Genomic DNA, 243,793 nt, shown 5'->3' with positions numbered 1-243,793 from the left:
AAGGTGCTCCCTGGGGGAGAAGGAGGGAGGATGGGGAGAGGAAGAGGGGGAGAGAGAGAGTTCCGTCTGGGGCCTTGTTTTCATTAAGAGCTCTTTATTGCTCCCACGTTGCCACGCTGAGCCTCGTTCTCAGCCGGAGGAAACGAGGTTATGTGACAGAGATCTCCACGGCAAGGTCCTATTACAGTTACAGTCCACAGACGAGAGAGAGAGAGACGGAGAGAGAGAAAGAAAGAGAGAGCCGGGGAGAGAGGAAGGGAAATGTGGCCGGAGGCGTTTTTCCGCGCCCGCTGCAGATGATCCCAAATGGCGGGGGAGGAAACGTCTATTCCTCGGATCGCCGCTAACGGAAGCTTTCTCCCCGGCCGAGAGGGGACCGTGCGGGTAGGCCGCCTCTGGGCCTCAGTTCCCTCCGCTGTAAAATGGGGATTTAAGGCTGTGAGCCCCACGTGGAACAAGGACTCTGTCCAACTCGATGAGCTCGTATCTCTCCCGGTGCTTGGGGACAGTGCCCGGCATATAGTAAGCGCTTAACAAATACCGTAAAACAAGAAAAGAAAGTGTCAGGACACCTGGGTTCTTATCCCAGCTCCACCATTTCCCTCCCGGGTGACCCTGGTAAATAATAACGATGTTGGCATTTGAGCGCTTACTACGTGCCGAGCACTGTTCCAAGCGCCGGGGCGGACACGGGGTAATCAGGTTGTCCCACTTGAGGCTCACAGTCTTAATCCCCATTTCACAGCTGAGGTAACCGAGGCACCGAGAAGTCGAGCGACTGAGCCGAAGTCACCCAGCTGACGGGTGGCGGAGCCGGGATCGGAACCCACGACCTCTGACTCCTAAGCCCGGGCTCTTTCCACCGAGCCACGCGAATGGTAAATGGGGGTTCCTTGAAGGCACGGATTGCATCTTTTGCCTTTTTGGAAAACCCCAAGCATCCGGTACACGCAGTGTGCATTTAGTACAGCGCTCTGTACCCAGAAGGTGTCCAGTCCAGCCCCCTGAACCCAGTAGGTGCCCAGTATAACTGTCCGCGCCCGGTAGGCGTCTCGTACAGCACTCTGCACATCATAGGCACCCAGTACGCATGCAGTAGGGGGCCAGGGGTTAGGGCTGTGGGATGAATTCGGTATAACATTTAGATCCATAAGAGCTACAGAGCGTAGGCTGGCTGATGTCGGAGGAGAGCAAGGGTAGGGGTCAAATGGAGCACGGTGCTCTGCACACAGTAAGCGCGGTTGAACGAATGAAAACCATTGGCCAAATGGTTTGATCGGCTGCTTGGCGAGAAAGAGACTTGTAAGCCCCATGTGGGACAGGGACCGTGTCCTACCTGAAAAGGACACGGGGTCTAATCCGGGCTCTGCCTCTTGCCTGCTGCGCGACCTTGGGCTTCCCTGAGCCTCGGTTTCCTCATCTGTAAAATGGGGATTGGGTCTCGTGGGCCAGGGACTGTGTCCGACGGGGTCACCTTGCATCTATCCCAGTGCTCAGGACAGTGCCTGGTACGAGAAGCAGCGGGGCTCAGTGGAAAGGGCCCGGGCTTGGGAGTCAGAGGTCATGGTTCGAATCCCGCCTCCGCCACTTGCCGGCTGTGTGACTTTAGGCAGGTCACTTGACTCCTCTGTGCCTCAGTTCCCTCATCTGTAAAATGGGGATTAAAAACTGTGAGCCCCACGTGGGACAATGTGATCGCCTTGTATCCCCCCCCCCCCCAGCGCTTAGAACAGCGCTTTGCACACAGTGAGTGCTTAATAAACACCCCCATTATTATCATTATTTCATAGTAAGAGCTTAATAAACACCACAGTTATCATAACGATGATTATCGTTACTAATTACTATTACTAGCACTATTACTAAGAATCAAAATAATAGTGAAATACCATTTAATAAATGAGACCTGATATTCCCTGATGTGCTCCCGATTTGCTGTGTGACCTTTGGCACCACACCTAACCTCTCTGGACTGTGATCCACCTATCTGTGTGTGATGATTATGTATTACAGGACCAGCCTGGAGCGACACCCTCAAAGGGTTTGGACGATAACAATAATGATCATAATAATCACGGTATTTGTTAAGCGCTTACTACGTGCCGGCCACTGTACTACGCTCTGGGGTGGGTACAAGCAAATGGGGTTGGGCACAGTCCCCGTCCCACGTGGGGCTCATAGTCTCGATCCCCATTTTTCAGACGAGGTAACTGAGGTCCAGAGAATCATAATAATGGTGGTATTTGTTAAGCGCTTATTATGTGCAAAGCACTGCTCTACGCGCTGGGGGGATACAAGGTGATCCGGTTGCCCAGTGTGGGGCTCCCAGTCTTCATCCCCATTTTACAGATGAGGGAACTGAGGCCCAGAGATTTGAAGTGACTTGCCCAGAGTCACAGAGCTGACGAGCGGCGGAGTCGGGATTAGAATCCACGACCGCTGACTCCCAGGCCCGGGCTCTTGCCACACTGAGCCGCGCTGCTTCTCGTGGATTAGAGGGGATGGGGAGGGGGCAGAGGTTGAAGAGGATAGATAAGCAGTGTGGCCTAATGGATAAAGCACTGACCTGGGAGTCCAAGGGACCTGGGTTCTCATCCGGGCTCCACCACTTGTCTGCTGTGTGACCTCGGGCGAGTCACTTCACTTCTCTGGGCCTCAGTTCCCTCATCTGGAAAACGGGGATGAGGACTGTGAACCCGGTGTGGGACAGGGACTGTGTCCAACCCAATTTCCTTGTATCCCCCCCCCCCCGCAGCGCTTAGTACGGTGCCTGGCACCTAGTAAGCGCTTAACAATAACAATGATATTGGTATTTGTTCAGCGCTTGCTATGTGCCGAGCACTGCTTCAAGCGCTGGAGTAGATCCAAGGCCATCACGACCCTGTATCTCCCCCAGCGCTTAGAACAGTGCTCGGCGCATAGTGAGCGCTTAACGAATACCGACGTTATTATTATCAGGTTGCCCCAAGTAGGGCGCGCAGTCGTCGTCCCCGTTTCGCAGACGAGGGAACTGAGGCCCGGAGACGGGACAATACCGCAGTTATTATCGTTACAAAACGGGGATTGAATAGCGGTTCTCCCTCCCGCGCAGACCGAGAGCCCCGTGGGATTGCACGGGGTCGACCGCAGCGTTTAGAAGAGGGCTTGGCGCTCACCCCATCCACCGATCCCCCCGTGGGCGGGGGTGAGAAGGCTGGACGGGGCGCGGGTTAGCGCTGGTCCTGCAGGCCGAGCCGGGGGGGGGCGGGGGACCCCAAGACCCAACCTGTGCCCCCCCAACCCCCACTGACTGCCCCCTGCCCGCCTCGGAGCCCCCCTCCCCAGCGAGCGGGAGTGAGGAGACTGCGGCGAATCCACCCCAGCGCTTGGCACGGGGCCTCTGACGAAGCCCTTAACGAAGATGACCATTACGATCGTAATTCTCTCTGCGAAGCGCTTACTATGTGCCAAGCGCCGTTCTGAGAGCTGGGGTGGATGATTAATACCCCGGGTGGGCTTGCCCTCCCTCCGCCCAACAAAGACCCCTCCGCACACTTTTCTCCCCTCTCGCCCCCCCACTGTAGCCCACGCCAAAGTTACGTACAGTAGAATTTATTTGTCAGTGCGAAGGTCTTTGGCAGCAGAGAAGTCGAAGCCCATTCCCACCCCGGGTTCGTTTTTGCGGCACCTGTTAAGCGCTTACTACGTGCCGGGTACCGTACTGCTCGTCAGCCGTGTGACTGGGGGCGAGTCACGTCGCTTCTCTGGGCCTCGGTGACCTCCTCTGTAAAATGGGGATGAAGACCGGGAGCCTCACGTGGGACCGCCTGATGACCCTGTGTCTACCCCGGCGCTTGGAACGGTGCCCTGCACGTAGTCAGCGCTTAACAAATACCAACGTTACCATTATTACCGAGCACCGGGGAGGAAACGAGCCGATCAGGTTGGACACGGTCCACGCCCCACACGGGGCTCACAGTCCTCACCCCCATTTTACGGAGGAGGGAACTGAGGCCCAGAGAAATGAAGCGACTTACCCAAGGTCACCCAGCGGACGAGGGGCAGGGCCGGGATCAGAACCCAAGTCCTTCCGACTCCCGGGCCCGGGTTCTCTCCACCGGGCCACGCCGGGTCAAAGGTCAGAGGAAGGCTGGGGATCGGGATGGCCTACGGCCCGGGCCGAAACCCCAAAATCGGTCAGTCGACTGTATTTATTGAGTGCAGAGCACCGTACTAAGCGCTTGGGAGAGACGACGTCAATGAAACTCACAAGGGAAAACCGGGCGAGGCCGGAGAGAGGGACCTTCCCGGCTTTCCACGGAAACGCGCGCCGGCACCTTGGATCCGCCCGGGTCGCGTGACCCTGGCGGGCTTGGGGACCCCCCCGGGCCGGGGACCGGGGAAACACCTCCCCTCCGGACATCTGAAGTCCACAGAGACACCCCGTCCCTTCCCCCTGAGCGGTCCGGCAGTAGCCACCCTAAATTACACGCCGGAGAAGAGGAGGACCAGGCCCGGGGCGGGTTTTCACCGCCTGCCCGAACGAGGGAGGGGTCACGGGGGCCAGAACGTATTCCTCTGGCAGGTTGGGGGGTCACCCTCTGGGGATCCAATCCCGTGCGACCAAGTCGATCGGTCGACCGTATTTATTGAGCGCTGACGGTGCGCAGAGCACCGCAGCGCTTGGGAGAGGATAATGGAACAAGTGGGGGCCTGAGGACTGGTGGGTGGGTGGGGGGCCCAGACCTGGGGGTTGACAAGGGGGTTGCCGAGGCAGGAACACTGCACATTCACCGGGAAGGGGAGGTTAGGCTGTAGCCCCCTGTACTGTAAAATGATCCCAGCTCCGCCACTTGTCTGCTGGGCGACTTGAGGCAAGTCGCTTGACTTCTCTGTCCCTCGGTTACCTCTTCCGTAAAATGGGGATCGAGACTGTGAGCCCCACGTGGGACAGGGACCGTATCCACCCCAGTGCTTAGTACGGTGCCTGGCACATAGTACGCGCTTAATACCATAATTACGATTATTATGATTCCAATCCCAAACTCCCGGTCTAGCGGTCCGCGTCGATGGCACGGGTTGGGAGGGTGGGTCCAGGCAGACCCCAGTTTATTAGAGGGACCGATTCCGGGGGCCGGGGGGAGGATGGGAGAAGGAAGGCCAACGGGACAGAGCCCACCTGGGGTCCTTCCCGCCCCGGTCGGAGACCCGGAGAGGGAGAGTCCGGAAGCCCGGCCGGCCGGGATCCTGTGGGGGTGAAGGGCAGAGGGGGGCGAGAAGAGGACGTCGCTGCACGGTGACTGGTCTGAACGGAAAAAACAAACGCCAGGTGGAGCATCCACTGCCCACCCAGTCCGAACCTGAAGGTAATAATGATGATGTTGGTATCTGTTAAGCGCTTACTACGTGCAGGGCACTGTTCTAAGCGCCGGGGTAGACCCAGGGGAATCAGGTCGTCCCACGTGGGGCTCGCAGTCTTAATCCCCATTTTACAGATGAGGGAACTGAGGCCCAGAGAAGTGAAGTGACTCGCCCACAGTCACACAGCCGACAAGTGGCAGAGCCGGGATTCGAACTCACGAGCCCCGACTCCAAAGCCCGTGCTCCTTCCACTGCGCCACGCTGCTTCCGCCCGGACCCACCTGGCAGCCAGAGTCAGGGACGGAGACGGGAGAGTCAGGGGTGCGGGATGGTCCATGATGGGTCGCTGGGGGACAGTCAGGGATGACTGTGGCGTTTCTTCCGTGCTTACTGTGTGCCGAGCGCTGTACCGAGCGCTGGACTGGATCCAAGCAAATCGGGTCGGACGCAGTCCCTGTCCCACTCGGGGCTCGCAGTCTTAATCCCCATTTTACAGATGAGGTAGCTCAGGCCCAGAGAAGTGCAGCGACTTGCCCGAGGTCGCACAAGCAGACACGTGGCCGGGCCGGGATTAGAACCCGTGACTTCCTGACTCCCGGGCCCGAGCTCTATCCAGTGGGCCGCGGAGGGTCAGGGCTGTGGGACGGTCCATGCCGAGTCGGGGGCGGAGAGGGGACTCGGGGGGGGGGTGGGATGCTCCGTGCTGGGTCACCGGGGGAAAGACAGGGACGGAGAGGGGAGTCCGGGGGGGGCGGGACGGTCTGTTCCTACCCCTGAAGGCAAACGAGCAGGAGGGCGCCCAGGCCGGGGAGCCGGGCCACAGCCCTTCGCTCAGCTGACCCTCAGCTCCAAGCTCTCCCTCTTCTCTGGGGGGGACCCCCAACGACGGGACTCCGACCCCGTCGCCCAGGCCCCCGGTCGCCCACGACCAAGCCCTCCCCGGCCCGTCGCCTGGCCAAAAGGGAGCGTGGAGGGGGGCCGAGGCATCGCTTCCATCTAGGCCGACAGGCGGGGGGGGACCTTCACGGTTGCCTGTCCATGGAGACCCTGCCTGGGCTGAGGGCCGGGGTGGGGGGCCGGTAAACACACACACACACACACACACACACATACACGCGCTCTCTCTCCCCCTTCCAACTCGGGGAGCCGGGAGAATTAGGGGATCGCGTCCGCCCTCGGACGCCGCGTCTCCGCCCCCCCAACCCGGCCTTATTTCAGGCCGCCGCTCTCCTTCCGGGGGTCCTCGCCGCTCGGGAGGGAGGAGAGGGTCTGGTTGGGCTGGGGGCGGGGACCCCTCCCGCCACCGCCGCGTTTGATCTTGACGTCGGTCCGCAGCACGGAGCCCGGGGCGGCCTCCTGACCGGACCCTGGCTCGCTGGGAGACAAAGGATCTGTGAGGAGACAGGGAGAGCGAGAGCTACTGGGCCGTGCGGGACGCCGGCTTGCGGAGAGCCGCGCTACGCGCCCGCCGGGTGCGGAGTTCTGTGCTGCGGCTTACGGCCTCGTTGAAATATTCACGGGGGCCAAGAGTATGGAGAGGGAGCACCGGAAGCTCGTCCTCTAGCCGTGGGCGGGATCGTACTCGCCCAAGCGCTCGGTACAGTGCCCTGCACCCGGTAAGCGCTCGATACCATCAACCCACTGACCGCGCCGCCCGTAGTAAGTGCTCCGCACAGTCCCCCGTTTGATTTTGAAGGGGTGTGGGAGGCTGGTCCGCGGCCCCACCCTGTCCCGCCCCGCCTGGCGGGGACCCGGCCCCAGCGCTCACCGTGGACCCCGATCATGTGCTCCAGGATGAGCACCCGCTCGGCCAGGATCTTCAGGGCCTCCCGCAGCTGCTGGACACCCTCGCCCTGCGGGACAGAGCGGGGGCCGCGGGGATCTCACCTCCCTCTCCTCCTACCCTCCCGGCGGCTGGGGCCGGGGCCTGGGCCGGGGGCAATGCCCGAGGGAGGGGCTGCAGCCCCGGCCGGGGGCAGTGGCCGGGAAGGGGGTGGGAGGGTTTTGGGCAGAGTGGAAGGCCCCGGGCCCCTCTGACCTAACAGGAAGTAGGGAGAGGGAGGGACAGTCGGGCCTTCTGGTTAAAAATGGCCTGGGGCCGGAGAGAGGGTTGAGGGGTCCGGGACAGACTGTATATATTTTCATTACCCTATTTATTTCGTTAATGAGATGTACATCGCCTCGATTCTATTTAGTCGCCACTGTTTCTACGAGACGTTCTTCCCCTCGACTCTATCCGTCGCCATCGTTCTCGTCCGTCCGTCTCCCCCGATTAGACCGGGAGCCCGTCAGAGGGCAGGGAGCGTCTCTAGCTGTCGCCGACTTGTTCATTCCAAGCGCTTAGTCCAGTGCTCTGCACGTGGTAAGCGCTCAAGAAATACTATCGAATGAACGAATCCTCAGGTCCACCCACCCCTCGGTCTGCCACCAGCTCCCTAGAGCCAGCTCTCGCTCAGGCTGGCGGGGGGGGGGCGGGGACGGGGAGAGGCGGATGGGGTCCCCCATCTTCTCCATTTCCCCCGAGGGGGGAGGTTTCACCGCCTGGAGGAGGGGAGGGGGCATTCCAGGGGGTCGGGAGGGGGGGAAAATATCCCTGCGGGGGAGAGGCAGCGGACGGGACCGGCCAGAGTTTCCGCTGGCTTCTCACCTCCACTCCTTTCTCTCCTTCCTGTCCCCTGTTGCCCGGCTCCCCCTGCAAGAGAGGAGGAAGAGGAGGAGAAGGAGGAGGGGTTGGTGAGGCCGGGCTAACCGGCTAGGGTGAAAGGAAAGGCCCCCGCCCTCTAGGAGCCCCTTCCTCCTCTTTCTCTGCCTGGGGCCGCTGCCAAGCCTGAGAGAGCCCGGCTGGCGCATCGAGGACGGGGCGTGGGATGGTGACCTTTGGCCCAGACCCTCCTCCCCCCGACCCTTTCGGGTCAGGGTGGTCCCTCTCGATCCACGGAAAGCCCGAGGGACAGCGGGGTGTGGGGAAGGGGTGACAGGGCCTGACCCCTCCCACCATGGCCCCGGGGGCGAATCGGAGACTGGAGGCGCCTCTTTCCCGGGGAACTGTCAGAATGACCCGGTTTCTCCGCTGCTTCCCCCGATCGCCTTCCCCAAGCCCCCCACCCTGGGGCAGCCCCCCTGCATCAATTCCCCAAGCCCTCCTCGTATCATAGTCAGCTCTTAAAAAGCGCCATTATCATTATCACTATCCAGCATGGCTCGCGGGGGGCGAGGGGGACCCGAGTCCTCCGGCTCTCTCTCCTCCAGCTGCGGCCTACCCTCCTTACCCCCTGGAGCCGGTAGCCCTCTCCCGCGGAGTCGCCCGGCCCCTCGGAGGCGCCGGTCTGTTCGGCAAGGGGGCCGGGGGCAGTGAGCCCCCGGGTTCCTTCAGAAACGGCCCCCCGGAGGGCTCAGGCTAGAGGAGCCGGTTTGGGCACCGGCTCCTTCAGCCGCGGTCGGAGAGGCCCGGGGGAGGGTCCTGAGGTGATGTCCCAGAGCGGGAGCCCCCACGGGCCGCCTCCTCGCTTCCCTCTCCCCTCCGGGCCACCCCCGGGACGTTCCCCCTCGCCTCACCCCCCACCCGGCATGGGAGGCACCCGGTGGGGCCCCAGTCTCCTCACCTGTAAAATGGGGAGAAGAATTTCTGAGCCGAGCGGTGCGAGCGCACGGCGGGCCCGGCCCCGGGAAGGCCGGGAGAGGGGACCGGGTGCGTTCCGCGGGAGCCACCCCGGGCCGACGGGAAGCCGGCGAAGGGAAGACGGGGCGGGGAGAGGGAGGCTGGAAGCCGGGGAGGGGGAGGCGGAAGCAAAACGGGGCTTCCCCTGAAGGCGCCGGCCCCCAACACGAAGGGGGGGGCGACCAGCACGACGTCTCGATAAGCCAACCACGGTCCCGTCGGCACACCGTGCTCCCGACTGCAGAGTTGGGGGGAGGGGAGAGGGGTGGGCTACCTGGGGGCCTGGGGCTCCCGACGGCCCCGGAGATCCGAGGGGTCCCGAGGGTCCGGGCGGTCCTGTGGGGGAAAGTCACCGGGTGAGTTCTGGGGGCACCAGCCCCCCTCCCGCCCCCACCAGGGTCTCCAATGTGCGCTCTCTGGGGGAGGGGGCACGGGGCGGGCCTCGGGGAAGGGGTGACCCCAGCGCTTCTGTGGTCCCAGCTTCCACACCTGATACTTCGGGCACGTCAGTCACGCGGCCAATTGTATTTATCGAGCGCTTACCTGTGCAGAGCACTGGACTAGGCGTCTGAGACGTGCTCACCTACGAGTCCCTTCTCCTCACGCCCGCCCCTGGTAACGTGGCTCAGTGTCCGCTTCCCCCTCTGCTAAACGAGCAGCTCCCTGAAGGCAGGGCTTAGTTCTCTCCCCAGCGCTCGGCTCAGTGCTTTGCGCACCCAAGGCACCGAGTCACCGACCGAAGGGGAATCCGAATTGGAGGCCTGGAGACCCAGGTTCTAATTGTAGCGGCTCTCTGGGGGGGCCTTCAGCGAGTCACGGTGCCATTCTGGGCCTCGGTTTTCCCATCTGTACAAGGCGGGTGGGGACAGAGTCTCTCTGGGATCCCTCTTATCATTCACTGCATTTGGTAAGCACTCACAATGTGCAGAGCTCTGAAGTGAGCACGGGGCTGTCTGAGAGAAGCAAGAGGGACTGGGGTAAGAGCGACCCCGGGGGGGGATGGGGATGGCCTGCTGATTCTCCCGCCGGATCCTCACCGCTTCTCTGGGAGGGAGGAAGAGGCAGGCAGGGATCGGTCTCCCCACCCGAGGCCCAGAGAGGTGCTCTGACCTGGGTTTTAGAACCCGGATCCCCTGCCTCTGAGCCCCCTCTCAACCGGAGGGCCATCCCGGGGCCCGAGAGAGGAGGGAGGGCCCGGGCTCTGTCTTCAACGCCCCTCCGCACCCCCAGCCGCGGGACCTCCATCGGGCTCGGCAGCGGATGCCTCTCTGCAGCTCCCGCGGGGACCCCGGAGGGGGACGCGGCGAAGAGGTGGAGGGGGCGAACGGCACTCCCACCGGAGGCCGCGGGAGACGACATCACGGGGCATGGCGTCGCCAGGCGGAGGTGCGGGTTCCTTCCAAGTCGGGCCAGGGGCTTCTGGGATCGACCGCTGCCAGCGGGGCTCCCTCTCCTCCTCCCCACCCCGACCCCGGGGCCGCCTTAGGGGCTGACGCCCCGGTTCCATCTTCCTTAAGGCGGAAAGCAGCAGCGACGGCACCCCGACCCCGTCTCCCGGGGGTGCGACCCTAGGGATCCCCGCAGTCCGCTCGTCCCATTACCCGGGGGGCCGGCGGGGCCGGGGGGGCCGCGAGGCCCCGGGGCTCCGGCCAGGACGGCGTCGACGAGGGTGGAAGACAGCTGGGGGTCACCGCCTGTCGGAGAGAACAGAGTCATCGGGGACCCTCCTGCCCGGCTCGCCCAGCCCCCAGGTAGCTCCCTCTTTCGCACGCTCCCGAGCGCTCGGTACGGTGCGCTGCGTCTGAGGAGGAGGAGCGGGGTGGATTCTCGTCTGTCCGTCTCCCCCGATTAGACCGTAAGCCCGTCAAACGGCAGGGACCGTCTCTATCTGTTGCCGACTTGTTCATCCCAAGCGCTTAGTACAGTGCTCTGCACATAGTAAGCGCTCAATAAATACTATTGAATGGATGAATGAATGAATCCCCACCTCTGACTCCCTCCAACCTGGCCCTCGGCTCTCCCACCATCCTCAGAGACGGATTTAGACTTACATAACGCTATACATTTCCACTCACAACTCTAAAGCAGCAGCACGGCCTAGTCGGCAGAGCACGGGCCTGGGAGTCAGAAGGACCCGCGTCCGAAACCTGGCTCCGCCACTTGTCTGCTGGGTGACCTTGGGAAAGCCACGGAGCTTCTCTGGGTCTCAGCTACTCATCTGTAAACTGGGTACTAAAGCTAGGAGTCCTGTGTGGGACACGGACTGGGTCCCACCTGATCGGCTTGTATCTACCCCAGCGCTTAGTACGGTGCCTGGCGCAGAGTAAGCGCCTAGCAAGCGCCATTTGGAAAAAAAAAATACATCCTGGATTGCTGCCCCTCCTCCCAGGTGCCATGGGGATGGATAAAATCAAGGTAAAGTCCTTTGAGATCACCAGATAAAAAGGCCCCCATTAAAAACCACCAGAGATGTTATCCCAGTTCGGGTCCTCGGGTGGTGACCGCGAAGACCCTCTGCCTGAATCAGGGAGGTCTAGGGGCGGTGCTTTATATCTGGGGATCTCATAGCACTTCACGGGCTCTCTTTAATCCTGACCTGATATTACCATCGCCATTTCACAGAAGAGGAAGCTGAGGCCCAGAGGAGGGCAATATTGCGGTCTGAGGCCACCCAAGGTGCCAGGAGGGAAAGGGGGACACAGTGTGCGGCCGGGACTGGGAGGAGGGGGAGTGCAGATCTCTGAGGGCAGGGCCTGGGTTTCTTCTATCCACTGACTAATAATAACGGTGGTATTTGTTAAGCGCTTACTATGTGCAGGGCGCTGTTCTATGCGCTGGGGTAGATACAGGCTCACGGGCTTCATCCCCATTTTACAGATGAGGCAACTGAGGCACAGAGAAGTGAAGTGACTCGCCCACAGTCACACAGCTGACAAGTGGCAGAGCCGGGATTCGAACTCCCAAGCCCTTTCCACTGAGCCACGCTGCTTCACCGAATGCTCCCTAGAACTCGGTATACCCTGCTCTGCGTAGTAGATGCTCTGAAAACGTTACTGGTTGATCTCCAGAGCCATTTCCACAGGCTTATCCTGGGGGAGACACATCCTTGTCCAGTCATACTAATAATTATGGTACTTGTTAAGCGCTTACTACGTGCCAGGCACTGTGCTAAGCAATGGGGTAGATACAATATAATCCTGTTGGGCACAGTTCAATTCAATTCAGTCGCATGTACTGAGTGCTTACCGCATGCAGAGCACCGTACTGATTGCTTGGGAGAGTACAAATATAAACAGACACACTCCCAGCCTCGGTGAGCTTCCAGTCGAGAAGGGGAGACAGCCAATAATATAAGTTGGGCCAATAGGTATAGAATCCCCATTTTACAGGGGAGGAAACTGAGGCTCAGAGAAGTGAAGTGACTTGCCCACGGTCACAGGTGGAGCTAGGATTAGAACCCATGACCTTCTGACTCCTAGGCTCTATCTACTCCTCCGTGCTGCTTCTCATCTTACGGTAAGCAGAGCACTGGTCTCAAATCTCCCTCTCTTCCCCCTCGCTGGGAAGCAGCGTGGCCTAGCGGAAGGAGCCCGGGCTTGGGAGTCAGAGGACGTGGGTCCCAATCCTGGCTCCGCTACTTGTCTGCTGGGTGACCTTCAATAATGCTGGTATTTGTTAAGCGCTTACTACGTGCAGAGCACTGTTCTAAGCGCCGGGGTAGATACAGGGTCATCTGGTTGTCCCACGTGAGGCTCACAGTCTTCATCCCCATTTTCCAGATGGGGTCACTGAGGCCCAGAGAAGTGAAGTCACGCAGCTGACAAGCGGCGGAGCCGGGATTGGAACCCCTGACCTCTGACTCCCAAGCCCGGGCTCTTGCCACTGAGCCACGCTGCTTAGACGGTGAGCCCGTCGTTGGGCAGGGATGGTCTCTCTCTGCTGCCGAACTGTCCACTCCAAGCGCTCAGTCCAGTGCTGGGCCCACAGTAAGCGCTCAGTAAATACGACTGAATGAACTTCACTTCTCCGGGCCTCAGGGACCTCATCTGGAAAGTGGGAATTAAGACTGGGAGCCCCACGTGGGACACCCGATGACCTTGTAGCCCAGCGCGCAGAACAAAGTAAGCGCTCAAGAAATACGATTGAATGAATGAACTTCACTTCTCTGTGCCCGAGTGACCTCAAAAGCGTGGCTCATTGGAAAGAGCACGGGCTTTGGAGTCAGGGCTCATGAGTTCGAATCCCAGCTCTGCCACTTGTCAGCTGTGTGACTGTGGGCAAGTCACTTAACTTCTCTGGGCCTCAGTTCCCTCATCTGTAAAATGGGGATTAAGACTGTGAGCCCCACGTGGGACAACCTGATTCCCCTGTGTCTACCCCAGCGCTTAGAACAGTGCTCGGCACATAGTAAGCGCTTAACAAATACCAACATTATTATTATTATTATTATCTGTAAAATGGGGATGAAGCCTGGGAGCCCCAAGTGGGACAACCTGATGACCCTGCATCCCCCCCAGCGCTTAGAACAGTGCTCTGCACATAGTAAGTGCTTGACAAACGCCCTCATTATTATTATTATTCTTTTTTTCCTCCCCCTCCCACGGTCGACCCCCACCGGCTCCTGCTGCAGCTCCAACTCTGGCGGCTTGGGACCGGCCCGGTGCTGCCCTCTGCTGGCCAGAGCCGAGGTCGGCGCCCGGGCGTGTTCGCGTGCGCATGCGCCCCCTCCCCCCCCGCGCGCGCCCGGAGCCGAGCTCTGCAGCGCCCCCGCGCGGCCCCACAGGGGCGCGCCCCACCTTGTACACCCTCGTCACTCAATCCTAATTCGTTCATTCATTCGATCGTCTTTACTGGGCGCTTACTATGTGCACAGCACTGTCCTAAGCGCTTGGAATGTAGTTACTGTACTCGGAGCACTGTACTCCGCGCTTGGGAGAGGACAATACATCAATAAACGGACACTCTCTTCCCCTCTTCAAAGCCCTCCTGAGAGCTCACCTCCTCCAGGAGGCCTTCCCAGACTGAGCTTCCCTTTTTCCCTCTGCTCCCCCTCCCTTCCCCCCCCCCCAAGCCCCTTTCCCTCTGCTCCTCCCCCTCTCCTCCACAAGGTGCTCATTTGTATATATTTTTATTACCCTATTTATTTTGTCAACGAGGTGTCCATCCCCTTGATTCTATTTATTGCGATTAAGTTGTCTTGTTTTTGCCTCACTGTCTCCCCCGATTAGACCGTGAGCCCGTCATTGGGCGGGGATCGTCTCCATCTGTTGCCGAATTGCCCATTCCAAGCGCTTAGTACAGTGCTCTGCACATAGTAAGCGCTCAATAAATACTACTGAATGAATGAATGACACATTTCCTACCTACAACAAGCTAACGGTCTATAATAATAACAATAATAATGCTGGTATTTTTTAAGCGCTCACTACGTGCCCAGCACTGTTCCAAGCGCTGGGGTAATCAGGTCGTCCCGCGTGGGGCTCCCAGGCTTCCTCCCCATTTTACAGATGAGGTCACTGAGGAGCAGAGACGTCAAGTGACTTTCCAAGGTCAAGAGGGGGGTAGAATTTAAACTGTAGAATGTAAGCTTTCTGAGGACCGAGATCATACCGACCAAAGTTATTGTATTGTACTTTCCCAAGCGCTACGTACGATGTTCTGCACACAGTACGCGCTCAATAAATTTTGCTGATTGATTGATCAGGGACCACGGCCCCCAGCCGGGAGAGGGAGGTTTCCTTAGGGTCAAATCCAGGCATAGTGGATAAAGCACGGGCCTGGGAGACAGAGGGTCATGGGTTCTAGTCCCGGCGCCTCCAACTGTCTGTTGTGTGACCTGGGCAAGTCACTTCACTCCTCTGGGCCGCAGTTATCTCATCTGTAAAACGGGGATCGAGACTGTGGGCCCCGGGTGGGACGGGGATTGCTTCCAACCCGACCTGCTTGTATCCACCCCCGTGCTTAGTGAGGGGCCCGGCACATAGTAAGTGCTTAATAAATACGGCAATCAGTAATAATAATAATAATGTTGGTATTTGTTAAGCGCTTACTATGTGCCGAGCACTGTTCTAAGCGCTGGGGTAGACATAGGGGAAATCAGGTTGTCCCACGTGGGGCTCACAGTCTTCATCCCCATTTTACAGATGAGGGAACTGAGGCCCAGAGAAGTTAAGTGACTCGCCCACAGTCACACAGCCGACAAGTGGCAGAGCTGGGATTTGAACTCATGAGCCCTGACTCCAAAGCCCGTGCTCTTTCCACTGAGCCACGCTGCTTCTTCAGTATTATTATATCATTCTCCCCGGGGAGGGAGGCCAGGGGCCAGGGTCTCCTACAGCAACCCGGCCTGTCCTGAGTGTCCACAAATCCCACTGGACTGGGCGAGGTCCACCCGGCAGAGCTAAGAAGGCAGATTGTGCTTTCCAGGACCGCCCCGTGGGCCGCCTGCTCGGCGTTGTCTTGAGCGCCCGGATCCCGAACCACAATCAGTCAACCAGTCGATGGTATTTACTGAGCGCTTACTCAAGCTTACTTAAGCTGGCTGTGGGCAGGGAACGTTTCTACCGACGCGGTTAGGCCCGAGCGCTTAGTAACCATAATAATAATAATAATAATGTTGGTATTTGTTAAGCGCTTACTACGTGCAGAGCACTGTTCTAAGCGCTGGGGGAGATACAGGGGAACGAGGTCGTCCCACGTGAGGCTCCCGGTCTTCATCCCCATTTTACAGATGAGGGAACTGAGGCCCAGAGAAGTGAAGCGACTTGCCCACAGTCACACGGCTGACAAGGGGCAGAGTCAGTTCGAACCCATGACCTCTGACGCCCAAGCCCGGGCTCCTTCCACTGAGCCTCTGCACACGGCAAGCACTCGATAGAGACGACTGATCGATTGACTGGGGTATCCGGAAAGGCCGCAGAGTGGCGGGAGATGCAAGGGCTCTGGAAGACGGCTCTAGGGAGGGACGGAGGGGTATTCTGTGGGGGCGCGAAGAGACTTACTTTCGTTCTCGCCCGTGGGCTGCAGGGAGTAGAGCACCCCTTGCTGGAAGGTCAGCGGGGGGCCAGGGTGTCCCGGAGGCCCAGGGGGGCCGGGGACCCCGGTGTCTCCCGGAAGCCCTCTGGCTCCTGGTGGTCCCACCGGACCTAGAATCCAGAAAGAGGGGGGACGTTCAGCTTGCCGGACAGGAGGTCCTGGGGCGTCGTCTCCTCCCGGAAAAAGACCACCCCCCACCCAGACACACTTACCCGGCGGCCCGACGGGCCCCTTCTCCCCCACCTGACCCCGGTCGCCTTTCGGCCCCGGGGGCCCCGGGGGTCCCACCTGTCCCGGCAGTCCTGCGGGAGAGAGAAAAGGAGCAGCCACGCTGAGGCTTCTGGGATCCAACAGGGGTCGGTGGAGAGGCAGGGGACTGCCCTTCCTGGAGTTCCAAGTTCATCCTCCCCGGTCGGGATCGCTGTGGATCGTTCATTTGAGACCCGACCCCGCCTCCCACCACTGGTCTCTGGGGAAGGGGAGACCTCTCCCCTCCCCCGTCTCCTTCACCTGCGGGGGCTCCGGCCTTCCTCCCGGCGGCTCTGGGGTCCGACAGCGGGATGGCGTCAGGAGGGAAGCCCTCATTCCGGGGGGCCGTGGCCCTGGGGAGGGGCAGACCGTTCTCTGGGGTCGGGGTCCTCTCCGTCTCCTCCAGCAGAAGGATCTAAGGAGGAAGCAGGAGCGGGCGTCAGGGTTGGGAAGTTTAGCCCCAAAGACGGAGATGATTCTGGGAGTCGAGCGCCCGGGGCAGGGGGCGGGTCTGGCCGTCCACACGGTTTCTGAAGCGGCGTGGCCTAGCGGATAAGAGCCCGGGCTGGGGAGTCAGAAGGACGTGGGTTCTGGTCGCGGCTCCGTCACTTGTCTGCTGTGTGACCTTGGGTAAGTCGCTTCACTTCTCTGTGCCTCAGTTTCCTCATCTGGAAAATGGGGATGAAGACCGGGAGCCCCAAGTGGGACACGAACCGTGTCCAAACGGATGATCTCGTACCTACCCCTGGCGCTCAGTTCAGGGCCTGGCCCAGAAGAAGCTCTGAACAGACGCCACTAAAAAAACAAAAACAACCACAAAAAACAAGGTATTGCAGGCCTCGTTTAACCGATGGAGGACACGGCAACCCAGAGAGGGCAAGTAACTTTCCCATGGTCACACAGCATACCCATGTGAACTCTCCAGCAGTTTGAAAGCAGGCTCTGAACTCGCCCGAACCGGTGTTGTTTTGCGAATGTCACCTGATCGCCTTTGCTTTCCGTCTCCGGAAAGAGGCCTCGAGCACTGTCTAAGGGCCCAGTTCGGTCCGGTAGGGCTGGGACATCCGGTCATTTGGACGGGAAGTTTTGCCATGAGATTGTGGCGCTGCCAACCGGCCCGGGAGCTGCGCCGTGTGGGGGTTGCTGGCGGCCCTGCTCCCCTCCCCGCCGTCAAGATTTGACCCGGACACCGCCAACCACCGGGAGAGCCCCACCGTAACAGCATCGGGGAGAGGGGCCGGGGGGCAGTTTGAAAACCCCGGGGGTCGCGCCTGTCAGTCAGGGAGAGCGGTTGATGTAGAGCTCCCCGGGTGGGACCAGAGGGCAGGCCCAGGGTCAGACGGCCTCCCTTCACCAGGCTCAGGGTCAGACGGCCTCCCCTCAGCAGGCCCAGGGTCATTCATTCCATCGTATTTATTGAGCGCTTACTATGGGCAGGGCACTGTACTAAGCGACTGCCTCCTCTCAGTAGGCCTGGAGATTTCCCATGAAGGCAAGCTCCAGCATCAGCCCGCCGCCCTTCAACAGACCCAGAGAATCCCCATAATGTCAAGCTCAGGGGGAGGGTTCCCGGGAATCGGCGATGCTCTAACATCCCGAGCTCGGTCACTTCCCTACCTCCTCTGGAAAGGAGCAAAAATGCACGTCAGTCCCCGGGCCACCGGGCAATCGAGCACGAGTCCTGAGGGGATCACCGGGGCGGGATCGGCACCCCTCACCCGCCCCGGGGCTCCGAAACCGCCCTCTGGCAGTCTGACCCGGCGGGAAGCGCGGCCCAGGACGCTTCCAAGGGAAAGGCCCCGGCCCCCGGCCGAATCCACCTACTTAGGGCTCCTCCTCGTCCCCGTCCCGGTCTCCCCGGGCCAGGGAGGGCACTGGACTGACCTTCCCTTCCAACGTGGCCAGCCTCTCGCTCATGCTGCTCAGATGGGTGCAGTTCATGCATTCTGGAAGAGAGGAGAAACGGAGCCGACGTGAGAGACCGAGGTCACCGGCCGCCGTGTGGGCCCCGATCTCTCTTCTCAGCGCTGCGAAACGGGGTGGGAGTTGGGGGGGGTGAGCGGGGAGGAGACCCGGCCATCAATCTGCCAACCGAGGAAGTGTCCTTTCCTCACTTTCCCTAATGAGAGTCACGTGTCAGACCCTCTCTGCTTGGGGCACGCCAGCGGCCGGGGGTGGGAGTAGGGTGGGGGTGAGGTTGGACGATGGAAAGACCGTTCACTCGGGAGGTCCCGATTCTGCCTCGGAGAAAGAAAGAAAATGGATTTTTTTTTCATGGTATTTGTTAAGTGATTACTCTGTTCTAAGCGCTGCGGGAAGTACAAGTTAATTAGGTCAGAGTCCCTGTCCTGCATGGGGTTCGCAGTCCCAGTACGAGGGAGACCAGGTGTCCCCATTTTACGGTTGAGGAAACTGAGGCACAGAGAAGTTTAAGTGACACAGAGACAGAAACAGACATTTGGGAGAATGATTGATGGAGAGACAGAGAGAGACACAGTCCAAGAGAGACAGTATGAAAGAGACCGTCAGAGAGGGACAGAGACCGAGGACTGCCCGGCCCCTAAAGTCATTCTCCTCCACAAGAGTCCCAACTTGCTCCTTTCCTCAATCTTTAAATTATTCACTCATTCAATCATTCAGATTGAGCACTTACTATGAGCAAAGCACTCTACTAAGCGCTTGGGAGAGTACAATAAAACATCAGACACTTTCCCTGCCCACAGCGAGCTCCCGGTCTAGAAGGGGAGACAGACATGAATAGATGAATAGATGAATACGTAACTGAATAAATTATTTATCATGACTTTAAATGATTTATTCTGCATTACTTATTCATATTAATGTTTGTTTCTCTAGACTGTAAGGTCATTATGGGCAGGGGACGGGTCCGCTAACTCTGCTGCAGGGTGCTCTCCCACGTGCTCGGTACAGTGCTCTGCACCTTGTAAGCACTCAATAAATACCACCGATTGACTGATTGATCGACTGCTGGCCGCGGCCGGTCCCACCCGGGCCCAGGGGGCTGGAAGCCGGCCCGCTGGTCACCGTAAGCGGAGTGGACGTCTGGGTGACGGTCCCAGGCTTTATTTACTCCGTGGCTCAGGGCGAGCCAGGCCGCGAGGACACCGCGTTCCTTCCTGGCCTGTCATTAGCAGAGGCCGGGCCCTGCCCTCGCCTCAGACGCTTGGGTCCCTGCCCGGAGATGGGGGGAGAGGGCACGGAGGAAGGGGGCTGACTGAGGCAATTCAGGGTGGGCCTTCAGAGTCTCTTTGTTGATTCAGAGCTTCCTGAGTGCCCAACGCTGTGCTGACCACTGGGGAATTGTAATAATACCTGTAGTATTTGTTTAAGTGCTTACTATGTGCCAGGCACTGGGGTGGATCCTAGCAAATCGGGTGGGACACAGTCCCTGTCCCACGTGGCGCTCACAGTCTCCACCCTCGTTTTCCAGAGGAGGGAACTGAGGCCCAGAGAGGTGAAGCGACTTGCCCAAGGCCACACAGGAGACAAGTGACGGAGCTGGGATCAGAACCCATGATCTTCTTGGGAAGCAGCGTGGCTCAGGGCACGGACCTGGGAGTCAGAGGGCATGGGTTCGCATCCCAGCTCTGCCACTTGTCAGCTGCGTGACTGTCGGCAAGTCGCTTCACTTCTCTGTGCCTCAGTGACCTCATCTATAAAATGGGGATGAAGACAGTGAGCCTCACGTGGGACAACCTGTTTACTCTGAATCTACCCCGGCGCTTAGAACGGTGCTCTGCACATAGTAAGTGCTTAACGAACACCAACGTTATTATTATTATTCTCTTCTGAATCCCAAGCCCGTGCTCGGTCACGAAGGATGAGACGGGACACGGATCCCCAGCGGGTCTCACAGCTGAAGAGGGAGGGAGAGCGGGTAATCTCGCCCCTGTTTTACAGGTGAGGAAACTGAGGCCCAGAGAGGGTGAGCGACCTGCCGGGCTGGAAACAGGGTCTCCCAACCACCTGCCTTATGTCTCTTCTGCTGGGCCTTGCCAACTCCCTATCAACGGAATTTATCGAGCGCTTAAAGACTGTAAACTCCTAGAGGGCAGGGATCTGGCCTATCCTAGGTCCCAGTGCTCTGCATACAGTAAGCGCTCGGTAAATACGATGGACTGATTGACTGATAAATTCCAGACAGGGGAAGCGGTGAAGTATAAGGCTGTGGACATAAGCGCGGTGGGGCTGAGGAGGGGGTGGATATAAAAATGACTAGTGGGTCCAGACCCAAGCGCGTAGGCGACGCCAAGGGGAGGAAGAGGGCGGGAGGGGGCTGTGCGGGTGCCCCCCGGCCGAACCTCCCTCCCTCCGTCCGTCCCCCCCGGATCCGGGACGGCTGCCGTGCCCGGGTTGGTGAGGGACGACGGCGGGGCGGGGGGCGACGCTGTCTGACCACGAGGTCCAGACGCCCCTAATGCCAAGGTGGCAAAGCAGCAGGGCGGCCCTCCCTGGAGCGGCGAGCAGCCCTGCCCGCCACAAACCACACCGGGAGGCTGGGGGAGCCGCCCACGGAAGGCAGAAACCGAAGGGGAGACGGGCGTGCGTCCTTCAGCCCGCCTTCGGTGGCGGCTCCCTCAGGGCGGGGACCGCCCCCGGGTCCGCGGTGTGTGCACACCGTGGTTGGGAGAGGACAACATCTCAGACACGTTCCCTACCCACAGCGAGTTTACAGTCTAGAGGGGGAGACGGACGTTAATATAAATAAATACATCACAGATATGGACCTAAGCAGACACCCCAGAGGTTCCGCCCGCCTCCCGGAAGGCCCCGCTTCCGAGAGGGGCGTCCGAGCTTCCCGTTGCCGAGGGGTCGGGGCCTGCCCCGAGTCGGACTTCATTTCTGGGGCGATTGGCCCCGGGCTTTCCCGCTCCGCAGTGTCCGGGCCAGGCTAGGTGAGCCCTCCAAATCCCCGCTGCCCGATGACATTTGACCTCTGACCCACGCTCCCCTGTTTTCGCTTCGATTCCAAGGCCCTTCTTCTTGGAAAAAGATGAGCCAGAGAGGGAACTGGGGGTCGGGGAAGGGGGCACTCTCCCACTCCCTTCTACCTCATCCTTGAAATTGGATCTGTTGCCGAATTGTTCATTCCAAGCGCTTAGTACAGTGCTCTGCACATAGTAAGCGCTCAATAAATACTATCGAATGAATGAATCTGCCCCCTTTATTCCCCCCACCTTCAGCCCCACAGCACTTACGTCCAAACCCCTAATTTATTTCCATGTCCTTCCAGACTGTAAGTTCCCTGTGGGCAGGGGACATTCTACCAACTCTGTGGAACCGCAGTCTGCCAATCAATGGCATTTATTGAACACTTACTGTGTACAGAGCACTGTACTAAGCACGTAATAATATTTATCATTATTATTATTATTATTATATTGGTATTTGTTCAGAGCTTACCGCATACCAGGCACTGTTCTAAGCACGGGGGTAGAACAAGACAATCAGGCCGGACACGGTCCCTGTCCCTACATAGGGCTCAAGGTCTGAATCCCTATTTTTAGAGATGAGGAAACCGAGGCCCGGAGAAGTGCTTGCCCAAGGTCATCCAGAGGACAAGTGGCGGTGCCGGGATTAGACCCCAGATCCTTCTGGCTCTAGGCCCGGGCTCTATCCACTACACCACACTGCTTCTTGTCCATTCCAAGCGCTTAGTACAGTGCTCTGCACATAGTAAGCGCTCAATGAATACTATTGAATGAATGACTGAATGCTTCTCCATGCTTGGGAGTTGGCAGAGACGTTCCCCTGCCCATCAGGGACTTATCGCAGGCCCAGTCTCCCGCCATCTCCGCGTCCTCCATCCGATTTCCCTCCGGGTGGCTTCCGGCAGGGAACTCTTCTCTCGGCCCCGTGGGTCGGCGGCAGGCACCATCCGGCCTCGATCCGTGTCGTCGGTAGGCGGGTCTTCCCCCGGCCCCGGCCCCAGGAGACTGGCATTCCAGGAGGATGGCATCCCGCCTCCCCAAGGGGACACGGACGCCGCTCCGGCCCGGCCTCGCTGTACTACTTAGGTCGTCATTCCTCCCCTCCTCTCCTTCCCTCTCGGCCGCCCGAGGTTGCCCTCACACCCCTGGCCTTGGGATAATAATCAATAATAATCGGGATTTGTTTTACCGTATTTAGGCGCTTACTCTGTGCCAGGCACTTTATTAAGCCCTGGGGTCAGTCCAAGTTAACAATAATAATAATAATAATAATGTTGGCATTTAAGCGCTTGCTATGTGCAGGGCACTGTTCTAAGCGCTGGGGTAGACACAGGGTAATCGGGTTGTCCCACGTGAGACTCACAGTTAATCCCCATTTTACAGATGAGGGAAACTGAGGCCCAGAGAAGCGAAGTGCCTTGCCCTCGGTCACACAGCCGACAAGTGGCGGAGCCGGGATTCGAACCCATGAACTCTGACTCCCAAGCCCGGACTCACGTCCCACAGTCTTTATCCTCAAGTGCTTTACAAATCTTAGAACAGTGCTTGTCACAGAGTAAGTGCTTAACAAACGCCGTCATTATAATTATTATTAATACCAAAGTTATTGTTATTACTAGTCCCAGGAACATGAGAAGCAGCCTGGCCTAGGGGGGAGAGCACGGGCCTGAGAGTCAGAAGGACCTGGGTTCTAATCCCCGTTCTGCCTACGGCTTCCTGTGTGACCATGGGCAAGTCCCTTAACTTCTCTGTGCCTCAGTTCCCTCATCTGTAAAATGGGGATTAAGACCGTGAGCCCCACGTGGGACATCCTGATTCCCCTGTATCTTCCCCAGCGCTGAGAACAGGGCTCTGCACATAGTAAGCGCTTAACAAATACCAATATTAATTAACGGTGCTTGACGTGTAGTGTTAGACTGTCCTCTCCCAAGTGCTCAGTCCAGTGCTCTGCACACAGGAAGCCCTCCTCAATAAATACGGTGGAATGAATAAGTGAATGAACAGTGAGAGCTTAACAAAGACAGTGACAAGAAGGGGAAGAGCCCGAACGGGGTGGGAAGTGGCCGGCTGAGGCCACGTCCCCCCACGTGTCCCCCGAACTCACCTTCCTCGCAGCTACTGCCAGCGAAACCCGGGCAACACCTCCACTCCAGGGCCGTCACGGTGCGGTAGGAAACGCGGTACGTGGGGCGGATGAGGGTTCTGTAACTAACGACGGAAAGAGAATCGGCCTCGACAGTCACGGCACCCGCGCGACGCTCGGGAAACACCTCGGCTAATTCCGCTGGCATTCGTTAAGCGCTCACTATGTGCCCAGCACTGTTCCAAGCGCTGGGGTAATAATAATGTTGGTATTTGTTAAGCGCTTACTATGTGCCGAGCACTGTTCTAAGCCCTGGGGTAGACACAGGGGGAATCAGGTTGTCCCACGTGGGGCTCACGGTCTTCATCCCCATTTTACAGAGGAGGTGACTGAGGCCCCGAGAAGTTAAGTGACTTCTGACAAGTGGCCGAGCCGGGATTCGAACCCATGACCTCTGACGCCAAAGCCCATGCTCTTTCCACTGAGCCACGCTGCTTCGGTAGATACAAGCTCATCAGGTTGTCCCCCGTGGGGCTCACAGTCGTCGTCCCCATTTTACAGATGAGGTCACTGCGGCCCACAGAAGTGAAGTGACTCGGCCAAAGTCACCCAGCTGACAAGTGGCGGGGCCGAGATTGGAACCCACGACCTCTGACTTGCCAAGCCCAGGCTCTCGCCACCGAGCCACGCTGCTTCTCCACTTTCCACTAAGCCTCGCTGCTTTTACACTGTGAGCCGGTGGCTGGGCAGGGACTGTCTCTATCTCTTGCTAAATTGCACATTCCAAGCGTTTAGGACCGTGCTCTGCACACAGTAAGCGCTCAATAGATACGATGGAATGAATGAACGATGATCTTGTATCTACTCCAGGGCTTAGTACGGTGCCTGGCACATAGTAAGCGCCTAATAAATACCATTTTTTAAAACCAGGGGCTTGATCCAGGGCTCTGCAAGGAGTAAGTGCTCAATAAATACCACCAATTGATTGATTGAAGTGTTGCGCTAGGCACTGATATAGATCCATTCAATCTACTCATTCAGCGTGGCTCAGTGGCAAGACACCGGGCTTGGGAGTCAGAGGTCATGGGTTCAAATCCCGGCTCCGCCGCTTGTCAGCTGGGTGACTTTGGGCATCGCCTCACTTCTCTGTGCCTCAGTTCCCTCATCTGTAAAATGGGGATGAAGACTGTGAGCCCCACGTGGGACAACCTGATCACCTTGTATCCCCCCAGCGCTTAGAACAGTGCTTTGCACATAGTAAGCGCTTAACCATCATTATTATTATTCATTCATCCATCCATTCATTCAGTCACATTTATTAAGTGCTTACTGTGTGCAAAGCACTTGGGAGAGTATAATAGGCCATGATATCGAGAAGCAGCGTGGCCTAGCTGAAAGAGCCCGGGCTTGGGAGTCAGAGGCCGTGGGTTCTAATCCCAACTCTCCTGCTTGTCGGCTGTGGGACTTTGGGCCAGTCAGTTGACTTCTCTGGGCCTCAGTTCCCTCATCTGGAAAATGGGATGAAGACTGGGAGCCCCATGGGGGACCACCTGATGCCCTCGTATCTACCTCAGTGCTTAGAACAGCGCTGGGCACCTAGTAAGTGCCTAACAAATGCCATCATTATTATCCAACGCTTAGAACAGTGCTGGGCACCTAGTAAGTGCTTAAGAAATGCCATCATTGTTATCCGGCGCTTACAAATGCCATCACTATTATCCGGCATTTAGAACAGCGCTGGGCACCTGGTGAGCGCTTAACAAATGCCATTATTATTATCCAGCGCTTAGAACAGTGCTGGGCACCTGGTGAGCGCTTAACAAAGGCCATCATTATTATCCAGCGCTTAGCACAGTGCTGGTCACCTAGTGAGCGCTTAACAAACGCCATCTTTGTTATCCGGCGCTCAGAACAGTGCCGGGCACCTAGTGAGCGCTTAACAAACGCCATCTTTGTTATCCGGCGCTCAGAACAGTGCCGGGCACCTAGTGAGCGCTTAACAAACGCCATCATTATTATCCAGCGTTTAGAACAGTGCTGGGCACCTAGTAAGCGCCCAATAAATGCCATTATTATTACCCAGCGCTTAGAACAGTGCTGGGCACCTAGGGAGCACTTAACCAATGCCATCATTATTATCTGGCTTTTAGAACAGTGCTGGGCCCCTGGTGAGCGCTTAACAGATGCCATCATTATTATCTGGTGTTTAGAACAGTGCTGGGCACCTAGTGAGCACCCAACAAATGCCATCATTATTATCCAGTGTTTAGAACAGTGCTGGGCACCTAGTAAGCACCTAACAGATGTCATCATTATTATCCAGCGCTTAGAACAGTGCTGGGCCCCTGGTGAGCGCTTAACAAATGCCATCATTGTTATCCAGCACTTAGAACAGTGCTGGGCCCCTAGTGAGCGCTTAACAGCTGCCATCGTTATTATCCGGTGTTTAGAACAGTGCTGGGCCCCTAGTGAGCGCTTAACAAATGCCATCATTATTATCCGGCGCTTAGAACAGTGCTGGGCCCCTGGTGAGCGCTTAACAAATGCCATCATTATTATCCGGCGCTGAGAACAGTGCTGAGCACCTAGTAGGCGCTTAACAAATGCCATCATTATTATCCGGCGCTGAGAACTGTGCTGAGCACCTAGTAGGCGCTTAACAAACGCCATCATTGTTATCCAGCGCTTAGAACAGTGCTGGGCATGTAGTAAGCGCTTAATAAACGCCATCATTATTATGATTGTGATGATTCTCTGAGGGCTCTCAAGGGAGGCCCTGGCGCCTCTCCCTCACGAGGCCGAGGCACGTGCGCACCTCAGCGCGCGCGCGCGCGGGGGAACGGACTGCGCAGGCGCCGCGCCCCCCCCCCCCCCCCCCCCCCGGCCCTGCAGTCGAACAGGCGCGAGGCGGCCGGGGGAATCGAGTCTTCAGGCTAGAGGGGACCCTCGCAGGTCGGAACGACCCCCCCCCCCCCAAAAAGGACACTGCCCCCTGCTGGCGCGGCCCCGGCACTCGCGCTTCTCAGCAGACTCCCTCCCCGGAGCAGCTCCAACCTTCCCCCTTGGGCTCCAACTTTCTGATAAATCCCGGATGCTGGGAGCCCGTTGTGGGGTAGGGATGGTCTCTACCTGTTGCCGACTTGTTTTTTTCCAAGCGTTTAGTCCAGTGCTCTGCACATAGTAAGCGCTCAATAAATACCATTGAAGGGGGAAAGGGCGCCCCCTCGTGGGGGCAGAACATAAAACAGGCCGGCTCAGCCCCTTCGCCGCTTCCTTCATAGGATTCATAATGTTATTTATTGAGGCCCGGACTTTTCTGAACCTCGGGTGGGGGGGGACAGTGAGTTAATAATAATAATATTAATTAATAATAATAATAATAACTGCGATATTTGTTAAGCGCTTACTATGGGCCAGGCACTGCACTAAGCGCCGGGGTGGAGACAAGCAAATCGGTCCCTGTCCCATGTGGGGCTCACTTTCTCAATCCCCATTTTACAGATGAGGCGCAGAGAAGTGAAGTGACTCACCCAAGGCCACACAGCAGACAAGGGGCGGGGTGGGGATTAGAACCCACAACTTTCGGATTTAGAGGCCCGAGGTCCATCCACTAGTCCATGAGTTGGGGGAGAGGGGACTTGGGGGTCAGAGGAGTTGGGGGGAGGGTATCGATTGCAGAGGAATATGGGGAAAACGTCATAATACCATTATTATTATCATTATTATTAAGGCCTAATGTGGGCCAAGTGCTGAATTGAGCTCCTACTGTGTGCCGAGTATGGTATTGGGAGCGATTCATCCATCCATCCATTCACTCAATCATATTTATCAAGTGCTTACTGTGTGCAGAGCACTTTACAGAGTATAGTACAACTAGAGACAGTGACATTCCTTGCCCACAATGAGCTCACAATCTAGAGCGGGGAAGACAGACATCTATACAAATAAATAGAATTACGGATATATACATAAGTGCTGTTGGGGGTGGGGGGGACGGGACGGGTGAGAAGCAAAAGGAAAGTCAGGGTGACGCAGAAGGGAGTGGAAGATGAGGAAAAGTGGGGCTCAGTCTGGGAAGGCCTCTTGGAGGAGATGGGCCTTCGGTAAGGCTTTGAAGCGGGGGAGAGTCACCGTCTAACGGATTTGAGGAGGGAGGGGGTTCCCGGCCGGAGGCGGGACACGGGCGAGAGGTCGGCTGCGCGATAGGCGAGATGGAGGCACAGTCAGGACGTTATCTATGTATTCATATTAATGTCTGTCCCCCCTTCTAGACCGTAAGCTCACTGAGGGCAGGGAATATCTTTTTATTGTTATAATGTACTCTCCCAAGCCCCGAGTACAGTGCTCTGCACATAGTAAGTGCTCAATAAATGCGGCTGAATGAATGAATCATCACTATCAAATGGGATTTACTATGTGCAGAGCACTGTAGTCAGCGCTTGGGAGAGTATAATACGAGAGTTGGTAGATAATAATAATAATAATGTTGGTATTTGTTAAGCGTTTACTATGTGCAGAGCACTGGTAGATATGTTCCCTGCCTGCAACGAGCTTACAGTCTAGAGGAGGAGACAAACGTTAATATGAATAAATCATTTATCACCTAAAGATATGAACAAATGCTGTAATAATAACGATAATGATGGTCCAGAGGCAGAGGGACCCTGGGTGGGAGGGGGCCTGGGGTGGGAGGCGGCGGGAAGCAAACTCAAAAAGCCCGAGAGATCAGCGGCCTACTTTCGTGTCCGCAGCCTCCCCGGGCCGGGTGGAACGTTTCAGAAAATGCCGCGAAGGGCTCGCCGTCTGAGGCCGGAGTCTCGGGAGAAGCCCCCATGGCGACCGGACAGACCCCGGGGCCGGAGGGGACTGGAGGAGGGGACAGATGTGGCCTGGGAGTCAGAAGGTCACGACTCTGCCCCTTGTCAGCTGTGTGACGGTGGGCAAGTCACTTCACTTCTCTGTGCCTCAGTTCTCTCATCTGTAAAATGGGGATGAAGACTGCGAGCCTCACGTGGGACCACCCCATTCCCCCGTATCTACCCCAGCGCTTAGAACAGCGCTCTGCGCGTAGTAAGAGCTTAACGAATGCCGACATTATTCTTATTCTAATCCCAGCTCCGCATCTGGCAGAGACGGTCGGGGAGATCTGGGGAGGGAGGGATTGGGGTTTGGAGGGGAGGGGGCGAGCACGCTGAGAATTCAGGCAAGGGAGGAAAAAATCCCCTCCGAACATCTGGAAGCCGTTGACCGGCTGATTCCATCAAAGCTTGAGAGACGGCTGGGAGCGGAGATCTCTTGACTGGAGAGAGTTGGGGGGTGGGGGAGCAGAGAGCAAACTTAACTCCTGAGGTCCCTGATCTTAGATTGCGAGCTCCCTCCAGGGCTCCGCATCTAGTCGGCGCTTCCCGGCGGAGCGGATGGAGCCCGGGCCCGGGAGTCAGAGGTCGTGGGTTCTGATCCGGCTCCTCCACTTGCCTGCTGTGTGGCCTGAGGCAAGTCACTTCACTTCTCTGGGCCTCGGTTCCCTCATCTGTAAAATGGGGAATCGAGACCGTGAGCCCCCCGTGGGGCAGGGACTGTGGCCCACCCCATTTGCTCGTATACACTCCGGCGCTCAGTACAGGGTCTGGCGCATAGTAAGCACTTAACAAATTCCACATTTATTATTAAGAAGCCTCCCGGACCCTGGGGAAATCCTGGAGATCATCCCACCCAGGACCACTGGAGGGTAGATGGGAGAGAGGGACCCTTTATTTATTTATTTTTTTATGGTATTTGTTAAGCACTTTCTATGTGCCGGGCACTGTACTAAGCACTGGGGTAGATAGAAGCTAGTCAGGTTGGACACAATCTCTGTCCCACATGGGCTCGCAGTCTTCATCCCCATTTTAATAATAATGTTGGAATTTGTTAAGCACTTATTATGGGCAGAGCATTTACAGATCAAGGAACTGAGGCTCAGAGAAGCTGCCCGAAGCCACGCAGGAGACAAGTGGCGGAGCTGGGATTAGAATAATAATAATGTTGGCATTCGTTAAGCGCTTACTACGCTCAGAGAGCTGTTCTAAGCGCTGGGGTAGATATGGGGGAATGGGGTGGTCCCATGTGAGGCTCACAGTCTTCATCCCCATTTTACAGATGAGGGAACTGAGGCACAGAGAAGTGAAGTGACTTGCCCACAGTCACACAGCTGACAAGGGGCAGAGTCGTGACCTTCTGACTCCCAGGCCCGGGCTCTATCCGTGAGGCCAGGCAGGCGTTCTGACGGAAAGAACACGGGATGGGGGGCCCAAGACCTGGGTTCTAGGCTGGCTCTGCCATTTGCTTGCTGTGTGATCTCACTGTCCCCATCTGTAAAATGGGGATAAAAATCAATCAATCGTATTTACCGAGTGCCTACTAGGTGCAGAGCGCTGTACTGACTGCTCGGTAGAGTTCAAGCCAACAGAATTAGCCGACACTTTCCCCGCCCATAGCGAGCTTTGGGTCTAGAAGGGGTGACAGACATTAATGTGAATATAAAACCCTCGTTCTCCCTCCCTCTTCGACCGTGAAGGAGAGAGTACTGGGTCCGATCTGCTGGCCACCCCTGTCCTTAGCCCAGAGTGAGTGCTTACTAGATACCCGAGTGGGCAGGGAACGTGTCTGCCAACGCTGTTATTCTCCCCCAAGCGCTTCGCAAAGTGCTCTGCACACAGTGAGCGCTCAGTAAAAACCATCGATGGATTGATTATTAAACAATTAGAAGCAGCGTGGCTCAGTGGAAAGAGCACGGGCTTTGGAGTCAGAGGTCATGGGTTCGAATCCCAGCTCGGCCACTTGTCAGCTGTGTGACTTTGGGCAAGTCACTGAGCTTCTGGGTGCCTCAGTTACCTCATCTGTAAAATGGGAATGAAGACTGTGAGCCCCACGTGGGACAATCTGATCCCTCTGTGTCTACCCCAGCGCTTAGAACAGTGCTCGGCCCATAGTAAGCGCTTAACAAATACCAACATTATTATTATTATTATTAAACAGCTCCTCCCTCATCCAAGACATTCTCCCTGACGGGAAGGAATCCCAGAGCGCCTTGGGCCTCCTTCTTCTCTTCTTCCTCCGCCTCCTGCTCCTCTGACGTCTTGTTTCGGTAAGTCATTCATTCATTCCATTGTATTTATTGAGCGCTTACCGTGTGCAAAGCACTGTTCTGAGCGCTTGGGAGAGTCACCAGGCCCCGTGTGGCCTAACTGACCAGAGACCTCGGGTGACCGCTCCGAACTCTGAGGTGTGACCTTTCACCCCAGGGCAAGTCTGGCTGACCCAGCCCGGAGCCAGGCCGCGGGTCTTCCCAGCTGGGGAGAGGGTGACGGAACATCAAACCTACAACCCTCAAGGTCCGATTTCACGTCTCCCTTCCCTGAATGTACTGAACGCCTGCTGGGGGAAGAGCGCCGTATGGTCGCCTGCTGCGGGAAGAGCACTGTACTGGACTCTCATTGGGTGCAGAGCGCTGTACTGAGAGATTACTGCACGTACTGCCCTATAGTGAGTGTCTCCTATGAGCAGAGTGCTGTACTGGGCACCTACTAAGTGCAGAGGGCTCTTCTGGGAGCTACTTTGTGCAGAGTGTGGTAGAGAACACTGTACTGAACACCTACTGTAAGCAGAGCCCTGTTCTGGACACCTGCTATTTACAGAGCATCATACCGGGGGCAGGATTCCAGCCTTTTGAGCGTCGTAGCGGGAGTTTGGCTGAAAAGCTGAAAGTGTAAAATCCGAGGTGGAAATCCGACCGGGGGATCCCAAGCTGAGAAAGGGGGATCGGTAAAGACGGGGGGCCTTGGGAAGATCTGGGCTCATGCTGGGGGCGATTCGAGGGGCCCCGGTAGACCTGGGCTGCCTGTCCCGCTCTTGCCTCCAAGAACTGGAGCCATTTTTGGGGTCGTTTTTACACTGTCTCTGTTACGCACCGGAGCGGATACAAGGCAATCAGGTTGGGCACAGTCCCCTTCCCACACGGGGCTCGTAAGTAGGAGGAAGGAAGGTTTAATCCCCATTTTCCAGATGAGCTAACTGAAGCCCAGAGAAGTGAAGAGACTCGCCCGAGGTCACCGGGCAGAGAAGTGACAGAGCCGGGACGAGGGCCCGGGTCCTCTGATTCCCGGGCCCGGCCTCTTTCCGCTAGGCCACGCTGCTTCCCTAGATCAGGATGGCGGGAACAGAGAGAGAGGGGTAAAACGCGGGTAGACGCGGGCGAGTTGGGGGCGAGGGGTCGGGGGTTGTTACCTCACTAAATTGGCGCAGGATCCCGGCCACCTGCAGCTCTGATATACCCGCTGGTACACTGTCTCCGACCCGTTCTGCACTGGGCAGGAGACTGTCCGGGTCACTGGGAAGTGGCACCAGCGCCTGTGGGTATAATCACAATAATTCATCATAACAATAATTAATAATTATAGTATTTGTTCATTCATTCGATCGTATTTTTCATTCCGTCGCACTTCAGTCACTCAATTCAATCATATTTATCGAGCGCTCATCGCGCGCAGAGCACTGTACTAAAGGCTTGGGAGAGTATAACAATAAAGAGACACTTTCCCTGCCCACGGTGAGCTTCCAATCTAAATCCGGGGAGACAGCAGGCCCTGTACTAAGCACCGGGGGGTGGATAGAAGCGAATCGGGTTGGACGCGGTCCCTGTCCCACATGGGGCTCACGGTCTTCATCCCCATTTTACAAATGAGGTAACTGAGTCCCGAAGGAGTGAGGTGACTTGCCCGAGGCCGCACGGCAGACCGGAAGCTCCCTCTAGATGGGAAGGTCACCGTGGGCAGGGAAGGTCTTTTTATTGTTGTATCGTACTCTCCCAAGTGCTTAGCACAGCGCTCTGCACACAGTAAGGGCCCGATAAATACGATGGAATGAAAGTGGTGGAGGTGGGATTAGCCCTTGACCCTCTGACTCCCGGGTCCCTGCCCTAACCATTAGGCCATGCTGCCTCTTGGGGAGGGGACGCCGGGAACCGGCCAGTGACGGCAGCGACCCCGGCCGGGCTCCGCGGAGGAGCTGGACGACGAGCACTAGTCAGACGGCAGGAATCGTGGCCACATTCGCCCGCCGCTCCCCGGGCCCCAAGCACTGTGCCGAGCCCTGCGGTGGGTACGGGAGGATCAGATCGGACGCAGCCTCTGCCCACGGGGGCTCCGGAGGGCAGGTATCAAAGTCCCATTTGACAGATGCCTTTATTCATTCAATCGTATTTATTGAGCGCTTACTATGTGCAGAGCACGGTACTAAGCACTTCGAAGAATACAAGACAACAGTAAACAGACACGCTGCCTGACCACAGTGGGCTTACAGTCTTGGGTGGGGTCGGCAGACATCAGTACAAATCAATAAATTACAGATATGGAAGGAAGATGAGGGAACCGGGACCCAGAGAAGTCAAGTGCCTTGCCCAAGGTCACCCAGCAGGCTCGGGACGAGAACCAGGCCGCGGGAAGGGGAAAGCACGGCCCGGTCCCTCGGGCGGGCCTCGCCGAAAGGCCCCCCCCCCCCCCCCCGGTCCCCCGTCGCTCTCACCCGGATTACAAATGACCCGGAATATTGCCTGCAGATGGCGGGAATGGCCCCCGGCCAAGGCGGCGGGGAACCGGGAATCCCTCAGTCCGGCGGCAAGGCGGGCCGGCTCAGTCCGGCCCGAGACCGTGCGGGACGTGGCTGAGAGGGGCGGCCGACAGACCCTCGGCCGCTCCTGCTCCAACCCGGTCGGCACGCTTGGATTTTCGCTCTTTCAAGGGGGAGATTAGGCATCTTCTGGGTGCTAGCGTTACTTTGTGGCAAACGTTTCATTTGGGTGGGAAGTAAGGTCGTCATGCCGGAATTAACTGTGTGTTACAACCTAACGCAAAGATTGGCGGAAACCGTTACACCCGAGACTTCCGTTGGGCATCCTATAAGCCTAAAATAATAAGAATAATAACGATGGTATTTGTTAAGCGCTTACTATGTGCCAAGCACTGCTCTAAGCGCCGGAATAGATAGGAGGTTATCAGGTTGGACGGGAGCCCCGTCCCGTGTGGGGCTCCCGGGCTAAAACGGTCCTTCGCTGTGAGATTCTGGGTGATCTTTTGGGGCTAAGGCTCTCCAGGGGAAAGAAATTGGACTTTTCCATGTAACCAGAAGAACCAGTACTCCCAGTGGCCGATGCTAGGTTCATGGCTTACTAATCAATCAATCAGTGGCCACCCCATTGCAACTTGGGAAGAGCGGAGGGAGCGGGGTTCATTCAATCGCGCTTGGAAGAGTATGAAATAACAACAAAAAGACACACGCCCCGCCCACAACGAGCTTACAATCTAGAGATGAGCTCCCACGCGCCTCCACCGCCGGTCCCCGAAGGGGCCGGGAAGCCACGACCAGAGGGCCGGACGGAACCCGGCCCGGCACCGGACCCAAGCGGTCGGGGGCCCCCCTCGCCGTCTCCGCCCGGCGGGCCCACTCGGTTGGGTAAACGACTGCACCGGATTATCTCTGTGTTTTCGTAAGGATAACGGATCGTATGTTTGTCTTCCCCGGCTTCTAGGCCCCCAAAACAGTAGGACTGTTTTGCTAAGGAGATAGACTCAGCGGCATTTCCTCCTCGCATTTTTCACCGGCCCTAGAGCCATTTCCCCCAGCGCTTGCGAGGAATTTCAGTAAATCAAAGGTCGGGGGCTCAAAGCAGGGGGGAGAGAAGCCATTGTGACGCTGGACCCCGGCGGGCGGGGGTCCACTCCGAGCCGGACGGGGGACGCCTCTGGCCGGGTCCCCCAGGACCGCACGGAGATAGAAGGGGGGGGGGTCTCTGGGAGGCTGGAGACCGGGCCCTTCCCATACGAGTCCTGCATCTCGAGGAGCTTAGCATTTGTGCCCCCAAACCCCTTCTGTCTACTCGCCACCGCTTCCCCGCACGATAGAGCCCGGACCTGGGAGTCAGAAGGACCTGGGTTCCGATCCTGACTCCGCCACTTGTCTGCTGGGTGACCTGGAGCAAGTCACTTCACTTCTCTGAGCCTCAGTTCCCTCATCTATCAAATGGGGATGAAGGTTGTGAGCCCTATATGGGACAGGGACCGTGTCCTGACTATATCTTGTATCTACCCCAATGCTTAGAAGAGTGTCTGGCACATAGTAAGCACTTAAATACCATATTTATTATTATTATTACTATTATTAGTATTACAGTCCTCTGATTCCCAGGCCCAGGCTCTTTCCACTAGGCCACACTGCTTCCCTAGCTTAGGGGCCATGCTGGGAAGCAGCATGGCCTACTGGATAGAGCACCGGCCTGTGAGTCCAAAGGACCTGAGTTCTAATCCCAGCTCTGCCACTTGTCTGCAGTATGACCTTGGGCAAGTCACTTCACTTCTCTGGGCCTCGGTTTCCTCATTGGTAGACTGAAGACTAAAATGTAGACTGTGAGCCCCATGTGAGAGAGGGAGTATCTCCAATCCGATCAGCTCGTATCTACCCCAGCGCTCAGTACGGTGCCTGGCACATAGTAAGCGCTTAACAGATGCAATTTAAAGAAAGAGAAAAAGAGAGGCCGCGGGCCAGACCGCGTGGTCCCCTCCGACCCGAGGAGTCCGTCCGTGATCCGCCCCCGTGCTGCCCGCCCCGATGCCGACGCGGATGCTAATGAAGACGTGGCTGTTTCCAAGAGCCCCCCTCACCGCCTGCCGCCCCCCGCCCGGCCCATAAATCCCGGCTCCCCACGGCTCCAGTGCAATTAGCGGACTTCCTCTGGGCCGCTCTGTAATCAGAGGCAGATGCCGCCTTAGCCGGGCCATCCCGCCTTCGCTTGGCCTTTCGGCCGGCCGTCCATCCCGGGGTCCGGTCCGGTGCCCCGGCCAAAGTGCTCCGGGGGCCGGAGGGAAGGCCCGCGGCCTCGCAGGGAAACCACGCCAATGTTTCGGTGGGGCAGGGGGTGGGGAGGGGGCTGTTTCAGGAGTTTTCATTGGTTTCTGCAGGTCTGTGATTCTCTCCCTCCTACTCTCTTCCCCTTCTCCCATCTCTCTCCCTCTTCCCTGTCTCTCTCTCTTATTCCCATCTCTCACCTTCATCCCCATCTCTCTCCCTCATCCCCTGTCTCTCTCCCTCCTCGGGCAAGTCACCTCACTTCTCTGGGCCTCAGTTACCTCACCGGCAAAATGGGGCCGGAGACCGTGAGCCCCACGTGGGACAGGGACCGTGTCCAACCCGATTTGCTTGTATCCACCCCGACGCTTAGTACAGTGCCTGGCACAGAGTAAGCGCTCGACAGATACCGATACCTGTTTTCATTCACGCTTAAGACTGTGAGCCCCGTGGGGCAGGGACTGTGACCTAGCTGATGATCTTCTACCTACCCCAATGCTTAATACAGAGCTTGGCACATAGTAAGCGCCTCACACCACGATTAGTATTATTATATTATTACGAGTAGTCCCCGCTACTTAGACCTTGAGCCCCACGTGGGACAGGGATTGAATCCGACCCGATGAACTCGTATCTACCCCGGCGCTCGGTGCTCGACACATAGTAAGCGCTTAAAGACCGTAAAAAAAAAGATTAAGATGCATTCAGAGTGAACGACGGGGCCAGAGAGGTCAAAAGGCGCTTAGTGCAGTGCTCCGCACACCGTAAATGCTCAATAAATACGACCCGTTGATTGAAATGAAGGCTTAGTCGGGAAGGGCCTCCCGGAGACGAGGTTTCAGGGAGAGGAGAAGAGAGAGGGAGGGTTGGAGGGCGGGCAGGGAGAGGAGGAGAAGGAGGGAAGGAAGAGGGGCAGGGAGCGGGGAAGGGGTTGGCAGGGGCCAGGGGTGAGAAGGGACCGGGCATTGGGGTGGGCAGGAGGGAAGAAGGAGGAAGGCAGGTGGCCTAACCCTGCCCGCCACGCCCTTTTTGTCTCTAAGCCTGACCCCCGGGTGCTGCCTTCTCTGAAATGGTGGACTGCCCTGTGGCAGGGCAGGACCACACTGGGCAGGGCAGGGCAGGGCAGGACCACACTGGGCAGGGCAGGGCAGGGCAGGACTACACTAGACAGGACAGGGCAAGGCAGGGCAGGGCAGGGCAGGGCAGGACCAGATAGGGCAGGGCTAGGGCAGGGCAAGGCAGGACAGGGCAGGGCAGGGCCAAGCAGGGCAGGGTAGGGCAGCACAGGGCAGGGCAGGACCAAGCAGGGCAGGGCAGGACAGGGCAGGGCAGGGCAGGGCCAGACCAGGCAGGACAGGGCGAGGCAAGACCAGGCAGGGCAGGGCCGGGCAGGGCTAGACCTGGCCAGGACAGGACAGGGAGGGACCGGGCAGGACCGGGGCATGGGGTGAGCTATCCCCCGCCCCCCGGGGCCCCAGGACCTCCCCGCCTCGGCTTGTCCAGGCCAGACCGGGGGTGGGAGGCCATCCGAGCGGTCCCCCTAACCGTCCCCGTCCGGTCCGGAGGGGGTGGGGGTGACAAAAGCCGGGTGGCCGTGGGGACCCCGATTTAGGAAGGCGGGGCCCGGGCCGGGCGGTGTCCCCCCGGCCACCCCCCCCTCCCCCCCGGGCTACTCACTGACCGGGCTTCGGAGGGTCCCGGGCTTCGGGCGGGCGGGGGGGCCGCCGGCAAGGGGTAGAGGAAGCCGCTGGTCAGCGCCAGCCCGGACAGGCAGCAGCTCCACCGACCCCACCACCCCACCGCACGCGCACCGGGCCCCATCCCGCAGCAGGACGCCCCCGGGGCTGGGGGGGACGGACGGACGGACGGACGGACGGAGGGTCACACCCCCTCCCCCAGGCCCGGCCCTCTGCCCCCGGGCCTTGGGACCACACGGCCCGCTCGCTGCCCGCCTTCTCGGGGGGACCCGCCCGTAACCCTCCGGAGCCCGCAGAGGACGGGGCACCGGGGGGCGGGGAGGGGGGCAGAGGGGAGGGGGCACGGCAGAGGAGAGGAAGGGGTTGGGGGGAGGAGGGGACTTGGAAGAGATGGGGAGGGGGCTTGGGAGAGGAGAGGAAGGGGTTGGGGGGAGGAGGAGACTTGGAAGAGGAGGGGAGGGGGCTTGGGAGAGGAGAGGAAGGGGTTGGGGGTGGAGAGGAGAGAGCACGGGAGAGGAGGAGAGGAGGGAGCTTGGGGGAGGAGAGGAAGGGGTTTGGGAGAGGAGGGGAGGGGGCACGGGAGAGGAGGAGAGGAGGGGGCTTGGGGGAGGAGAGGAGGAGAGGAGGGAGCTCGGGGAAGGAGAGGAGGAGGGGGTTTGGGAGAGGGGAGGGGTCTGGGGAGAGGAGGAGAGGAGGGGGCTTGGGAGAGGAGGGGAGGGGGCACGAGAGAGGAGAAGAAGGGGTTTGGGGGAGGAGAGGAGAAGGCACCGGAGAAGAGGGGAGGAGGCTTGGGGGAGGAGGGGACTTGGAGGAGGAGGGAAGGGGGATCGAGGGGGGGGGGGAGGAGAGGAGGGAGCTTGGGGAGGAGGGGAGGAGGGAAGGGGACTTGGGGGAGGAGGGGAGGAGAGGGGGTTGGGGGGAGGAGAGGAGGGAGCTTGGGGAGGAGAGGAGGGGCTTGGGGAGGAGGGAAGGGGACTTGGGGGAGGAGAGGAGGGGCCAGAGGAGAGGAGGGGGCTTGGGGAAAGAGAGGAAGGGGTCGGGGGGAGGAGAGGAGGGGTCTGGGGAGAGGAGGGGAGGAAGGGTTTGTGGAAGCGGGCCAACCTCACATCCCGTGGCCTCCCGAAGTGCGACGATTCCACCGGTGATTTCTCCTTCACTCCTATTTCCTGAGCGCTTACCGGTTGCAGAGCCCCGGCCTATTCATTCCATCCTCTTTACGGAGCGCTCACTGTGTGCCGAGCACTGGACTGAGCACTCGGGAGAGGACAGCCCGGCGACAAGGGAAGCAGCGGGGCGCGGTGGAAAGACCCCGGGCTTGGGAGTCAGAGGTCGTGGGTTCTCAGCCCCGGGCCGCCGCCACATGTCAGCCGTGTGACTTTGGCAAGTCACTTGGCTTTTCTGGGCCTCGGTGTCCTCATCTGGAAAATGGGGAGTAAGGCCGTGAGCCCCACGTGGGACGACCTGATGACCTTGGATCTACCCCAGCGCTTAGAACGGCGCTTGGCACCTAGCGAGCACTTAGATACCATCACCATCATCATCAACAAACACACATCGGTGCCTACAATGAGCTTGGGGAGGGGAGGGTCCTGGACCACCCTGAACTTTCACTAGCCTCCCCCCAGGGCCTCCCCCCTCCCACCCTCACATGCTTTTCCTCATAACTCCCGATTAGACTGGGATCTGGGCAGGGACGGTCTCTATCTGTTGCCCGATTGTCCATTCCAAGCGCTCAGTACGGTGCTCTGCGCACAGTAAGCGCTCAATAAATACTATTGAATGAATGAACTCCCTAATTTTAGAGGGGAGGGGCTCCATCGGACTCCTGGCCTCCCTTCCCCACCCCGTCTCTAGGAAACCAGTCCCCCGCAGATGCTGGCGGCCCCCTGGGCTGGGCCTTCCCCGGGGGGTCGGGGGCGGAGGGAAGGGGCACACCTCCGCCACCCACCACTCTCCAGGGGAGAACTTTAACCGAGCAGCCTCCTGGGGGTCCTCTCATGCCTACGGACCCCCGACTAGCCCGGGGGGACTCCTCTCAAAGGGCCCCCCCAACCCTGTCTCCTGGAAGTCCACCAGACCCTAATAAAATAATAATCACAATGGTGTTCGTTAAGCGCTTACTTCGTGCCAGGCACCGTTCCAGGCACCGGGGTGAATACAAGCAAATTGGGTTGGATACAGTGCCCGTCCCACATGAGGCTCACAGTCTCGATCCCCGTTTTACAGATGAGGTAACGGAGGCCCAGAGAAGGGAAGTGACTTGCCCGAGGTCACACAGACGAGCGGCGGGACCGGGATTAGAACCTATGACCTTCTGACTCCCGGGCCCACTACGTCGTGCCGCTTCTTATGGTGGATTAATTCCACTGATAAAAGGTAGAGATACCTCTAGACTCTAAGCTCATGGTGGGCAGGGAATATGTCTGCTATATTGTGTCATTCTCTCCCAAGTGCTTAGTACAGTGCTCTGCACACAGTAAGGGCTCAATAAATCACTGAGAAGCAGTGTGGTTACAGCACAGGCCCGGGAGTCAGAAGGACCTGGGTTCTAATTCTGGCTCCGCCACCTGTCTGCTGTGTGACCCTGGCCAAGTCACTTAGTTTCTCTGGACCTCGGCTCCCTCATCTGGAAAATAGGTATTATTATTATTCATTCATTCAATCGTATTTATCGAGCGCTTACAGTGTGCAGAGCACTGTCCTGAGCCATTTTCCAGATGAGGTAACTGAGGCACTTCTCCGTGACTTGCCCAAGGTCACACAGCAGTTTGGACCAAGAAATCCACATGGTCCACGTGGTCCAAGTGGGCCATGTGGCCTTCCCGCGTGCCTTCTCGCTCCACCGGCACTCATCATTTTATGACCACAGACCCAGCTGGGCCCAAGCTCCAAGCAGGGTAAAGGAGCCGTCCCACCTCTGTGTCCTTGACAATTCCCCGTCTCCAAGCTCCGTGGAGCGGATTGGGTTGGGTCGGACCCCTAACCCACGGACCATTTCCCCGCTCCAAATACATCGTTCCAGACCATCCGAAGGGTTTCCCGCTGAGGAGGCGAGGCAGATATGAACTCACTTCTGCTCAAGTCTGCCTAGAGATTTATTGAATGGAGGGGTAAACGCTAGCTGATTCGAAGCCAGGGTAAATATTGACCTCGGGGTATAATAAATCCTCCCGTTAATCTAAAACAGAAGTTCTCCCCCTATAATGCCCTATAGAGCACTGCCATGCGACACCACCAGAAAAAAACTCACTAAAGAAATGGTTAGGAAATGGATGTCTGTCAAAACTATTGTTTTCCCAACCCCCTTACACACACACACACACACACAAAAAGCACATCCCCCCCAATCCTCCCACCATGACAGATGAAAATCCAAAAGAAGAAAGACTCAGTAGGAGAGCTTTTAAAGTAAGGGGGAAAACGTCAAATAGTTAAAATGCTTTTTTGTTCTAACAGAATTTGCTTCAAGCTTTCTCTCCTTCGGGCAGGACACTAAAGGGCCGGTCTTGCCTCACATAGGAGAAGCCGGCTCCTAATTTCTGTTCTTTCAGCCGTCCGCTGCTTCATCCGATCTGGAACAAATGGATAATTATTTCCCCAAAGACACCCCCCCGGCCCCCGGTACCCCCCTTACAGCACGCCGAGCCCAACTCCGTCTCAGAGCCGGGATGGTCAGTTGGAAATCCAGGAAAAGCAGGTCAGAGGGCAGCTGGCTAAAAAATCCAATTCGTTTTATTTGACCTGCTGCGTGACTTGCCCACGGTCGCACGGGAGGTGTGCGGCAGAAGCGGGATTAGAACCCAAGTCTTCTGATTCCCCCGGCCCAGGTTCTTCCCATTAGGTCGAGCTGCTTCTCTAAATACGGATCTTGTTCTACTGCTCGTTCTTCTCTTCCGCCTGAACTCTGCTCTAGCCATGTGGTCTTCCCCCTGTATAATAACGGTATTTGTTAAGCGCATATTATGTGCCGGGCACTGTGCTAAGCGCTAGGGTGGATAGGAGCAAATCAGGTTGGACACAGTCCCTGTCCCTTGTGAGACTCACGGTCTCAATCCCCATTTTACAGATGTGGTAAACGAAGCTCAGAGAAGTGAAGTGATTTGCCCAAGATCACACAGCAGACAAGTGGCGCAGCTGGGATTAGTAAACAGACACAATCCCTACCCAGTGAGCTTCCAGTCTAGAGAGGGGGAGACCGACGTGAATATAAATAAATTACACATATATCAGATATATCAAAGTCATATAACTACCAGCCTTTCCTGACACATCTGTTGTTCTGCCTCATTCAGAACAGTGGAAAAGACGCGGCAGGCCTGGGTAAGGAGAGGGGAGAGAGGGATGGCGGGTGGAAAATCACGGAGAAGAGATTGGGACCTCACCATCCTGTTTTTCACACCGGGATTCAGAAGACAGAAAAGGACAATGTCATTCCAGCGGATAAAACCTTAAAGCTATGTAGAATTATGAAGTGCTCGTTTGAAGTTGCAGAGTGTTCCAGATAAACGCCCCATCAAGAAAGAAAAAATAGTTGCGATAAAGCTGTTCCAGGGAGAAACTGATTATTTTGACATTTCATTGAGAGCGGAAAACGTCTCTACGGAAGATCCTTTTGATTCCTAAACGGTTGATGGATGGGGGGAGAATTAAAGGTTTAGGGTGATATCTCGGGGAATAAATTGAGCTGGAAAATTACACCCAGCATCGGTATCACGAAGTCATTACCGAGAAATAATCACTCACGCCCATTGAATACCTGTGTCATTTCTATCTGGCCCAGCCGAATGAACCCACTTGATAGGGAGAGAGTCGAGCCAAAGGGCAACTAGGGAATCATATAATAATAATAATAATAATTTGGTATTTGTTAAGTGCTTACTATGTGCAGAGCACTGTTCTAAGCGCTGAGGGAGATGCATGGTGATCGGGTTGTCCCACGTGAGGCTCGCAGTTAATCCCCATTTGACAGATGAGGTAACTGAGGCACAGAGAAGTTAAGTGACTTGCCCACAGTCACACAGCTGACAAATGGCAGATCCGGAATTCGAACTCATGACCTCTGACTCCCAAGCCCATGCTCTTTCCTCTGAGCCACGCGATAATAATAATCGTGGTATTTGTTAAGCGCTTACTATGTGCCGAGCACTGGTCTAGATACAAGATAAACGGGTTGGCCACGGTCCCAGTCCCACCTGGGCCTCCCAGACTTAATCCCCATTTGCAGATGAGATAGCTGAGGCCCAGAGAAATGAAGTGAAGGTCACCCTGTTTCTGCCACTAATTTGCTGTGTGCCCCTGGGGAAGTCACTTACCCTCTTAATTTTCATTTTTCTCCCCTTATTATTATAATAAACGATATCGATATATCATATAATTATTGTATAATAATATAATACCTTTATATATAATTTTCCCATGCATAATATTCATTATGTGATGCGTAATAGCTTAGACCGGTGCTTGGCACATAGCAAGCGCTTAACAAATACTGTCATTCTTATTACAATAGGTAATATAATGTAGGTATACTTCTAATGATATTAATTATTGCGGTGATGATTAATAATAATTACTTTGATATTTGTTAAGTGCTTACTACATGCCAGACACTGTACTAAGCGCTGGGGTGGATACAGGCACGGGAAGCAGCGTGGCTCAGTGGAAAGAGCCGGGCTTGGAAATCAGAGGTCATGGGTTCGAATCCCAGCTCTGCCGCTTGTCAGCTGGGTGACTGGGGGCAAGTCACTTCACTTCTGTGTGCCTCAGTGACCTCATCTGTAAAATGGGATTGAAGACTGTGAGCCTCACATGGGACAATCTGATGACCCTGTATCTACCCCAGCGCTTAGAACAGTGCTCGGCACATAGTAAGAGCTTAACAAATACCAACATTTTTACAGGCAAATCCCTGCCCCACATAGGGCTCACAGTCTCAATTCCCATTTTACAGATGAGGTAACTGAGGCCCAGAGAAGTGAAGTGACTTGTCCAAGGCCACAGAGCCGATACGTGGCGGAGCCGGGATTTTATATGTTACATGTTAAATATAATCGACCAGTCAAACAGTGGTATTTATTGAGCTCTTACTATGTACAGAGCTCTGATCTAAGCGCTTGCGAGTGTACAGTACAAGAGAAATTAGCGGACACGTTTCTCACTACTGGGTCACCTATTAGTAGATAGTTTTATTCTCCCAGTACAACTCCGACTTTACCGTCTATTTCCCCACCGCTCCTACTTTGTTAGTAACATGCTCCGCATGAACACCTGCCTTGTCTTAGGCCGTCGAGTCGTTTCCGACCCACGGCGACACCGCGGACACGTCTCTCCCAGAACGCCCCGCTCTCCATCTGCAATCGTTCCGGTAAAGGAGAGTTTTCTTGGTGAAAATCCGGAAGCGGTTGACGATCGAGTAAACCCGAGTCTCCGCCCTCGGCTCTCTCCCGTGCCGCTGCTGCCCAGCACGGGCGGGTTTTGACTCGTAGCGGATGGCCTTCGACTCGCTAGCCACCGGCCAAGCTAGGAATGGACTGGACAGGCCTTTGCTTGACTCTCCCTCCCGTAGCCGAGACTGGTCGAGGACTGGAAACTCTCCAGGTGCGACCCCGAGAGGGGATTCGAACGCTGGATTGTGTTAAATAGTTTAGCCTCAACTCTTTCTTTCGGCTTTCACCTGCTCCTCGTTTTCAAATTAAGTCCCCTTGTGCTGATGGTCTTTGTCAGAAACAATTCGATTAATTCCCCTTGCCATTTTGAAAATCCATTGACTCACCAGGCCATCTCTTTTCAATCAGCAACATGCCGAACCTCCTCCATTCCCTCTTCATCACTTACGGGTGAAAGGAGAGCTGTGATTTTTATTCTCCGTGTTTCTTCTTCTCAGGGAACCACCTGGGCCTGTACTGTAAGCAACACTAGGCCAGTGTGCTGGTGGAGATCAAACGATCAGTCAGTCAGTCGTGGCTCAGTGGAAAGAGCCTGGGCTTGGGAATCAGAGGTCATGGGTTCGATTCCCGGATCTGCCACTTGTCAGCTGGGTGACTGGGGGCAAGTCACTTAACTTCTCTGTGCCTCAGTTCCCTCATCTGTAAAATGGAGATTAACTGTGAGCCTCACGTGGGACCACCTGATTACCCTGTATCTACCCCAGCGCTTAGAACGGTGCTCGGCACATAGTAAGCGCTTAACAAATACCACCATTATTATTAACTGGATGCCTCCTGAGAGCAAAGCGCTGTAGTAAGCTCTCGGAAGTGAACAAGAGAGTCAGAAGGCCTGATTCCTGACCATCCTTGGGTCCTTTATTTCGTGATTACTCGACCAAGCCCTCATTTCCTCTTCTCCCACTTCCTTCTGGTTTGTCTTCCATTCCCCCGTCTCATCTGCTGTATGACCATGGGCAAGTCACTTCACTTCTCTGGGCCTCAATTTGCCTCACTTGGAAAATGGGGATGGAGACTGTGAGCCCCACGTGGGACGGGGACTGCGTCCGGCCCAATTTGCTCGTATCCACCCCAGCGCTTTGTACAGTGCCTAGTAAACACTTACCGTATACCACGATTATTATTATCGCTTAGAGGCGTTCAGCCTCACTCCGGTGTCAAGGCAGGAGCCGTCCAAACCAGAACCGTGGCCGGCGACATAGCGGAGAAGCAGCGGGACATAGCGGAGAGAGGACAAGCCCGGGAGATTATCGACGTCACCAGCTTCAATAAATCAATCGCTCAATCAGTGGTATTTATTGGGTGCTTACTGTGTGCGGGGCACTGTACTAAGCACTTAGGAGAGTACCACATAACAGACGCATTCCCTGCCCAAGGTGACCTAGGGTCAAGAGCGGGGAGATAGAGTCAAAAAGAAATTACGAATGTGGACGGAAGTGCTGAGGGGCCGAGGGTGGGGTGAATGAAGCGTACAAATTCAAGCGCCAGGGTGTTGCGGAAGGGAAAAGGAGGAGGGGAAAAGAGGGCTCAATGGGGGAAGGCCTCTTGGAGAAGATGGAATTCCCATAAGAAAATCCATAAAAATACGGAAGGCCTCACAAATTTGTGTGAAGCTTCACACGCATATAATAATAATAACGTTGGTATTTGTTAAGTGCTTACTATGTGCAGAGCGCTGTTCTAAGCGCTGGGGGAGATACAGGGTAATCAGTTGTCCCACGTGAGGCTCCCAGTCTTTATCCCCATTTTACGGATGAGGGAACCGAGGCACAGAGAAATTAAGTGACTTGCCCACGGTATATCTACGTAGAGTTGCCATTTGGAGTTTGCGAGAGCCCCTCGGCACATGCGTGTAGATCTGTAATTTATTTATTTATACATTTATTTAGGCTGCGAGCTCCTTGTGGGCAGGGAATGAGTCTGTTTGCTGTTGTATTGTACTCTCCCAAGAGCTCTGCCCAGGGTAAGCGCTCAATAAATACGACTGAATGAATGAATGAGAGAAACACATCTCTTCCTGAGGACGGCAAACCAAAAAATCCCATTTTCCAGGGAAAGGTATCGTCACCTACGGGGTTTTATAAGTCAGTCTCAGGCCCCGGGGGCGGAAGGAGGCTTGGAAAGCCGTCAGGACTTTCGAATAAGAAGAATTGGATTTGATTAGGAGAAATAGCCTTCCCCCAATGTAATCCATAAAAGGGACCTTAAATATATGGCATCCGTTTCTCCTCTCTGCAGGAGGTTGGATTAAGTTAATAAAAAGAAGACTCTCTTCTCCAAAACTTCTCAGGCGCTATATTTTCCAAGCCCGGTGCGGGCCATAAAACGTCAGCTAGCATTAAGAAATAAGCATGCTGTGCAGGGGGTTGAGTGGGGGTGTTGAAAAGGGAAAGGATGAAGGCCATACGACCGTCTTGGTTCGATTCCCTTCCGAATCTGTCCCGAAGAGAGAAGACGGTGGGACCAAGCTAGAAATGACCGAAGAAACACTGATCGCCCTTTACAGCTTCCAATTTTACATATTTTTAAAATCCTCTAATCGTGTCAGCGTATCCGTGCTGAATCGAAAATATACGTCGGAGCGGAACGGATGCTCTTTTTACCCGCTGGGTAAAGAGGGAATCTAAGGGTTTATTCCGTAGTCATAAAAATGGTGGATAAAAGGATGGGGAATACAGAAAGCCGGCTCCAATTAAAGACGTTAGGCCTGGGGGCTGTATTCAATCTTTTGAACGATTTATAGATGGGGTTCGAAACGCCTCAGACTCCTTTCTTTATGTTATGCGGGGTTACGACAGAACCTCGGAATTAGAGCTGAAAATGTATTCCTGGGCCATCCGGCCCCCTTTTCTGCCAATTCCACATCACCCCATCCAGCTCTGAAGAGCTATTTATCAAGTCACCTAAAGCCAGTCCTCTTCTAATTAAAATGAAAGTCGTAAAGCTAAGCATTTCCTAATGTGGGCCAATCATCCCTCATTCCCTTATCGGCTAAATCTGTGGAGCTCAAAGTGGTTTTGCCATAATTTTCCCTCCACGTCCCTGAGGCAAACCTTTGCAAGTGGAAGCGGAGAAGGATATTTGCAATAATAGGATTGAACTGAAGCAGTGGGGCCTAGTGGAAAGAGCCCGGACCTGGGAATCAGAAGGACCGGGATTCTCAACCCGGCTCTGCCACTTGTCTGCTGTGTGACCTGGGGCAAGTCGCTTCATTTCTCTGAGCTTCAGTTACCTCATCTGTAGGCCGGAGATTAAATCCTACTCCCGCTTATTTAACTTGTGAGCCACGAGTGGGATTGGGACTATGTCCAACCTGATTATCTTGTACCTACGCCGGCGCTTAGTACAAGCAGCATGGCCCAGTGGGTGGAGCACGGACCTGGGAGTCAGAAGGGCCGGGGTTCTAATCCCGGCTCCTCCATTTGTCTGCTGGGTGACCTTGGGTAAGTCACTTCGCTTCTCTGGGCCTCAGTTACCTCATCTGTAAAATGGAGATGGTGGCTGCGAGCCCCACAGGGAACAGGGACTGTGTCCAATCCGATTTGCCTGTATTCACCCCTGCGTTTAGCACAGTGCCTGGCACATAAGCGCTCAACAAATACCATAATCATTATTATTATTATTATTGTCTGCCGTGTGACCTTGGGTAAGCCACTTCATTTGTCTGGGCCTCAGTCACCTCATCTGTAAAATGAGATTGAGGCTGTGAGTTCCATGTGGGACAGGGACTGTGTCCGACCCGATTAGCTTGTATCGATCCCAGGGCTTAAAACAGTGCTTGGCACATAGTAAGTGCTTAACATTATTATTATTATTATTACAGTAATAATAATAATTCTACTAGAATGCTCTAGTAGAGCATTCCTACCTCCAAGTCCCAAGCTCACCCCTCTGGAGCCAGTTGTTCATTCAATCATATTTATTGAGCACTTACTATGTGCAGAGCACTGTACTAAGCGCTTGAGCAAGTGCAAGGCACCAGTAAACTGACCCATTCCCTGCCCTAAATAAGCTTAGAGTCTAGAGCCAGGTAGACAAGCTCCCCTAGACTCAAAGCTCATTTTGGGGGAGGGAATGCGTCTGTTATATTGTTTTTGGACTCTCCCAAGCGCTTAGTTTAGTGCTCCGCACACAGCAAGCGCTCAATAAATACTATTGAATGAATAAATACCATCGATTGATTCATTCGTTTTCACAGCTTCACTCAGAGGAGAGCAAGGGAGGCTGCGTGGCCCAGGAGAGAGAGGACTGGGTGAGAAGTTGAGGTATCTGGGTTCTGTTCCCGGCCCCGCCTGCTGTGGGTCTTGGGGTAAATCACTGAACCTCTCTGAGTCCCAACTTCCTCATCTGTAAAATAAGGTTGAGTATTTCGACTGTGAGCTCCATGAGGGACAGGGACTATGTACAACCCGATTAACTTGTGTCTACCTCAGCTCTTAGAACAGTACTTAATCCATAGTACATGCTTAACAAATATAATCATAAGAGGAATAAGAATAATGATAATAAGTTAATGCTCTCCCTTTCTCTTACCTTGAGTGAGGCAGGGAAGGTCTGAACTGGTTATGTGTGTCCACCTCAGTACTTAATGAATTTATTCATTCATTCAATCGCATTTATTGAGTGCTTACTGTGTGCAAAGCACTGTTCTAAGCACTTGGGAGGGCACAATATAACAATAAACAGACACATTCCCTACCCACAGTGAGCCTCACAGTCTAGAGAGGAAGGCAGACATTAATAGAAATAAATAAATTACAGATACGAATACCGCAACCGCAAGCCATCTATTACTAGGCTCATTTTACAGATGGGGAAACTGAGGCCCGGATGAATTCAAAGGTTCGCCGCCTAGATTTTCCCAACTGGTCTGTGGCGGAGCTGGGATTAAAATCCAGGTCTCCTTCTGAATGGCAGGCCTCTGATTTCTCCACAAGACCACATTAAGATTAACAGTAATAGTAATTTGATTCCGATGTCATATAAAAAGGAATGTAATAGTCACTGATAGGGACAACCTTCCCAGAGCCAGTTGTGCGGAGCCTGGTGAGGTAATAGAGTAGCGGTCTTTTCGGGAAACGACAGGTCTGAGCCCCAAGAGTTAATACGCCACCGAAGGAGGCCCTCTGACGTAAATGCAACAGACGATAAATTCCTCGGAATGGAACGTTTCAATAAATCCACACGTTTAATAGCAGTGAAATCAATTATGAACGGGCGGGTCGGTCTCAAGACTCGGAGAGCAGAGCAAACAAGCCATACCTTTCCATCTCTTCCGCAACGGATGTAAAGACGGCGAGTTCCGCTTTGGAAGCGTCCTCCGAAATCAAAGCGTGCGGTTGGAGAGCGAGGGTCAATCGATGGATCGATATTGAGCGCTTACTATGTCCAGGGAACTGTACTAAGCACTTGGGAACGTGCAACATAATATTCATTCAATCAATCATAGATATTGAGCACTTACTGTGTGCAGAACACTGTACAAAGCGCTTGGGAGACACATTCCCTGCTCACAATGAGTTTTCAGTCTAAAGGAGTCCTGGATCTTCTGTCCTTTGTTAGCTTAACTTCTTTGATTTTTCCCTTGCTCTACTTTCTGCTCTCTCCCCTTATTCCCCATTTTGGAGTTTGTCTGGACGAGGGGTAATCCTGGTTTTGAAAGAAGCAGCTCTCTCGGGCTCTTAGGATGGAAAGAGGTTGAGAAGGGAGAAGCAAAACTACAAACGGTAATCGTGATATTTATTAAGCACTTTCCTTGGACACAGCACTGTGGCAAATAGAAGATGATCAGAGTCCCTGTCCCACGTGAGGCTTGCAGTCGAATAAAAATAATTACGGTGTTTACTGAGTGTTGATTATGTGCTAAACCTGAGACTTTTGCAAGGTTGTGAGATTGGACACGGTTCCTGTCCCTTGGGGGTTCTCAATCAATCAATGCTATTTATTGAGCGCTTTTTAAAAAGTGATATTTGTTAAGTGCTGACTATCTGCCAGGCACTTTTCTGACTACTGGGGGAGATACAAGGTCATCAGGTCGGACACAGTCCATGCCCCAGTGGGACTCCCAGTGTTAATCCCCATTTTTCAGATGAGGTAACTGAAGCCCAGAGAAGTGACGTGACTTCTCCAGGGTCACTCAGCGGACAAGTGGCGGAGCCAAGGTTAGAACCCAGGTCCTTCTGACCCCCAGGCCCGGGCTCTGTCCACTACGCCATGCCGCTTCTCCAGGGATTGTAGGAAGATTGTTGGGCGGGTGAAGTGCATTTTGTAAATTAAAATCTGTCAATCGTGCCAAAATCTGCCTCACGTGAGCTGCTCTGGCTCAGGAAATGAAGCAAGGCTAACCGAAGTATGGTCCATCGCTTTTATGCATCGAGTGCTCCCGTGCGTCCAAGAGTGATCAGTCGCATTACAAGAAGCGAAAATTTTCACGGTTAGGAGGCCCACTGGTTTTGCATTTTCTTACCTTTCAGCTTTCCGGTTGGATTAAAATTCAGTGGAGGGTCAGAAGTAATTTGAGAAAGGCCCTGGAAGGACAACTTGATCTAGCAGGAAGAGCACAGACCCAGCGAGGGAGAATCGGGATTCTGATCCTTGTGCCTGCTCTGTGGACCTCAGGCTAGTCAGTCCTTGGCCTTAGTTTCTCCCTCTGAAAAATGGATGTAAGAATCCCTGCCACACAAGGATGTGGTGAAGACCCAAATGAGATAATCAATCAATCAATCAATAGTATTTATTGAGGGTTACGGTGTGCAGAGCACTGGACTAAGCACTAGGGAGAGCACAACACATCCGAGTTGGCAGACACGCCTCCTGCCCACCAGGAGCTTTCAGTCTAGAGAAGCAAAGTGACTTAGTGGATACAGCATAGGCCTGGGAGTGTATATATTTTTACTACCCTATTTATTTTGTTAATGAGGTGTCCATCCCCTTGATTCTATTTATCGTGATTATACTGTCTTGTTTTTGTCCGTCTGTCTCCCCCGATTAGACTGTGAGCCCGTCATTGGGCAGGGATCGTCTCTATCTGTTGCCGATTTGTCCATTCCAAGCGCTTAGTACAGTGCTCCGCACATAGTAAGCGCTCAATAGATACGATTGAAGGAATGAATGAATGGGAGTCAGAAAGACCTGGGTTCTAATCCAAGCCCCGCCACATGTCTTCTGTTTGACCTGGTGCAAGTCACTTCACTTTTCTGTGCCTCACTTACCTCATCAGCAAAAATGGGGATTAAGAGCGTGAGCCCCATGTGGGACAGGGACTGTGTCCAACCTGATTAACTTGTCTCTACCCCAGCATTTAGCACAGTGCTTGGCAGATAGTAAGCATTTAAGTACCATAATTATTATTATTATTGTTAGGAGATGGGGATGGGGGTTATTTGTTAAGCGCTTACTATGTGCCAGTCACTGTACTAAGGGCTGGGGTGGAGATAAATCACGCGAAAGCCCTTTGTGAGATAAAGGTCCCCACGCCACGTTCAGAATTTCACTCCCTCCCACCCCGTAGACGGTGCCCAAAATGTCCCACCGCTCTTTCGTAGGTATCGTCGTCCTTCTCTTTTATGTTGTTTTTATTATTTCATTTTTTAAAATGGTATTTAAGTGCTCACTCTGTGCCGGGCACTGTTCTAAAGCACTGGGGCAGGGACAGGTTTCATCTTTCTCTATGTATCTGTGGGCAGCCCCCACCCCCAAAATCCCCTTACTCTTAGATTGTGAGCCTCTTGGGAGCCAGAGACCAAGTTTAATTATCAACTGTGTCATTTTTCCCCCAGAGATTTGCACACAGTGCTATTATTATTATCATCGTGGTATCTCTTAAGTGCTTATTAGGTGTCAAGCACCGTCCTAAAAGCTGAAGGTGTTAAAAAATGCTATTATTAGGATCTTTATTTGAAATGGCATTTGTTAAACACTTACTATGTGCCAGGCACTGTTTTAAGCACCGGGGGAGATGCGAGCTAATCAGGTTGTCCCTCGTGGGGCTCACAGTCTTAATCCCCATTTCGCAGATGAGCGAACAGAGGCCCAGAGAAGTGAAGTGACTTGCCCAAGGTCACCCAGCAGACAAATGGCAGAACAGGGATCAGACCCCAGGTCCTTCTGACTCCCAGGCCCGGGGTGCGATCCACTAAGACCCTGCTTCACACAGTAAACGCATGTAAGCATATGGCCAAATGGATAAAGCCTGGGCCTGGGAGTCAGAAGGATCTGGGTTCTAATCCCGGCTCTGCCACTTGTCTGCTGGGTGACCTTGGGCAAGTCACTTCACTTCTCTGGGGCTCAGTTCCCTCATCTGGAAAATGGGGAGTAGGACTGTGAGCCCCACAGCGTGGCTCAGTGGAAAGAGCCCGGGCTTGGGAGTCAGAGGTCGTGGGTTCGAATCCTAGCTCTGCCACGTGTCAGCGGTGAGACTGTGGGCAAGTCACTTCACTTCTCTGGGCCTCAGTGACCTCATGTGTAAAATGGGGATTAAGACTGTGAGCCTCACGTGGGACAACCCGATCACCATGTATCTCCTCCAGCGCTTAGAACAGTGCTCCGCACACAGTAAGCGCTTAACAAATACCAACATTATTATTATTACTATTAACCTTATTACCTTGTATCTACCCCAGCGCTAAGAACAGTGCTTGGCACATAGTAAGCGCTTAAGAAATACCAGCATTATCATTATTACCCCAGCGCTTAATACACTGCCCGGCACATAAAAAGCGTTTAACAACTATCACAAATTATTATTACTGTTGTTAACGAAAACCACCAATGGTTATGCATGAGGGACCCTCCTGGTTCATCTTCCAAGGCAGGAAACGCCGTCAAGGGCCAGATCCAGGCTCCGAGGAATAGGATGGAGGGGGCGGAGACGCACGTTTCCATGGTAACGGGCGCCTTGCCCATCCCCGCCCCCGGTTCGCCTTGAATCTGCGGTTCTCAAACGGTCCCCTGGTTTACCTTCCCCCCCCCCCCCCACTGCCATGGAAACGGCCGCCGGCCAATCAGCGGCGAGGTTTGCCCTCGGCCGGAGCCTTGGCAACGGGCCCTAGCAACGGCCCTTAGCAACGGTGATTGACGGGCGCGTCCGGACCCCCTCCCCGGCTCCCCGGAGAGGACGATGCTGAAGGCCAAGATCCTCTTCGTAGGCCCCAGCGAGGTGGGGGCGGTCGGGGGGGGGTGGGGGGGTCCCGGGGGCGGGCGGGATTCGAACCCATGACCTCCCGATTCCCAGGGCCATGCTCTAGCCACTCCTTATTTCCAAAGTTTCAAAACCCACCAGGGAGTGGAAGCGGGAAACCCTCCCTCCCCCACCAAAGTCCATCCCCGGCTCCCCTTTATTCGGTCGTATTCACTGAGCGCTTACCGTGTGCAAAGCACCGTCCCAAGCACTTGGGAGCGAACGATTTACCAATAAACAGACCCATTCCATGCCCACAATTATAATGTTGGTATTTGTGAAGCGCTTACTATGTGCAGAGCACTGTCCTAAGCGCTGGGGGAGACACGGGGGAATCAGATTGTCCCACGTGGGGCTCACAGTCGTCATCCCCATTTGACAGATGAGGTCACTGAGGCCCAGAGAAGTGAAGTGACCTGCCCACAGTCACACAGCCGACGAGTGGCAGAGCCGGGATTCGAACCCATGACCTCTGACTCCAAAGCCCGTGCGCTTTCCACTGAGCCACGCTGCTTCTCCACCGAGCCTACAGTCTAGGGAACTCCTCACAGGCACGCTCCCCTTCCTAAATAAGTAAACGGTGGTACTTGTAAAACACTTCCTCCGTGCCAATCACTTTTCTAAATGCTGGGGAGATGCAAGGTGACCTGTGGAAAAGAGCCTGGGCTTCGGAGTCAGAAGTCATGAGTTCGACTCCCGGCTCTGCCACTTGTCAGCTGTGTGACTGTGGGCAAGTCACTTCACTTCTCTGTGCCTCAGTTCCCTCATCTGGAAAATGGGGATTAACTGTGAGCCTCACGTGGGACAACCTGATGACCCTGCATCTCCCCCAACGCTTAGAACAGTGCTCGGCACATAGTAAGCGCTTAACAAATACCAACATTATTATTATTATTAGGTTGGACACAGTCCCCGCCCCGCATAGTGAGAACAATAATTGTGGTATTCGTTAAGCTCCTGCTACGTGCCAGGCACTGTACTAAGCGCTGGGGTGGATCCAAGCAAATCGGGTTGGATACAGTCCCTGTCCCTTGTGGGGCTCCCGGTCTTCATCCCCATTTTACAGATGAGGGAACTGAGGCCCAGAGAAGTGAAGTCACTTGCCCAAGGTCACACAGCAGACATGGGGCAGAGGCGGGATTAGAACCCATATCCTCTGGGTCCCAGGCCTGTGCTCTTTCCACTAGACCATGCTCCTGCCCCCTTCCTAGCTCTCTGCCCGGGCACTTTACATCCATTCGCTTTATTATCGGGGTGCCTATTATGCGTAGAGCACTGTACTGGGCACCTTCTGTGTGCAGAGCGCTCTGGTAGATACTTGGATGCTTACAGATTTTTTTATATGGTATTTGTTAAGCACTTCCTAGCTGGTTATGGGCAGAAAACATGTCTATTGATTCTGTTTTATCATACTCTCCCAACACTTAGTTTAGTGCTCTCTACCTAGTAAGCGCTCAGTAAATACCACTGAATGATTATTTGCCAGGGAGGTTTGGGGTAGTTTGAAACCAAGGACTGAATTTAGGGCAGGAAAGCTTGTCGGCCTGTTGATTTGGTCATATATCTGTACTTTGGATTCTCGTTTTCCAAGGGCTCTTATCGTCTGCTCCCTTTTCTAAAATGGCTTTCTCGTGGCGTGTCCAACCTGATTAGCTTGGATCTACCCCAGCGCTTAGTACAGTGCCTGGCACATAATAAACCTGAACAGATTCCATAAAATATATATATATAAAAAACCAAGCACTTAGTAAATTCCATTGCTTCTACCGTTCAACACTCCTGAATTAATTGTTCCTGAATATGCCCGAATGCCCGGGTTGAAGATGCCAGGGGAAACTAGATGAAACTTGCATTCAGGAAAGTTCTCTCCAGAGCAACCCACACCCAGCTCCCCCGAAATGGGGTCTCTGTACAGGATCAATCGTTGGTTTCTATGGACCGTTCCCTGAGTGCAGAGCACTGTACTAAGCGCTTGGGAAAGGAGAACTAAAACAGAGCGGGCGGGTGCGATCCCTGCCCACAAAAAGCTTCCGGTCTTCGGGGACCCAACGAACCATGTGCCCACACATAGGCACCCGCCCTAATTCTGTGGAGGGATTCAAGGCCTGTAGTTGGAGTTTCGTGGCTGTGTCCGACTTGAACTAAACGAACATCCCCGTCTTTCCTTCCCTATTTCCTCTTCTCCCTTCTGCATCACCCTGACTCACTCCCTTTATTCATCCCCCCTCCCACCCCCGCACCACTTACGTCCAAATATGTCATTTATTTATTTCCATTCGTGTCCGTCACCCCCTACAGACCGTAAGCTTGTTGTGGGCAGGGGAAGTGTCTCCCAACTCCATCCTATTGAACTTTCACTAGTACAGTGTCTTGCATACAGTAAGCACTCAATATATATTATTGACTGATTGATGAATTTCCAAAGTGTCTAGCGGGTGTGCCCCCTTGCGTTTCCTCCCTCGGCCAGACGACGCCCGTTTCTTTCGACAGAGCGGGAAAACCATTCTGGCCAACTTTCTGACCGACTCCTCGGAAATAACGGAATACCACCCGACGCAGGGAGTCAGGTAGGGTCCGGGCGGCGGGGGGAGGTGGGATGGGGGGGAGCCCCTTCCAGATGGCGGACCCTCCCTGACGCAGCTCCCCAGGGTCGGGGCCCGCTCTGCTGTTTCACTCTGAGGACTCTCTTATCCTTTCCTAAGCCAAGTTTTGTTTGCAGGATCTTGGAGTTTGAGAATCCCCAGGTGACCAGCAATAACAAAGGCACGATGTGTGAATTCCAGCTCTGGGACTGTGGAGGAGATCGAAAGTAAGTGGGGTTTTGGTTTTCCTTCCTTGGTCTAAGCCAACTCGGTAGAGTACTGAGTATGGAGCGCTCACCTGTTGGGTGCAGAGCACTCGACTAGGGGACTACCGTGCACGGGGCCCTATGCTAGGCGTCTACTTGGTACAGAACGCCGTACTGAGCGCCTACTGAATGGAGCGGCCTATCCTGGGCATCTGCTGCCTGCAGGGCACTGTTCTGGGCACCTACTCTGTGGGTGCAGAGGACTTTGCTGGATGCCTGTAAGCATTCTGCTTGTCTCCACCCCAGCGCTTAGTTCAGTGTCTGTCACATAGTAAGCGCTTAACAAATACCATCATCGTCATCACCGTTATTATTCACTAGAGTTAAAAGACCCCATCCCCGGCCTGTTAAGATGGGTGACGACACAGTTTGTATTCGCACTGTGGAAGCAAGAGAAAGAAACGTGAATTCATTTGGTTAAGGGGAACAGAATGGAAAAGGAAATATACAAATCAGTAAAGGAGATATGTCAATCAAACAGTGGTGTTTAATGCTTATTATGTGCAGAGCATTGTACTAAGCACTTGGGAGAGTACAATACAACAGAGTTGGCAGAAACCTTCCCTGCCAATAACGACATATATATATAGAGAGAGAGAGAGAGATTCATGCATGTCCCTTATTTATTCACATATATATATGAATATATGCAGACTCCTTTAGGATGCCCTCTTTTTATCTACGTATATATGTATATATTACGTATATATATATATGAATATATATACGTAGATAAACAGAGGGCATCCTAAAGGACTCAGTTGGAGTGAAAGTGGTGGAAATGAGCAAAGGAGGGTGTCCTGAAGGAGGTGTGTTTTAAGGAGAGCTTTGAGGATGGGGAGGGACGTGGCTTGGCAGTTGGGAGGGAAGAGGGAAAACCAGGTGAAAGGAAAAATCCCAGCAGTGGGTTGGGAGCGGGATGAGTCTTGAAAGAGGTACAGAAAGAATGTGAGCTTGGAGGCGTGGAGACTGTCAGCTGGGATGGAGCAGGAGAAAAGAGCACGTAGAAGCTTGCAGAGGCAGGGATCGCTCTCTCCCAACTGTTTAGTTCAGGGCTCTGCACACAGTTGGTACTCAATAAACCAGAGCTTCTTTTATACAGGACAGCATCTAATTTAATCCAAGTATAGAGTAGATAAATACATCAGAATGGGTAGCGACACCCCCTGGGTGGGGTTTTCTACCTTGTTCTCCAGGTGATTAAACCCACTTGTTTTCAGCCACCCCTACCGAAACAAAGCTGTGTGGTGAACTGGGTTGCCCCGGTAACCCGAGGCAGGCCTGCAGCGGAGACGCTTCGGAAGAGGGAAAGGGTCAAATGCAGGACCTTGGGCCATTATGCTTCCACCGGAGCCCCCCATCCCGCCCCTCCGACTCTCCCCGTCTCCCGCAGGTTCGAGTCCTGCTGGCCGGCCCTCATGAGGGACTCTCACGGCGTGGTGATCGTCTTCAACGCGGACGTGCCCAGCCACCTGAAGGAGATCGAGATGTGGCACGCCTGCTTCGTCCAGCAGCAGATGCTGCCCGACGCCCAGTGCCTCCTCATCGCCCACCGCAAGCCCGGCTCCGGCCCCGGCCCCGGCTCCGGCGGGGATAAGGGCAACGGGACCCCGTCGCTGGGTGAGAAAGACAATAATAATAATTATTAAGCACTCCGTTAAGCACTTACTACGTCCTGAGCGCGGGGGCGGAGACGAGCAAATCGACGCGGTCCTCGTCCGACGTGGGGCTCCCAGTCCCCATCCCCATTTTACAGATGAGGGAACCGAGGCACAGAGGAGTGCGGAGACATGCCCAAGGTCACTCAGCCGACGAGCGGCAGAACTGGGATTAGAAGCTACGGCCTGGGCGAGGACACTATAACACTATAACGGACACATTCCCTGCCCACAGGCAGCTGACAGTCTAGAGGGGGAGACAGACATTAATAGAAATAAATACGTGACAGATATGGACATGAGTGCCTTGGGGTTGGAGGGGGGGGATGAATAAAGGGAGCAAGTCAGGGCGACGCAGAAGGGAGTGGGAGAAGAGGAAAGGAGGGTGCAGTCGGGGAAGGCTTCTTGGAGGAGATGGGCCTTCAATATGGCTTAAGAGGCGGGGACAGTCATTGTCAGATTTGAGGAGGGAAGGTCAGAGGCAGGAGGTGGGCCAGGGGTCGGTGGTGAAATAGACGAGATGAAGGTACAGTGAGAAGGTTGGCTGGCGTTAGAGGAGCAGAGTGTGTGGGCCGGGTTGGAGTAGGAGATCAACAAGGTGAGGTAGGAGAGGGCAAGGAAACTGAAGGCTTTAAAGCCTACGATGAGGAGTTTCTGTTGGCTGCGACTCGGAGCCGGGGGAGGTGATCTCGAAGGCGTTGGGGGCCCCCTTTCTGGCAGCCGGCCCGCGGCCCGTCCCGGTCGGAGACGCCGTCACCGGCCGCCGATTTAACCCCGGGCGGGAGTGGGAAGGCCGAGCGAGGCCCCGGGCCCGCCCTGGCCCCCGCATCCCCCGGGCACGGGGCCCGCCGACCGAGCCTCCCAGACCTCGGGCTCACACGGACCCGGCCGGACCCCCCTCGTTCCGGAGGGACGCCCGCCGGCCGTCTCCTCTGCCCTGCTTCCGGCTACATCACGAGCCACCGGGTAATTTCTTTATTTCTCTTCGTGTCTATCTCCCCCTCTAGACCGGAAGCCTGTTGAGGGCAGGGAACGTCTCCCTTAAATTGTCCCCTCCCAAGCCGCTTAGCATGGTGCTGTGCGCACAGTAAGCGCTCGGTAAATACCATTAACTGATTGACTATCTGATTAACTCACGTCCACCCCGGTACTTGGCACAAACAGTAGAGGCTGCCTTAATACCATCATTATCATTATTTACAAATTGGTCTTTTCCTCTTCCTTTTCCAAGGCAACGGAGCAGGAGGTGCCATTTTTTTTGAAAAATCATGGTTGGAAGAATGTTACCGAGCACCTCTGCTCTGGACCGTGCCCAGCGCTTAGAACAGTGCTTGGCACATTGTAAGCGCTTAACGAATACTATTATTATCATCGTCAGCAGGGGACAGGTCACTCGGTTTCTCTGGGCCTCAGTGACCTCATCTGTAAAATGGGGATTCAGAGCGTGAGTCTCACGTGGGACAACCTGATTACCCTGTATCCACCCCAGCGCTTAGGGCAGTGCTCGGCACCTAGCGCTTAATGAATACCAAAATTATTATTATTATCATTATTAGAGGGACAAGCCGTTTGGTTTAACGGGTAGAAGAACGTGGTTTTTGAAAGCACCCAGACATCGGCCCTCTAAACAAGACATCGAGGCCTATAAACCCGGAGCGTGTTTTATTTTTTCCCGTGGGGTGGAACGTCTGCTAGATCCTTTCCTCTTCCCGTGTCCCCTCGCAAGCTTCTCCGCTGAACAACCTGAAGCTCGTCCACTCGGACCTGGAGGAGGAGCCCGAAGAGATCCGCACGGAATTCACCAAGTACCTCAGGAGCGTCATCAACTCCCTGTCCGAGTGCCAGGACAAGGAAGAGCTGGCCATTATCGCCTAACCCGGAAGGGCGGCTGGTATGGCTCAGTGCTTCCTTCACTCATTCGTTCACTCATTCTATCGTATTTATGGAGCGCTCACTGTGTGCAGAGCACCGTATTAAGCGCTTGGGAGAGACACATCCCCTGCCTACAACAAGCTCCTGCCCCCGCGGCCAGTTGGTGGTCAGCGAGGGCAGCGGAGGCGCCCTCCCCCTGGCTCCACACCGCGCGGATCGCACGACGGAGACCTCCCCTTCTCCTCCACCTCCCCCCGACCCCCTTTCCCGTCTCCCGCTGGCGGAGCGGGTGACCCTGCCCTCCCCACCCCGTCTCCGGGGTCGTCCCCCCCGACCTCTCCCTTCTGCGTCGCCAGCGCCCTCGGATCGATCGGTCGGGGGGCGTTAATTGAGCGCTCGCTAATAACCGTGTATTTCTCAAGTGCTTTCTCGGTGCCAGGCGCTGTAATAATAACAGTAATAATGTCGGCATTTGTTAAGCGCTTAGTATGTGCAGAGCACTGTTCTAAGCGCTGGGGGAGACACAGCGTCATCAGGTCGTCCCACGTGGGGCTCACAGGCTTCATCCCCGTTTTACAGATGAGGTCACTGAGGCACAGAGACGTGAAGTGACTCGCCCACAGTCACACAGCTGACAAGTGGTAGAGCTGGGATTCGAACCCATGACCTCTGACTCGCAAGCCCGGGCTCTTTCCACCGAGCCACGCTGCTTCTCTAAGTGTACTAAGCACTGGACGAGAATACAAGGAAATCTGGTTGGGCATAAGCCCGGTCCCGCATTGGGCTCGCAGTTTACTCACAGTTTTACAGAAAAGCTAACTGAGGCCCAGAGAAGTGACTCGCCCAAGGTCTCACAGCGGACAAGCGGCAGAGCCGGGATCAGATCCCGTGACCGTCCGACTCCCAGGCCCGGGCTCTGTCCATGAAGCCACGCTGCTGCTCTTCCACTGTGTGCAGGACACCGTGCGAAGCACTTGAGAGAGTACAATATGACATTCGTTCGACAGTATCTGTTGAGCGCTTACCATGTGCAGAGCACTGGACTAAGCGCTTGGCAGAGTCAGTAGACGCGTTCCCCGCCCACCACGAGTTTACAGTTCAGAGGGATGTGGATCGTGTGGATCTGTGACCTTCGGGCGCTGGATATTCCCCCCACCCTCAACCCCACAGCCCTCATGTACCTGTCTTTATATTATCGAGTATAAATTATTTATGTATATTCATGTCTCTCTCCCCCGTAGACTCTAAGTTCCTTGTGCGCAGAGGACGAGTCTGCCAACTCTGTCGTCTCGTTCTCCCCCCCCGGTGCTCTTACTAAGCGCTCAATAAATACCACGGATTGATCGATTGCCCGCGAACCTAGCCCGACCCCGGGGAACGTCCGCGTAGGCCGTCGACGCCGTCCTCTCACTTGGCCATCTTCCCTCCCGGCCCAGGTGGAAAGGGAAATCGGCTGCTGGAGGAGAGGAAGAGGAGAGGAAGAAATCCCCCGACCCCCGATCCCGGGAGCCTGCCGACCTAAAAGGTGGACGCCGCCCCGTCCGGTCTCAGTTGACCGTCAGAAAACTCAAATGTCCAGTTTCCTTTCCCTTGGCGAATCTCGGAGGGAGGGATTTTTAACTGTTCTTATCCCGGGGTCCGTTCCAGCAGTTGCATCTCTGAGTTGTACGCCGTGTTGTCGCTTTGTGTTTCGGTTTGTTCTTTTTTTAAGTACACGAAAAACGGCCATTAAACGGTTCATTCAAACCCGCCGGACGCAAAAGAATGCATGTCTGTTTAGGAAGCGGCGGCTTTTAGCGGAGGAATGAACGGCAATCCCGATTTTGATTTTATCTGCAATTCCGCAGGGATTTTCCTGAATTTGGAGAGTTCTCATTTAACAGTTTAAGATGAGCGGGAGGGGTTTTGGATGGGGGGGCGGTTCAGCTTTTCCGACTTTATTTCGGGCATTGGCATGAAAGGGAATGTTGTTGAGTCTGCCTGGTGAGTTTATGAGGGTTGCCGAGTTTATCGATCAGTGGGATTTATTAAGTGAATACTGCCCAGCGCCTAGAACAGTGCTTGGCACATAGTAAGCACTTACCAAATACCATTATTATTATTATGTGCAGAGCACTGTACTGAGCACTTGGGAAACTGCAGTGGAGTCAGTAGAGACAATCCCTGTGCTCAAAGGTTTACAAATCTACTGGACTAAGCATTTGGGAGAGGACATTAGAGTAGATAGATAGTTATTATTATGACATTTGGTAAGCTGTTACTCTGGGTCAAGCACTGTTCTAAGCACTGAGTAGATTCACGTTCATCGGGATAGACCCGGTCCCTGTCCCCAGGGGGCTGACAGTCTTAGAAAGAGGGAAAGCCTATTTAATCCCCATTTTACAGTTGAGGAAACTGAGGAACAGAGGAGTGGAATGGCTTGCCCAGGGCCACGCTGCTTATGGAGATCCCCGCGGGCAATCCGAGGTTTCATACGCAGTTGGGCAACCAGCCCCGACAAGCGATTTCCACACTTGCGAGGAGGGAGCTCTGTGGTATTTCCTTATTTTCTTATTTCAGTTATGACAGGTTCAGGCGTTCTGAAAGCAAGCTCAAAAATCCCCTTTGGCCGAGCCTGGGCAGAGCAGATGGAGCGGAGGGAAATTGCAGAATCTCCACCTCTTTCCTAAGGACCCTAATGAAATCTGCTCATTTCCCGACTAACGGTGGGAGCGGGGCGCGGGCTCCTCGGTCTTTGGGTTCAAAGAGAATAATAGTAAATAACGTTGGTATCGGTTAAGCGCTTACTATGTGCAGAGCACCGTTCTAAGCGCTGGGGGAGATACAGGGTCATCAGGTCGTCCCACGTGAGGCTCACGGTGAATCCCCATTTTCCAGATGAGGTCACTGAGGCACAGAGAAGTGAAGTGACTCGCCCACAGTCACACGGCTGGCAAGTGGCAGAGCCGGCATTCGAACCCATGACCTCTGACTCCAAGAGTCAGAGGAAAGGCAGAGACACTGAGAGAGGCGAACGTATTGTGGAGAAGGTGTGCTTTAATGCACAACGAAAACCCAAAGACCGTTTGAGTTGGAGAGATCCGGGCGGGCGCCTAGGGGAGGAAAAGTTGGACGAGAGGGTGGTTCCACTCTGGCCTCGTCCCCTCTGTCTAATCCGGGCAAATCCAAGTTGGGAGCGGTCGGAGCAAGGAAGGCTTGGTCCAGCGCCCCAAAAAGAGCAAACTCCCCAGAGAAATGGTAATAATGATGATAACTGTGGTATCTGTTAAGTGCTCACTATGTGCCAAACACTGTATGAAGCGCTGGGGCAGAAACAAGATAGTCGCGTCAGGCCCAGTCCCTGCCCCACATGGGGCTCACGGTCTATGGGGGAAGGAGCACAGGTACTGAATCCCCGTTGTAGGGAGGAGGAAACGGAGGTCCAGAGAAGTCGAGGGACTTGCCCAAGGTCACCAGCAGCGGTCTGCTGGTCTACCCCCGTGTGCCAGGGGGCCGCCATTTCCGGCCCTGGCTCCTGGTGCTGCGGCGCCTCATCTACGCCGGGGAAGGGCCAGGAAAGCCTTGCGGCCTAGGGGGAAAGCGCGGCCCTGGGAGTCGGGGGACCTGGGTTCTATTCCCGACTCCGCCCCTTGCCTGCTGGGTGACCTCGGGTAAGTCATTTGACTTCTCTGGACCTCAGTTTCCTCCTCTGTAGAATGAGGATTCGGTACCTGGTCTCCCTCCCACCTTAGACCGTGAGCCCCGTGACAGACAGGGACCGTGTCCAACCTGGTGATCCTGTTTCTGTCCCACCACTTAATACGGTGTTGGGCGCATAGCGAGTGCCAAATAAATGCCACAATTACTATTAATACCATTTCTTTCTACCACCGGGTGGGCACCAAGGTACCAGCAGAGAGAGAAATGAGGTCCAGAGCCAAAGTGTTGCGGTCCAAGCCAGGCAGACATGGCACAGTGGCTAGAACCGGGGCCTGGGAGTTCCAGAGAGTCATGGGTTCTGATCTCGGCTCCACCACTTGTCCGCCGTGTGACCTCGGGCAAGTCACTTCGGTTCTCTGGGCCTCAGTCACCTCATCTGTAAAACGGGGATTGACACTGTGAGCCCCACCGGGGAGAGGGAATGTGTCCAACACCATTTACCTGTATCCACCCCAGGGCTTAGTACAGTGCCTGGCACATAGTAAGCGCTTAACAAATACCGTAGCGGTTATTATTATCATCCACCTCCCTCCGTCCACCTCCCTTCATTCACCACCACCTGATGTCAACCGGAGAGGAGTCTGCTTCCTAAACGGTGCCCCCAAAAGCCACCGAGTTCCTCTTTCCGGTTCCCAGTGAGATGAAAACAGATCCGGGCCGCTCCTCTCACAAAGGTTCATCGCATATCCGCCGGGCTTTTCGACCCACCCAATAAAGGGTCAGTCGGTTTGGGCCTTCGGGTTGACTTTCCGACAAGTCGCTCCCTTCACTGCAGCCTAAAAGAAGAAGCCGGCGGCCCGGGGCCGCTGACCGCGGGGATTTCGACGTCGTCGTAGGCCTCCTCGGGCTCGATGTAGAGGTCGGCATCCGGTTCGTCATAGCTGGAAGATCTCTTCTCGGACCTCCTGTCCCTGTTCACGGAGGAGTACGCGTCTCCTGGTTGGATCGGGCCGTCTTGGGAAACTGTGAACCGAATAAGAACATCCTCAGAGGCCCGTTTCTATCGGGTACCCGGACACCACTCTTCCGACCCAGGGGCTGCAGGTGTTTTCAGTTCATTCATTCTTTCGATCGTATTTATTGAGCACTTACTGGGTGCAGAGCGCTTGGGAGACTACAGTATAACAGTCAACAGACACATTCCCTGCCCAAAACGAGTTTACGGTCTGGGAGGGGAGACAGTGGGGCCTCAGAGAGACATGGCCTCACAGAGAAGCAGCGCGGCCTAATAATAATAATAATGATAATAATGTGGTATTCGTTAAGCGCTTACTGGGTGCCGGGTGCTGTACTGAGCGCTGGGGGAGATACAAGGTGATGGGATCGGACACGGTCCGTGACCCACATGAGGCTCACGGTCCTAATTCCCATTTTGTAGATGAGGGAACTGAGACCTAGAGAAGTGAAGTGAGTTGCCCTAGATCACACAGCAGACAAATAGGGAAGCCGGCCCTTCTGCCCAGGTCCTTCTGACTCCCGGTCCCGTGCTCTATCCGTTAGGCGACACTGCTTCTCTAGTGGACAGATCCCCGGCCTGGGAGTCGGAGGAGCCGGGTTCTCACCCCGGCCCCGCCACCTCCCCGCTGTGTGATGCGGGGCAAGTCTCTTCACTTCTCCGGCCCTCAGTTTCTCATCTCTCAAGTGGGGATTCAATCCCTCCTCTCCCTCCTACTTAGGCGGCGAGCCCCCCCCCCCCGTGGGACGGGGACTGCGCCGGTTAACTCGTATCTGCCCCAGCGCTTAGAACAGCGCTTGGCCCGAGGTCGGTTCTTAACAGATCCCCTGATTATTATCCCTGTTCTTGTTGGTGCCATAAAGACCTGGTGAGACGGGGCCGAGACGCCCCATTTTCCAGTGAAAGCCCAAGCTGGGAGGGCGTCCCGGGGGCTCCCGAGGGCAGCCGGCAGACATCCCGACTCGCCCTCTCAAGCTCTCCCAGATCACTCCCCGCACCCGGCGACTTTGGAGGAGAAAGAGATATTTGACCCCGACCCCCTTCACGTGAATCTGTGGAGAGAGGCAGCCGGGCCGAGAGGCAGAATCGAGACGACGGGCAGGTTTCGTTACGAGGGAGGAAGGATGCCGCTGCCCTGGACACCCTCACCGGGCAGGGTCGGGAGCACTGACCCTTGCAGAAGGGGAGAAACTCCCGGGAGGCGGGACCCAAGGCCTCGAACTCGAGGCTCGAAGGCCCAAGTTGAAACCCTAGCGGGTTTTGAATCTGTCCCGCATCCCGGATGAACAGGCCTCTTCTCCGTGGCCCTCGCCGCCCTCTCCCCCCAGCGCCGTCGATTCCGGCTCAACCGGATCCCCGTCGGACAGACGGAACCGACACTTCATCACGTGCTCACCGTCGGGGAACGTGTTGTCCGAAGAGAGGTTTCGGGGCGGCAGCGGGGGGACGTACTCTGGTGTTTCGTTGCGGAAATTCCTAAGAAACAAACGTCATCGGGGTTGGCTCGCGTGGGCCTCGGTTACAGTCCAGGCAGGTTAGGAGAAATTGCGGGAAGAAAAATGGCACGGTTCTGGCTCGGCCCGTCGGCCGCCGTAGCGGAAAGACGTCCCTTCCCGCTTTCTCATTCATCCGTTCGTTCGATCGTATTTACTGAGCGCTTTCCGTCTGCAGAGCACTGTGCTAAGAGCTCGGGACCGGACGAGACGACAATAAACAGACACATTCCCTGCCCACAACGAGCTCCCAGTCTAGAGGGGGAGACAGACGTTAATATAAATGCAAATAAAAAATAAACTTACAGATACCGCAGTTTGACCGACTGGAAAACCGCCGTGGCCAAAAGCGGAGCTGAGTTAGGCGACTTCTCTGCCCTGGATTTAGGCCTCTAATTGGGATTTGATAACCTCCATCTGTCAACCAGTCAATAGCGTCCAATGGCGTTTCCCCCGTCCCTTGTCTATTTTAATGTCTGTCTCCCCCAGAGAACGTAAGGTCCCTGTTATAGGCGGGGATCCCGTGTAGCAACTTGGGTCCGTGTCTGTAATTTATTTATATAAATGTCTGTCTCCCCTTCTAGACTGTAAACTTGCGGTAGGCAAGGATCACAACTTCACCGCGCTACACTAAACAGCGTGGACTGTCGGAATGCGTTCTCCCGAGTGCTCAGCGTAGTGTTCTGCACACAACAGGCTTCTCGGTCAATACCACCGATTGTATCTATCCCCCCGATTAGACCGTGAGCCCGTCACTGGGCAGGGATGGTCTCTATCTGTGGCCGAATTGTCCATTCCAAGCGCTTAGTCCAGTGCTCTGCCCATAGTAAGCGCTCAATAAATACTAATGAATGAACGAATCTACCCCGGTGCTTTGTACAAGGCTCGGCAAATAGTAAGCGCATAACAAATACCGAAGTCGTTATTTCCATGGTACAGGAGGTTGACCGAACACCAGTGCTGAGGTCGCGCAAAAGTGCCGAAGCGGCAGGTTGCATTGTACTCTCCCGAGTGCTTAGTACAGTGCTCCGCACCTAATAAGAGCTCGATAAATTTCACTGATTAATTGATTGATTCCCCCATCCATACAGGAAGCAGCGTGGCTCAGTGGAAAGAGCACGGACTTTGGAGTCAGGGCTCATGAGTTCGAATCCCAGCTCTGCCACTTGTCGGCTGTGTGACTGTGGGCGAGTCACTTAACTTCTCTGTGCCTCAGTTCCCTCATCTGTAAAATGGGGATTAAGACTGTGAGCCCCACGTGGGACAACCTGATTCCCCTATGTCTACCCCAGCGCTTCGAACAGTGCTCGGCACATAGTAAGCGCTTAACAAATACCAACATTATTATTATTAGTAGTAAGATAACCATGCATACGTCTAAGGGGTGTCAGTCAAACGTCTGCTCCTTGAAGACGGCGTTTTGTCTGACATATGCCATGGTATCGTTAGGACGATATCATTAAATCCATCAACCACAGGGGCCGAATTGAAATGCCATAAAGTTTTATCAAAAGACACCTCCTCTGGCATGCCTTATTGAAAGGTCCTTGAGGAAATCCGAACTCTCTGGATCTAAAAAGCATAAATATCATCCTGTCCCCTGAGCGAAATTAAGGACTCGTCCCTCTTTTTTTTTTCTGATGCTATTTGTTAAGCACTTGATGTGTACAGACACTGTTCCAGGCACTGGGGTAGAAACAGGTTGGACACAGTCCCTGTCCCACGGAGGGCTCACAGACTTAGTCCCCATTTTGCCGATGAGGTAACTGAGGCGCCGAGAAGTTAAGTGACTTGCCCAAGGTCACCCAGCAGACAAGTGGCGGAGCGGAGATTAGAACCCGTGACTTTCTGACTCCCTGGGCTCTATCTATTAGGCCACACCGCCTCTCTCTCACCAGATGCATCCAATTTGGGCAGGGAAAGCAGCCCCATATCAAAAAATCTCAAGGAATTTCCTCATCGCAAATCCAGTCTGGGGTCAATATCAGGGCCGGGCCATTATGAGAAGCAGCGTGGGCAAGTGGACAGAGCCCAGGCCTGGGAGGCAGAGGGCCTGGGTTCTAATCCCCGCTCCACCACTTGTCTGCCGTGTGACCTTGGACAAGTCACTTCACTTTTCTCTGCTTCAGTTTCCTCTTCTGTAAAATGGGGATTGAGTCTATGAGCCCCATGTGGGACAGCCACCTGGCCTGGCCCGGCCAGCTACTTTATTAAGAAAATTGACACTATTAGGCGCGATTGCCCTAAAATTTCCCCTGCCCCTCCTCAGCCTCTCCCCCTTCCTGTCCCCTCTTCGACTCTCCCATTTTTCCCAGCAGTATCTCTAGAGGAGATCTCCTCCTTTTCTCAAAATCCACCCCCTCCACCTGTGCATCTGACTCCATTCCTTTGCACCTTTTCAAAACACTCCCCTCCCTAACAGCCATCTTCAACTGTTCAACTGCTTCTTCCCCACTGCCTTTAGACATACCCACGTCTCCCCTTCCCTAAAAAACAACGACCCTCCCTTGACTCCACGGCTCCCTCCAGAAATCACCCCATCTCCCTCCTACCATTCCTCTCCCGACTCCTTGAGAAAGTCGTCTACACCCTCCGTCTCAAGTTCCTCTCCTCCAATTCTCTCTCTCACCCCTTCCGACGTGGCTTCCGTCCCCTTCGCTCCACAGAAACGGCCCTCTCAAAGGTCACCGATGACCTCCTTCTTACCAAATCCAACGGCCTCTATTCGAATCCTCCTCGACCTCTCAGCTGCCTTCGACCCTGTTGACCACCCCCTTCTCCTGGAAACATCATCCGACCTGGACTTCACTGACTCTGTCCTCTCCTGGTTCTCTTCTTGTCTCTCTGGCCACTCATTCTCCGTCTCCTTCGCGGGCTCCTCGTCCGCCTCCCTCCCCCTAACCGTGGGGATCCCTCAAGCTTCAGTTCTGGATCCCCTTCTATTCTCCATCCACCCACTCCCTTGGAGAACTCATTCGTTCCCCTGGCTTCAACTACCACCTCGATGCGGATGACACCCAAATCTCCCTCTCCAGCCCCGATCTCTCTCCCTCTCCGCAGTCTCGCGATTCCTCCTGCCTTCGGGACGTCTCTGCTTGGATGTGCTCCCGTCACCTCTAGCTTAACATGTCCAAAACAGAACTCCTTATCTTCTCTCCCAAACCCTCTCCTCCCCCTGACTCTCCCATCACTGTAGACGGCACCACCATCCTTCCTGGCTCGCAAGCCCACCCATAACCCTGGCGTTATCCTCGACTCCTTTCTCTCATTCAACCCACATATTCAATCCAGCACTGAATCCCATCCGCCCCGCCTTCGCAACATCGCTAAAATCTGCCCTTTCCTCTCCATCCAAACCGCTTCCATGTTAATACGATCACTTATCTTACCCCGCCTTGATTATTGTATCAGCTCCACGCTGACCTCCCAACCTCCCGTCTCTCCCCACTCCGGTCCATACTTCACTCTGCTGCCCGGATCATTTTTCTGCAGAAAGGTTCAGGCCATGTTTCCCCGCTCCTCCAGAAACTCCATCCCCCTCCACCTCAAACAAAAACTCCTCACCGTTAGGTTTAAAGCAGTACCTACCTCACCTCGCTACTCTCTTACTACGATCCAGCCCTCACACTTCGCTCCTCTAACGCTAACCTTCTCACTATTCCTCGATCTCGTCTACCTCACCCCCGACCCCTCGCCCACTTCCTACCTCTGGCCTGCGACTCCATCTCTCCTCAAATCCGAGAGTCAGTTACTCTCCCCTGCTTCAAAGCCTTATCGAAAGCCCGTCTCCTCCAAGAGGCCTTCCCAGACTAAGCCCCCCTTTCCTCTTCTCCCACTCCCTTCTGCGTCACTCTGACTTGCTGTCTTTGTTCGTCCCTCCCCTTCCAGCCCCACAGCCCTTATGTTCATATCTGTAATTTATTTATTTTATTAATGACTGTCTCCCCGTCGAGACTGTGAGCCGGTTGGGGGCAGGGAATGTGTTTATTGCTCTTTTGTACTCTCCCAGGCTGTTAGCACGGTGTTCTGCGCGCAGTAAGTGCTGAATAAATACGACTGAACGAACGAATGAATGAATGGCAGGGACTGTGTCCAACTCCGTGATCTTGTAACCACCCCAGCATTTAGTACAGTGCCTGGTACCTAGTAAGTACTTAACAGATACCACAATCACATCATTTTCGGCCCCCTCCTTGGCCCCCCTCGCCCCCGCCCAAATTAAATTGACTTTCAGACTTACTCATACATCCTTTCTTCTTTTTTCGGTTTCTGTTTCAGAGACTTGGGAATTCGCCAGCTCTCACCTATGGAAAAGAGTTCATTTGGAAGGAGAAGTAGCCAGGGCTGCAAGTCATATAGCATCTAGGAAATCTCTCGCTGTCTAATCAGCGGAGCCCAGTGGAGGGAACCTGCTGCGTGACCTCGGGCAAGTCACTTCTCTTCCCCGGGTCTCAGTTCCCTCGTCTGTAAAATGGGGGTTAAATGACTGTTGCCCCTCCTGTACTGTGAGCCCCACGTGGGGCGGGGGGATGTGTCCGGCTCGATCATCCCATAGCGACCCCAGAGCATAGTACGGTGCTTGGCGTATAGTAAGCGCTCGGCAGATACCACAGTCATTATTATTATGCTCTGGATGGTCCAAGAAGACCCCCACCCACCAAAAGGTGGAAAACTCAGAGTAGCAAAATGCCAAGATTTAACTGACGGGGGGCGGGAAGATGAGGGAATGGAAAGGGGGTGCTGGCCTGGGGGCTGGGGCTTCGAGGAGGGGTCAGAACCAGAGAGGTCCTTGGGGAGCCCAGCAGCTGGATGAAGCCCTGGGCATGCCCGGGAGGAAGGAGTCCGGGGGGCCCCCTCGATTCCATGCCCACCGTCCTGCCCAAAGGAAAGAATTTGAAGGCTTTAATTCCAGGAAACAGACCTCCCCAAAATGACGGCTCCGCAGCCCCATCTAGAACAGTGTCCAAGCCCCGCCCCCCCACCAAGGAGCCTGGTGAACCCCTTAAATTTATAGTAATTTTAATTTCCCAGAGCACGTCTACAGCAGCGCCCGCGTCATTTCTTAATAATGAGCTGGGATTAGAACCCAGGTCCTCTGACTCCCGGGCCCGGGCTTTTCCCCCCAGGCCACGCTGTTTCTCATCCTCCCACCAATCCCTCTGAGGAAGGGAAAGGCAGGCTGTACGAGCTCCATTTTTGCTGTCGAGGAAACTGAAGCTCACGAGGAGCAGCGTGGCCTAGTGGAAAGAGCACCGTCCTGGGAGTCTGAGTTCAAATCCCGGCCCTGCCAAGTGCTTGCCTTGTGAACCTTAGGCAAGTCACTTCACTTCCCTGGGCCTCAGATCCCTCCGCTGTAAAATGGGGTTAAATACCTGTCCTCCCACCTATTTAGGCAGTGAGCCCCACGGGGGACAGGGACTGTGTCCGAACCGATTAACTCGTACCTACCTCAGTGGTGAGAACAGTGTCTGCCACATAGTAAGCGCTTAACAAATACCATAAAAAACAACAACTCGGAGAGGTTGGACAACTTGTCCACAGTCATCCAGCGGCCCAGGGGTAGGGCCGGGGCTAGGACGGCCAGGCCCGTGCTCTCTTACCACCCTGTGTAAGTCGTTCCTTACCTCGTGTGAGCTGCTTCTTACAGATACAGTACATCAGCAGGCCGATGGTCAGTGAGACGAAGACGATAGCCACAGCCACGAGCAGCCAAAAATTCTCCCGCCACCAAGACATCGTAGCGAAGCCCTACGAGGGACAGGAAACAGGCAGAGTGGGTCGGCGTCCCAGAAACCCAGCGATCGCCCCCGCTCCTCTTATCTGGCTCTCGTTCCACCCACCAGAATTAGTTTTCCTGTCTGACCTCTACACGGTTAGAGTTCTCGTTCCCTCCCCCATACCAACTCGCTCTTCACACTCCCGTTGGATCCCGCTCTCTTCCTCAGGCAGAAAGGAGCGAGGCGGGACGTCCGGTCAGACCGAATCAGACCCCGGCCCCTTCCGAAAGAAGAAAGCCGAAGGAACGCTATCCTCTGGGACCAAACTGCCTACACGGATTACAGACCAGGCCCACTTTGGATCGACCATCTCCAGAAAGTAATGCTATTCGTTGAGCACCTACTGAGTTCAATCAATATCAGTTGATCAATCGAATTTATTGAGAACTTACTGTGCGCAGAGCACTGTTCTAAGCGCCTGGGAGAGTACGGTACAAGAGAATTGGTAAACACGTTCCCTGCCCACAGTGAGCTCACAGTCTAGGGGGGAGACAGACATCAGAGAGGCAGCATGGTGTAGGGCGGTGCCTACGACGAGCTTATAGGCGAGAGGGGGAGGCGGACATGAATAGAAATAAATAAATGACAGATACGTTTGGAAGCGCTGTGGGGCTGGGAGGGGGAATGAATACAAGAGAGCACGGCGATGAGGGTTTTCAGAATCATTGAATCTCAGGGTCTGCTTTTCCCCACCTGAAACCCGTCCCACTGAGATCAATCTCAAGACCTCTTGGACCCCGTAGGTCCAGGATCGACCTTCCCGGGGAAATCCGCGTTTGTTCTCTTTCTCGACGTCTTGGCTCCCCACCTCTCTATCAACCGGGCACCCGGGGGCTGCGGGGCCCGAAGTCGGGGCCTGGAAAATCGACCCAGCCAATCGCTCGATCAAAGCACTCAATCCCCTTGCCACTCCCTACATGGTTCCTCTAATGCCAAGCTCGATCGCGTCTACCCCGCCCCCGATCTCTCGCCCACGTCCCGCCCGTGGCCTGGATCTCTCTCCCTCCTCGTATCCGACAGGTGATGACTCTCCCCCACTTCAAAGCCTTCAGAGTCAGTCCGTCGTATTTACTTAGCGCTTACCGTGAGCAGCGGTAAACAAGTCGCTCAAGGAGTTCGGAGAGGAACGGGAGGAGGGAGATGGGGCGATAACTGGAGGGATCCATGGGGTCAAAGTAGGGGTTTTTTAGGATAAGGGAGACACGGTCATTTTGAAAGCAGTGGGGGAGAAGCCCCTGCAGAACGAACAGTTGAAGATGGCGGTCAGGGAGGGAAGAAGGGAGAGGGAGAGTGTTCTGATAAGGTGCGAAGTGATGGGGTCGGATGCGGAGGAGGAGGGGGTGGATTTTGAGGGAAGGCAGGAGATCTCCTCTGGAGATTCTGCTGGGAAAGATGGGAGAGTTGAAGAAGGAGCAGGACGGGGGAGGGACGTGAGAGGGGCTGGGGAGATTTTAGGGAGATCGTGCGGGGTTTCGATTTTCTCAACAAAGTAGGCGGCCGGGTCACTCAGGGTAAGGGAGGCAGGGGAGGCAGGGGGACAGGGGGGTTTGAGGAGGGAATTATACATCTGGAACAGCTGGCGAGGGCGACGGGCATGGGTGTCGATAAGGATGAAGACACAGCTTTGCCGGGGAGAGGAGAGGGCAGAGTTAAAGCACGCAAGGACAGACTTGAAGCGGACGAGGTCGGCCTGACATCTAGATTTCCGGCAGCGGCGCTCTGCGGCTCGTAAGCGAGAGAGGAGGCCGACTGTGGAGGTGATCCAGGTGGTGGGTCTGTGGTCCGAGATCGACGAAGGGCTCGGGGAGCGAGTGAGTCGAGTTCAGCGGAGAAGGTGGTGTTGAGAGCGTCGGCACGGATAGTACGGTGCTCGGCACCTAGGAAGCGCTTCCCAAATGCCCCGTCACACCCTTCTGATCCCCAAGACGCCACCGCGCACCCGGCATCTTTTCTCGAACCTCCCCTCCCCCGTCTCTCCTGCCCACCCAACGAGCTCCAGAGCTTTCCAGGTGACAACCCCACGGTTCCGCCGACCAAATCTTTCAAGCTACCGGCCGGAAATGCCCTCGCCCACGCGGAGGTACCGTTATGACTGGAAGTCCCGCCGGACTCTGACTTCTCTGTCCCAGATGCACCAAGGCAAAGCTATTTGTTAAACCACGCCACGCCTGAAGGCGGTCAGACCACGGCGTATCCTGTCTGCCAGGCGCCTTACCCAACGCACAGGCGGCGGTCCCCGGACGGAGGGGTATCTAACCCGGCTCCGACGGTCGCCGCGGGCACCGACGGGCGGCGGGGACCCGCTCCTCTCCTTACCCGTCTCCGGAAAGGGACGCAGCACGGACTGTGTCTGTCGCCTATCTCGCCGCCGACCTCTCGCCCATGTCCTGCCTCTGGCCTGGAACACCCTCCCTCTTCTTAACTGATAATCTCCCCACCTTCAAAGCTTTATCGAAGGCCCATCTCCTCCAAGAGGCCTTCCCTGACTAGACCCTCCTTTCTTCTTCTCCCGCTCCCTTCTGCGTCACCCTGACTTGCTCCCTTCATTCATCCCCCCTCCTAACCCCACAGCCCTTATGTCCATATCTGTCATTTATTTATTTCTACTAGAGCCCGCCTCTCCCTCCAGACCGTAAGCTCGTTGTGGGCAGGAAATGTGTTATATTTTTATATTGTATTCTCCCAAGTGCTTATTACAGTGCTCTGCACTCAGTAAGCACCCAGTCAATACGATTGACTGATAGACTCCCCCAGTCTCACCTCTTCTGTCTCCCGCCCAGTCAAGCCACACAAGTCCCTTTTCTTCCACTGGAGGCGGAGGCTGTGTCAGTCAATCAGGGATATTTATTGAGCGCTCACTATGTGCGGAGCACGGGACTATGATCCTGCTTCAGTGGCTAAAGCACGGGCCTGGGAGGCAGAGGACCGGGTTCAAATACCGGCCCCGCCCCATGTCTGTGGCGTGACCTTAGGCAAGTCACTTCACTACTCTGGACCTCAGTTACCTCATCTGTAAAATGGGGATTAAGAGTGTGAGCCCCATGTGGGACCGGGACTAGGTCCAACCTGATTAACTCGCATCTACCCCGGCGCTTAGAACAGTGCTTGGCACATAATAAGTGCTTAACAGGCACCATAATTATCATTATTATAATTATAATGAGAATTAGCGGACACACCCCCTGCCCGTAACGAGCTCCCAGTCTTGAGGGTGTCGACAGGGCAGAGACCCGATTGATGTGGAAGGGAAAAGGCGGCACTGAATCCCCCGGGCGTCTGAGTGGGGTGAACGATGCATCCGACTTGGGGACCCGGTGCCAGTCAACCCGCTGGGTCAGAGAAGCTATGAGGGGGAGGGAGGTTGGGCTGTGAGGGTGTGGGCCCCGGGCGGACCATCTGATCGGCCCAGAGTCCGTTGGATTGGCAGCCGCCGCTCGGGGGAACTGGTCAATGTGCGCCGCCCTCCTCATCCCGACGCCGGCGTCGGCCCTGAAGCCCCCCTCCCATCAATCGAGGGTATTTACTGAGCGCGTCCTGCATGATTCCAGACTGCACGCTCGTTACGGGCGGGGAACACGTCCGTTAATTCTGTTGTACTGTTCTCTCCCAAGCACTTAATACAGTGCTCTGCACAAAGTAAGGGCCCAGCCAAGACCACCGATCGCAGAGCACCGTACTAAACGCTTGAGGGAGTCCAGTACAACGGGTTTGGCAGACAGGTTCCCTGCCTACACCGAGCTTCCAGCGTAAGGGAGTTCAAGTTCCCATGTCCCCTGTGATGGTGGAGGGAAGGAGGAACTGCCCGGTCTAATGGTTAGAGCCCGGGCCGGGGAGTGAGAAGAATCTCATCCCAGCTCTGCCACTTGTCCGCTCCGTGACCTCGGGCAAGTCGCTTCACTTCTCTGGGCCTCAGTTCCCCCATCTTTAAAATGGAGACCGAGATGTTGAACCCCACGTGGGACAGGGACTGTGTCCAAACCAATTTGGTTGAATTCCCCTCCAGTGCTTAGTACAGTGTCTGGCATATCGTAAGCGTTTAACAAACTGTCTCTATCTGTTGCCCAACTGTCCATTCCAAGCGCTCAGTACATTGCTCTGCACATAGTAAGCGCTCGATAAATACTATTGAATGAATGAAATGCCGTTATTATTATTATTAAGGAGGGGCAGAGTCACAGGCTATTGGCTCCAGGGCAGGCTGAGAGCCGGGTCTCCCGGAACACCCCTCAAGCCACAGGGGAGCTGGTCGAAATCTCCCTTCCGCCGGGTGGGGGCCGCCGATAAACCCCTCTCCAATTCTACGGCGGGTCCCCGCCAGCCGGCCCAGAGTGCGAGATCTCGGCCTGCCAACGTTTGGGCAGGGAGACAGCGCGGCCGGGGAGAGGAGACCTGACCCCGGCAGTCAGGAGTGCTGGATCCCGGGCCCCGCTCTGCCGCTGACCTGCCCGGTGACCTTGAGCGAGTCACTTGAAACCCGCTGGGCCCAGTCCCCCACGATCTCGTGGGCAGGGAAGGTGTCTGTTTATTGTTACACTCTCAAGCATTCAGTACAGTGCTCTGCCCATAGTAAGCGCTCACTAAATACCACTGATTGATCGATCAGTCGATGACCACATACCCGCTGCTCTCCCTTCCTCAGAGACCCAGTCGATCATCTTATATCACCCCAGTGCTTAGCGTACGGTAACCTCTCGATACGATTATCATCATCAGTGGGGAGAAACTTGTGTTTTATTCATTCGTTCATTCAATAGTATTTATCGAGCGCTTACTGTGTGCAGAGCACTGTACTAAGCGCTTGGAATGGACATTTCGGCAACAGATAGAGACAATCCCTGCCCAGTGACGGGCTCACGGTTCCCCCTTCCTCCCTCCCCACCCCTTTCCTGAGAGTGACGCTTAGGAACAGAGGGTGCTGAGTTAGGATGGGGGCGGGAAGGGGTCTGGCACCTCCAGGGTCGCTCGGTACAGTGCTTTGCATGTAATAGGTGCCCGGTATAGTGCTCTGCACCCAGACAGCCCTCATTATGGGGCTCTACACAGAGTAGGAATGCAATAAAAGCTGTTGAGTTTGAAGACGCTGACGATAATAAGTAATAATAATGGTGTTCGTTACACGTTCGCCATGTGCCATGCAGTGTACTAAGCGTTGGTGTCGTTACAAGTCGAGCACAGTCCCTGTCCCACCCAGGGCTGCTCACGACTGGAACCGGATTCCCGTTTTACAGATGACCCGGAGAGGTGACTTGGCCAAGGTCACACAACGGGCAAGCGGCAGAGCCGGGATTAGAACCCAGGTCCTGTGACTCTCAGGCCCGGGCTCTTTCCATGAGGCCACTGCTTCTCCACTTATTTATTTATTCATCTCCATGAATGTTCGTCTCCCACTGTAGACTGTAAGCTCGTTGTGGGCAGGGAACGTGCCTACCAGCTCTGGCGTATAGTACTCTTCCAAGTGCTTAGTACAGTGCTCCGCACCCAGTAAGCGCTCACTACACACCATTAATCGATCGACTGATTCCTGCGGAATTTAGAGTGACAGGAAATGCGTGTCTTGCTTCTGACGGGCGCTCCCAAGCGCTTAATCAATCAGTGTGTGTGCGGAGCACCGTCCTAAGCACTCGGGAGAGCACCGTACGACAGAGTCGATAGATTGCGATCCCTGCGCTCGGAGAGCTTACGGCCTAGTGGCTCAATCAGTACGGTGCCTCGCCCTCCGAGTAGACGCTCGTCGGATGCCGCCGATGGATCGGTCGATCGACAGCCGAGGCCATCCGGATGAATTTGAACAAGTCAGGGAGTTGGCCGTGATTTCCCAGACTTCTTTCCGGTCGGTCAAAGAGGGAATCCGGAAGGAAAGCAACTAAGGTATTACACAAGCCTGTCCTCTCCCGGCCCACAGCGACCACACGACCGCCGACATCCACTCCGTATCCAAGCACTTCCCTAAAAGGCCATTTCTCGGAAGTCCTTGGGGATTTCATCTCTGGGGGACTTCCAAGAGTCTGAATTTGGGTCTGGGAGAAGAGTGACATGGATCCGGGATGGACGATCGATCAACCGATCACATCCGCTGAGCGCTTACCGTGTGCAGAGCACTGTGCCGAGTCCTTGGGAGGGAACTGGGGGACACGTTCCTGGCCCGCGTGACCTTCTGGTCTAGAGGGACGAGTTTACGGAGAATCGCTAGAGTGACGGGACTCCTCCATCACAGAGGAGTCGGTAGGTCGGCTGATCGATTATCGATGGCTAGAAAGGTAGTTGATAGATGACAGCTCATTTTATTTATATTAAGGCCGGTCTCCCCCTCTGGACTGTACGTTCGCTGTTGGCGGGGACGGCGTCTACCTACTCTGATTTATTTTAATACTAATAATGGTATCTGTTAAGCGCTTACTATGTGCCAGGCACTGTTCTAAGCGCTGCAGGGGGATACAAAATAATCGGGTCGTCCCCCGTGGGGCTCACAGTCTCACTCCCCATTTCCCAGATGAGGTCACTGCGGCCCAGAGAAGTGAAGTGACTTGCCCGAAGTCACACCGCTGACAAGTGGCCGAGCCGGGATTAGAACCCACGACCTCTGACTCCCATGCCCGGGCTCTTTCCACTGAGCCACGTTACTCTCCTAAACGCTTAGTTCAGTGTTCTGCACGCGGTAAGCGTTCAATAAATGCCACCGATTGAATAAATACCGCGGATCGACTGATCGACGGAGCAATCAGTAGATACACAGGAAGAAACACGGGGTAGAGAGATTACAGCTGGTTAGTGGGATAGATGGGAACGCCGTCCTTCCTCAAATCCGGCGGACCGTGACTCTCCCGCCCCTTCAAAGCCTTATCGAAGGCCCATCTCCTCCAGGAGGCCTTCCCTGACTAAGCCTCCCCTTCCTCTTCTCCCACTCCCTTCTGTAGCCCTGACCTCCCAGTCCCACGGCACCTATGTAAATATCTGTAATTTATTTGTATCGATATCTGTCTCCCTCTCCGCCCCCCCCCACCCCGTCTAGACTGGAAGCTCACTGTGGGCAGGGAATGTGTCTGTTTAGTGTTATACTCTCCCAAGTGCTCAGGACAGTGCTCGGCACTCAGTAAATGCTCAATAAACGCGATTGAATGGATTAACGAATCGGGAGGGCGGATGGATGGATGGACGGATGGATGGATGGTTGAACGGATGGATGGATGAGTGGGTGGGCGGTCGGAGAGCTGACACTCCGGTGGTATTGAGGTCTAAGACCTCCGTAGCACCCCGGCAACCCTGAAAACACCAGATCTGGGTGAAACTTCATGGGAACGAATCAAATCCCCCCTTTCCCTCTGCTCCTCCCCCTCTCCCGTCCCATCCCCTCAGCACCGTACTCGTCCGCTCAGCTGTATATATCTTCATTACCCTATTTATTTTGTTAAGGAGGTGTACATCACCCTGATTCTATTTATTTGCTATTCCTTTAATGAGATGTTCTTCCCCTCGATTCTATTTACTGCCCTTGTTCTCGTCCGTCCGTCTCCCCCGATTAGACCGTAAGCCCGTCGAAGGGCGGGGACCGTCTCTATCTGTTACCGATTTGTCCATTCCCAGCGCTTAGTACAGTGCTCTGCACATAGTAAGCGCTCAATAAATACTATTGAATGAATGAATGAAATCCACAGGCTGAGGACCGGGATTCAGACCGTGTCTATCACCTCTGTTGTATTGGGTTTTTTTAATGTTATTTAAGTGCCCCCTATGTATCAATCACTCCTCTAAGCGCCGAGGTAGTACACGTTAATTAGGTTGGACGCATTCCCTTTCCCCAGTGGGGCTCCCATTCTAAATAATAATAATTATGGTCTCTCTCGAGCACTTACTATATACCAGACGCTGTACTAAGCGCTGGGGTGGGTACGAGCGAATCGGGTTGGCCGCGGTCCCTGTCCCGCACGGGGCTCACGGCCTTAATCCCCATTTCCCAGATGAGGTAACCGAGGTCCGGAGAAGTGAAGCGACTTGCCCGAGGTCACACACAGCAGACAAAGTGGCAGAGCCGGGATTAGAACCCGCGACCTTCTGACTTCCAGGCCCGGGCTCTGCCCACTAGATCACGCTGCTTCGCTCCCAAGCGCTTAGTCCAGCGTTCTGCCTAAGGTAGTGCTCAGTAAATATCATTAACTGATTGATCTCCTTGGGACGGGGGCACATTCCCATATCTCTCACCCGGTACCCCCCGCCAAGCTGTTTACCCACCCTGACCCTCAATTCTTTCCTCTCTCGTCATCCATCGTATTTATGGGGCATTTATTGAGCGCAAGCTGTGTGCGGAGCACTGTACTAATCGCTCGGGAGAGCACAACACGACCATATATCGGACACATTCTGTTACTCTGTTACTATATAATTCTATTTATTACATCTCTAATTCCATCTATTTGTATCGACGCCCGTTTACTTGTTTTGATGCCTGTCTCCCCCCGTCTAGACCGTAAGCCCGGTGTGGGCAGGGATTGTCTCTCTTTATTGCTGAATTCTATTTTCCAAGCGCTTAGTACAGTCCTCTGCACACAGTAAGTGCTCAGAAAACACGACTGAGCGAAGGAATGCGCAGAGCGCTGTACTAAGCGCTGGGGAGAGCACAGGACGACAGAACTGATAGACCCGCGACGAGCTGACGGTCGCTCAGCACGGCTCAGTGGAAAGAGGCCCGGGCTTGGGAGTCAGAGGTCATGGGTTCGAATCCCGGCTCTGCCCCTTGGCAGCTGCGTGACTGAGGGCGAGTCACTTCACTTCTCTGGGCCTCAGTGACCTCGTCTGGAAAATGGGGATTAACTGTGAGCCTCACGTGGGACGACTTGATGACCCTGTATCTACCCCAGCGCTTAGAACGGTGCTCTGCACATAGTAAGCGCTTAACGAATACCAACATTATTACTGCACAGGCCATTCCCCCGCTCCCGGCCGGTCCTTCCCTCTCCTCTGCGCAAGACTCTCTCCCTGCTCCTTCCCAAAGCCCACCTCCTCCAGGGAGCACTCCCCGTCAAAGCCCCTCCGCCGTGCTCCCGCAAATCCTGGAGCTGGAGCTCTGAACAACCCTCTGATGGGGGGCTGGAGTGGGTCAAGCCCACCCCTCCCTGCTGCCCGTTCTTAGCCCCCTCTGGATCCTCGGTGGCCGGAGGCCGGCACTCAGCCTCCGAGGCTAGTTTCTGGTGTTGGGCGGGTGCTTTCCGTTAATAATAATTACTGTGGAATTTATTCAGCGCTCACTCTCTGCCGAGCACTCTTCTGAGCGCTGGGGTAGACACGAGTCCCACGTGGGGCTCGCAGTCTTTGCTTTGTGTGCAGATGAGGTCACAGAGAAGTGGAGCGGTTTGCCCAAGGTCACCCAGCAGACAAGTGGCGAAGCCGGGATTAGAACCCACGTCCTCTGACTCCCAAGCCCGGGCTCTTTCCGCTGCTTCTCCGGCTTAGGCTTTTTCGGGCGTCTATGAGAGCGGAAAGTCCTGGAGGGCAGGGGCTGGGTCTCCTCGGGTGTGGGTGGTGGCAATCGGAATCAGAAGGGCCTAGTGGAAAAAACACGGCCCTAGGGGGACGTGGGTTCTAATCCCCGGCTCCGCCACCTGGCCGGGTCGCTTCGTCTCTCGGTTCCCTCCCCCGTAAAACGGGGCTGGAGACGGCGAGCCCCACGTGGGGCGGGGGCCGTGCCCAACCCCACTGTCTTCCATCCACCCCAGCGCTTAGTCCAGTGCCCGGCGCCTAGGAAGCGCCGAACGGATGAGCAGATGCAACGGCGACTCTTCCGGCACCTAGTCAGCGCTCAACCGGTACTCCAGCTAATACTACGACGCCGACGACTATCCTCAGTGGCCGCCGGGAAAGCCAAGCGTAAGAACTCACCGGTCCAGGGTCCAGGCAGAGGGGCCGAGCGGTGAGGCGACGAGGGCAGGTGGCCCGTCGGTCCGTCCCCGGTGCCCCGGCCGGGGGAAGGATGTTCCCCCCGGGGACGGTCGGGCTCCGCCTGCTCCTGAGGGGGCGGCCGGTGGATGCTCCGAAAATGAGGCGCGACAACAACTTCCTCTTTCTGATGAACCGCACCCCGCCTCCCCGAGGGAGCCAAGCCAGGCCTGCCCGCCACCACTCCCCCCCAACGCACGCACACAAAGATAAACACTCCGCCGGGTGACGGGAGGTGCCGCCCGGAGCAGGCCCGGGCCCGGCCCCAGGTTGGAGCCGCCCGCTGGGACCCTCCCGGGGCAAAGACGTCACCTCGCCGTTGCCCACCCGTCACCCCGAGGCCCTCGGTCATCCCCGCCCACGGCCTCGGCCGCTCGGTCAGTCGTTCCTATTTATTGGGCGCCTCCTTTCCGTCATTCGGTTCACTCAGTAGCGTTTACTGGGAGCTGGCGCTCACCGGACTGAGCGCTTGAGAGAGCTCGACAATAATAGAGGAGCAGCGTGGCTCAGCGGAAAGAGCACGGGCTTGGGAGTCAGAGGTCATGGGCTCGAATCCCGGCTCCGCCGCTCGTCGGCTGGGTGACCGTGGGCGAGTCACTTCACTTTTCTGGGCCTCGGTGACCTCATCTGATAAGGTTGGTATTTGTGAAGCGCTTACTAGGTGCCGAGCACCGTTCTAAGCGCTGGGGGAGATACAGGGTCATCAGGTGGTCCCTCGTGGGGCTCACACGCTTTTAATCCCTATTTTACAGATGAGGGAACTGAGGCCCAGAGAAGTGAAGTGACTTGCCCACAGTCACCCAGCTGACACGTGGCAGAGCCGGGAGTCGAACTCATGACCTCTGACTCCGAAGCCCAGGCTCTTTCCACTGAGCCACGCTGCTTCTCATCTGGAGACTGAGACTCACGTGGGACGACCTGATGACCCTGTATCTCTTAGAATGGTGCCCTGCACATAGTAAGCGCTTAACAAATACCCACATCATTATTATTATTATTATTATTACAAGCGAATCGGGTTGGACACAGTCGCTGTCCCGCGTGGGGCTCACAGCCTGTAAAACGCAGATGGGGGAACTGAGGCACGGAGACAGTAGCAGAAGCAGCGTGGCTGAGAAGCAGCGTGGCTCAGTGGAAAGAGCACGGGCTTTGGAGTCAGAGGTCGTGGGCTCGAATCCCGGCTCTGCCACTTGGCGGCTGTGTGACTGTGGGCAAGTCACTTACTTCTCTGTGCCTCGGTTCCCTCATCTGTAAAATGGGGATGAAGACTGTGAGCCCCACGTGGGACAACCTGATTCCCCCGTGTCTACCCCAGCGCTTAGAACAGTGCTCTGCACATAGGAAGCGCTTAACAGATACCAACATTATTATTACATCCATCGATCGATCGATCGATCAACCGTATTTATCGAGTGCTTCCTGGGTGCAGAGCACTGTACTAGGCGCTTGGGAGAGTACAACGCAAAAGAGTCGGTAGGCATGTTCCCTGCCCCCCAAAACTCCCGGTCTAGGGGGGGACTAGCCCACTCAAGTTCAAAGCCTCTTCACAAGGGGCAGGGTGGCCTGGGAGTCAGAGGACCTGGGTTCGAATCCCAGCTCTGCCACTTGTCTACTGTGTGACCTCGGGCAAGTCGCTTCACTTCTCTGACTCAGTTCCCTCATCTGTGAGACGGGGGTGAAGACCGTGAGCCCCGTGCGGGGCAGGGTCTGCGTCCAACCTGATTAGCTTGTATCCATCCCAGAGCTTGGCACAGGGCCTAGCACAAAATAAGCACTTAACCAATGCCATTTAAAAAAAAAAAAAATAGTCGTGGAGGCTAAGCCAAGCTGAACCCAGAAGGACCTGGGTTTTAATCCCGGCTCCGCCACTTCAGTCGGATTTATTGAGCGCACACTGTGTGCAGAGCACTCTTCCTGTCTGCTGGGTGACCTTGGGCAAGTCACTTCACTTCTCCGGGCCTCGGTTACCTCGTCTATAAGACGGGGACTAAGAGCGTGAAGCCCCATGTGGGACAGGGATGGGTCCAACCCCATCTGCTTGTATCCTTTCCAGGACTTAATACGGTGCCTGGCACATAGTAAGCGCTTAACAAGTGCCACAGTTATCATCATTATTATTATTTTCGTTATTATTAACTCAATAGGGAGCACGGCCTGTTGCAGGGTGGGGCTCAGGCCGCAAGACGTCCCTCTCAACGACCTGGTCCTTCTCCCTTGAGCGTGGACAGGCTGATCACCTGACCGGTGTCCACTCAAGAGTGAGAAACATCACGCCACTTCATCCATCAGTGATAGTTATTGAACACTTACTGGGCACAGAGCACAGTACTAAGCGCTCCGGAAAGCACGAGGCCAGAGAGAAGCGGCGTGGTTTCGTGGACGGAGCACGGGCTTGGGCGTCAGGGGGACCTGGGTTCTAACCCCATCCCTGCCACCTGTCTGCTGTGTGACCTTGGACAAGTCGCTTCACTTCTCTGGGCCTCAGTTTCCTCATCTGTAAAATGGGGATTAAGACTGTGAGCCCCAGGGAGGACAGGGACTGTGTCCAACCTAATTATCTCAGCACTTAGTACGGAGACTGGCGTGTAGTAAGCGCTTCACGGATGCTATTTTTAAAAAAATACAGTCAGTAGATATCACTCCTGCCCTCAGGGAGCTTCTTCCTCCCCACTCCCCACTGTGTTAATATTAATTAATCTTTGTTAATAATAATAATAATAATGTCCTATTCGATTGGCAGCTTCTCTGGGGCAGGAGGGGACAGATCTCCCAAGTGCTCAGTACAGTGCTCTATACGCGGTAGGTGTTTGTCGGCAGACCACCGCTTACTTACTGATCGGTTCAAGGGTCGGGGAGGTGATGAAATTTCCCGCTCTGGAGATTTTTAGGATGAGAGCAGGCCACCATATTTCTGGGCTGGCCTGCCCAGGGGCAGAGGGATGGACAAGGTGACCTCTCTAAGTCCTTCTCGGTCCAAACGATCTGGGACTGTGTGACTCCCAGGCTCTTCGAGAAGCAAAAGGGGCCGGAGGGTGGGGAGAAAAAAAAAAAAATCACCTCACCACACATCAACACCTATTCTATATTCGGGCCCCGAACGAACATCCGTACTTGATTTAGACATCGACCGAAAATAAGAAGCAAAAACAGTGGAAACTCTGATACCTCCCGACCGAGCCGTGCCACCGAAATAATCAGCAGGCGGGTCATGTGAACACTATAAATAATGGGCCCGGGGCTTCTGGCCAATCGGGGCCAGTCCGGACGGGAGGGAGCCGGTTCAAAATGTAGAAATCAAGGCAGCCACCGAAGCAGGGGACATTACTTCCTTTTTCTGACAGGGGTTCAAACCCCCCCCCCCTCCGGTCCCCAGGGATCGGGGGCCGCGGAGCTAGGCGGGATCTGGCAAAAACGGCCCGGCCCCGCTGCGCGAAACTTAACCTCGTCGGAGGCCAGAGGCCAGAATAGTTGATTTTGTTGTTTTCATCGTATTCCCGGAGGGCTTACTCTGTGTGAGAACACTGCCCTAAACGCTGGGAGCTGGGAGGCCGCGAGGCCCAGCAGAAAGAGCACGGGATGGCGGGTCTAGAGACATTTTTTTTTAATCCATTGGTCGATCCATCGTGTTTATTGAGCGCTTACCATACTATCAATCACGGTATTTGTTAAGCGCTTACCATGTGCCAAGCACTGGTCTAAGCACCGGGGTAGTTCCAAGTTAAGCAGGTTGGACAGAGTCCCCGCCCCACACGGGGCTTTCACTCTTAATCTCCATTTTACAGATGAGGGAACTGAGGCCCAGAGAAGCGAAGTGACTTGCCCAGGGTCACGGAGCAGACACGTGATAGAGCCGGGATCAGAACCCAGGTCTGTACTAAGAATTAGCAGACAGTCTCGCGGGGGAGACGGTCATTGATATGAATAAATTAGTAATTTATAATGTACAATTTAAATGGTATCTGTTAAGCACTTCCCAAGTGCCAGGCACTGTACTAAGCGCTGGGGTAGATAGGAGCTAATCAGGGTGGACACAGTCCATGTCCCACATGGGGCTCCCACTCTTCATCCCCAAACAGTGCTCTGCACATAGTAAGCGCTTAACAAGTACCAACATTATTATTATTATTTTCTAGATGAGGGAACCGAGGCCCGGAGACGTGAAGCGACTTGCCCAAGGTCACCCAGCTGACACGGGGTGGAGCCGGGATTGGAACCCAGGTCCTTCTGACTCCCAAGCCCCCGCTGCTTTCCACTGAGCCGCGCTGCTTCTGCTTATGGTAGTGGGCTCTCCTGAGCGCTTAGTACAGTGCCCTGCACACAGGGAGCGCTCAATAAATACGATTGACCGATGTGTCCGCCAGGAGGCGCTCTGTTCCCACCTGTCCAATTCTCCTGCTCCTCTCCATTCATTCGTTCGATCAAGCCTATTTATTAAGCGCTTACTGGGTGCGCAACACTGTTCTAAACGCTTGGGAAACAGGGACAAACCTTCCCCACCACGAGCTGACGGTCTCGGGGGGGGAGACTGACATCAGAACCAATAAATAAAATGACAGATAGGGACCTAAGAGGTGTGGAGCTGGGAGGAGGGGGAGTAATCATCATCATAATAATGTTGGTATCTGTTAGGCGCTTACTATGTGCCGAGCACCGTTCTAAGCGCTGGGGGAGATACAGGGTCATCAGGTCGTCCCCCGTGAGGCTCACAAGAACGAAGGGAGCAGGTCCGGGCGACCAGAAGGGAGCGGGAGATGAGGAAAAGGGGGGCTTAGCCAGGGAATAATAATAATGTTGGTATTTGTTAAGCGCTTACTATGTGCAGAGCACTGTTCTAAGCGCTGGGGGAGATACAGGGTCATCAGGTCGTCCCACGTGAGGCTCTCAGTTAATCCCCATTTTACAGATGAGGTAACTGAGGCACAGAGAAGCGAAGTGACTCGCCCACAGTCACACAGCTGACAGGTGGCGGAGCCGGGAGTCGAACCCATGACCTCTGACTCCGAAGCCCGGGCTCTTTCCACTGAGCCACGCTGGGAAGGCCTCTTGGAGGAGATGTGAGAAGCAGCGTGGCGTTGTGGATAGCGCTCGGGCCTGGGTTTCAATTCCAACTCCACCACCCCCCGTCCGCCGTATGACCTTGGGGAAGTCACTTCACTTCTCCGGGCCTCAGTTCCCTCATCTGTAAAATGGGGATTGACACCGAGCCCCACAGGGGACAGGGCTTGTGTCCAACCTGATTTGCTTGTAGCCACCCCAGCCTCTTAGTAGAGTGCCTGGCACATAGTAAGCCCTTGAGAAATACCATTATAATTGATGATAACAATAACGATGTGCCTTCAGTAAGGCTTTATGGCTCAGTGGAAAAGAGCACGGGCTCTGGAGTCAGAGGTCATGGGTTCGAACCCCGGCTCTGCCACTTGTCAGCTGTGTGACTTTGGGCAAGTCACTTCACTTCTCGGTGCCTCAGTTACCTCATCTGTAAAATGGGGATGAAGACTGTGAGCCCCACGTGGGACAACCTGATTCCCCTGTGTCTACCCCAGCGCTTAGAACAGTGCTCGGCACATAGTAAGCGCTTAACAAATACCAACATCATCATCAAGGCTTTGAGGGGGGAGAGCGGGATTGTCGGTGGGATTTGAGGAGGGACGGCGTTCCGGGCCGTCGGCCAGGGGTCGGCGGCAAGGACGGGCGAGATGGAGGCCCGGTGAGAAGGTGAGCGCCAGAGGAGCGGAGCGCGGGCTTCCTCCGCTCCGTACCCCAGCCTTCTTCCCCCCCGTGAAAACGACCCGGGGGAGAGGGACGGAGGGGACGGGGTTCCTCGCTTCGCTATTCAATCCTAGGGAAAGAGGGCCGCTTTTGGGCTCCCCACATTGATCAGTAAATCAATCCATCGGGTGGAAATTCCCCAGTACTGGATTCAGGATCCTCTCCCAGCCTCCTCCCTCGGCTTCCCACTCTCTTCAGCTGCCCCTGCCCATCTCGCCTCCTAGCTGTCCTTCCCTCTCAATCAATCGATCGATGGTATTTATTGAGCTCTTGCTATCTGCAGAGCCTTCATTCATTCGATCGTATTTACTGAGTGTTTACTGTGTGCAGAGCGCTGTATTGAACGCTCGGGAAAGTACACTACAACAATAAACGGTGACATTCCCTGCCCGCAACGAGCTCAGTCTAGCGTGGGGGAGACGGACATCAGTACAGATAAAAAATGCTCTAAATATATGGAATGTAAACCACTGTACTAAGCGCTTGGGAGAGTACAATACACCGGAGTTTGCAGACACGTTCTCTGCCTACAGCAAACTCGCAGTCTGGAGGGACTGTAAACTCTTGACCCTCCCACTGCCTTAAACTTCATTCATTGAATCTTATTTATTGACTGCTTACTGTGTGCAGAGCACTGTACTAAACACCTCGGAGAATAGAGTATTACAATAAACCAACACATGCCCTGTCCAAAACGAGTTTAAAGTCTTGAACGCCTTCCCCCGATAATATAATAGTATCTGTGGTCTTTGTTAAGCCCTTAAAATGTGCCAAGCACTGGGATAGGTTCAAAGTAATTTTATTTTTTAATGGTATTTGTTAAGTACTTACTATAATAATAATAACGATGATGATGGTATTTGTTAAGCGCTTACTATGCGTCAAGCACTGTTCTAAGCGCTGGGGTAGAGACAAGGTAATCAGGTCGTCCCACGTGGGGCTCACGGTCTTCATCCCCATTTTCCAGATGAGGTAACGGAGGCCCAGAGAAGTGACGGGACTTGCCCAAGGCCGCCCAGCGGAGGAGCGGCAGAGCCGGGATTAGAACCTGTGACCTTCTGACTCCCAGGCCCGGGGATCCAGCCATTACGCCAGGCTGCTTCTAAAGTGACTTGTCCAAGGTCACACAGCAGGCAAGCGGGGGAGCTGGGATTAGAACCCAGGTCGGGGGGTCACTGGCATTCATTCATTCCTTCAAGAGTATTTATTGAGCGCCTACTATGTGCAGAGCACTGTACTAGGTGCTTGGAATGCACAATTCGGCAACAGATAGAGACCATCCCTGCCCAATGACGGGCTCACAGTCTAGTGGGGGGAACAGAGCATATTCATTCATTCATTCATTCATTCATTCATTCAATAGTATTTATTGAGCGCTTACTATGTGCAGAGCACTGTACTTAAGCGCTTGGAATGAACAAGTCGGCAACAGATAGAGACGGTCCCTGCCGTTTGACGGGCTTACGGTCTAATCGGGGGAGACGGACGGACGAGAACGATGGCGATTAATACAGTCGAGGGGAAGAACATCTCGTAAAAACAATGGCAACTAAATAGAATCAAGGCGATGTACAATTCATTAACAAAATAAATAGGGTAAATAGCATATACACCACAGGTACCCGCACAAGACAACCACTCAGAGCACCCACACGCAGCACACGTCCAGAGTGTACACCCACTCGCACACCCACGAATCACCCACATAGATCCAAATCTGTATATTCCCAGCCCCCCGCCGGAAACTCTCAGGCCCGATCAGAGACCCCAAGGTGGGCAAGAGTCGGGAGGGGTCTCGAGGGCGGCTCCCCCTCCTTCCCCAACAGCCGAGGACCCGGGGGGGGGACCGGCCCCCACCGCCCCCACGAAGCCCACTCCTCTGCCTCCGTCCCGGACGCCCCGGGGAAAAGGAAGCCCGTCCGGCCCCTTGGCGACAGGCGCGGGCAGACCCAACTTCCTTCGGTCCTCCCTCGCCGTCGGTTCCCGAGAACGGGCGGGTGGTATTATTATTATTATTATTATTATTATTAGGGTTATTTCAGAGCCCCGACGCGGCTCGCTCAGCCCTTTCCCACCAGCCGGAGGGAGGCGGGGGGCGGGGAGGAAGGGGCTGGATGTGGGATTTGATTCCCCTAAATAACCCATAAATAAACAGTCACAAAGTACCTCTCCAATACTCGCAGACCCCAAACCCTCTTCCCCCGTCGGTCGCCGTCTGGCTCTGAGCCCGCCCGGCCGGTTGGATAGAGCCCGGGTGCTTAGTTCAGTGCTCTGCACATAGTAAGCGCTCAATAAATACAATTTAATGAATGAATCCCTCCTACCCCACTGGCCTGGAAAATGGAGCTGGGGGCTTTGAACAGCTCACTACTCTCCTACTCCAACCCAGCTCGCACACTTCACTCCTCTAATGCCAACCTAGACTGTGAGCCCGCCGGGCCGGTTAGATAGAGCCCAAGCGCTTAGTTGAGTGCTCTGCACATAGTAAGCGCTCAATAAATACTATTGAATGAATGAATGAACCTGTACCTCCATCTGGCCTATCGCATCGCCGACCCCCTCACCCTCGTCCTGCCCCTGGCCTGGATCACCCTCCCTCTTCATAGCCGACAGACGATCACTCTCCCCCTCTTCAAGCCTCACTGCAGGCCCATCTCCTCCAAGAAGGCTTCCCTGACTGCACCCTCCTTTCCTCTTCTCCCACTCCCTTCTGGTCGCCCCGACTTGCTCTCTTTATTCACCCCCTCCAACCCCACAACTCTTAGGTCCCTATCTGCCATTTTATTAATTTATATTAATGATTGTCTCCCATTTAAGACCGCAAGCTCTTCTGGGCAGGGAATGTGTCTGTCGTTATACTGTCCTCTCCCAAGTGCCTAATCCAGTGCTCTGCACACAATACACGCTCAATAAATACGATTGCTGGAAGGGACGGGGTGGGGGAGAGGGGCTCTTTCAAGGCCTCCCTCCTCTGCCAGTCTTGACCTGGCTTAGGGTTTTGCCCTCCCACTGGAGCTGTTGACATTTACAAATCTGTAAATTCTCTAGTCGGTAAACTCGTCGTGGGCAGGGGACGTGTCTGTTTATTGTTATAAAAATAATAAGTTGGGATTTGTTAAGCGCTTACTATGTGCGGAGCACTGTTCTAAGCGCTGGGGTAGATACAGGGTCATCAGGTTGTCCCACGTGAGGCTCACAGTTAATCCCCATTTTCCAGATGAGGGAACTGAGGTACAGAGAAGTGAAGTGACTCGCCCACAGTCACACAGTTGCCAGGTGGCAGAGCCGGGATTCGAACCCATGACCTCTGACTCCCAAGCCTGGGCTCTTTCCACTGAGCCACGCTGCTTCTCTATAATAAATTGGGATTTGTTAAGCGCTTACTATGTGCAGAGCACTGTTCTAAGTGCTGGGGAAGATACGGGGTCATCAGGTTGTCCCACGTGAGGCTCACAGTTGATCCCCATTTTACAGATGAGGGAACGGAGGCACAGAGAAGTGAAGTGACTCGCCCACGGTGACAAGTGGCAGAGCCGGGATTTGAACCCATGACCTCTGACTCCCAAGCCCGGGCTCTTTTCACTGAGCCACGCTGCTTCTCTGCATCTCCCACGGGCTTAGCACAGTGCTTCGCACGCAGAAAGGGCTCAGTAAATACGATTGAATGAATGAATGACTTTACTGAGAACCAGGCCCCGAAAGGGAGCGTGATTTGCCCCGGGAGAAGGACCAGGGTGCTGAAAGCGGAGAAACCGAGGCGTCTCCCGGGTCAGCCACCCTAGAACTCACGCTTGACGGGGAGGGCGAACGGGGGGAGGGATCGGAGGGTTAGGGAGGCTCGAGTGCGAACCCTGCCCCTAAAAGATTTGGGTTCAGGATTTGCAGCCCGGATAGAGTCCCGTTCACCCTGGTTGGCTCAAGGGGCGTCGGATTGACAGGAGCTGCCCGGAGGTACGGTGATCAATCCTTCAGTGGCACCTACGGAACTCCTCCTAGGTACAGAGCGAAGCTCCTCACCGTTCGGGAGGGCTCCAGAAACGGGACGCACGTTCCCCGACCTCGGGGAGCTTCCAGACTAATGGCAGAAAAGGCAAACAGTACGAGGAGGAGTTGGCAAGAAGAAGGTGGCAGGACAGGTATCCGCGGGTAATCGGACACGATGTCGTTGCTCTGAAGTCTGTTGCCCCCGGCGAATCTTCCGGGAAGAAATGAAGCAAGATCTCAGCAGCTTTCAACACTAAAGGTATTAAATCCCGTCGGAGGACCGCATTATCGCTCTGTGTATCTCTCTATATCTCTGGGCCCATCTCTGTGTAATAATCATAATAACTGCGGCATTTGTTAAGCTCTTACGCTGCGCCAGGCATTGTACCGAGTGCTGGGGTGGGTACAGGAAATCCCTGTCCCCCACAGGCCTCACGGTCTCAATCCCCGTTTTTACAGATGAGGTGACTGAGGCACAGAGAAGTTAAGTGACTCGCCCGCAGTCACACAGCTGACGAGTGGCAGGGCTGGGAGTCGAACCCATGACCTCTGACTCCGAAGCCCAGGCTCTTTCCACTGAGCCACGCTGTGAGCAGAGGACTGTCCTGAGTGGCATTTAGGAGCTGCACAGCTGAGTGGATAGAGCACGGGTCATGGGTTCTAATCCCGACTCCGCCACCTGTCTTCCCTAAGCCCTCATTTTCCCTCTCCGCCCTCCCCTCTGCATTGACTCTGCCTTCGGCCGTGTACGCCTTGAGCGCTTTGATCCTAACCCCAGCCCCACAGGACTTCTGGAATTATTCGGGAGACGCAGTACGGTCTAGTGGATAGAGCAGGGGCCTGGGAGGGGGGAGGAGCTGGGTTCTAATCCCGCTCCGCCACGTGTCTGCTGTGTGACCTTGGACACTTCCCTCTGCCTCAGTTACCTCATCTGTAAAATGAGGATTAACGCTGTGAGCCCCTTGCGGGAGAGAGACTGTGTCCGGCCTCATTTGCTTGTACCTACCCCAGCGCTGGCACATAGTAAGCGCTTAATAAATACCACGATGATGGAGAAGCAGCGTGGTTCAGTGGAAAGAGCCCGGGCTTGGGAGGTCATGAGTTCGAATCCCAGATCTGCCACTTGTCAGTTGGGTGACTGTGGGCAAGTCACTTCGCTTCTCTGTGCCTCAGTTACCTCACCTGTAAAATGGGGATTAACTGTGAGCCTCGCGTGGGACAACCCGATTACCTGATCACCGTGTATCTCCCCCAGCGCTTAGAACAGTGCTCTGCACATAGTAAGCGTTTAACAAATACCAACATTATTATTACTGTGTGACTGTGGGCAAGTCACTTCGCTTCTCTGTGCCTCAGTTCCCTCATCTGGAAAATGGGGATGAAGACCGTGAGCCTCACGTGGGACAACCTGATGACCCTGTATCTACCCCAGCGCTTAGAACAGTGCCCTGCACATAGTAAGCGCTTAACAAATACCAACATTATTATGATCATTCTCTACCATTTCCTCTCTCCCTAATCTATTTTAATGTCTGTCTCTCCTTGTGAGTTCTCTGTGGGTAGGGAGCGTGGCTACCAACTCTCCCAGAGGGCTTAGTCCGGTCCTATGCCACACGGTAAGCGCCCGATAAATACCGCTGATCCATCGATCGATCCAGGCTTCTCTCCTCTGATCCCCTCGGCCTCCCGACGGGGAGAGGGGCATTTCCTCGGTGCCCGGGCTCGGCCGGACGGTGAGATCGCAGGGCGGAGAGCAGAACCGGTCTGGCCGCTCCCGGGGTCTGGTGCCAGGCCCCAGGGCTCGAGATAAGTGGCCCGTCCCGCCCTCCGGTTCCGGGAACTGGACACCCGAACGCTTCCTGCCAAGTAGAAACTCTGGAGCCGGCTGGCAGAGGGAGGACCAGTTAGGCCATCTCAGCTTCCCTCCCGGATCCCAGGATCCTCTCGGCCCGTCCCCTTCATTCATTCGTTCGGTCATATTTATTGCGCGTGTACTGTGTGCAAAGCACTGTGCCGAGTGCTTGGGAGAGAACAGTAGGACGATAGACACATTCCCTGACCTCAACGAGCTTGCAGTCTAGAGGGGGAGGCAGACATTCACATGAATAAATTACTTTATGATATAATAAATACATTACAGATATAATAAATAAATTACAGATAAAATACAGGTTCCTCCCCCCGCGCACACTCTGCCCGCCATTTCCCGCATCCTCACCCTTTCTGTTCCCCCAGACCCCAGCTCCCAGGCCGCCTTCAAAGCCTCCTGAAATCCCACCAACGCTCTGCCACTTACGTGCTGGGTGATCTGGGATAAATCACATCGCTTCTCTGAGCCTAGGTTTCCACAACTGTAAAACGGGGATTCAATACATAGAATGTGAATCCCATGTAGGACTGGGATAGTAAGCGCTCAATAAATACGATTGAATGACCGTGCCCGACCCGATGAATTTAGAAGAGTGCTCGACACAGAATAAGCACTTTAGCAAATGCCATTAAAAGAAAAATTAAGAACCACTAGGCTTCACCTGTACTTCGCTCATCAATCGGTCAACCGGGGTCCTACTGGGTACAAAACACTGCACTGAGCATTTGGGATAGTACGATGGAGTTAGCAGCTACGAGCCCGTCCTCTATGAGTTTACCACTGTCTGTGTGCAGAGCACTGTTCTAAGCATTTGGGAGTTAGAAGACATGATCCCTGCCTTTAAGGAGCTTACAGTCCAGTGGGGGAGGCGGGCACTAAAATATATTACAGGCAGGAGGAAGATGGGAAAGGATATGTCAATAAATCATATTTATTGAGCGCTTCCTGTTTGTAGACAACTGAGGTAAACATTTGAGAGAGGACAATCTCTACAGCGCCCAGACAGCTGAATGTACTTCCATTCCCAGGACCGGACAGACCTTGGGGCTGTTTACCTGCTTTCTAGATCGTCATCTTCTCCTCCACCTCCTTCTCTTCTTCCCGCTCCTCCAGGTTTAAGTGTTTATGGTATGCTGAGCGTGGGAGTAGATATGAGATAATCACATCCATTTTGATTTAGGAAAATCCATGGACGCTGGCCGAGTCACTGGAAGGAGAATCGGGGATGTGAGATGTTCCTTGGGTCAGCAGGGATAGACAGGGAAGTGGGATGGTCTGTGCTGGGCCACTGGGGAGAGTCGGGGATGGAGAGGGGAGAGTCGGGGTGGGGGATGGTCTGTGCTGGGTCACTGGGGGAGAGTCAGGGAGGGAGAAGGGAGAGGCAGGAGTGTGGGATGGATGATGCTGGGTCACTGGGAGAGTCAGGGATGGAGAAGGGAGAGTCAGGGATGTGGGATGGTCCACGCTGGCTAACTGGGGGAAGAGTCAGAGAGGAAGAGGGGAGAGTCAGGGGTGTGGGATGGGCTGGGTGTTGGGTTACTTGGAAAGAGCCTGGGCTTCGGAGTCAGAGGTCATGAGTTCAACTCCCGGCTCTGCCACTTGTCGACTGTGGGCAAGTCACTTCACTGGGCCTCAGTTACCTCATCTGTCAAATGGGGATGAACTGTGAGCCTCACGTGGGACAACCTGATGACCCTGTATCTACCCCAGCACTTAGAACAGTGCTCTGCACGTAGTAAGCGCTTAACAGATACCAACATTATTATTATTATTACTGGGTGAGAGGCAGGGATGGAGAGGAGAGAGTCGGGAGCGTGGGATGGTCCGTGCTGGGTCACTGGGGGAGAGTCAGGGATGGAGGGGGGCAGCTGGAGATGTTGGATAGTCCATGCTGGGTCATTGGGGGAGAGTCGGGGATGCAGAGGGATGAGTCAGGGGCGTGGGATGGCCCGTGCTGGCTCACTGGGGGAGAGTCAGGGATGGAGAGGGGAGAGTCGGGGGTGTGAGATGGACGATGCTGGGTTACTGGGGAGAATCATCAGGGATGGAGAGGGGAGAGTCAGGGATGTGGGATGGTCCATGCTGGGTCATCTAGGGAGAGTCAGGGATGGAGAGGGAGAGTCAGGGGTGTGGGATGGTTCATGCTGGGTCACTGGGGGACAGTCAGGGAGGAAGGGGGAGAGTCAGGGGCGATGGACGATGCTGGCTCACTGAGGAGAATCAGAGATGGAGGGAGGGTGTCAGGCGTGTGGGATGGTCCATGCTGGGCCACCGGGGGACAGGCAGGGAGGGAGAGTCGGGGGTGTGAGATGGACGATGCTGGGTCACTGAGGAGAATCAGGGATGGAGGAAGGGCGTCAGGGGTGTGGGATGGTCCCTGCTGGGTCACCGGGGGACAGGCAGGGAGGGGGAGTCGGGGGTGTGAGATGGACGATGCTGGATCACTGAGGAGAATCAGGGACGGAGGAAGGGCATCAGGGGTGTGGGATGGTCCCTGCTGGGTCACTGGGGGACAGGCAGGGAGGGAGAAAGGGGAGGCAGGGGTGTGAGATGGACGATGGTGGGTCACTGAGGAGAATCAGGGATGGAGGGAGGGCGTCAGGCGTGTGGGATGGTCCCTGCTGGGTCACTGGGGACAGGCAGGGAGGGAGAGTCGGGAGTGTGAGATGGGCGATGCTGGCTCACTGAGGAGAATCAGGGACGGAGGGAGGACGTCAGGGGTGTGGGATGGTCCGGGCTGGGTCACCGAGGGACAGGCAGGGAGGGAGAAAGGGGAGGCAGGGGTGTGAGATGGACGATGGTGGGCCATTGAGGAGAATCAGGGACGGAGGGAGGGCGTCAGGGGTGTGGGATGGTCCCTGCTGGGTCACTGGGGGACAGGCAGGGAGGGAGAAGGGGGGAGTGTGGGATGGTGGTGCTGGGTGAGTGGGGGGAGAGTGGGGGGAGAGTGGGGGGAGAGTGGGGGGAGAGTGGGGGGGGGGTGCTAGGTGTGAGGGCGGGCCGCCTGTCGGGTAGGCCCGAGGCCCGTCCGCCTCAGCTCCCTCGAGGCCGCGCGCGCGCCCCCTTATCCCCCCGGCCCCGCCCCCTCCCTGAGGCGAGGTCACGTGTCGGGGCCGCCGCCCGCCGCGCCTGCGCACTGCTCATTTCCCTCTGTCAGGATGAGGAGGCGGAGGTGGGCGGCCGGCTCCGGCTCCGGCGGACCTTCCCACTCCCCCTCCCACAGCTGAGCCGGCGGCGGGACCCCTTTCCCTTCCCTTCCCCTCCCCTCCCCTCCCCCGGGGCCCCCGGCTCCCCCGGCTCCTCCCCGCCCCCCGCCCGCCATGGCGCAGCCGGGCCCCGCGCCCCAGCCGGACGGTGAGGAGGCCGGGCCGCGGGGAGGGAGGGCAGGGAGAGCCCGGGGGGCTGCTCGGAGGAGAAGGCCCAAGGACCGGCAGGGAGGAGGGGTGGGGGTGGGGGTCTCTGAGGGGAGGGGGGAAGGATTAGGAAAGCCCCTCGGCGGGGCGGCAAAGGACTGGCCCGCGCCCTCGTCGTGGGCGGGGGGATCGACTCTCTTTATCGCCGCATTGTACTTTCCCCAGCGCTTAGTGCACACAGTGGGCGCCCAATAAATACCATCGAACGAACGGAAAAGGAGAGGCCAAGAGGCGGGGCGGCCTCGAGCTAGGGGGAGGCACGGGAAGGGTCCCTTTGGGGGAGGAGGGGGCGGGGAAATGAAGTGTGGGGTGAAGGGATTCGGGGCCCTCTCCGAGGGGGAAAGAGAGGGATTGGAGCGGGGGGCTGAGAGGGGCCCATCCCACAGAAGAGGCCGAGAGCAAGAGGCACAGGGACTCTGGGAGATAAAGGGCTACAGGGGAAAAAGAGGGATGGGAGCCGGAGGCTGATGGGCCCATCCAAGAGAAGAGGCCGAGGAACTCTGCGCAAATAAAGGGTTAGAGGAGAAAAAGGGGGATTGGAGCCGGAGGATGAGAGGGGCCCGGCCAAGAGAAGAGGCCGAGAGCAAGAGACCAAAGAACTCTGCGGAAAAAAAAGGGTTAGAGGAGAAGAAGGGGGATTGGAGCCGGAGGATGAGAGGGGCCCGGCCAAGAGAAGAGGCCGAGAGCAAGAGGCCGAGGAGCTCTGGGAAATAAAGGGCTAGAGGAGAAAAAGGGGGATTGGAGCCGGAGGCTGAGAGGAGCCCCACCGAGAGAAGAGGGATTGGAGCTGGAGGCTGAGAGGGGCCCATCCCAGAGAAGAGGCCGAGAGCAAGAGACTGAGGAGCTCTGGGAAATAAAGGGCTAGAGGAGACAAAGGGGGATTGGAGCTGGAGGCTGAGAGGGGCCCATCCGAGAGAAGAGGCCGAGAGCAAGAGACCGGGGAACTCTGCAGAAAAAAAGGGTTAGAGGAGAAAAAGGGGGATTGGAGCTGGAGGCTGAGAGGGGCCTGGCCAAGAGAGGAGGCCAAGAGCAAGAGACCGAGGAACTCTGCGGGAAAAAAAGGGTTAGAGGAGAAAAAGGGGGATTGGGGCTGGAGGCTGAGAGGGACCCAACCAAGAGAAGAGGCCGAGAGCAAGAGACCAAGGAGCTATGGGAAAAAAGGACTAAAGGAGAAAAAGGGGGATTGGAGCTAGAGGCTGAGAGAAGCCCAACCAAGAGAAGAGGCTGAGGAACTCTGCGGAAAAAAAGGGTTAGAGGAGAAAAGGAGGGATTGGAGCTGGAGGCTGAGAGGGGCCTGGCCAAGAGGGGAGGCCAAGAGCAAGAGACCGAGGAACTCTGCGGGAAAAAAAGGGTTAGAGGAGAAAAAGGGGGATTGGAGCTGGAGGCTGAGAGGGACCCAACCAAGAGAAGAGGCCGAGAGCAAGAGACCAAGGAGCTATGGGAAAAAAGGGCTAAAGGAGAAAAAGGGGGATTGGAGCTAGAGGCCGAGAGAAGCCCAACCAAGAGAAGAAGGATTGGAGCTGGAGGCTGAGAGGGGCCCATCCAAGAGAAGAGGACGAGAGCAAGAGATCGAGGAACTCTGCGGAAAAAAAGGGTTAGAGGAGAAAAGGAGGGATTGGGGCTGGAGGCTGAGAGGGGCTCAACCAAGAGAAGAGGCCAAGAGCAAGAGACCGAGGAGCTATGGGAAAAAAGGGCTAAAGGAGAAATAGGGGGATTGGAGCTAGAGGCTGAGAGAAGCCCAACCAAGAGAAGAAGGATTGGAGCTGGAGGCTGAGAGGGGCCCATCCAAGAGAAGAGGCCGAGAGCAAGAGACCGAGGAGCTCTGCGGAAAAAAAGGGTTAGAGGAGAAAAGGAGGGATTGGGGCTGGAGGCTGAGAGGGGCTCAACCAAGAGAAGAGGCCAAGAGCAAGAGACCGAGGAGCTCTGGAAATAAAGGGCTAGAGGGTAAAAAGGGAGATTGGAGCTAGAGGCTGAGAGGGGCCTCCCCCAACCAAGAGACGAGGCCAAGAGACCGAGGAACCCTGGGGAAAAAAAGGGTTAGGCTGAGAGGGGCCCAACCAAGAGAAGAGGCCAAGAGCAAGAGACCAGAAGCTCTGGGGAAAAAAAGGGTTAGGCTGAGAGGGGCCCAACCAAGAGAAGAGGCCAAGAGCAAGAGACCAGAAGCTCTGGGAAAAAAAAGGTAGAGGAGAAAAAGAGGGATTGGAGCTGGAGGCTGAGAGGGGCCTCCCCCAACCAAGAGAAGAGGCCAAGAGCAAGAGACCAAGGAACTATGGGGAAAAAGGGTTAGAGGAGAAAAAGAGAGATCAGAGCTGGAGGCTGAGAAGGGCCTCCCCCCCAACCAAGAGAAGAGGCCAAGAGACTGAGGAACCCTGGGAAAAAAAGGGTTAGAGGAGAAAAAGGGGGATTGGAGCTGGAAGCTGAGAGGGGCCTCCCCCAACCAAGAGAAGAGGCCGAGAGCAAGAGACCGAGGAACTCTGGGGAAAAAAAGGGTTAGAGGAGAAAAAGGGGGATTGGAGCTGGAGGCTGAGAGGGGCCCAACCAAGAGAGGAGGCCGAGAGCAAGAGACCGAGGAACTCTGGGAAAAAAAGGGCTACAGGAGAGGCGGCGGGAAGGAGTTGGCCTGGCTTCTAGTCTTCCCCGGGGTGAGGGGTACAGGAGGACTCTGGGGTATCTTGGGAGTGGAAGAGACAGAGAACACTCACAGGGATTGGCAGCCTCCTTGAAAAAGAGTCACGTCAGGGGCACCAGGAAGCTGGTCGGGCATCCCGTCCAAGAGGCCAGGTCTCTGGTCGGGGAGGCATCTGGGGATCGCATCCCCCACTAGAAAGAAGAGAGCATTGTTTCAAATGTTTTCTTGGCCTTTTTTTCTTGGCTACCTCCCTCCCCCCAGACTGGCTGGTACCAGGGTGATGAAGATAAAAAAGAATATCGTTTATCTTTTGGTTTTCCGTGATGTTCTGGGGTGGCAAAGGAGGTCTAGTCTGAGGTCTCTTTTGGTGACAGTCCAAGAGGGCCCAAGGAAAATTGATGGCTTTGTGGAGATAAAACCGCTCCAGGAGTTTCCAGTCGGGTTCCAGTTTCTGCCCGACCCTCCTCGCCCTCCCTGCCCGGCCTTTGAGGCCGAAGCCCTGGCGAAGAGTTTGCCTTGTGGAAACCATCTTTCTTGTGATATCCCTGTGTCGTGGTCTTTGGGAAGTTGGAATAATGCTGTCAGATCCTCCCCCCTTTCTAAAAAAAATTTTATCTCGGCTTTCTCTCAAGGAGAGGCAGCTGCGAAGGCATCTCTGTGTCCCCCTGTGGTTTCTGACAGTAGCCTGAAGGAAGGTGTCCTGTACCTGTGCTTGCAGTTGCTCAAGAGCCTGAGGTGGAAGGAGGGAGTTTGTGAGGACTTCAGGGGTCAGTTAGGTCACCTCTGCCCGCTGTGGACCAGCAGAACGGACGGACGCGGGTGACCAGGCTGCCGGGGACCACCCCTCCGGGCTTCTCTCCATCAAAGTGCAAATCGGGCTTCTCCGTGGCCTCTCGTCTCAGGGGGAGACATGATTGGGCACTGGAAGAGTCCTTGCCTGAGGGGACGATGGCTGTTATTGAGTTTGATTTTAGTTGGACCGAGGGGAGGATGGCTGTTGTTGAGTTTGATTCATTTGGACGGTGAGAAGCCACTGGTGAGAAACGGCCCAGGGGACCGTGCCTTGCAGGCCTGAACTCTGCCTCTTCTCTCTGGTAAACTGGAGCCTGGAAGCTCCTTGCGGGTACCAACTCTATTCTCTCATACTCTCCCAAGCGTTTAGTACAGTAGTCTGCACACGAGCGCTCAATAAATGCCACGGAGAAGCAGCGTGGCTTCACGGCTAGAGCGCGGGCTGGGAGTCAGAAGAACCTGGGTGTTCATCCCGGCTCCTCCAAACGTCTGCGGTGTGACCTTGGGCAAGTCACTTCTCTGGGCCTGAGTTACGGCATCTGTCAAATGGGGATTAAGAGCGTGAGCCCCATGTGGGACCGTGTCCAATCCGATTAACTTGTATCTACCCCAGCGCTAAGCACAGTGCGTGGCACAGAGTAAGCGCTTACCAAGTACCGTAATTATTATTACTGATGGCCCCGGTTCACGGCAGGGAGGCCGGTGAAGACAAGCCACTTCGGTGTGGGAAGGAGAAGTGGGATGGGGTCAGCTTGGAGTTGTAAAGATCTGCTTAAATATTGGCCCTGTGGACTTCATTTCATCTTCCCCTGAGGCTCGAGGGACTCCAATCAGTCGGAGTGAGCACTCACCGGGTGCAGGACGCGGGACCGAGCTCTCGGGAGAGTACAACATAGAGTTGGTAGACACATTCCTTGCCCACAGTGAGCGATTGGCATTTATTGAGCGCCTGCTGTTCGCAGAGAACTGGACTAAGCTCTTGGGAGAGCACAATACAATAATAGGGTGGGTAGGCACAAGATCCATAGCCTCACAGAAGTAAATTACAGATAGGAGGGAATAACGGAGGATGGAAATACTCGTGTTGATGTGGCAGTTAGGGGATATGAAGTCGGGGAGATCAGAGATGAATCAGAGGGCCCCCACCATGTGAGAAGCAGCTTAGCAGTGGAAAGCGCACGGGCCTGAGAGTCAAAAGGTCATGGGTTCTAATCCTGGCTCCGCCACTTGTCTGCTGTGTGACCTTGGACGGTCACTTCACTTCTTGTGCCTCAGTTACCTCATCTGTAAAATAGGGATTATCGAGACTGTGAGCCCCAAGAGGGACAGGGAGTGAGTCCACCCTGATTTGTCTGTAACCACCCCCGCGCTTAGAGCAGTGCCTGGCACATAGTAGGCATTTTACAAATACCATAATTATTATTCTTATGTGATGGTCTCCCTTTCGGTTCGCCTTTGCTTGGCTCACCCCTGTTGGATTCCGTTCACTCCCGGTCACTCTACCCACTTGAAAATCCTCTCCTAGGTTCTACGGGCTCCCAGAGACAAGGCCCCGGCCTTTAGTTTGTTCTTGCACTGAACTGCATTTCAGACAATCGGCAGTATGTATTGAGCACCAACTCTCTGCAGTGCACAGTAGTAACTGTTCTGGGAGAGTACTTAGTACAGTGCTCTGCACATAGTAAGCACTCAGTAAATACTATTGAAGGAATGAGTGAGGAGACCCGAGCCTTACCTTCCAGGAGCTTAAGTTGTTTTTCTTTACATGCTCTTCTGGAGGCCGACTCTTGAGTCACTGTGTAATGCCCTACTTAAAACTCACCTCCTCCAAGAGGCCTTCCCAGACTGAGCTCCCCCCTTTTTCCCTCTGCTCCCTCTACCCCCCCTTCACCTCTACGCAGCTAAACCCTCTTCTCCCCCCTTTCCCTCTCCTCCTCCCCCTCTCCCATCCCACCCCCTCAGCACTGTACTCGTCCGCTCGACTGTATATATCTTTATCACCCTATTTATTTTGTTATTTTGTTTCATGAGATGTACATCACCCTGATTCTATTTAGTTGCCATTGTTTTAATGAGATGTTCTTTCCCCTTGACTCTATTTATCGCCATCGTTCTCGTCTGCCCGTCTCCCCCGATTAGACCGTAAGCCCATCAAACGGCAGGGACCGTCTCTATCTGTTGCCGACTTGTTCATTCCAAGCGCTTAGTACAGTGCTCTGCACATAGTAAGCGCTCAATAAATACTATTGAACGAATGAATGAATGCTCTGAGGATAAATGCATTTTGCCATTTTTAATGGACCCTGTTCTAGTATTTTGCTTTCCCTAGCATGCAGCTGGAGTAATAGTATCCATATTTTATTTATATTAATGTCTATCTCCCCCTCTAGACCGTAAGCTCGTTGCGGACAGGGAATGGCTCTACCAAGTCAGTAATATTGTGACACTGTCACTTTGCGTCTCTGTTCCGGTTACCTCATCTGTAAAAAAGAGGATCGGGAACGGGGGACCCTTTATCTCCCCCAGCGCTTGGTACTGTGCTTAGCACAAAGTAAGTGCTTAACAAATACCGTAAAAAATCTGTACCCTTCCCAAGGACTTAGTACAGTGCTCTGTCCACAGTAAGCACACAATGAATCCGATTGACTGATGGGGAATTAATAGTGGAAGCGGTGGTAATTCTTGAGCGCTTTCCGAATGCAGGGCGTTGTACTAAGCGCTTGGGAATGTACAACAGTCATCACAGTTGTCTAAGTGCCAGTCGGCTGCACTGCAAGTGAAAAGAATCAGACTCAGCCCTGTGGTCTCTGAAAATCAGAGGGTGTTTCCAGTTGACTCGGAGGCTCTCAGGCCTCCCAAACTAGGGTCATTTCTCCCCGGGACAGCAATCCCTTTCCCCCCCATCCCCAGACAGACACACGGGGGCCCTTGTGAAGTCCGAGGGAAATCTGATAGAGGACACAAAGGTCCAGGTGAGACTCCGAGAAGCTGGTCTTGTCACCTCTGTGACCAAACTGGGCAAGATAATCTAGAATTGTGTAACTTTTACAAGAGATTAACATCTTAACAGTCCCTCCCTGTTTGGCCCCGGGGACTCACCTGCTCTCTGCAGTTTAACCTTTGAAATCCATTCACTGACTTTGGTCCTGAGGCTCTCTGGGAGACTCAGTTGGGGTCGGGACTACTTTCTAGGAACTCTTGTCATGCCCCGAGGAAGGGTTTTCATCCTCCTGGGGACAGTGAAGCAGTCTTTCTTAGGACAGCAGCCCGAGAACTGCGCATTCAGGAGCAGCAGCGGGGCCTAGTGGATAGATTATGGGCCCCCGGGGGTCAGAAGGACCTGGGTTCTAATTCCTGCTCCTCCACTTAATAATAATTGGGGTACTTGTTAAGCGCTTACTGTGTGCCAAGCATTGTTCTAAACTCTGAGGTGGATTCAAGTTCAGCAGGTTGGACACAGTCCCTGTCCCACATAGGACTCGCACTCTTAATCCCCATTTTACAGATAAGGGAACTGTGGCCCAGAGAAATGAACTGTCTTGCCCGAGATCACAAGGCAGACATGTGGCAGAGCCGGGATTAGAACCCAGGTCCTTGTGACTCCCAATCCCGTACACTGAGCCATGCTGCTTGTCTGCTGCGTGACCTTGGGCAAGTCATTTGGCTTCTCTGTGCCTCAGCTACCTCATCGGGAGAATGGGGATTGAGACTGGGAACCCTGTGTGGGACAGGGACTGTGACCAGTCTGATTGGCTGGTTTCTACCCCAGAGCTTAGTACAGTGCCTGGCACATAGGTGCATAACATACCGTTATTATTATTATTATTATTCGGGGCTGAATCTTGGTAAATGGTGAGTCTGCTTTTTAAAGTCCATCTCCCCATGTAGATCGTCAGCTCCTTGCGGGTGGGACCCTTCTGTAACTCTTCTATACTTCAGTTTCTTTGTCTGCAAAATGGAGACTCAGTAGCCGTTCCTTCTCCTACTTACCTTAGAGATAATGTGTCCAACATGACATCCCTGTATCTACCCCAGTGCTTGGCACATAGTGAGTGCATAATAAAATCCTTGACTCCTGTGGCACTCACCTTCTCACTGTACCTCAATCGCGCCTGTCTCTCCGTGACCCCCCACCCACGTCCTGCCTCTGGCCTGGAACGCCCTCCCTCCTCTCATCCGACAGACAACCCCGTCCCCTGCTTCGAGGCCTTATTGAGGCACATCTCCTCCAAAAGTAATAGTAATAATGGAGTAATATTATTATTATTACTATATTCCTATAAAATCACTTCTATCTCTTAAAGTAAGCACATCTCCGCTTTTTCTCATCATCTCCTTCTGCGTCGCCCCCAGGCCCAAAGCACTTACGCTCATATCTGCAATCCCTTTGCTCTTCCCCTCTCCTAACCCCAAAGCACTTATGTACGTATCCTGTTCTATATTGTACTCTATTCTATATTGTAGCCTCCCAAGGGCTAGGTAGATCAATAAATCATATTTACTGAGCGCTTACTGTATGCAGAGTGCTGTACTAAGCCCTTGGGAGAGTACAGTACCGAAATATAACAGACACCCTGCCCACAAGGAGGAGCTTACAGTCTAGAGGGCGAGACAGACATTAATGTATAAATAAATGAATCATGGATATCTACATAAGTGCTGAGGTGGAAGGGGTGAATAAGGGGAGCAAATCAGGGTGATGGAGAAGGGAGTGGGAGAAAAGGGAAATGAGGGTTTAGCCAAGGGAGGAGATGTGCTTTCAGTAAGGCTTTGAAGGCGGGGAGAGGAATTGTCTGTCGGATGTGAAGAGGGAGGGCGATCCAGGCCAGAGACAGGACATGGGCGAGAGGTCGGCGGCGAGGTAAACGAGATGGAGGGACAGTGAGAAGGTTGGCATTAGAGGAACAAAGCGTACGGGCCGGGTTGTAGTAGGAGAGGAGCCAGGTGAGGTAGGGGGCGAGGTGATTGAGTGCCCGAAGCCAATGGTGAAGAGTTCTGTTTGATGCAGAGATGGATGCGCAACCCCTGGAGGTTCTTGAGGAGTGGGGAAACACGGCCCAAATGTCTTTGTGGAAAATGATCCGGGCAACAGAGTGAAACTTGGACTGGGGTGGGGAGACACAGGAGGCAGGGAGGTCAGCGAGGAAGCTGATGAAATAATCAAAGCGGAATAATTGCTTGGATGAACGTGCTAGCAGATTGGATGGAAAGGAAAGGGCGGGTTTTAGCGATGTTGTGACGGGCAACCAACGGGATATGGTGATAGATTGAATATGCGGGTTGAGTGAGAGAGAGGAGTCAAGGAGATCGCCAAGGTTACAGGCTTGTGAGACAGGAAGGATAATAATAATAATGGCATTTGTTAAGCACTTACTATGTGCCAAGCACTGTTGTAAACACTGAGAAGCAGCGTGGCTCAGTGGAAAAGAGCCTGGGCTTCGGAGTCAGAGGTCATGAGTTTGACTCCCGGCTCTGCCACTTGTCAGCTGTGTGACCGTGGGCAAGTCACTTAACTTCTCTGTGCTTCAGTTACCTCATCTGTAAAATGGGGATTAACTGTGAGCCCCACGTGGGACAACCTGATTCCCCTATGTCTACCCCAGCGCTTAGAACAGTGCTCGGCACATAGTAAGCGCTTAACAAATACCAACAAGGTGATCAGGTTGTCCCACGTGGGGCTCACAGTCTTAATGACCATTTTCCAGATGAGGGAAATGAGGCCCAGAGAAGTGAAGTGTCTTGCCCAAAGTCACCCAGCTGACAAGTGGCGGAGCCGGGATTGGAACCCATGACCTCTGACTCCGCAGCCCGGGCTGTTTCCACCGAGCCACGCTGCTTCTCAGTTAATGTAACTGATGGACCGATTAATTGACTTAGGGAGCCTGGACTCCAGATGTGATTGAGTGGAACTTGCTTGCTTAGAGAAGCAGCGTGGCTTAACGGATGGACCCGGGCCTGGGAGTCAGAAGAACGTGGTGGGTTCTAATCCTGGCTCTGCCACTTGTCTGCTGTGTAACCTTGGGCAAGCCACGTCACTTCTGTGCCTCATCACCTTATCTGGGCTTTGGAGTCAGAGGTCATCGGTTCAAATCCCAGCTCTGCCACTTGTCAGCTGTGTGACTGTGGACAAGTCACTTAACTTCTCCGTGCCTCAGTTACCTCATCTGTAAAGTGGGGATGAAGACTGTGAGCCCCACATGGGACAACCTGATTCCCCTGTGTCTACCCCTGCGCTTAGAACAGTGCTCTGCACATAGTAAGCGCTTAACAAATACCAACATTATCTGTAAAATGGGGATTAAGAGTGCGAAGCCCCATGTGGGACTGGGACTGTGTCCAACCCGATTAACTTGTGCCTACCCCACCGCTGAGAACAGTGCTTGGCACATAGTAAGCGCTTAACAAGTGCCATGATTAATTAGCAAATCCTGGATTAGGCCATTGACCTTGTTCCTGGGTACTTCACAGCCCGGCCCCAGGGTGTTACCCACAAGATGCAGGTTTCAGAGGCTTTTGCAGAGGCTTTTGTGCTGCGCTGGGCTATGAAGCCCTTTGGATTTTTTTTTTTTTAAATGGTATTTGAACACTTACCCAATACCCGCACCGTTCTAAGTGCTGGGGTAGACACAAGGCAGGTCAGGCTGGACACGGTCCCTGCCCCATATGGGGCTCACAGTCTCAATCCCTAATTTTTAGATGAGGTAATTGAGGCCCAGAAAATAAAGTGACTTGCCTAAAGTCACGCTGTCGACAGGTAGGGGAGCTGGGATTAGAACCCGGGTCCTTCTGACTCCCAGGCCTGGGTGGTATCCACTAGACCACACTGCTTCTCTAAGCCCTTTATTTCTCATCCACTGCCGGGATTACAACCAGCTCCTTTCGCATTAGTAGTCCCTTGCGGCTTCGCCTCAGTCCCCTCCTCGCCTCTCCAGGACGGCAGCCCGGGGATCCAACCTGATGATCTTGTACCTGCCCCAGCACTTAGAACGGTGCCTGGCATGTAGCATATGCTTAATAAATACAATTAAAATTCAAAAAAAATATAAACAAAAACAAAGGGCCCATGGTGACCTCTTCAGCCCCACTGGAGCCCAAGAGGTGAATCTCACCAACAGCATCGCTATCTCTGAGGACGGTGGATGGCCAGATCTGAGCTATAAATAGAGAAGCGGCGTGGCCTAGTGGATAGAGCCTGGGCATGGGAGTCAAAAGGACCTAGGTTTTAATCTAGGGTCCATCGCTTGTCCACTGGGTGACCTTGGGTAAGTCACTTCACTTCTCTGGGCCTCAGTTCCTCCATCTGTAAAATGGGGATTAAGACCTTGTGCCCCGTCTGGGTCTTGGACTGCGTCTGACCCGATTAGCTTGTATCTACCCCAGCCCATAGTTCAGTGCCTGGCACACAGTGAATGCCTCACAAATACCAATAGAAAAAAAGGAGGCAGCAGGGCATGTGGAGGGCCCAGTGATGAGCATCCGAAGCTTTGCCGCCAGTCATCCGACACGAACGTCTCCGCAGTGAAACCACGTAAGCCCTTCTTGATCCACCCCCACCTCGGACCTTGATCCACATGTGGTTTTTGGCTTGGTCCCTGTCTCCCGGTGCTCTCGCGGTCATTCATCTGCAAAACGAGAGTTTTCATTCAAAATCCCCGTCGGGACTCCCCGGCAGCCCGCCCAGCCTCGCGTAGCATTCCTGGATGGTGGAACCCACGGGGCCGTGGGTTTGGCTGGCGGGGCTGGAGAGAAGGCGGTGTCTCCGTGTCAATCAATGATATTGACTGAGCTCTTACTGTGAACAGAGTGCCGTGCTGGGTGCTTGGGCGAGCAGAATGCAGTAGGCAGTTGCCCTCAAGAAGCTTACAGTCTTCAGTTGCCTTTCTTCCCCTTGACTCTATTCATCGCCATTGTTCTCGTCTGTCCGTCTCCCCCGATTAGACCGTAAGCCCGTCAGACGGCAGGGACTGTCTCTATCTGCTGCCGACTTGTTCATTCCAAGCGCTTAGTACAGTGCTCTGCACATAGTAAGCGCTCAATAAATACTATTGAATGAATGAATGAATGAATGAATGACAGGGAGGAAAGACGAATGAGGGAGACGAGGTTCTGGCCTAGAGGGCAAACCCTGAAGGAACTGGTGGAGACAGAGCAGCGTCCCCCGTCCCTGGCACCAAGCCACGCCTGGTCATTATTTCCACCACTCTTCCCGCCTTGAGATTTGAGCACATTTAAACTGCACCTGCCTGACAGGTTACATCAGTCGAGAGTATTTATTAAGCACTTACTGTATTAAGCACATAACAATAATTGTGGTATTAAGTGCTCACTATGTGCCAGGCACCATACTAAGCGCTGGGGTAGATAAAAGCTAATCAGGGTGGACACAGTTCCCCCATGGGCTCACAGCCTTCACCCCCATTTTACAGATGAGATAACTGAGGCTCAGAGAAGTGAAGTGACTTGCCCAGGGTCACACAGCAGACAAACGGCAATGCCGGAAAAAGAACCCAGGTCCTTCTGACTCCCAGGCCCGGGCTCTAGCCGCTAGATTGCACCGCTTCTCGCGTGTTTTCTTGGGCGTGGACCTCTAGAGCGCGCCCCGAAATTCTCTAATGGCTGCTTGCGGGACCGTGATGATGCCCGAAGTTTGTCGGGTTGGGAAATGTTTCAATCAGTCAATCGATGGTATTGAGCACTCACTGTGTGTAGAGCACTGTATTAAGCGCTTGGGAGAGTCCGGCCCGGAGCGAGCTCACGGCCTCGCGTTGTCACTTCTGCCTCCGGGACACTCACTGCATCCTCCAACACGGGCAGCGGGCAAGGCCTTCCCTCCGCCGGACCCATCGCCGGCCAGAGCCCCAGGGCGAGAGAGAAGCAGCGTGGCCTAGTGGCTAGAGCCCAGGCTTGGGAGTCGGAAGGACCCGGGTTCCAGTTCCGGCTCCGCCACTTGGCTGCTGTGTGACCTTGGCCAAGTCACTTCTCTGGGCCTCAGTTACCTCATCTGGAAAATGGAGATTAAGATTGTGAACACCGTGTGGGACGGGGACTGCGTCCAACTTGATTAGCTTGGATGTACTCCAGCACTTAGTACGGTGCCTGGCACATAGTAAGCACGGAAACCCCACAGAGGAAAAAAAAACTATCCTTCGTGTCGCGTCGTCGATTCTGGAACGGCTTTCTTCGGAGCAGAAGGCTCGGAGGGCCCGGTTTCTTTCCGAGGAACAAGGGCTATTCCTTTCTCTTCCCATCTTTTATGCAGAGCTTCAGGCCCCTCGGGTCCTCCCAGGAACCGTATGTAAAAGGGCACCGGCTGTGGGCTCGAAGAGGGGAAGATATAATTGCTTTCGCGAACGCATCTCTGTCCGCCTGTGGTGTCGAGACCCCCAAAATCTCTCTCCGCCAAGCCTGGATTATCATATTTCTCGGTTTTCAAACCGCCCCTTTGTGCACGGGGGTGAGGAGAGGTGGGAGGGCGGCCGCTGCCGCCTGCTTTCCCCGGAATCGTTAACGACGAACGCGGGGAGAAACTTTGGGGACGTCCGGCGGGTGAGGCAGGAATGTCCAGGTCTCTCGTCATCAATTCCCGGGGAAATGTAGTCTACCCAGTTCCATTGTCAATGCGTTTGCGTAACCCCGCTGGTCGCAGCGGATAATCTTTCTGCTGTTTCAGCTGCTCGGAATCGCTTCCTGTATGAAATGATTGTCCGGGCCTGGTGGGAAGTAGGATGTGAGACCACTTTGTCATCCGTCGGTGGACAATAACCGGGTTTCGGGTAGCTCCGATAGGTTCTCGTTTTAAAGCCGAGGCCTTCACACTAACACGGACCTCCCCGATCCTTTCGGCCTCGCTTCTCCCTCTGCTCACATCTCGCCAGCAGTCTTCCTTTCCCGACCACGTCTTGCCAAACCGTACCCCCTTCCCTTCTTTAGAGCTTTCCTTAATCATCACCTCCCTCCTGGAGGCCTCTTGTGTCTGTGTGTGTTTAATGTTATTTGTTAAGCGCTTACTCTGTGCCACGCACTGTGCTACTCTCTGGGGTAGACGTAAGCTAGTCAGGTGGGACACAACCCACATAGGGCTCACGGCATTAATCCCCATTTTACAGTTGAGGTAACTGCGGCCAGAAGTGATTTACCCAAGGTCACCCAGAAGACAGATAACGGAGCCAGGATTAGAACCCAGGACCTCAGACTCCGAGGCCCAGGCTCTGTCCACTAGGCCAAGCTGCTGCTCAGGCCTTTCCTGAGTCTTTTTTTTTTTTTTTTTTAAATGGTATTTGTTAAACACGTTCTTTGTACCAGGCACTGAACTAAGCACTGGGGTAGATACAGGATCATCAGGTTGGACACGGTTCCTGTCCCACGTGGGGCTCACAGTCTTAATCCCCATTTTACAGCGCGGCTCAGTGGAAAGAGCCCGGGCTTGGGAGTCAGAGGTCATGGGTTCGAATCCCGACTCTGCCACTTGTCGGCTGTGTGACCGAGGGCAAGTCACTTAACTTCTCTCTGCCTCAGTGACCTCATCTGTAAAATGGGGATGAAGACTGTGAGCCTCACGTGGGACAACCTGACGACCCTGGATCGACCCCGGCGCTTAGAACAGTGCTCTGCACATAGTAGGCGCTTAACAGATACCAACATTATTATTATTTTATTATTATTTTACAGATGAGGCAACTGTGGCACAGAGAAGTAAAGTGACTTGCCCAGGGACACACATCAGACAAGTGGCGGAGCCGGGACTAGAGCCCAGGTCCTATTTATTAAGTGCTCACTGTGCACCAGGCTCCGTACTAAGCTCTGGGGAGATAGAAGTTTATCGGGTTGGACACGGGTTGCTCTGCCCGTTAGACCACGCTGCCTTTTGAATCCATCACCTTTCTGGATATCCATCTTATCCCATCGGCCACCTCAGTCCCCTTGGACCGAGCTGTTTAGTTATGATGTTTTTCACTGGCGGAAACCCAGTGCGCATACGTGTTCCCGCCCTCTTAGCTACGGCCTGTCAGTTTCTTTCCGCCTCCTCCCCCGTTAGACAGTAGGCCCGCCAAGGGCAGGGATCGCGTCTGTCTCATCTTTGGAAAGTTTCCCCAAGACCCCTGGTCCGGGGCTCCGTCCTCGGGCCCTCAGCGAGCACCGTCGATTGGGACGGCCTGACGTGGAGGTCCCGAATGTTTGATTCCAGGGAGAACTGGCCCCAGGAGAGAAACCAGCGATGAAGAGGGTTTTGTGCACATGCCGAGGATTCCAGCCCACCCCCTCATCGTTTCTCTGGCCAGCTCCGGCTGGGGATCCCTGGCCTTTTCCCTGTCCAGAGGCCCTGGGCTCCCGGGCTTACAGCTGCTTTGAATCCGGTGGCCTTGGCTTGTGTTTTAGATGTTGCCCCTCGGGGGTGATTATGAGCCTTGGGATGGGCTCTCGTCTTTCCCCTGGAGAGAAACACTTCCCCTCCCCACCCCATCCTCCTCTCCGGCCCACGGGCTGTATCTACCCCAGCTCTAAGAACAGCGCTTGGCAGCGTGGCTCAGTGGAAAGAGCACGGGCTTTGGAGTCAGAGGTCATGGGTTCGAACGCCGGATCGGCCACTTGTCAGCTGTGTGACTGTGAGCGAGTCACTTAACTTCTCGGTGCCTCGGTTACCTCATCTGTAAAATGGGGATTAAGGCTGTGAGCCCCACGTGGGACAACCTGATTCCCCTGCGTCTAACCCAGCGCTTAGAACAGTGCTCGGCACATGGTAAGCGCTTAACAAATACCAACATCATCATCAGCATATAATATAGTATTATATAGTAACACTTACTATTTTCCAGTGGCTTGGGTGACAGCTTGGAGCCAGAACAGGCAGCGTCTTAGTAAATTCTGCCAGTGGTTCATTTTACCAGCTTCAGGTTCGCTCATTTCTGTTTCCCGTACACGGCGAGTGTCCAGTGGGGAGAAAAGTTTTGTCTTCCACGGGCAAGTCGGTTGCGTCTGATAAAACTGCTGAAGGGCGGCCTCCTCTTGGAAACGAAGGCCGGCTAGATAGCTCTGTGGGTGTTAAGGAGGTGTTTTGAGTGTGGGGAGAGGGAGCGATCAGGTTGGAAAAAAATAAAGAAACCCCAGGCTGCTCACCAGCTAGAGCCCGATCTTGGGAGTCAGAGGACCTGGGTTCTAATCCCAGCCCCGCCGTTTGTCTGCTGGGTGACCTCGGACACGTCACCTCACTGGGCCTCAGTTACCTCCTCTTTAAAAGGGGGGTTAACACTGTGAGCCGCAAGTGGGACGTGAACTCTGACCAACCTGACGAACTTATATCTACCCCGGTGCTTAGTACAGTGCCGTGCAAGTGGTAAGCGCTTAGCAAATATAAAAACAAAACAATAACAAAAATCCAGATGGCAGGCTAGCAGGGACATAGGTCATGATTGGCAACTGAGTGAAAGTGAGTGACGAGAGGCGCCACAGCGGGAACAAGGAGCTGTGGGAGAAGCCGCGTGGCCTGGTGGAGAGAACACGAGGCTGGGAGCCAGGAGTTCTGGGTGTGAGCCGCGGCTCTGGCCTGCTATGTGACCTGGTGCGCGTTACCGACCCTCTCTGGGCCCTAGATTCCATCTTGGGAAGAAGAGGATCGGTGCCCCTTCCCTCCTGGGTTCTTGTGAGGATGGGAGACGAACGAACAGAAAGCATGTTGGGAGAAGAGCCGAGTGGGTTGTGGACCCTGGGCCGGGGGTGGGGAGTGGGTGAGCGGGGCCAGTGGCGAGGCACGAGGCCTGGGGGAGGCCCTCCCCGCACGCCGCTCCCTCTGCTCCTGCCCCCGCCCCCAGCCGGGCTTCTCCGGGGGCCGCGACACCGAGCTCCTCCGGGCGACTCTCCGGGCTTTCATGGAAGCCTCCGTCGATTGGAAAACCGGTTCCCCGGAGTCCTGTCCGCCCCTGACGAGCCCGAGACGTCGGTCCTGGAAGCTATTAGAGGCCGGCAGTGTGCCGAGAAGAGCGAGGAGGTCGTGACCGGCGCCTGCAAACTTCAGCTCAAGGCAGGGCTCAGAAGACACAGGGCCACGGGAGCCTGCATGTTCCGAAGGAACGGCAGGCAGAGGGGAAAGCAAGCCATTTCAACCTCTCTCTCTCTGAGTCTCTCTCTCAAGGACTCGCAGGTGTGATTCTTCGGCCCCTTTCCCACATCCTCTTACTGTCTTCCCTTCTGAAAATCGGGCCGGGCGTGGCTCGGGGAGCCCGTCCTCAATGCAGATGCACCACCGGCCCCTAGACCACTGACCAGTTCGGAGGCAGCGGGAAACGGTCTAGACGGCTCCCTTTGGGTCGTGGGGGTCTCTCCCCCCCACACGGGGGGGCAGAGGCGGCACAGCTCTCTTCCTTAGGTAGCCCTCTTGGGGTGTCTGGAACCTCATCTCTTCCTCCAAGCTTGCCCAGATGCCTGTCAGGACCACTGTCGTGCACAGCGAAACCCCACACATACAACGTCCCGGGAACCGGAAGCGGGAAGAAGCCAACTTTTAGGGCTTGCTTAGTTCCAAGGCTCCGCCCCTTCCCAAAGATCCGCCGGACAGACAGTCCGCACGTGGGCGTCGGGTTCTCGAGCGTCGAGTTTGACATCTCGGTGGAAAACGGAACGCGAGCCACCCACAGGGACGCAGACTGTGAACCCCACGGGGGACGTGGACTGTGTCCAACCTGATGGTCTCATATCCACCCCGGCGCTTAGTCCGGCACCTGGCACCCAGTAAGCGCTTACCAAATACCAAGTCCTCTAGATGGTAAGTTTGTCCTCTTGACTCCAAGCTCCTTGTGGGCAGGAGGATGTGACTGTGTATGGAGGTATTGTACTCTCCCAGGCGCCTAGTACAGCGCTCTGCACCCAGTAAGGACTCATTAAATACGATCAAATGATTGAAAGAATGAAAATACCATTTCGAACAGGGTAAGGTTACCTGGTGGCAATTTTAAATGGCCAAGGAGTCAACTTCTTCGCCCTGGTACGTCAGAACGTCGGGTGTTGGGATGGAGCTGCCCAATTTATAGGAGATGTTAGAAATCTGCAAAGGAGATATTGGAAGCAGGTTTAGCAGATACCTGGGTCCCCAGGTTTCTTTCCTGGCCGATGGAGTTCTCGCCCCTTCTCCTCTTTTCCTTTCGGACCAGACTGGCCAGTTTGGGGAAGGAGGTTGTGTGCCTCTGGGCGAACCTGGGGCTTTCCACCCCTGGCCGTTTTTCTTATCACGTATTTTCCTCACCTCTTCCCCTTTAATGTACTACATGCACGCAGTAAGGGGACATGCACGCAGTAAGGGGACACGAGGCTAATAGACTAGAGCCATGCTTGGACGTAGGGTAGACACAGGTCAGCGCTCGGGCCCGGGGTCGGGGCCGGCACGGCCAGGATAGCTGAGGGTTCAGTGCTCTTCCAGTGGGTCGGCCCATGTCGGAGCAGATGATGTGGTGTTTCACCCCTCTCCCTGCCATGGAGAAGCAGCATGGCCTGGTGGAAAGAGCCCGGAGGCTTGGCAATCAGAGGACATGCGCTCTAATCCTGGCTCTGCCACATATCATCTCACTTTTCTGTGCCTCAGTGAGCTCATCTGTAAAATGGGGAGTAAGATCATGGAGCCCCATGTAGGACAGCGACTGTGTCCAATCTGATTAACTTGTATCTACCCCAGCGCTCAGAATAGTGCTTGATATATAATAAGCGCTTAACAAATGCCATATTTACGGTTATTCTGGAGAAGCGAGGCTGGCACTGGGCTCCGGTCAGCCCTCGTGGTCACCGTTCGGGCCAGGGTGGCGGGTTGGGTACCTGGGGGCTTTAAAAATTCTCTTCGCGGTAAGGGCAAGGGATGTGAGATTTTAAGTAGCCCGTGCTTAAAATAAAGAAGTAAAGAACGCAAGGCGAAACGATACCACCTGGGATCATTGTAGGTGGCTCGGCGGGACCACCCTCCCCGTTAGGGAAGAAACCGCCCTAATCCTTTCCTTGCCCGAACTACGGCCCACGCGGCCCCCCAGCCCCGCCGGTCTGCTTCCCTTTGGGTGAGGAAGAGGTTAAAGTGACCCGGGGTTAAATCTGCCCACGGCTCCCCGAACAATCGTAGTTGGAAACAGCCCGGCCCTGTCGGAACCGGGGGCAGCCCGCTCCGGGTCACCTCCTCCGCTGGTACCCCCCGCGGGACCGACCGGCATAAAAGGAGGATCGCCCGGGCCCCTCTCCCTGAAGCCCCCATTGCCGCACGCCTGAAAATTCCCCACTTAAATGTTTTCAGTCTCGTCGTCTTACGGCGTGCTGGCGTGCAAAAGTGGGACCTGCAAAGCTCCCCGGCGGGCAGGGTGGGGTGGGGGGTGGATGTTACCAGGTCTCTGCCGCTGCCCGGCCCTGACAGGCTTGCGGGGAGGGCTCTGAGCAGTTCACTGCCCCTTCTGCTGTGGCACAGCTGGGACTACCCACAGGGACTTTCACCACTGGGAAGGTGGATTTTCTGTCTTTGTCTTTGCGTATGTATATGCATATAAAATCTGGGAAATTTCTGCAACTCACAGGGGGATGCACTTAATGGATTGGCAGAAAAGGGCAACTGCGGTTTTTAAAATTCAAAATTGGCTCCGATCGTGGACCTTAGAACCTTCTCACTGCCATGTCACCGGTGAAGCGTCTGCCTGTTGGAGGGCAAAGGTTGCCCCCGGGGCCAGAGGTGCTCCGGTGGCGCGGTCGGCCCTCCCGGCACGGCATCCCTCCGGCGCCGGAGCCGGCATCTCGCTCTTCGGGGATCCGGGGCCGATGAGGGACAGGAGGGGCCCCGGGGCGTGAGGTCCGGTTTTCCTCCCTCTCTTCGGCTCCCCCCGGCTTGCGGCGGTAATTGGGTCCAAAGTCTTCAGCAGACGAGGCGTGGTTTGGCTTCCGAGACAACAGAGAACCCGGACTGTGGGGACGGCAGCTCGGAGAAACCGTTCTATTTGGTGAAAATGGTCTTTTTTTCTAGCTCAGAACCGGCCCCGGGGGCTTCAGCTGGCAGCGAGGAGGCAGCTGCAGGTTTTCGCCCTCTGCTTCCACGTTTCTCGCAACTCTCGTCTAGTTGAGGGGTTTCCAACCCTCAAGTGACTAAATGGGGCCTGTGTCCCGCGGCTGTGGGTTGTGTCCCTTTCTCCCCGTCCGAATGGACTCCAAAGTGGGAGGGCAAGGGGCTGGGTTCTCCCTCAGTGGGGCAAACCCCAGGAATGCCTCCTGGTGGCCCTGGTCCTCCCTTCCCCTGCCCCCTAGTCCTGTTCCTTCCGCCTCCTGTCCCTTCCCGTGGCTGGCTTGTGCTGGGGCAGTCTCCCCTGTAGGACTGTAAGCTCTTGGAGGGCAGGACCGAAGATCCTGGCCTCGCCTTCCCCTCCCTAGGGCTCAGCCTGGCAGTCAGTGCTGGGGACCGGTCAGGATGGTTGTCGTTCAAGCAGTAGTCGCGCCCAGACCCAAAACGCAGGGAGAGCAAGCTTCCTGATGACGCCTTTCGGCGGGGAGGGCGGACAGCAGGACAGGGGGCTGGGCGCCTCCCAAAACCCAGTTCGCAGGGAGCGGACGAGCTGGGAAACCCCCCGAAGGAGCCGGGGACGTTCCCGTTAGCTGAGCGCTTCGGGCCACTTCCGGCAGAGATCCCTGTTGGAGAAATGGGACTCCCCGCTTGGAGGCGAAGCAGGGAAAACAGCTCAGGTTCTTTCCCAGTAAGATGGTCATATTTGGGGTCAGGGGCGAGGCGTAGCCAGGGTCAGAGCCTCCCGTCAACCCTCGAGTAGACTTAGTGGCGGGACAGGGACGGAGACTTTTAACCAACAGAGGTGTTTCCCTCGGCTTTATCTCGCTCTCCTCCTCTCTCTTTCCCTCCCCTGAAGCTTCTCTCCAGCAACGCCTGGAAGAATTGGAAAAAATCAACGCTGAGTTTTTACGCACCAAGCAGCAGCTTGAGCAAGAATTTAACCAAAAGAGGGCAAAATTCAAAGAGCTGTACCTGGCCAAAGAAGGTGAGTCCCCTGCTCCTCTCCTCCTCACAGAGCGCCGGATCTCGAGGTGGAGGACCGGTCTCCCCACCTCCCTGGACCGTGATCCCACGGGGAAGCCGTCAGCGGGGGGCCTTCTGTCAAGGAATGGAAAAGCGCGTTGTGAAATCCTTCCCTCTTTCCAATCTTCAAAGCTGGGTATCCTGGGATGGGTGAGGGGAGCGTGGTAGAGCTTGATGTTCATTCCATCCCATCCCACAAATTCCTCCCAAACGTGCCCGGGCCTCCGTCGACCCTGTTTCTCCTCCCCAAGGCCTGAGGTGAGATGGCTTCTGTTCCTGCTCACTCTGGAAAATCCGGGCGGCGTGTCCAAAAGGGTCATATTAGGCTACCCTTCCAGCTCAACAGGACCGCGGACGCTACGCTGTTGTATGAAGTGTGCGTGCCTGCTTCCCGGCTCCCTCACAGAGGCGGGCTGGAATTTGGGGTGGTCTCTATAGCCACTTCTTTTGGGAAAATGCTTCCCCATTCTCCCAAGCAACCATCCTGTGGATGATAAAGCCGAAGCTTCCCTTCCTATCAACCATTCCATCATATTTACTGAGCATTTACTCTGTGCAGGGCACTGTACTAAACGCTTGGGAGGGTTCAACACAAGAATATAACAGACACATTGCCTAACTACAACGAGCTTGCGGTCTAGAGGGGGAGACAGACATTAAATTGCAGATCTGTACGTAAGTGCTTTGGGGCTGGGGGTGAGGGAGACGGTGAATAAAGGGAGTAAGGGTGATGCAGAAGGGAGTGGGAGAAGAGGAAATGAGGGCTTAGTTAGGGAAGGCCTCTTGGAGGAGATGGGCCTTCAATAAGACTTTTGAAGAGGAGACATTGTCAGTTATGAAGAGGGCAGGCATTCCAGGACAGAGGCAGGACGTGAGCAAGAGGTTGATGGAGAGTTGGGCGAGACCGAGGTACAGCGAGTAGGTTGGAATTAGAGAAGCAAAGTGTGCGGGCTGGGTAAGTTCTCCCACCTCCCGCTCCAAAGCACTTAGGTATATATGTGTATATCTTTAATTCTATTTATTTATGCCTGTTTATTTGTACCGACGTCTGTCCCTCTCTAGACTGGGAGCCCTTTCTGGGCAAGGATTTTCTCTCTATTGCTGTATTGTACTTTCCAACCGCTTAGTACAGTGCTCTGCACCAGTAAGCGCTCAGTAAACGCAACCGAATGAACGAGAGCGGTGAGGTGAGGTAGAAAGGGGACGAGAGGAGTGAGTGTTTTGAAGCTGATGATAAGGAGTTTCTGTGTGATGCGGAGGTGGTTGGACAATCACTGGAGCTTCTTGAGGGAAACGTGGACCGAACGTTTTTGTAGAAAAATGATCCAGGCAATAGAGTGCAGTAGGGACTGGAATGGGGAGAGTCAGGAGGCAGAGGGGTCAGCAAGGAGGCCGAATAATCAGGGAGGGCTAGGATGAGTATTTGGACTAGCAAGGGTGCAGTTTGGATGGAGGGAGAAGGATGGATTTTAGCGATGTAGTGAAGGTCGAACCAGCGGGATTTAGTGATAGATTGACTGTGTGGGTTGATGGGTGAGAGGAGACGAGGATAACGACAAAGTTACAGGCTTGTGAGACAGGGAGGATGGTCGTGCTGTCTACAGTGATGGGAAAGTCGCAGGGAGGACAGGGTTTGGGTAGGAAGATTAGGAGTTCCTGGGCCACCCCCCACCACACTGAGAAGGCTTTCCCCAGCACAGTTTGGGGAGTGGTAATCCGAGTCGATAATCCTATCCTGTCCTCTTCCTGACTTCCCTATGACCGAGGACGGTACGACCATCCTTCCCGTCTCTCAGGCCCGCAACCTCGGTGTCATCTTCGACTCGGCTCTCTCGTTCACCCCACACATCCAATCCGTCACCAAAACCTGCCGGTCTCACCTTTAGAATATCGCCAAGATCCGCCCTTTCCTCTCCACCCAAACGGCTGTCTTACTGCTACGGGCTCTCGTAATATCCCGGCTAGATTACTGTCTCAGCCTAGGGGCCATCTTCTTTTCTAAAGCGTCTGGCTTCAGGGTTCCAACCCTAAATCGGGCCACCCCTCCCCACCAGTCAGCCGCTCAACCTTCAGCGTTGACTGAGGGCCTGCTGTCTGCCAAACACTCAGTGACCCCGGAGGGCCATCCCCTGCCTGCCCTCAGAGAGCTCAGAGTCCAGCGGGCTCCTCCCCAGCACCCCTTCTGGGCTCTCTTTTGCAGGAATCCCTCCAGTGATCAAATGTAGGTGTTTTCTGAAAAAGAAGGAAATTTCAAGCGTGAGGCAGCTGGGAAAGGAGGCCCGCATCTCAAGGATCAGCTCCTGCCCGCCTCCCTATCTTCTCTCCCCCCGCCCCACCCCGAACCCCTGTACTCTCCAAGCACTGTCGGGGCCCGGGTGATCCTGGTGGCACATCCAGATCGCTATGGCTAATGTATTTCAGTTTTTTGCAGTTTTTCAACCCCTAATACCTTGTCGGCACAGCCGACAAGAATAACTTCTAGCGACATTTTTGGAAACGCATTTGCTTAAAGTGACCCTGCTTATTCATTGATTTTTTTTTTTTTCCTTTTGGCCTTCCTGGAGAAAACGCACTAAGCGCTTAAAAAAACAAAACCCAACCATATCAATTTAAACGTTGGCAACCTGACAACGTATGTGTACGTTTTTAAAAATCGAGAAGGAAGTGGCAGAGAAGGTGACTCTGAACCGGCAGCCATGCTGGTATTTCCGTTCCGGTGCACCAAGCCTAGGGGAGGTGCTTAGAAATTGTTGCCCCCAGCCCTGGTTTGTGCACGAGCCCAGCATGGAGAAGATCGAACTATCAGCCAGACTGTCTCTTGGCCTGCAGACTCTCATCCCTTTGGGGAAAAAATTAAATAAATATTTCCAAACCTGGCAGAGCATCTGGCCGTCCAGAGCCCTGAAAGAGCCAAATCTTATGACTGTTCGATCTCTAGAAACAAACATCCGTTCAATATGGCGGCCCCTAAGGTCCTCGGTCTCGGGAAGAGCATTGTGTGCGGGGCTTTTGGAGTGTCCGAACCTTCCCCCGCAGCTGGGCCCTGGATGTTCACACTGCTGGTCCTTACTCTAAACCAACAGACAATGACTCTCCCCTGCCTTCTGAGCCATATTGAAGGCACATCTCCTCCAAGAGCCCTTCCCTGACTAAGCCCTCTTTTCCTTTTCTTCCCCTCCCTTCTGGGTCACCCTAACTTGTTCCCTTTATTCATCCCCCCCATCCCAGTCCCACAGCACTATTTACATAGCTGTCATTTATGGTTAGGGATGGATCACCCAACACCCCTGACTTTTTCCCCAGTGACCCAGCCCTTACCAGTCCACATCCCTGACTGTCCCCTCTCCATCTCTGATTTCCTCTAGTGACCCAGCACAGACCATTTCACACCCCTGAGTCTTCGCCTCTCCATCCCTGACTCTTCCCCTCCCCACCCCCATTTGTCTCCTTGGGACCTAGCCCGGACCATCCGGCACCCCCGACTCTTTCCCCTCAGGTGACCCGCTGTGAGGGGTCGAGGAGCCCAGCCCTCTTTCCGAGTCGACCGAATGAGAGCTAGAATTTGAGCCTTGAATTCTCGGGGGGGACGGGGTGCCCCGGTGGCGAAGGCCTCCACCGTTTCCCCGGGGGATCCTCTCGCTCTTTTCCAGAGGACCTGAAGAGGCAGAGCGCGGTCCTGCAGGCGGCCCAAGACGACCTGGGAAACCTCCGGACTCGACTACGGGAGGCCCAGGCGGAGATGGAGAACATCAAGGCCGTGGCCACCGTCTCTGAGAACACTAAGCAGGAAGCGATCGACGAGGTGAAGAGGCAGTGGCAGGAAGAGGTGGCTTCGCTGCAGGCTGTCATGAAAGGTAAAGCCCACAGGCACTGGGTCCCCTGGTGGGGATAGAGCCAAGATCTGAAGGGCTCGTTGAGGGGGCTCCTCACTTTTCCCGTTCATTCATGGGACAAATGGTGGGAAAGCTACCGAAATTCTCACAGGCCCCTCGATGCTGTAATAAGCCAGCTGACTCAGCTGAGGAGGAAGATGGGTGCTGTTCTGACCCGGACCATTTTAGCCCACGGGAGGCATCCTTCTGTCTGAGGGCACGGCCTCTCCTTCCTCTAACAGGAAGACGGAGGAGTTCCGTGCAGCCGGCTAGGCCAAAGCCTTCTGAGACCCACAGATAATTTTAAGGCGTGCGCATGCATCGAGACCCTCACGGTTCCTCTCGAACCCTGTGGGAACAGTTCCACAAGACCCCGAACAGCGGCCCCCGTAGTCCAGATCTCTGAGGGAGGAGGAGTTCTCATCTTTCGAGGGGCTCAGAAACATCCCGTTGAGAAAACACCCCTGTCGGTTTCGGAATCTTCAAGTGTTTTTCCTCTCTCAAAAACCTCTGTGCTGTGAAGGCCCTCCACAGTCCACAGCCCGGATTTGATTTCATGGCCTAGTGGTTAGAGCACGGGCCTGGGAGTCAGAAGGTCATGGGTTCTAACACCGGCTCCACCGTTTGGGGAAGTCACTTCACTTCCCTGGGCCTCAGTTACCTCATCTGTAAAATGGGGAGTGAGCCCCACGTGGGTCAGGGCCTGTGTCCAACCTGATTTACTCCTCTCCACCCCAGCGCTAAGTAGAATGCCTGGCACAGAGGAAGCGCTTAACAAGTACCACGATTAATAGTATTATTACTTCAGCCGGACCCCACAGAATCTACACACAGTGCTCTCAGGACGTACATCTTGACTGTCCATAATCCATCAGACATCGGATACCACGGTCAGAATTAACCGGCTGTCTCAGACCCGGAAACCCAAATAATTCAGTTCATTGCATCCTGGGAGGAGGAGCTCATCCCCGTCATTCGTCTGCGTCTACACGGCCCCCAATCTTTAGGGAGCTGGAGGTGGCCCCAAGTCGGCCCGTGACGGCTCCCAGGTGGAAATCCGGATGGGTCAAGTTGTGGTTCCACGGAGTGAATCCCGGCCGGGTCGTGTTTTTCTAGAAACAGTTCGGGACTACGAGCACCAGTTCCACCATCGGCTGGAACAGGAGCGAGCGCAGTGGGCTCAGTACCGGGAGACTGCTGAGAGGGAAATCGCCGACCTGAGAAGGAGGCTGTCCGAAGGCCAAGAGGAGGAAAATCTAGAAAATGAAATGAAAAAGGTACAAGGAGGACTCTTGGGGAGGAAAAAAAAAAATGCAAAAAAAATATTCAGAAAGTGTGTTTTCTGTTTGGGGTAGGCGGTGGTGGGGGTCCAGAAAATGAAATAGGTAGGGGGAGGTACCCCGAGAGCGGTACCTCCTTGAAAATTGGATCGGGGGTGGGAGGGATGAGGCGAATGGCATTAGAAGGGCAGGAGAGGAGATCTAGAAATCAAAATTAAAAGTTACGGTGGAATATTTTAACACGGAACCGTTTGAGTTGGGAAGTGGGACTGGCATGTAAGTTAGTCTAATGAAACAGGATGGGGAAGGTATTCTAGAGTTGTAGAGGATTTTACAGAGCACTTAAAGCATGTAGTGAAGTGACAACACGTGGCCCGGCCGGATCGAGCATGGTTTTCCCAACCCTTTCTCCAAATGAAACGCGTCACAAGGTTAGGGTTTTTCGGGGACGAGGGTGAGCGGAGACCCTCCCCCCCGGCCCCGAAAGAACCCCAGAGAGCATGTAACCCCATTTTTACCGCCCGTCCCCTTCAGGCCCAAGAGGACGCAGAGAAGCTCCGCTCGGTCGTGATGCCGATGGAGAAGGAGATTGCTGCTTTAAAGGAGAAACTGACGGAGGCCGAGGACAAGATTAAGGAGCTGGAGGCCTCAAAGGTATTCGGAAGCCTCCCAGAGGAGTTTCCTCCTCAAGTTTGCCTTAGGCCGGAGGGTAGAACAGAACGAGGGCGGGCTCCAGAAGAAGCGGTACTCAGAAAGAAATGAAAGGGAGCTTGGCGTTCAACCTGCCTCCGGAATAAGAAGAAGAATTGCGGCGTTTAAGCGCTCACTGTGTGCAAGCGCTGGGGTAGATGCAGTTCGGTCAATTCCGACCCAGGCCCTTCTTAGTGGTAATGGTTATCAGGGTAATTATTGGGTGCCCTCTGGGTGCAGTGCACCATACCGAGCGTTTGGGCAGGGCAGGAGCAAGAAGTGACACGATCCATGTCCGCAGGGAGTGCCCGTGATCACGGGAGGGACAGGAAGTAGAGTAGTCAAAATAAATCATCATATGGACACCTAAAAAAACCTAGCTGCCACAGCGGTGCCGAGGATGGTTAGAGATGAGAACCTAAATGCGAGAGGCGGCTACTGGCTTAATCTAATCAAGAAGGACTTTTCTTGAAAATCGCCAAGAGCCATTTTGGGGCAGTGTCCTCAGGGAAGGTCAGTGCTTTGGCTCCGGATGCCCCAAGAAACAGCATTCCTTCTTCTGTTCAAGACCTATTTTAAAGCAGCTGGTCTCAGGATATAATCGACCAGTGGCGTTTATTGAGCGCTTACTATGTGCAGAGCGCCGTACTAAGCGCTTGGGAGGGCTTGATACAGGGGAATCCTGCCCACCACGCACTTCCAGGCTAGACGGAACAGAAATCTGGGATCTAAAAATCCACACTGGTCGGGATATTTCTTTGTCGACGCTCCCACAAGCAGCTATTCTTGCAGTTCCATTAGTCTATCTGACACTTCCCTCAGAAATCCAAACCGGTTGACCCAGCTGGGAAGCTAGAAGCTACTGCGGACATTCTGTTCCCCATGCCGAGGCAGAGGGGGATCGGAGGCCCGGACCCTCGTCTGAGTGTTTGAGCGATAGTCTGGAGGCCCCCAGCTTAGCCTGAGAGTCCCCTCTGTGGGAGACAACCCAGCCAACGCGGCTCGACCTCAGCCCTTAGTGCAGTGCCCGGCACGTAGTAAGCGCTTGACAAACGCCATGATGATTTTCATGGAGAGAGAAAATTGGTGGGGCATCACAAGAGAGTAGGATCCTGCAGGGGAAGGCAAGTTCTTTGGATACTCCACAGAGCGGGTCATCCACTCTCAGGATGGCAAGTTAATGGTGTTTTCAGTACGTGGAGACCACAGATTTTTTGCAGGTCCATTGATATATCTATTTAACCAATTAACTTTTATCTACCCCAGCACTTAGAATAGTGTTTGACACCTAGCAAGCACTTATAAATACTATTATTATTATCATCATAACTATTTAATACATGTATTTGAGAATTGGGTATGCAAGTGGAACAGCGTGGCCTAGGGGGAGAGCCCGGCCCGGGGGGTCAAAGGAGCTGGGTTCTTATCCCGGCTCTGCCACTTACCTGCTCTGTGACCCCGGGCGAGTCACTTGACTTGTCCGGGCCTCCGTTTCCTCAACTGTAAAATGGGGATTGGAGTCCCGTTCTCCCTCCTACTTAGACCCTGAGGCCCACGTGGGACAGGGACCGTGTCCGACATGATTAACTCGTCTCCCCCGCAACGCTTAGACCAGTGCTTGAAACACTGTATGAGCGCTTAACAGATGCCGTAAAAATGACAGTGATAAGTTCGGCTACCACTGTGTATTTGGCCAAGGTGCATCCGCTGCTAATCAGGAAATGAAGACCAGGCAAGTCGGGTATTCCAAAGAGTTCCGCTGAACAGAGAAACCGGCACGTATCTGTTCCTAGACGCGCTTTTTCCCCACGCCCTAGGTTAAAGAACTGAACCATTACCTGGAAGCCGAAAAGTCTTGCCGGACGGATCTGGAGATGTACGTAGCCGTCCTGAACACCCAGAAGTCGGTCCTGCAAGAAGATGCCGAGAAGCTCCGGAAAGAACTGCACGAAGGTAGCCGCTCCCCCCCCCCCGGCAGATAACGGCCTTGGGGTTCTCTGGGTCCGGTTGACCTCAGGCCGGTGGGGTCCAGCTAATCGGTGGTACTTATCGAGTGCTATCCTTGTCCAGAGAGCTGTACTGAGCGCCGGGGAGAGTACGGTGCCACAGAGTCGGTAGATTCGTCCCACGATCTTTCTGGGCCGCCGCCGGAGATGTGGGGGAGGCGGGTGGGCGGGGGAGCCTAGAGGGAGCTGCCCCACCCCTTCTGGGGGTCCCGAAGGCAGGGCTTCGGGCCGGCCCCGGGCGGGAGAGCGCTGAGTCCCTGTGGATTCATTCATTCAGTCGTATTTATTGAGCACTTACCACGTGCGGAGCACCGTCCCGACGGGCCCGGGTTTGCCACGCGGCGTAGACCGGGACCCGAGCGGCAGGGTGGCCCCCGGGGAGCGGGTCCGGCCTCCTTCCGACCTCCAGAGCGTCATCGGCGCGTGTGTCCGTGTGTGTCTGTGCGGCGGTCGGGTCCCGGAGCAGTGTGCCGCCTGTTAGAGCAAGAGCGTCAGCAGCACAACCAGCTGAAGCACACGTGGCAGAAGGCCAACGACCAGTTCCTGGAGTCCCAGCGCCTGCTCATGCGGGACATGCAGCGCCTGGAGAGCGTGCTCACCTCCGAACAGCTCCGCCAGGTCCAAGAGCTCAAGAAGAAAGACCAGGTGACCGGAGCCGCTCGGGGGCGAGGCCAGAGGCATCCGTTCGTTCCGTTCCCTCGTCGGTGTTTATCGAGCGCTTCCCGTGTGGACAAGCGCCGGACCGAGCGCTCGGGAGAGGATGACGGGACAGTCAACGGACACATTCCCTGGCCACAGCGAGCTCACGGTCTAGAAGGGGGAGACGGGAATAGGAATAAAGAAATGACAGATACGGATGTAAGTGCAAAGTGGGCGGGCCGGATTGAAGTAGGAGAGTAGCAAGGTGAGGTAGGAGGGGGCAAGTTGATGGTGAGTTTTCGGTGAGGCCGACGGTGAGGGGTCTGCGACCCCAGGCCTCACCCCTAATCCCCCCTCCGGCGTCCCGGGAGTAGGGGCTTCTTGGGGTGGGCGTGCCGGAATCCCCGGAGCAGAAGGGGACAGTGGGGGATTGGAACGTGGGGCTCCGCGGGGCTCCGACCTGCTGTTGAAGGGGCCGGGGGGCCGAGGGGGCTTCTCGGCCTCCTCCCGCTTTTCTTCCCCTGCAGGGTCAGACCCCTTGTCTCGCTGTCTCTCAGCCTCCGTCTCACTCTCTGTCCATCCAGAGGAAGGGACCGGATAGGCGGGAGGGAGTTCCCGGCCGCACACCGTCCATCCCATTTCCCCACAGCCTCTAGAGAGATTGAAAATCAATCAATCAGTGGTATTCATTGAGCATTTACTGTGTGCAGAGCACCGGACTTGGAGGAATACAATATAACACATATAACAATATATGTTCCTCACAATGGATTGCATTTTGCATCCCAGAGATTTCTCTGAGCTCATCATCTCTCTCTTCCTGAGCATCCTGCTCACTTGCCTCAGGTTGGTCATCTCCTCCTCTCCCCCAGATCCAGGGCCGAACCGGCTGGGTTCCAAAGGGCACGGGTGTTGGTAGGGCACCCTCCGGGCCCTGGAGCAGGGTTGGGCCCAGATCACTGCTCCTGCCTCTCCCTTGGCTTAGGGTGGAGATGGCACCCGCCCAATCCTTCCGCCTCTCCCAGAGCGCTCTGTACGGCGCGGCGGGGCCCACCGACGAATAAATGCCGATGGTTGATCGATCGGCTTGGGGAAGCTGAATTCCCCACTCCTCTGTCCCGAGGCCAAGGCCCTTCCCTCATCAAACCTTGGGCCGCGATCGGCCCCCCGACTCATTTGTGGGAGGGGGAGAAGCCAAGTGGGATAGGCCGGGGGGTGCGGATTGGGGTCACTGGATCGGAGAGCTGGGGTCAGGCCCGGGGGAGGTGGTCAAGGCATCGGGCTTGGGCTCGTGGCACCACTCCCCGCCCCGGGGGGTGTCCGCCGCTCCCCCCGCAGCTTCTCTCGCCTGGGGTTCCCCGTCCGGCTGGGCGGCCTCGAGGGGCGGGCCCGGGGCCGGCTGCCGGGCTCAGATGCCGGTTGGCGCTCTGGTCCCTCCGGGTGTCAGGAGGAAGACGAGCAGCGGCGGCTGGACAAGGGGAAGGAGGAGCGGAAGGCGGCCGACCCGGAGGAGGAGGAGGAGGCCGCCAAAGCCCCGGCGGTGTGCGCTCTGGCCCACGAGGACCCCCTCGCCCAGTTCCCCGGCAAAGAGGTAATCCCGTCCCCGCCCCTCCCCGACAGTCACGGTGAGCGAGCCCGGAACGGGCAAGACGCGGCCGGCGCGGGCCCTGCGCGCCGCCCCACCCCCCGGCCCTCTAACCAGGCCTCCGCGGGCTCGTCCACGCAGGCGCCGCCCGGCAGCGCCCACGGCTCCGCACACTCCCTGGACGCCGACCCGCCGCCCCCCTCCGGCGAGCCCTTCGGCCGAGCGGACGGAGACCCGTTCAAGGACGGCCTCAGGAGGGCCCAGTCCACGGACAGCCTGGGCCCCCCGGGGCCCCCGCAGCCCAAGGCCCTGGGCTACAACCACAAGGCCAAGTCGGCCGGCAACCTGGACGAATCGGATTTCGGGCCGCTGGTGGGCGCCGACTCGGTGTCGGAGAACTTGGACACGGCCTCGCTGGGGTCCCTGCAGATGCCCAGCGGCTTCATGCTGACCAAAGACCAGGAGAAGGCCATCAAGGCCATGACCCCCGAGCAGGAGGAGACCGCCTCCCTGCTGTCCAGCGTCACGCAGGGGGTGGAGAGCGCCTACGTGTCCCCCAGCGGCTACCGCCTGGTCAGCGAAACCGAGTGGAACTTGCTGCAAAAGGAGGTCAGCGAGCAGTGAGGCGGGCCGGGCCCCGGGGGAGGGGCGGGAGGCCCGCTGGGTGGAGGACATCTCCCCGGTTACGACTCTCCGCTCCGCCCCGCGCCGCAGACGCGCTAGGGAGGCGCCCCCGAGGAGCCGACGGAAAGCGGTGGGTTACCTCCCCGCCCCGTCCTCGCTCGCTTCCCCCCGGCCTCGGGCCGGGGCTGGAGAGAAGCTGGCCGAGCTCCCCGAGGTCGGGCGCTCTCCTGCCCGGGAGGGCACGGAGCGGGAGGACCGAGGCCGGCCCCGGGCTCCCGTTGCGGAGCACCGCCCCGGGTTCTGGGGGATTCTGGAGAGTTCTCCCAGGGGGCTGGCTGGGGGTGAGGGTCCCGCCTCGGAGTCGGCGAGGGGGCCGCGCCGGGACGCTGTCGAGCGGACCGTGGCCCGCGCCCACCTCCCTCGGCAGGGCGTCGTCTGGGCATGCGGCTTGGCCGCTGAGTGCGAGGGATGTTTCCACCTGCTGCCCCGCGAACCGGGGCGGTAAGGGACTTACAGTTTGCCGCCTTCTCGTCTGTGCCCCCTGGAGCCCTAGAAGTAGGGAGAGTCGTGAGATTTATTAAGCTCTTACGGCGTGCGGAGAGCACCGTAATAAACGCTGGGAAGAATACACGGGTCGGCGCTCAGATCCATCGGTGGTACCGACCGGGCACTCTGCTAAGCGCTCGGGAGAGTACAGTACGACCGACTGAGCGGACACGCTCCCCGCCCTTCGCGACTTTACACTAGAGAAGCAACCTGGGAGCCTCTGGGGATGAGGGAGGGGGTTTTGTCTCCAGAGCCGCGTGACTTCCGGGGCGGTTACGGCCTTTAGGAGACGCTTCCTGGGTTTTTCCCTGGTTTTTAGCAGCAGAGGAGGGAGATCCCCTCGGCCCCGACCCACCTCCGTACTAAGCAGGGGCCTTGGGGGCCGGAGTCGGCCCGACCGACGGAGGTCTGGTGCTTTCCAGGTGCAGAACGCCGGAAGCAAGCTTGGCCGGCGTTGTGATATGTGTTTCAATTACGAGAAGCAGCTGCAGGGGGTTCAGCTTCAGGAGGCCGAGACGCGGGAGCAGGTGAGTCCGGCCCCCCCCCCCCCCCCCGGACAGGACGGCGGGGGCGAGGATCCCCGCCCTCGAGGAGCTTACAGTCGAGCGGGGGGTCGCGGGAGTGAAAATGAGTCGAGGGGAGGGGAGGGGAGGCGAGCGAGCAGGAGGATACGTAGGTAAGCCCGGTGGGGGTGGGGTGAGAATCAGAGTGCCGCGGAGTACAGATCGAAGGGCCCGGGTGACGCGAGGAGGAAGGATGAATTAGGGGTGGGGATGCGGAGCTGTGGAGACGCGGGGCTAGTCGGGGAAGGCCTGATGGAGCTGCGGTTTTAGCAGGGGTGCGGAGATGGCGAGCTCTGTCACAGATGATGGGGGAGGGAGGGAGCGAGGGGTCAGCGGCGAGGCGCCGCCAGTGGGTCGGTGTTGCGTGAGTGAATTCCTTTCCCCTGGCTAACACCCGCGGGAGATGCCCACGGGCGTCGCCCGGCAGAGCTCGGCTCCCCTCGCCGGCCGGGCGTGTGACGCCGCCCCTGCGGGGCGGGGGCGGGGGTGGGGTCGAGGGGCGGCAGGGGTGCGGGCTGCTCCGGACGACCGCCTGCTGCCGCGTGACCCCGGGCAAGTCGCTCCACTTCGCCGCGCCTCGGTCACCTCGTCTGTAAACTGGGGATTAAGACTGGGAGCTGGGGGTTGGACCGTGTCCAGCCCGATTAGCTTGTACCCACCCCAGGGTCTAGTCCCGCGCCTGGCGCGTAGTAAGCGCTTAACAGATACCATTTAAAAAACAAAACCGCCCCCCCCGCCCCCGGCCTCGCCCAAGGCAGAAATAGGACTCGAGGGTCTCGCCCTCATTTCGTTCCGGGAAAAGGGCAGAAGGCGTGCTTCCGGCACCCATCCCGGGTCCGCCTAGCTGGGGGGCCGGGCTCCGGGGCAGACCGGGTAGGTGACCGGATCGGGCCCGCGGCGGGGAGCGGACCCCGAGCCCTAACCGTCCTCGCGCTCCCCGGCGGCGGCCGGGGCGCAGGTGAAGCGGCTGCAGGCGATGCTGCGGCAGGCCAACGAGCAGCTGGAACGCGGGTTGCGGGACAAGCAGGAGCTGGAGGAGGCCCTGACTCAGCGCGCCGAACACGCCCAGCACCAGGCAAGGAGGGGGCCCACTCACCCTTCGCTCGAGGGCCCGGCCGTCCCCGGGGGGCCGCCGGGCCGCCGTCCGGCCCGCTCAAGTCCCCGAGCCCCTCCGGGTGGCGGCGGGGGTCGCGGGTGGCCCGCGCCTCCGCCCGCCGGCGCTCCGTTCACCCTGGCCGGCGAGGCCTCGGACCGTCCCCGCGAACGTCTGGGGCGGCGGGACGGCCGCCCGCGAGGGGAGCCCCGAGTTCGGGGCAGGAGGATCCTTCCAGGTGCCCCGTGGATCTGGAAAGCGCGGCGTGCCGGGGTGGCGGAGGGGATGTGACTGTCCCCCGGCCGTCCCGGGCGACCGCCTCACTCCCCCCCCCCCCCGGGAAGGCATCTCCTCCGGCTCCGCCCCCGACGTGGCCGGGCCTCCCCCGGGCGACTGCACGGGCCGCGTCAGGCCGAGTTGACGGACCGGGCGAGTCCCGCGGGGCGGGGGGGGGCGGCGCGGGAGCCAGCGGGCCGTGTGCGTTTCGGCCACAGATCTCCGCCCTGCTGCTGCGAGCCCAAGAGTCGGAGACCGCCCTCGGCCAGCTGCAGCAGGACTTCTCCCAGGCCAAGAGGAGCGTCCAGGAGCAGATGGTGAGAGCCGCCCCCCGGCCGGCCGGCCCCCTGCCCGCCCGCCCTCCCTCCCTCCTCGGACCCGACGCCGGGCCGTCGCGCAGCTCTCGGTCGGGCCGCCCTCGTCTGAGCGGCCCCCCCGGGGCCCGCGTGCGGCCGGGCTGGCCTCCGGCTGGGGCCGGTCCTCCCCCCCCGGGCCAGGTCTCCGCGGGGGGCGAGGCGGGGGGCCGGCGGGCCCGGCGTCACGGCCACGGCTCAAGGCCCGGGTTCCGTGTCCCCTCGGAGGCTGTGCTGACGCAGTCCCGGGAGCAGGTTTCCGAGGAGCTGGCCCGGCTGCAGAGGGACAACGAGAGCCTCCAGGGCAAGCACAGCTGGCACGCGGCCCTGCAGCGGGCCGAGGACTTCATCCTCCCCGAGTCCTCTGAGGTACCACCGGCCCGGCCATCGCCAAGGGGAGGGAGGCGGGACGGGGGGCGGGACCCGCCAGCCAGACCTGGGGAGGCGCGGGGACCCTCGGGGGCCGGGAGTGACTTAATAATCATTCGCTAAGCCCTTACCCTGTGCCAGGCACCGTTCTAAGCGCCGGTACCGATACGAGGTAATCCGGTTGGACACAGTCCCCGTCTCCCGTGAGGCTCACGCTCTAAATCCCCATTTTACAGACGAGGTAACTGAGGCAGAGAACTCGCCCAAGGTCTCAGTGGAAAGAGCACGGGCTTTGGAGTCAGAGGCCATGGGTTCGAATCCCGGATCTGCCACTTGTCAGCCGTGTGACTGTGGGCAAGTCACTTCACTTCTCTGGGCCTCAGTTCCCTCATCTGTAAAATGGGGATTAAGACTGTGAGCCCCACGTGGGGCAACCTGATTCCCCTGTGTCTACCCCAGCACTTAGAACAGTGCTCTGCACATAGTAAGCGCTTAACAAATACCAACATCATCATTATTATTATTATTACCACAGAGCAGACGAGTAGCGGAGCCAGGATTTAAAAAAAAAAAAATTGGTCAAGCGCTTACTATGTACTGTTGTAAGCGCTGGCGTAAATACAAGGTAATGAGGTGGGGCTCAGTCTCGATTCCCATTTTACAGATGAGGTAACTGAGGCACAGAGAAGTTAAGTAGTTGCCCAGGGTCACACAGCAGACAAGTGACGGAGCGGGGATCAGAACCCGCTACCTCCGACTCCCGAGCCCGGGCCCTCGCCGCTAGGCCCTGCACTTCTCCATCGGGCCGGGGGCTCCGGCCGCCGTCGCCCCCTTGACCCCGGGCACCCAGCCGGCCGTCGGTGACCGTTTCCCGGGCCTCGCCCTCTCCCTCCCCCGTCCCGTCCGTCCTCCCGCCTCCCCTGGCCCCAGGAGCTCCGGGAGCTGGTCCTCAAGTACCGGGAGCACACCATCGGGGCGCGGACCGCCGCGGACCACCTGGAGGAGAAGCTGAAGGCCGAGATCCTCTTCCTGAAGGAACAGATCCAAGCCGAGCAGTGCCTGAAGGAGAACCTGGAGGAAACGCTGCAGCTGGAGATCGAGAACTGCAAGGAGGAGATCGGTGAGGGGTCCCTCGCCCCATTGCCGGGGAGAGGGGGGAGACGCGCGGGGCCGGGGCGGGGGGGGGGGGGGGGCACCTTCGGCAGCTGGGAGGCAGAGAGGGTCGGTCGGAGCCCAGGTGCCCTCCCCGGCGAAAGCCCGGAGAGGGCAGGACTCACTGGACCCCACCGGGCTGGCGGGGAGAGGGGAGGGGTCCCGGCCCAGCTGAGGGAACCGCCTCCCCCCCTCTCTCCAGCCTGCATTTCCAGCCTGAAGGCCGAATTGGACAGGGTGAAAGCGGAGAAGGAGCAGGTACGTGGACCCCCGGACCCGTCTCTCTCGCGGCGGGGGGGAGCCGCCCTCCGCGACCCCCGATCACCGCGGTTGGCGGGCGGCGGGTACGCTCTCCCGTTCCCTCCGTTTCCTCCCCCGCCTCTGTTGGCCTGTTTTATGGTACTCGTTAAGCCCTTTGCGTGCGTCACTGTTCCCAGCGCCGGGGGAGGTCCGGGTTAATTAGGTCGGACAGGGACCCGTCCCGCATGGGGGCGCGCGGTCTGGAGTCAGGAGGAGAACAGGTACCGGATCCCCGTTTCACAGGCGAGGACGGCGAGGCACAGAGAGGCGTAGCGACTAGCTCCGGGTCACAGAGCCAACCATCGGCAGCGCGGTTGGCGGAGTTGGGATCGGAACCCGACTCCCAGGCCCGACGCGGTCTCTCCAACGGGCCGCGCTGCCTCCCCGTGCCCCACCGTGACGGGCGCGGCAGCGCTCGGGCCATCCGGGCCGGCTAGACCGGCCGCCGCCTCCCCTCCCCTCATTCCCCATCGCTTTTCTTCCCCCCCCCCCCCGCGACCTCCCAGCTGGAAGCGGGCCTGGCAGAGCGGACGCGGCAGCTGGAGGGCCTCCGAGAGCTCAAAGCCACGGCCGAAGAGCAGCTGAGGAAGGAGGCCGCCGCTAAGGTGAGTGGCGGCGGCGACCCCGGCCCTCCGTCCCCCTTGCGAGGGAGGCCCGGGCGGACGGGGTCGGAGGAGGAGAAACGGCACTCGGCGAGCACCCGCCCTGGGCGAGGCCCCGGACGAGGCAGTCGAGACATTCCGACCAAAAGCAGCGAGTCCGTAAAGGTTTCCCAGGGGAGCGAGTCCTCGTGGTAGGAAACGTAGAGTCCGGTAAACGGACAGGTGCGAGAGCAGAGGAGGAGTGACGACGGGGGCCGAGGCGGGTGAGGCCGGGGCCGGTTCGGGACGGCCTCGGGTTCGTCGACGAAGGCGAGGCCGGCCGGGGACCCCGGGCCCGCTGGGGGGAGTTAACGGTTTGGAAACGGCACGTGTGAGCGTGAGGGCGGGCGCGGCGCGTACGCACGTACATGCGCGCGTGGGGGGCGGGGGGCTCGGTCTTACCTGCCGAAACCTACCGTCCTCCGGCGGGGAGCGGCTCGGGCCCGGAGGTCCTCCGCGGCGTCCGGCCTCGGCCCGGCGGGAGCGCGGAGGTCTCGGCGTGAGGCCGCCGGCCCCGCCGGGGGCGGGCCGCTGGGCCGGTACCCTTTCTCCTCCTCCGACCCCCGCCCCTCACGGAGCCGCCCCCCCCCCCCGCCCCGCTTTCCAGGCCGACGCGGAGCAGCTGATGTTGGAGGAGAAGGGCAAGGCCCAGCGGCTGCAGACCGAGCTGGACGTCAGCGAGCAGGTGCAGCGGGACTTCGTCAAGCTCTCCCAGACGCTGCAGGTGAGGGCCGGCGGCGGGACCCGGGGGGCGGGGGGGGGCGCCCGGGACCCCCCCGGGGCCCAAGACCACCATCCCCCTCCGCCCCCCCGCAGGTGCAGCTGGAGCGCGTCCGCCAGGCCGACTCCCTGGAGAGGGTCCGGGCCATCCTCAACGACACCAAACTGACGGACATTAACCAGCTGCCCGAGACATGACCCCCGGCGGGCGCCGCCCCCTGCGGGGGGGCACTTTTAACTCCCCTTTCTAGCGACATTAATTCTTATTTAACTCTAACTCGAGGGGCCCGCGGGGGGCGGGGGGGGGGCGGGGGCCAGATGCTCGTCGGTCGGCGGAGGGAGGGGAGACCGGGTCCCGGAGCGGGGCGCCCCCGGGGGGGGGGCCCGCCTCCTGCCCCCCCCAGAACCCGTCCCCCCTCCCGGGGACCTTTCCATTCGGAGCCGGGGGCCGGTCGACCTTCCTCCGCGTTCGAGTAGGGCCGGCCGGCGACCCGGCCTCCCGCCCGCAGCCGGGCCGGAAGCGTAGTGCGCCGGATGACTATTTTATATTAAAATAAGAAGGGAGCGGGCCCGGGGCGGGGAGGGGTCCTAGGGCGGAGCACCTCCACCCGTTTTACCTTTCGACGTCCCGGAACGGGAGCCGCCGAGCCGCGGAGGCCGGCGTTGGGAAAGCACAAGCGAGGCCGCGCGGCGGCCCCTCCGCCCGCGGCCCCGGGGCTCCAGACACTACACCCCCCCACCCTCCCCCACCCCCCCGGCACGGCCCCGGACGGAAGGGCTCGCTCACCGCGGGGTCGACCGACCGGCCGAGACCACCGCCCCCCGACCCCCGCTCTTCCGGGGTCCGCCGCCGCTCGAGTCCGTAACGCGGACGACGAGGAAGCGGGGCGCCCGCCCCGGGCGTCCCGCCGCTTGCCGGGCCGGCACCGGGTCGGGCCGTGGGTTCGGGACCCGACCCCCTCGGCCGCCGAGAAAAGCGAAGGGAGGTGAGAGACCGGAGATTCCCCCCCCCCCCGCCCCCGGCCCCCTACCCCCAAGCAACCACTTCGCTCCGCTCTTCCTGCCCCTCTGCCGCCCGGCAGCGGCCGGCCGTGGGCGTAGAGGGGAGGGGCCCGTCCCGTCCCTCAGCATGCGTCGGTATCCCCGAGGACGCGGCCCCGGGCCCGCCGCGCGCCCCCGCCGTGGTCCGTCGTGGCCGGAGCCGGCGCGACCGACCGCCGTTAACTGTACTGGACGTGCAGGTGTGAGTGTGTGTATGTGCGTGTGTGGGTGTGTGTCCACACGGAGGAAGTGTCCCCATTAAAACAAAAAGCTGCTCCTCCCTCGTGCCTGTCCCCTTCCTCTGCTCCTCCGGCCAGGGGCTCGCCGGCCCCGTGCCCCCCCCCGGCCCCGCGCGGAGGCGAGGACACCCCGGAGCGGCTTGACCCGTCCTTAGAAAATGCATTTCCATTTTATTCAAAGCTTTCTTATAAAAAAATAAGAGGGGAGGGAAGTAAAGGGGCGGCGGCCGTACCGGGCCCGTTCCCCAGCGAGTCGGGCGGGCTGTCCGTCGGCTCTCTAGAAGGTCACGTGGCTTCTGACGTCGTTGATTTGCTTGACCATCTCCCTGATGTGCTCGCCCCTGCGGAGGGAGGCAGAGAGAGAGAGAGAGCTCGCTCGCTATTCGGGCCGGTTAATGATAAGAATGTCGGTATCTGTTAAGCGCTATGGGCAGAGCACTGTTCTAAGCGCCGGGGTGGATAGAGGGTAATCGGGTCGTCCCACGTGGGGCTCAGAGTTAATCCCCATTTTACAGATGAGGGAACTGAGGCCCAGAGAAGCGAAGCGACTCGCCCGCAGTCACACGGCTGACAAGCGGCAGAGCCGGGAGTCGAACCCATGCCCTCTGACTCCGAAGCCCGGGCTCTTTCCACTGAGCCACGCCGAGCTGAGGGCGGGCAGCGCGGCCCGGGAAGCCCACCCGAGCCCTTCCGCTTACGCCTCTTTGAGCACGGTCTGGATGCACTGGCGCTGGTAGGCGCTGAGCGTGATGGTGGCTTTGTGGGGACTCAGCCCCTTCCCCATCTTGTGCTGCTGATAGTCCTTCTTCATGGTCACCTGAGGGAGGAGGGGGAAGGCCCCCGGCGCCGGTCAGACCCCCCCTCCCCCCCACCTCCGGCCCGACCCCGCCCGGCCCGGCCCCCTGCACCTGTTTGATGGCGTTGCCCAGGTGCCGCAGCTGATCTAGGACCAGCTGCAGTTCTTTCTTCATGTCCCGCTCGCTGTCCGACAGCACCGGCAGCTGACAGTGGAAGTTGTGGAGCACTTTTTTCATCCTTTACAGCCCACGGAAAGAAGGGACCGTTAGTGGGAGGGGAGGTCGGGGGGGGAGACGGACCGGCCCCGGCCTCTTCCGCCCACCTGACCTGTTCATGATGTCTTCCTGCTTCTCTTTGGCCTCCTCGTACTTGTCGGCCAGCCGCTCGGCCGTCTCCCGCAGGCTCTTCCTGTGGATGGCGGGAAGTGCTCGAAGACCTCCCGCCCCCGTTCAGCCGCCGCCCCTCTCGCCCCCCCCCCCCCCACGCCCCTCACCTTTCCTCCCGACAGTAACTCAGATCTTCCAGTTGTTTCTTCTTCTGTCCGCACAGCAGCTTCACCCTCGAAGGTGGAGGGGGGAAGAGAACAAGGAGAGCGCGTGGGTCGGGGCGGCCAGGACGGCGGGTCTGCGGCGGGAGTGGGCGGCGGGGCCGGGGTTACCTGCGCTGGATCTCCTCCCTGGCCAGGTCCTGCTTCAGGATGTACTCTTCCCTGAAGACCTGCGTGGCCCGGCTGAGTAGCTGGAGACATTCTGCGGGAGGGGGAGCCTCGTCCTTAGCGGAAGACCTGGGGGAGGGAGAGGGAAGGGTCGAGGCGCTCTCCCTCGGGAAGCGGCGGCCCCCTCCTCCCTCCCCCATCCCCGCCCTCACCTCAGGAAGGCCGGATTGGCGACGCTGCGCCGCAAGATGGTCCGGATGCGCTTCTCGAAGGAGTCCTGGGGGTCGGCCAGTAGTCGCAGGGGCGACTCCGCCACCTCCCCGTCCTCCCTGGTGCAGAGGAGCGGGGGGGAGGCCGGGTGGACCGTGCTCCTGCCAGGGAGGTAGAGGCGGCCGCCACCTGAGCCGGGCGGCCCGAGGCCACGCCCCGGTGCCCGAGAAGGTGGTTCCCCGCTCCCCGTCCCGACAGCTACCGACGTTTCCCGTGCGCGCTCGCCCTCACCCCACAACCTAAGGTTACTGCAAGACACACCCGGTCGGGGGGAGGCGGCAGGAGAGAGTGCAGGTGCGCGAGAAGGGAAGCAGCCTGAACCTCACACCCCGCATTAAAACTCCCAAATCCCCTAACGGCTACCGTAACCCAACTCGAGACCGCGTCCGGCCGGGAGCGGGGCCCCTCGGCCGAAGGTTCCCGAAAGGGCTCGGCTGGGACCGGGCGGCCGCTCCACCGGGGAGGGTGGGAGCGGGCCGGCCCGTGGGTCCGGGGAAGGGTGCCGGGTGGGGGAGCGGATGACGGGAGACGTACAGGAGCGGTCGTGTGAGGCACTCGTAGGTGCTGGTCACGCAGATCATCGTGGGCCCCAGGATGTCGGAGACGATCCAGAATCCTTGGACGGGCGCTGGCTGCCTAGGGGAGAAGCGCCCTCCTGGGTCACGTGCCCGGGCCGGACCCAGAACCCCAGGGGGACGAGGCGGGAGGCCGAGGGGGCCGGGCCCACGCCCCGCACCCCCCCGGGGCCCGGCTCGACCCGCCCGAAACCTGGGGACCCCCCGAGACGGAGCCGCTGGGGGCAGGAGGACGGACGGGCCAGCCTCCCTCACCTGCAGGGCAGCGGCTTAGTGCACAGGATGTGCTCCACGAAACACTTCTGATCGGTAGCCAGGGCCTGCAGGCTGTCCTTGTCTTCCTCGTCTGCGGGCGGACGGGCAGAATGAAAGGGGCTCCGGGCAGGGCTTCTCCGGGGCCCCGGCCGCCGGGTGGGCCCGACGCTTCCCGCGCGGCTGCCGCGCCCCCCGGCCCCCCTCACCGGAGCCGAGGAACTTGTTCAGTCTGTGGATCCACGTCAGGCCGACGCTGTGGACGCCGGCTTCGTGGGTGCAGTGGTACCTGGACGGGCATTTGGGGTCTGCAACGCACAGTTCCGGGACGTGACTGGGGCGGGGGCCCAGGAAGCGGCGGCAAGAAATCCCCTCCGCCGGGCCCGAGTCGGGGTCCGGGGACCCCTGGAGATCCTCCGAGGCGGGCAGAGGGCCCCGGCTCGGCCCCTCGCGACCGGGCCTCCGGAGATGGGCCCGCACCCTAAGCGAGGCCCGGGGCCCACTGCCCCGACCCTCTCCCCCGAGTCCCACTCCACCCTGGCCCTCCTCTCCCCAAGCCTGGGAAACGGGGAGCCGGACGCCGGTGGTATTGATTTGCAGAGCGCCCGTGTGCAGAGCACTGCGTTAAACGCTTGGGAGAGTACAACGGAGTCAGCAGAGGAGAACGGCGGGGGAGTCGGCCGCCGCCGCCGCCGCCATCGGAATCGATACGGGATACTCGTAAATGCGCCGGGGGAGGGGGCGGGAGTAGCAGCCACCTGCTGAAGTGGCCGCTCACACCACCTGCCCTAGAAGGCGGAGGCGGCCGAGGAGAACCTTCCAAGAATACGGCTGCCTGCCACGCCGGCCTCAGGGAGCCCAAACCCCGGTGGAAAGAGCCCGGGTCTGGGAGCCGGGGGGCCCCCCCCCTCCACAACCACGATGCCAAGATCCACCCCTGATCAAACTGCTACTCTGCCGCTCATTCATTCAATAGTATTTACTGAGCGCTTACTATGTGCAGAGCACTGTACTAAGCCGCTCCGAGCGCTGATCGCGGCCCACCTTGACTAGTGACCGCCTCGGCCTCCTCGCCGCCCTCCCCGGCTCGTGTCTCCCCGCTCCGGTCCACACTTCACTCTGCCGCCCGCGTCGTTTTTCTACAGAAACGTTCAGTCCGCGTTTCCCCGCTCCTTAAGGACCTCCAGGGGTTCTCCACGCACACACAAAAAGCCCTCCTCACCGTCCATTTTCAAGTGCTCGATCGGCTTGCCCCCTCCACCTCACCTCGCTAGTCTCCCAGCCCGCACACGTAGCTCCTCTAACGCCGACCTGCTTACTCCCTGAACCTCCATCTCGCCGCCAACCCCCCCGTCCACGTCTTCCCTCTGACCTGGAATCCTCCCCCTTCGTGCATTCACCGGACCTTCGCTCTCCCCACTTCGAAACCTTACTGAATTCACATCTCTTCCAAGAGGGCTTCCCCAACTCGGCCCTCGTCTTCCCTTCTCCCTCCTTCATCGCCCATTCATCCGTTCCCTTGAAGCGCGTGACATTCACCCCACCCTCGGCGCCACGGTACTTCCGTACGTACCGGGGATTTATTTCTATTAAATATCCGCTCTCCACCGTAAGCTCACCGTGGGCACGGAACCTCTCTACCACCTCTGCTGTACTGTACTCTCCCAAGTGCTTAGCCCAAGCTCTGCGCACGGTAAGTAATAAATACCGGGGATCGACGAGGCGAGTCGCCTCATTTCTCCGCGCCTTAGTTCCCTCGTCGGCAAAACGGGGATTCGAAAGCCATCCTCTCTCTCCTCTGGGCCAGGATCCCCGTGTGCGACGGGGACCCCGGGCGCGCTGATGAACCTGGGCCTGGCTCAGTGGTGTGCACACAGTAACCCCTAAAGGTTGCAGAGGCCGCCGCTCCCCCGGCCACTCTCCGGAGGAAGCCCACCCCCAGACCCCGGCGCGCTCACACGCTCGGCAGAGCCGTGGCCACGGCTGCCGGCGGAAGAAGAAATGGACGTTTGGGCTTCCTTAGATGGAGAGCCTGGGTGGGTCAGGGACTGGGGCCGATCTGTGTCTGCGGCCCCCGGGCCATCGCTTCGAGCCTAGTAAACGCTCGACACAACAGGACCGGTCTTGGGAGAATCCCCCCAGATAAAAAAGGAGCCCGAGACCGTCAATCCCTGTTGCTGTCAACCCCTGGAGATGCTGATACAGGTCATCGGGATTGGCGTGAAAAGTGCTTAGTGTGGACCTCCCCCCGACCCCACGCTCCCATACGGGGCCTCTTACTGACTTCAAACCCTTACTCTTTCCATCCATTTTCTCATCCTCCTACCTAAACTTCTGACACACGACTCTCCCCATCTTCAGAGCCTCACTGAAGGCACAACTCCTCCAAGAGGCCTTCCCACACTAAGCCCTCCGTTCCTCCTCTCTCTCTCTGCGGCATCACTCTGACTTGCTCCCTTCATTCATCCCCCCCTCCCGGGCCCAAAGCACGTGTCCATATCTGTCATTTATTTCTATTAATGTCTCTCTCCCCCCCCGTGAACTCGTTTTGGGCACGGAATGTGTCTGTTTACTGTCATGTCGGGCTCTCCCAAGCGCTGAGTACAGCGCTCTGCACACAGTAAGTGCTCAATAAATATGACTGACTAAACTACTTTAGGTGTCTCCTCCCACTAGACTACCAGGAGACTCCTCGAGGGGACCGTCTGCTAAGTCTGTTGGCCTCTCCCGAGCGCTATACACACAACAGGCGCTTGTCAGCGGGCTCTCCTGGCCCCGACCGCTCTTGGCGATCGGTCTCAAGGACTGCCCCGCCCCGGCGACGATGGCACCCGGCCGGCGAACCTACCTCTGTGGAGCTTAATGGGGCAGGAAAAATCCGACTCGAACGGGTCGTCGTCGTCTTCTCCCGCCGCCAGTTTCAGGGCGAGTTCCAACTCGACGCACTCGAACACGTAGAGGGATGGAATGGGGTCGGACCTCGAGTCCCACGACTTCTCCGACTGCAAAACACGAACGGCGCGTCGGCCGCCGGCTCCGCGGGGCCCCGGCCGGCCGAGGGCTCTCCGGCCTCCCCGATACTGCCATCCTCTAACCGGCCGGCCGTCGTTCTGCGGCTGGGATCAACTCCCAGCGGCGGTGAGCTCCCCACGGCAATGCTGCCCAGCACACGTTGCCAGGACAGGAGTCTTCCCGGGGATCCCGCGCAGCGCCGACCCCAAAAGCCTGGGCGGTCGAGAGCGGCTCCGAGGGACCCCAGTCCCGCCCCCGGCCAGCCCCGGGTCGACCCGAGGCCGCATCACGCGGGGAGAGCGGGCCCGGGGCCCGGTCCCCGCGGTGCCTACCGTCTGATCATCCCCGTCTTCCCCTTCCAGAACCACGCAGTGGTAGAGCATCCCCGCCTCGGTGGCGATGACCAGGATGTTGGGGACGCAGGGCAGGCAGAGGATGGCGCAGGCGTCATAGCCGTAGTTGTCCTCGGCGGCGGGGTGCATCGGCAGGGGGCCCAGCGGCTTCCCCAGGCTCCCGGTGCTGCGGGCGGGCAACAGCGGGCGCCTGTCGGGAGGGCGGCCCCGGGGCCCGCCCCTGCCCCTCCCACCCAATTCGCTTTCCCTTGGGGGCAACCAGGCGTTGGCCCTACCCATCTTTCACCTGCGGCCAGAGGGCTGTGACCTTCCGGCTACCCGGCCTCCCCCGTCCCCACCTCCCCAAGGAAGCCAAGCGCGCAACTGAAACACAGACTCTGCGTCTCCTCCGGCCCGTTCGGGGCTCCCACCTCTGCCGCAGGCTGACGTAGGTGAGGAAGGTCTCGCCGTTCTCGTACAGGATGTACAGCGGATGTGCCAGCACCTCGTCTCGCCCGAGCTGCCCCGACGCGTTCTTCGGCACGGCCGCCAGCGGCCCGAAGTCGAACGCCACGGCCGTCTCTCCGAGGGACGCGGTGTACGCCCTTCTGGACGGGACGGAGACGGGGAGGGGGCGAGCGTTTGTCCCGGCACCATTAAGTTGGCTTAACTCCCTGGGGGTGGTCTCATCGCACCCTCGGATTCCCGACACCCTCCCCTCCCGCCACAGCAGGCAGCGGCTGGCTACGTTTCTCCCCGGGGAAGGTCAGACCCAGCTCGGGGGCTGGGAAGATCCCGCGTGAGAGAGGAATGGCAGCGGGCCTGGGGGGGTGACCGGGCGGAAGGCGCACCCTTTACTGAGCTGGAAGTTGTCCTCCTCGGTGTCGGACAGCAGGATCACTTTGGTGGGGCTCTGGGGTTCCCGCAGGCTGTAAATTCTAACAGCAGAAAGAGAACTAGGTGAGACACCAGGAGATCCCGGGGGGCTCATCTCTTTAACTGTGGTACTTATTAAGTGCTTACTATCTGCCAGACACTGAACTAAGCACGGGGGTGGGTACGGGCAAATCGGGTTGGACACGGTCCCTGTCCCCCGTGGGTTCACAGTCTCAATCCCCCTTTCACAACCGCCGTCCACACCCCTAAACGAGACCGCCGCAAGCCTGCAGCAAGGGGTGTCTTCCTGAAGTGACCCTTAGCCCACAGCTCCCGCCCGCGCAACGTCCCCCGAGGGCTTCCCGATTCACTCTGCGGTGAGCAAAATCTCCCCCCCGACCGGCTCCGAGGGTCTCGCCACCTGACGTGTCGGGGGTCTGCCCCCGCCTGCTCCCCCCCTCCCCGTCCCTCCCGAGAGAACCCTGTAGCTCTACGTCGCTCTCGTCCCTCCCGCCTCCCCGACACCCGACCCGGAGCTCCCCTCTCCGGAAACCTGATCCGACAGACCTCGGCTCTCTCTGCGGGCCCAGCCTGCTCGCTCCTAAAAATCTCACCTCCTCTGACGCGCCACCCCGCAACGCCCCGAGTCGTAGAGCCCTTCTCCGCCGGCCTCCCTGGTTACAGCGTGAGCTTGTCGGGGGCAGGCAACGTGCTAAACGGACTCGGGTGTTCTGTACTCTGCCAAGCGCTTAGTACGATGTTCTGCCCCCAGGAAGCGCTCGATAAATCCCGCTGCTTGACAGGTTGGTTCCCCTCCTCTGGGTGGGGGGATGGGGCTCCCAGACGAGGCTCCGACCCCCGGCCCGGGATGAGAGCGGCGCTCACCGGATCGTGTTGTCGGACGTCAGGAGCACGATGTGGGGGTCGGCCGTCTCTCCCGGGTACCAGGCCGCGTGCTTCAGAGTCAGGGAGGTGGAGCTGGTGAAAAGCCTCTCGGCGATGGGGGTGGTGCTGCCAGGCAGTCGGGCACAACTGTGAGAGCCGGGCCGACGGGCACGGGGGGGCTGGGGGGTTGGGGATAGGTCCGGGCCCTCCGGCTTCGCCCTCACTTGGGAAATGCCCCCCTCCCCCTCCTGCCCCGCCGGCTCCGAACCCCGGGCGGAGCCGAGGAGCGGTGCGGCCCAGTGGCAGGAGCCCGGGCCCGGGAGCCAGGAGTCACCTCGCTTCCCTGGGCCTCCGGCTCCTCGCCGGTAAAGACCCCCGGTTCTCTCCTGCCCCCCCGGGGCCGGGAGCCCCGCGCGGGGCAGGGACGGGCATCACTTACCTGCAGTTCACTGTCGATTTGCCGCCTTCGAACTCGGAGTTCTTTCCCCAGCGCTTGGGCAGCTCCAACACCATGAGCCCCTTGGTCCCTATGAGGGCTACGTGGTGCTGGGTGGGGCTCAGCAGGACTTGGTAGACTTCAAACACCGGCGGGTTTATACAAAGCAGGCGCTGAAAAACGACAGGGAGCCGCCGGTGGATGCGCCGGTAAAGGCGGAAACACATTTGCGGGTTATCCGGAGAAGCTTCCGCGGCACCAGTCATGGCACGGTACTACATGAGGCCACCTGTCCTTAAACTGCACTGGACTCCGGGCACAACCGCTGAGTTTAAGGCCCTGCCCCTACCAGGGGCTCAATCAATCCATCAGTGGTATTTATCGAGTGCTTCTTACATGCAGCGCTCGGGAGAGTCCGATGCAACAGAACTGACAGACGCAGTCCCTGCCCACAAGGAATTTACGGTCTAGAGGAGACTACGGGTGAGTCACTTCACTGAGCCTCGGTTCCCTTGATTGGATGATGGAAATTAAGACTTTGAGACCCACGTGGGACAAGGACTGTGTCCACTCTGATGAGCCTGTATCTATCCCCGCATTTAGTAATGCCTGACACACAGTACAAGATAATCAGATACCGTTAGAAAAAAAAAAAAACAACTATACACACAAAGGTGTATACGTACACCTATTCTTATGTCCGTCGTCGCCCCTTCGGAGAGTAAACTTCCTAAGGGAAGGGAGCACGCCACTGCTCCCCAAGCAAACACGCCCCACCACCCGGCCCCACCCGCCCTGTCTGTTCCCTTCCCCCAGCCCCCCAAGGAACACACAAACACACAGAGAGACCCCCAAACCACCCTCCTAGCCGGACCTTGCTCTCGACTCTCACACCGTTCCCCTGGCTCCCGACTCCCCTGCCACTGTACCCCCAAATCCGTCAGACCCCAGCCTTCCCCGTAATCAAAGTCCTCCTGGAGGCCACCTCCTCCTCTGGCAAGCCTTCCCCGATTCAAAACCCGAACCACAAGTCGTCCAATCTTTCTCTAGCCCTTCTGACCCTACTTACCCTCATCCCCAGGCCTCGGGTCTACTTGTTCGTTTGGTTGTACGGGCGGCCACTTATTTTGATCGACCCCGCTTAAGAATGCTTCTGTCTCTGTCTCCAGTGTTCGAGTGGGCAGGAAACGGGCCGTGGGCACAGAGTTGAGCGCCGGGACCGGGTGGGTGCTCACCACTACTACAGTTTAGCTGCTGTTCTAAGTACTAAGCTGTCCATCCCCTTGCCCCCTCCTACCTCACCTCCCTTCTCTCCTTCCCCATCCTAACCCGCACGCTCCGCTCCTCCGCCGCTCACCTCCTCACGGTCCCCCTTTCACGTCCGTCCCGCCGTCGACCCCCCCGGCCCACGTCCTACCTCTGACCTGGAATGCCCTCCCTCCTCACATCCGCCAAACTAACTCTCTCTTCCCCTCTTTACTGAGAGCTCACCTCCTCCGGGAGGCCTTCCCAGACTGAGCCCTCCCTTTCCCTCCGCCCCTCCCCATTCCCCCGATTCCCTCCCTCTGCTCTACCCCCTTCCCCTCCTCACAGCACTTGTATATACTTGTACATATTTATCACTCTATTTATTAATGATGGGCATTTATCTGTGGTTCTATTTTGACGGTAGTGATGCCTGTCTACTTGTTTTATTTTGTTGTCTGTCTCCCCCTTCTAGACTGTGAGCCCGATGTGGGGCAGGGATGGTCTCTATCGGTTGCCGAACTGTACTTTCCAAGCGCTCAGAACAGTGCTCTGCACACAGTAAGCGCCCGATAAATACGATTGAATAAACGAATGAATACCGACAAAGCTTATTCCATCCTAATTGCTTTAGTCCATCCTCGTAAAATCCCTCCAAAAACCAAGGCAACGGCCTGGCAACACTGCCCAAACCGGCCGGGGTTTTACATCACCTTTTCAATAATAACAAAAACGATAACCTTGGTAAGTGCTTTCTTGTTTGCTTGGGAAGCAGCGTGGCTCAGCGGAAAGAGCCTGGGCTTCGGAGTCAGAGGTCAAGAGTCCGTCTCCCGGCTCTGCCACTTGTCAGCTGTGTGACTGTGGGCGAGTTGCTTCACTTCTCTGTGCCTCAGTGACCTCATCTGGAAAATGGGGATTAACTGTGAGCCCCACGTGGGACAACCTGATGACCCTGTATCTCCCCCAGCGCTTACAACAGTGCTCTGCACCTAGTAAGCGCTTAACAAATACCAACATTATTATTATTATTATTAAGCACTGCCCTAATCACTGGGGGAGAAAGGACCATGTGCCACAGAGGAACTTGACTATGGCACCTCGCTGACCACCTTACAATTCTTCCTCCACTAGCTCCTCTCCTCTCCTCTCCTGCTACAACCCCAGGCTCCTGCTCTCCAGGGTCGCCTGGCACAACTGGCTATTAATTATTATTATTTATGAATGAACGAATGAATATATTTAATAGATTTATTATTATTGGCTATTTATTACTGGCTATTTATTACCCTGTTTATTTTGCCATTACCCTATTTATTTTGTCATTACCCTATTTATTTTGTTAATGAAATGCACATCGCCTTGATTCTATTTAGTTGCCATTGTTTTTACGAGATGTTCTTCCCCTCGACTCTATTTATCGCCATCGTTCTCGTCCGTCCGTCTCCCCCGATTAGACCGTAAGCCCGTCAAACGGCAGGGACCGTCTCTACCTGTTGCCGACTTGTTCATTCCAAGCGCTTAGTCCGGTGCTCTGCACATAGTAAGCGCTCAAGAAATACTATTAAATGAACTGGCTTCCTGCGCTCAAGAAATACTACTGAATGAACTGGCTTCCTGCACTGCCCACTGCCCCCTCCCCATATCCCAGCCCCCGACTCGCTGGGGCAAAACATTTCCCTTTATTTGATGGTATTTATTGAGCGCTTACTATGTGCAGAGCCCTGTACTAAGCGCTTTGGGAAAGTGCAATACAATAAACAGACCCATTCCCTGCCCACCACCACCTTATTTATGTCCCCTTTAAGATGGGACGTCCCTGAGGGACAAGGACCATCCAACTCGCGTATTCCTTTCCAGTGCTTAGTGCTTTGCACACAGTTAGCGCCTCGCTAATGGAGGGGACACGAGCTACCAGTTCACCAGTAAGCCAGGACACACTGAGCAAGTGGCTTTACCAGATTTAGAGAAGCAGCGTGGCTCAGTGGAAAGAGCCCGGGCTTGGAAGTCAGGGGTCATGGGTTCGAATCCCAGCTCTGCCACTTGTCAACTGTGTGACGGTGGGCGAGTCACTTCACTGCTCTGTGCCTCAGTTCCCTCATCTGTCAAATGGGGATTAAGGCTGTGAGCCTCACGTGGGACAACCTGTTTACCCTGTCTCTCCCCCCCCAGTGCTTGGCACAGTGCTCTGCACATAGTAAGCGCTTCACAAACACCAACATTATTAGATTAATTCTATTATTAGACTCTTCTAAGCGCTTGGCACAGTGCTCTGCACATAGTAAGCGCTTAACAAGTACCAACATTATTAGATTAATTCTATTATTAGACTCTTCTAAGCGCTTGGCACAGTGCTCTGCACATAGTAAGTGCTTAACAAGTACCAACATTATTAGATTAATTCGATTAGACTCTTCTAAGCGCTTGGCACAGTGCTCTGCACATAGTAAGCGCTTAACAAGTACCAACATTATTAGATTAATTCGATTAGACTCTTCTAAGCGCTTGGCACAGTGCTCTGCACATAGTAAGCGCTTCACAAACACCAACATTATTAGATTAATTCTATTATTAGACTCTTCTAAGCGCTTGGCACAGGGCTCTGCACATAGTAAGCGCTTCACAAGTACCAACATTATTAGATTAATTCGATTAGACTCTTCTAAGCGCTTGGCACAGTGCTCTGCACATAGTAAGCGCTTCACAAACACCAACATTATTAATTCTATTAGACTCTTCTAAGCGCTTGGCACAGGGCTCTGCACATAGTAAGCGCTTAACAAGTACCAACATTATTAGATTAATTCGATTAGACTCTTCTAAGCGCTTGGCACAGGGCTCTGCACATAGTAAGCGCTTCACAAACACCAACATTATTAGATTAATTCTATTATTAGACTCTTCTAAGCGCTTGGCACAGGGCTCTGCACAAAATAGGTGAGCAATAAATACTCCTGGCTGCCCTAAAGAAACAGAAGCGAAAAAACAGCTATGCAATTCACTGAAACTTCTTGGCACGGTCCTCGACCCATCTCCCGTTCAGCTCACATAGTCTGTCACCAAATCTTATATATGTTGGTATTTGTTAAGCGCTTACTATGTGCAGTGCACTGTTCTAAGCGCTGGGGTAGACACAGGGGAATCAGGTTGTCCCACGTGGGGCTCACAGTCTTCACCCCCATTTTACAGATGAGGGAACTGAGGCACAGAGAAGTGAAGTGACTCGCCTACAGTCACACAGCTGACAAGTGGCAGAGCCTGGATTCGAACCCATGACCTCTGACTCCAAAGCCCGTGCTCGTTCCACTTATCAGCCCAACCTACACAACATGGCTAAAATCCGCTTTTTCCTCTCCATCCACTGAACTCGATTATCATCACGGTTATCCAAATTGCTACCAGGCTACTCCAAGCACTTATCCTTCCCTGCCTTGACTTCGGGTCATGGGTTCGAATCCCGGGCTCTGCCACTCGGCAGCTGGGTGACGGTGGGTAAGTCACTTCTCTGGGCCTCAGTTGCCTCATCTGTCAAATGGGGATGAAGCCTGTGAGCCTCACGTGGGACGACCTGATGACCCTGGATCTGCCCCAGCGCTTAGAACAGTGCTCTGCACCTAGTAAGCGCTTCACAAATACCAACATTATTATTATTATTAACAGTGCTCTGCACCTAGTAAGCGCTTCACAAATACCAACATTATTATTATTATTATTATTAACAGTGCTCTGCACCTAGTAAGCGCTTCACAAATACCAACATTATTATTATTATTAACAGTGCTCTGCACCTAGTAAGCGCTTCACAAATACCAACATTATTATTATTATTATTATTATTAACAGTGCTCTGCACCTAGTAAGCGCTTCACAAATACCAACATCATTATTATTATTATTATTCTGTATCAGCTTCCTCGGTGCCCTCCCGGCCTCCCCGTCTCTCCCCTCTGCAGTCCATACTCCGGTCTGCTGCCCGGATAATAATAATAATAATAATAATAATAATGTTGGTATTTGTTAAGCGCTCACTCTGGGCGGGGAACAGAGCGCAGGATGCAGGGTCGTCGGGTGAGGCTCACGGTTCATCCCCATTTTCCGGATGAGGTCACTGAGGCCCAGTCGCCCGGCTGACAGGCGGCAGAGGCGGCATTCGAACCCACGACCTCGGACTCCCAAAGCCCGGGTTCTTTCCGGCGAGCCCCGCTGCAGGGGGCGGGGGAGCGTAGGCGACGCACCTGGTAGCGGGAAAGCGAGGCGGGCTGGGCGGCGACGGCGGCGGCCAGGCCCCGCAGACGGACGGTCAGGAAGGCGCCGCCGTCCCGCTCCCAGAGGAACAGCTCGGCGCCCAGCCCGAACAGCAGGTTCCTCGTCAGCGGCGCCTTCCGCGGCGGGGCGGCCGCCTTCAGCCCGTCGCGGAGGCGCAGGAAGACGGCGTGCTGCGGCAGCCAGGCCCGCCAGGCCTCCCCCTCCAGCCCCGTCGCCTCAGGCGCCGCCATCTTGGCCGCCCGCCGCCTCGCCCCACACGCGCACGCGCAGACCCGGCCGATCCGGAGCGGGCCCCGGCCGCCAGGGGGCGGGGCCTCCGGGGGGACGCGGCCCCTCCCGGCCCCCGATTGGCCGCGGGACTCCGCCCGTCGTCACTTCCGGCCCCGGCCCACCGAGGCGCGAGGCGCTTCGTCACCGTCGTCATCGCGACGGTTGCTAGGGTGTTTCTTAATAATAATAATGTTGGTATTTGTTAAGCGCTTACTATGTGCCGAGCACTGTTCTAAGCGCTGGGGTAGACACAGGGGAATCAGGTTGTCCCACGTGGGGCTCACAGTCTTAATCCCCATTTTACAGATGAGGGAACTGAGGCACAGAGAAGTTAAGTGACTTGCCCAAAGTCACACAGCAGACAAGTGGCCGAGCCGGGATACGAACCCATGAACTCTGACTCCAAAGTCCGTGCTCTTTCCACTGAGCCACGCTGCTTCTCTGTGATGCTTCTTAAGAGGCGGGGATCGTTCGTTCATTCATTCATTCATTCATTCATTCATTCATTCATTCATTCATTCGTTCGTTCGTTCGTTCGTTCGTTCGTTCGTTCGTTCGTTCGTTCGTCCGTCCGTCCGTTCGTCCGTTCCTTCATTCAATAGCAATTATTGAGCGCTTACTACGTGCAGAGCACTGGACTAAGCGCTTGGACTGGACAGATAGAGACAGTCCCTGCCCTCTGAAGGGCTTAATAACAATACTACTAATAATGTTGGTATTTGTTAAGCGCTTACTACGTGCCGAGCACTGTTCTAAGCGCTGGGGGAGATAGAGGGGAATCAGGTTGTCCCACGTGAGGCTCACAGTTAATCCCCATTTTCCAGATGAGGGAACTGAGGCCCAGAGAAGTGAAGTGACTCGCCCACCGTCACACAGCTGACAAGTGGCAGAGTCGGGATTCGAACCCATGACCTCTGACTCCGAAGCCCAGGCTCTTTCCACTGAGGGCTTACGGTCTAATGGGGCGAGACGGACGGACAAGAACAATGGCAATAAATAGAATCAAGGGGATGAACATCTCATTAAAACCATAGCAAATAAATAGAATCAAGGCGATGGACATCTCATTAACAAAATAAATAGGGTAATGAAAATATATACAGTGGATTGGTGGGGTGGCCGAGGTCGTGGGTTTGAATTCCCACCCCGCCACGGGTCAGCTGGGTGACTTTGGCCCAGGCATTTCACTTCTCCAGGCCTCAGTGACCTCAGCTGGAAAATGGGGATGAAGATTGTCCGCCCCGTGTGGGACCACCCGATAAACTTGTGCACGTAGTAATTGCTTAACAAATGCCATCATTGTTATTATTATTATTATCATTAAGCAGCGTGGCTTAGTAGAGAAGCAGCTTAGTGACTTAGTGGAAAGAGCCCAGGCTTGGGAGTCAGAGGTCATAGGCGAATCCTACCTCTGCCACTTGTCAGCTGTGTGACGGTGGGCAAGTCACTTCACTTCTCTGTGCCTCGGTTACCTCATCTGTCAAATGGGGATGAAGACTGTGAGCCACACGTGGGACCACCAGATTCATTCATTCATTCAATAGTATTTATTGAGCGCTTACTATGTGCAGAGCTTAACAAATACCAACTGCAACTCCCAGCGGGCAGCGCGGGAGGCGCGGACTACCAGTCCCAGCGGGCAGCGCGGGAGGCGCGGACTACCAGTCCCAGCGGGCAGCGCGGGAGGCGCGGACTACCAGTCCCAGCGGGCAGCGCGGGAGGCGCGGACTACCAGTCCCAGCGGGCAGCGCGGGAGGCGCGGACTACCAGTCCCAGCGGGCAGCGCGGGAGGCGCGGACTACCAGTCCCAGCGGGCAGCGCGGGAGACGCGGACTACAACTCCCAGCGGGCAGCGCGGGAGGCGCGGACTACCAGTCCCAGCGGGCAGCGCGGGAGGCGCGGCCTACCAGTCCCAGCGGGCAGCGCGGGAGGCGCGGACTACAACTCCCAGCGGGCAGCGCGGGAGGCGCGGACTACCAGTCCCAGCGGGCAGCGCGGGAGGCGCGGACTACCAGTCCCAGCGGGCAGCGCGGGAGGCGCGGACTACAACTCCCAGCGGGCAGCGCGGGAGACACGGACTACAACTCCCAGGGGGGGGGCGGCGTGGACTACAAGTCCCAGCGGGCAGCGCGCGCCCTTCCGGGATGCTCCGGAAGCGGCGCGGCGGGGCGGGTCCTGCGGGGGGTCCCCTCGGCCGGCTCCATGGAGGAGGCCCGGGGCCACCGCTCGCTCTACAAGACGGCGGGGGCGCCGCCCTGGAAGGAGACCTACCGGAAGGTGAGGGCCCCGGGTGGCCTCCAAACCGTCCCCCCCCCCGTCCCGGGTTCTCCCCTCCTTCTGTTTGTTAAGCGCTCACTACGTGCCAAGCACTGTTAATAGTGATAAAGTTGGTATTTGTTAAGCGCTTACTACGTGCCGAGCACTGTACTAAGCGCAGGGGGGGATACAAGGTGATCCGGTTGTCCCAAGTTTGCACGTAATAATAATAATGGTGGTATTTGTTAAGCGCTTACTATGTGCAGAGCGCTGTTCTCAGCGTTGGGGTGATAATAATAATGTTGGTATTTATTATTAATAATAATAATAATAATGATGTTGGTATTTGTTAAGCGCTTACTATGTGCCGAGCACTGTTCTAAGCGCTGGGGGAGACTTAGGGGAATCAGGTGGTCCCACGTGGGGCGCCCAGTCTTCATCCCCATTTTACAGATGAGGGAACTGAGGCCCAGAGAAGTGAAGTGACCTGCCCACAGTCACCCAGCCGACAAGTGGCAGAGCTGGGATATTTGTTAAGCGCTTACTAGGTGCCGAGCACTGTTCTAAGCGCTGGGGGGGGGGGGGGGGGATACACGGTGATCCGGTTGTCCCAAGTTTGCACGTAATAATAATAATAACGTTGGTATTTGTTACCAACACAGAAGCAGCGTGGTGCAGTGGAAAGAGCCCGGGCTGGGGAGTCAGAGGTCATGGGTTCGAATCCCGGCTCAGCCACTTGTCAGCTGGGGGACTTTGGGCAAGTCACTGAGCTTCTCGGTGCCTCAGGTCCCTCATCTGTAAAATGGGGATTAACTGTGAGCCCCACGTGGGTCAACCTAAATCCCATGTCTACCCTAGCGCTTAGAACAGTGGTCGGCACATAGTAAGCGCTTAACAGATACCAACGTTATTATTTGTTAAGCGCTTACTATGTGCCGAGCACTGTTCTAAGCGCTGGGGTAATAATAATGTTGGTATTTGCTAAGCTCTTACTAGGTGCAGAGCACTGTTCTAAGCGCTGGGGTAATAATAATAATGTTGGTATTTGTTAAGCGCTTACTAGGTGCAGAGCACCGTTCTAAGCGCTGGGGGAGATACAGGGTCATCAGGTTGTCCCTCGTGGGGCTCGTAGTTTTAATCCCCATTTTCCAGATGAGGTCACCGAGGCCCAGTGAAGCGACTCGTCCAGTCACACACCTGACAAGTGGCGGAGCCGGGATTCGACCCCATGACCTCTGACTCCCAAGCCCGGGCTCTTTCCGCCGAGCCACGCTGCGCTTAGCAAACGCCGTTATGATTACCAGTCTTCATCCCCATTTGACAGATGAGGGACTGAGGCCCAGAGAGATGAAGCGACTTGGTCAAAGTCTGTTCCAAGCGCTCAGTCCAGTGCTCTGCACATAGTAAGCGCTCAATAAATACTATTGAACGAGTGAGGCCCAGAGAGATGAAGTGACTTGCCCGAAGTCGGTTCCGAGCGCTGGGGTCGATCCAAGCTGATGGGGCTCACGGTCTTCGTCCCCAGAAAGTGAAGTGGCCTGCCCAGGGTCACCCTGCAGACGAGCGCCGGATAATAATAACGATGATGCTGACGTGGGTTAAGCGCTTACTAGGTGCCCGGCACCGTTCTAAGCGCCGGGGAGGATACGAGGTGATCAGGTTGGCCCACGTGGGGCTCACGCTCTTCACCCCCGTTTTACAGATGAGGGAACGGAGGCCCAGAGAAGTGAAGTGACTTGCCCGCAGTCACCCAGCTGACAAGCGGCTGAACCGGGATCCGAACCCACGGCCTCTGGCTCCCAAGCCCGGGCTCTCGCCACGCTGCTTCCCTCTATAATAACGGTGCTGTTCGTTAAGCGCTTACTATGTGCCAAGCACTGTTCTAAGTGCTGGGGCAGATACAAGATAATCAGGTTGTCCCACGTGGGGCTCACAGTCTTAATTCCCACTGTACAGATGAGGTCACTGAGGCACAGTGAAGTAATAATGTTGGTAATTGTTAAGCGCTCACTATGTGCAGAGCACTGTTCTAAGCGCCGGGGGAGATACCGGGTGATCGGGTTGTCCCACGTGAGGCTCGCGGTTAATCCCCATTCTCCAGACGAGGTCACTGAGGCACAGAGCAGCCAAGTGACTGGCCCACAGTCACACGGCTGACAGGCGGCTAGAGCCGGGAGTCGAACCCATGACCCCCGACTCCCAAGCCCGGGCTCTTTCCACTGAGCCACGCCGTGACTTGCCCAAGGTCGCACGGCAGACAAGTGGCGGAGCCGGGATGAGAACCCGAGTCCCCCGACTCCCAAGCCCGGGCTCTGGCCACTGAGCGACGCCGCTTCGCCCTTCCCTGGCGTAGACGGGTGCTTGGCGCGTCGTATAAGCGCTGAGCGAATACCGTGGTTCTCATTCCCTCCCCTTCCCCAAGCGATGCGCCGAGAGGCTGCGGAACAGCCGGTCCCGGCACCTGGACCGGTACCGCCGGGCCGGGGGCGACGGAGGAGGAGGAGGAGGCCGGGCCGCCCCGGACCCGCTGCTGGTGCAGGAGGTGATGGAGGTGGAGTGGAGGGACCTGCGGGCGGCCCACGGCGGCCCGGACCCCCAGGCCGCCAACGAGATGTTCGGACAGGTCAGTGCCCGGCCCCCCCACCCCCCCGGACCCCTTCCCCGAAGTCGGCCAAGCTCCCCCCGCCTCGGGACCGCTCCGCGGCCGACGGACGCCCCGGACCCTGCCGGCCGGGTCGGGGAATGTCCGATGCCCCAGGAGTGGACCTGCGACTCGACTCTTCCCCGTCCCCGCTTGGGGTCCCGGGCTCCCGTGGAGGTGGGGGGGGCGCGGTGTGGCCGTCTCCCCCGCGCGCCAGGGGGGACCCGTGAAGGGCCCCGGGCCCGTCCTGGTGGCCGCCGGCCCCCAGCGGAGCCCTGGCCCTCGCCCCCGTCCAGGTGAGGGACCCTGAGGAGCTGGCCGTTTTGGAAGAGATCCAGCAGGAGCTGATGAACCAAGGTGACGCCCCCGGAGTGGCCAGAGGCGGCGGGGGAGGGGGCGGGGGACCGTCACGGCCCACGGAGGGGTAAAACAGGGAGCCCCGGGGGCGCGGGGGGGGGGGCCCGGGCTCTAACCCCCATGTCGCGGGCCAGAGCTGAGCCTCGTGGCGGAGTACGAGCAGAGCGTGCGGTTCGACGAGCGGTGTCTCCACGCCCTGCTCCAGGGGCTGCAGCGGGACCACCTCATCTGCCCCGTCTGCTCCAGGTGAGACCCCCCCCTCCCCCCGGACCCTCTCCCCTCCCCCCCCCCACCCGACCCGGGGAAGCCGTCGGGCGTACCGACCCCTCAGTCTGACCGGCGCCCGCGGTTTACGGCCCCAGGTACAATCTGTCCATCTCCGGCGGCGAGGTCGTGTGCCAGTGCGGGCTGCACCTTCTGTCCCCGGTGAGTCCCGGGGCCGGGCCCGGCCACCTCTCCTCCGTCCGTCCCCCGCCCCCTCCCCGCCATCGCCCGGGCACTCGGGTCTGTACTCCGACGATACTTAGGCAGGGCCCCGAAGAGTCTCCCCCTCTAGACTCCCCAGACGACCCTACCGCGCTCCCCCGAAGCAGCACAGCGCCGTGCACGGGACCCGCTCCCTCGACCCCCCTCGGCATCCGTCCCCGTCGGAGGCTGACGGGCGGGTCCTCCGGGTTAAAGTCGTTCACAGTCGCAGTGACCCGACCCGACCCTCTCCCCGGCCCCCAGGGCGCGGAGCTGACCGAGCAGAAGCTGCGGGCGTGCCTGGAGGCCAGCCTGGCGGAGCACAACAGCTTCTGCTCCCACCAGCCCCACTTCTCCGTCAGCTGCGGCACCGAGGAGGCGCCCAGCCTCTTTATGAGCTGCCAGGTAATAGCTCGAAGCTACTCTGGTACTTGGGAAGCGCTGTAGGCCGAGCACTGTTCTAAGCGCCGGGCTAGGTACGACTTCTCTCGGGTCCCCCTCCCACGTATGACGACGATGAGGGTATTCGTTAAGCGCCTACCGTGGGCCGAGCACCGTTCTGAACCCTGGGGGGGATACAAGGTCATCAGGTTGTCCCACGAGGGGCTCGTAGCCTTAATCCCCATTTTACGGATGAGGTCGTTGAGGCCCAGAGAAGCAACGGTAATAACGGCGGTACGCGTTAAGCGCCTGCTATGGGCCGAGCACCGTTCTAAGCGCTGGGGGAGATACGGGGTCGTCAGGTGGTCCCACGGCAGGCTCACGGTTCGTCCCCGTTTTACAGATGAGGTCACCGAGGCCCAGAGAAGTGAAGCGACTCGCCCACAGTCACCCAGCTGCCGAGTGGCAGAGCCGGGGATCAGAACCCGCGACCTCTGACTCCCGAGCCCGGGCTCTTTCCACTGAGCCGGGCTGCTGCACCCATATGTTTACAAACTGAACGAAGAGGGAGAACAGGGGTCGGATCCCCGCTTGGCAGGGGACGGGAGTAAAGTCAGGCGACTTGCCCTCGGTCACCCGACCGATGAGTGGCCGCGCCGGGATTGGAACCCAGGTTCTCTGGCAGGCCCGGGCTCTTTCCACTTAAAGCGTGCTGCTTTCGCTGTGCCAGTCCAGCATCCCGGCAAGGGGAGGGGGGGGATTCAGTAAAGCAAGAGCCCCCTACCTTATTCAGCAGCCTGCTGGGTCCCCTGGGCCCACGCTCCCTCTCCCCCCACTGACCATCTCCTCCCGCTTTCCTCCCCCAGGCCTGTGAGTCGTGGACGGTGGTGCTCTGACCTCCCGTGGCCAGGGAACGGGGGGAGGGCGGGGGTCCGGGAGACCTCGACGGGAGGGGGCTTGTATCATACGTAGTCACGCACGAACGTTGCCCTCTGGAAACTCTACGGTGTCGGATTAAAGCTCTGTCACAGATGTAGGCCAGGGCCGGTTTCTGTTGGGGAGGGCGGGGGACGGGGCGAAGCCACGGCTCTATCCCGGATCCCAGCACGGATGGGGAGGGCAGAAGGAAAGGCAGGGGAGGGAGGGTCCGGGCCAAGGAGTCCACCACGGCCAGCCGAGAGAGCACTGCGCACCGCTTTTAATAGCGCCCGCCGCTTCCCCCGCCCGGGCCCCGGAGTAAGGTAGGCGGGCCTACCGGGTGGGGGTGAGCCGGAGCCGGGGGAGGCCCGGCCCTACTGGCACTTCACGAAGCCCTTGAGGTCCTCCAGGAAGCCGATGTACTCCTGGTGCTCCAGGGCCGTGCTCAGCTCCACCAGGTCGTCCGCGAACGCGTTGTCCACCCCCCGGTCCGCCAGGAAGTCCATGAGGTGGTCGTACAGGGCCTGCGCGACGGAGACGGAGGGGGACGTCGGGGGCGGGGGCCGGCCCGACTCCACCCGGACGCCCGCCCGCCGCCGACCCCCGTCGACCGACGGGCGGGCGCGGAGGCCCCCGTCCCACCTACCCAGTCCAGGGAGTCGGTATTGAGGGTGTAGCTGGTGTCCTTCCACTCGGCGGCGTCGCTCTCCTGGAAGCTCACCTCCCTGATGGTGAACATGTCGCTCTCCTCCTCCTCGCCCTCCCCGCCACGGGCCACCTGGCGGGAGCACGGACGGAGGGGGCTCAGGGTCCCCGCTCCGGGGGCCCGGCGGCCTCCGGCCCCGAGGACGCCGCCCGCCCCCGGCCCGGCACACACCTCGTCCTCGGGATAGTGGCAGTCCAGCACCAGGGCCCTCTTGGCGTCATCCTTCACGACCTCCACCACGAAGTTGGGCGTCGACGTGAGCTCGGGCTGGAAGGGAGCGGGGGGCGGCGGTCGGAGCCGGGCCAAGGACGCAGCCCGGCGCCCCGCGGCCCCTCTCCCCACCGTGGGGAACCCAGACAAGCCCCCCGCCCCTCCGCACCTCGGGCTCCCCGGCGTTCTGCCCGTCCCGGGGCTCCTCCTCATCCAGGGACGGGGGGATGCTGTTGTTGATGTTGAACGTGACTGTGATCCTACAACGGACAAGGGGGCTGGTCAGTAACGATCCTCAGTAACGGCCGCCGACTGTAAACCCTGTCCTGAGCACTTGGGAGACGCCCCCCGCCCACGGGGCAGCTCCCGCTGGGCCTCGGCCACCGGCACTGGCGGCTTACGGCCCTGACGCGGCGATGCTTCCGCCGGGACGGCGGACCCGTCCGGGTCACCAGAGGGTCAGTCCGGCCCACAGGCGGGACCGGACCAGACGTCCCCTCCTCCCGCTCAGGATCGGGAAGGCGAAAGTCGGGCCTCCTCTGTCTCCCCGACCCCACCGGCCACGGGTCCCAGCAGGGGCTCCGGCGCCCAGTGCGGAGAGCGTGGAGGAGGAGGGGGGCCGGGGCCCAGGTCAGAAGGTGGCCTGGCCCGGCCCTGGCTCCACCCCCGAGGGCCGGGCGATCGCAGGCTACCTGCCCGGCCCCTCTGGGCTTCGGTTTCTCCTCCTGTAAGACGGGAAACCACGGCCCCCCTCTCCCAGGACACCGCGGGTCATTCTTTTCCCGCCTCCACCCTCCCCCCCCACCCCCAAACTGCCAGGGGACACACCTGGAGGAGCCCCACTGACCCCAGCCCCCTAAGGGAGGCAGCGTGGCTCAGTGGAAAGAGCCCGGGCTTGGGAGTCAGAGGTCATGGGTTCGACTCCGCTTGCCAGCCGGGTGCCCGTGGGCAGGTCACTTCGCTTCTCTGTGCCCCAGTTACCTCATCTGGAAAATGGGGATTAGCTGGGAGCCTCACGCGGGACAACCTGTATCTCCCCCAGTGCTTAGAGCAGCGCTCTGCACCTAGTCAGCGCTTAACAAATACCAACATTATTAAAAGGGAATCGGCCCAGCCACCAAGTCCCGAATTGGGGGGGGGGGGGGGGGGGTTGTGTTTCCGCTACCTAGGCTTCGAACGCCCCCCGCCCGCCTCTCCCGGCAGGCCCTCACCTCTCGCCGGCCACCTTCCGCACCAGCTTGGCCTGGGTCCCGTGCACGTCCAGCTCCCAGTCCCCCGACACCTTGGGGAGGGACTTGTGCTTCTGGATCTTCTTCTCCTCTTTGATCTCATCCGTCAGGAACTGCGCAAAGGCCTTGTCCCCTGCAACACCGGGCACGGGACGCGGGGACTCACCCAGGGACCCGCGCCACTGGCAACCTCCGGTGGGTGGAGAGGGAGCCGGTCGCTTCCGCCTCGCACCGGCCGGGCGCTTAGTACGACACAGGAGGCGCTCGATAAATAGGATCGCTCCCCCTCCTCGTGAGGGCGGGTGTCCGGGAGGGGACCCGGTTGACCCGAGGACCCGGGGACATGGCTCGGTCTCCCCCGCCGCAGTGGAAGCCTCGTCACGGGCAGGGAGTGAATCTACCCACTCTCGTACCGTACTAGCCCAGGCGCTCAGTACGACGCTCTGCACACGCTAAGTGATCGATAATGCCAATCGGGGGTAAGAACCGGAGAGGGAGACAGAGGAATCCACGCCCCACGGGCCAGGAATCCTGTTCCCACCTTAGCCTGGATAATTATGGGATTTGTTAAGCGCTTACTAGGTGAAAAGCACGGATCTAAGCGCTGGGGTATTTTCAAATTCATCAAGTCGGCTCCCGGCACCATCAAAATACTTTCTCCCAGGGCATGGGAGTGGGGTGGGGCGTTCATTCAGTAGTATTTATTGAGCGCTTACTATGTGCAGAGCAGTGTACTACTACTACTACTAACGTCGGTATTTGTTAAGCGCTTACTAGGGGCCGAGCACTGTTCTAAGCGCTGGGGCAGATACAGGGTCATCGGGTTGTGCCACGTGAGGCTCACGGTCTTCATCCCCATTTTACAGATGAGGGAACTGAGGCACAGAGAAGGGAAGTGAGAAGCAGCGCGGCACAGTGGAAAGAGCACGGGCTTTGGAGTCAGGGCTCATGAGTTCGAATCCCAGCTCTGCCACTTGTCAGCCGTGTGACTGTGGGCCAGTCACTTCACTTCTCTGGGCCTCAGTTCCCGCATCTGTAAAATGGGGATGAAGACTGTGAGCCCCACGTGGGACAACCCGATTCCCCTGTGTCTACCCCAGCGCTTAGAACAGTGCTCTGCACCTAGTAAGCGCTTAACAAATACCAACATTATTATTAAGTGAAACAAGTCAACAGGCATCAATATAAACAAATAGAATTATAATAGATATTAATACACATTAATAAAATAAATAGAATGGTAAATATGTACATATATACAGAAGCGCTGTGGGGCAGAGAGGGTAGAGGAGAGGGAGCGAGGGGGTGATGGGGAGCAGAGGAAAAGGGGGGGCTTTGCCCACCAGTCACCCAGCTGACAAGTGGCAGAGCTGGGATTTGAACCCATGACCTCTGGCTCCCAAGCCCATCCACTGAGCCACGCTGCTTCCCAACGGGGGCATTTGTGAAGCGCTTACTGTGTGCCAGGCACTGTTCTAAGCGCTGGGGTAGGTACAGGGTGATCGGGTCGTCCCACGTGGGGCTCAGAGTTTTCATCCCCATTTTCCAGATGAGGTCACTGAGGCCCAGAGAAGCGAGGTAACTTGCCCAAAGTCACACAGCCGGCAAGCGGCGGAGCCGGAATTCGAACCCAGGACCTCTGACTCCCAAGCCTGGGCTCTTGCCGCGCTTGGAATGGACAACCGGGCACCATTTAGAGCCCATCCCTGCCCACCGTCGGGCTCACGGTCTAATGATAATAATAATAATAATGTTGGTATTTGTTAAGCGCTTACTATTCATTCATTCAATAGTATTTATTGAGCGCTTCCTAGGTGCAGAGCACTGGACTAAGCGCTTGGAATGGACAAATCGGTAACAGATAGAGACGGTCCCTGCCCTTTGACGGGCGCACGGTCTAATGGGGGGAGACGGACAGACAAGAACAATGGCAATAAATAGAATCAAGATAAATAGCCGAGCACTGTTCTAAGCGCTGGGGTAGATCCAGGGTCATCAGCTCGTCCCCCGTGGGGCTCCCAGTCTTCATCCCCATTTTCCAGACGAGGTCACCGAGGCCCAGTGAAGTGCCCGGCCCAAAGTCACACAGCTAATAATAATAATAATAATGTTGGTATTTGTTAAGCGCTTACTAGGTGCCGAGCACTGTTCTAAGCGCTGGGGGAGAAACAGGGTCATCAGGTTGTCCCACGTGGGGGTCACACACTTTTAATCCCCATTTTACAGATGAGGGAACTGAGGCACAGAGAAGTGAAGTGACATAGGGGAATCGGGTTGTCCCACGTGGGGCGCCCAGTCTTCATCCCCATTTTACAGATGAGGTAACTGAGGCCCAGAGAAGTGAAGTGACTGGCCCGCAGTCACACGGCCGACAAGTGGCAGAGTTGGGATTCAAACTCATGACCTCTGACTCCAAAGCCCGTGCTCTTTCCACTGAGCCGCGCTGCTTCTCTACATGCCCTTGTGACATGCCCACGGTCACACAGCTAACAGGTGGCGGGGCCGGGATCCGAACCCATGACCTCGGCCTCCTAAACCCGGGCTCTTCCCACCGAGCCACGCCGCCTCTCCAAACAGAGAGGCGGTCGCGGCCCCGCGGGGAGGAGGCCGGAGGGGCTTGGCCGAGGCGGAAGGCCCCGCTCATCCTGGTCCCCCGGGTGACCTTGGGCAAGCCCCTTCGCTTCGGTGTCTCTTACCTCATCTGGAAAACGGGGATTAGGTCTGCGAGCCCCGTGTGGGGCCGAGGCGGTGGCCCACCCCGTCTGCTCGTGTGTCCCCCGGGGCCAGGCTCGGCGGAAAGACCTCGGGCTTGGGAGTCGGAGGTCACGGGTTCGAATCCGCCGCACAACGGTGCGACCTCGGGCGGGTCACCGCTCTGGGCCTCAGTTCCCTCCTCCGGCAAATGGGGAAGCGGCGCGGCTCAGTGGAAAAGAGCCTGGGCTTGGGAGTCAGAGGTCATGAGTTCGACTCCCGGCTCTGCCACTTGTCAGCTGTGTGACTGTGGGCGGGTCACAACTTCTCTGTGCCTCAGTTACCTCATCTGTAAAATGGGGATTAAGACTGTGAGCCTCACTCGGGACAACCTGATGACAACCTGTATCTACCCCAGCGTTTAGAACAGTGCTCTGCACCTAGTAAGCGCTTAACAGATACCAACATTATTATTAACATTATTATTATGAAATGGGCGACCCGATCACCTTGCCTCCTCCGCTCCCGGCGCTTAGGACGGTGCTGTGCACGGAGTATCCCGCCTCCGCCACTTGTCCGCTGCGTGACCTTGGGCAAGCCACTTCACCGGGCCTCGGTTCCCTCACCTGTCAAATGGGGATTCAAAGCTGGGAGCCCCAGGACCCTGTATCTATCTCCCCCGGCGCTTAACGGATAGCCACAGTGCTCTGCACCTAGTGCTCTGCACCTAGTAGACGCTTCACAAATACCCTCATGAATGAATCAGTAAGCGCTTAACGGATAGCCACAGTGCCCAGCGCAGAGTAGCACGTGCTCACCCGCCAACGGTGAAGCAGAGAAGCAGCGCGGCTCAGTGGGAAGAGCCTGGGCTTGGGAGTCAGAGGTCCTGAGTTCGAATTCCGGCTCTGCCCCTTGTCAGCCGGGTGACTGTGGGCGAGTCACTTCTCTGGGCTTCAGTCGCCTCATCTGTCAAATGGGGATGAAGCCTGGGAGCCCCACGTGGGCCCTCCCGATTCCCCTGGGTCTCCCCCAGCGCTTAGAACGGTGCTCGGCCCCTAGTAAGCGCTTAACAAATACCAACATTATTAAATGGGGCCCGAGCCCCGCGTGGGAGCGGCCCGGACGCCCCCCTACCTAGTAGACGCCCCGCGGGGCCGTCGATAGGGAAGAGGGGCAGATTGCGGTGCCCCGGGGGCAGTTACCTGATTCCCCTATGTTCATTCATTCACTAGGATTTCTTGAGCGCTTACTACGTGCGGAGCACTGGACTAAGCGCTTGGAATGAACAAGTCGGCAACAGATAGAGACGGTCCCTGCCTTTGACGGGCTTACAGTCTAATCTATGTCTCCCCCAGCGCTTCGAACAGTGCTCGGCACCTAGTAAGCGCTTAACAGACGACACCAACATTATCATTCTTTAGAGAAGATTAGATTAGAGCACATTAGAGAAGCAGCGTGGCTCAGTGGAAAAGAGCCCGGGCTTTGGAGTCAGAGGTCATGGGTTCAAACCCCGGCTCTGCCCTTTGTCAGCTGTGTGACCTTGAGGAAGTCACTTCACTTCTCGGGGCCTCAGTTCCCTCCTCTGTAAAAGGGGGATGAAGACTGTGAGCCCCACGTGGGACCACCTGATTCCCCTGCGTCTCCCCCGGCGCTTCGAACAGTGCTCGGCACCTAGTAAGCGCTTAATACCAACATTATTATAAAAACTAACATTATCATTCTTCTCCGGGCCTCAGTGACCTCAGAGCCCCACGTGGGACCAGCTGCTGGCCCTGCCTCTCCCCCAGCGCTTCGAACAGTGCTCGGCACCTAGTAAGCGCTTAACAAATACCCACATTATTCTAAAAACTAACATTATCATTCTTCTCCGGGCCTCAGTGACCTCAGAGCTCCACGTGGGACCAACTGCTGGCCCTGCCTCTCCCGCAGCGCTTCGAACAGTGCTCGGCACCTAGTAAGCGCTTAACAAATACCAACATTATTCTAAAAACCAACATTCTTCTTCTTCTTCTTCTCCGGGCCTCAGTGACCTCAGAGCCCCCCGTGGGCCCAGCCGCTGACCTCGGATCTCCCCCAGCGCTTCGAACAGTGCTCGGCACCTAGTAAGCGCTTAACAAATACCCACATTATTCTAAAAACTAACATTATCATTCTTCTCCGGGCCTCAGTGACCTCAGAGCTCCACGTGGGACCAACTGCTGGCCCTGCCTCTCCCCCAGCGCTTCGAACAGTGCTCGGCACCTAGTAAGCGCTTAACAAATACCCACATTATTCTAAAAACTAACATTATCATTCTTCTCCGGGCCTCAGTGACCTCAGAGCTCCACGTGGGACCAACTGCTGGCCCTGCCTCTCCCGCAGCGCTTCGAACAGTGCTCGGCACCTAGTAAGCGCTTAACAAATACCAACATTATTCTAAAACCAACATTCTTCTTCTTCTTCTTCTCCGGGCCTCAGTGACCTCAGAGCCCCCCGTGGGCCCAGCCGCTGACCTCGGATCTCCCCCAGCGCTTCGAACAGTGCTCGGCACCTAGTAAGCGCTTAACAAATACCCACATTATTCTAAAAACTAACATTATCATTCTTCTCCGGGCCTCAGTGACCTCAGAGCTCCACGTGGGACCAGCTGCTGGCCCTGCCTCTCCCCCAGCGCTTCGAACAGTGCTCGGCACCTAGTAAGCGCTTAACAAATACCCACATTATTCTAAAAACTAACATTATCATTCTTCTCCGGGCCTCAGTGACCTCAGAGCTCCACGTGGGACCAACTGCTGGCCCTGCCTCTCCCGCAGCGCTTCGAACAGTGCTCGGCACCTAGTAAGCGCTTAACAAATACCAACATTATTCTAAAAACCAACATTCTTCTTCTTCTTCTTCTCCGGGCCTCAGTGACCTCAGAGCCCCCCGTGGGCCCAGCCGCTGACCTCGGATCTCCCCCAGCGCTTCGAACAGTGCTCGGCACCTAGTAAGCGCTTAACAAATGCCAATATTATTATAAATACCAACATTATCATTCTTCTCCGGGCCTCAGTGACCTCAGAGCTCCACGTGGGACCAACTGCTGGCCCTGCCTCTCCCGCAGCGCTTCGAACAGTGCTCGGCACCTAGTAAGCGCTTAACAAATACCAACATTATTCTAAAAACCAACATTCTTCTTCTTCTTCTCCGGGCCTCAGTGACCTCAGAGCCCCCCGTGGGCCCAGCTGCTGACCTCGGATCTCCCCCAGCGCTTCGAACAGTGCTCGGCACCTAGTAAGCGCTTAACAAATGCCAATATTATTCTAAATACCAACATTATCATTCTTCTCCGGGCCTCAATGACCTCAGAGCCCCCCGTGGGACCAACTGCTGGCCCTGCCTCTCCCCCAGCGCTTCGAACAGTGCTCGGCACCTAGTAAGCGCTTAACAAATACCCACATTATTCTAAAAACTAACATTATCATTCTTCTCCGGGCCTCAGTGACCTCAGAGCTCCACGTGGGACCAACTGCTGGCCCTGCCTCTCCCGCAGCGCTTCGAACAGTGCTCGGCACCTAGTAAGCGCTTAACAAATGCCAATATTATTATAAATACCAACATTATCATTCTTCTCCGGGCCTCAGTGACCTCAGAGCCCCCCGTGGGCCCAGCTGCTGACCTCGGATCTCCCCCAGCGCTTCGAACAGTGCTCGGCACCTAGTAAGCGCTTAACAAATGCCAATATTATTCTAAATACCAACATTATCATTCTTCTCCGGGCCTCAATGACCTCAGAGCCCCCGTGGGACCAACTGCTGGCCCTGCCTCTCCCCCAGCGCTTCGAACAGTGCTCGGCACCTAGTAAGCGCTTAACAAATACCCACATTATTCTAAAAACTAACATTATCATTCTTCTCCGGGCCTCAGTGACCTCAGAGCTCCACGTGGGACCAACTGCTGGCCCTGCCTCTCCCCCAGCGCTTCGAACAGTGCTCGGCACCTAGTAAGCGCTTAACAAATGCCAATATTATTATAAATACCAACATTATCATTCTTCTCCGGGCCTCAGTGACCTCAGAGCCCCCCGTGGGCCCAGCTGCTGACCTCGGATCTCCCCCAGCGCTTCGAACAGTGCTCGGCACCTAGTAAGCGCTTAACAAATGCCAATATTATTCTAAATACCAACATTATCATTCTTCTCCGGGCCTCAGTGACCTCAGAGCCCCCCGTGGGACCAACTGCTGGCCCTGCCTCTCCCCCAGCGCTTCGAACAGTGCTCGGCACCTAGTAAGCGCTTACCAAATACCAATATTATTCTTTTGATGGTTACCTTCGGTGTGCAGGGCGCCGCAGGAGCAGGAGCAGGAGCAGGGCGGCCGGAGGGGCCGCAGGAGGCCGGGCCGCGTCGGCCGGCCCGAGGGGCCGAAGGAGCAGAGCGTGCGGGGCAGGGCCCGAGCGGCGGGAAGGAGCGGCCGGGCCGGGCCGGACGGGCCCAGGGCCCGGGGCAAGGACCGCAGCAGCGCCGGCAGCATCGAGGCGGGACACGTGCGACCCACCGGGACGAGGACCCGAGGACCGGACTCCGGCGGACCCTCCTCCCCTCCGCCTTCCGCCGGAATCGCACACCGCCCCGGAAACTCCCTCCCCCGGCCCCGCGGCCCGCCCTTCCCTCCCGTCGATGGAGCCCTGCCCGGCTGCGGAGCGCTGTGCTGAGCGCTGGGGGAGACGCAGGGGCAGCGGCTGGTCCCCCGGGGGGCTCTGAGGTCACCCAGGCCCGGAGAAGAAGAAGAATAACGTTGGTGTTTGCGAAGCGCTTATTAGGTGCGCAGCACTGTTCGAAGCGCTGGGGGAGATGCAAGGTCAGGTGGTCCCACGGGGGGCTCCCGGTCTTCACCCCCGTTTTCCAGATGAGGTCACTGGGGCCCGGAAAATAATAATAATAATAATAATGTTGGTGTTTGTGAAGCGCTTACTAGGTGCGCAGCACTGTTCGAAGCGCTGGGGGAGATCCGAGGTCAGCAGCTGGGCCCACGGGGGGGCTCCCGGTCTTCACCCCCGTTTTCCAGATGAGGTCACTGAGGCCCGGAAAATAATAATAATGTTGGTGTTTGTGAAGCGCTTATTAGGTGCGGAGCACTGTTCGAAGCGCTGGGGGAGATCCAGGGTCATCAGGTGGTCCCACAGGGGGCTCCCGGTCTTCACCCCCGTTTTCCAGATGAGGTCACTGAGGCACGGAAGATAATAATAATAATAATGTTGGTGTTTGTTAAGCACTTACTAGGTGCGGAGCACTGTTCTAAGCGCAGGGGGAGATACAGGGTCATCAGATTGTCCCACGTGGGGCTCACAGTTAATCCCCATTTTACAGATGAGGTCACTGAGGCCCGGAGAATAATAATAATGTTGGTATTTGTGAAGCGCTTTCTAGGTGCAGAGCACTGTTCTAAACGCTGGGGGAGAGACAGGGTCATCAGATGGTCCCACGTGAGGCTCACAATCTAGATGAGGGAACTGAGGCCCAGAGAAGTGAAGTGACTTGCCCACAGTCACCCAGCTGACAAGTGGCAAAGCCAGAATTCGAACCCATGACCTCTGACTCCCAAGCCCGGGCTTTTTCCGGAAAGGGAGGGGCTGAGTCTGGGAAGGCCTCCTGGAGGAGGTGAGCTCTCAGGAGGGCTTTCAGAGGGGGAAGAGAGTTAGTTTGGTGGATGTGAGGAGGAAGGGCCTTCCAGGTCAGTGGCGGGACGAGGGCCGGGGGTCGACGGGGGCGGGGGGGACGGGCGCAAACGAGGCCCAGTGCTTAGGTCAACAGCAGCAGAGGAGCGGAGTGTGCGGGTTAGGATGGGGAAGGAGAAAAGGCAGGTGAGGTGGGAGGGGGCAAGGGCATGCACAGCTCGGAAACCCTTCTCGTCTTGTAGGATGAACCGAGAGCGTTAAGGCGACGCCAGATCCCCCCCCCAATCGTCTTTAATAATAATGGTGGTATTTGTTAAGCGCTTACTATGTGCAAAGCACTGTTCTAAGCGCTGGGGGGATACAAGGTGATCAGGATGTCCCACGTGGGGCTCACAGTTTTAATCCCCATTTTACCCGAGGGAATTGAGGCACAGAGAAGTTAAGTGACTTGCCCAAAGTCACCCAGCCGGGTCTTTAGTCGGCGCTCACTGGCTGCAGAGCACCGGGCCGAGCGCTCCTCTGGGCCCTCGGATCAGGGAGCCCCGCACGTGGGGATCGAGCCCGGGCCTCGGAGGCACAAGGCCCTGGGTTCTAATCCCGGCTCCGCCACTCGTCTGCCCTGGGACCTTGGGCAAATCGCTTCGCTTCTGCGGGCCTCGGTTATCTCATCCGGAAAATGGGGATTGAGACCGTGAGCCCCACGGGGGACAGGGGCTGCGTCCGACCTGATTTGCTTATAGTCCCCCTTCCCCCGGCAATTAGTACAGTGTCTGGCCCATAGTAAGCGCTTAACAAATAGGACAAGTATTGTTATTATTTGCCCCAACCCTGCACGCTTATGTACACATCTTTAAATCATATAGTGTGAGTTGATTATTGATATTAACCTCTGTCTTCCCCAGGAGATTGAAAGCTTGTTTCTGGCAAGGAACCTGTCTGCTATGTCGTACCGTACTCTCCCAAGCACTTATCACAGTGCGTTCGATCAATCAATGGTATTTATTGAGCACTTGTATTATTGCAGAGCACTGCACTCAGCGACTGGGAGTACGATACGACAGAATTAGCAGGCCGGGCTCCCGTCCGTAACGATCCTACGGTCTCGAAGGGGAGGCACCCATTAATATAAGTCGTTTATAATGCATAATTTAAAGATATGTAGCTAAATAATTTAGGGTGGGGCGAAGATCAAAAATATCCAAAGGGCACAGATCCAACTGCATAGACGATACAGAAAGGAGAATCAACTGGGGAACAGAGGGCTTAATTGGGGAAGGCCTCTCAGAGGAGATGGGGCCTTAATAATGCTGCACATAGTATGCACGCGATCAATGCAGTTGATATATATTCAAATAATATATAATTAAATAATATCAGCAATCATATGTAATTAAATGTATGTTAAATGTAAAAATTTATATGTATAAAATACAATCAATAAATCTGTATAATCACAGATATGCACATGAATGAAAAAGCGGCATGGCCTAGTGAATAGAGCACAGGGCTGGGATGGGGAAGTCATAATAATAATAATAATAATAATGTTGGTATTTGTTAAGCGCTTACTATGTGCAGAGCACTGTTCTAAGCGCTGGGGTAGACACAGGGCAATCGGGTTGTCCCACGTGAGGCTCACAGTTAATCCCCATTTTACAGATGAGGGAACTGAGGCCCAGAGAAGTGAAGTGACTTGCCCACAGTCACACAGCTGACAAGTGGCAGAGGCAGGATTCGAACCCCTGACCTCTTGACTCCCAAGCCCAGGCTCTTTCCACTGAGCCACGCTGCATGGGTTCTAATCCTGACAACCCCCACTTGCCTGCTGGGTGACCTGGGCCAAGTCATTTCTCTGGGCTTCACTTCCCTCATCTTCAAAATGGGGATTAAGATTGTGAGGCCTATGCGGGACAGGAACCGTGACCAGCCCCATTATCTTGTACCTACCCCAGTGCTTAGAACAGTGCCGGGCACATAGTAAGCATTTAACAAACACCACAATAATGATAATAATGATTATTATAAATGCTGAGAGCTCTGAGGTGAATATCCAGTTCCCCAAAGGTGTAAATTCAGGCGCATCGATGACACGCACAACAAGTGGGGGAAAAGAGGGCTTAATGGCGAAAGGTCTCAAATGACATCGGGGCCGAAGCGCTCGGTCTGGGCCGGTGGCTTAGTGGCAAGAACCCGGGCTTGGGAGTCAGAGGTCGTGAGTTCTAATCCCGCTCTGCCCCTTGTCAGCTGTGTGACTGTGGGCAAGTCACTCCACTTCTCTGGGCCTCAGTGACCTCATCTGTAAAATGGGGATTAAGGCTGGGAGCCCCACATGGAACGACCTCATAAACTTGAGTCTATCCCAGGGCTTAGAACAGTGTTTGGCACATAGTAAGCGCTTAACGAATACCATCGTTAGCATTATTATTCGGTCGGGGTCAGGCCTGGAACCGACTTGGGCGGGGGTGGGGAAACAAAGCAGGAGTTGCGCCTGCGCAGCGGGGCGCGCGTCCTGGCGAACTACCAGCCCCAGAAGGCTGTGCGGGACGCATGCGCGGCAAGCCGCGAGTCCTGGCGAACTACCAACCCCAGAAGGCTGTGCGGGACGCGGGACGCATGCGCGGCAAGCCGCGAGTCCTGGCGAACTACCAACCCCAGAAGGCTGTGCGGGACGTGGGACGCATGCGCGGCAAGCCGCGAGTCCTGGCGAACTACCAACCCCAGAAGGCTGTGCGGGACACGGGACGCATGCGCAGGGCCACTGTTAAGCCTCCACCTATTTGAAGAGTTTTTTCCTTTCTGGCCCAGTGCGGGACAGGCTCGGCCGGTCACCTGAATAATAATAAGAATGATGTTGGTATTTGTTAAGCGCTTACTATGTGCAGAGCACTGTTCCAAGCACTGGGGTAGATACAGGGTCATCAGGTTGTCCCATGTGAGGCTCACGGTTTTAATCCCCATTTTACAGTTGAGGGAACCGAGGCACAGAGAAGTGAAGTGACTTGCCCACAGTCACACAGCTGCCAAGGGGCAGAGCCGGGATTTGAACCCATGACCTCTGACTCCCAAGCCCGGGCTCTTTCCACTGAGCCACGCTGAAGCCCTGCACTTGGCCAGGCTTTCATTCAATCGTATTTATTGAGCGCTTGCTCTGTGCAGAGCACTGTGCTAAGCGCCTGGAATGTACAATTCAGCAATAGAGACAATCCCTGCCAGGGGATCAAACATTCACGCCACTTGGGCCCCAGCTCCAGGGTCTGGGGCAGCCTCACTGCCATCTTATCAGGGCCCCTGGGGACACACGAGCATTGAATCATCATCATCATAATCAATTAACAATAATATTTTAAGCGTTTACCGTGTGCCAAGCATTGCACTAAATGCTGGGATGGATACAAGCAAATGGGGTTGGATACAGTCCCTGTCCCACAGAGAGAAGCAGTGTGGCTCCGTGGAAAGAGCCCGGGCTTTGGAGTCAGAGATCATGGGTTCGACTCCCGGCTCTGCCGCTCGGCAGCTGTGTGACTGTGGGCGAGTCACTTCACTTCTCTGGGCCTCGGTTACCTCATCTGTAAAATGGGGATTAACTGGGAGCCTCACGTGGGACCACCTGATTCCCTTGGGTCTTCCCCAGCGCTTAGAACAGTGCTCTGCACATAGTAAGCGCTTAACGAATCCCCACATTATTATTATTCATCCCCATTTTACAGATGAGGTCACTGAGGACCGGAGAGGTGAAGCGATTCACCCAAGAGGACACAGAATAACGGTACTTCTTACACGCTGACCAGGTATCAGGCGCTCTTCTAAGGGCATAAGTAGCAGAGCCGGGATTAGAGCCCAGATCCCCTTTCCTCTGTGCCGACCGCCTTTCACTGTCCCTGCTCTCAGATATATATATATTTTTAATGCTATCTGTTAAGCTCTTACTCTATGCCAGGCACTGTTCTAAGTCCTGGGTTAGATACAAGCTAATCAGGTTGGACACAGTCCCTGTTCGCCGTGGGGCTTCCAGTCATAATCCCCATTTTACAGATGAGGTCGCTGAGGCCAAGACGTTAATGACTCGCCCAAGGCCACAAAGCAGATGGAGCCAGAAACAGCACCTTAGGTCCTTCCAACTCCCGCACCTCGGCTCTGTCCACTGGTCAACACTGCTCCTCTACCGAGCACTCACTGTGCGCGGTCACTGGACTGAGAGAGTATGATTAGACTGGAAGCCCCGTCATGGGGCAGGGATTGTCTCTATCTCTTGCCAAATTGCCCATTCCAAGCGCTTAGTACAGTGCTCTGCACATAGTAAGGGCTCAATAAATACGACGAATGAATAATACCACAGAGTTGGTGGATACATTCCCTGCCCACGAGCTTCAGGTCTGTCATCCGTAAAATGGGGTAAAAAATACATGTCCTCCCTCCTGTTTAGGCTGTTGAGTCCTGGGTGGGGTAGGGACTGGGTCTGACTTGATCGTATGGCAGTCCCCGGCATTTAGCAGGTAGTTGGCATTTAATAAACACCATGTTTGTCGATGTTTAAGCACACCCTCCTGAACGCCAAATACTTGTTTTGTTGTCTGTCTCCCCCCTTTAGACTGTGAGCCCGGCGTTGGGCAGGGACGGTCTCTTATCTGTTGCCGAATTGTACATTCCAAGCGCTTAGTAAGTACTCTGCACAGTGTGAGCGCTCAATAAATACGAAGGAATGAATGAATGAAATACGCAAGATTGAGGGGAGGGCGACGAGGAACAGCGTGGCTCCGTGGAAAGAGCCCGGGCTTGGGAGTCGGAGGTCGTGGGTTCGAATTCCAGCTCCGCCGCTTGTCAGCTGGGTGACTATGGGCGAGTCGCTTCACTTCTCTGGGCCTCAGTGACCTCATCTGGAAAATGGGGATGAAGACCGTGAGCCTCACGAGGGACAACCTGATGACCCCGTATCTCTCCCAGCGCTTAGAACGGTGCTCTGCACGTAGTAAGCGCTTAACAAATACCCACATTATTATTATCCCGGGGTCTCTAAGTGGCGTGGGGAGAGGGGGGCCCCCGAGCCCATGCGGTATTAGTGCAGGGAACAGGGGGCGTCCATCAGGGAAGGCCTCCCGGAAGCGGTAACTGGCGGGGTTGTTCCCCTCCCGCCCGGCCCCGCAACACAGATATCACTCCAACACGGATCAGAGACCGAACGAAATGTGCTTTACTGCCTTTTTCTGCAGCTGGGGTGTTTCCACACAGAAACAGAAGGAAGGGGGGCGGACAGGCTTGTGCGGAGGGCTGGGGTGAGGGGGCCTCACCACCCCCAGGGCCCAGCTGGGCCAGAAACAGTCCCCGGGTCTGGGGTATCAAGGCCGTCGGAGGAGTTAGGAAAGCACGGTCTAAAAAGAAAGTGAAACTTGAGGGGCTCTCTCCCCACGACTCATACAAATCGCCAGTCTGTCGTTATAAATGGTGTCAGAGGGGGCTTTCCCCATCTGAATTCTTCCCTGAGCAGCTTGGATAAAAATTCTCAAGTGTTCTTAAGAGCACACACTGGAAAATGGACAGCACCGGACTGCACCTCCAGCACGACGGCCCGGTGAAGGGGGCTTCTGCACGCCCCGACAAACATCGGGAGAGACCCTGTTGCCCTTTTCCTCCCTCTAGAAACACCTTTCCCACATGGGGAGGGGGAGGCGGAGGCAGAGGCAGATACGAGCGACACTTTGGGCGAGGTGAACGGCAGAGCCCACGGGCATGGGCCCCAATCAGCCCGAGCGGGGAAGCTGATGCGCTCTCTACCCGGGCCGGCCGGCCGGCCGGCACACGCTGCCTCGCTGGCACGAGCCGTCGCGACGCACGCCCACGACCCCGTCTCTGCCTTCGGACCCGTACCCGCCGGCGGGGCAGGATCCCAGAGACTCTGGTCCAGGAGGGGAGGCGACCCACGCCCTCCCGGCCGACACCCCGGGCCCACGCTATCCAGCAGGAGCTCACCGTCACCCCAGCTGGACGCCCCGGGCCCCCGGCCGGCACTCGGTAACAGTACTCGGCCCACAGACGGCACTCTGCCCACACCGCTGCCCGGCCCGATCCCGGACACGCTCCACACGGCTGCTGGCCGCTGGTAGGCCCGGACGGCCGGGAGTCTCGGCGGCGGGGGCTTTACTAACGGGCCCGCCGCTCTTCCTGAGGGGCAACCGGTCCTCCAGAGCCCGCTGTAAACTAGGATCCGATGGTGCCCGGTTCCTGGACGAGGCTTTCAGCAGTTAGTCTGGAATGCCTGGTCGGCCCCCTTGGGGAGCAAGGAGTGGTCACTGGGCTCGGCTCCTCTGGGGGCCCGGAAAGCCCGGGTGGCCCCCCAGCAGCCCCCTGCACACTAGGCTGAGGGAACCGACTGATGGGGGGTGGGTGGGAGACGGGGGAGCCGATGTCCCCTCCCCGGACGGCTGCGGGGCCGCCGGTGGGCCGTGGTGAGACCCCCCCCGCCCCCGGGGAGGTCACAGCCATCAGCACCCCTTCCTAAAGACGCCCCAAGAGTCCATTCTTCCCGTTTCCTGGAGCAGAAACTTTCAGAGGAAACGCACTCCTGAGCAGCCCGCTGAATCCAGGCGATCCCCGGCAGGCATCGCCAGCCACCGCGCACATTCGCTCTTACCGCGCCCCTCCCCAGCACCACGACAGGATCCCTGCGCACGCCCGGCTCCTCCTGGGCAGTTCTGAGGCGGGGGAGGCCGAGGGGTGGGGTGGGGGGTCCCGGCGACAGGCGGGCCCTCCGGCCCCGCCAGCCGGCCCCGCCCCCGGGGGTCAGTTCCGGGCGGCCCGCAGCTTCCTGCGGAAGTACTCGGGGGCGGCGTCGTACAGCCAGTCGGCGTCCACGACGCACAGGTCCCGCATGTAGCAGCGGTTGGTGTGGAGCAGCGTGTTGTAGGTGACGCAGGCCGGCTTGCAGTGGAACAGGACGGAGGAGGGGTGGATGGCCACGGGCTGGTGCGAGTCCACCGTGGCGTAGGTGCCGTCCGGCTGCAGCTCGGCCGCGTGCATGAAGAGGCTGTGGGCCAGGCACCGGCGGACGTTCCCGGTGTCCCCGCGACACGACTCCAGGGGCATGGAGAGCTGGGCGGGCGGGAGACGGATCAGACGGGCGGAGGGCCCGACAGCCCCCCGATCTCGGGGCGGACTGACCCCGGCCGGGTCGCCGGCGGAGAGGAGGAGGGGGAGGAAGGGGAGGAAGGGGAGGAGGGAGGAGCCGCCCCCACGCCCCCGTTACCTTGACGCAGATGTCCCGGAGCTGGGTTCGGACTTCGGCCGCCAGCGACACGTTCTTGCCGTTGACGAAGTTCTCTTTGCACCATTCCTGCCGAGAGACCAGAGGGGTCAGCCGGACCCCCGTCCCCACCCCCCGGATTACCACATATTTATCTCAAAAATCCTTGATTCATGCACATTTATCTCAATAAATATGTTTAACCCAGTCATTGGGCTGGTCACACAGCTTTCTGGATCTGGAAGTAGGAATAATTTTCTCAATTTTTTCCTCCAGATGGATTAACTAGGATTTTTCAAGCTGATTTTCAGCTTTCTTCCTTCCTGTACGGCCCCGATATCTTAAATTTCACTCCAAACAAGTCAAGATCCCCATCCCCGCCACGAGGAGACGGAGGCCGGAGCCTCCCACCGGAGAGCGCGGGCGGCTCTGATTCCCGCCACCACAGACGCTCCTGGTGGGTGGGGGGCGGGTCGCTCTGTGTCACGCTCGCAGCGCCCGGCGCCCGGGCGGCAACCGACAAATACCTTCAACTCCTACGAGGGAAACTCACTGAGCCGCAAGAGCTTTTGAGGAGGAGGGAGAGGGGGGGTTGGAGGCGGCGGGGGGAGGAGAGCGTGGCGGCCCGCCGGGTACCTTGCTGCCCCCCACGCTTTTGAAGGTCCGGTACACGTTGAGCAGGGTGATGTGGTCGCCCTCGCTGGAAATGAACTTCCTGCGGACGGCCTGCACCTCGTCCCGCCGGGCCGGAGGGTTGTAGAGGATGCTGTCCACGGCCAGCAGGGAGATGATGGTCAGGATCTCTTCTGTGCAGTGGAATTTGGGGGACAGGAGGATGGTCTGCGGAGCCCAGGGGGTAGGGAGGGGCAGGGAGAGATAGAGACGCTTTAGATGATGCTATCTGTTAGGCGCTTACCGCGTGCCAAGCGCCGTTCCAAGCCCTGAGGGAGACACAAGGTAATCGGGTCGTCCCGTGTGGGGCTCACGGTCTTCATCCCCATTTTGCAGATGGGGTAACTGAGCCACAGAGAAGTTAAGAGGCTCGCCCCAAGTCACAGAGGAGGCAAGTGACGGAACCGTGATTAGAACCCACGTCCTCTGACTCCCCGGCCCGTGCTCTCGCCACACTAAGCCACGCTGCTTCTTTAGACCGACCTCTTCCCAACGCAGCACCTTCGGCTAGGGCTAACATCGTCGTCCCTCCCTCCCGCAGGGAATCTATATATATATATATTTGTGAATTTATTTATATTAATGTCTATTCCCCCCACCCCAGACTATAAACTCATTACAGGCAGGGAACGTATCTGCTAATTCTACTGTATTGTACTATCCCGGGCTCTTAGTACGGTGCTCTGCGCATAGTAAACGCTCAATTAATGGCTGATTGACTCATTCATTCATTCAATCGTATTTACTGAGCACTTACTGTGTGCAGAGCACTGTACTGAGCACTGGGGAGAGTACGATAAACAATCACATTCCCCACCCACAACGAGCTTACAGTCTAGAGTGACTGACGGGGGCGTTGGTGGTGGTGGATGTGACCACTCGGCTTTCAGGTGGACCCCATCAGGGACGCGTGAGCTGAACGATGGGGGACGTGGGAACGCCGAGCCTCGGGGGGGGGGGGGGGGGGGGGCGCGAGGGCCAGAGGGGACCGTTAGGGGCGGCCGGCCGGAGGGCACAGAATGGACGCCGGGCTGAGAGCGGAGGGTCCGTCGGGGCAGGGGACGGGTCACCCTGCTGTCCTGTACTTGCCGAGAGTCTAGGGCGGTGCCCTGCGCCAAAGAGGTGCTCGATAAATACTGTCGCCGCTGCTGCTAAGATTCCCTCCCTCCCAGGGCGAGCACACACCACACACCAGCCCGGCCGCCGCGCCCAACCGTTTACCTTGGCAAACCTGGGCTCCAGGGGAAAGGCTGCCATCTTCCTCCCGATCGGGGTCAGGGTCAGCTGCTCATCCTTCCGGTCAAGCGCACCCAGCAGGTCCAGCTGGTCGACGGCCGCCTGAATGTGATCTCAAAACCCGGGAGCCCCGACGTGAGCCCCGACGAGGGGAGGCGGGGGTCGGTCTCACGGGGCTAAATCGCTCCCGGGGCCGATCCTCATCTACGCCGCGGCCCCGGGTCTCCCCGCCCTGTCTTGGTCTCTGAAACCGCGGGCAACCGGGACCGGGGCCCCAAAGTGTCCAGGAATCCCAGCCGTTGGATGACTTCCTCGAGGGCTCGGCATAGCATCGCTTGCCCCGTGGGTGGCGTCTCTCACCTCTCTGATCTCCTGCCACAACCCGGCCCGCACGCTTTGCTCCTCTAACGCCAATCTGCTCTGTCCCTCGATTTCGTCTGTTTCACTGCCGGTCCCTCGCCCACGCCCCGACTCTGGCCTGGAACTCCCTTCCTCCTTCACACGCAACAGACTGCCGCTCTCCGCCCGTTCCGAGCCTTCTGAAAACTCACATCTCCTCCAAGAGGCCTTCCCCGACCAAGCCCCTCTATTCCCCTCCCTTCCGTATCACCCTGGCACTCAGATCTGACCCAGTTAAAGCCCTTGACATTCACCCTGCCCTCTCCCCACCGGCACTTCAGGACACAGCCATAATTTACTTGTATTAACGTCTGTCTCCCCCAACAGACCGTGTGCTCCTCGTGGGCGGGGAATGTGTCCGCCAACTCTGTCGTACTGGACTCTCCCGGGCGCTCAGCACGATGCGCAAGGAAAGGGCTCGATCGATACCGCTGACGGAAACCTCCCCTCCCGCCGGCTCACCTGGGGACGGCTTCGACATGAAATCGAAGGTGAGGACGTTGGGGATCCTCAGGGCGAGGAGCTGCAGCACCACGCTAGCCAGGTTACACCTACCGGGGTTGGGGGGAAAAAGAGGGAGGAGGGGGGAAGGAGAAGGGAGGAGGGGGAGAGAGAGGGGCATCGTCAGCCGGAGTCCCTCCGATCGCCGAGGCAGGAGAAGGGAGGATCCCCGCGGACGGGAACCGGACAGGAGAGGGGAGGCCTGACCTCTGGATCTCCGGGACGGTCATCTTGTCGAACTTCTCGAACTCCTCCTCCGTGTAGAGCCGGTAGCAGGAGCCACTGTCTTCCCGGCCCGCCCGCCCCGTCCGCTGCCAGGCCTGGGCCTTGGACACCCGCTGCACCGCCAGCACCTCGAGGCCGCTGTCTGCGGGGGGGAGGGATGGCCGCGGTCGGGTCGGCGGCGGGGCTTCTGCCCCGAGGCCTCACGGAAAAAAACCCCCAGCACGCCGAGGAGCCAGCGGCCTCGGGAGGCTCAGAGGGGCCGCGGTCCTCCATCCCAGGGGTCGCCTGGGCACCGGCTCCCATCCGCCCACAGGCCGGGCTCAGGGGGGCGGCCCCGGCTGATCGTGCCCCCTTGGATCAGCAGGCTGGAGGCCTGGAGGTTCAACCCCGAACCCCGTTCCCAACACTTCGCACCCACACCCCCTCCCACCCTGTCCCCTGCTGGGCTCGGGCCCTGCGGCAGCCACGGCTGAGCAGGACAGCTTCGGGATGACCCCCGCCCTCGGACCTCGGGCTGAGGCCCCGCGGGCGGGACCAGGGCGGGTGCGGGGAGGGCCGCCCGGGGCTGAAATCTGCAGCCCCCGCGAGCTCTCACCGGGGTTGTACTTCCTGGCTTTCACCATGCCCGTGTCGATCACGAATTTGATTCCGGCGATGGTGATGGAGGTTTCGGCGACGTTGGTGGAGATGATCACTTTGCGGGAGCCCTGGAGGGGGAAGGAAGCCGGCGTCGGCGAGGGCGGCGGGAAGGGCCCAGAGGAGGCGGCCCCGGCCGCGCCGGCAAACCACGGCGGGGGGCCGGGGGGACCGGGTGCGGCCAGCCCGACCTCGGCTCACCTTTGGGGCCCCCTGGAAGACCCGCAGCTGCTGCGAGTAGGGAAGGGAGGCGTACAGGGGCAGCACCACCATCGGCGGGCAGCCGTCGGGAAGCTGCTTGGCGATGTCTCGGCAGGTTTTGCTCATGGCCTCGATCTCCTCCTGGCCCGTCAGGAAGACCAGGATGTCCTGGGAGGAGGGGGCCTCCTGGGAGCGAGATGGGGAAAGAGCACGGAGCAGTCAGACCGGGCGCTCCTCTGGGGGTCCGGAACCAGCGGTAGCCTACGTCTGCGTGGTCTTGGGCACAAGCTCCCGGGAATTTAGGTAATTCCGGAGGGCGTCCCCGGGACCGGATGCTTCCTCTCAGGCCACGACATCCCAGGTGACCCGTCCACTGGCTCCCTGCGGTGAGCCGGGGCAGGCTTCCCTTTAGGGTGCGGGATAGACCCGGCAAAATCCAACACTGCCATTCGCCCCAAGGGTGACGCCTTCCGTATTGGGGGGCTTCTGGTCCCAGAACCCCTCGGGCCCGTGTGAGGGGCCGGGGTCGGGCCCGTGTACCTGGTGAATCTGGAAGACGGAGACCAGGGCCGCCTGGAGGTAGTCACTCTGGGGCTGCTTGGTGTAGAAGATCTGGATGGGGTGCTGCCGGCCTTCCAGGTAGAGGACGGGGGCGCCGCCGAAATACTGGGAGAACTGGTCCACGTCCATGGTGGCCGACATGACGATCACCTGCGGACGCCGGGTGGAGCGTTAGGACCTTCCCCCGGCCCAGAACGCTTCCCCCTTCCGGACCGAAGGGGCCCGAGCACCGGGGTGGCCGCGGGACCGGCCGGCCGGACCCAGTCCCCGTCCCGCCGGGGCTCCGGGTTCGGGGGGAGAGCGGGTGCGGGGTCGCCCGGCCCAAGCGCCGCCCCGCGGGGGCTGACCTTCAGGGGCGGCTTGCCCAGCTCCTTCCGCTTCTTCTGCGCAGCCTTGACCACCCCGAAGAGCACGTCGGTGTGGACGGTGCGCTCGTGGGCCTCGTCCAGGATGACGCAGCTGTACCTGCGCAGCAGCGGGTCGGCCACGGCCTCGCGCAGCAGCATCCCGTCCGTCAGGAACTTGATCCGCGTCGCCTCCGACGTCACGTCGTCGAAGCGCACCGTGTAGCCCACCTGAGGGGGTGAGGGCGACAGACCGCCCCGGCCCACCAGCCCGTCAGTCGGGCGGTAGTCCGGCGGGGCCGGGCCCGCCGCCCCAACGGCGACGAGGGGCGCCGGGGCGCTTCCAACCCACCCCCGCCCGCCCATCAGCCCTCCCCGCCGGCCCTCTTGGCCGGACGCTGTCGGACGGGGTGGCTGAGGCAGAAGACCCTGCCCTCGAGACGAGAGCACAGAATCCCAACCGTCCACTTAGGGATGGTAGCGAAGGTTAAAAGCCATCCCTCGTTGGCTGGGGCAGGAGGAGGAGGTCAGCACTGGGACCGGGAGGAGATCAGTCCATCGATGAAGTTTACTGAGTGCTTACCGTACGCAGAACACTGTCGTGAACTCTTTCGGGAGGACAATACAAGAGTCGGTAAGGGCGATCCCTGCCTACAGGGAACCTCCGGTCTACGGGAGGTGGAAACGAGACGTGCGAGTGGCGTGGGCTTTTGAAGCAGTCACCACGCAGTGGGACCGATCGCACGCTTCCTATGTACCGAGCGCCGGGACAGCTCTCAGAGGGGAAACCGGCCCCGGCCCCTACAGAGCTCACCGTCTGAGAGAGGGGGAGAGCGAGCCGTCGGGCCTCATTTTACAGATGAGGAAACCGTGGCCCAGACCAGGATCCGCTGCCTCCCCTTCACTCCCCGCGTCGGGTCGAGACACCGGCCCCTTGCCGCCCCCGACCTCTCTGAGACGGTTTCGGGCCGAAAGCTACGTACCAGGTTCCCCAGCCTGGTCCTCTTCTCCTCCGAGACCCTGGTGGCCAGGGAGATGGCGGCCACGCGGCGCGGCTGGGTCACGGCAATGACGCCCTGACGCCCGATGCCGGCTTCGTACAGGTACTGTGGGAGCTGTGTCGTCTTCCCGGAGCCCGTCTCTCCTGCAGGGCCAGAGGAAGGAGAGTAATAACGGCCACGGTGGTGTTCGTCCAGCGCTTATTCTGCGCCGAGCACCGGGCTGAATGCTGCGGTAGATACAAGCCTACAGGGACCCAGTCCCTGTCTCACACGGGGCTCACGGTCTAAGGGGGAAGGAGATCCAGCAGGGTCAGTGGCGGAGTCGGGATTAGAACCCAGGTCTCCGATTCCCAGGCCGCAGCACTGGAGCTGCCCCCGCAGAGATGCCCCGGCCCGCCCCGAAGCGGACGGTCGCTTCGCGACCCGGGCCTTTTGGGCGAAGCGAGAGGTCAATCGACCGTACTGACTGCGGGCAGGGCACCGAGCTAAGCGTGGGGAAGCATCCGCTAGTTCGTAGACACGACCCCCGCCCTCAAGCGGCTTACAGTCCAGCCGGGGGAAAGAGACGTTAAAATCACGGGCAGGAGGAAGGGGGAAAGCGGGACACGGACATGAGGTGACGCGGAAGCGATGGGGCAGGTAAGGTGACACAGAAGTGCCTCAGGAGGTTACGGACACGCCAGGGGTCAGGCTGCGATTGGGAAGGACGTGCTGGGGGGGAGAAGAGAGATTAATCTGGGAAGGCCTCCTGAAGGAGGTGGGATCTCAGGAAGGTTCGGAGGCAGCAAGCCAAGGACGCTACTCGGCCCCTATGCCCTGCCCAAAATATCCACCTAGCTCCAACTCGCCACCAGACCCTCTCCGACAGGGGACACTACCGACGGTTCACATTTAAACCACTTTTCCCTAGATGGAAAACCACTCGGGGGGAGCCCGGGGGCAATGGCCGAAGGTCCTGGCCTCTTCCGGGTGGGCTTCCGTCCACGCGCTCTCCACGCGCATGGGAGCAGTGAACTCTACCAAGGGAGAGGAAGACCCCGCTTGGGCTCGTTGCGGGCAGGGAACCGAATCTCTCATAGCGTTCTCTCCCGGGGCCTTACTACAGTGCTCTGCACAGGGCAAGCGCTCAATAGATACCATCGGTTAACCGACTGATTGGGCACGATTAGCGTGGCTGAGAGCGTCTGGGGCTCCGGCCCGTGAGGCTCCGGAGCAGAAATCAGTCGGTTTAAGCATTAACATTTCCCCCGAAGGTTCCCCTTCGTTCTCCCTCAATACCAACGCCGCAAATAGTAATAATAATAATACTGTGATATTTTTTCAGCGCTTTCTATGGGCCAATACTGAGCATCGGGAGAGACACAAGATCATCAGGAGGGACCGTCCTAACTAGGAGGAAGTTGGATAAGACTCGGAAGCGCGTTTTACAGATTACAGGTCGGAGAGCGCGGGGGGCTGAGCTCCACGGCGCTTGACATAAAGGAAGGGGGTTAACAACTGCACAATGACGGTGGTTATCATCACAGTGTGGGTTGTGTCGGCTGCGGGGGAGCCTCCCCACACCCAGCCAGGCCGAGGCCCAGGAGCAGTGGAGCTTTGCAGGTGGAAGGGGTGGAAACTTCGCTTTCAGGCCCAGTCGGATGCACTCAGGGGCCGCTTTCGAGTCAAGGTGGGGAGAGAGTGCCTGCAGACAGACGCCAAGGCCCCGATAAAATATAAAATGGATCCGGCTCTCCCGGCCTCTATCCCTCAAGGGGATCTAATGATGTTGGTATTTGTTAAGCGCTTACTACGTGCAGGGCACCGTTCTAAGCGCTGGGGTAGACACAAGGGAATCGCGTTGTCCCACGTGGGGCTCACAGTCTTCATCCCCATTTTACAGATGGGGTAACTGAGGCTCAGAGAAGTTAAGTGACTTGCCCACAGTCACACAGCTGACAAGTGGCAGAGCTGGGATTTGAACTCATGATCTCTGACTCCAAAATCAGATCTGTAAAATGGGGATTAATTATGAGCCTCACGTGGGACAACTTGATTCCCCTGTATCTACCCCAGGGCTTAGAACAGTGCTCTGCACATAGTAAGCGCTTAACAAATACCAACATTAAAAAAAATAAATCAATGGTGGTATTTGTTAAGCGCTTCCTATGTGCAGAGCACTGTTCTACGCACTGGGGGATACAAGGTAATCAGGTGGTCCCACGTGGGGCTCACAGTTTTAATCCCCATTTTACAGATGAGGTAACTGAGGCACAGAGAAGTGACTTGCCCACAGTCACCCAGCTGGCAAGTGGCGGAGCCGGGATTCGAACCCATGAACTCTGACTCCCAAGCCCGCGCTCTTTCCACCGTACCACGCTGCTTCTCTAAGATAATAATAACATTAGAATGCTGCGGGCAGATTGGCTGGGGTCTGGGTCGAGAACCTCAAATGACTTTCGGAGGACGAGTTCTGAAGCTCACATTTCATGGGAGAGAAACTGCCCCCTCTCATCACCAACTCCACTTTCCTGAGGAAGCCAGCTCCTGAGAGCTCTAACGATCTGTTCCTTCCACCGGACGACCTTCGCTTCCAGTCCAAATAATAACAATGTTGGTATTTGTTCAGCGCTCACTGTGTGCCGAGCACCGTTCTAAGCGCTGGGGGAGACACAGGGGAATCGGGTTGTCCCACGTGGGGCTCGCAGTCTTCATCCCCATTTGACAGGTGAGGTGACTGAGGCACCGAGAAGTGAAGTGACTCGCCCAAAGTCACACAGCCGACATGTGGCCGAGCAGGGATTCGAACCCATGACCTCTGACTCCAAAGCCCGTGCTCTTTCCACTGAGCCAGGGTCCAAGTGGCCGGGCGGGTCCCCGCCTGTCCCTTCCCGATCGACCGTCCAAAGGATCCTTCTGCTGCCAAAGTGAAACCGCAGCCGCTCTATTTTAAAACGAAAAACTCAACTCCGTTGTTTCACCGGGGTGAGCCGGCAGGGTCCAGAAGCTAGCCAAGGGCAGGGGCCGGCAGACAAACGTCCTTGAGGTTAGGACGGGCCCCCGCCTATCAGTCGAGCTCAATCAGCAAGGTCCCCTGCCCGTCAATCAGCCTGGGTCCCTGCCTATGGGCTCCCGCATACCTGTCAATCAGCACGTCGTCGCCCGGGGTCTGCCCGTCAATCGGCACGGGCCCCCGCCTGCCCGTCAATCGGCACGGGCTCCAGACTGCCCGTCAGTCGGCACGGGCTCCAGACTGCCCGTCAATCAGCCCGGGCCCCCCGCCTGCCCGTCAATCGGCACGGGCTCCAGACTGCCCGTCAATCGGCACGGCCCCCCCGCCTGCCCGTCAATCGGCACGGGCTCCAGACTGCCTGTCAATCAGCACCCTCTGCCCCATCTGCCTTTACAACCTTCCACCTAGGTGGGGACCACTGATGCCACCGTGCCCCGACGCCCCATTCATTCATTCAATAGTATTTATCGAGCGCTTATTATGTGCAGAGCACTGTATTAAGCGCTTGGAATGTACAAATAGGGATAGAGACAGAGACGGTCCCTGCCCTTTGATGGGCTTACAGTCTAAAGTAGTCTTACAGTCTAGAGAAGCAGCGTGGCTCAGTGGAAAGAGCCCGGGCTTGGGAGTCGGAGCTCATGGGTTCGAATCCCGGCTCTGCCACCTGTCAGCTGGGTGACCGTGGGCGAGTCACTTCCCTTCTCTGTGCCTCAGTTCCCTCATCTGTAAAATGAGGATTAAGACCGTGAGCCTCACGGGGGGCCACCTGATGACCCTGTATCTCCCCCAACAACGCTTAGAACGGTGCTCTGCACCTAGTAAGCGCTTAACCACTACCAACGTTATTATTAAAGTGGGCAAGTGCCTTCATTTCTCTGGGCCTCAGTTTGCTCATCTGTCAAATGGGGATGAAGCCCGGGAGCCTCACGTGGGACCACCTGATGACCCTGTATCTCCCAAGCGCTTAGAACAGCGCTCTGCACCTAGTAGGCGCTTAACCACTACCAACGTTATTATTAAAGTGGGCAAGTCCCTTCCCTTCTCTGGGCCTCAGTTTGCTCATCTGTCAAATGGGGATGAAGCCCGGGAGCCTCACGTGGGACCACCTGATGACCCTGCATCTCCCCCCCGGCGCTTAGAACAGTGCTCGGCACCTAGTAATTGCTTCTGCAGTGCCAGCATTATGATTGTGGACGAATGCACGGGGGGGGTGGGGAGGGTCTCACCGATGAGGACGGCGCTGTCCAGGCCGCGGAGCTGAGCCAGCAGCGGGCCCCGGGCCTGGAAGATGGGCAGCCTCCGCCGCTGCTGCTGCTGCTGCTGCTGCTGCTGCTGCTGCTGCTGCTGCTGCTGCAGATCCGGGGCGGCGGAGCGAGCACGAGGACCGGTCCCGGTCCCGGTCCCGGTCCCGGTCCCGGGGCTGGACGGCATGGCCGCCGACGGCCAGGGCGGGAAACCCTCGTGCGCACGCGCGGCCCGGCGCGCGCCTCGGCCACCCTCAGGCGCACGCGACCCCCACCCCCCACCACGCGGGGCCGCCGTCGCGCGCCGATGACCTCATCCGCACCCCGCGCGGCGCCGCCGATGACCTCATCGCCCTCCCCTCCCTCCCCCCCTCCCGGAGTCCCCTTCCCGGCAGGCAGCGCGCCCCGGGCGAGCAAAGCAGGCTGGGAGTTGTAGTCCCGAAGGAAGGACAATACTAATGGTGGTGTTTGTGAAGCGCTTCCTAGGTGCAGAGCACTGTTCTAAGCGCTGGGGCAGATACAGGGTCAGCAGGTGGTCCCACGTGAGGCTCACGGTTAATCCCCATTTTCCAGATGAGGGAACTGAGGCCCAGAGAAGTGAAGTGACTCGCCCACAGTCACCCAGCTGGCGAGTGGCAGAGCCGGGAGTCGAACCCATGACCTCTGATTCCGAAGCCCACGCTCTTTTCCATTGAGCCACGTTGCTTCTCCAAGGAAGAGACTCCGCCTCATGTTGGGATTTAATAATAATAATAATAATAATAATGATAATGTTGGTATTTGTTAAGCGCTTACTAGGTGCAGAGCACTGTTCTAAGCGCTGGGGGAGATACGGGGTCATCAGGTCGTCCCACGTGAGACTCACAGTCTTCATCCCCATTTTACATTTCACTTCACTTCTCTGTACCTCAGTGACCTCATCTGGAAAATGGGGATGAAGACTGTGAGCCCCACGTGGGACCACCTGACTCCCCTGTGTCTACCCCAGCGCTTAGAACGGTGCTCGGCACATAGGAAGTGCTGAACAAATACCAACATTATTACAGATGAGGTGACTGAGGCCCAGAGAAGTGAAGCGACTTGCCCACAGTCACACAGCTGACAGGGGGCAGAGCCGGGATTTGAACCCATGACCTCTGACTCCCCAGCCCGCGCTCTTTCCACTGAGCCACCCTGCTTCTCCGTCTCCCCCGACTGGAGCCCGCAGGGATGGCCTCTCTCTGTGCCCCCATTGGCCATCCCAACCGCTTGGGCCGGTGCTCTGCACCTCTTAAGCGCTCAATAAATACCACTGAATGTTAAGCGCTTATGAGGTGCCAAGCACCGTGCTAAGCGCTGGGGGGGGGGACGCAAGGTGATCAGGTTGTCCCCCGTGGGGCTCAGGGTCTTCGTCCCCATTTGGCAGAGGAGGGAACTGAGGCCCAGAGAAGTGAAATGACTTGCCCAAAGTCACCCAGCTGACAGGTGGAGGAGCGGGGATTAGAACCCATGACCTCTGACTCCCAAGCCCGGGCTCTTGCCACTGAGCCACGGGGGAAGGCCAGGCAGGCCGCAACGCTGTGGGGGAACTGACTCTATATTGATTCTATTTATCTTTAAATACGACTGAATGAACTGGGGAACGCTGACCCAACGCCCCAAGCCGAGTTCTGGATGCAGAACGCCTCCATGGGGGACCCACCGCCGTCTGCTGAATCTGTACTTTCCCAGCGCTTCGTTCAGTGCTCTGCACCCAGTGAGCGCTCAATAAATAATACTGCTGGCATCTCTTAAGCACATACTATGTTCTAAGCACCGGGGACGGGGGAGGAATATACAAGGTGATCAGGTTGTCCCACATGGGGCTCACAGTCTTCATCCCCATTTGACAGATGAGGGAACTGAGGCCCGGGGAAGTGAAATGAGTTGCCCAAAGTCACACAGCTGACAAGTGGCGGGATTAGAACCCACGACCTCTGACTCCCAAGCCCGGGCTCTTTCCACTGAGCCCCGCTGCTTCTCAAATGCGACGGAATCCACGAATGAACGAACGCGGCCCCCAAGGGGACCTCGGCACGGCTTCTCCGAGGAAGGCAGGCCCACCTCCTAGGAGGGGTGGGCGCACTTGGTGGGGTTTAGACTGCGAGCCCGTTGTTGGGCAGGGATTGTCTCTATCTGTTGCCCGACTGCCCATCCCAAGCGCAGTGAGCGCTCAATAAATACGATTGATTGAATCAATCGATACCACCCAAAAGGGTTAGGCCCAGTTCCCCTTAAGGGGTTCATGCTCCGAAAGAGGGCGAGACCCGCCGAGGAAAGGAGGACCGGCCCCCCCAGACCCCGTCCAGGACCCCCGGGGCGGTCACATCCACAACCTCGCCATCGCCCGTGGCTTGAGGAAACCGAAGCTCTGCGCCCAGACCCTCTTACCCCACCCTTTACGGTGGCACGAACCGAGATGCGGCAGCCAGACTCCGTCCCCTCTGAACCGTAAGGCACGTGCAGACCACTGCCGAAGACGCGCTGCGGAGGCCGGCCAGGTTTTTAAATCCTGAATCCCAGCTCCGGTGGGAGCGGAACGGGTTCTTTCGAGGAGCGTCAAGTCGCCGGGTGGGAGGATTCCAACTCCGCCTGCGTCAGTCCTTTCTGAACAACGGTCAGCTCCCAGAAGGCGGGGAGTGGGTCTTCCGCCGTGCTCTCTCGAGCACTCGGGACGGCGCTCGCCCTCAGGAAGCGCTCAGTAGATACTCCCGAATGACCCAAGGTGCTCAAGGAAATGTTTCTGTAGCGTTCCGTGAGCCCGACCGGGGCCCGCCCAAGAGAACGAGTCTCCCACGGCCCCGCACGGCACGGAAAGAGGGTGACACCGTAAGCTACCGGGACGTCATGGCGATTTCTTCGGGTCTCGCCTTTCACCACTGCGTGATTTAAAGCCGGCTACTAGAAAACGGACGACGGTTCTTTCCGTTAGAAGGGCACCCGTCTCAAGGGCTACACCTTAGGCGGGCAAACGTGGAGTTACGCCTGCCGGACGTGAACCCGCCACGCGGCACCGCCAGCCCGGACGGCGTTAAGGATTAGCGCCGATCGCCCGCCGGGCTGGAATAAGACAGGGTGGGGCCCAAGTACGGTGTTTCCAATCTTCCTCTGATAAAAGGCTGCGGGGGAACAGAGCAAGCGGCTACTTTCTGGGCAGCTCCGAGCTCATTTCTCTTTTAAAGGACTACACAGAGGCTTTCACCTGGCGAGAGAGATACTCAGTTTTTATTTTGCCCTCTCCAAGACCTCTGCACCCGCCGTCGTCCGAGAGCCCGGGGAGGGAGAAACCCTTCCGCGTCCTGTCTAATTCCAGTTGTCCTGTGCCCGGGCCGGCCTCGGTGGGCAAAGTTTGGCTTCTCTGGTTCTTCGGCCTCGCCGCTTCCCTTCCCCGGGGCCGACGGACGGCTCTGTCCAAGAGGCTCCGGCAGACCGACGGCCGGGGAGGAGGCCTCGGGGCCCAACCCGAGCTCCGGTCCATAAAGTGCTTCTGGGATCCGACGCCGGAGAGCCGTGGAGAGCGTCCGCGTTTCCTCAACGGAGGGTCCGAGGCGCCTCCCCCCGCCCCCCGGCCACACGACGTCCCGCCTCGGTCCCGGCCGGGGAGCGGGGCCGGCTTCGGGCGCTGCCGCGTTAGCCCCCGAGGCGCTGGCCTTCCCCCCACGCGAAGCCCCCGGGCCGCTCTTCGGGGAGTGGGTTGTAGTTGGGATCGTCATCCGCCGTGTCAAATATTGCTTTCCTGAGGTTGGGGGGAGGAGGGAGAGAACCAGAGGGAGAGAGGCCGTGGTTATCAACTAGCCCCCGGGCAGTCTCTTGGCCAACACGACACCCTGGGAAGGGGCCAGCCTGCCCGAGTGCCACCCGGACCCCTGGGTCCAACGGGGGCGTGTGCGGAAAGGACGGAGAAGACGCAGCCTCCCGGCAAATCGCTCTTCCCACCTCCGCTTCCACACGGGCCCCATTCACCTGGAGGGACTCACAGCCTGACCGGCGAGGCTGTCCGCGGCCCTACCTGAATTTCCACTTCCCGGGGTCCTCCCGGCCGTCGCCGCTGCTCTTCTTGGGGCGGGGGGAGGGAGAGGGCGGCCGGGGGGCCGGGGGGCCGGCTGGTATCCACCCCCACCCCCAGGGAGGGGGCTTCTCGTTGCGGGCATTTTCCCCTAGCGTCGCTCGACAACACTTACAAGAAAGAAGGAGTCCTGAGAATCCGTCCTCCCCCGGGCTGATTGGGGAACACGTCTTCCAGGAAAAAGTAGACGTGGCCCACGGCGATCCCTACGGACGGCAGAGGAGCGAGGGTCCCGATCCGTGACGCCCGGGGGACTCCCCACACCCGTCCCCCGCCCCTCTCGGATCCCGGCCCCGCGGCCCTCTCGGGAGGCGAGGCCGAGCCCCGCCGGCCGGGAAGGGGGCCCGGGGGCGGCCCGGAGCGTGAGCGGTTACCTAGGAGGTCCACGATGATGGAGTTCCCCAGGAGCAAGGAGAAGCCCATGAGCACCCAGGGCAGGAAGGGGGCCTGGAAGTTGAGCAGCCCGAAGAAGTTCATCCGGACGTAGGGGTTCCTCCGGCTCCACACGTACACCAGCATGATGGTGAAGGCCTGGCCCAGGAACACCAAATTCACGAACAGACCGAAGAGCTCGGCGCCAGGAGTTAAGGAAGTTGGCCCCGGCGGGACCGGCTTTCCCGGGCCGCCGGTTGCCGCCGATCTGGGTACCCGCGGACGTGCTGGCTTTGGGAAGAGGAACGTGCGATTTTGCCAGCACTGGATTCCAACGGCCCGACTCTTCCCGCCGACGCCCCCGGATGCGCTGGCACAGGACAGTTCGCACCCCGAGGCGAGATCCACGGTCCCGGTCCCCCACCACCTGATTCCCCCGACATAGCCCTGCGCTACCGAGAGGCCCCCCCCACCCTCCCAACTCTTTGCTTCAGGAAGCCCTCTCAACAGCGGAGAGGGGCCCGAGGAAATCTGGAGTCTCCTCGGCCCACGCTTCCCTCGGATTATCCCGTGGACTTGGTTTCGCCCCCTAGACCGTAAGAGGGTGTGGGGAGCACATCTGCTGACCCTGAGGGGCCCTCCCGAGAGCTGGGTCCGGGGCTCTGCGCGCAGTCAATGCGACCGACGGGGAGAAGGGGGCGCGGAGGAAAGGGGCTGGGCTTTAGGGTGGGCACCGGCTCGGCTTTCCGGCGGCCGCGCGGGAAACCCGGCCGGATGGAGGACGGCGGAGCCCTCGGGCATCCCTCTCTCCCCCCCGCCGAAAGGATACGGTCATTAAGAATCCACCGAAGAGGAACATAAATACAAAGTCGGCCGTCCGGCCCCGGAAAGAGCCTTCTTCCAACATCCGGCAGTAACGGTATCTGAGGCTTTCAGTCAGGGAGGAGAAAAAAAAAAAAGGACGCGCTCGGGAAACCCCAACGCGCACGAGAAGCCGGACTGACCCGCCGAGTAAAGCTCCTTTCCCTTCGGCAACCGACGTTCGCTGGGCCCCACCGTTCGACCGGGTTGACGCCCGCGGTCCCCGATGGCCGGACCGAGGTGAGGGGGAGGTCCCGCCGGGGTGGCGGCTGCAAATCACCGCGGCTTGAGGTCTTCGCATCAGAGTTAGCCAGAGCCACGGGGTGACCGGGGGCCCGCCGTGCTCCACCATGAGGGGCCGGTCGCTTCGGGGCTCGAGACCCGTTGTGTGTCCAGAGCCCCGGGGGGGGGGGGCGGGGCGCTCCGGTTGCCGTTTCCGAGAAAGGGCCAGGCCCGGGCCCTTCCAACTGATCTGTGACCTCAAGGTCAGGAGCCACTTGGAGCCCCACTTTTCCCGTCCACTTCCTCCGTCCCAAGCAGACACAGCCGATAATCGCATCAGTTTACGTTTTCCTTTCTCTTACTTTCAGGGCTGCGGTGTGGTGCGGTGTGTGTTTTTTCATTCTCACCTCCACGTGATCCCCGAGTTCCGGCATCGATCTCTCCCGGTAGCTTCCGGCCCCAGAGGACACTCACTATTCCTTAGCCCCCGTCCTGTCCTCTCCCCGTCAGGCCCCGCCGGGAAAACTTCCCGGGCGCCACCCCCTCCCTCCGGGAGCCGCTGGGAGGCGGGAGAGCCGGGTCCCAGAGATCCCCGGCCGGCTGCGGACTCGTCGGTAGACGGCGACACCCGTACGTGCCTTTCCCGACTTCCTGGGGACCAAGCGAGGCAGCCGACGTGACGGGGCGCCCGAACTGACGACCCATTCTCCAATCCGGTCCAATACGCTCTGGACGGACCTACGTTCTCCCCCCGTGAGGGGACCATCGGCCTCCGAGCGGGAAGATCCCGAGCCCGGGAGTCAGAGGACTTGGGTTCTAATCCCGGCTCTGCCAAATGCTTGGGCCAATCACAACTTCTCTGGGCCTCAGTTTCCTCAAACGTAAAAGGGGGTTCTCCCTTCCCATTTTAGCCTGCGAGCTTCTTATTGTGCAGGGGCTGGGTCTGACCCGATGATCTTAATAATAATAATAACGTTGGCATTTGTTAAGCGCTTACTACGTGCAGAGCACTGTTCTAAGCGCTGGGGTAGATACAGGGTCAACAGGTTGTCCCACGTGAGGCTCTTGTATCTACCCCAGGGCTCAGAACGGTGCCTGACACACGGTCAGTGATTAAATACAATGATGATGATAATGACGACGACGACAATGATTCGGGTGCCATGTTTGCTGGAGAGTCCCGACCTCTGCCCTCTGTGGGGGACGATGATGGTATCTGTTAAGCGCTCACTATGTGCCAAGCACTGTTTTGAGCGCTGGGGGAGATACAAGTTTATCAGGTGGTCCCACGTGGGGCTCCCAGTCTTCATCCCCATTTTACAGATGAGGTAAGAGAGGCCCAGTGAAGTGACTTGCCCAAGGCCAACCGGCTGACGAGCGGCGGAGCCGGGATTAGAACCCACGACCTCCGACTCCCCAGCCCGGGCTCTTTCCACTGAGCCACGCTGCTTCTCAACCCGCTTCCGTTCCCTCCATCCGCGAAGGACCCGGGGCACCCGGGAAAAGGATACAGGAAAATCATATTAAATAAGAAATTGAACCCGACTGGGCCGAAAAAGAGGAAATTGGTGACCAACCTCCAGACCTGCCGAAGAAACAGAAACACGGGTGAGTCAGGCCAAGGAGGGGATCGTTTCGATAATCCGCCCGGCCGGGACGGACGGACCCACGCAAACGCCCCCGCTTACCTGGAAATGTTTAAAGATTAATTCGGGATTGAAGTACAGCTGGAAAGGGGTGATCAGCTCCAGTTGCTGCAACACAGAAGACCCGCGCCAAAAGCCCGGCCGTCACCACGGTGACCCGGGCCCACTGGCGAAGGACCGGTCAGCTCCGCGGAGCTGCGGGCGGGGCCTTCGTTCCGTCGGTCGGATTTCCTGAGCACTTACGGTGCGCAGAGCACCGCGCTAAACGCTCGGGAAGGCACGGCAGGACAATAAAACCGACGCATTCCCTGCCCACGATGAGCTTACAGTCTGGGGGGGGGGTGGTGAAGGCAACCTGGATGTGGGCGTGCGAGGACGGCACCCCCGCTCCACAACGGCCCGGCAGCGGATAAACGTCCCGCGTTTGAGCGGCGGCCGCCCGCCGCTCCTCCCTCGACTACTCTCTCCAAACCCCGGCTACTTCCGGACGCGTCCTCGGTCGCCGGTCAACCCGGAGCAACGTCGGGCGCTTACTACAGCGCTTCCTCTTGCTCCCACCGTTTGGAAACACCGACTCCCCCATTAGCCTGCAAATTCTCCGGGGGGCAGGGGCGGTGTCCGCACCGTGGGCGCCCGACCTGGACGTCTTGCATCTATTTACCCCGGCGGTCAGTACAGCGCTGAGCACACAGAAAGCGCCTGCACCTCAACTCTTACTATCATTCCTACCGGTTGACTGATCCTCCACCCCCTGCTCCTTCCTCTCCCCCCATTCCTCTCCAACCGCAGTCAAGACCCACATCGGTGAGTTTCTTAAACGCCGGTTTTATGCCGAGCACTGTACTGAGGCGCACGCGTCTGAGGAGGAGGGAGAACGGGCGTCGAATCCCCATTTTACAGATGAGGACGCTGAGACCCAGAGAAGCAGCGGGGCCTAAGGGGCCGGAGCGCAGGCCCAGGAGTCAGAAGGCCGTGGGTTCTAATCCCGGCACCGCCGCTCCGTCTGTTGTGTGACCCCGGGCAAGTCACTTCACCGGGCCTCAGTCACCTCGCCTGTAAAAACGGGGATTAAGACCGAGAGCCCCGTGTGCGACGGGGACCGTGGCCAACCTGCTTGGCTTGCATCTCGCCCACCCCCAGCATTTAGCACACAGTAAGCGCGAAACGGATGCCATTAAAAAAAAGAGGCGGGGGGGGAGGGAGGGAGGCACTAAAATCCCCACTTTGCAGATGAGGAAACTGAGGCCCAGGGAAGTGACTCGTCCAAGGTCACAGAGCACAAGGCGGCAGAGCGCCATCAGAACCCAGAGGGACAATCAATCAGGAGCCCGGGCTTGGGAGCCAGAGGGCGTGGGTTCTAATCCCGACTCCGCCGCTTGTCAGCTGGGTGACTCTGGACAAATCACTTGACTTCTCTGTGCCTCAGTTCCCTCATCTGTCAAATGGGGATTTAGACCGTGAGCCCCACGTGGGACAACCTGATGACCTTGCATCTACCCCAGCGCTTGGCACAGAGTAAGCGCTTAATGAATACCATCGTTAGTCTGCAAGGTCATCAGGTTGTCCCCGGTGGGGCTCACGGTCTTAACCCCCATTTTACAGATGAGGTCACCGAGGCGCAGAGACGAGACCCGTTTCCGGACCGTGAGCCCGTCGGTGGGGAGGGCCCGTCTCTGTTGCCGAACCGTACCGCCCGAGCGCTTAGTCCAGCGCTCCGCACCCGGTAAGCAGCGTGGCTCCGTGGCAGGAGCCCGGGCTTGGGAGTCGGAGGTCGTGGGTTGGGGAAGCAGCGTGGCTCAGTGGAAAAGAGCCCGGGCTTCGGAGTCAGAGGTCATGAGTTCGACTCCCGGCTCTGCCGCTTGTCAGCTGTGTGACCGTGGGCGAGTCGCTTAACTTCTCTGTGCCTCAGTTACCTCATCTGTAAAAGGGGGATTAACTGCGAGCCTCACGTGGGACGACCTGATGACCCTGTATCTCCCCCAGCGCTTAGAACAGTGCTCTGCACATAGTAAGCGCTTAACGAATACCAACATTATTAATCCCAGCTCTGCCACTTGTCGGCCGTGTGACCTTGGGCCGGTCACATGCCTGGGCCTCAGCTCCCTCATCTGTACAATGGGGATGCTGGGGGGGGGGGGGGGGGGAATACAAGGTGATCAGGTTGTCCCACACGGGGCTGACAGTCCTCAACCCCATTTTAGAGATGAGGTCACTGAGGCCCAGAGAATAATAATAAAGTTGGTATCTGTTAAGCGCTTACTATGCGCAGAGCACTGTTCTAAGCGCTGGGGCAGATTTACAGGGTCATCAGGTGGTCCCACGTGGGGCTCCCAGTCTTCATCCCCATTTTCCGGACGGGGTCACTGAGGCCCAGGGAAGTGACTTGCCCAGGGTCACCCAGCCGACGGGCGGCGGATCCGGGATTCGAACCCAAGAAGCGACCGGCCCGAAGTCACCCAGCCGACAAGGGGCGGGGGTTAGAACCCACGACCTCCGACTCCCCGGCCCGGCCCGCTTCCCCACGGTCCCGATGAAGTCCGCGGGGGAGAGCGCCCGGGCTGGGGAGTCAAAGGTCACGGGTTCGAATCCCGCCCCCCCCCCCCCCCGTCGGCTGGGTGACCGTGGGCAAGTCGCTTCGCTGGGCCTCAGTGACCTCATCTGTCAAATGGGGATTCAGACGGGGGAGCCTCACGTGGGACCACCTGATGACCCCGCCTCTCCCCCAGCGCTTCGAACGGTGCTCTGCCCATGGCAGGCGCTTCCCGCCCCCCGACGTTATCATTATTCTCTCTCCCCTGGCGCTTGGGAGTCCGAGGTCGTGGGTTCTAATCCCGACTCCGCCACTTAATAATAATAATAATAATAATGTTGGTATTTGTTAAGCGCTTACTATGTGCAGAGCACTGTTCTAAGCGCTGGGGGAGAGAGAGGCGAATGAGGTTGTCCCACGTGGGGCTCCCGGTCTTCATCCCCACTTTCCAGATGCGGTCACTGAGGCCCAGAGAAGTGAAGTGACTCGCCCCCAGTCCCCCAGCCGACGCGCGGCCGAGCCGGGGTTCGAACCCATGACCTCCGACTCCCGAGCCCGGGCTCTTGCCACTGAGCCACGCTGCTTCTCAGCTGGGTGACTCCGGACAGATCCCCTTACTTCTCCGCGCCTCGGTTCCCTCATCTGGGGATTTAGACCGTGAGCCCCCCGGGGGTTTCCCGGGGGGCGGCGCGCTGTGCTAAGCGCTGAGGACCACGCTGGGCCCGCGGGAGGCGCTTCCCGTATCGCGATATAATAATAATAATGAGGGAAGCGTCGACCGATAGGGTGGGGGGGGGGGAGGGGAAGGTGAGAAGGCAGGGCCGGGGTGGCTCCCGGCATGCTTTTCGGGGTGGGCTCCCGGCATGCTTTTCGGGATGGCCAAGCCGGTCCTCCCTCAGGGCGGGGGGTCGGGCCTGGTCGGGGCGGGCGGCCCCTTACCACGGCGGCCGTGGTGAGGACGCAGGCGGTGGTGTAGGCGCGGCTGACGGGGGGGATCTGCAGGTACTCGAGCCTCAGACTGTGGTACGCCATCTTCGCCCTTCCCCTTCCGCCCTGCCCATCTTCCCCCCCCTTCCCTCCCCGCTCCCGGCCGCGCCCAATCAGCGCCGGCGACCCCCCCCGGCCGCGGCCAATGGGCGACGCCGACGCTGCGGCGGGGCAGCCAATGGGGCGCCGCCGGGAGGTGAGCCAATCGCCGCGCCCGGGCCGCCGGCGCCGGCCAATCCCCCGCCGGCTCCCGGCCCGCTCTGCCCGGCGTTGAAAGGGAGGCGGGCCTAGAGGGGAGGCGCCGTCGCCGATTGGTCCGCCGGCGGGGGCGGCGCTCCTCATTGGACGGAGCCGGGAGCCCCGTCCCCCTCCCCCCGCCGGGGCCGTTACCCGGACCGGGGGCCGAGGCTTCGGCGTCGCCTGGACGGTAAGGACGCGCACGCTTCCAGACGGATGATAATATAATAATAGAAATAATATATGAATGAGATAATAATCATCTCCTGTATCTCCCCCAGCTCTTAGAACGGTAATAATAATAATGTTGGTATTGGTTAAGCGCTTGCTAGGTGCAGAGCGCTGTTCTAAGCGCTGGGGGAGAGACAGGGTCATCAGGTGGCCCCCACGTGGGGCTCCCAGGCTTCAGCCCCATTTGACAGATGAGGTCACTGAGGCCCGGAGAAGTGAAGTGACTTGCCCAAAGCTGCCAAGTGGCAGAGGCGGGATTCGAACCCATGACCTCGGACTCCCAGGCCCGGGCTGTTGCCACCGAGCCACGCTGAGTAAGCGCTTAACAAATACCAACGGTGTTGTTATTAGTTATAATATGATCATAATTAAGTGTTGTATCCTAATTAATTACTTATTAATAAGAACGTTGGGTTTTATTCGTTTGTTTTTGGCTGTCTTCCCCGATTAGACTGTGAGCCCGTCAGAGGGCAGGGATTGTCTCTCTCTGTTGCCGAACTGTCCAGTCCGAGCGCTTAGTCCAGTGCTCTGCACAGAGGAAGCGCTCAATAAATACGATTGAATGAATGGATGGACGGATAACCCGCTGACCCTTTATCCCCCCCCCCACAGCACTTAGACGCAGCGTGGCTCAGTGGCAAGAGGCCGGGCTGGGGATTCAGAGGTCGTGGGTTCGACTCCCGGCTCTGCCACTTGGCAGCTGCGTGACGGTGGACGAGTCACTTCACTTCCCTGGGCCTCAGTTCCCTCATCTGGAAAATGGGGATGAAGACGGTGAGCCTCACGTGGGACCACCCGATGACCCTGTATCTCCCCCAGCGCTTAGAACGGTGCTCTGCACCTAGTAAGCGCTTAACAAATACCAACATTATCATTATTATTATTAGAACTGTGCTTGGCACGTAGTAAGTGCTTAACAAATGCCATCATCATTATTATTATTATTATAATGTTGGTATTTGTTAAGCGCTTCCTCTGTGCCAAGCACTGTTCTAAGCGCTGGGGAAGATACGAGGTAATCAGGTCGTCCCACGTGAGGCTCACAGTTAATCCCCATTTTACAGATGAGGGAACCGAGGCACCGAGAAGTGAAGTGACTTGCCCCCCAGTCACACAGCTGACAAGCGGCAGAGCCGGGAGTCGAACTCATGACCTCTGACTCCGAAGCCCAGGCTCTTTCCACTGAGCCACGCTGCTTCCCTAACATCGTTATTATTATTATTATTATCCTATTATTATGTAAGCTCATTGCAGGGAACGTGTCCACCAGTTCCGCTGTACTACATTCTCCCAAGCGCTGCGTATCGTGCTCTGTACATAGTAAGCGTCCAATAAATACCGTCGGCCGAGCCCCTGACGGCGGCCGACGGCGGGGCCGCTGCCTCCTGGGGCAGGTAGTCCTACGCCCCGCTGACTCCCGGCTTTTGCCCACTGACCGAGACCCTTAGGCGGGCAGGAAATGGGCACAGAGAGGCGAGGTGACCCTCCCAGGGACACACAGCCATTTGGTCGGAGAGCCAGAGGGAAAGTGCCCGAGAGTCACCGTAAAAACAGGCTTCCCCGCCTTTATCCGCGCGCGCGCGCGCTGCGCTCCTCGGGAGAAGCTGGGTGGCCTAGTGGAGAGAGGCAGGGGACGGTCTCCGCTAAGCGCTTACTGTGTGAGCGACGCCGTTCGTACCGCCAGGGTAGATACAGGTTAATCAAGGAGACTCCCCTTCTGACGGAGGAGGGAGAACAGGTATTGCCTCCCCATCTTGCGGTCGAGGAGACGGAGGCCCAGGGAATCGGTCGTTATTTATCGAGTGCTCCTGCGTGCGGTGTTCGGAAGAGTCCGGCACAACGATAGAACAGATCCCCTGCCCGCGGCGGGCTCACGGTCTAGAGGGAGAGATGGATATTAATAGAAATAAATTACAGCTACGGACATAAGGGCCGGGGGGCAGGGGCGGTGAATGAAGAGCAAGTCGGGGTGATGCAGAAGGGAGCGGGAAAAGAGAAGGGACTTCGTGATGCGGAGGCGAATGGGCCACCGCCGGAGGTTCTGGAGGAATGGGATGTTTTGGTAGAAAAAGGATTCGGGGAGCAGAGTGAAGTAGGGACTGAGGCGGGATAGGGTTAAGCACGTGGCTGGTCGGAGAGGAAAAGCCGGATTTTTCGCGACGTGGTGAAGGCGGAACCGACGGGATTATGTGGTAGATCGAGTAGGCGAGGTTAATAATAATAACGTTGGTATTTGTTAAGCGCTTACTATGTGCAGAGCACTGTTCTGAGCGCCGGGGGAGATACGGGGTCATCAGGTGGTCCCACGGGAGGCTCCCGGTCTTAATCCCCATTTTACAGATGAGGGAACTGAGGCCCGGAGAAGTGAAGTGACTGGCCCACGGTCCCCCGGCCGACAAGGGGCAGAGCCGGGATTCGAACCCGTGACCTCTGACTCCCAAGCCCGGACTCTTTCCGCTGAGCCACGCTGCTTCCCTAAAGTCACCCCGCGGGCAGGCGGCGGGGCAGGGATTGAAACCCAGGTCCCGTGGCTCCCAGGCCCGTTCTTTATCCGTGCCGCTTCCCGCCACTCGCCTGCTGTGCGACCTTAGGCAGGAGCCTCCGCCTCACTCCAGCGCTCAGTACCGTGCCCGGCACGTAGTAAGACTTAACAGATACCGCAGGATAAAAACAAACTTCTCCGTGCCGCAGTTTCCTCATCGAGGGTGAAATACAGATTCTTCGTGCCCCCCCCCCCCGTCCCCCCCCCCGCCGGGAGTCCCCCGGGATTCCGGGACCGTGTCAGACCCAGCGCTCCCGAGGAACGCTTGGCTACCGACGAGCGCTGGACGAACACCGTCATTATCACCGTGGTCATTACCGTCATCGTCGCTGTCGCCTCCCTCCCCGGCCCGAGTTCGCCCTCCTCACCGGTTTCCCGTCTCGATCCCCCCCTAGCCTCCCGGCGGCGTCCCGGCCGCCGAGATGTCCGTCAACCCGATGACCTACGAGGCGCAGTTCTTCGGCTTCACGCCCCAGACGTGCCTGCTGCGCATCTACGTCGCCTTCCAGGATTACCTGTTCGAGGTGATGCTGACCGTGGAGAGGGTCATCCTGAAGCGGCTGGAGGCCGCGCCCGGCAGCGGGGTCAGCCCGGTCCAGATCCGCAAGGGCACGGAGAAGTTCCTGCGCTTCCTCAAGGAGCGCTTCGACGGCCTGTTCGGCACCATGGAGACGGTGCTGCTGCAGCTCGTGCTCCGCGTCCCCGACCACGTCCTGCTCCCCGAAGACCGGAGCCACGCACGCCACCCGCGCGGCCCGGAGGAGCTGGCGCGGCTCCGGGAGGAGGCCGACCGGCTGCGGGGCCGGTACGAGGCCGAGGTGCGCGCCGGCCGGGCCCTCCTGGCCGAGCTGGAGGAGCAGCGGGCGGCCCGGGCCGAGCTGGAGAAGACGCTGCGCTGGTTCGACGGGCTGGAGAACGCCTGGCGGGAGCACGGCAGCGGGGACCCCCGGGAGAGCCTGGCCTTCCTCATCCGCAGCTCCGACAGGCTCCGGGCCGTCGTCGGGGATGTGGAGAGGAAGGGCCGGAGGCTCCACCTGTCCTAACGTGCCAGCCCCCGGCCCTTCCCTCCCTCCCTCCCCCGGCTGGGCCTTCGCCTCACCCGGCCCTCGGGGGCCGGTGGGCGAGAGGGCGTGGGTTTCTCCCGCGAGGAAGTCCTTTCCCGTTCGAATTCTGACCTGCTGGCCGTGCTCAAGTCCGGAGTGATGGGGGCTGCCCGCCCCCTCGGGTCACGGGCTGGGGCGGACGGCTGGCCGAATCCCGGGGCGGGGGAGGGCAGGCGGGCGGGAGACGCGGGAAAAGGCTCGGAGCACGGTGCAGGAAAGCTCCCGGCGGGGCCGCCGACGGAGAGGGCTCTCGGGTCCACGCCGGGGGGTCGGAGGGGAAGATGGACCGAGGGTCTCCCACGGAGATCCAGTTTTCTTTTCCCACGGAGACGAATCAGGAGAAGGCAAAACCTCCCGGGCCCACCCGCCAAATCACGCCGCACCTACCGGCTCCGGATCCTTCGGCCTCGGCCTCCTCCCGGGGCTTTGCCGGGAACCCGAGCGGTAGGTGTTTGATTGAGTTTTGCAAAGATTTTTCCTCTACCCCCCCCCCGGTTATTCTTTGTAGGCTGGCTCACGGAAGAAGCTAAAGTGTGGGAAGATAGGTTCATTTTTGAGTTGTGAACTGCAGCCTTATTATTAATAATAATAACGGTAATCGTGTTTATCTAGTGCTTATTCTGTGCCGCGTCTTTGGGTGGATTCGGCCTAATCTGGTCATAGCACCTTCTCCCTCCTCCAGAGGTTTCGCAGTCTCACCCGCCCCATTTCGTAGATGAAAAAACCGAGGCCCGGAGGGGTTAAACGACTCGTCCGAGGTCAGGCGGCGGGTCCGTGGCCGAACGGGGATGAGCACCCGGGGATCCCGAGTCCCAACCCGCGGGCTCTCCCTCCTGGACCGCACAGCCTTGGAGGTGGAGGTGCTGGGTGTTAAACTTTGACTGAAAACCCAGTTAGCCTCGATCGCCGGGTGCCGTGTGTGTCACCAGCTATAGGGGTTTGAAAACCCAACGAGACCCCTTCGCCTTTAGCTCCTTCGATTCCGCCGGGAGGGGCAGAGCGCTGAACCGAGCGCGCGCGTGGGCGCGATGACATTAAGCGCCCCCGGCCCCGACGCGGGAGCCGTCCCCCTCCGCAGCCGGCTCCCCCAGAGCGCGGGCTCTCCCCCTCCCGAAGGGCCCCGGGATCAACGGAGGGGGCCAGAGCTCGGTGACGCCGGCCGCTTCCCTGCCCGGAACGGTTACCCTCTGGTGGGACAGACCCATCCTTTGGGTGAAAAAGCCAAATCCGTTCTTTTTTTCTCCAAGCCCAAGGCTTGGTTTTGTTTCCAGGCAGGTTCACCCTCCGTGACCCACCGTTCAAAGTCTGCCCCGGCTCGGGGCCCATCCAGCCCCGCCGGGCTGCTGGCCCCGGACCCTCTCCGAGGGACGGGGGGAGGCTGCGCCCTCGGCCCCTTTTCTGCTTCTTCCTCCCCACCGCTGGCTGCCCCGAAGTTCCTTCTCCCTCCCTCTCTGCCACCGGTCCGGAGCCCCAAACATTTTCCCCGTCCCCCACGCTTGGCTGCTCCCGAGTTGTGACCCGGGCCTTCTCCGGCTATTAGATTTCTCTCCATTAGATGTCATTATCCCCCCTGTGTCGGCGGCAGATGGAGGAGACTTGGTGTAATTCGGGGGAGGACGACGCGGGGGGGGGCGGGCGCGGACGCCAGGCCTCTGCAAGCGGCCCGTCTTTCTATCCCCTCGTCCTCACCGCCCGCCCGGCTCCGGATTCGTCCGGAGCGCCCTGTCGTCTGCCAGTCTGCCCACTGGGGACGAGGGACTCTCTGCCAGGGAGGAGGAGGAGACTTCCACCTGAAGCCCCTTGGAAAGCGCTCAGTACAGTACACCGCACGCAGGCGCTCGATAAATACGATGGAACGAACGGGACCAACAGCCCACAGGTGCACCCGTAGTCTCCGGGGACCCCTCCCTCCCACCTGGAAGCCGTTTTAGCTCTCGGCGCCCGCCTCCCCTGCTAGACGGGAGACCCGTCGAGGCCGGGGATCGTGTATCTTAACCACTGGCCTCTTCCCCCGCACTCGCTCACTCCGGGGGTTGGACCACGCTAGACGCTCGGGAAATAGTAGCGATCGGTTGATATTCGGTGCTCATCATGACCCCTGTCCCGTTCTGAAAGAGAGGAGGAGCAGGGCTCGTCCTCCCGTTTTATTTTTACCAACAGTAATTATTAATAATAATAATGTTGGTATTTGTTAAGCGCTTACTATGTGCCGAGCACTGTTCTAAGCGCTGAGGGAGGTACGGGGTCATCGGGTTGTCCCACGTGAGGCTCGCGGTCTGAATCCCCATTTGGAGGATGAGGGAACTGAGGCACTGAGAAGTGAAGTGACTTGCCCAAAGTCACCCAGCTGACAGGTGGCGGTGCGGGGATTAGAACCCGTGACCTCTTGACTCCTAAACCCGGGCTCTTTCCACCGAGCCACGCTATTACCGCTAGTAATAATAAGAGTAATATCAGGGCATTTGTTAAACGCTTACTGTGTGCCAAGCACTGTACTGAGCAGCGGGGTAAACGTGATAATCAGGTCCCACATATTTATCGCTCTTGATTCCATTTATCGCTATCGTTCTCGTCTGTCCGTCTCCCCCGATTAGACCGTAAGCCCGTCAGAGGGCAGGGACCGTCTCTATCTGTTACCGATTTGTCCATTCCAAGCGCTTAGTACAGTGCTCTACACATAGCAAGCGCTCAATAAATACTATTGAATGAACATGGGGAAGGAGAACAGGTATCGAATCCCCATTTTGTAGGTGAGGGAACTGAGGCACAGAGCATAGTAATAACTCTGGTATTTAAGCGCTGTGTGCCAGGCACTGTACTGAGTACAAGATAATGGGATTAGACACGGTCCCCGTCCCACCCAGCGCTCACAATCGTAATCCTAATTTGACAGAGGAGGGAACTGAGGCACAAAGAAGTGAAGTGACTTGCCCAAGCTCACAGAGCAGACATGTGGCGGGGTCAAGGTTAGAACCCGGCCCCGTGCTTCTTCCAAACGTCCACGCTGCCTCCCTGGGCCTCTCTGGGCTTTTAATGGGGCAGAAGCCCCTCTGCTTACCTGCTTTCTATCCGGCTCCTGCACCGGCCCGGGTAGCCGGCAGCGCCCCCGGGGCGGGCGAGGGGGGCCGGGGGCCCACGGGGCGACTCCTCGGACAAATCACGCGGGGGCCCGGCCGTTCGGTCTGAACCTCCGACGGGCTTTTTATTGACATTTCCCCTTTCAGTTCTACAATACAAAAAGCATGCAAAAAATAGTCTCTCTCTTCATGGTACATATTTACAGGTCCAGGGTCACCGTGGCCTGGGGGGGCCGGGGGCGAGGGGGGCATTCGCAGCATGCTGGAGGGGCCGCGGAATCCAACCGGGAGGCCGCCCCGCCGGGGGCCGCGGGCGGCCGCCGACACGGGATCGCCGATACACGATGGGCAGAGGGGCCGGGGCGGGGGCGGCCGCTGGAAAGCCTTTCCCGAACAACCGAGGGCAGAGGCGCCGACGGGTCGTGTGCCTGCTCCGCCCTGCCCCAAGTCGAGGATGTGGGGGTGTGCGTGGGCACGCGTGCCCGCGTCTGCCTGACCGTTGCCAGTGACAAGACGGGACAGAACCTCTCTAATCCCCACCTTTTGGGGTCCATCTTGGAAGACTTCTGTGGGGGGCCAACGGGGAGGGATGCCGAGGCTTCGGGGCGCCCCTCTTGGTGGGGGGGGGGGCGGCCGGCCGGCAGGGCGCGGCCACGTCACGGCAGGGAGACGCGGGGGGGCTTCATGCGCCAAAATGCCCGGCCCTCTCTCCTCTGTTGCCCAGGGTGGGGGGCTAGCAAGCAGGACCCCGGGGGAGGAGAGGCCGGCAGCCCGGACGATCCAGTCACAGGTAAATCGCAACTGAGGGCTGGCTCTTCCGTGGACTGGGGGGGTGGGGGGGAGGAGTAGGGTGGCTTCCCAGTTCCTCACCCCCCCCCCGGCTCGGAGAGGATTTGTTGAGGGCTGGGGTCACCGGGACCATCTCCCTAAAGCACGGCGGAGGGGGCGGGGAGGGAAGGGTCGAGACGTATACGTGGGGGAAAATCGCGGAGGGTCCCGAGCTCCATCTTCAGCCACTTCTCTGCCCTCCCTCCCTCCCTCCCTCCTTCCTTTCCTCCAGTCCTCCTCCTGCTCCCCCTCCAAGGCCACGTTAGGACCAGCCAAGGAGGCGGCGGCCTCGCGCCCGCTCGTCAGGGCCGCCTCTCTCCAGAAAGAGCTTCCCGGGGAGGCGGCCCCCTTCCTCCCCGGAGGGTCTCGCTCGGCCCCTCTTCGTAGCCCCGTCCCGGTGGGGGATCGGGGAACCCGGGCTCCCCGGCAGACCGGGGAGGGGGGCCGGCGTTCCGCGGCCTGAGCCGTCGTCCGTTCTCTAACCTGGAGGCCCGACCGGTGGCCTGCCCTGGGAGCACTGAGGAGAGAGCAAGGACGAGCACTCCAAAGCGAAGCTTCCCCTCGTTTCACGGGCCGGAGCTTTTCCCTTCCGGCTGTTCCGGGGGCCCGGGCCCCCCGGACGTCTCCACGGGCCCGGCCCTCGGCCGGCGGGCCGCCGGGCGGCGGTTGGGTGGCGGCGGCCGGCCGCTGACGGCTCAGGCGGGTCGGTGAACGCGTGGGCGGGCCGCCGACCCTCCTGTACTTACCTGCGAGGCTCCCCTAATTCACGCGCGAGCCGGGAGGCGGGCAGCGGGGGGTGGGAGAAGTGCAGATTCCTCTTTCCTCCCCCAAATAACCGTGCTAGCACAGAAGAGGGGCGGGCGCGAGGGAGAGGCTGCCCGGGCTCCCCGCAGACCGGAGGATCCCGGGGAGCCTGCGGGGGCCGGGGAGGCTTTTGGTTTCGGGGCTCGCCGGGCGTGTCCGGAACCGCCCCACCTTCTGGCGGGGCCCGTCCCCGCCGGCCGTCCCCCCGGGGTCAGACACGAACGGTCAGGAGGATTTCCCGGCCGGCCGGAGCCCTCCAGAAACCCCCCCCGCCCCGGCCTCACCGGCCCGACCCGGGGTTCGGCCGCCCAAGGCGGGCCCGCCCGGGCTTAAGCACTGATGGACTGAGGCACGGGTTGAACACGCTCACACCCACACGCACACAGTTGCATAGAGACTCCCGCGGTAACACACCCAACGCACACGTGCGCGGACGCACGACGTCACGCCTGGGCCTACACCGCATACACTCACAGGCACACACAGGGTCATGGAGATACACTCACACACGCCCAGAGACCCACGCGTACCAGAAATCCACACATCAACGCGCACGGTCCCACACGGACGCACCGAGGTGGACGCAGAGCCCCGTACGGGCACAGCCACCCCCCCGGGCGGTCAGTAGCCGGTGGCGGAGCCCCACCGTCGGACGTGGCCCGGTCCCGGGGGCGACCTCCGCCCCGTGGCGGAGAGCTCCGGCCCCCGGCCGCCCCCTCCCCCGTCGGCGCCGGGCGGGCTTCGACTTCCGGCAGCCGACGGGCTTCGGTTCTCGGCGGCGGGCGGAGGCGGGCGGGCCTCTGCGGGCGAGGGTCACGCAACCATCGACGACAGCGGCGGCGGAGCGCGGGGGGCCGGGGAGGGTGCGGGCGTCACCGCGGGGCGTGCGGGGACGGCTCAGGACACGGTTTCGTCTTCGTGCACGTCGGGCAGCTCGGAGTCCCGGCCCTCCTCCGTGCCGGCTTCCTTCCTGCCGGGGAGAGGAGAGGTGTTATCGTCGGTGGGATTTATCGAGCGCTCGTTGTGTGCAGAGGACTGGATTCGGTGTAACGATAAACGAGACACATTCCCTGCCCACAGGGAGCAAAGAGGACGACGCTCTCACAGCCCTCAGGTTTAAGCTCCTTGAGCGCAGGGGGGTTGATTTTAATAACGTTTCTGAGCATTTCATACAGTCCTCCGCGCTCGGTAGGCAGCCAGTACAGTGCTCTACACACTGTTCATGCGCAGTACAGTGCTCTGCACACGGTCGGTGCCCAATTCAGGGCTCTACCCCCCAGTAAGCATCCAACCAGGGCTTTGCCCCCCATACCCACCCAGTACGGTGCTCTGCAAACAGCAGGCGCCGACTAATAGGCCAGCCAGTAATTACAGTCAGGAATGCGTTCTGAACACAAAAGGAGGCCAGTACAGTGTACTGGCCAGAGTGGGGGGGGGGGGGGGGGCAGTGGCAGCTGATGACGCTGTGGGACGGAGGTGATCCTCTGGGAGCGTGAGGCGGCCGGGAGGCCTCGGGAGTGGGGGGGGGGGGGGGCAGGTGAAGAAATCCCCGGGGTCTCAGGATGTCCCGGCGTCGGCCGCGCTCAGATTATGGGAGCCGGCGGGGAGAGAGGCCGGGGAGGAGCTCGGATCGGTCAGATGGGAAAGGATTTTTTCCATCGCTGGAGGGATCGCCTGTCCCCGATGAGCGGCAGCTCCCGCCTCCCCACCCTCCTCCCCTTTCTGGAACCACTGAGCCCGAGCTAAATTCTGGGATTGACACAAACTAATGGGGTTGGACACAGTCCCTGTCCCCCGTGGGGCTCCCAGGCTCCATCCCGATTTCACAGACGATGGGACTGAGGCCCGGAGAAGCGAAGTGACCCGCCCCGGGTCACGCTGCAGACAAGCAGCAGAGCCGAGATGAGAACCCAGCTCCTCCTGACCCCCCAGGCCCGGGCTCTATCCACCAGGCCTGGCCTTACGTTAATAAGGTTCCCGGGGCGGACATGGAGCGCTCCTCCCGTCGGGCCTGGACTTCAAACGGATTCCCAAAGGAACGTTTCCTCAGCATGGACTTCACCAGGATCTGGGGAAGACACACAGAGGAGGCCGAAAGGGGCGGGCGGGCGTGGGTGACGCATCTTCGGTGGGCCCCGAATCTCACGCACCCACGCGACTCCGCGGCCACCGACCCGCGGTCGCGACAAGGGGAAAACGGACCCGCACCCGCACCCGGAGCTGGTGTGGGCACAGCCCTCCTCCCCCGCTATCGATCTGAGCTCCGAGCGGACAGCTGGGGCCCGGGGGCCAGAGAGGGAGCAAGGAGGCGGAGAGACCGGGGAGGGCTATGGGGGAGGAGCGAGGTGATTAGATGGGGAAGCTCCCCGGGTTCAGAAACCCGGTCCAATTCTCACCTGACTATTCTTTCCCTGCGTTTAGTACAGTGCTCTAAACACAGCGCCTATTCTAACTCCTGGGACCACTCCCAAAGTCGCTGGCTTCACCCTCCCGTGCCGACCAAGACCCCGACGGACCGCTCTGGGGCCGCTCTGCCCTCTCCGGCGGCGCCGGGGCCTGGAAGGGGCGCCCGGAGGGAGGGTGGGGGCTGGGGCAGTGGGGTCGATCCCTAATCTGGCCCCCGGCCGGAGTGTGCGTGTGAGCATAATAATAATAATGTTGGTATTTGTCAAGCGCTTACTATGTGCCGAGCACTGTTCTAAGCGCTGGGGTAGACACAGGGGAATCAGGTTGTCCCACGTGGGGCTCACAGTCTTCATCCCCATTTTACAGATGAGGGAACTGAGGCCCAGAGAAGTGAAGTGACTCGCCCACAGTCACACAGCCGACAAGTGGCAGAGCCGGCATTCGAACTCAGGAGCCCTGACTCCAAAGCCCATGCTCTTTCCACTGAGCCATGCTGCTTCTCCCAAAGTGAGCACTCGTTCCCAACCCAGCTCTTCACCAAAGCCCGGACGTTTACGTTCAAGCATCGTGCACGTGCACCGACCTCCATCCCCTTCTGCCCTCAGACGCTGCTGCTCCCACGTGGGTTCAGCGCGTAGAGATGGAGACCCGGTGAGCTTTCCCCTCGGCCTTCCCCGGCCTAGGCGCCTCCTCCGAGCCCGGCGCGCGCCCTCCGCTCCCCCTCGCTCCCCCTCGCCCGCCCGCCTCACCACGGTCGTCAGGCTGGGGATCAGCTTGATGGAGTTCTTGACCTCCTCCTCCGTCACCTCCACGGGGCTGCAGTGCTCCTCCTCCAGGGGCAGGGGCTCCTCTCCGCCCCTGGTCACCCACGGGTGGGTCTAAATCAAGCCATCGATCAATCGGTGGCATTTACCGGGCCGCTTACCGCGCGCAGAGCGTTGCTCTAAGCGCTTGGGAGAGCACGGGACATCCGAGTGGGTGGAAACGCTTCCCGCCCGCAACAAGCTTACAGTCTAAGTGGGAGAAAACATCCACACGCACACGGGCCCGGGAGCCGTTTACCGGGGCAGTTCCACGCACACACGCACGGAGACCACTCACCTTGATACTGGGAACGGTGATTCTGGTTTCGGGGTTTTTATCCAACATCCTCAGGATCAGATCCTTCAGCTCCCCGCTCGTCAGTGGCCTTGGGAAGACCCAGATGAGCATTTCTATTAATATCGGTCTCCCCGTCTAGACTGCAAACTCATTTGTGGGCAGGGAATGTATCTCTTTATTGTTCTATCGGACTCTCCCAAGCGTTCAGTACAGCGCCCTGCGCACGGTAAGTGCTCAATCAATACGACTGAATGAACGAGCCCGTCCCCCGGCTCACGTCGCCTCAAAGGGCGGATCCTTCCGCGCCGATCCTTGGTGCCCGGCACCCGGTGATGTCTGATAAAGCTTGTTATTCCCAGATAACTGCATGGTCGTTCGTTCGTTCATTCGGTCGTATTTATTGAGCGCTTACCGTGTGCAGAGCACTGTACTAAGCGCTGGGAATGGACAATTGGGCGACAGGTAGAGACCATCCCCGCCCGACGACGGGCTCACAGTCTCAAAGGGGGAGACAGATGGCAAAACAAAAATAGTCAGGCATGCACGCGCACAGCAGGTGCACGGAGTAGGCATCCGGCACAGTGCTCTGCACACAGCAGATGTCCAGTAAATAGTAATGATCACTGATAGTCTAGAGGCCCGACCAGCTCGGCGAGCATGCTGCGAGGGCTTCCGGTGGGGCGTGGGAGGGAAAGAGAACCGAGGCTCAGGGTCTCATGCCCATTTACCGACCACGGGAATACCGGAGAAGCAGCGTGGCCTAGTGGATAGAGCACGGGCCCGGGGGCCAGAAGGACCTGAGTTCTAATCCTGGCTCTGCCACTCATCTCCTGTGTGATCTTAAGCGAGTCACTTCACTTCTCTGTGCCTCAGTTCCCTCATCGGTAGAACGGGGATGAAGACTATGAGCCCCATGTGGGGCGGGGATTGCGTCCCACCCAATTATCTTGTATCTGAGCCACGAGAAGCAGCGTGGCTCAGCGGCAAGGGCCCGGGCTGGGGGGGTCAGAGGTCACGGGTTCTAATCCCGGCTCCGCCGCCTGTCAGCCGTTTGACCGTGGGCAAGTCACCTCACTTCTCTGGGCCTCGGTGACCTCATCGGGAAAACGGGGATGAAGACTGGGAGCCCCGCATCCCGATCGCCTTGTATCGGCCACCCCCCGTGCTTAAAACAGTGCTCTGCACATGGTAAGCGCTTAAGAAATAGCATCAACATTTAGACGCTTGCTTTACCTCATCTCTAAAATGGAGATTAACTGTGAACCTCACGTGGGACAACCTGATAATAATAATAATGTTGGTATTTGTTAAACGCTTACTAGGTGCCGAGCATTTTCTACGGGCTGGGGGAGATGCAGGGTAATCAGGTTGTCCCACGTGGGGCTCACACACTTTTAATCCTCATTTTACAGATGAGGGAACTGAGGCACAGAGAGGTTAAGTGACATGCCCACAGTCACACAGCTGACAAGCGGCAGAGCCGGGAGTCGGACCCATGACCTCTGACTCCGAAGCCCGGGCTCTTTCCACTGAGCCACGCTGACGACCCTGTCTCTCCCCCAGCACTTAGAACAGTGCTCTGCACATAGTAAGCGCTGAACAGATACCAACATTATTATTAATAGGGAGGGTTCGCACGGAGCCATCCGCACTCCCGGAGCTCGCTGGTTGCGGGCAGTGCCCTTCCCCGAGCCCCCGGGTCTCCCGGGCCCCAGGGCTGCCCCGGGAACGACAGGAGCGGCCTCCTCCGCCCACTGGGGCGGCCCACGGGAAGGAGCCCCGGGTCGGGGCCGGGAGACCCCTCCGGACGTCCTCTCTGGACCTCAGTTTCTTCCTCCGTAATGGGGGTGGGTGGAGGATCAGACCCCCGTTGTCCCTAAAGAGCTTTGAGGTCGGTGGGCGGAGGGGGGGAGCCGGTCCAATTAGTCTCGGTCCCGCCCGAGGGCTTGGCGCCCGGCAAGTACTGTGCTGATATCACGTATACGAGGGCGAGTTGCCATGGGCATAGGGTAAACAGTCGTGCGGAAGGGGGGAACGCGTGCGCGCGTGTGGGCGAGCGCGTTTGGGCCTCAGGGCGTCGCCATGGCAAAAATCAGTGGAATCCAAAATATAGTCAAAGGGTGGGTGGGGGGAGAGCCCGGCCCGTGGCGGGGAAGGGGGCCCAGCCTGTGGGCGGCCCGGGGGGGGGGGGGCCCGCCTCGCCCGCCCGCCGGTCCCAGGTGCCCGGGGGCCCCTTGAGACCGCCACAGGGGGTCCCTTTGAGGAGGGAGAGGGTCGGCCCGGCCCTGAGGACGAGGGGCGAGGGAGGAGGAGGAGGAGGAGGGGGCCCCCTCCGTGGCCTCGGCACAGCCTGCCTCGGTGCCCCCGTCTGTGAGGCCCAGATGCCCCTCCGCTCCCCCTGCTCAGAATACCCACCCGGAGCCCCCCGCCTCGGCCCACGGCCCCGATCCCCCAGGCGGCGACTGGCGGGGGGAGCCGGCGGGACCCCCACCGTCCCTCCCCGCGCCGCCGGCCAGCGCCGTCTGCCCAGCGCCGGGAGGGCGGCGGGATCATCGGCCCGAGACCGGACAGGAGGCCGCCGCCGGGCACTTACTGGTCCGGGAACTCCACCGCGTCGTTCTTAATCTTCTTGTGGAGGGCCAGGATGGAGTCGTCCAGGAAGGGGCACTGCGGGAGGACCGACGGACGGACACGGTCACGGAGCGGGCGGGCGCAGGGCTGGGACGGGGACGGGGACGGCGGGTTCGGGCCCCTACCGAGGAAACCCCGAGAAGCAGCGGGGCCCAGTGAAAAGAGCCCGGGCCTAGGAGTCAATGGATGTGGGTTCTAATCCCGGTCCGGCCGCTTGCCCGCTGTGCCACCTGGGGCAAGTCGCTTAACTGCTCTGGGCCTCAGTCACCTCAGCTGCAAAATGACGATTGAGACACTGAGCCCCAAGTGGCACAGGGACTGCGTCCAACCTGATGAGCTGTTATCTACCCTAGGGGGTTAGTACTATGTGCCTGGCACATAGTGAGCGCTTAACACAGTAAGCGCCGAGAAGCAGCGTGGCTCAGTGGAAAGAGCCCGGGCTTGGGAGTCAGAGGTCATGGGGTCGAATCCCGGCTCCGCCGCTTGTCAGCTGCGTGACCTTGCGCAAGTCACTTCGCTTCTCTGGGCCTCAGTGAGCTCATCTGTCAAATGGGGATGAAGGCCGTGAGCCCTACGTGGGACAACCTGATGACCTTGCATCTCCCCTAGCGCTTAGAACAGTGCTCGGCACATAGTAAGTGCTTAACAAATACCAAGCTTATCAGAGAAGCAGCGTGGCTCAGTGGAGAGAGCCCAGGCTTAGGAGTCAGAGGTCATGGGTTCGAATCCCGGCTCCGCCGCTTGTCAGCTGGGCGACCTTGGGCAAGTCACTTCACTTCTCTGGGCCTCAGTTCCCTCATCTGTAAAATGGGGATGAAGGCTGTGAGCCCCATGTTGGACAACCTGATCACCTCGTATCTACCCCAGCGCTTAGAACGGTGCTCGGCACATAGTAAGCGCTTAACAAATACCAACTTTTTTTTTTAACAGAATCTATTAACAAAAAACAAGCCAAAAAAATGCTATCATTTGGCCTCCACCACTACCTCCACCGCCACCGCCAGGCCCCCGGGATGATAATAATAATAATAATAATAATAATGTTGGTATTTGTTAAGCGCTTACTATGTGCAGAGCACTGTTCTAAGCGGTGGGGTAGATACGGGGTCATCAGGTCGTCCCACGTGAGGCTCACGGTCTGAATCCCCCTTTTCCAGATGAGGTCACTGAGGCCCAGAGAAGTGAAGCGACTCGCCCACAGTCACCCCGCTGCCGAGTGGCAGAGCCGGGAGTCGAACCCGTGACCTCTGACTCCCAAGCCCGGGCTCTTTCCACTGAGCCAGCAGCGTGCCTTGGGAGTCAGAGGTCACGGGTTCGAATCCCAGCTCTGCCCCTTGTCAGCTGGGTGACTGTGGGCAAGTCACAGGCGGCGGAGCCGGGATTCGAACCCATGACCTCTGACTCCCAAGCCCGGGCTCTTTCCACTGAGCCCCGCTGCTTCTCACCCTCTTGAGGATCCCACCCTCTTGTTCTGCGCAGTCTCTCCCGACTCCCTCCTGCTCTCTCGGGGGCGTGGACGCCTCCGGGGCTTCCGCCCACCCCAGAGAGCGGGGGCATCTCCAGGGCAGGGACTGTTTTTCGGTTTCCAGCCTCTCCCCGATCTGCGTGGCCGGCGCCAACGCAGGCAGTCGATCGTATTTAGTGAGCGCTTACTGTGTGCAGAGCACTGTACTGAGCGCTTGGGAGAGGACAATAGAACAACATAACGGACACATTCCCCGCCCACAGCGAGCTGACGTCTAGAGGGGGGGATAGACGTTAATGTAAATAAATGACATTAATATAAATTAGCCCGGCCTAATGGAAAGCTCCCGAGGCTGGGAGTCAGAGGGCTTGGGTTCTAATCCCAGCTCCACCACTGCCTGCCGTGGGACCCCGGGCAAGTCACTCTGCGGCACGGTGCCTCAGTTTCCTCATTTGAAAAATGGGGATTCGACCGCCGTCCTCCCTCGCTTCAGGCTGCGGGTCAGGGCCCGGGTCCGACCTGACGATCTTCACCTACCCCAGCGCTTAGTACGGTACCTGACACTTTGTGAGCGCTTAACAGACACCACAGTTATTACGATTAAAATATAAACAAGACCAGGGTGTCAAACCCCCTCCGGGGCCTGAGGTCGATCTGGGACAGCAGGGGGAGGCGGGAAGGGGGACGGTGTTGAGCGGCGGCGGGGCGGGCGGGGAGCCGAGGACCCGCCCCTCGACCCTCCCGGGGCGCGGACTTCTCCGAGCGGGGTGCCGCCCGGGCCGGGAGCGGAGGCGCCGGCGGCCGCTCGCTGGCTCGCTCACCTTTCCGTACACGAAGCAGTACAGGGTGATGCCCACGGCCCAGACGTCAAGTGCCTGCAAGGGAAACGTTGTCACCGGGCCGGGCAGACGGCCCCTGCCAGCCCCCAACTCTAGATTCTAGAACTCAGATCCCCACACGAACACACACACACTAGAACGCCAGAATCCAAATTTGTCGTGGGCAGGGAACCTGTCCATCGTAGGGAAGCAGCGTGGCTTGGGAGTCAGAGGTCACGGGTTCGAATCCCGGCTCTGCCACCTGTCAGCTGGGTGACTGTGGGCAAGTCACTTCACTTCTCTGTGCCCCAGTGACCTCATCTGGAAAACGGGGGATTAACTGGGAGCCTCACGGGGGACAACCTGATGACCCCGGATCTACCCCAGCGCTTAGAACACTGCTCTGCACGTAGTAAGCGCTCGACAAGTACTATTGAATGAACGAATGAATGGAGAAGCAGCGTGATTCAGTGGAAAGAGCTCGGGCTTGGGAGTCAGAGGTCTTGGGTTCGAATTCCAGCTCTGCCACCTGTCAGCTGTGTGACTGTGGGCAAGACACTTCACTTCTCTGGGCCTCAGTGACCTCATCTGTACAATGGGGATGAAGACTGTGAGCCTCACGTGGGACAACCTGATTCCCTTGTTTCTACCCCAGCGCTTAGAACAGTGCTCTGCACGTAGTAAGCGCTTAACGAATACCAACATTATTATAATTATAACCTGATTACCCTGTATCTACTCCAGTGCTTAGAACAGTGCTCTGCACACAGTAAGGGCGCTTAACAAATACCAACATTATTATTATTATATCGTACTCTCCCAAGTGCTCAGTACAGTGCTCTGCACACAGGAAGCGCTCAATAGATACGATTAACTGAATGAGCAACAGCATCTTTTAGTGCTCACAAGGGCACCAGGCGCTTGAACGGTAGAGAAGCTCCCGTTCCCTGCCCACTAGGAGTTTCCACTCTTAACTGGGGAGACCGTGTGGCTCAGTGGAAGGAGCCCCGGCTTGGAAGTCAGAGGTCGCGGGTTCTAATCCCGGCCCCGCCGCTTATCAGCTGTGTGACTTTGGGCAAGTCACTTCACCTCTCTGTGCCTCAGTTCCCTCATCTGGAATATGGGGATTAAGACTTCGAGCCCCACGTGGGACAACCTGATTACCGAATATATCTAGTGCTTAGAATCGTGCTTGGCACATAGTAAGAGCCGAACCAATAGCACCATCATCATTATTATTATTATTAATATTCACCCCTAGAGGGGACAAAAGAAATACACGGAAGAGACCTCGATCTGTGAGTGGTGGGGAGGTCAGTCAGTCGACTGTATTTATTGAGCGCTTACCGTGTGCAGAGCACTGGATTAAACACTTGGGAGAGGACACAAGAGCAAGAGAACGGACACACTCCCTGCCCACAAGGAGTTTTGAGTCTAGAGGTTGTGAATGAGGTCAAAGACGGGAGAGTCGGCTGCAAGTGTGACAGGACGACGGAGACCACTCGGGGCGAGCGGGTCGGAGGGGGTGGGGGTGGGAACCTAGCCGGAGGTGACCGGATTGGGCACCCTTCCCGGGACGGGCGGGATGGTCACCGTGCTTCGGTTCAACCTCGGGTCGGCCCGTCGGCCCGTCCGGCCCCCGAAACCCCCACGGGGTCCTCCGACACGGAGGATCCGAGATGGCGGCGAGAGGGACTCAATCAGTGGCTTTTACTGAGTGCTTACCATGTGCGGAGCACTGGACTGAGCGCTTGGGAGAGTCCAGCCGAACGATATAACGGACCCGTTCCCTGCCCATCGCCCAAGGGGAGGCGGCCAGGGCCTCGGTGTTCCGGGGGCCGGTTCACCAGGGTAAGGGGCGCCCGCCCCCCTCCCCGACCTCACCCCGCCGTCGGCTGGCCTGATCCGAGGCCACCGCGGCGGCCGACCGGCCAAGGGGGAAAGCGGGGCTCCTCGTTGGGCTTGGGGACAACGAGCGGGGCTCGGGGGAAAAGGGATGTCGGGATTAACCGCGGGACACCACGCCCGACCCCAGGCCACTGGGAGGTGGGAAAGCTCTTAGGCATTTCCAGAACCCAACCGCTGCCCCCGCCTGCCCCCGAGAGGGTCCCACCTTCCCGCTGAAGCTCTTGCGTTTTTCCGAAATGGCCTCGGGGGCGATGAAGGCCGGGGTCCCCACGGTGCTGGACAGCTGGGCGTCGCTGCCCTCGAACTGGTTGCTGACCCCGAAGTCGGCGATCTTCACGCGGTCGTCGTCGCCCAGGAGGAGGTTGGATGGCTTGATGTCCCGGTGGATGATCTTCTGGTAGTGCACTGGGCGGCGCCGGGGGAGGGCGGACAGGGGGCTCGACCTCTGTCCTGCCTCTGCCGTCCCACCTCCCCGCCACCGCCAAACCAGGGCCCAGAGCTCTGGCCTCCCTGAGGGAAGGCCAGGCTCCCCAGATCCTACGTGACCGCACGTTTAGGGATTTCAGGATGGCCGGGTCCGTTGGTTCTGACTGTCCCCGGGGCCAGGGCAGTCACTGGGGCTTGCCGGGGGCGGGGAGGGGTGAGGAGGGGAAGCGGTGATTATCCGGGCCTTTGGGAGAACGAGGGATCCTGGCCAGGTTTTGGGACCACGCGCACGGAAAGCCTGGGGCTCCTCAACGTGCACGCTCCGGGTTCCAGGCCAACAGAGGGGAGCGACAGGGAATCTGTGGGGGGGCGTGGAGACGGGCTTCAACGAGCAAACGGGCCAGGGGGCCTCCATCTTGGCCGTTCTCAGCCCTGCCTGGAAGTTCTCTGGTGTCGTCGGAGAATTTGAAAAGAATCCCCTCCCCGGGCCGACCCTCCCACCGCCCCCCAGAGCCTCGTCGGACACCACCCCCTCACGCCCCGGGGGCCAACCCGGACCGGATGTCACGGCGGACCCGACACTCACGGTACTCCAGGCCCAGGACGATGTCGCGGAGATACTGCCGGGCTTGTTCCTCGGAGAACGGCTGCTCGCTGGGCACTTCCATGACGGGGCTGGCAGGAGAGAGACGCTTATTTGGCGGTTTATATTCATCTGCCATTTACGGGTCTCTATCAACGTCCGTCTCTCCGTCTAGACCGTAACCGCACTGTGGGCAGGAAATGTGTCTGTTCTCTTCTTCCATCGTACTCTCCCAAGGGCTTAGCGCAGGGGTCCGCACACAGTAAGCGCTCAACGGACACGACTGGTTGATTGAGAGGCTGAGAGACTCTTGCCCCGGCTCCCCGGACCCCACCTCAAACTCTCCAGCTTCCCAGATCTGTGAGATTCCCAGCACTTCCCCGCTTCAAAAGCCTCCCGAAGTCCCCGCTCCTCCAGAGAGCTTTCCCCGATGAATTCCCAGCAACCCAACGCACATCCCGGGTCCTCGGGCGTCCGCCCAAACTCCGGGCTCGGCAGTGACCTCTCCGGTTAGTTGAGCCTGGCCCGACTCCGTTCCCTCCTCCCGCTCCGTCCATCTGTAAACAGTGGAGGCCGCAGAAAATTCCTGGGCGTCGGTTTACCTATCTGGGAAGCAGCGAGGCCCAAGGGGGAGAGTGCGGGCCCGAGAGTCAGCGGACTTGGGTCCTAATCCCGGCTCCGCTACTTTGGCTGATGCGTGACCCAGGGCGGGTCGCTTAATTTCTCTGTGTCTCAGTTTCCTCAACTGTAAAATGGGGATGAAATACCTGTTCTCTCTCCTACTCTGAGCCTCATGTGGGTCAGGGACTGCGTCTGACCTGATGACCTGGAACGGCGCTTGACGCATAGTAAGTGCTTAACAGATATTATCATCTGTAAAGGGGGAGAGGGCAGCTGGCCCCTCTCCTCCAACGGCTGGAGTGCTCAGGGACCGGGGACGTCCCCGGGGTTCCCCCAACCCCAACTCTGCCCCTGGAGAGCGCGCGGCTCAGGGAGGTTAAAGGCCCGGCCTCTCGTGGGCAGCGCTTGGGCGAGGGGGGCCAAGGAGACGTCTGAGGAAGGAGGACCCAGGGAGAGCGGTGTAGGGGGGTGGACGGAAGGCCATCGGGGTTCAGGGCCCCCGGCGGGGACATGGAGGTGACTCGGGGGAGAGGGTGGGACAGACAGAGGCCTGTTCCCTTTGGGAGCGAGAGCCACCGGGGGAGGTGGGCCATCTCTCCTCATCGGTCCTGGACAAAGCTTTCCTCCCTGACCGTAGCTCAGGTGGACGCGGGACCGGGCGCGCCCCTCTCCCCTGGCCCTGCCCCCTGCGACTCACCCCTGGCGCAGCAGGTCGAACACTGAAAAGAAAACAAACGCGAGGTAAGGGGCGGGATTGGAACCTCCGTCCGTTAGAGCGTGACGTCTCGGAGAGGGCAGGGGATGGGCATTCTGCTTTGACTGCGTGTTCTCAAACGCCCAGGATACAGTGCTCTGCACACAGTGACTGACTTGCTCCCTTTATTCATTCTCCCGCCCCGGCCCCACAGGTCTTAGGTACGTATCTGTAATTTATCTCTCTCCCCTCTGGACGGTAAGATCGTTGTGGGCCGGGAATGTGTCTGTCGTTCTCTCCCAAGCGCTTAGTAAAGTGCTGGGCACGTAGTAGGGGCTCAATAAATACAAAGGACTGGGAATGAGCGCAAATACAGTGCCCTGCACATGACACCTAAACAATGGGAAACAACAGATTCCCATACAGCGCCGCGCACAAAGTGGGTGCCCGATATACAGCCCTGCACACAAGTGCCCGGTCAGTGCTCCGCACATAATAGGCGCCAAGTACAGTGCTCTGCAACTAGCAGGCGTTCGGCCCAGTGCCCGGCACCCAGGAGTCACCCGGTTCCCGTGGGGCCAGCTGGAACCCCTTGCTCATCTCCCTCCCACCAACGCCAGCGGCATTCGTCCCTCCTCCGTGCCAGACCCGATGCCCGCCGCAGGCCCCTGGCTCAGACCGGCCGCCCCGGACCCACCCGGACGCCCCGGGGCGGGCCGAACCCCAGCTCTGTTGGGAGAGCCGGGCGCGGGTCCCGGAGGGGCATGTCCGTGACAGATGAAATGTCACTGGGGGTGTGGGGGGGAGGGGGGTGGAGATGGGGAGCTCACGGTAGGCAGAGAGAAACACAAAGAGCGGGGAGAGAGAGAGCTCCTAAACTCACCCAAGTAGAGATTATCTTCCGCCGGGTCGTCTAGAACCTGGTCCCAGTGGAAGGGCGGGGGCGTTCGGAAACGAGGGAGAGAAGGAGACACACACAAACACATAACAAGAAGGGAGGGCGCGTGAACCGCCCTGATTCCATCACTGCTCTGCACATCCGCCCCCAACCCGTCGCTGCCCCTCCGTCTGCTTCCTGCACAGAGATCCCTCCCTGTGGGGTGGCCTGCGGCACCGAGGGGCCCGGAGCCAGGTTCTCTGCCCCCCGGGTGGGCCGCACGGGCTGCGGCGCCCCGAAACGCCACGGACTGTGGCCGCACGGTCGGCGGGGCCAGGCGGTGGCGCGGGACGTGGGGGAAAGGTCACGGTTCCCCCGGTGCCAGGCGGAAGGGTCAGGTTGAGGCCGGTGGCCACAGCCCGGGCCGCCACCGGGGGAACGTTCTGCCTGGCCCGGGGGGCCGCTCCACGGATGCCTCGGTTGCCTGGGGGGGCGTTGGAGTCTCTCGGCCCGGTGGCCCCGACCCCGTCGGGCTCTGGGCACTTCCGGGGACCCAGTTAGCCGGGGATTTTGCAGCTGGCCCCGAGGATACGGCCGGGGTCCACGGGCAGACAAAAGGCGGGCAGTCACGTGGGGGTGGGAAGGGAGGAAGGCTCCCTCCTGGGGCTCTTACCGGTCCCAATTCCCAAGACGAGGCTACCTCCGAGGACGGGAGGCAGCGTGGCCTGGCGGAAAGAGGCCGGAAGCCCCGGTTCTAGTCGCGGCTCTGGCCCGCCTGCTGTGCCCACCCCGGGATCAGTCACTCACCCTCTCTGGGCCTCTGTTTCCTCATCTGGAAACCGGCAGCGCGACGCCTGTCCTCCCTCCCTCCAAGAGGGCCGGGACGGGGTCCAATCTGGTTACCTTACACGTAACCCAGCACTCCACACGCAGTATCCACTCTGTTGCATATGGTTACTTTTTCAAAGGCTAATACAGTGCTCTGCACACAGGAAGCTCTCGGTAAATACCACTGGCTGACTGATTGTTTGGCACAAAGCCGGGCAAATAATGTTGGTATTCGTTAAGCGCTTACTATGTGCAGAGCAGTGTTCTAAGCGCTGGGGTAGATACAGGGTCATCAGGTTGTCCCTCGTGAGGCTCACGGTCTTAATCCCCATTTTACAGATGAGGTAACTGAGGCCCAGAGAAGCGAAGTGACTTGCCCACAGTCACACAGCTGAAAAGTGGCAGGGCCGGGTATCGAACCCATGATACCCATGACGACGGCATGTGCCAGATGCCATCGTCAACCAGGAGGGGACCCCGGAGAGACCCCGGGACCCGGGCGGACCCACCGTCCCCCGCGGGGTCGGACTCACCTCGATCAGTTTGACGATGTTGATGTGGTCCAATTTCTTCAGGATGGCGATTTCCTGGTACACCCGCTCCAGGGGGCCCAGGGCCTTGGGCTGCCCGCCTGCCAGGCCTGCCGCGGACCCTCGGGGTGGGGGGCGGCCTGCAGCACAAGGACAGAGGGAGACGGGGTCGGGGGAGGGTCTGCGACGGGTAGGAGGGGTGACCGGGAGCCGGGGGAGGGCGGGCAGAGCTGCTCTCCTTTGTCGGGGCAGAAGGAAAGACCCTCTCGCTGTGTAACCTGGAGGGCCCCCCAGCCTTCCCAGTGGGGCCCAACCAACCCACCCGCCGGACCCCGGGGTCCGCGGATGGACCGGGCGCCCACGTGACTCATTTGGGATTCGTGCGCCAAGCTCGGGACAGTGTTCGGGGGCACAGCGAAGCTCAGCACGTAGCAAGTGGTCCAGAAATATCATTGCTGCCCGCTGCCTACGCCCTGCAGGGCAATGAGCTGGCTACGAGGGGGTATTCTGGGCTCTTTCACTGGGCAGAGCGCTATACTGGACACCTACTGGAGTGAACACTGAGTTGGGGAGCTACTCTGTGCCAAATGCTACATTGGGTGCCTTCTGTCAGTCTGTCAGTCAGTTGTATTTATTGAGCGCCTACTATGTGCAGAGCACTCAGCGTGGCTCAGTGGAAAGAGGCCGGGCTTGGGAGTCGGAGGTCATGGGTTCAAATCCAGGCTCTGCCACTCGTCAGCTGTGTGACTGTGGGCCGGTCACTTCACTTCTCTGTGCCTCAGTGACCTCATCTGTAAAACGGGGATTAAGGCTGGGAGCCTCACGTGGGACAACCTGATGACGCTGTATCTACCCCAGCGCTTAGAACGGTGCTCTGCACAGAGAAGCAGCGTGGCTCAGTGGAAAGAGCACGGGCTTTGGAGTCAGGGCTCATGAGTTCGAACCCCAGCTCTGCCACTTGTCGGCTGTGTGACTGTGGGCGAGTCACTTAACTTCTCTGGGCCTCAGTTCCCTCATCTGTAAAATGGGGATGAAGACTGTGAGCCCCACGTGGGACAACCTGATTCCCCTATGTCTACCCCAGCGCTTAGAACAGTGCTCGGCACATAGTAAGCGCTTAACAAATACCAACATTATTATTATAGTAAGCGCTTAACAAATACCAACATTATTATTATTACAGAGCACTGTACTAAGCTTTTGGGAGAGGACAATACCTTCTCTCCAACCCCTCCCCAGGAGCCCCTTCCAATGATGGCCCCCACCCAAAACAAAAAGGTGGTGACCCTGAGGCCCAGGCAAATCCTGGAAAACAGGCCGCCGTCCGCCCTTGCCCTGATTAACTCCTCCTCCCCCTCCGCCCTAGCGTCTTGGTCTTCTACCGCCCATCCCGGATGTTTCCCCTCCTGCTTGCTTCTGGATGCCTTCTGCGTACGGTGCACTGAAATGGGCGCCTACCGTGCGCAGAGCGCTCTGCTGGGCCCCTATCGGGTGCGGAGCGCTGTGCTGAGCGGCTCCCACGGGCAAAGCTGGATACCGTGTCCCCTACTCAGTGCAGAATAGTGCATCGGGCACCGAAAACGAGTCAATTACTGTAAGCGCTGAACGATTCAAATTTCTCCCGAATACCCGTCAAGGACTCAATACAGCTCCCTGCAGCCAACAGGCGCTCAGTACGGCCCACCGCCCGCAGCAGGCGCCCAGTCGAGGGCCCCGCGGCCAGCAGGCCCGGGAGCGTGGGGTCCGGCCTCTACCGGCGCACGCCGAGCGGGGAAGTCGGGCAGAGGCCAGGCCGGCCCGGGGCCGGCGTCCGGGCTGGGGCGGAGGGTGGCCACGGGGGCTTCCCGGAGAGCCGGTGGGGTCGGCCTCCGCTCCCGGGCCCGGCGGGGACCGGGGACACCTACGTGGAAAGCCGTACTGCTTCAGGAGTTTCTTCTTCGACAGGACTTTCATGGCCTGGAGAGAGAGGGAGCGGAGACCGCGATGGGCCCGGCGGAAAGAGGAGGCGTGAAATTTCCCCCGTCTCTCCACCCCCAGTCCCTGAAGGATGGGATAAACCCAGGACCTGGATGGGTCAGGATTCTCTGGGCCAGGAGAACCCGGTTTAGTACCAGGAGAGCCGGGGCGCGGGAGCCCCCGCCCCCCACCCCCGTCTGGAAGGAAACCCCGCTCTGGCTCCCTGCCTCCCTCCCCGCTTTCCTCTGGCATCGGGAGAGCAGCCGACTCCGGGGAGGGAACCCCCAGTCGGGCCCCACGGGGGCTCCAGGGCAAGGCCCGGCTTTCCTATTTGGGGCTGGGGACCGGGGGGGGGGGGGGGGGGGGAGGTGTGTGTCTAAGAGAAGCAGCGTGGCTCAGCGGAAAGAGCCCGGGCTGGGGAGTCGGAGGTCACGGGTTCTAATCCCGGCTCCGCCACTTGTCAGCCGTGTGACTTTGGGCAGGTCACTTCACTTCTCTGGGCCTCAGCGACCTCATCTGTAAAATGGGGAGGAAGACTGTGAGCCCCGTGTGGGACAATCTGATCACCTTGTATCTCCCCAGCGCTTAGAACGGTGCAAAGCACATAGTAAGCGCTTCACAAATACCATTATTATTATTACCACCCTCCCTCCCCCCCACCACACCTCCCGCCCCGTGGCTTGGCCCAGCAGCCGCCGGGGAGCCCCTCTACTCTCCAAAGGACCACCTGGCCGACTCCGCATCCCACCCTGGGGCAGGGATCTCGGGCTAAACCAACCCCCAGGAGCGCCCCTCCCTGCCCCGACCCCACCGCCCTCCCCCTCATCCTGTAAACGGGACCGGGCTGACGACGAGTCACTCATTTGGAGGGCTTTTCTTTCCCCGTTCATCTCCCTGCCGCACCCACTGCACATCCATTTGCACGTCGATCTGCACACATTTACATCCGCCTCCAGGTCCCCATCTCCCCAGCCCAAGGCCAACCTGGGGAGGCCCATCCTCCCCTCCCCAAATCCCACCCCCAGGATTGCCTGCCGCCCCCGGGGGCCCTGCCCTCCACCATCCCCGCTGTTAGTCAGGCTTCCCCCCCCCCCCCCCCCCCCCCCCCGACCACTTTCTCACTGCTTATTTCACCTTCCCAACACCCCTGAGAGGTGGGAAAGGCGGGGGGGGGGGGGGTTTTCCTCCTCATTTTACGCTGGAGGAAACTCTCTGGGCCTCTGTTTCCTCCCCTATAAAACGGGGGGGGGAAATAATCCCCGCCCCTCGGAGCGGGTGAGGATCAAAAAAGAGAGCACCGATGGGGAAGACCAAGGACATGGTCAGGGCAGGGGGAAAGGACGCGACCCCTGCCCTCAGAGAGTCTGTACTCTAAGGATAATAATAATAATGTTGGTATTTGTTAAGTGCTTACTATGTACACAGCACTGTTCTAAGCGCTGGGGTAGATCCTGGGAAATCAGGTTGCCCCACGTGAGGCTCGCGGTCTTAATCCCCATTTTCCAGATGAGGTAACTGAGGCCCAGAGAAGTTAAATGACTCGCCCACAGTCACACGGCTGACAAATGGCCGAGCCGGGATTCGAACCCATGACCGCTGACTCCCGAGCCCGGGCTCTTTCCACTGAGCCACGCTGCTTCTCTAAGGATGCCAGGTAAGGCCGCAAAATCGGCTCTGTACCGGGTCCTCGGAGCCGAGGGTCTCCTGGTTCTCCCGGATGCCCCTCCCGGCTCGTTCCCTCCGCCGAGTCCCGGGCCGGGGAAGACACTCACGTAATACTTGTCGTCGCTCTCGCTGTAAGCCAGCTTCACGACGCCGTAAGAGCCCTGGGGAGACAGGCACGGGACAGAGAGAGGACTAGATTCGGTCAGCCTGGACTCAGTTCCCCCGCCACGCACAGCTCCCGAGGCTGGCCCGGTGCTCCGTCCCTTCCGGGGGTCAGCGGATTCTCTCACCCGCCCTCCCTCAATCAATGAATCGTATTTATTGAGCGCTTACCGTGTGCGGAGCGCTGTACTAAGTGTGCGGAGGGTAGGATAGAACAATACAACAGACACGTTCCCTGCCCACCACAAGCTTACGGTCTAGAGGGTGAGCGGCCCACTCTACTTGCCCCTCCCTGGGGTCCCGGGTCCGGGGCTTGAGGGGATGGAATGGTGGTGGGGAGAGTGTCTTTATTATTCCTGGACCTGAGGACCCCAAAGAGTCAGGGCCCGCTCGGGGCGGGGGCTTCATCCCTCTCATTTTCACCTTCATCACTAGCGGCCTTTATTGAGCACCAAACTGAGGGCTCACCGAGTGTTCTGTACACAAGAGGCGTCCAGTATGGAGCCTCGGACACAGCGAGCGTCCCGTCCAGCACTCTGCCCGTGGCAGGCGGGCAGGACAGCACTTTGCGCACAGGAGGGGCCCGGTCCAGTGCTCTGTACAGGCTGGGTGTCCACGCCAGTGCCCATTTCGGCTTCCCCAGGGTGGAGTCCCATAGGATGCCAAACTCTCTTTGCTGCATCGGGGCAGAAATCTCCTTTTTGCAGCGAACACGTCCTAGCCTGAGATTGACACCCACAAATCGACAGTGAGCCCAGCCCCGGGCGGTCCATCTCGGCTTTGGGGGCCGCCGGGACATGGCGGAAGGAAGCTGGGAGCCCCTCCCGGGGCCGGGAAGCTTAGAGACACGAAAGAGTTGCCCAGGGCAACCAGGCCCAGGTGCTGTCACCTTCCCGCTCTGGCCCCGTGTCCCCTGTGGGGACCCAGGTTGAACCGAGGGGCGGCCAGCTGGAGGGCGGGGGCGGGACGGTCCCCGTGACCCCAACCGACCCGCGGACACGTACCTTGCCGATTTCGCGTTGCAGCCGGTACTGGTTTAACTGGATGCAGTCCTGGGGTGGGGAAAACAAGGAGTCTGTCACGGTTGAAATCGGGGAAGGGCCCGGAAGCAGCCGGAAATAAATAACCTATGCCCCGGCCCGGGGCAGTGGGCCCGGGGCCGGGCCTCGGGGGACCCGTCTTGGAATCCCAGTTCGGCCAGGGGGCCTCGGACCAGTCGCCGAACCTCTCCGGGCCCCTCGCTCCCCATCTGTGAAATGGGGGTCCGATCCCTGCTCTCCCTGCCTCAGGTGGAGCCCACCTGGGCCCAGGACCGGGAGCCCCTGCCCCGCCAAGATGCCCACGACCCCCGCTCCGCCCCACGGCCTTCTCCACCATCCCCCCAACCTCTCCCTCCCCACAGCCTCCCGGAGTTGGGAATGCCCCAATTCCCGCCACCTGGCTCCTCCGGCGATTCCCACCCATCTCAGCACTTGTGCCCTTCCCTTCCGGGGGGAGCCCCGCTCCTACCCCAGCGCTTAGGACAGTGCTCGGCAATAGGAAGTGCTTAACAGATACCAACATTATTATTATTCCCCCCGCCCCCACCTCCATTTCTGCGATATCTCCAAGGGGTGATCGTGGAGGAGGGACGTGCCACAGTCTCACTTTTGCATCTTACACCATGCCGGGGTGGAGGAATCAGGCGCGAGCGGTTGAGTGACTTACAAAAGGTCTCGCCGCTGATGGTCCTCGGATCCCCAGGTCCCCTCCCCGGGCCCATCTTCTACCCTCTAACCGGTGCTAACTGGGTTTCTTTTTCCTTGAAGATAAAAGGTGGCCCTCTGGGGCCCCTCTGCTCCACTGAGACCCCGCGGGCTCCAGCGGGAGGGAGTGGCTGACGGCCCCTTGAACCGACACAGCGAGGGTCCGGGCCCAGGGGAGGGTCCGGACACCAGCCACTACCGCCTTTATGCCCCCACCCCGGGCTCCGGCCGCCCACCCGTCCACCTGCCGGGTTCAGAGAGGCCCCGGTCGGAGGTGCGGGAGGGGGCAGGGCCGGGGTGTCCTCGGGAGAGGAAGGGCCGCAGAGGGACGGGAGACGAGGAGGCCAGGCTCAGCCGACGGACGCCCCACCTGAACCCCAACTTCGGTCCGTTGGCAGTCCGTTCCCCTCTTCCCGGGGGAAAGCTTCTTGGGGGCAGGAGCCCACCTCCTCTATTTGCACTGTTCTCTCCCTCCACTCACCCCACACCCCACAGGCGGCGGTCGGCACAGTGCTCTGCACACCGAAGGCAGCCAGTACAGTGCTCTCCACACGCAAGGCTCACGGTATGTACCGCAAGGGCTCAGTAGCTGAGGTGACAAGTGCAATCGGAGCCTGTCCGGGAGCCCGCGGAGGATGCTGCAGATGTTCGTTGTGTCCTGGCTCGGGGCCAGGAGGCCCCCCAGCCCCCCGCTCACACCTGCCCCTCAAGCCCCAGACCCGCTCTGAGAGCCGGCTTCCCCACCCAGCTCCCCCATGGGGGGTGGGCAGGGGCAAGGGCGCACCCACCTCGGCGTCCGAGATGGACACCCGGGTGGACTCGATCGTGGGCCTCCGCTGGCCCCGCGGGGAGACGCGAGCGACCGGTCCCGTGGCGTAGGGACCCCAGCCCACAGCCAGGGGGCTGCTGGAGGGCCGCTCCTGGAGCGAGAACTTCCTGGTGGACAGGCCGGGGCGCCCGGCGGCCTTCCTGGGGGCGGCCGGGAGGTCGCCCCCCGCCTCGCGGCCGGTCCCGTTCCGGCGGGCCCCCTCGGGGAAGCCCGGGCCGCCGTCCCCATCCCCGGCCGCCCCCCGCGGGCGCCCCCCGTCCACGTCGAGGGCGGCCACTCGCTCCGCCAGCTCCGCCGGGGGGTCTCGGCAGCAGACGTCCATCCCTCCGTCCACGGCGAGGGCCGCGGGGCCGCCACCGTCGTCTCCGGGGTGGCCCCCCGCGGGGGGCTCCGGCGGGCCTGGCCCTCGGCTCCTGGGGAGACAAGACGGGGGAGAGGGGTAGGCACCCTGGCCCGGTGGACGGTACACGGGTCTAGGAGTCAGAAGGAACTGGGTTCCGATCCCGGCTCGGCCACGAGTCTGCTGCGTGACCTTGGGCAAGGCACTTCACTTCTCTGGGCCTCAGGGACCTCATCTGTAAAATGGGGATGAAGACTGTGAGCCTCACGTGGGCCAACCTGATGACCCTGTATCTCCCCCAGCGCTTAGAACAGTGCTCTGCACGTAGTAAGCGCTTAACAAATACCAACATTATTATTATTATTATCTGGGCCTCAGTTCCCTCATCTGTAATACGGGCATCAAGACCGCGAACCCCACGTGGAACAGGGACTGTGTCCAACCTGATTAGCTTGTATCTACCCCAGCGCTCGGAAGAGTGCTCGGCACACAGTAAGCGCTTAAAGGTACCATAATTATTAATTATTCCTTCCTTCCTGGGGCTCCACAGATGCATACACACCCCCTCCCCGCCTCTCCAACAGCCAACCTGAGCCCAGCTCCGTGCCAAGTTCCTCTTTGTGGCCACCCCAGCCCCCGACCCGGGCCCGCTCGTCTCCTCCCCACCCCCTCTCCTCCAGGGGACCGAGCGGCAGATTCGCTCCCAAGCCGACCGTGGACACGGTGACCACCCCATCCCTGACTTGAACGCGGCGGAGTTGGAATGGATCTTGACCCTGAGGGGTGAACGGCCCCGGGCCCTCCCGTGACCCGAGAGAGGCGCTGGCGACACGATCCGTCAGTTGGTAGCGTTGACCGAGCACCTGCTGTGGGCAGACTGCCGTACTAGGCGCTCGGGAGAGGCCAGAGGGGTTGACGGTCGCGATCCCCGCCCTCGAAGAGCCGACAATCTAGAGGCGGAGACAGACCCGGACCGGAGGCAGAAAGGACGGGGGGTGCGCACAGAAGTGATGGCTTAGGCAATAGGCTGTGTGAGGTGCGTTCAGGAAGGCTACGTTGGCGGGCTCGTGGGTGGGTGTGAGCTTACCGGAGGCCGGGTGGTGCGTGTGGGGATGAAAGGCGGGGGGATGAGCGAGTCACTGTCCCCACAACGGGTAGTCCCGGCTGTCCCCACCACCAGGCCCCGACGGATAAGGTGTCGCAGGGCCTCCGCTTACCGGCCGACGCGCCCGGACGGCACGGGGAGTCCGATCGGCTCCCGCTCAGGGCGACCTTCCCCTCTCCTCGGCCGCCCCGATCCTGGGCCGGTCCTCGAGGGCGGGCCTCGGGCCCGAGGCGCCGCCGGAGCCGCGCCCGGAAAAAGGCACCTGGGAGAGGGAGCCGGGGCCGTTCCGGGAAATGGGAATTCTGGTCTGCCTGCGGCGGAGCCAGCCCCGAAGCGGGTAACGAGGTCACGCGTGAACCGTTTGCTAGGAAGTGGCCGGTTCCTCTTCTGTTACCGAAGTGCAAGGCGGAGCCAAACACCACCGGGCTTGAGAACGGAAGACCCGGAGGGAAGTCGGCAGGGGTCAGTCCGGCCACCCTGCCCGGCCCGGGGCCGGCTCGCCGACGGATGGTCCGCGAGGATGCTGGGAGAGAACACGTGCTAGGGCTGGATCACCTGATACCCCGGACTCTCCCCCAGTGACCCAGCATGGGCCAGCTCACACCCCGATTCTCCCCCGTTGACTCAGGACGGACCATCCCACACCCCTGACTCTCTCCAGTGAGCCAGCACCGACCACTCCACCCCCATCCCTGACTCTCCCCAGTGACCCAGCACGGACCATCCCACACCCCTCGCTCTCGCCAGTGAGTCAGCACAGCCCATCCCACACCCCTGACTCTCTCTTCTCCACCCCGACTCTTCCCAGTGACCCAGCACGAACCATCCCACAACCCTTATTCTTTCCCCAGTGACCCGGCACGGCCCATCCCACAGCCCCGAGTCCCTCCAGTGACCCAGCATGGGCCACCCCACACTCCTGCCTCTCGCCGGTGACCCAGCACGGACCATCCCACAGCCCTGCCTCTCCCTTCTCCATCCCTGACTCTTCCCAGTGACCCAGAATGAACCATCCCACACCCGTGATTCTCCCCGGAGACCCAGCCAGGACCATCCCATGTGCTGATGTGGAGCGATGGAGATTAACTCTTGCCGATTCTTTCTCCATAACACCTCCTGTATCTGCCCTGGGCGGCGCGCTGTGTCCCCTAACCCCCCGGCCTGGCCCAGCCTTCTGTGACCCGCGGTCCCCTCTGCCACGCGAATCGTCTTCTTGCGTCTTCGTTCGGCCCACGGCTCTCGCCTCCTCAACCCCCTCCAGTGGCTTCCCGGCTCCCTCTGCGTCCAGAATCCGCTGCCGCTTCAAGGCTCTCCACCGCCTCCCACTCCCTCCCTCCGCTGCTGGCCTCCTCTCCGCGCCGCGCTCTCGCCTCTCCCACCTCCGACCCCCGGCTCAGGCCGTGCCCCATGCCGGGAACCACCGACCCACCCGAATCCACCCGACCGCCGCTCGCCCCATCTTTAGAGCCCTCCCGAAGTCCTTCCTCTTTCCTCCGCCTGGAAGACTTGCCCAATTCACTCACCTTACATCTACTCCTCGTCCTCACGTAATTTAGCCCAATCCCCAGCCCTCGTCGACAGAAGCCTGCTTGACTCCGTGAATCTACTATAAATCTATTTCTCTGGGTGTTTTTTTCTTTAATGGTATCTGTTGAGCGCTTACTACGTGCCGGGCACCGTTCTGAGTACTGGGGTAGATACCGGCTAGTCAGATCGGACAGAGGCCACGTCCCACGTGAGGCTCACGGTCTCGATGCCCATTCTACAGATGAGGCAACTGAGGTCCGGGAAAGCGAAGTGACTCGCCCCAGGTCACCCGGCAGACGAGTGGCGGAGCCGGGATTAGCCGACACCCAGGCCCGTGCTCTAACCACTGGGCACGCTGCTTCTCTCCGTGATTCAGCTCGTCAGTCCTGATGCGTTTGTGCGTCTTTTTGCTCTAACCCCGTTCTTCCAACGGGAGTCATCTTGGAGGCCAGGGGTTGGGTCTACCAACTCGGTCATACTGCATTCCCCCAAGCACTTAGTACAGTGCTCTGCCCTTGGTTAAGTTGGTGAGCACTCGGTAAATACGTCTGAATGTCTGCCTCCCCGTTAGATGGAGAGCGCCCGCAAGTCGGGGAACGTGGGGCCTGCTACGCCCAAGCGCTCGGTACCGAACGCAGCGCTTGGCAGGTGCTCGATAAATAAACCCGCTTCAATCAATCAATCCATGGCATTTATTAAGCACCCACTGCGCGCTAATCACCGTACCCAGCCCTTGGGAGAGGCCGAGGGAAGCGAACACCCACGCTCCTTGGCCTCGGGGAACCGCTCACAGAGCGTGAGAGCGTTTACCGGCCCCCAGACGAGTGTCCAGCCGCAAGGCCGTCTTAGCCACGGCCCGGAGGAAAGCCAGCTGGGACTTTGGGGAGGCCAGGGTCCCGATCCCGCATTGGCGGCGTAACCCGGCCGCCTCCCGCCCAGCCGCCCTCCCACCGCCCGCCCGGCTCCTCTTTGGAAAGTTTGAAGACGGGGAGATCCGTTGCCCTGGCAACACTCCTTTCCCCGGGAACGCCCACCTACACAGGCCGGCTCTCTACTGCCAGCTGATGCCATCCTCGCCGTTCCCAGCTCCCGCCTGCCCGCTTCCCCCGGAGAGCCTCCCTTCCCGCCCCGCTCTCTGCCCCCCGGGGCCGAGACCCGGGTCTACCGGCAGGCCTGGCACTGGGGGGGGGCTGCGGTGGCCCCACGCCCCTCTGGAAGGGGTTCCGCGTGATGGACGGAGGGCGGCGGCTGCTGAGGGGCCCCGGGGAGGGTGGGCTCGCCCCTTGCTGGAGGGGGGGTTCCATCGTGGCCGAGTAATATTAATACCGGCATTTATTAAGCACTTACTACGTGCCAGGCGCTGGACTAAGCGCCGGGGCTGGGTACGAGGCAAATGGGGTCGGGAAACCGTCCCCGTCCCACGTGGGGCTCACAGTCTCGATCTCCATTTTACAGACGGGGTAACTGAGGCGTAGAGAAGTGAAGCGACTTGCCCAAGGTCACACGGCAGACAAGTGGCGGAGCCGGGATTAGAACCCATACTCCCAGGCCCAGGCTCTATCCACTAGGCAGCGAGGTGGGTCCACGGGCTCGACACCCCCTCCCCGGGACACGGGCGGATGGGAGGAACGGGAGACGGAGAGCTGGGTTAGGGTCCGACAAGCTCTCCGAGGGGGCCCGCGGGGCACGGACAGACACGGAGACGGGTGCCGACGGACGCCGGCTCGGACCCGGAGATGGGCGCAGTCACAAAATTACCATCGGGGAGAGAAGGAAATAGGCGCAAGAGAGACAGGCGAAGTCGGAGGGGCAGAGATCCCGGGGTGCACGGGCCCACGCACGTCCACACCGACGCGTGCAGGCAGGCAGGCGGATCCGGGCACCGAGTAACCCTTCCCCGGCCCGGGAATATCTTGGAATTCCGTGGTGGAAACACCACTTCAAGCCACACCAAAGAGGCCTGTTACAGTTGAGTTTCTGTCCCGGGCTGAAGGACAGAGCGCCGCTGCTGGACCCGGAGGCCTCCCTGCTGGTCCCTCAGGCTGCTTTGGGTTTGCTCGATGGTTTAATTCTGTTCGGTGTCTGTGACGGTGTGCATCCGATCACATTTACTGAGAGCTTACTGTGTGCAGGGCACTGTACTGAACACCTCGGAGAGTACACTACGACAACGAGCAGGCACACTCCCTGCCCTTAACGAACTCACGGCTCCTGACGCCCCTGCCCCCCCGCCCCCCAGTGACAGCCACGCAGCCCCTCACTGGCCGGCGAGCTCCCGGTGGCTTTTTTTTTATGGCATTTGGAAGCGCCTACTACGCGCCAGGCACTTACTGAGCACCGGGGTAGAGACAAGCTAATCAGGTCGGCCCCAGTCGGCGTCCCTCGAGGGGCCCGTCGTCTCAGTCGCCATTTTACAGGAGAGGGAACTGAAGCCCGGATCGTCTTGCTGCAGAAAGGTTCAGTCCGCGTCTCCCCGCTCCTCAAGAACCTCCAGGTTGCCCGTCCACCTCGCCGCCTGCCTATCGCAACCCAGCCGGCGCACTCCGCTCCTCCAAAGCCGACCTACTCACCGTCCCTCCGTCTCGTCTATCTTGTCCCCAACCCCTTGCCCACATCCTGCCTCTGGCCTGGAACGCCCTCCCCCTTCACTTAAGACGGACCACCACCCTCCCCGCCTTCGGAGCCGTGTTCGAATCCCAGCTCCTCCAAGAGGCCTTCCCCGACTAAGCCTTCGCTTCCTCTACTCCCTCTCCCTTCCGCGAGGAGCGGCACGGCGGAGCGGACAGAGCCCGGGCCATCCGCTGGGTGACCTCGGACAAGTCGCTTCGCTTCTCCGGACCTCAGTCACCTCCTCCGAAAAACGGGGATCGAGACGGTGAGCCTCTCGTGGGACGGGGACGGCGTCCGACCCCGGTTGGCCCGCATCCGTTCCGGCGCTTAGTTACAGTGCCTGGCGCGTAGTAAGAACTTAAATACCAGAAGCAACGTGGCTTAGTGGAGAGGTCGTGGGTTCGAATCCCGGCTCCGCCGCTCGTCAGCTGTGTGACCCTGGGCAAGTCACTTAACTTCTTCGTTACCTCAGCTGTAAAATGGGGATTGAGACTGTGGGGCAACCTGATTACCCTGTATTTACCCCAGCGCTCGGAACAGTGCTCGGCGCGTGGTAAGCGCTTAACGAATACCATAATTATTATTATTATTCTATTATTACTATTACGCGCTCGAATCTGTTCCCTTTAAGTGCTTGATATTCACCTCACCCTCAGCCCCGCGGCGCTTACGTCCATACCTTCGATCTATTTTAACATCCATCTGCCCCTCCAGGCTGTAAGCTCCTTGGGGGCAGGGAACGTGCCGGTGTATGAGCCTCTCCCAAGCGTTCAGTGCGGTGCTCCGCACACGGTAAGTGCTCGATAAAAACCACTGATCGACTGGGGGAAGAAAGGACGTTTTCAGGTCCCAGCGCGGTGAGGCCTCACGCTACGCCGAGGCTCAGACGGCGAGACCCGGAGTCGGGCCGGCTTTGGAAGCGGGGTGAGGCCTGACGGGGAAGAGCTCCAGCAGCATCGCAGCAAGGTGGGGGTGCGTGTGTGCCCACGGATGTGCACGCGTGTGCCCAGGTGTGCAGTGCGGTGAAGGCCGGGGTCCTGCACCGGCCGTGCGCGTACTCACACACTCCCGTACGCACGCTATCTGGGAATACGAAGGGCGACAGCCACACCTGAGAGGGCGGGATCTCGTTTGTATGTCATTTTCATGCAGGCAAGGTCCAAACAACACCCCCGGCCCCACCCCATCTCTGCAGAGCCCTGCGGCGGCTCCCCCGGTCCCCCTCCGCGACTCTGGGCACCCCAAAACGCAGCCCAGAATGAGAACCCCACGGGGCGCCGGCCCACCCCTACACAGACGCGTTTCGCTCCCCGACCCGGTCGCCCCGGTGACCTCGGAGAGAAATTCCACGAGGTCCACCTGGCCGAGGTGCAGATAAACCCTCCGGGTTCTAAATATGGCAACGGCTAATCGGAGTCCACAGGTCCCCGGCTCTTGGCGGACACAGGAGGATTAAAACGAGCCCCGGTGTCTCTTGAGAGGGAGGGGTGGCGCTCATACGGGAAGCGTTCGGAGTCCCTTTGTGCAGAGAACTGAGCTCTTAATTGCTTAACAGATACCATAAAAATAAAAAAAAAGAACTTGGGGCCTGGGAGTAGGAGGACCCGGGTTCTAGTTCCAGTTCTACCACTTGTCTGCTGGGTGACCTCGAGTAAGTCACTTCACTGGGCCTCAGTTTCTTCGTCTGCACGACGGGGATTAAATCTTCCTCCTTCCTAGTGGGACAGGGACTGGATCCCGATATCTGTAATTTATTTATTTTTATTAATATCCGTCTCCCCCTCTAGATTGTAAGCTCGCTGTGGGCAGGGAATGGGTCTGTTTATTGTTCTACTGTACTCTCCCAAGCGCTCTGTACAGTGCTCTGCACACAGTAAGCGCTCAATACATACAATTGAATGAATGGATGCCTGGTCACTTGCAGGAAGCACTCAATAAATACTGTGTGCATAGCACTGTACTAAGCGCTTGGGAGATGGTGCAACCCAGGTCAAAGACCCACTCCCCACCCGCAAGTAGTTCACAATGGAATGGGCGCGACGGGCAGAAGCGAGGGATTTGCAGAGGGAAAGCCGGAGGAAGAAACGGAAATCCCGTCGCTAAGAGCGAGGGGAGGGAAGACGGGCGATGCTCCGATGTCGGCCGCCCCTGGGGCCGAGGGAGCTGTGGGAGACGGGCCGCACGGCCACCCCTCCTGACCCCGCTCACCCACGGAGGGTCTGGGCGGCCGTCCGTGGTGGGAAGACCGTCCCCGATCCCCCTGTGGCGTTCGGCCCGAGCCCGGCCGTCACCCGCCGCCTCTGTCCCCATGGCTCTCTGGACCCGACTCCCCGCCCCGCTCACCCGGGCCTCTGACGGGGTCCGTCGGCGTCTCTCAGTCTTCCCACGGCCCGGTCATTAACATGACGGCCAGCGTCGACTGACCGCCCCGCTGCGGGCCGGCCGCCAGACTGGGCGCTGGGCACTGGGCCGAGTGCCTGCTAATAATAATAATAATAGTAATAATTATGATATCTGTTAAGCGCTTACTGTGTGCCAGGCGCTTTTCTGAGCTTTGGGGTAGATACAAGATAATCGGGTTGGACACAGTCCACATCCCACGTGAGGCTCACGGTCTCGATCCGCATTTTCACAGATGAGGGAACTGAGGCCCAGAGAAGTTAAGTGACTTGCCCAAGGCCACACAGCAGCCAAGCGGCGGAGCAGAACTGGAACCCAGGTCCTTCTGACTCCCCGGCCCAGGCTTCATCCGCTAGGACACGCTGCTTGCTGTGTGTCGGACACCAAACTGGGCACCCGCTGTGTGCCAGGCCCCAGACCGAGGGCCCGCTGCGTGCAGGACGCTGGGCTGGGCATCCGGTACCAGAGCCCCGGAACCCACGGCAGGACGCTAGGTCCGTCGACTTCGGCAGCCCCCCGTGGGGCCCCGGGAAGCTGACCGCTGCCACGGGCCATCCCCATCGGGCCCAGCTGAGCTCTCAACACCCTCAGTGAGATCCCGGCGAGAGAACGGCCCCCGGATGCGCCACCCACGCCGCCGGGCACGACCCATCCTGCCCTCCCGGCTTCGGGGGAACGCAACGTCGCCCGCCTGCTCCAAGAGAGGGAAGGGCGTCTGGCAGGCGGGCAGGAAACCCGTGCTCCCGTTTTCCTGGCCTGTTAACCTCCCCTCTTGCCCCCTGTCCCCATCCCTCCCCTCAGAGCATCTTCCAAGCAGAAACAAACTAAAAATACACTTCTTATGACTCACAGGCTCATTTCTAGGTCTCCCGGGGGCCCCCTCAGGAACCCCTCACGGTTGAGGAGCGAAAAGGGAGAGGGGGACGCCACTTCCAGGGGATACCTCGGGCCTCCTGCCCCTGGGCAGGTGAGTGATGAAACCCCCCCGGGGCATCTATGTGTTTCGCTAAAACTCCCCGGGGTGGGGGGACTCTCAGCTGCGCTGGGGAGCCTGTCCCTCCGCGCTATTGCGGGGAAGTTCTTCCTTGTGGCTAACTGAAGTCTCTCCTGCTTTAACGGACACCTTGTTTAGCCCTCGGTGGACATGGGAAGCAGCGTGGCTCAGTGGAAAGAGCCCGGGCTTGGGAGTCAGGGGTCATGGGTTCGAATCCCGGCTCAGCCGCTTGTCAGCCTTGTGACTGTGGGCAAGTCACTTTACTTCTCGGTGCCTCAGTTACCTCCTCTGTAAAATGGGGATTAACCGTGAGCCTCCTGTGGGACGACCTGATTACTCTGTATCTACCCCAGCACTTAGAACAGTGCTCTGCACATAGTAAGCGCTTAACAAATACCAACATTATTATTCTCTGGGCCTCAGGGACCTCATCTGTAAAATGGGGATGAAGACTGTGAACCTCACGTGGGACAACCTGATGACCCTCTATCTCCCCCAGCGCTTAGAACAGTGCTCTGCACATAGTAAGTGCCTAACAAATACCAATATAATTCTTCTTCTTCTTATTATTATTAGGGGATGCTTGGTCAGCCCATTCCCTTCCAAACCTCGCCCAGACACGACAGCGAATCCCCTCCCTCTATGTTCTCTCTTCTCCAGACTCAACCTCCCCCCGCAGCCCACCCCCCACCATTTCCTCTAACGTTTCCTCATGGCCCCGGCTTTCCCACTTCCTGACGGTTGTTTTTAGGTTGGTTTGGGGTTTTCTTAATGGTATTTTTGAGGCGCTTTCTACGTGCCAGGCACTGTACTACGCGCTGTGGTAGATACAAGCTAATCAGGCGGGACACGGTCCACGTCCCACAGGGGGGCTCACGGTCTTGATCTCCATTTTACAGATGAGGGAACTGAGGCCCAGAGAAGTGAAGTGACTTGTCCAAGGTAGCACAGCAGACAAGCGGCAGAGCCGGGAATAGAAGCCAAGTCCTTCGGACTTCCAGGCCCAGGCTCTATCTGCTAGGTCATGGTGCTGTACCTACCCCAGCACTTAGAACAGTGCTTGACACAGAGTAAGTGCTTAACAAATACCATTTGAAGGAAAATTAAAAAAAGGTTGGGGCTGGGCTCTGGGCGCCGACCCCGGGTGACCCTCCTGTGGGTGCCGCGGGGGGAGGGGGGATGGGGGAGGGGCACGGAGGAATGGAGGCAATTCCGAGAACACTATCTGCAGGGATCGGCCTCCTCTTGGACTCGATAGCAGGCGAGTGAGGCGGGTGTGAGAGGCGCTCCTCTGGGCACTGACTCGCCCCGAGTCAAGGGCCTCCGAGATCAAGGGCAAAACCGGCCCCCGAAGTCCTCGGCTCCGGACCCCGGACTCCGGCTCGGGCAGCAGCGGGGTCTCCTCCCGGCTTCCGGACCCACTCTCGGGCTGTGCCACCGCCCCCCGCCCCCCGCCCCCCAGCCGGAATCGAGTCGGTGTCCGGGAGTCCCTGCCTGGTAGGGGGTAGTGAGGAGGGCGGGGGGATACAGAGACCCCCCCACTGGAAGAGGAAGAGGGTCCGGAGGGGCCGAGGCGGAATTCTGGCCAGGGAGCAGGCCCGACGTCCCGTGCCCAGCCCTCACTGGGCCCCGCCGACAGCCCGACATCAGACCCCCGGAGCCGGCCCGCCGGACCGAGGCCTGGGCCAGCTCGGCCCGGCACGTGGGCTGAGGGCGGCCGGCCGAAAGCCTGGACGCGGGCCGCCCTCCGTCATGCGGTCGCCGCCTCCCCCTCCGCCGGCCCCTCGGTCCCGGGCCCCTCCTCTGCCGGTACCGGCGCCCGGCATGCCAAGCCCCTCAGAAAGTCCCCACGTGTGCCCCACCCCCCAGGCCCGGCCACGGGCACACGCAGACCTGTACACGCACACACACACACACACATACACACAAGCCCTTCGGCAGCAACCGCCGCCCGACCTCCACCCCAGCCCGCACTTCTCTGCGGCATCAGCGCCAGCCGGGGGAAATGCAAACCGGGCAGGGCCGGGGAGGGCTCCTCGTGCCAGCTTTACCCTCCCCGCCCCTTCCCTCCGGCGGGCAGACGGAGAGATGCCCGGGGCAGGGCCCGCAGGAGGCCTGCCCGTTGGCCTCGGCAGAGCAGCCAGCCCCCGTCTCCGGATTTGCAAGGCCAATGCAGCCCCCGCCCGTCCCGCCGTGTTTTCGGAGCGGGATCGCCCAGCCAAGGAGTCGCCCCCTGCTCCACCGAGGGGCCCCACCCCAGAAATAATAAATATAATAATTACGGTACTTATTAAGTGCTTACTGTGTACCAAGCACTGTTCTAAGCACCGGGGTAGATACAAGGTAACAGGGATGGACACAATCCCTGCCCACGTGGGGCTCACGGTCGGAATCCACATTTTCCAGATGAGGGAACTGAGGCCCAGAGAAGGGAAGTGACATGCCCAAGGTCACGCAGCTGACGAGTGGCGGAGCCGGGATTAGAACACAGGTCCTGCTGACTGCCAGGCCCGGGCCCTATCAACTAGGCCAGCGGTGCTTCCCTCCGTACAACAGGTGCTGGATCCGGTCCCGACCCGGAGGGCTGGCGGGAGGAAGAGGGGAGCCGGGATGGGGGATTGGACAGAGGTCGATGGTTGGAAATTCTGGACGGGCACCTGCTCTGGCCATCTATGCCGTCCGGCACCTGGACGTGGGTCCGGTAGCAGAAACACCCTCCCTGCTGACCATCCGCCCCGGGCCCCCGCAGTCTGGGGGGCGGGTCCGGCCGCAACGCCGAAGGCAAGGAGGGCAGGGCCCCAGTCAATCAACCGATCCACGCCCAGGAAGGTGGGCAGGACAGAGGGTTTCGGGCCAGGGGCCAGGCGGGAGTTGGGGGGAAGAGGAGGCCGGGAGCGTCTTGGGCCACGGACCGAGGGGCAGAGCCCGCCCTGGGGCTCCCAGCTGAGGAAGCCGAGGGCTGAGAGGCGGCGGTGGTGGGGCTGCGGCAGAAGGGATCACGGCGAGAGCTCCCGGAGGACGTTTCAGAAGGGGAGGGTGGGGACACCCGAGGATGGATTAACTTGGCAGCGGGAGCGGTGGACGTTTTCAGAGCAAGACGAATCCTGCCCGGGGTTGGATTGGGCGCTGGGCCCTCCTGGGGAGGGGCTGCCCTTCCCCCGGGGAGACTCGGCCTGGCCTCCCTCCAGCGGGGAGCGGGCTGGGCCGACGGCGGGGGCCGACAGTGCCCGCCGAAGGACCCGCGGAGCTGGAGGAGACCAGGCCGGGGCACGGCAGGGCAACCAGGAGGGCCAGGAGCCCCGGCCCCGTCGGCCCGAGGGGGAGAGGCCGCGAGGGTCGGGGAGCCACGGTCTGAGAGGGTGCGGGGTTGGGGGTCAGCGAAGCGGGAAGGGGCAGGGCGAGGGGCGTCCACCGGAGCTGGGGTGCTAGCGGGGGCAGGTTCGGCACTGAACGAGAGGGCCCAGCGGGGCCTGGTCAGATGCTTAGGCCCAGGTCCGTGCTGGGGAAGGAGGCCGGGATATCGGATGCAGGAGGACAACCAGCACGAGGTTCCTCCAGGGATCTCGGCAGTCTTGACGGGGACGGGGGCCTGGCCTGGACGGACCGGGACCGGGACCATGGCTGACCCGCGGGGCAGAGGCTCATGTGCTCAGGGCGCCGAAACCACGGCGACCAGCCCCAACCGCTCCTCCGGCCCGGGGGCGCCATGGACACAGCCCGGCCCCACGCCGGTCGGACCAAAAGAACCCGGGCCCGGGGCCAGGGAGCTCTGCGGGGGCCTTGCCCTCTCCCCCGGTGCTCTCCCCGTTCTACCACCGCCGCCCAAAATCCATAACTATAAATCCAATGACGTGTCAGCTTGGGGTACCCCACCTTTGGGCAGGCAGGCGGCCTTCTCACACCAACCTCGCCCCTTCCTTGGCCGGGCCCCGCCCTGCCCCCTCCACACCCAGGACCCGTCTGTCCGCCGCTGATTCAGTCCCTCGCGGTCACCCCTTGGATCCCCTCAGGCCAAGAGGTTCACGTGCACTGACCAGAAGGCTATCTCTGTATTCATCCGTCGACATCGTCCCTCCCATTTAGACTCCACAACCAGTCCTCCCCTTGCCTCCCCGCCAACTCCGCCTGCCACCCTCCTTCCCCACGCCCCCACCGGCTCACCCTCTTCGACCCTCCCTGGCCAACCAACTAGCTGGGCCCCGCTCTCGACTCTCCCGCCCCCGTCCCCTGGACTCGGAACTCCCTCCCCCTCCCCGGCACAGACCCCAGCCCTCCCTCCGGTTCAAATCCTAGAAGCCCACCTCCTCCAACGACCTCTCCCGGACTAATTTCCCATCGCCTTGAACCATGTAAATCGACTGATCGATGAACCAAGGGCACGCGTGGAGCGCAGAGCACCGTGCTAACCCAGCGGACCACGCTAGCATTTCTGAACTTCCTTAGACTCACCCGCGGCGTTCTTGTCCACGTTTCAGTTGGATTATTGATCTCGAGTATTCTCGTTGTGTATCTTTGTCCATCTCCCCCGTTCACGCGTAAGATCTCGGCACAGACAGGGCTCCTTCTTTATTCTACACTTCTCAAGTACCCAGTACAGCGCATTGTACCAAGTGGGCTTTTGACCAATGCTATTACTCACTGCAAGCTCCCTGAGGGCAGGGATGGCATTTTTTACTTCTGCACTTCCCCAATCGGTGGTATTTTTTTTTTAACCGTTTGTGTTAACCGGGCACAGTACTAAGCACTGGGGTAGACACGAGTTAATCAATTTGGACACAGTCTCTGTTCCACATGGGCTTCAATCTTAATCACCATTTTACAGATGAGGTAACTGAGGCACAGAGAATTTTTTTTTTTAACGGTGCTTGTTAAGCGCTTACCATGGGCCAGGCATCGTACTAAGCGCTGGGGGAGATACGTGGTGGGCAGAGTCCATGTCCCACATGGGTCTCACAATCTCACTCCCCCTTTTACAGATGATGTAACTGGCACAGGGAAATGAAGTGACTTGCCTAACGTCACACAGCAGACAAGTGGCGGAGCTGGGATTAGAACCCAGGTCCTTCCGACTTTCAGACCCAGGCTCCATCCACCAGGCCATGCTCCTTTTGAGCGTCTGTGTGGAAAGCGCCGTACTAAACGCCAGGGAAACTCTCACGGCACGGGTAGACTCGATCTCCACCCCGAGGAGCTGACAGTCAAGCGGAGGGGGAACCGACGGTCAAGCGGAGGGGGAACCGACGGTCAAGGAGGAACCGGCTATTAAAACCAATGGACAAAAATGTCTACCCCCGTCAGGCGCTCGGCCCGGCGCTGGGTCACTCCGGGGGAGCCGCTGGGCCTGAATTAAGGCAGATGGGATGGACGGAAGGCTGGGGGGACGAGGCCGGGGACACCGACTTTTCATTACGGGTGCGGGGGCCGAAGGCCGACCCCGGGGCCTTGCCCCAGACCCGGGATGGGCAGGCTTGGGAGCAGGAGTCCGGCTCGTCCCCCTCGCCCCGGGTTTCCCCAGGGGCTCACGAGCCGCTCCGAGGCCAAGCAGGGGAGGGCCCGCAGGCAGGGGGATGGACTCCGTAACCTTGGAAGTCGCTCCCAACTGGCAGATTCTATTATGGAAATTCTGAGTGAGTTTCTTCTCCAGTGCGGCTTGCCAATCCCTGACAGTGCTGAAGAGGGTGGAGGAGGGAGAGAGAGGGAGGAAGGGAGGGAACGAAAAAGGGAGAGGAAAGGGGGGGAAGGGAAAAGGGGGGGAAAGAGGAAGGAGGGAGAGGGAGATTCCCCGTGGATTGTTTCATCGGCTTCGTCCCCTCCCCCAGGGGAGACGCAGGAGTCTCCAGCGCTTAGAACAGTGCCTGGCACAGAGTAAGCACGTAACAGATACCGTTAAACGATAAAAAAGGAGTCGGGAAGCCCAGAGCCATGTCCCTGCCTCCCCCAGCGCTGTCCCCACGGGACTCCCAGATCCCCAACGCCCCCCTGGTGGGAACCCAGACGGGAGCTGGAGGCTCCGGAAATGTCCGGCGCCCGGCGCCCCTGTGCCACCTGCTCCCGGAGCCCCGGACTGGCCACCATCTCCTCTCCCTCCAGCGCGGGGGGCCCGGGACCCCGGGCGGAGGTCAGGAGGTCAGGCGGCCTGGGAGAGCCGGGCGGCAAGAGCGATTCTGGAAAGAAAACATACGCGAGCAGGCGTGCACACACCCGCACGCCCGCCCGCCTTGGGAAAGGGATTGAAATCCGACGCTGCCGAAGCCCGCACTGCAGAGGCCTGCTGCAACGCAGCCAGAGGCGACTCCGTTGCCGGGGGACGACGGGTCGGGGGCTGGGGGACCGGTCCGGGCTCGGTCCGGCCACGGGGAGGGGACTCGAGGTGGGGGGGCCCGGTTACTTTCCGCCCGCCTGTCTCCTCTATTAGCCTCCGGCTCTCGGAGGGCAGGGAGCGGGGGTTTTGCTCCTGCCACCCTCTCCCCGGCGCTCAGTTAATACCACTCATCGACTGTTGGTTGGTTGAAGGGGAGCCGAGATGGCGGCTCCATTTTCCTCTCCCCGGAGGGGACCTGCCCCAGCCGGGATCCGGACTCCCCTGACCCCGGGTCCCTGGGAAGGAACCCAGCCGAGCAGGCAGGAGGGGGATCCCGGCCCAGGAGATGCCCCGGCAGCTCGGCAAAGAGGGTGGCCGGTTGTCCGTCCTTCTACCGGCCGGGCAGGCTCGTGGTCCGCCCCTCATCCAGTTCCACCTCGGAACCCCACCGTAAGCTCGTTATGGGCAGGGAATGTGTCTGTTTATTATTCTGTTGTACTGTCCCAAGTTCTTAGTACGGTGCTGTCCTCACAGTGAGCGCTCGATAAACCCGTCTGAATAAACAAATGAACCGGTGGTTTTTCGGACCCTCCAACGCAGCTCCGCCGCCGCGCCCGACTTCACGCTGACCCGGGGTGAGCGCACTGAAACGCTCCAGGATCACGCGACATTCACGGGCTTCTGGCCCAAGCCGACATCGCGGGATGCTCCGTGCCCCCCGTCCCGCGCCTAACGTCGCGCCCCTCTCCGTGTCCAGCGTGCGGGCTGGCCGTGCCCCTCCGCGGCCGCCCACGCGACCTGGCTCTGACTCTGGCCCGTCCGGGTAGGGGCCACTGGAAGCCCGACCGCTTCGGAAGGCCCGAAAGTGGCCAGCGAGCACTCTCCTTCCCTTCTTCTCCGTCGCCCCATCCTCTCCCCGGAGGGCACCTCGGTCGTGCCCCCAGACACGCGGCCTGGTGGTAGTGGGGGAACCGGGGTCTCCCCTCACCCCCCTCGAAGCTTCGCCCCCAATTCAACTGGCGTTTCCTTCTCTCTACCCTGGGAGGAGGGAGGGGAAGGTGGGCATCATTCTCCCCATTTTCCAGAGGAGAATCCGGAGGCCCGGCACGTCCCAGGACACACGGCAGGCCAAGGGCAGAGGGCAGGGACGGGAACCCCGACTCTCCGGCACCTAAAATCCCACTTCTTCCCGCCAACCTTCCCCGATCCATCCCTTTCGGCCTAAACCATAGACCCATCGCCCTCCCGGGGCACCGGCCTACGCCTGGCGCCGGTCCTCGGCCATCCCCATTGACCCAGTGGCGCATTTAGACAGCGATCCTACCATTGGCGCCGTCTCTGTTGCCATTCCAAGCGCTCAGTCCAGTGCTCGGCACATAGTAGGCGCTCAATAAATACGACTGAAGGCAAGCATTTATTTGGACGACCGCCTTTCTAAACGTTTTCGTGCCCCCGGTTGGAGAGGAGCTCCGGGGCCCGGGGTCCCTGCTGGATGTCAACTTCCAAGCGCTTAGCGCAGTGTGCCGGCCGACGGCGGGCGCTGGATAGACAGAGGGGAGGGGGCCAAAGGGGATCTTTTGGGAGGGGGGGGTCCCAGGAATCAAGGGGGGCTTGGGGACGGGATGCAAAGGGGGGGTGCACAGGGTTGGACCCCGGGGTGGGGGGGTGTTCCCTGCCACCACCAGGGGGGCGCCAGCGCGCGGGGGGGCAGGTGCACGCGCGCGCCCATTCATTCCTTCACTGGCATTTATTGAGCGCTTACTAGGTGCAGAGCACTGTCCTAAGCGCTTGGCACGGACAACTGGGCAGCGGGAAGGGCCAATGCCGGCCCAAGCACGGGCTGGCAGCCTAAACGGGAACAAGACAGAAGGAAATCAAAGCTCTATTCTCTAGGGAGCTCTAGTCTATAGGGGTGGGGAGGTAGAGCTAGCTAGACCTATAGAGGTGCGCGGACCTACCTGGTCCGGGGGGGGGGGTCGTCGCGGGGCCGGTCCCTGAAGCGGGCGCGAGGCGCGGGGCGCGCGGCGCTCCAGCTGCGCGCGCGCCCGGCGGGAGGGGGGCGTGGCGCGCGGGGGCGCGCGGCGGGCCGGCCGGGCGCTGCGGCGCGAGGGGCGGCGCGCGCGGCGCCGATCCGCCTCTCTGATTGGACCGGGCGCCGCGGGGCCGCCTCCCTGATTGGACCAGGCGGGGCGGGCCCGGCTCCCTGATTGGCGGGGAGGGCCCCGCCCCTCTTTGTGCCTCCCTCCTCTCCCCCTCCTCCTCCAGGCGGACTCCCGGCTTTCCCCTTCATTCCATCGCATTTATTAGTAGGGGCGAAGCACTGGGCTAAACGCTTGGAATGGGCAGTTCGGCAGCATTTAGAGACCCTCCCTGTGGGACCACCTAATTACCTTGTCTACCCCAGCGCTTAGAACAGTGCTCGGCACCTAGTAAGCGCTTAACAAATACCAACATTATTATTATTATTATTAACAGTGCTCTGCACCTAGTAAGCGCTTAATAAATACCCAGGGAAGCAGCGTGGCTCAGTGGAAAGAGCACGGGCTTTGGAGTCAGAGGTCATGAGTTCGAATCCCAGATCTGCCACCTGTCAGCTGGGGGACTGTGGGCCAGTCACTTCACTTCTCTGGGCCTCAGTTCCCTCATCTGTAAAATGGGGATGAAGACTGGGAGCCCCACGTGGGACAGCCTGATTCCCCTGTGTCTACCCCAGCGCTGAGAACCCCAGCGCTGAGAACAGTGCTAAGCGCTTAACAAATGCCAACATTATTATTATTATTACTATTATTAAATACCAACATTATTAATGACGAGAACCCAGTCTAACCCGGCGAAACCCCTGAAACCCCTGAAATCTGCCCCTGGGGGCTGCCAGAGGGGAGGCTGTCTACTATTATTATTATTTTCATTACTATTATTATCATAATTCATAATTATTAATTCGTTCAATCGCATTTATTAAGCACTTGCTATAATAATAATGATGTTGGTATTGGTGAAGCGTTTACTATGTGCAGAGCACTGTTCTAAGCGCTGGGGAAGATACAGGGTCATCAGGTTGTCCCGCATGAGGTTCACAGTTAATCCCCATTTTACAGATGAGGTAACTGAGGCATAGAGAAGCAGAGTGGCTTGCCCACGGTCACACAGCTGACAAGTGGCGGAGCCGGGATTAGAACCCACGTCCTCTGACTCCCAAGCCCGGGATCTGTCCACTAAGCCCCGCTGCGTCTCTGCAAACCATAAAAAACCGGCACTGTACTAAGCGTTGGGTGAGATACAAGATCATCGGGTTGGACAGTCCTTGTCCCACATGGGGCTCACAGTCTTCATCCCCATTTTATAGATGAGGTAACGGAGGCCCGGACAAGTGAAGTCACTTGACCAAGGTCACCCAGCAGACAAGTGGCAGAACAGGGATTGGAACCCAGGTCCTTCTGACTCCCAGGCCCGGGCTCTCTCCCGCTAAGCCACAAGTGCTTACTATGTGCCAGACGCTGTATTAAGCGCTGGGGGACATACAAGATAATCGGGTTGGACGCGGTCCCTGCCCCATGTAAGGTTCACAGTCTTAATCCCCATTTTACAAATGAGGGAACTGAGGTACAGAGAAGCGAAGTGACTTTCCCCAGGTCACGCAGCAGACAAGTGGTGGAGTCAGGATTAGAATCCAGGTCCTCTGACTCCCGTCACCATGCTCTTTCCACTGGGCCAGGCGGCTTCTTACCCATTCCTCCTGCCTCGAGGTCCTGCCAGGAGGCAGTAGGAGGAGCGTGGAAACGTCTGCCAGCTCCTGTGTCCCTTCCTCAAAAAAAAAATTCCTAATAATAATAATGGCATTTGTTAAGCGCTTACTAAGTGCAAAGCACTGTTCTAAGCGCTGGATAACAGCCCTCCTCTTCACTCCCTCAATCACCACCATCAACACCACGGTGGGCAGGATAAGACTGTAATAATAATAATTGTGGTATTCATTAAGCACTTTCTATGTGCCAGGCTGTACTGGGTGTAGGGCACTGTACTGGGTGCCTCTGGTAATGCAGAACTCTTTACTGAGAGGCCACTGTGTGGCTCAGGGGAAAGAGAATGGGTTGAAGAATCAGAGGTCATGGGTTCGAATTCCAGCTCTGCCGCTTGACTGTTGTGTGACCTTGGGCAAGTCACTTCACTTCCTCTGTGCCCCGGTTACCTCATCTGTAAAATGGGGATGGAGACTATGAGCCCTCTGCAGGACAGGGACTGTGTCCAACCCTATTTGCTTGTATAATAATGAACATGTTTGTTAAGCGCTTACGTTGTGCCAAGCACTGTTCTAAGCGCTGGGAAAGATACAAGGTTATCAAGTTGTCCCACTTGGGACTCACGGCATTTTAAAGATGAGGTAACTGAGGCACAGGGAAATCAAGTGACTTGCCCAGAGTCACACAGCTGACCAAAGGGAGGAGCGGAATTAGAACCCATGACCTCTGACTCCCAAGCCTGCGCTCTTTCCACTACGCCACACTGCTTGTATCCACCCCCTGCGCTTAGTAATAATAATGTTGGTATTTGTTAAGCGCTTACTATGTGCAGAGCACTGTTCTAAGCGCTGGGGTAGATACAGGGTCATCGGGTCGTCCCACGCGAGGCTCACAGTTAATCCCCATTTTAAAGATGAGGTAACTGAGGCACAGAGAAGTTAAGTGACTCGCCCACGGTCACACAGCTGACAAGTTGCAGAGCCGGGATTCCAACTCATGACCTCTGACTCCCAAGCCCGTGCTCTTTCCACTGAGCCAGGCTGCTTCAGTAGTAGTACAGTGCCTAGCACATAGTAAGCGCTTAACAAGTAATAATTCCTTAATCATTTCTAGCTCAAGGAGGCAAGGGGCTTTGAGATCATGGCCCGCTTTGCCTTTGCCTCATCTAAATCGGAACCCAACCCCGGG

At 58.2% G+C, this 243,793-nt stretch overlaps 11 protein-coding genes across 16 annotated transcripts; 4 read left to right on the top strand and 7 right to left on the bottom strand.

Annotated features, from left to right (window-relative positions):
• Window positions 1-5,895: 5,895 nt before the first annotated feature.
• Window positions 5,896-31,767, bottom strand: COL26A1 (collagen type XXVI alpha 1 chain). The gene is made up of 11 exons (XM_029082466.2): window positions 31,583-31,767; window positions 23,339-23,442; window positions 18,167-18,228; window positions 16,544-16,697; window positions 16,246-16,335; window positions 16,000-16,143; window positions 10,600-10,692; window positions 9,273-9,337; window positions 7,988-8,032; window positions 7,109-7,193; window positions 5,896-6,731 (listed from the first exon to the last, which is right to left on the bottom strand). Exons 1-11 carry the CDS (start codon window positions 31,732-31,734, stop codon window positions 6,550-6,552), a joined length of 1,176 nt encoding a protein of 391 aa, XP_028938299.1. The 5' UTR covers window positions 31,735-31,767; the 3' UTR covers window positions 5,896-6,549.
• IFT22 (intraflagellar transport 22) lies at window positions 30,425-60,641 on the top strand. Of its 3 annotated transcripts, none has more exons than XM_029082786.2 (6): window positions 30,425-30,443; window positions 55,003-55,079; window positions 55,232-55,321; window positions 56,754-56,980; window positions 58,745-58,909; window positions 60,327-60,641. In XM_029082786.2, exons 3-5 carry the CDS (start codon window positions 55,281-55,283, stop codon window positions 58,891-58,893), a joined length of 417 nt encoding a protein of 138 aa, XP_028938619.1. In that variant the 5' UTR covers window positions 30,425-30,443; window positions 55,003-55,079; window positions 55,232-55,280; the 3' UTR covers window positions 58,894-58,909; window positions 60,327-60,641. The 3 variants fall into 3 exon arrangements, with proteins under 3 accessions (XP_028938619.1, XP_028938617.1, XP_028938616.1); XM_029082784.2 differs by lacking the exon at window positions 30,425-30,443 and adding an exon at window positions 52,363-52,491 and having other exon boundaries at window positions 60,132-60,641; XM_029082783.2 differs by lacking the exon at window positions 30,425-30,443 and adding an exon at window positions 52,364-52,491.
• A 2,429-nt stretch (window positions 60,642-63,070) lies between these two features.
• On the bottom strand, window positions 63,071-80,814 carry LOC103168032 (SLP adaptor and CSK interacting membrane protein). Its single transcript, XM_029082382.2, has 5 exons — window positions 80,685-80,814; window positions 70,662-70,785; window positions 69,278-69,341; window positions 64,941-65,020; window positions 63,071-63,552 (listed from the first exon to the last, which is right to left on the bottom strand). The coding sequence occupies exons 2-5, from the start codon at window positions 70,771-70,773 to the stop codon at window positions 63,356-63,358; spliced, it is 453 nt and encodes a 150-aa protein (XP_028938215.1). The 5' UTR covers window positions 70,774-70,785; window positions 80,685-80,814; the 3' UTR covers window positions 63,071-63,355.
• A 14,863-nt stretch (window positions 80,815-95,677) lies between these two features.
• On the top strand, window positions 95,678-133,242 carry RABEP1 (rabaptin, RAB GTPase binding effector protein 1). Its single transcript, XM_029082399.1, has 18 exons — window positions 95,678-95,718; window positions 116,061-116,189; window positions 119,878-120,081; window positions 121,216-121,376; window positions 121,914-122,033; window positions 123,887-124,022; window positions 124,542-124,720; window positions 126,162-126,305; window positions 126,441-126,908; window positions 127,892-127,996; window positions 128,991-129,107; window positions 129,620-129,718; window positions 129,983-130,123; window positions 131,054-131,243; window positions 131,478-131,533; window positions 132,082-132,180; window positions 132,824-132,940; window positions 133,033-133,242. Exons 1-18 carry the CDS (start codon window positions 95,685-95,687, stop codon window positions 133,132-133,134), a joined length of 2,601 nt encoding a protein of 866 aa, XP_028938232.1. The 5' UTR covers window positions 95,678-95,684; the 3' UTR covers window positions 133,135-133,242.
• Window positions 133,243-134,367: 1,125 nt separating this feature from the next.
• Window positions 134,368-148,072, bottom strand: NUP88 (nucleoporin 88). Of its 2 annotated transcripts, none has more exons than XM_029082404.2 (17): window positions 147,785-148,072; window positions 142,311-142,480; window positions 141,872-141,997; window positions 140,962-141,048; window positions 140,542-140,718; window positions 140,111-140,297; window positions 139,615-139,768; window positions 136,976-137,074; window positions 136,770-136,860; window positions 136,474-136,575; window positions 135,882-136,040; window positions 135,673-135,798; window positions 135,508-135,573; window positions 135,342-135,422; window positions 135,125-135,251; window positions 134,915-135,033; window positions 134,368-134,557 (listed from the first exon to the last, which is right to left on the bottom strand). In XM_029082404.2, the coding sequence occupies exons 1-17, from the start codon at window positions 148,043-148,045 to the stop codon at window positions 134,494-134,496; spliced, it is 2,196 nt and encodes a 731-aa protein (XP_028938237.1). In that variant the 5' UTR covers window positions 148,046-148,072; the 3' UTR covers window positions 134,368-134,493. The 2 variants fall into 2 exon arrangements, with proteins under 2 accessions (XP_028938237.1, XP_028938238.1); XM_029082405.2 differs by having other exon boundaries at window positions 140,542-140,715.
• Window positions 148,073-150,236: 2,164 nt separating this feature from the next.
• On the top strand, window positions 150,237-155,221 carry RPAIN (RPA interacting protein). Of its 2 annotated transcripts, none has more exons than XM_029082650.1 (7): window positions 150,237-150,362; window positions 152,764-152,964; window positions 153,279-153,339; window positions 153,474-153,585; window positions 153,702-153,765; window positions 154,021-154,209; window positions 155,052-155,221. In XM_029082650.1, the coding sequence occupies exons 1-7, from the start codon at window positions 150,288-150,290 to the stop codon at window positions 155,079-155,081; spliced, it is 732 nt and encodes a 243-aa protein (XP_028938483.1). In that variant the 5' UTR covers window positions 150,237-150,287; the 3' UTR covers window positions 155,082-155,221. The 2 variants fall into 2 exon arrangements, with proteins under 2 accessions (XP_028938483.1, XP_028938484.1); XM_029082651.1 differs by having other exon boundaries at window positions 150,238-150,362; window positions 154,069-154,209.
• Window positions 155,222-155,361: 140 nt separating this feature from the next.
• Window positions 155,362-164,516, bottom strand: LOC114817946 (complement C1q binding protein). Its single transcript, XM_029082649.2, has 6 exons — window positions 164,228-164,516; window positions 157,231-157,381; window positions 156,189-156,279; window positions 155,981-156,076; window positions 155,750-155,881; window positions 155,362-155,627 (listed from the first exon to the last, which is right to left on the bottom strand). The coding sequence occupies exons 1-6, from the start codon at window positions 164,427-164,429 to the stop codon at window positions 155,478-155,480; spliced, it is 822 nt and encodes a 273-aa protein (XP_028938482.1). The 5' UTR covers window positions 164,430-164,516; the 3' UTR covers window positions 155,362-155,477.
• A 6,222-nt stretch (window positions 164,517-170,738) lies between these two features.
• On the bottom strand, window positions 170,739-183,103 carry DHX33 (DEAH-box helicase 33). Its single transcript, XM_029082666.2, has 12 exons — window positions 182,802-183,103; window positions 178,566-178,726; window positions 177,586-177,813; window positions 177,218-177,388; window positions 176,678-176,863; window positions 176,436-176,547; window positions 175,823-175,982; window positions 175,577-175,665; window positions 174,701-174,828; window positions 173,444-173,647; window positions 172,811-172,897; window positions 170,739-172,656 (listed from the first exon to the last, which is right to left on the bottom strand). Exons 1-12 carry the CDS (start codon window positions 183,004-183,006, stop codon window positions 172,348-172,350), a joined length of 2,040 nt encoding a protein of 679 aa, XP_028938499.1. The 5' UTR covers window positions 183,007-183,103; the 3' UTR covers window positions 170,739-172,347.
• A 2,935-nt stretch (window positions 183,104-186,038) lies between these two features.
• DERL2 (derlin 2) lies at window positions 186,039-193,612 on the bottom strand. 2 transcript variants are annotated; one of them, XM_029082449.2, is made up of 7 exons: window positions 193,474-193,612; window positions 190,047-190,112; window positions 189,870-189,943; window positions 188,105-188,198; window positions 187,278-187,473; window positions 187,019-187,109; window positions 186,039-186,573 (listed from the first exon to the last, which is right to left on the bottom strand). In XM_029082449.2, exons 1-7 carry the CDS (start codon window positions 193,564-193,566, stop codon window positions 186,468-186,470), a joined length of 720 nt encoding a protein of 239 aa, XP_028938282.1. In that variant the 5' UTR covers window positions 193,567-193,612; the 3' UTR covers window positions 186,039-186,467. The 2 variants fall into 2 exon arrangements, with proteins under 2 accessions (XP_028938282.1, XP_028938283.1); XM_029082450.2 differs by having other exon boundaries at window positions 188,105-188,204; window positions 189,936-189,943.
• Window positions 193,613-193,890: 278 nt separating this feature from the next.
• MIS12 (MIS12 kinetochore complex component) lies at window positions 193,891-198,241 on the top strand. The gene is made up of 2 exons (XM_003430412.4): window positions 193,891-193,948; window positions 196,927-198,241. Exon 2 carries the CDS (start codon window positions 196,954-196,956, stop codon window positions 197,572-197,574), a length of 621 nt encoding a protein of 206 aa, XP_003430460.2. The 5' UTR covers window positions 193,891-193,948; window positions 196,927-196,953; the 3' UTR covers window positions 197,575-198,241.
• Window positions 198,242-200,810: 2,569 nt separating this feature from the next.
• CAMKK1 (calcium/calmodulin dependent protein kinase kinase 1) lies at window positions 200,811-229,872 on the bottom strand. The gene is made up of 19 exons (XM_029082465.1): window positions 229,850-229,872; window positions 228,402-228,498; window positions 227,371-227,527; window positions 225,103-225,295; window positions 223,548-224,001; window positions 222,019-222,066; window positions 220,960-221,013; window positions 219,136-219,187; window positions 217,235-217,371; window positions 215,880-215,916; window positions 215,000-215,021; window positions 213,685-213,773; window positions 212,878-213,077; window positions 210,768-210,821; window positions 208,444-208,517; window positions 205,851-205,938; window positions 205,499-205,627; window positions 204,308-204,411; window positions 200,811-203,313 (listed from the first exon to the last, which is right to left on the bottom strand). The coding sequence occupies exons 1-19, from the start codon at window positions 229,870-229,872 to the stop codon at window positions 203,241-203,243; spliced, it is 2,085 nt and encodes a 694-aa protein (XP_028938298.1). The 3' UTR covers window positions 200,811-203,240.
• Between the last annotated feature and the right edge of the window lie 13,921 nt (window positions 229,873-243,793).

This window comes from Ornithorhynchus anatinus, chromosome 17, assembly GCF_004115215.2.
Source record: "Ornithorhynchus anatinus isolate Pmale09 chromosome 17, mOrnAna1.pri.v4, whole genome shotgun sequence".
NCBI lineage: Eukaryota > Metazoa > Chordata > Mammalia > Monotremata > Ornithorhynchidae > Ornithorhynchus > Ornithorhynchus anatinus.
The sequence above is the reverse complement of the archived record's forward strand: the minus strand, read 5'-3'. Positions and strand labels throughout refer to the sequence as shown.

Coding starts and splice junctions, on each gene's coding strand:
- COL26A1 (XM_029082466.2), bottom strand. CDS start 31,734: ATGATGAATTATTGTGATTATACCCACAGGCGCTGGTGCCACTTCCCA. Junction 16,336..16,543: donor GAAGGCCGGAGCCCCCGCAG/GTGAAGGAGACG, acceptor TCTCTCCCGCAG/GACTGCCGGGACAGGTGGGA. Junction 7,194..7,987: donor AAGGAGAGAAAGGAGTGGAG/GTGAGAAGCCAG, acceptor TCTGTCCCGCAG/GGCGAGGGTGTCCAGCAGCT.
- IFT22 (XM_029082784.2), top strand. CDS start 52,453: ATGCTGAAGGCCAAGATCCTCTTCGTAGGCCCCAGCGAG. Junction 55,080..55,231: donor CACCCGACGCAGGGAGTCAG/GTAGGGTCCGGG, acceptor TTTTGTTTGCAG/GATCTTGGAGTTTGAGAATC. Junction 55,322..56,753: donor GACTGTGGAGGAGATCGAAA/GTAAGTGGGGTT, acceptor CGTCTCCCGCAG/GTTCGAGTCCTGCTGGCCGG.
- LOC103168032 (XM_029082382.2), bottom strand. CDS start 70,773: ATGTCTTGGTGGCGGGAGAATTTTTGGCTGCTCGTGGCTGTGGCTATC. Junction 65,021..69,277: donor AAAGAAGAAAGGATGTATGA/GTAAGTCTGAAA, acceptor TTTGTTTCTTAG/GAATTTCCGCAACGAAACAC. Junction 63,553..64,940: donor GGACAACACGTTCCCCGACG/GTGAGCACGTGA, acceptor TTCGGTTCACAG/TTTCCCAAGACGGCCCGATC.
- RABEP1 (XM_029082399.1), top strand. CDS start 95,685: ATGGCGCAGCCGGGCCCCGCGCCCCAGCCGGACG. Junction 121,377..121,913: donor TAGAAAATGAAATGAAAAAG/GTACAAGGAGGA, acceptor CGTCCCCTTCAG/GCCCAAGAGGACGCAGAGAA. Junction 126,909..127,891: donor GGAACTTGCTGCAAAAGGAG/GTCAGCGAGCAG, acceptor GGTGCTTTCCAG/GTGCAGAACGCCGGAAGCAA.
- NUP88 (XM_029082404.2), bottom strand. CDS start 148,045: ATGGCGGCGCCTGAGGCGACGGGGCTGGAGGGGGAGGCCTGGCGGGCC. Junction 141,049..141,871: donor ACGTCCGACAACACGATCCG/GTGAGCGCCGCT, acceptor TTCTGCTGTTAG/AATTTACAGCCTGCGGGAAC. Junction 140,298..140,541: donor TACGTCAGCCTGCGGCAGAG/GTGGGAGCCCCG, acceptor GCCCGCCCGCAG/CACCGGGAGCCTGGGGAAGC.
- RPAIN (XM_029082650.1), top strand. CDS start 150,288: ATGGAGGAGGCCCGGGGCCACCGCTCGCTCTACAAGACGGCGGGGGCG. Junction 153,340..153,473: donor GCAGGAGCTGATGAACCAAG/GTGACGCCCCCG, acceptor GTCGCGGGCCAG/AGCTGAGCCTCGTGGCGGAG. Junction 153,766..154,020: donor GGCTGCACCTTCTGTCCCCG/GTGAGTCCCGGG, acceptor TCCGGGTTAAAG/TCGTTCACAGTCGCAGTGAC.
- LOC114817946 (XM_029082649.2), bottom strand. CDS start 164,429: ATGCTGCCGGCGCTGCTGCGGTCCTTGCCCCGGGCCCTGGGCCCGTCC. Junction 156,280..157,230: donor CGGAAGGTGGCCGGCGAGAG/GTGAGGGCCTGC, acceptor TGTCCGTTGTAG/GATCACAGTCACGTTCAACA. Junction 155,882..155,980: donor GCCACTATCCCGAGGACGAG/GTGTGTGCCGGG, acceptor TGCTCCCGCCAG/GTGGCCCGTGGCGGGGAGGG.
- DHX33 (XM_029082666.2), bottom strand. CDS start 183,006: ATGCCGTCCAGCCCCGGGACCGGGACCGGGACCGGGACCGGGACCGGT. Junction 177,814..178,565: donor GGACCAGGCTGGGGAACCTG/GTACGTAGCTTT, acceptor TCACCCCCTCAG/GTGGGCTACACGGTGCGCTT. Junction 175,666..175,822: donor ACCGTCCCGGAGATCCAGAG/GTCAGGCCTCCC, acceptor CAACCCCGGTAG/GTGTAACCTGGCTAGCGTGG.
- DERL2 (XM_029082449.2), bottom strand. CDS start 193,566: ATGGCGTACCACAGTCTGAGGCTCGAGTACCTGCAGATCCCCCCCGTC. Junction 190,113..193,473: donor TCCTCACCACGGCCGCCGTG/GTAAGGGGCCGC, acceptor TCTGTGTTGCAG/CAACTGGAGCTGATCACCCC. Junction 186,574..187,018: donor CTCAGGACTCCTTCTTTCTT/GTAAGTGTTGTC, acceptor CCCCAACCTCAG/GAAAGCAATATTTGACACGG.
- MIS12 (XM_003430412.4), top strand. CDS start 196,954: ATGTCCGTCAACCCGATGACCTACGAGGCGCAGTTCTTCGGCTTCACG.
- CAMKK1 (XM_029082465.1), bottom strand. CDS start 229,872: ATGGATGTTAAAATAGATCGAAG. Junction 215,917..217,234: donor ACATCGTCAAACTGATCGAG/GTGAGTCCGACC, acceptor CACTGGGACCAG/GTTCTAGACGACCCGGCGGA. Junction 210,822..212,877: donor GCAAGAGCTTCAGCGGGAAG/GTGGGACCCTCT, acceptor TTTCCCTTGCAG/GCACTTGACGTCTGGGCCGT.